The 288358-nt window shown below is 41.4% G+C and overlaps 1 protein-coding gene and 1 long non-coding RNA gene across 3 annotated transcripts; one reads left to right on the plus strand and one right to left on the minus strand.

The window, feature by feature from the left end:
* The first annotated feature begins 420 nt into the window (after positions 1 to 420).
* LOC309655068 lies at positions 421 to 19073 on the plus strand. Its single transcript, XR_014260606.1, has 2 exons — positions 421 to 7157; positions 16442 to 19073. It is a non-coding gene; the product is annotated as an uncharacterized lncRNA (long non-coding RNA).
* Positions 18137 to 194005, minus strand: PIP4K2A (phosphatidylinositol-5-phosphate 4-kinase type 2 alpha). Of its 2 annotated transcripts, none has more exons than XM_082449816.1 (10): positions 193570 to 194005; positions 91919 to 92016; positions 90595 to 90691; positions 76631 to 76783; positions 62349 to 62495; positions 58169 to 58207; positions 33014 to 33127; positions 24341 to 24584; positions 22870 to 23087; positions 18137 to 20340 (listed from the first exon to the last, which is right to left on the minus strand). In XM_082449816.1, the coding sequence occupies exons 1-10, from the start codon at positions 193711 to 193713 to the stop codon at positions 20260 to 20262; spliced, it is 1335 nt and encodes a 444-aa protein (XP_082305942.1). In that variant the 5' UTR covers positions 193714 to 194005; the 3' UTR covers positions 18137 to 20259. The 2 variants fall into 2 exon arrangements, with proteins under 2 accessions (XP_082305942.1, XP_082305943.1); XM_082449817.1 differs by having other exon boundaries at positions 22870 to 22973; positions 193570 to 194003.
* Between the last annotated feature and the right edge of the window lie 94353 nt (positions 194006 to 288358).

Here is a 288358-nt window from a genome sequence, read left to right on the forward strand (position 1 = left end):
AACGAAAGAAAACATTCCTGGTTTGTTGTTAGACCGGCTTCTTATTAGAGACCCAGTCCTCATTCGAGGTTAAGTAAATCCTTAAACCACGTGAGGGAACTTCCTAGGCAGAAAATAATCTTTCTTGTCAGACTGTCAGAGGCAGAGATTGAAAAAGTGTACGTTGCAGGATAAATTAATTAGGCAGCTAAGGGAGATATAAATATTGCTTAGTTACGCAGATGCAGAGGTGTTTCTCCTTCCTGGGTGGCAGAAGTCTCGGATGCTGAAGGCAGGGGTGCAGAGAGCTACATTGGTGAGACCTGTGCTTCCCCCCGTCCCTCCCCCCTGGGCAGTGCTGGCCTGCAGCGGAGCTGCTGAGCTGCTCTGGGGAGGGGATGTGCATGGAATAGTGACCACTAGTAACTCAGGAAGAAACCATCGGCAATTAGTGGTGTGGGAGTGCTCGTGACAACACGAGGGCCTGGCAGAGATGTCTGAGGGGAGGGGTTTAGGGTGAAGAAAGAGCATTTCCAAATGTGGTCTCCAAGTTAAAACATTAATTTCAATGCCTTTTGATTAATTGCTACTACGTCGCTTGGGTCAGAAAGAGGATAGACTTAGAGTGAAAGGAGGAGAGAGGAGTGAGAAGTAAGGAGAGAGGGTAAAAGGACTCAGACATTTACAAAGTAAATGAAAAATTGCCGGGTGAAATTAGACCAGGCCTGCAAGGTCTTGGACTGCTGGGAAACACCAGTTCGTACCAGGTTGTTTAGGTTGTTAAAACAACTGTCACTGGACAGGAAAGAAAGAGCTGGTTCAATTTTGGCAGCTTGATAGACTTTTTAAAAAACCTCTTTTGCAAGGTTGATTTTAACATAAATCTTGAGCAGGCAGAACATGTAAAACACCACTCAGGCCATTACAGTTATGTTAAGGTTTTATTTTCTCCCGCCAACAGGATCTCTCTCTCTCTGCTGATACTATATGTGTCTGCCAAAACCATATAAAAATCATTCATGGAGAAAAGTTTCCAGTGCCAGCAGCCAATCCAGTCCTTTCCCAAATCTGAAGTTTAACACTGGCCTGGAGACTGGTAGGAAATAGATGTTAGGAAAGATGCTGAGTGAGGGAAGCTTGAAGGGAAGATGAATACATTCAGTGTCCAGTGGTCCCAGCCTCAGGGGAAGGACGCAGGCCCTTCAATTCATCACAGCTAAAGCTGAAAAGAGACAGAAGTTTGCGGTGTTTCTCAGTGATGTTTATCTTCTCATCTGTCAGGAGTTGTTTTCTGCCAACAAGGAGAAGCTGCTTAAAAAACCCAACCCAGGCCAACCCTGCAGTTTGCAATAATCAATACGTACATTTGCACTTTCCCCATACATTTCCGCCTACACCAGTCATCCTGTTTCTCCTCCCCCTTTTAAAATCAGGATGTATAGAGAGGGTCATAGGGAAAAAATGATTGTCTATAGTAAGTAATGGCTTTGATGAAACACACACATACACACAGACGTTTCCCGTGGCATTTAGAGTAACACAAACTTGCCTTGAGCTGGCAGTCATATTTTTATACTGTGGCATGGGCCATATACTCAGGACCGTCGAGACAGATAAGAATTCTGAAGTCCCCGGTGATTACACTGTGAGAGGAAGCCTTTGTTTAGCTCGTGGCAATGTTCACAGGACAATGGACTGCCAGTGATATATGCAGATGTGTCCTTTTCCCATTACTGAAAGTGACCTTTATGATTAGATTGGAATAGCAACATCAATTCCTGGGTTAATATGATTTATTGGCCTAAAGGGAGGGAGTGTGTTCTCCTAGTAAGATTTCAAAGTTCAGAATCAGACCCGTCCAATTCTAACCTTCACCGTGGCCCCAGGATTCTTGCGTGGCTGGGGACATCCTGCACCTTCCGTGCTGTGTTTGTTCTTTGGAAATCAGGGGAAACCACCTTTCCCAGGAGTGTTAGGAGCCTTTAGTAAGAGTTTCACATAAAAGTCAGAAGAGATGGATTAAATACTATCATGACATATCGGATCCCCCTACAGGACCCTTTTCAGATTACTTCTAAGCCCCCGTGCCATTGCCTGATTCAGGCCAGATTTAGCGACATGCATGTCAATAAAAATGATTATGAAACAGAGTTAAGAGTTATTGATCATTGGCAAAACAGTCCCATTGTTTTGTGTTTTGTGGCAAAACACAAAAAATGCAAGAAGGTGATTTTCCTGGAGGGGCAGTAAGGCCTCACCGAGTACCCCTCCCCCTCCAGCCATCTCCAAACGGACTTTCCTCTCACTTCAGGGGCAACGGATTTAGCTGTAACGTTATCGCTCTTGCCCTGTGATGACACTTTACGTTTTTGAAATGCTTTAAAATAATTTGACCAGTTTCTCCAAGTCAACATGGATTAAGAATCAGGGGGAGACAGACTGACTTAAAGACACAGCAGAGCCAGCGTGTGCTGACAAAATGCCTGCAGTCACTGGCAAAGCTAGCAGAGACGAATGTGGATGCACTTTTTACTGATTTCAAAAAAAAAAAAAAATTAAAAGTAGTGTTATCATGTAAGGAAGAGAGCATCAGCTGCTGTTAGAAAGAGGAGATTCCTGACACAAAGTTAAAACAAAAGGTAAAGACAAGGTTTGCAACTGTGTGAACATTTATACAGGTTACACTTACTGTTTGCAAATAAAGAGCCACGTTAAAGCTCTACTAAAGTGTATCCATCGAAAGAAGTTGCCCTCACCTTGTTAAAATATTGTTCTGTGTGAAAGAGACATCTGGCTGGGTTTCCCATCCATAGGGCTAAAACAGTTAAGCATTTAATTGCTTAGAAAGTAATCCTATTATTTCAGATTTCGTGCATAATGAATTCTTTTCTTCCTAATTTGAGGACTTATGAAGGGAAATTGAGATTCTCTGGTAAATTTATTTTTGAAAAGGCACTTGACAGATGTTGTAACATCTAAGCAGCCCCGGTCTCAGGAAGAGGCTCTTAGCCGCAGATTGATGATCGGGTACCAGAGGGTGAATGTGTGAGACCCACATGACAGTCAAATGAGGTGATGTCTGCCTTTGGATCTGAGCATGAAATCACCATAAAAACAAGACTTTTGAGAAGCAGGACATAAATGAATACTTTGTTTCATCAAAACATCTGATATTTCTCAGAGGAAGGTGTGCATTTGAGGAAATGTCTCAGTCCCGAGCATTTAACAGTCAACTTGCACACCTATGAGAAGTTTGGGGGAAACAGGGCATGCCTTTCTTTCACAATTTCTGTCACAAATGACTGGACCAGCAGGTGATTAGAAACAGAGGAGGGGAGAAAAGGACAGATCGGTGAGCGAAGGTGTTGGGTAGAGAGAGGAATTGCAGGCGCCACAGAGCTCCCGTGACGTAACGCAGGTGTCAGTAGGGATTTGTTGTTTGCATGGCTGGGGTGGATGGAGTGAAAGCTTTTGTGATCCCAGAGAAGGTCAATCAGTGCTTTTCCTGTAGACCCCTGACCCCACCACCTTGGATCACTGGGAAATGGGGAGTTCTGATTCAGTTGATTAATATGCCCTAAGTGAACCACTTAATTTCAGAAAGGTGTTCAAAGGCCCTAATAACATTCACACCACACAGACCCATCCAGCCATGATTGATGCGACTCTTTGGTGAGTCATAAAGCCCTTTAGGATAGTGCAGTGCCCAGGCATCATTTATCATTGCACAGTTCAGCAAAGGCATCTGCCAACTCTTGCTTTCAGATAACTTTGATTCTTGAAAAATAGGAATTTATTTTACTTACATTTTTATTCTTGCTTTTAGATAATGAAACATGCTATTATCCAATCTGTGCTTAAAGTTTTAACAGGAGGATTTTGTAGGAAGGGGCCACCACAGCGCTGACCTTTGTTGATGGGTTTGACCTTTGCTAAGTGGGATTCTGTTCAGTGGGCTGCTGGCAGCTCTGAGAACGGGATCCTCTGGAAGCGAGAATTGGCTGATTTAAGCCACAAGCAAAAAACTGAGATTTGGGAATTTATGTCATTGAGTTTCTCTTTGTGACCTTGCCTATACTTACAATTTAATGAGACTGACATCTTTTTTTTCTTATACTTTTTAAACTTTTTCATTGCTCTTCAAAAACATTTTAGGAAGTTTTCATTATTTAGCTTTCAAATTTAGTAAAACATCTAAGGATCACTTAGTCACAACATCCAAGAAGCTGAGATTTATTCTCGCTCACCAGCCTCGTGCCTCTGACTTCTCAAGATGAGAACACACACACCAACATGCTTTCCCTGAATACCTACTACAATAAAGCTTATTTTTTTTCTGAGTTGCATCCTAGATCCTCTAAAGAATACTCTGACAGAGGATCTGCACACATTTTACCTAAATCAGGCTGGAAGTCATTAGCCAGAGAGGAAGGTTTCAAGAGGATGTTGAGCAAGGAGCTGGGTGATGATGAGGCAAGTGAAGGTGAAGAAACATATGTCTAAGATGTTATTACGACGCCTTCAGATACAGTTCTCGTCCCAGCAGAAAACCCATCAGAGCCATGTGTACACCAGGTCCTGCAAAGCTGTTTTTCTGTCGCTGGAGGTGAGAGTCTGTCACATCATCTGCCTGGGAGAAAATTCTCATCGGAAGGTTGGTGTGTGGGGTGAAGAGCCAGCCTCCTTCCTCACCTGTGTTTTCGCTTCCTTCCCCCACAGAGCCCAGGCTCCTGAGGCAGATCCCCAGTTTTATGCAGTTATAGCCCTCTCATTGCTGTGTTGCTTGCTTTCTTTTTTTGTTTTGTTTTAAGGCCTCATGCCGTGCAGCATGCAGGATCTTAGTTCCCTGACCAGGGATCAAACCTGTGCCCCCTGCATTGGGAGCTCGAAGTTTTAATGACTGGACTGCCAGGGAAGTCCCAGTGTTGCTTTCTGTAACTGCCTGAAAAGACATCACTTCGTCTAGGGCACAATCTGATCCTGTTTGGTGACCCATTTGTTCCTACTACCTTGGAACCTACCTTGTCATACCTACACATCAAATCATAACCCCCAAACGTTATCCTTGCTCTGACATATTAGACGTGGCTGACCTTGCTCTGAGACATCATAAGAATACCTAAGAAAGGAAGTTTGAAAGGAAGAATGAACAGAGGGAAGGACCATTTTCTGATAATTTGATTCATAAATAGAAAGGAATGGAAACTGTGGTTGAGGACTGAACGCTGACAGATCTCTTACAACCATCCAGCATCTGCTGTATGGTACTTATCTGTCTTGTTAGATGACTATATGGAAATGGATTCGATTATTCCTTCTAATTAATAAATTAGCAACATCTGATGAATACCCAGAGTCCTGAGCAATGTGGGACACACACACCTACTATGTGCTAGGTCCTAAAACCAGTGCATAACAGAGGTTGTCTCCTTTCATCACAAAGCAACCATGTGAGCTATAGATCGTCCACTTCCTATAAATGTAAAAACGGAAGCTCAGAAGCCTGCCCGGGGTCACGCAGCAGAGCCGAGATTCAACCTCGGATCTGAGTGATTTTAAAGTCTGTGATCTTCTCACGATGGGATACGGAAGAAGAACCTTAAGCTTTCCACTCAGAAATTCGGAGTGTGCAAAGAAGACAAAAGATCTACCCGCAGGCAGCGAGCAGAGAACAGGGGCCCAGACCCTTAGCATAATGGTGCCCAGGACACGGTCCCACCTCCTCAGGAACCCTAGTCCTCCAATGCTGGCAGGACATTGCCGTTATCTTTTATGCTGGGCCGCAAGCTCCTTGATTTTAGTTCATTTACTTTTACATCATCAGTGGCTCACACGAAGCTTAGCACATAGCAGGAGGTGCATACAGTGTATTAGATGAGATTATGATGTCAATTCTGTACTGTCAAATCCTAGAGGCCTTTTCCGTTCATCCACAGATCTTGTTTCTTGGCCGCGCTTTCTCAGGCTCAGACCCCGTTTTATAAGCGTCTGGGACCCAGTCCGCGCGTCCAGCCCCATCCCTTCCTTTGCTGACTGTTAAGGCTGCTCCCTGCACAAGTATCAGGGCTTGCTGTTGACATCTGATTCACATGTTTCAATTGTTTTTGCCTCTGCGAGAATTCTGGCTGGGGAATAACAAATACATGAGAATAAGTGAGGAAATAAAAAGGAGAAAGAAGGCGGGGGGAGCGTCACGTCCTATTTTTCACAAGAAAAGTTATAAATGCTGAATTGACATTCACTCAAAGAATAATGAGGTGAATCTATATGCAGCTGGTACCATCCCTGACACGTGTGATTTAATTCAGCCACGAGAAGGCCCAGCCAGTCAGCACCTAGGTGTTACCAGACTTATGAAATCTGCTCGGGGGTATGGAGAATGTGGAAGTGAGAATTTAACTCAAGGTGAACTCACAACTTTCTCTATAAACACAAGGGCTTTAAAAGCTGCCATGCATCACCCTCTCTGCTTAATGTGCAAGCAGATATATCTAGGCTCGCAGCCACCAGGAGTAAGGAGAACTAGCTGTGTGCTGGTCCCACTGTCTATTACGAGGGCCCTTTGAAGCACAGACACCTGACTACGTCCCCCATCCAGAGGAAGCTCCAAGAAATCAAACCTTAAACCAGTCTGAGAATAAGTTGTTGGTGACTAAGGTTAATGATACTGTATCGTACATTCGAAAGCTGCTAAGAGAGTAGATCTTAAAAGTTCTCACCACAAGAAAAAAAGAATTTGTAACTGTGTAAGCTGATGGATGTTAACTAGATTTGTTGTGGTGATCATTTCACAGTGTACACAAATATCAAATCATTATGTTGTACACCTGAAACTAATATGTTATATGTCAACTATACTTTAATAAATTATTCTTTTGAAGGAATAAGACAATAATAAATAACAGAAAAACCCAGGCAGGGGCAATATGATCTAAGGTATGGCAGGCCATGTGAGGAGGGGATCTTATTCTAAGTACAATGAGAGCCACTGAAAGATTTTATTTATGTGAGTGATATGCTTTGATTTACCTTTCAGGAAGAAGAGAATATACCTTTTAGCAAGAAGGTGCTCAGTGAGGGATGATGGCAGCCTGGACCAGAATGGTAGCAGTGGAAACAGAGAAGTTGATGGAACGAGATACTGTGAAAGAAGAGCCAGCAGGATCTGCTAATTGATGGTATGGGGTAATAAGGGAAAGGAATGAGTAATGGAAGTTCCCAGGTTTGTGGCTTGAGCAACTGAATGAAGCCTGGCGCTTAAACAGGGTGGGTGGATTTGGAGGAAGTGGGTGAATCTGAGGGACATTCAGGAGGGAGAATGAGGAGGATGTGATATTACTGGAGGTCAGAGGGGTGATGGAATTGAGGTTGGGGAGGAATGACTCCTAAGATATTGGCTTATACGCCTAAACAGATGGGAGTAAGATAGGAAACACCGGAGGAAGCCTGGGTTTGCAGAAGATAATAGCATGACTTTAGTTTGGTATTTGCAGGATCTGTAAATTAAGGGCCTTTGAAACATTCAAATGAAGAGGATGAGTAGGCAATTGGCTAAAGTTTTGGATCTCAAAGGAGAAGTCTGGGCAGGAGATATATATGTGGGAGTTAGTTAATGATGTACAGTTGGTAACTGGAGTCATGAAAGTAGTTGAGATTGACTAGAACTGGTTTTATACAGTGAGCAGAGGACCCAGGTCCCAACCCCAGGGAACACCATGTAAAGCTCAGAACTTTCAGGTTTGGAAGACAATGGTGGCTGCCTAATTCTGAATCTTCCCACTTCCCCTCCCCAAATACCTATAAATCCAATAAGGAGAGCAGATAAAACCACACATGACCCACCTCTTCAGCAGTAAGAGGAGACAGAGAATACCACGACGCTCAAATGACCTGTAAGTAGAAAACTAACCAAATTCCAACAGCTCCTGTCCTCACCACATCCACTCACCACTGCAAACCTATGGGTGAGGACAGCAGGGGAAAGGAAGCTTAAGAGACTCAATAAAAAAAGAGCAGAGGGGTAAAGAAGACAGAAAAGTTACCCCCAAAAAGAAAAAGTCCAATACAAAATACAGAATGCAAGTCAGGACTTGGTAATTCATAGCACTGGCTACAGGAGGGCAGCTGGAAAATGTGTAGGAAAGGAAGTGGCCTCTTGGAGAAGTCGCCAAGTCTCCTCCTCTCTTCTGGGGGAGACTCAGCTCTACAGGGAAAGAAGGTACCTATTGGAGATGTGGCAGTGAGGAACAGAAGGAAACAAGGAGAAAATTACAGATCCTGCAGAAACATAAAGCATGCCAATGCCTCCTCCCAGCCTACTGAGGAAATGCGAGCAAAGAGGAAAGCCCAGACCACATCCATACAAAACTATTGTAAAATTAGAAAACAAAGTATTCTGACAGTGAAAATTCTCTCCAGAAAAACAACCATGAAGCTGAAGAAAACTATAATGTAATACTTCAAACTGGATTAAATATGTTCAAACAGCATTTGGAGATTTGATGAAACATCCTGAACCAGAAATACAAAAATGAAGAACAAAAATGAGAAGAAAAAGATAAGATATGAAGCGGGAATACTGAACTCAGGAAAACAATAAGAAAATACAAAATCCTCTCAGAAACGAAGGTTCAATTACAAGGTATCCAAGGGAGAATAGATTCTAATGAAATTTTAATAAAGGATATTGAAGAAAAACATAGGGAAAAAAATCAAGAGACAAAAAACTAGGTAAATTAAGATGTGAAATGGATCATAGAAAAAGTGGTTGAAATGGAGGGCGAAGTAGGTCCAATATTGTTATAGTTGGAGACCCTGCAGAAGATCAAAGCAATGGAACTAAACTAATATTTAAAATTATAATCCAAGAAAACTTCCTGGAAAAAACCAAACAAACCCTGAATCTATCTATTAAAAGGACCTACCGGCATCCATGTTCATAGCAGCATTATTCACAATAGCCAAACGGTGGAAGCAACCCAAGTCTGTCAATAGATGAATGGATAAATAAAATGTGGTGTATACATGCAATGGAATACTGTACTTAAAAGGGAAGGAAATTCTGACATAGGCTACAACATGGATGAACTTGAGGACATTATGCTAAGTGAGAGAGGCCAGTCACAGAAAGACAAATACTTTATGGTTCCACTAATATGAAGAATCCAGAGTAGTCAAGTTCATAGACACAGGAAGTGAAACGGTGGTTGCCAGGGGGAGAGGTGGGATATGAGAGCTGTTGCTTCATAGGTATAGAGTTTCAGTTTTGTGAGATGAAAAGAGTTCTGAAGATAGTTTGTACAACAGTGTGAATGTACCTAACGGTACTGGACTCTACACTTAAAAAATGATTAAAATGGAAAATTTTGTTATGTGTATTTTCCCACATTAAAAAAAGCTGGGGGGGGAGGTGGTAACTAGGCACACTCAAAATGAACCTGAGACGATCAACTTTGAGATATCCTGGGGTATTTGTTATCTATTTTGGTATAACAAATTACCTCCAAATTTAGCGGCTTAAAATAGCAAACAACTATTATCTCACAGATTCTGTGAGTCAGGAATCTACCCGCAGCTTAGCTGGGTGCCTCTGCCTAAAGGTCTCTCATGAAGCTGCAATTAAGTTGTCAGCACTGAGTCTCACCTGAGGCTCAGTGGGATGAGACTGACCTAATAAGAGATGATTGGGGAAACTTGGGTAAAAGGACGGATGGTGAGCATGTCCCATATTTAATTGCAGATCCATGGCTAAAATAAAGATGAGATTATGGGTATAATAATAAAATAGAAACATGTATGTTCTGAGAAAGTAGAAAGACTGCGACTCAAAATGGGAAGAGAAGGGAGAGAGAGAGAGAGAGGAAAGTAGAGAAAGCTTGTACGTTGCTGTACACAATGGGAGTCAAAGGATGCCTATTAAAGGATAGTGAGAGTGCGCATGTGCGGGTACAGACGCAACGGCACGCCGGGTCAAGGGTCAGCCTAGCAAGATGGCGGCGGTGGGAGTCTGTGAGCTGCTGGCCCGGAGCTCTGTGGCGCCTCTGAGCCAGCCCCAGGGCACCCGGTGTTTGGGAGTCACGCACACTCGCCAGGATTGTGACGTTAAAGACTATAGGAAAATTCGAATTGTACGTCATCAGAAAGAGGTGAGTAAAAACTTTGCCATTGATTTGATAGCAGAGCCAATCTGAGTGAAGTTGAGAGTGATAGTGTGCGACGGCGGTGGGGGGCGCTTGGTCACATGAAAGTGTGTAAGCTGAACAAAGCAACAAAAACTGGGAGGTACAGTTATTGTGGGCTACAGTTCAGACAATATCACTGACAGAGTGAATCGCACACACTGGCTCTTTGAATCCTTTGGATGTATATCAAACACTACTCCCTGCTAATATAGACTATACCTTCTTTTTAAGTACATATGAATAGTCCTGAAAAATTATCGTATATTAGGGCAGAAGAAAATCATTGACAGGCTTCATTAAAGTCAGATGTTACTAACAGTTTCTGAACACAATGCAAGAAAGCTAGAAATTAAAAACGAAACTAAAAAAAAAGGCACTTACACCTGGAACCTAAAAAAAAAATTTCTATTCGACAACTCTTGGGTTAAAAGGGAGTTAGAAACAGAAATTACAGAATTTCTGAAAATTTATGATAATGAAAAGTCCATAAAGCAAGAGCATATTACTTCTATTATAAGGATCAATGATCAGAAAAAAATTCATAGCCCTAAGCACCTATATCAAGTAAAAATTTTAAATGAAAATAAATGAATTAGAGTCCCAGTTCAAAAATCTAGAAAAAAAAGGAACAATAAAGTGAACTAAAAGTACAAAAAGATAGTAAAGATAAATGCAGAGGTTACTGAGAGCGAAAACAAAAATAGTAGATCAAATCCATTAATCAGAATTCTGGTCCTTTGGGAAAAAAGTACAAAATGGACCACTAGCTAATTTAATCAAGAAGGAGTTGTGATGACAGAAGCAGAGTCAGAGAGAGAGGTGGGGAGAGAGTGGGAGGGAAAGAGAGAGAGAGAGATTGAAATGAAGATGCTACACTTCTGGCTTTGAAGATGAAAGAAGGGGCCACAAGCCCACAATGCAAGCAGCCTCTAGATGCTGGAAAAGGCAGGGAATAGATTCTCCCTTAGGGCTGTTAGAAGCAATGCAGCCCTTCTCTGGGGTATATACCTAGGAATAGAATTGCTGAGTCCTATGGTAACCTATGCTTAACCATTTGAGAACCTGCCAGGCTGTTTTCCAAAGTGGCTGCACCATTTCACATTTCCACCAGCAGTGTTTGTTCCAGTTCCTCCACATCTTCACCAATGCTTGCTGTTGTCTTTTTTATTTTATCCATCGTAGTGGGGGTGAAGTGATCTGTGGCTTTGATTTGCATTGCCCTAATAACTAATGATGTTGAGCATCTTTCAAAGTGCTTATTGACCATTTGTGTATCTCCTTTGGAGAAACGTCTATTCAAATTCTTTCCTCGTTTAAAAATTTGTCTCTCTTATTGTTGAGTCGTAAGAGTTCTTGATGAATTCTAGAGACAAGTCTTGTTCCTTTGTTTTGAACATCTTTGCCTGATTTTCATTTTCCTTGACTTTCTGTGTTGGTATCTGCGCATTGGACAAAACAGGTGCCTCTTCCAGTCTTCATGGACTGGTCTTGTACAGGAGAAAACCCCCATCAGTCAGCCCACTTAGAGATTCTGGGGGTCTTTATCAACTCTTTCCCTCCTCAGGGAGAAGCAGATAGCTATTGTTTTTGTCAGCTACTCTGTGCTGTGAGGGGGCGGGGGGGAGCTCTGGCATCTCAGTCCAAACCGTTGTCTCTGTTCCCTCCCAGGCAACTAGACTGTGCACGCTTGTCAGATTCAAGGCTGGTAAGACCAGTGCTCGTGCTTCGGACAGTCCTGGAGAAGTTTGGGTGGTAGACGTACACATCAGCTCTTCCCCTCCCTAGAGGGTGCCGACAGCTGGGGTTTCTCATCCACTCACTCTCTGCTAGGCAGGGGAAAGGTCTGTGGCATCTGCCAGCCCAAGCCCCAATTCTGTTTTTCCCCAGGCAGCTAAGCTGTTCCAGACCTGTCAGAGCTCCAGGACTGGCAAGACAGAAGCTAGTCAGGAATTCCCTGGTGGTCCAGTGGTTAGGACTTGGCACTTTCACTGCCGTGGGCCCAGTTCAACTCCTGTTCGGGGAACTAAGGTCCCGTAAGCCACGCGGCCAAAAAAAAAAGGCAGAAGCTAGTCCTCTGAGGAGGCCCCTTGGAGGAGCTGAGGGGGTGCTGGATGTGTAAAGCAATCTCTTCTTTCTGCTGGGTTAAGCAGAGAGCAAGGGGGTCTCTTCCTGATGGTAGGGTGCTGTGCCAGGTACAGGGACTCCAGCGAAAGGGAAACCTGAGTCTTCCTGCTGACTTCAATGAGTCTAGTTTTGTGTTCTCCCAGGCGCAGGAGCCTTTCACTTGCTTCCTGGATGTCTCAGAAAGAGACTTTGTCTGTGAATTGCTGCTGAGTTGGTGTGTTTGTAGGGGAAGGAGGGTCTAGGGCCTCCTACGCCACCATCTTGCTGACTTCACTCTCACTTAAGCTCAAAGGACCTCGTTTAATATTTACATAAGGTAAAAAAGATAAAACACAGAGAGCTCACTGTTCTTTCCAAGATCCACTTATTTTCTTGAGTAAAGTCTCTTTCGGCTCGTGTCCAGAGTTCTGGAAAAGTTGAGTATGACAGTGTCTGCTAGTTCTGATTGCTTTCATGGAGGAGTGGATTTTTCAGAGGTTTTCATCCCACCCTTCCAGAAGTGCCTCTTCCCCTTGTTTTTGAAAAAGCTCTGGAAGATCTGTATGTCAGGGTTCCATCAGAAAAACCCATCTAGTAGGATCTATATATTAAGACATTTATTGCAAGGCATTGGTTTATGCGATTGTGGGGACTGTTTATGTGGGTCCAAAATCCACAGGGCAGACTCCCAGGAAGGGTGGGCTGGAACTCTTGGGCATGAGCTGGAGCTGCTGTCCACCGGTAGAATTTCTTCTTCTGGGAAACTTAAGTTCTGCCCTTAAGGCCTTTCAGCTTAATTGAATCAGGCCCACCCAGGTTGTCTATAATAATCTCCCATAGTTAAAGTAAATTGATGATAGACTTCCATCCTATCTACAAAATACCTTCACAGCAACACCTGGATTAGTGTTTGATTATTTTCATCTGCTCTCTAGGGAAGCCATGGGGGTAAGTCTCAGAAGGCACCAGGTTTAAAGAGCTGTAAACAAGGCAAGCCAGCTATGACTGCCCAAATCAGATGAAGTACAATACAAAGTTGTAGGGAGCAGTTTGACTCCACATGCACTAAGTGGAAGGAAATTGGATGGGACATCTAATAGTTTGGGAAACAAGAAAGTAGAGGTGATGGGATGTAGTGCCAAGAACACTGGACACAGTGCAGAGAACGCCAAGACCACCTGGCTCTGTGACTCACTACCTCAGAGTTAACCAACCTGTCTGAGCCTCAGTGTTCTCAGTTATGAAAGGAGAATAGTAATAAAAATAAAACCATGGGTATGAGATTTAAATGAGAGAACATGAAGGAAAGTGCTTTATAAACTGTAAAGCATAATGTAAACACCTGAGTTAATATAAAGACTGTCAGAATTAAGTTTTATCACATTGATGATGTAAACCCCGTTTTACATAACATAATTTAGAATAGCCAAGAAGACTGGAAGAAGCCAAGAACATCTATACATCAGTGGCATATGTATCCTTCACCCACATGGGAACAGTGGATGTGAGCCCAGTCAGCAAATCCCAGAGGCCCCTGAGTCTGGTCTCTAGAGCTGTGATCAGTACACACAATTCATTTGTGTATTTTTAGCATTTTTGCTGCTGCTTATTTTTGATCAGAAGAGGCGATGCTCAGTTTATGGCATTTTGTTTAATTAAAAACTAAGTAAGCCCATGTAGGAAAATATTAAAGGAAAAAATGAATGACTTCACAGTTAAACGCTCAGTGTTTGATTTTGGGGGCCTTGTGTTTGACAATGTGAGGATATTCTGCTTTCATGCCCAGCAGTGCATCTGCATTCACTGCAGTAACATGTTTTATTCACTCTGATTATTCATTTATTTTTAGAGACTTAGAAAGACCTGCTAATTTTTAGGAAATCAACTCCACAATCTGGGGGGGGGGGGGGGAAAGAAGAGGGCAGGATGGGAGAAGGATGGTTTCAATTCTCAGAATTTAAATGGAAAACTCCCTTATTTTGCCTGGTCAAACCCTGGTTTGGAGATATATAAGTACAACCAAAGCCAGAAGAAGGTCCTTTCTAGAATTTTGGAGGAAACTATCTGAGGTCACTTAAGGCACTGACTCCCCCCCGCCCACCAAGAAGCTTAAGAGGAAAAAATACTAGGTAAACACAGTGCAACCAAATTCTTATATTTTAGTACTATAAGGTTTGGTAAAATTAAGTAAAAATAGCAATAGCATGCATTAGTTGCCACAGAGCCCTTAACTAATAGTACCTGAGGCCAAAAAAATTTTTAAAGTGTGTATGAAGATATTAAAGTTGTTTCTTAAGAAAATGCCGCATATGTTGAAGAACTTAGGCCTCTTTTTTTTTTTTTTGAGTTTCTTTAGGAGTTTTTGTTTAAATTCCTCTACTTTTTTAAAAAAAATTTATTTATTTATTATTTATGGCTGTGTTGGGTCTTCGTTTCTGTGCGAGGGCTTTCTCTAGTTGCGGCAAGCGGGAGCCACTCTTCATCGCGGTGCGCGGGCCTCTTCACTATCGCGGCCTCTCTTGTTGCGGAGCACAGGCTCCAGACGCGCAGGCTCAGTAATTGTGGCTCACGGGCCTAGTTGCTCCGCGGCATGTGGGATCTTCCCAGACCAGGGCTCGAACCCGTGTCCCCTGCATTGGCAGGCAGATTCTCAACCACTGCGCCACCAGGGAAGCCCAGGCCTCTTTTTTCACAGGACTTTAACCAACTGACCGAATGACTTGAAGTTATGACCCTTTTATAAATGAGTTTCTCAGACAGTCAACTCCACTGGTAACTGTGATGTTAATTTAAATAACCACAGCAATTTACTAAAAAACAAATTCGAAGGACAGTATAACTTCTTTAAAAACCAAGGGCAATCATGAAATTGCAACAACTTTAGTAAAAGAATGAAAGAAATCTCAGTGTCTCCAGATGGGAGGTGAAAGATCTATGTAGATAATATAGCGTTGTAGCTGACATCATGGTTTTGCAGAAACTACATTGTGATACTAAAACGAGGCTCTCTTTCAGGGGTCAGCGAACTTTCTCTGAAAAGGGCTACATAGTAAAATGTTTTAGGCTTTGTGGGCCATCAGTCTTAGTCACAACTCTACAAACTGCCACTATGGTTTGAAAGCAGCCATAGAAAATATGTGAATGCATGGGCATGGCTGTGTTTCAGTAAAACTTTATTTACAAAAATCATGTGGTGGCCTGGATTTGGCCTTCAGGTTGTGGTTGGCTGACCCCTGCTCTAATCAATAAGAAACTACTTTGTTCATATATTACAAGTACAGAAAAAGGGGAAGGGGGAGGGGGAGAGGTAGGAAGGAAGGGGAGGGAAGCATATTACAAAAAGTATTTGAAATTAGTGATCAGTTCATTGGGAGGGAAAACACAAGACAGTGTTTTCCAGACCAGGTCATGCATCAGAAGCACCTGGGAAACATTTAAATTATAGATTTTCAAGGTCCACCTCCAGAGTCTGCCATTCGGTAGGTCTAGGGATATTTTTATATTCCCCAGGGAGACCCATTGATTTAAAAAGTCAAGTGACAGTAATAAAATGCTGTTGGACTAGGAGAAAATGATAGGAAAATGGAATGATATAGATTGACTCTCATAAAATGAAATGTGTGGACCATTTGCTATAAAATTCCAGAGGGTGCATGCCAGGCAGGGCTCTCCAGAGGCAGTTGAAGGGACAGGTGAAAGAAGAGCTTTGACAGAGGAGGGGTGGCCGTGAGCTCTGGAGCCCCAGGGGGCACCAGGTCCATCGCTCACACATTCAACTTTCAATCTTGAGTTGCCGCAGAGCCCAGTCCCAGCCCTGGCTTTGCTGTCAACTATCATGTGACCTCGGACAAGTCCCTTAGCTTCTCTGGGCCAAGGTTTCCTCATCTGGGACCCCTCTCCCAGCAGCATGTGTAGGATTCCATAAAACATAGACATATCACGGTGGATTCAGAGAAATCCTAACCTTTGTCCTTCTCTTATGAAGTTAAACTAAACAAGTATTTAAGAGTGAGAAAATTATAGACTATGCCATGTTAATGGCCCTTTGGCAGGATTTTCACAGAATCGCAAAAACAGGACTAAACTTCTGAAGAACATTTGGTTTAGATGACGGGGTTTCCGTTTATGAAGGAACTTTCAATAATCACTCAGGGGACTTGTCGATTCTACTTTTCCAGACACTTTGCCGGTCTTCTGGGCCACTTTACGGTGCGCCGATGGTTGCAGAGCCAGGCCAGTCGCGTGTGAAGAGGGGCTGCAGGCAGGGCCAGGGCCGAGCAGGTGAGTCCCGTAACTCCCGTTCACGGGAATCCAAAAGGCGGGCAGGTTTCTGCCCTTCAGAGGGTAACTTTTTTATTTTTAACATAACAGTCACGTGATTGGAGCCAAGTAAAGTGCTATTTAAGATAGGGAGAGAGGAAGAGATGGGGTGTGATTTTAAGAGCTGGAAGAAGGCTGTACACGTGCAGGACACACACTGTGACCACTGTTTTCGTGTTAATTACAGAATTCCTGGAGAGGCCACGTGCAGTGGCGCTGGGGCCTCCAGAGTCCACGGATGCTAAGAGCTCCAGGGCTTAAACCTCTCGGCCGTGCCTTCTTTCCACTCCCCCACTTCATTTTACACACTTACATATTATATGCATTACCACTTCATTATCATTATACGCAGTTCCTAATCTCTTGTATGTAACCCTTAACCAGTGTTTCCATAAGTGCCCGCATGAAGGATTAATGCTTCAGACCAACTCTGGTCATTCTATGAATTAGCAATAACCAATTTTCTGGGACTAATGTGAATTCAACCCACGAAATTAAATAACCAAAATGAAAATGAATGTCTGTGTTCCACAAAGAAAATGGAATTTAAGCTCCCTGCTGACCACAGTCAGCTCTGCTGTAGTGTAACATATGTTCCTAAAAATCCCTGCTCTGTGCAAAACTGCACAGTAAAAACCACAGAGCTCATGGGAATGATGGAATTGGGGCACAACACCCGAAAGTGTCATTAGTGATACACTGAAAAAAAAAAAGGAGCCTATTAATACAAACAGCACAGTTTTAAACATACTAAATGGTCAGGAAATATATAAATACCACAATAAATGTGGCACATTATCTTGAAAAAGACCTGGAGGATGCCTGTGGTCATGGGTAGTGGGCGTCAGAAGGGCTGCAGCTCTTGGGTTGTTGGAAGTGAGGAAGGGAGAGTGATATGAGGTCAGAGGCAGAGCCACAGCTCCAGGTCCCGGCCACTGTGCCCCCCAGCGTGTGGAGCTGAGGGAGATGTTTGAGGGTGTGTCTGGCGTGTTGCTACTGGCGCAGTTCAGCTGGGTGCAGTCTTCCGTGTTCATCTAATGTTCCGTGAGGACCAACATGCATGCAGCAGATGTGAAAAGCGCATGACGCTCAAATGATTCCCTCACATCTCAATCGCATTCCAACAGTTACACATTTTCAAAACAAGTGCTACAGCTGAACTGTGTTTGCTCACCTGGCACCAGTGGCAATGGAACACTCTAAAAAGCCTTCTAGCCACCAATGGTGTCCCAGTAAAGTTTCAAAAAAAACGCTGACACACAGAACTATGGTTGGTAAATTTTAAAAGTCAGACTGTGTAACTTTAAAGGGTATTCAGTGAAGAGATTTCTTTTCTCTGCCCATCTTTCAGTAAGTTGATTTTGTCATGGAAGTCTCTATCATTTATACTAATAAAATAGTTCACAGGTTGAAGGCTAAGCTCTAGTTCGTGAAAAGATTCAATTTTACTTTTACTCCTTCAGGGATCAGCTAAAGACACTCTGAGTACCGAGTATTTAAACTTTGTTTGCGATAGAGACACACAATTGAGAGAGAGGCACGAAGGCTCCACCTTGTGAGTCATCAAAGTGCTTTATTTTGTAAAGCCTGGCTCATGACTGGAGTGTACTGTTAGCACTAGGAGATACAAGGCAAACTTCCTCACTCTGTCCGAAGAGTTGATCAACAGAACGGATGACAGAGACTGTTACAGACAAAAATAAAGCATTCTGTAAATTTCTAAAAGCATACACAGATTGGCCACAAAGGAAACAGTTACTCAAATAATGTATGGGTACCTTCTTTTTACTTCAGGGTCTCGCTTTTGTAATCCTGGATCAAAGAAACTACAGCATAACTTTAGAGCACTGAAAGGGACTCAACGCCAGAATGAATGGTGGGGGGAAAATACTAAATCACCATCTCAATTAATTTAAACACATAGAATACAGATTTGTACAACAAGGTCACAGTGCTGTTGACATCGTCTGTTGAGGCTAACAAATCTCTGTGAAGTCAGTAGATGTAGTAGAATGGCCTTGCTGCTGGCTTCCCGGGATTCCGGCTGCTGTCACCTGGTGTTTTCTGAAGTAAACCCACATACGTTGGGCACAGTTGCAGACTTGATAAGCCCTGAAGGAAAGTCACTGGCAGAGGCAGTATGGTGCGGGGTATTTGTTGAGCTGTAAGTAATTACTGAGGGGTGGATTTTTTTTTTTTCTTTTCTGAACCTGCCTACAAAAGTCATCTCACGTTTTAAACAAAGAATTTCAAAGGCACAGCTTTAGCACAGTGTATAAGTTGATAACCTATTCTAAGCAAGTCTAATATTTTAGCTTGACACCTTTCAGAAAATGCCAGGAAGTTGGTAAATACATGATCGATGTTGGAAATTTATAACTTGATTAGACACAGTCAGCACAGTTTAGGGCAATGAACTTGCATAACCAGATCTGGGTTAAACATTTTCTTAAAAAAAAAAAAAAATCATTAGGTCGATAAATGTGCATCGGAGGAAAACCCTTTTCCTTTTACTGTAAAAGACCGCCTACCATTAAAATGTGACTGCAGGATACATTTCAAAATATGACAAACATTATTTCACCTACACTGTAAAATGACTTTACATGTAAACTTCAAAAATCACATGCTGTACATTAAATTTTTAGATTCAAAAATATCCCTGTTTTCCTAATAATGTAAACAGTAATATTGAGGGTTTCAGTTAAGGGCAAATTCATAACAAAATACCACTGTTTAACTGGAAAATTGAGAGCTCTAAATGCTTTGCTCACCTTCCCACCATGGGAGATGTAGATGCCATTGCCCAAAACTGCACTTTTCAGGTAAGCTTTATTTTTATTTTGTAGCATTAATTACTATATTGCAACGTAAGAGTGTGTCAGTGAAGAAGCTCCAGGCAAGAAAAGAGAAGTAAGCAGTTTTCCTGGGCATATTTACTGAGGTGAAAATGTACAGAGAGAGACACTAGGGGCATCAGCTTCCTGCTGGAGGAGGGGCGTTTGTCCCCAGACACCGTTGAGTCCCGACACCTGAACCAGGATGCGCGGGAGATGCCAGCCTCCTCCGTCCAGCGCCCGGGGTGCAACTATTAAGGAGTGTCAGCGTGCGTGGTAGAAGTGTAACATCTGCAGTAAGTTCTTTTTCCTTTTAATCACCATCATTATTATTATCATCATCATTATTATCTACATTATTATTACGATTACCGTCTCACATCTTTCAACTCCAAAAAATAAACTGATCCACAGTTTATCGTGTGGTGCCAACCTGGTTGGTCTGACATGCATTGCCTTCTCCCCTCCCCCCTGCATGTGCTCACTCATTCATTCATTCATTCATTCGTCCACAGCTGGAATCAGAGGGTTACTGCCCCAAACACACTCTGACCGAAGTCGGTTTCTATCAACCAATCAATCAGTTTTGAAGATGCTCACGTGCGCGTGCGCACGCACGCCCCCCCCCGCCCCCCCCATACACACCCAAGTCAGAAATAGCTAGAGTGATGCTGGGAAATATCAGGTAGCTGTTAAAGCAAGTAGTCCCCAAATCAGTCATCTTGGCCTGAAGATGTAAACGAGGAGGTGTGCTTCACTGAGTTTGGTTTTCATTTTTCCTGTGCCGAAGCCACCTCTGTCCTTCCCACGCTCACGTCCGTCTGCGGCCATGCAGGACGTTACGTCAAGATGTGGCCAATAAAGTCCAAAAAGCGCTTGGAATACTGTTCTGGGTTCACGGTGGAGATCTCCGCACCAGCCTGGGCAGCGTGAGAGGAGAGGAACAGTGACAGAATTACTATCAGTACCTGCAGGAACTTCTACTTCAGCTGAATATGAAGCCAGGCATTTTCAGACCTGTGCAGCCTCTACTCGTAACTCAGAATATCTTGGATATTGGTCTGAATAGCCAATGCTCTTAGGAATCTGTGTGTGAAAACGAGGCAGAGTCATAGGACCAACAGATGCCATTGTCACACACACTGTGACTGCTGCCACTAAAAAAAAAAAAAAATCCAACCAGCCACGTTTGAGATGCTCCCGTCAAATGTGGCATCTGCGTGGCCAGCATTCAGAAGCCACGGGGAGGGTGCTTCTGTTCTCAAGAGAGCAGATTGGAGACACCTTGAGAATGACACAAACAGCGACGTTTGGCCAGAGGGAAGCTCCAACGACAAGGACACAAGGACCGTGTTCATTTTTCAGGACCGAGGTAAGCGGCTGGGTGCTCAGAAATGAGGGGCGACAGCCGCAGCAGCAGGGGCGGTGTCAGCTGCCGGGACTCTTTCCCGGCCCCGTAAGCAGGCGAGACACAGCGCCGTGACTGCATCTCCCCCGGAGGGGCACGGGCATGGGGGTGCCATCGTCCCCGTTCGCAGAGACCTGCTTGGAGCTGGGAAGCCGGCCCCTCGCAGAGGCTCAGTGGGGGTTTCCTAGGACAGGAGCACAGTGCGGGCCAGCAGAGCCCCGTGGTTACCAGCCAGCCTCCTGAGCTGCAAAGGGCAGGACCAGAGTTTTACGAAGTCACCAGATGCTATTTTTACATACGCAGCTCACAGGGGAACCTGTAATTTCCATGCCTGGCCTGGGCCCCTGGGATCTCCACAGAGGAGCCCCGGTTTTGAAGGCAGAGAATGGTTCCCAGCAGCAGCTCAACACAGAGGAATGTCTTGCTCTTGCAAACTGCACCCAATTTTAGGCCGTGTGCCGTATCATGGAGCTGAGCTGGTGACTTACAGGGGAGATGCAGATGGAGCCGTGTTTGCTATGGCCCGTTTCCAGTTTCACGTGGTCTAGAATATCAGCAGGTTTGAGGAGGGGTGGGAACAAACACGGAGCATCCCCCCGCTGTTCAGTCTATTCACCACAAAAATCTCATCAATAAGGCATTAGGACCCCTTCATCAGCTGGCAGAACTGAAGCGCCAAAGCACTTCCTCCAGGTCACACACTGGAAAGGTGAAATAGGATTCTGGCCCAGCTGTGTCCTTGCAATACACCCAGGTTGTTCAACCAGAGATGAGCATCAGAATTACCGGAGCCTCTTAGAGGCCCCTCTCGCAGCCTCCTGAGCTGGACTCAGAATCAGGGAAAGGGGTGGTGCATCTGGCAGGCACACAGTTTGCAAACGGTGCTCAGAAGGCTGCGGTGCCAACCCCTGCGTGAGAACTACTGTGTACCCTTCTCTCTGACTGATAGAGGATTTTTAACGCGTTCGGTGGGCCGGGTAGGTCCTGGTCCGTGCGCTGCACACAGCGGGAACACCAGAAATAGCTGACAGTGTGACTGAAATATTTCTGTGGCAAATGGGGTATGGTGTTAGGCTGGTTCCATTGCTGACATGACAGCCTGCTTGATTTTAAAATAGAGAAAAAGAGCCTTTAGAAGAGGTTGATGTTCTGCTGGATCTTGGTTGGCTCCACACTGTGGGGAAGCATCTCTCCTGCCAGTGTGAACGAGCCAGGGCACAAGTTCATCCCTGTGCGATGGGCTCTGTGGCCTTTTTGGCACGCCTGAAAGCCAAAATGGGTCCCTACGATGCAAGCACAGTGGAGACTCACGACTTGTGAAGTCCAGCTGGCCAGGCGGGCCTCGCTGGGAGATCGGGGGGCGGGGCTGGGTCCTGAGGAGCAGTCCTCTCTCTACCACTGCCTAGGACGTGATCCTGGCTGGCAAGTTACTCCGTAAGCTCTCGTCCTCAGTTTCTTCACCTGGTAAGCAGGAGTGCCCTGGTTATCCCTCACAGGCTCGTCCCGGGGATTCAACAAGTTACCATAGGCCGGGAATAGTGAGAATTCTGAGCAAGGACAATAAAGGTGAGGGATTCGTATTATTAAACTTTGATCCTGCACTCAAAACATTTCTGTAGTAGAAAAAATTACAATCTGCTGTGCGGAAAGGAATATAATATTGCGTATCTTGGAAGCATGTGAAGCAGAGAATAGTGCTTCAGTTCTGAACATTTCATATTAAAACACTCAGTTGTCATCATTCAGCCCTTTTGTCTTTGAAACATTTTTTGAACAAAAAAGAATTTGTGTAATATTCTCATGATGCATGTGTCTGTTAATAACCCCGGTGGGTAAAAGAAGAGCCGCGCCGGGTTTAAGTGACTTGGGAGCGGCGGTCCGAGTGCGTGCTGGCTCTGACTGTGCATCAGAGCGTGACCCCTGCAGGGAACCAGAGCCAATGAAGGACTGTGGGCAGCTCAGCGGAAAGGAGCGGACCTGAGCTGGTCCCTGCACGACAGGAAGCAGGGAGCAGAGAGGGAAACCAAACGGAGATACTTACGCCGTGTTTAACAGTTTTTGCAGCGTGGGCAGCTTTCTTTTTTGCATCATAATGAGTCAGAATGTCAATAATTGCCATAAAGTACACCTCTTTCCTAGGCGAATCTGTAAAGGGATGAGAGCGATGATTGTGGGACACGTGATGACAGCACCTGGAAAAGTGCGAGCTGCTGATGGAGGAAGAGGTGAGGGATTCAGTGGGATGGGGGTCGAAGGGGTCTGAAAACAAAGGCAACAGAGGCTTTTAAAAAGTCTTGCATATCCCTATGAAACAGCTTAACTTTCTGTCCCCAATTCTCTCTCAATTTAAAAAGTAAAAAAGAGGATATAACCTCAGGATATTGCCAGTAGAGGTGCAGGGGTGAGATTGTTTTTGTTAATCTTCATTTTCCTTAGTGACTGTGTATTGCTTTGGTATAAAGAAAAATGCTATTTAAAAAATACTCTCTAAAACAAGTAGAAGTAATTATGCTCCCTAATACTTTCTACCATTACATACTGTTCCTAATTAGCTGTTCCTAATTCTCATTGGATCTAGTATCAGAACTGGATAAAGGCATATATCATCTACAGTACCCATCTTCTACATATTTCCACAAATATGATGATGTTTCAATTATGAACAATATGAAAAAGTACATTTGACTATATCTAATTTTCTGTGTTGAAGAAACAATTTTGGTGAGCAAAATAAAAAACATAACTCAAACTCACCTGGCTGCTATGCCATGAGATTTTTTTAAACAATGATGAACCACAATTTTTATTACTCAAAAAATCAGAGGCCTGCTTTTATCTCTAAATTTTTTTTTCCATGTATAAGTAGCTAAGGTAGCATGTAATATTCCTACAAATATCTCATCACCCAGATTTTGAGGATTAAGATGGATCTCACTTTAGAGAAGAGGGCCACAGACACCTTAATGGGGGAAAGAGCAGAGGACAGACACAGCAGCAAATCGGAGATTCTCATCCCACACCCTGGGCCAGCTTCAGCACTCCCGAGAAGGAAAGGGCTGGTAGCAATGAGATGCCTGCCCTACACGATGTCCACAGGGGGTTTGGAGTGGACCACGTATGTACCTAGCTCAGGATAGACTTGTGACACTTGAGATCCACATAAAAGAGAGATAACTAAGAAAAAGAATATTTTAAAACATTTCTTATATATGGTATGGACATTTACACAAGCATGTGCATATGTGTGTTGTATATGTACAACACACACTTGTGTGGTTTCACTCTGTTCCCTCAACATCACACAGTTCAAGGACCTCATCACATTACAGTTCAAAACCAGAGGTTACAGTTACCTTTAACATACTTTGTCCCGAAATCAATGGATCGGGACTCTTGAGAAGGAGTCTTATAGGGCAGCATGCTTTTAACCGGGGTGATGATTACCAGTAGATAACAATGCAAAAAGAAAAATCCAACTAATGGTAAAAAGAGTTGATAGTAACTCAACTTACTTTCATGGCATTTAATTCCATAAACATCAATGTTTGGATCAAACTCGCCTGGAGCCAAGGGCGGCGAGCTGTTGAGCGTATTTCCGGGACTGTCGGGAGGGGTTCCGACAGGGTGGGTGCCGTCGCTCTCCCCCTCCTCCTCTCCGTCATTCTCTTCACACTCCACTTCTTCCTGTTCGGCTCTCTCCACATCGTGGATGCCCACCAGGAGGCTGTAGTCCATGAGCTTCAGCTGGGCAAGAAACTGGAAGGTGGGAAGCGACGTGGTCAGTTATGCCTTAAACACAAGCCCAGATTTAAAGACAGCAAGCTCACAAAAGGGCGGTAGAGGCAAGAAGATTTCCCCAGGAGCAGCCAGGAGCCTCTTTAATGGTGCTGTCACGGTCCCTGGCAGTTTCTCCAGCCAAAGCTGTAGCCTCACACTTCAGGCTGGCTCAGAGCTGGGATTATTTCCCTGAGATGCAAAGCTGGATGCTGAGAGGGATGCATTTATCGCATGGAGGCTGTACTACACCAAAGAGCAGAGAGCATGGCTGGCAAGAAGGAGACACAGGGAAGAAAACGTTTCTCCGAACAATTAAGACTGGCTAATGGGGAAACCAGGGCCTCCCGCGTAGCTTCCAGGGGAGCCTCTCTGAACGGCTTGTGAAAAGCACTTTGAAATGCAGCACACTCTGTGGAGGAGAGTATTATGCTGTCCATCACAAGTAAGCACAAGCACCAGTGTCCCAATCAACCAGCAAATGCCTGTGTCGCTGCTCAGCACTCTCCTTCAGGCCTGCCTGGGGGTTTCCTTCTGATGGAAGCGGGAGCCGGACACGCTCCTCCATCGCCCCCTCCCATGCCTAGCACAGTGCCTGCCCCAACCGACCCCTTTATCTGGGGGCTTTCTCTGGCCCGTTCCCCTCGCCCCCACTGCGTACCCTGGATGCCCTCCAGAGGTCTGGGCACAGCTGGAGAAGCTGGATTGCTGGGTGGCAACATCTCCCACCCACATGTGTGTAGTGGGTGCAGCGTGGGTGGGGCGTGGTCGGGCCAGGTCCTGCTGCGTGTGCAGGGTGGCAAGGCAAGAGCCCCCTCTCCCCATCCCTACTTCTCCCTCTGGGCCCTTGGAAGGTCCCTGGGAAGTGGCAAAGGTTGGATGCTGCCCGAACTTCCCCTTCTGGTCCTTTGGCAAGGGAAGAATTTGATCTGCTCACGCCCCTGCTTAAGACCTTTCAGTGGGGTACCGTTTCTACAGGGTGGAAACAAACTCTCACACTGTCCACGGGACCTGGGTAGTTTGGCTTCATCGCCTCTTGGACCATCTTGAACCCTCTTCTGGCCTCTGGCCCCCTCACTGCGCCCCTTCGCCTCCCACTTGACCTTCAGGTCTCAACTGCAGGGCACTTGCTCACGGAAGCCTGTCCCGATTCCTGCCGGGCATGTGTGCACTGCACACTTTCCCCTAAGGACACCTGGTTTAGCTGCACACTCATCTTATTAGATTACTTGAGTAACTTCTATCTTCCCCAAACACTGCAGCCCCATGAGGACAGGGGCTCTGGCTGATTTTGCCCTTGAAACTGCCATTATTAGTCAAATCCATCTCACCTGCCTTCACTAATCAAGGTCTTTTAAGACTTGCATGTCCTTCAAGGGGCACGTAGCCTAAACAATGATATCTGCCCAGCTGCTTGCTAGGAACTTGGAGTCAGCTGTGTCTAGTTTGAGCTGAGTTGGTTGAGACTGGATAGGACCACTGACCCTCCAACTGGGCATGCGTGAGTGTCTTTTTACACGTGCAGAGGATGGAAAGCTCCACCCATGGGTCGTGCAGAGGCCAGTAGCCTAGTTAAACCTGTGTAGAACGACGATTCCCGTTCCTTTTCCCAGTCGCCTTTCCTCACGTTCCCCACGCCTCAGACAGCACTGCTGCTGCTTATCCCATAAACACCTCGAGCCCCTGGCCTTGGGGAGGCGGATTTGAGATTTGCTCTTCCCGCTTGGCTGCCTTGTGAACAAACCCTCTCTGCTGCAGACCTCAGCGTCTCTGCGTTTGGCTTGCTGCGCGTCGGGCACAAACGAGCCTGGTTCGGTGACACCCTCACTGCACTCCTGACTCCCAGGTAAGTGATGTAGCTACTTGGTATTTATTGAACAAGAGAACGGGATGCCTGCTGCTTCTTCCCCAGTCCTCCTTACCGCTCCCTAATTTCCCCTGACCCCTTCCTCTAAGAAAAATAACCACCCAAACCAAATAAAAACGAAGAACAAAGCAACAACAAAAAGACCTTCCTTTGAGACTGCAAGAGGCAGCACCTACTGGAAGCAAAATGAGACCATTTACGATATATCTTTGCTCAGCAGAGCAGAATCTCTCTTTAACACGTAGGTCTGTTTGACCTTCAGATGGTTGACGTACAAATACACTTTCAAGTGTGCTTTATGTATGAGAGTACAAAAGGGGCTGCCTGTAATTAACCTGCCAAAGGTTAGGCAGGGAAGGGGTGATGACCAGGGCTGAACTGCCACACGAAGTAGGGTGGGTCTCCAGGCCCACGTCTTCCCCTGGCACTTGTGCTGCTCTCACGACGTCGGCCAGGCCCAGAGCTTTCCTGGGTCTCTGATCTGTGGTCAGACCACTGCTTGGGCTCCTCTCCCAGTAAAGAAACATTTGTATTCAGTAAATAAAAGTGACGTTAGCTCCCAGCATCACCCACTAAACTATCAGTGAAATGAAAAATGCATCTCTTGACAAGAAGTTGTTCTGACATACCCAACATCAAGGAAACCAGTTGCAGCCCCAAATGGGGACTATATAAGAAATGGGGATTATATAAATCTTCAAACCTGTGCGGCTGAGACAGAAATGGAAGCGACCAAGGACAGCCCAGTGGTTAAGGGTATGGCTTTTGCTGATGAGGGCGACCCATTAAAGTATCAGATAATCTTAAATAAAATTAAAAAAAAAGTTTTGGAGTCAGGTGGGCAGTTAAATTTTATGTTACTAGCTCTGTGCCTTGATGATAAATTCACCTCTCTGAGCCTCAGTTATTCTATGAAATGGGACAACACCACTAAACTCACAGTGGTGTGGAAAGGATTAGAGAGAATGTAGTGGAGGCAATGAAAAGTGCCTTGCGTGTAACAGTGGACGCGGTTTTATCATTGTCCGTGTGGTTATTGTGGTAAAAACCTTTTTTTCATCAAGTAGGTAACTTAAAACATGGGGAGAGGTTCAAGTGAGGTGGGCCAAGAGGGGAGATGTGCTGAAGAGCCCATTGACTCCTCAGCTCTTATTGTCATAAAACGTCATTTAAAATCTCTTCTAAAGTAGAGGGAAACACAAGGCAGCAGCAGACCTGAGATTCTTGCTAGAGAAAGTCCCTGCTGGGCATCACAAAACTACTGTGGGCTGAAGATGACAGACCCCAAAGAGAAGAGGGGTTTGGGGCTCCCTGGAGGGTCTACCTCCAGCTAACATTAGGAACTTAATACACATTTGCTATTTTCTGTTATCCCTTTAAGCTTCTAACTCAAATTAGTGATTTCTAAATACATAAGATTTCAATGCATGAAGATTTTTAAATCTTTATAATCTCTAGGTCCCATGCTTTCCAACTTCTTAATAATTATCCGCCAGACCTTGATCAGCCTCTTTTTCCCTCAGAATATCCCACCTAATCTGCTTCCCTCATAATTAATTCCTCATTATACCAAATCTGAGCTAGTATCTTCCTGAAGGTTTTTATGAGCCCTGTCACACACAAACCCTTCTAGAAAACTGTGGCTAAAGAGCTGTTAATAAACTCTCCTTCTATGTGTCGTCTTTGGAGAAATGTCTATTTAGGTGGTCTTCCCATTTTTTTGATTGGCTTGTTTTTTTGTTGATGAGTTGTATGAGCTGTTTGTATACTTTGGAAATTAAGCCCTTGTCGGTTGCTTCGTTTGCAAATATTTTCTCCCATAGGTTATCTTTTCATTTTGTTCATGGGTTTCCTTTGCTGTGCAAAAGCTTGTAAGTTTGATTAGGTCCCATTTGTTTATTTTTGTTTTTATTTCTATTGGCTTGGGAGACTGACCTAAGAAAACATTGGTATGATTTATGTCGGAGAATGTTTTGCCTATGATCTTGTCTAGGAGTTTTATGGTGTCATATCTTTTAAGTCTTTAAGCCATTTTGAGTTTATTTTTGTGTATGGTGTGAGGGTGTGTTTTAACTTCATTGATTTACATGTGGCTGTCCAACTTTCCCAGCACCACTTGCTGAAGAGAGACTGTCTTTTTCCCATTTTATATTCTTGCCTCCTATGTTGAAGATTAATTGATTGTAGGTGTGTGTGTTTTTTTTCCTGGGCTCTCTATTCTGGTCCATTAATGTCTGTTTTTGTGCCAGTACCACAGTGTTTTGATTACTGTAGCTTTGTATATTGTCTGAAGTCTGGGAGGGTTATGCCTCCTGCTTTGTTCTTTTTCCTCAGGATTGCTTTGGCAATTCTGGGTCTTTTATGGTTCCATATAAATTTTAGGATTCTTTGTTCTAGTTCTGTGGGAACTGTCATGGGTAATTTGATAGGGATCACATGAAAAGATGCTCAACATCTCTAATTATTAGAGAAATACAAATCAAAACTACAATGAGGTATCACCTCACACCAGTCAGAATGGCCATCATTAACAAGTCTACAAATAACAAATGCTGGAGAGGGTGTGGAGAAAAGGGAACTCTCCTACATTGTTGAGGGGAATGTAAATTGGTGCAGCCACTATGGAAAACAGTATGGAGGTTCCTCAAAAAACTAAAAGTAGAGTTGCCATATGATCCAGCAATCCCACTCCTAGGCATATACCCAGATAAAACTATAATTCAAAAAGATACATGCACCCCCTGTGTTCATAGCACTATTTACAATAGCCAAGACATGGAAACAACCTAAATGTCCATCAACAGATGAACGGATAAAGGTATGGTATATATTTATATACAGTGGAATACTACTCAGCCACTGAAAAGAATTAAATAATGTCATTTGTAGCAACATGGATGGACCTAGAGATTATCATACTAAGTGAAGTCAGAGAAAGACAAATACCGTAAGATATCACTTACAGGTGGAATCTAAAATATGATACAAATCAATATATCTACGAAACAAAAACAGACTCACAGATACAGACAATAGACTTGTGGTTGCCAAGGGGGGTGGTGGGGGAGGGAAGGCGTGGGAGTTTGGGATGAGCAGAGGCAGACTGTTATATAGAGAGTGGATAAACAACAAGGTCCTACTGTACAGCACAGAGAACTACTGATTTATTCAGTATTCTGTGATAAACCATAATGGAAAAGAATATGAAAAAGAATATATAGGGCTTCCCTGTTGGTGCAGTGGTTGAGAATCCGCCTGCCAATGCAGGGGACACGGGTTCGAGCCCTGGTCTGGGAAGATCCCACATGCCGTGGAGCAACTGGGCCCGTGAGCCACAACTACTGAGCCTGCGCGTCTGGAGCCTATGCTCCGCAACAAGAGAGGCCGCGATAGTGAGAGGCCCGCGCACCGCAATGAAGAGTGGCCCCCACTTGCTGCAACTGGAGAAAGCCCTCGCGCAGAAACGAAGACCCAACACAGCCAAAAATTAAAAAAAAAAAAAAAAAAAAAGAATATATATATGTATAACTGAGTCACTTTGCTGTACAGAAATTTACAAACAGCATTGTAAATCAACTACAATAAAATTTAAAAAAAAAGAAACTTCTTTACAACAGATTTGAATTTACTTTTTACTAAGTTTATTAACACATTTGTTCTACTGAATCACCACCTCCCAACACATCTGTGATGGAGGATTAAAATTCCAACCATCCCTATTTAGGTTATATTTAATCGCTTGTTGAAAGCCGCAATAATCCTCTCTTGGAGTACTTTATCTGAAAACAGTCTCAACTGTGCTGTCACAAACATCTTTAATCTGCATGTTATATCAGCAGTTTAGGAGTGTGGCTGCCAGTGGCCTCAAATCCCAGTCTGAATTTAGTAGCTGTGTGTCTTTGAGCAAATTACATAGTGTCTCTGGGCTCAGTTTTCTCATCCATAAATTGGGATAACAGCACTCAGCCTCAAGGAGTTAGAAGAATGAAGGGAGAGAATGACTGCGCAGGAAGGACTTATGCTCTACACGCTCTGTAAGTGTTCGCTGCCAACCATCCTGCTGCCCGCAGTGCTCCCTCCCCTCCCCACCCCCGACCCAAGACGTCAGGGATGAGATGGCCTGTGATGGGGCGGATGCCACAGGACACAAAGCACAGTTTTGCGTTGTGTGAAATTTGGATCCCAGTGTGAGCCGACGAGAGATGAGCGTGGGCCCTGGTCAGAGCTGACGAGAAGCGGGTCAGAGGGCAAAAGTGACTTTTCACTCTCCATAGAGTGCTTTCTTCTGGAGAAAAGGGTTCATGTATACTCATGTGTAAAGCTATCAGAACTAAAGTACTTTGAGCGACATATGAATAGAACAGAATTTCAAACGCAGAAAAAACCCCTAGGTTCTAATTTTCCTACAAAAATATTTATTGAGCTGTAGTAAACTCATCTTTTACTTAAAGCATTGAGTCACCCCCTCTAACCCCCAAATCCTGTACTTAAACAGGCCAGCCAGCTAAATTAGAAAGCATGGACCTGATGGAAAAATGAAACGAGATTACATTCTAGTCTCATTATCAAGATCAGATGTCAAGCTACTTCACCATAATTACCTGCTTAAAAATTTAATAATGCTTCTGCATGAATTTCAAAACTAGACACTTACCAACCATTGAGAATTTATTAAAATGAAAGAACGCCTTATGCCCTGCCTCCATTTCAACAAAACAGCTAAGTGCGAGAGCCATGGATGGGGTTAAAATTATCCAAATCCTCTAATCAAGACACTATTAGAGACAATGAAAGGGCAAAGAGAATCCTTGTGTAATTCAACTGTAAATTTGAACGGCTTCAGTTACATTATTTGTGGGGTCTAAATATCATAGTAATATACAGCCGACAGAAGAAAAGATGAAAACCATCTTTCTAGCAGATCAGATAACCCTAAGGGCTATTTACCATAATTGCTAAAACAATATTATTCTTGGGATCAAAGACTTGCAGAATAATGAATAAAATTCTCAAAGAGCATGTCTACCTGTGTCACTTTGTTATCAGATCAAGTTGACCCCAAAGTAAAAGGGAAATACTTAGCTAATATGCATTTTAATAAAAACCACTGACAACTGAGGAAAAATAAATGCTTAATAATGAGAAACTGGAGAAAAACTACTTTTTAAAAAAGACACTTGTATCCTTCATAAATAACCAATATCTAGGTTCTAATCAAAGCATATACATGATGTAGGTTAAAGTGCAAAAAAATTTCTTAAAATAACTTATAACCTAAAAATAATCATGAACTAATTTGGTCAGTCTGCATGTCTTGCAATGAAAGATGTTAGAAGATTAAAAAGAAAATTATAATACTGCTTCTACCCTCATGGGGGATATAATCTAATCCATGACATTTGTTCTTTGGCCCAAGTCATTTTGTTTGGGTTTTTTTTTTTTTTTTTGGCATGTGGCTGGGCTTGCCGGGGGGTGGCATCTTAGTTCCCTGACCAGGGATGGAACCTGGGCCCCGGCAGTGAAAGAGCCGAGTCCTAACCACTGGACCGCCAGGGAACTCCCAAGTCATTTTGTTTTTAATGACACAAGAAAATCTTTCCGCAAAGCCTCTCTGAGTAGCAGATCTGTACTGGTACGTGGAGAACTGTACTTCAAAGTTAAAAAAACCAAAACAAAAACCGCACACACATGAACAAAAGTAACAGCTAAGAAAAACATAGCTTAGTAACTGTTTAAATTAGAACTCTCTTTGCACTGTTTTGTAACCTAACAAACTTCAAGAAAAGAACGTTTTTTCCTGAATTTATTTCTAGAAGAATTATATATAAGGAAGTTGAATGGGAGAACTGCAATGCCATTACAATAAATAGAAGACAGGGAAAGGTGTATTTTTAATTCGTAAAACAGCATTTACAAAGAGAGCTCCATTATAGACTCAAAGCCCATTTCCACATAGTATTTTATTTCTCACAACATCCCCCATGACCCTGGTGTCCTAAACTGCCTTTGTGCCGTTCCCATGCTGTGGCAAGTCTGTCTTGATGGGCCCAACGTCACTAACTTCACAGAGGCTGGTGGAAATATGAAGCATTAAGCGACTGAGGCTGGGTTTTGCAACACCAGGATGTGGTTCAGATGGAGAAAACCCCGAATTCAGATAGTGACTATCCACTTGTCGACACGCTCTGCTCTTTGACAGAATGCACTCAGTCCCCTGGGCCCCGGCCCTGGCTGCTGTGGGCAGTCAGTCTACCCCCCTACCCATCAAAGAAGATGGGAAGCGGAGGGAGGGGAGGCCAGCAGAAGAGGCCGCGTGCTTGCTTTTGTTTGTCCTCTAAAGGGTGAGCTGCTGAATTGGCACACTTCTCTTTTAAACCAGATCACATATGAGATATACCTGTTTATATCTGCTTTGGATAATGTACAACGTATGTTTTTGCCTTGGTTGCCAATTTAAATAGATGGTTTTAAGAGCTCCTGAAAACCCAGTACTGCTGACATTCATACAATGGGCCGTCCCTTATACTGAGTTTCTTTTTCTTACCTCGACATCCTTCTTCAGTTTTTCCAGGAATACCTTTTTGTTATTGTCATCAATATAAATCTTTTGACCCTCGTTAATGAAATCATTATCCTTTAAAGTTGGCAGTTCTTTGGCCTAAAAAAAAAAAAAAAGAGAAGAAGAATAAGAAAGAAGCTTGACTAAAATCTAAAAGACATGTATGCCCTCCAATCCTGGAGGTTAAGTTTCCACCCCTGGAAGCTGAGTTTGCCCTGTTCACTGCAGAGGTCTTACCCAAGGCAACGACATGTGAGGTGACTTGAGTGCCGCAAGGGGGCACCAGTGAGCTATGACCACTGGAAGCATTTCCACTAGGAATGGAGGGTCAGGTATACTCCATATTATGAGGCTTTTGTAACAGATTTCATGGTTTTCATATGAACGAACCTGACTGCTTTCTTAAAGAAGATTCACAAGAAGTCTCCTAGGTATAGAATTCATATCCTTGGAATTCTTTGTCAGGAACCCTCAATTTTCTTACTGGTATAACCCAACTCCACCCCTCCCTGACAACACACACACACTTTTGGGATAGCCTTTGCTGGGGTCATGTTACAAATAACATGTTACCTTGCTCAGAAAAGCACCATCCATAATCATATCTAATTTCTGAGTCAGGGAGAATACGCACCCAGAGGTTAGCTATCTGCCCTTCTAAGCCTTCCTGCACACCACTCCAAGAAGGAAATTCTGTTTTCATTTGGGCAATGTCGAAGGAAAATGTCTTCTAGCATAAAGCACATTAAGATGAGAAATTCTACCCTTTAAAAATAAACAAGAGGGTAGTGAGCTGGCAACTAAACTATGCTTAGGCTGAGCAACACAAAGTAATGGGTGATTATCAAAATATGGGTCACAAGCAAAAACAAACAAACAAACTAGCTTGTACTGCAGCATGTAAGATAATAGAGGCATATAGCTTTAACATAGTGTGGATTATTCAACTTCGTGCAACCTGCATTCTGGGAGAGTTCAAAACCCCTCCCCACACCTTTTGGCTGACTTCATAGGAAATAACCACTCCTGCTTATTTCTTCCAGTTGAAAGGAATCCAACATAATACATTGCCTTTCTTAGTATACTAATGAATGCCTCCTTTCCATAAGTGTGAACTAAATGGGGAGGGGAAAAAAAAGGAAAGAACATACTGTCCTTCCTGGTCTCCACACTACCTCCCCCTCATTCAGAGTGATTAAAAGCTCACTGGGTACATCTATCTACTGAACCACCTTCCAAATTCCTAAACTGCTCACTTTTTCCTTGCTATTTTGTAAGGTACGCACATGTATGTAGACTACTCACATCTATCTGTACACACACACACATGCATGTATATTATGCAATTCTAAACTAGCAGCTTTGCTACTCATTTTAACTTTGAGAAAATGTGCAGTTTTGTGAGTTTTGAATTTGATATAACTATTGCCAAAATAATTATCCTTACAAAGCAGGTATAGCAAAGCTCAGAAATCCAAAGATCCCATTCAATAAGCGGTTACTGAATGACTGTCACGTATAGGAATATAAAAATGAATAGGTCAACATTTCTATCCTAAAGGAGTTTGTAATCTTGTATGAGACACACCAAAGCAAGTAGGTAAGAAAACAAGGCAGCATGAGTTTGTAAGGCCTATAGATAAATAATACGGTTCTTAGGGAGAGACTGATCTACTTTCAAATATTTTATGCCGAGTCAGAGTCTGAGGAAATGAAATGCAGTGCCATTCTACACAAAAACTAGGGAGGGGCCTGGTAGACTAACTCCGTAAGTTTGTCATTAATCATTAAAAAATGTAAAATGTGAAAGAAAACCCTGAATGCGAAGATGGCGTGTTAATGTTAAATGTTTGAGTCAAGCACACAGACCCGAAGTTGTTCTTTTCTTAGAACTGAAACATAGTTTCACAGTGAATGAAATGCAAGGATCTGAAGTTTAAGAAACTCAGAGGCCAGTGAGAAGCTTTGTCAAAGGTACAAAACTGGGGTGCTTTAGAAAGCGCTGAAGCCAGATGTATGCGCAAACACAGGAGATGGAGAGGGTCGTGATTCTCCAAGCAGACAGCTCGGGCATTTGTCTGTTTAGGGGACGGTGGTGTGTGGTTGGGTGCATTGCGGATTGAGAGCTGCCTGAACTCTGCAACTCATTTTATATGTGCAAGCAAAGAAGGGGAGAGGGATTTTTGTGCGTGCGTGCGTGCGTGCGAGAAACCTGAAGGCAGGGATGACAGGCTACAGACAGAGCGGTAAACGACCCGTGCTGGTGATACCTGTCTCATTAATGCAGATGAATGCCATTTCAGGGTCACCCCAGCAGAATTACCTCATGTGACAGGGAGAGTATAATCCTACCTCATAAAACTCTGGACACCCTGTACTTTATTACTAGGCTTACTTGTGAATTTCGCAGGCACTAGGGATGAATTTAGATTGGATCAAATTCAAAAAAGGGCAACCAGATTGGTTAAAAGACTTAAGAGCGTATTGAAAGGCTCAAGAGGCGCAGGCCGGTCCTTAGGGCAGCTGCTAGAGAAACCCAGCGCTGGTCCACCAATGCCCACCCCCCGGTGTCAGCAGGATGGCAGAGCCTTTAGGAGCACAGGGTTTTGGAGACATGAATCCTGAGGTTCCCACCCTCCATCCACCCCTGACTTGCCAGGGGCCAGTTCCTGGACCCCCTCCAGGCTGTTTGCATATGTGTAGAAGGGGGAGACCCTGCTAAGCCCTTGATGTGCATCCATTTATTTAAGTGCATTATCTCATTTACTCTTGAAACAACCTTAACTCTTACTATCCACACTTTACCAACAGGGAAACTGGGTTAAGTGAGATTAACACAGCTAAGGTCTCACAGCCTGGTAAGTGGAGCTGGTAAGCCGGCTCCCGCGCTGAGATGCGGACCCGGGCTGCCTGACTCTTAGTACAACTCGACCTTTAGCTGAATGAATGACTGAGGATTCGACCAAAACCCCTGTGCCATTTAAATAGTGAGGCGAGTGGCACTTAGTGTCGTCGTCATTGCTGTGAGCATTCAGTAACTTGTATGGATTTAAAACTGGTCTTATAGGTTGAGAGCCTGCATAGAAGATGTTTAAAAACAGAGCTGAACTTTTTCTACTAAAAACTGAATGACGAAGATGAAGTCACCTGACAATAATGCACCCTCAAGAAAACCTTGTTGCCTGGCTTCTTAAAAATTTCAATATATCCCTCTGATAATGAGTAGCATTTATATTAAAGACACTTTTTTTTTTTAAGTGAGGGCAACCATTTTGCTATGAATTAATGAACATCATAAACTCTCAGTGTGACACTGCCCACAAAGGTGATGTCTGCAGAGCAGCACAGAAATAATCGTGGGCAGCAACCGATCCCACCCTTTGCTTTGTGACACTGAATTACTTGCACTTAGAGGGGAGTTTTGAAAGCCTCCGAGTCACTGGGTCTGGTTCCTTTAATGGGCATCTTTCATACCCTTTCTAGCTCAATGCAGATACCAGCCAGAGGGCAGAGGAAAACACCAGGGCTAAAGACATCAGCTCAGAAACACTTCTGAACTGTGGACTCGGACGCTGGCTTCCAGCCAGCGGTCAGCCGCCTTTCTGAAGTGGTCGTAGGTTAAGTCTTCACTTATTAGCTCTGAATTAAGTTTTCCTGGCCATTTTTATGTAGACTGGGAGCCTCCAAATGTGATGGGGAATTGCAGTACCTCACGTGGTACTTACTGGGAGGCAGCACCAAGGAGGATGCGCCACGGGATGGGCCTGCTCTTCCTACACGGCCCTCCCCAGGCTGTCCAGCCTGGCCAGGGGAGTGAGGCTGTGTACAACCAAACCCAGGACCGAGGCCAGCACAGCCCAAGCCTAAGGCTAGTTCCCTTTTGCAGGAAGTGATTGTACTAGGGTGGGTTGGGCTCATAATGGCATTCATCTCTACTAATGTGACGTGTCAACGTACAAACACAGCTAAAGGCATGAGCAGAGCGATGCCAGTCCCCCTGCAACCGAGCTATCCTTATTTTGTTGTGTGGATACAATTGGCAGAGTGAATATCCCTGGCACTTTCCTGCTGGGTGATGCCAGACCCCAGGTAGATTCAGTATGGCCCAGATTTCTCCTTGGGACACTGAAGCATGAGCTTCTGAGCACAGACTGGACCCAGGCCGCCAGGGTTGTACCTCAGCTGCTCCAGTTATTAGCTGTGTGACTTAGAGCAAGTTACTTAACCTCTCTGTGACTTGGCTTCCTCATCTTTAAATGGGGATTAGCAAACCACACTGTTGTGAGGATTATACCCATTTATACACCTAAAAAGCTTAGGGCCCTGCTTGCCACGTGGAGAGTTATATATAAATATTCTTGTTATTTGCTGGTCATATTCTCAAGTATGATGTGTGTATCTAGAGAAAAGTTCATCACTGATAAATCCAAAGCAAGATTTTTTTTTAAAGTTGCATATTTTTAAAGGATATTTAACACTTTTATAATAGTTGGGGTGTTTAGACCCAGCTGTTCAATCTGTCCAAACCTCAGTTTCCTCATCTATATAGTGGAATATTAATAATACCTATCCAATAGAGTTAGCGTGTGAATGAAATGACGTGAAACACACAGTGCTTGGCAATGAGAACTCACTAGATATTAGTTTGTGTCTTAGTTACACATTAGCTTTGACCATGACCAATACTGTTACATAGTGTTTCGAACTACTAAAGAATACAGACTTGCCCATCCTCTTCTGATTTTCTAAAAGAAGTAGGCTCTTTAAATTTGGGATATCAGTAACCTAAGCCATGTTTAAAATTGCCTGTGTTTTCAGGTTTTATCATTAGGCACAAACCTCACGTGACTTTTCTACATACAGCCTTTAAGTGCTGAAGATACTTTCCTTATTGCGCACACACCTAGCACACACAAGTGCAAGGTTATTTCACTTCACTGTATCAGACAAGGTGCATTAGAGGCGACATTGGCATAAGCCCCTACCTTGCCTGCTGTCCAAACCTTGACTGTGAACTCTCTTTGCCAGAAAGACCTCTGGTCACCGCAAAAGTTCTCCCTAGCCAGAAAACCTCACTGAAACCCAAGTGAGAATAAAATGTTGCTTTATAATAATTGGGTAAGTTAAATTTTTAGAGTTATAAAGTATATTTTATTACTATGGAATAAAAATACTTCGATATCTATGGCCAAAGACAGAAATTTGCTGACTTTTGTCTTACCTTAATTTTTCACGTGTTTAGTTTTTCTCAGCGAGTAGGTGATAATAGTGGGTAATTTAGTGAATGTGGTTTTGCTGACCTAAAGCAAAAATTCACTAGTTGGAATCCCAGTAGCCAGAAAACAACCCCAAAACTAGAAAGTAACAAGCTCCTTGGGAACACTTCACTTGCTATGAGCTGTAAAAAGAAAATTGTTTCATTATAAACATTCCCTCCCCTGCTTTTTGTAACTACACTATTGGGTGAAAAGTCTTTTGTTTTGGGGGGTTTTTTTGGCTGTGCCATGTGGCTTGTGGGATCTTAGTTCCTTGACCAGGAATCGAACCTGCGCCCATGCAGTGAAAGCGCTGAGTTCTAACCACTGGACCCCCAGGGAATTTCCAGTTTTTAGTTTCTTTTAAGGCACAGTATTATATAGGCTGTCGCTCGGCAAGTCCACATTCTTCAATAGTAAGAAACACACTATTAACAGTCAGTCATGGTCAAAGATGCTTTATGTGCAACTAAAACACAAATGGACATGAGAGTTGAGGTATACACACAACTGCATCAGGGCTTGAAGATAACCAGTATGTGGATAGTATTCTAAATGTATAAATGCTTCTGAATATAAGTATTCCCTAGGGTTCAATAAAAGATATAAATGATCTCTAAGGAGAGATTTGGCTAGGGGTTTGAGATTAAAAAAGGAAAAATATTCAGAACGAAGAGCTACAAAGTCCAGAGCTTTCGTTTCTAGAACTGTGCCTCTGTGGCCAGCTCAGCAAAGACCCAGGCGTAAAGGCAGTGGCCAGAGAGAAATTACAGATTCCGGGAGGGCAAAGGAAGCACAGGGCTCTGCTTCCTCCCGTTAGAATGGTAGACAGGAGATTTTTAAAAAAGACAAGGCATTAGAACTTCCCTTCTAATATAAAAATATTTAGCACTTTTTATAAACTTTAAAATTTTAAATTACTAAATTTTGCACATTCTCTGAAAACAAAACATAATGCTTATCAAAAGGATTTAAATCTTCTGTTTCAAATAGAAGTTAACTTGTTTGTAATATATAATTATTTCATTGGGTTCTGTGACCTGGTGCATGATTGCTGTCATTTGCATGGAGTTTAGTAATATTGAATGTGTTAAGAGTTAGTAAAGCCAGAAATTACATGGAAATCTTAATTAGATCTTTAATGTCACTAAAATATCTTTTGGATGACTCAAACATTTTTAAATCAAATATTTAAAATCTATATTTACAGCCAAAAACTTCAAATACAAAATTCAAACTACAATGTACTGGATTTAACATCATTATACAATTAACTTTTACAAAGAGTCTATTAAATTGCCACTAACAGGAAAAAGAAAAAAATACATGTACTTAAAATGCACAGAGCCAAAATTTACATAATACAGAGTCACGTTTAAGCATGGAAACCTTAACAGAAAGATGGAATGTACTTCTGTCACACTTGAGTGTTTAATGCAAACAGGATTCTGGCACCAGAAGGTTTCAATGCAAAGGATAATGCATAGCATAGCACTCCGTGATTAAAGGACTTGTATTTCAGAAAGAAATGAATTTTTCCTCAATGTGCTCACTTGACAACCTGTTTTTAAAAAGTCTAACTGTAAGTTTCGACGTCTAAGATTGCTGCCTGGTGTCCCTTTGATGGGCCATATTATGACACTCAGAGCTGAATGCACAACATAAAAAACATGTACTAATTATTGTCTCAAGTTAGGGACTGCTTATTATGTTCCTGATTTACTTCTTAGTCCAAGCTCACCTAATAAAAATAAACTTGCAAAGAAAGAATAAGCCCCTTTACATCAGGCTTGCCAAAGTAACTTCATAAAAATCAGAGTCTGGAACTGCTGAACAATCATCGACAGGAAGACACTTGAACTCACCAAAAAAGATACCCCACATCCAAAGACAAAGGAGAAGCCACAATGAAACAGTAGGAGGGGCACAAACACAATAAAATCAAATCCCATAACTGCTGGGTGGGTGACTCACAAACTGGAGAACGCTTATACCACAGAAGTCCACCCACTGGAGTGAAGGTTCTGAGCCCCACGTCAGGCTTCCCAACCTGGGGGTCCGGCAATGGGAGGAGGAATTGCTAAAGAATCAGACTTTGAAGGCTAGTGGGATTTGATTGCAGGACTTTAAAAGGACTGGGGGAAACAGATACTCCACTCTTGGAGGGCACACACAAAGTAGTGTGCACACTGGGACGCAGGGGAAGGAGCAGTGACCCCATAGGAGACTGAACCAGACCTACCTGCTAGTGTTGGAGGGTCTCCTGCAGAGGCGGGGGGTGGCTGTGTCTCACCATGGGGACAAGGACACTGGCAGCAGAAGTTCTGGGAAGTACTCCTTGCTGTGAGCCTTCCCAGAATCCACCATTAGCCCCACCAAAGAGACGGGTAGGCTACAGTGCTGGGTGGCCTCAGGCCAAACAACCAGCAGGGAGGGAAACCAGCCCTACCCATCAGCAGACAAGTGGATTAAAGTTTTACTGAGCTCTGCCCACCAGAGGAACATCCAGCTCTACCCACCACCAGTCCCTCCCAACAAGAAGCTTGCACAAGCCTCTTAGATAGCCTCATCCACCAGAGGGAAGACAGCAGAAGCAAGAAGAACTACAGTTTTGCAGGCTATGAAAGGAAAACCACATTCACAGAAAGATAAGACAAAATGAAAAGGCAGAGGACTTTGTACCAAATGAAGGAACAAGATAAAACCCCAGAAAAACAACTAAATTAAGTGGAGATAGGCAACCTTCCAGAAAAAGAATTCAGAATGATAGTGAAGATGATCCAGGACCTCGGAAAAAGAATGGAGGCAAAGATCGAGAAGATGCAAGAAATGTTTAACAAAGACCTAGAAGAATTAAAGAACAAACAAACAGAGATGAACAATACAATAACTGAAATGAAAAATACACTAGAAGGAATCAATAGCAGAATAACTGAGGCAGAAGAACGGATAAGTGAACTGGAAGACAGAATGGTGGAATTCACTACTGTGGAACAGAATAAAGAAAAAAGAATGAAAAGAAATGAAGACAGCCTAAGAGACCTCTGGGACAATATTAAATGCACAAACATTCAAATTATAGGGGTCCCAGAAGGAGAAGAGAGAGAGAAAGGACCCAAGAAAATATTTGAAGAGATTACAGTCTAAAACTTCCCTAACATGGGAAAGAAAATAGCCACCAAAGTCCAGGAAGCACAGAGAGTCCCAGGCAGGATAAACCCAAGGAGAAACACACCAAGACACATAGTAATCAAACTGACAAAAACTAAAGACAAAGACAATTATTGAAAGCAGCAAGGGAAAAATGGCAAATAACATACAAGGGAACTCCCATAAGGTTAACAGCTGATTTCTAGCAGAAACTCTACAAGCCAGAAGGGAGTGGCATGATATGTTTAAAGTGATGAATGGGAAGAACCTACAACCAAGATTACTCTACCTGGCAAGGATCTCATTCAGATTCGATGGAGAAATCAAAAGCTTTACAGACAAGCAAAAGCTAAGAGAATTCAGCACCACCAAACCAGCTCTGCAACAAACGCTAAAGGAACTTCTCTAAGTGGGAAACACAAGAGAAGAAAAGGACCTACAAAAACAAACCCAAAACAATTAAGAAAATGGTCATAGGAACATAACATATCGATAATTACCTTAAACGTGAATGGATTAAATGCTCCAACCAAAAGACACAGGCTTGCTGAATGGATACAAATACAAGACCCATATATATGCTGTCTACAAGAGACCCACTTAAGACCTAGCGACACATACAGACTGAAAGTGAGGGGATGGAAAAAGATATTCTATGCAAATGGAAATCAAAAGAAAGCTGGAGTAGCAATACTCATATCAGATTAAATAGACTTTAAAATAATGTTACAAGAGACAAGGAAGGACACTACATAATGATCAAGGGATCAATCCAAGAAGATATAACAATTATACATGCACCCAACATAGGAGCACCTCAATACATAAGGCAACTGCTAACAGCTATAAAAGAGGAAATTGACAGTAACACAATAATAGTGGGGGACTTTAACACCTCATTTACACCAATGGACAGATCATCCAGACAGAAAATTAATAAGGAAAGAGAAGCTTTAAATGACACAATAGACCAGATAGATTTAATTGATAATTATAGGGCATTCCATCCAAAAACAGCAGATTACACTTTCTTCTCAAGTGCACAGGGAACATTCTCCAGGATTGATCACATCTTGGGTCACAAATCAAGCCTTGGTAAACTTACGAAAACTGAAATCATATCAAGCATCTTTTCTGACCGCAACTCTATGAGATTAGAAATCAATTACACGGGAAAAAACGTAAAAAACACAAACACATGGAGGCTAAACAATACGTTACTAAATAACCAAGAGATCACTGAAGAAATCAAAGAGGAAATAGAAAAATACCTAGAGACAAATGACAACGAAAACACGACAATCCAAAACCTACGGGTGCAGCAAAAGCAGTTCTAAGAGGGAAGTTTATAGCAATACAAGCCTACCTCAAGAAACAAGAAAAATCTCAAATAAACAATCTAACCTTACCCCTAAAGGAACTAAGATGAACAAACAAAACCCAAAGTTAGTAAAAGGAAAGAAATCATCAAGATCAGAGCAGAAATAAATGAAATAGCAACAGAGAAAATGACAGCAAAGATCAATAAAACTAAAAGCTGGTTTTTTGAGAAGATAAACAAAATTGATAAACCTTTAGCCAGACTCATCAAGAAAAAGAGGGAGAGGACTCAAATCAATAAAATTAGTAGTGAAAAAGGAGAAGTTACAACAGACACTGCAGAAATACAAAGCATCCTAAGAGACTACTACAAGCAACTCTATGCCAATAAAATGGACAACCTGGAAGAAATGGACAAATTCTTAGAAACGTATAACCTTCCAAGACTGAACCAGGAAGAAATAGAAAATATGAACAGACCAATCACAAGTAATGAAATTGAAACTGTGATTAAAAATCTTCCAACAAACAAAAGTCTAGGACCAGATGGCTTCACAGGTGAATTCTATCAAACATTTAGGAAGAGCTAACATCCATCCTTCTCAAACTCTCCCAAAAATTGCAGAGGAAGGAACACTCCCAAACTAATTCTACGAGGCCACCATCACCCTGATACCAAAACCAGACAGAGATACTACAAAAAAAAGAAAATTACAGACCAATATCACTGATGAATATAGATGCAAAAATCCTCAACAAAATACTAGCAAACAGAATCCCACAACACATTAAAAGGATCATACACCATGATCAAGTAGGATTTATCCCAGGGATGCAAGGATTCTTCAATATATGCAAATCAATCAATGTGATACACCATATTGACAAATTGAAGAATAAAAACCATATGATCATCTCAATAAATGCAGAAAAAGCTTTTGACAAAATTCAACACCCATTTATGATAAAAAGTCTCCAGAAAGTGGGCATAGAGGGAACCTACTTCAACATAATAAAGGCCATATATGACAAACCCACAGCAAACATCATTCTCAATGGTAAAAAACTGAAAGCATTTCCTCTAAGATCAGGAACAAGACAAGGATGTCCACTCTCACCACTATTATTCAACATAGTTTTGGAAGTCCTAGCCATGGCAATCAGGAAGAAAAGGAAATAAAAGGAATACAAACTGGAAAAGAAGAAGTAAAACTGTCACTGTTTGCAGATGATATGATACTATACATAGAAAATCCTAAAGATGCCACCAGAAAACTACTAGAGCTAATCAATGAATTTGGTGAAGTTGCAGGATACAAAATTAATGCACAGAAATCTCTTGCATTCCTATACGCTAATGACGAAAAATCTGAAAGAGAAATTAAGGAAACACTCCCATTTACTACTGCAACAAAAAGAATAAAATACCTAGGAATAAACCTCCCTAAGGAGACAAAAGACCTGTATGCAGAAAACTATAAGACACTGATGAAAGAAATCAAAGATGATACCAACAGATGGCGAGATATACCATGTTCTTGGATTGGAAGAACCAGTATTATGAAAATGACTATACTACCCAAAGCAATCTACAGATTCAATGCAATCCCTATCAAATTACCAGTGGCATTTTTTACAGAACTAGAACAAAAAATCTTAAAATTTGTATGGAGACACAAAAGACCCCGAATAGCCAAAGCAGTTTTGAGGGAAGAAAATGGAGCTGGAGAAATCAGACTCCCTGACTTCAGACTATACTACAAAGCTACAGTAATCAAGACAATATGGTACTGGCACAAAAACAGAAACATAGATCAATGGAACAAGATAGAAAGCCCAGAGATAAACCCACACACCTATGGTCAACTAATCTATGACAAAGGAGGCAAGGATATACACTGGAGAAAAGACAGTCTCTTCAATTAGTGGTGCTGGGAAAACTGGACAGCTACATGTAAAAGAATGAAATTAGAACACTCCCTAACACCATACACAAAAGTAAACTCAAAATGGATTCGAGAACTAAATGTAAGACCAGACACTATAAAACTCTTAGAGGAAAACATAGGAAGAACACTCTTTGACATAAATCACAGCAAGATCTTTTTTGATCCACCTCCTAGAGTCATGGAAATAAAAACAAAAATAAACAAATGGGACCTAATGAAACTTAAAAGATTTTGTATAGCAAAGGAAACTACAAACAAGACAAAAAGACAACCCTCAGAATGGGAGAAAATATTTGCAAGTGAATCAACGGACAAAGGATTAATCTCCAAAATATATAAACAGCTCATGCAGCTCAATATTAAAAAAACAAACAACCCAATCAAAAAATGGGCAGGGGCTTCCCTGGTGGTGCAGTGGTTGAGAATCTGCTTGCCAATGCAGGGGACATGGGTTCGAGCCCTGGTCTGGGAAGATTCCACATGCCGTGGAGCAACTAGGCCCGTAAGCCACAATTACTGAGCCTGCGTGTCTGGAGCCTGTGCTCTGCAACAAGAGAGGCCGCGATAATGAGAGGCCCGTGCACAGCGATGAAGAGTGGCCCCCAATTGCCGCAACTAGAGAAAGCCCTCGCACAGAAATGAAGACCCAACACACCCATAAATAAATAAATAAATAAATAAAAATTAAAAAAAAAAAAAGGGCAGAAGACCTAAATAGACATTTCTCCAAAGAAGACACACAGATGGCCAAGAAGCACATGAAAAGCTGGTCAACATCACTAATCATTAGAGAAATGCAAATCAAAACTACAATGAGGTATCACCTCACACCAGTTAGACTGGGCATCATCAGAAAATCTACAAACAACAAATGCTGGAGAGGGTGTGGAGAAAAGGGAACCCTCTTGCACTGTTGGTGGGAATGTAAATTGATACAGCCACTATGGAGAACAGTATGGAGGTTCCTTAAAAAACTAAAAATAGAATTACCATATGACCCAGCAATCCCACTACTGAGCATATACCCAGAGAAAACCATAATTCAAAAAGACACATGCACCCCAGTGTTCACTGCAGCACTATTTACAATAGGCAGGTCATGGAAGCAACCTAAATGCCCATTGACAGACGAATGGATAAAGAAGATGTCATACATATATACAATGGAATATTACTCAGCCATAAAAAGGAATGAAATTGGGTCATTATAGAGATGTGGGTGGATCTAGAGACTGTCAATACAGAGTGAAGTAAGTGGGAAAGAGAAAAACAAATATCGTATATAAACGGATATATGTGGAACCTAGAAAAATGGTACAAATGAACCGGTATGCAGGGCAGAAATAGAGATACAGATGTAGAGAACAAACGTATGGACACCAAGGGGGGAAGGTGGCAGGGGGGTGGTGGTGGTGGTGGGATGAATTGGGAGATTGGGATTGACATGTATACACTAATATGTATAAAATGGATAACTAATAAGAACCTGTTATATAAAACAATAAATAAAATTCAAAAAAAAAAATCAGAGTCTGTGGGGCTGAAGATATACTCCAGAAATATTTCTGTAAGCGGGAGACTTTTTAGGTAATCCTTACATTGGAGCTAGGTTAAAGATAATTTGCTTGAATAACATCACATATGTGGTATCAATTTTGGGGTAATAAGAGATGTTAAAGATTTTATAATAAAATCAGTTCTGCTTCTGAAAACATCCAAGCCACAAATTTGTTACATGAAAAGGCAAATTAGTGAATATGGGTAAAGTTCAGACAGAAGTAGCAAAGATAGCAGGTGTTTTCTCACAAAAGGTACATATAACCTTTAACAACGTAAGCAGAGTGTCTACACAAGTTCACAGCTTGGGAAATGATCCAACATGTCATTAATAACTAGTTAGTTCCACAATGAGAATGTACACATTTGTGACCAGCATCTGGATACGGAAGTCTCATAATTTTTATTCTGAATCTCTTTGTGTAAATGTAGAAGGAGAATATACCTCAACATACGTGTAGAAATAGCGCTGCAACTAAGAAGCACAAAACCGGAAAAGCCCTATCATAATTCTACAATTTAGAACAGTTATGCCTGGTGGAACCCAGCTGTTGGTTATCTATTTTCCCTAAAAGCTGATATTTAGAAAGTGAAACTTACTCCTTTTCTAATACTGTCAGACTTTTCAGAATGGCCCTTTAACTCTAAGTGACATGGTGACAGTTTGGTTTTCCTCCATGAGCTGTGATGTGACAGTTAAACCATGTGCAAACCCTACAAAATAGATTTGTTTCCGATTGGAAGATTCTGTTGCACGGATGTTGATGGTGATAATCTCAGAAATGTCAAAATCTGAAAATGCAAGAAGTTTGCTAAATCGTATAGTTTCTGGTTTAATACTAATCTAGTGAACATCATAATTTTATTGTTTTATTATACATCTGCAGCAGGTTGGCTTAAACTCAAGCCACATACTATATTTTGGAAGTTGTGTCTCCGCCCCAACTCTTTTTGAAACCAACTGCGTAAGTTGTCAGCTTAAAAAAAAAATTCCCACATCTAACAACACTGCTTCTGTGTGCTTGGGATAATTTGAGTTCAGTTCATTCCAGTGAAACTGAGTTTATACACCGCCATAAACCAGTCTGGCCTGAGGACTAATGCTGTCATCTGGGAGATGCTCACAGGAATTACTTCATGTTATCTTTCTTCTTCACATGCCACTCTTACCAAAGTCCAAAGGAATCAAACTTTAAAACTCCGCTTCCCAGAATAACCCCCATGGTTTACATTATAGGGTTCTTAAGGCTTTGCTCAGACATCTGCAAACTTACGTAACAGTTCATACGATTTTTTCCATTAGTAATAGCAATCACCTTAACCCATGCCTCGAGCAGACAGGATTTAAGTGATTGTCAAGTCTGCTGAAGTGCACCTCTGTGGGAGGGAAAGCCTCATTTGAAACAAGGGATTCTTGCAAACACTAAAGCATGAGGACCAATGAAATCCTTTAATAAATGAAGACTAAGTCAGATGATTTATCCCCAAACCCCAAACTTCCATTAGCGCCAGAGCAGGGGCTGGGACTCAGATTTGCTAGGGCTCTGGTTGGTGCTTTTCCCCTCCAAACGCCCTTTTATAAAACATGTCCGGGCCAGGAGGCAGATGGCCCTGCTTCTGCCCGGATGGCCTATTTCCCCCTGCACTCTGGGTGCCGGGATAGGTGTGTCTAACACTGGCTGGCAAAGGGAAATGATTCACAGAAGAAATGAAATGAATCTTTCTTCATTCACAGAAGAAATGAATTTTACAGGAGGTTAAAGCATTAGCTGAGTTGAGGGCCTAAAAACCTTGACAATCTCCCATTAACTGATCATCCACTGACAACGGAAAAGGAAGGGCTTTTTAACTGAGCAAAGGAAGATTCCCAGAAGGACACACTGCTGTTTTTGTACCTTATGCTCCAAGCTTACCATCTTTTGTTACCTTGCCTTTAACTCATCCTAAAGAACCAGATGGAGGTGGTAATTAATTATAATTCGTTACAATTTAAAGATCACAAAAGAAATGCTGAAAACTGGTTTAGGAAAGCATTGTTTTGTTTGTTTTTTTTTGATGTGAGGGTATTAATGATGAATTTTCCTGAACCTTCAGTCAGTAATAGGTAAAATGTCAGAGATGGTGACAGTCACTTAATTGCCAGTGCAATTCACAATTCCTAAGAATCGACCAGGCAGCTTTTTGTAGCCCATTATCAAAGTGTCAACAGTGATTATTGCCAATATAGTTATACAAATGCCAACTGCAGGGCAGCTGTTTTCTTTCAAACGGGTTCCAGGGAGAAGGTTAGATGTTAAAAGGAATCTTCTTATTGTGACCCAATGACTCCATTATACAGGCTTTACTTTACTTAATAAAACCAGACATGAGTTTTGAGAAGAACTGCATAGAACGATGAACAAAATGCATATCTGTGTAAATCCCCAGGACTCGCTCTCTCTCCCTCTCAAGAACATGGACTCTTTAAAGAGTCAGGTCAAATCCCCCAGAAATCAAGTGAGTCCAGTTATGTTTTCTTTTACTTGCCCGGATTCCCTGCTGGGTAGCTTGCTTGCTGGCAGCATGCTAAGACTGTCATTTGTAAAAAGCGGTCCGCTTAGCTATAATTACTAATTTGATGTCACACTGGAATTGCAGTGCAGCTGTGAAAAGATGGACCACCAGGGAGATTCGCATTTCTGTCTCATTTAGAGGGGGCGATACTGCTGGAGCCATGAATGCAAGATGCCCTTCCATTAATAAAGGAAAGAATTAAAGAATAAAACAAGTCATAGCAGCTGTCAGAATCTGACAACGGTTTAAAAAAAAAAAAACACACACCGTTCTGCTCTTTTTAAAAAAAAATTCAAGACATCTGTACATGCATGTTCTGATACTTGTTGCCATGAAAGCGATTCCATTATTGTTGGAATATAACTTCTTTATTTCCTTCAGTTCCATCTTCATTATTATGCTAATGCAAATCACACTAATTACGTGTCAAGCTCAAATCGTAGGGGGGGGACCTTTCTGCACCTATATCATGAAATATCTGAAATGACAGTTTTAAAACTTACCATCAACAAGTGGAAAGTATGTGAAATTAAAACAGCTACAATGATGCAAATGAAAGAAAAACTAAGAATTCAGATTACTAATTAAGCCACATCAATGGAGAGTCTCTGTGAAAATTGTTCTTTGCAATTTCGTAGAAAATGATTATACAATGATTGCAATGAAAATATTCTTGCAGACCATTTGGTTTCATTTATAAAAGGCTAAAATGTAGAAAATAAATATTTTCAGCCTTCTCCAATTATTTCTAACTAGAGATAACAGTGATTGCTTTGATAATTTATGGTTTTATTCGTGAAGACAAAGAACAGCATGCTTTTTGGAAGAGTCAAAAATATTAACTGATCATGGAAAGAAAGCCTGAAAACTGACAGAAAAAGGAAAGCAAAGAAAATTTTTTGAACTTAAAAACCCAAGGGTTTTAAGAGTTCAGCTTCATTAATACATTTCATTTACTGTTATGTGTTACAGTTTAGTAAATGTTACCTTGGTTGTTGCCAGATTATAAACAAACTGCCATATCAGAGAGACATCATGTCCTGTTGTCAAGGCAGGCACAGTCTCCAAAAATTACCAGTTTTGATTACTTTCACATCCCATGTCTTCAAGCTACTTCCTCTTGCCTGTGCCCAGTGAGTGCCAGTAAGCTAAAAGGGCAGGTGGATGGTGCTTTGGAGCTGCTCCTCCTGGAAGAAGAGCTATCAGGAACCCCAAGCCCAGAAAGAAGTAGAAAGCATTGAATTCTTCCTAGGGGCTACTGCATAGACAATCCTAATGTTTACATAGTGTAAGATACAGTGACACAGACTGTATTTACAGAAATACCTGCACTTCTCAAATGGAGGAAATATGAATTGGTGGTTTTTGTCAACATGGTATGAGGCCAAACGATTTATTTCATTACTTTTTTTTTTTTTTTTTTTTTTTTACTTTTAAATCAAGACTCAATGAACTGCCTTAGTACCATATTGTTTTGGAGTTACATGTTTTTGTCAATGAAACATTGTAGTGAAATGTTTCCTTGTTCATCTTCATGATTCATGGGGTTAATATGAATTTTTGATAATAAATCCTCTTTTTTTAAAAAAAGAAAGAAGTCTCTCAAACATTTTAGAAGGTTAGAAATGTGCGCTCTGGGCTGGAACTCCGGCTGGGTCATGTCAAAACTGTGGTGCAAGTTACAGCCTGTCTGTCAAGTAACTTCATTTACTCAAAGGAAGTAATAACAGCCTCCACCTTAAAGGTGGTGGTCAGGATGACATGAGCAAATTTGTGTAAAATTTACAACAGGCTTGGCATATAGTATACATTCCGTTCAACAAACGTTGGTTACTATTACTTACCTTTTAAATCCCAGTACATCGAGATTAACAATAAAAAAAATAACCCGCAGTTAAGGTAAGGTTTTGCCTCTGCCACCGACTGTGTGATGCAGTGTGGGAAAGTAAGCTTCTGGGTCTCAAATCGATCACATGTGAGGTGGGGAAACGGGACTCTGACCTCTTAAGGTACCTCCTGTTTCTGACGTCTCTAAGTCCACTTCCAGGGGTGATGTTTTGAGGAACAATTTGTGCACATTCAATAGACGATAAAAGCATCCTAGCAGCATCCTCAGAAAAGTGGGTTTCTGTTAAACACATTCTGTAATTTCATGTCTTTTTCACAGAAACCTACACCAATGAAGGGCTAAACATTTTTGGTGAGGCAGGGAGTGGAACTGCGGTAAATGCCCTGGGTTCCTGGAAAGTGTCTAGAGGCAGAGCTGGGGAGGGACAGACGGGTAACTGAATGTTCTGCTCCTGATGATGAGCCATCAGAACCACGTCAAATACTGTGGCTTTCCTTCCTATGTGTCCTTGTTTTAGGACTTCGGATTCTGCGGCAATCACCCCATTGGCTGTAACTGTCTTTCTTGGCATTGTTATTGTCATAGCAGACCAAGCCCCTGGGGATAGAACCTGAAGAAATCAAAATGAACAGAAAAAAAAGGCCACTAGCAGTAGTCTCAAGAGACTTGGGAACGAAATAAAAACAGAGCAACCCCTGTGGAGTAGCGCACAGCATCAGGGCCACAGCTCTTACTCCGGGGCTGCCTTCTTTTGATGATGCTGAAAAAGCCTTCTTTCAATGCTAGTGTGTGGTTCTTTAAACAGCCCAGATATTTTCTCCTAGCAGAAAATCCCAATGATACTAAGCCTCTGAGTTTCTCATGGACTAAAACTCAAACACCCGCTTGAGTCTTTGGCACCTGGAAAAAATGTTTACATAGCAACATGTAAACAGAAGTTGACAGTCTGTCGTTTCTGCTGCTTTTGGCCAAAGCCGGTGCCTTCACGGTGATTTACACAGAGGTTGGAAGCGTGAAAATAGAGTCTCTGGTGCACAGTAAAAATATAAACTGTCAAAGGAGCCACCGTTTCCTTTTTCTCTGCCTCACTTCTTTTTTTAAATTTTTATTTATTTTTTAAAACTTTATTGGAGTATGGTTGATTTACAATATCATGTTAGTTTCAAGTGTACAGCATAGCAATTCAGTTATACATATAGATATATTAATTCTTTTTCATATTCTTTTCCCATATAGGTTATTATAGAATATTGAGTTCCCTCTGCTATACGGTAGGTCCTTGTTAGTTATCTATTTTACATATAGTAGTGTGTATGTATGCTAATCCCAAGCTCCTAATTTATCCCCCCACCCCTCACCTTTCCCCTTGGGTAACCATAAGTTTGTTTTCGAAATCTGTGAGTCTGTTTCTGTTTTGTAAATAAGTTCATTTATATCATTTAAAAAAATTAGATTCCACATGAGTGATATCATATGGTATTTGTTTTTCTCTTTCTGACTTACTTCACTTAGTATGATAACCTCTAGGCCCATCCAAGTTGCTGCAAATGGCATTGTTTCATTCTTTTTCATGGCTGAGTAATATTCCATTGTATATATGTACCACATCTTTATCCATTCATCTGTTGATGGACATTTAGGTTGCTTCCATGTCTTGGCTATTGTAACCAGTGCGACAGTGAACATTGGGGTGCATGTATCTTTTCAAATTATGGTTTTCTCTGAATATATGCCCAGGAGTGGGATTGCTGGATCATATGGTAGTTCTATTTTTAGTTTTTAAAGGAACCTGCATACTGTTCTCCATAGTGGTTGTATCAATTTACATTCCCACCAACAGTGTAGGAGGGTTACCTTTTCTCCACACCCTCTCCAGCATTTATTGTTTGTAGACTTTTTGATGATGGCCATTCTGACCAGTGTGAAGTGATACCTCATTGTAGTTTTGATTTGCATTTCTCTGATAATTAGTGATGTTGAGCATCTTTTGATGTGCTTTTTGGCCATCTGTATATCTTCATTAGAAAAATGTCTATTTAGATCTTCTGCCCATTTTTTTATTGGGTTGTTTGTTTTTTTGACATAATGCTGCATGAGCTGTTTGTATATTTTGGAGATTAGTCCCTTGTCGGCTGCTTTGTTTGCAAATATTTTTTCCCATTCTGGGGGTTGTCTTTTTGTTTTGATTATGGTTTCCTTTGCTGTGCAAAAGCTTTTAAGTTTCATTAGGTCCCATTTGTTTATTTTTTATTTTATTTCCATTATTCTAGGAGGTGGATCAAAAAAGATCTTGCTGCAATTTATGTCAGAGTGTTTTGCCTATGTTTTCCTCTAAGAGTTTTATAGTGTCCGGCCTTACATTTAGGTCTTTGATCCATTTTGAGTTTATTTTTGTGTATGGTATTAGAGAATGTTCTAATTTCATTCTTTTACATGTAGCTGTCCAGTTTTCCCAGCACCACTTATTCAAAAGACTGTCTTTTCTCCATTGTATATTCTTGCCTCCTTTGTCATAGATTAATTGGCCATAGGTGTGTGTGTTTATTTCTGGGCTTTCTATCCTGTTCCATTGATCTACATTTCTGTGTTTGTGCCAGCACCATACTGTTTTGATTACTGTAGCTTTGTGGTATAGTCTGAAGTCAAGGAGCCCAATTCCTCCAGCTCCGTTCTTTCAAGATTGCTTTGGCTGTTTGGGGTCTTCTGTGTTTCCATACAAATTAAAAAATTTTTTGTTCCAATTCTGTGAAAAATGCCACTGGTAATTTGATAGGGGTTGCATTGAATCTGTCGATTGCCTTGGGTAGTATAGTCATTTTGACAATACTGATTCTTCCAATCCAAGAACGTGGTATGTCTTTCCATCTGTGTCATCTTCGGCTTCTTTCATCAGTGTCTTATACTTTTCAGAGCACAGGTCTTTTGCCTCCTTAGGTAGGTTTATTCCTAGGTATTTTATTCTTTTTGATGTGACGGTAAATGGGATTGTTTCCTTAATTTCTCTTTCTGATCTTTTGTTGTTAGTGTATAGGAATGCAAGAGATTTATGTATTACTTTTGTATCCTGCAACTTTACCGAATTCATTGATTAGCTCTAGTAGTCTTCTGGTAGCATCTTTAGGATTTTCTATATATAGTTTCATGTCATCTGAAAACAGTGACAGATTTACTTCTTCTTTTCTAGTTTGGATTCCTTTTATTTCTTTTTCTTCTCTGATTGCTGTGGCTAGGACTTCCAAAACTATGTTGAATAATAGTGGTGAGAGGGGACATCCTTGTCTTGTTCCTGATCTTAGAGGGAATGCTTTCAGCTTTTCACCATTGAGAATGATGTTAGCTGTGGGTTTGTCATATATGGCCTTTATTCTGTTGAGGTAAGTTCCCTCTATGCCCACTTTCTGGAGAGTTTTTATTATAAACAGCTGTTGAATTTTGTCAAAAGCTTTTTCTGCATCTATTGAGATGATCATATGGTTTTTATTCTTCAGTTTGTTAATGTGGTATACCACACTGATTGATTTGTGGATACTGAAGAATCCTTGTATCCCTAGGGTAAATCCCACTTGATCATCATGTATGATCCTTTTAATGTATTGCTGGATTTGGTTTGCTAGTATTTTGTTGAGTATTTTTGCATCTATGTTCATCAATGATATTGGCCTGTAATTTTCTTTTTCTTGTGGCATCTTTCTTCTGGTTTTGGTATCAGGGTGATGGTGGTCTCATAGAATGAGCTGAGTGTTCCTTCCTCTGCAATTTTTTGGAAGAGTTTCAGAAGGGTAGGTGTTAACTCTTCTCTAAATGTTTGATAGAATTCGCCTGTCAAGCCATCTGGCCCTGGACTTCTCTTTGTTGGAAGTTTTAAAATCACTGTTTCAATTTCAGTACTTGTGATTGGTCTGTTCATACTTTGTATTTCTCCTTCCTTCAGTCTTGGAGGTTGTACCTTTCCAAGAATTTGTCTGTTTCTTCTAGGTTGTTCTTTTTATTGGCATATAGTTGTTTGTAGTAATTTCTTATGATCCTTTGTATTTCTGTGGTGTCACTTGTAACTTTTTTTCATTTCTAATTTTATTGATTTGAGTCCTTTCCCTTTTCTTCTAAAGGTTTATCAATTTTATCTTTTCAAAGAACCAGCTTTTAGTTTCATTGATCTTTTCTATTGTTTTCTTGTTTCTTTCATTTATTTCTACTCTGATCTTTATGATTTCTTTCCTTCTGCTAACTTTGGGTTTTGTTTGTTCTTCTTTCTCTAGTTGCTTTAGGTATAAGGTTAGGTTGTTCATTTGAGATTTTTCTTGTTTCCTGAGGTTAAGATTGTATTGGTATAAACTTCCCTCTTAGAAACTGCTTTTGCTGCATCCCATAGGTTTTAGATTGTTGTGTTTTTGTTGTCATTTGTCTCTGGGTATTTTCTGATTTCCTCTTTGGTTTCTTCAGTGATCCATTGGTTGTTTAGTAACATATTGTTCAGCCTCCACGTGTCTGTATTTTTTACAGTTATTTTCCTGTAACTGATTTCTAAGCTCATAGAGTTGTGGTTGGAAAAGATGCCTGATATGATTTCAGTTTTCTTAAGTTTTACAAGGCTTGATTTGTGGCCCAAGATGTGACCTATCCTGGAGAATGTTCCATGTGCACTTGAGAAGAAAGTGTATTCTGTTCTTTCAGATGGAATGTTCTATAGATATCAATTAAGTGCACCTGGTCTAATGTGTCATTTAAGGCCTGTGTTTCCTTATTGATTTTCTGTCTGGATGATCTGTCCATTGATGAGAGTGGGTGTCCCCCACTATTACTGAGTTACTGTTGGTTTCTCCTTTTATGGCTGTTAGCATTTGCCTTTTATATTGAGGTGCTCCTATGTTGGGTGTATATATATTTACAACTGTTATATCTTCTTGGACTGATCCCTTGATCATTATGTAGAGTCCTTTGTCTCTTTTAACAGTCTTTAAAGTCTATTTTGTCTGATATGAGTATTGCTACTCCAGCTTTCTTTTGATTTCCATTTACATGAAATACCTTTTTCCATCCCCTCACTTTCAGTCTGTATGTGTCCCTAGATCTGAAGTGCATCTCTTGTAGACAACATATATATGGGTCTTGTTTTTGTATCTATTCAGCCAGTCTATGTCTTGGCTGGAGCATTTAATCCATTTACATTTAAGGTAATTATTGGTATGTATGTTCTTATTGCCATTTTGTTAATTGTTTTGCATTTGTTTTTGCAGGTCTTTTTTCTTCCCTTCCCCTTTTGTTCACTTCTCTTGTGACTTGATGACTATCTTTAGTGTTGTGTTTGGATTGTTTTTTCTTTTTTGTGTGTGTATCTACTGCAGATTTTTGGTTTGTGGTTCCCATGAGGTTTTTGGTATAGCAGTCAGTATATATACAGGATTGTTTTAAGTTGCTGGTCTCTTAACTTCCAATGCATTTCCTGCATTTGTACTCTACTGGTCTCATGATTGCTAGTTTTGACATCATATTTGTGTGTGGATGATCCCGTACCTTTATTTCATGTTTGCCTTTACCAGTGAGCTTTCCCATTCATAATTTTCTTGTTTCTAGTTGTGGCCTTTTATTTTCTGCCTAGAGAAGTTCCTTTAGGATTTGTTGTAAAGCTGGTTTGCTGGTGCTGAATTCTCTTGGCTTTTGCTTGTCTGTGAAGCTTTTGATTTCTCTGTCAAATTTGAACGAGAGCCTTGCTGGACACAGTATTCTTGGTTGTAGGTTTTTCCCTTTCATCACTTTAAATATATCATGCCACTTCCTTCTGGCCTGCAGAGTTTCTGCCGAAAAATCAGCTGATAACCTTATGGGAGTTCCCTTGTATGTTAACAACTGTTGCTTTTCCCTTGATACTTTTAATATTTTTTCTTTGTCTTTAATTTTTGGCAGTTTGATTAACATGTGTCTTGGTGTATTCCTCCTTGGGTTTATCTTGTATGGGACTCTCCGTGCTTCCTGGACTTGAGTGAGTGTTTCCTTTCTCATGTTAGGCTCATCGTAGGTGACCTCATTTACACTTCCCTGTCTTTGGTCACCCTTCCCGGCAGGTTTCCCAAGCCCCCTTTTCCAGCGGAAGCCCTCTCTGCAGCCTCTCATGCCTACTGGACATCTCTGTTCTGATGCTGTGCTGACAACTCTAACTACTCCGCCTGCTCCCTTTTTCCATGAGTGGAATCAGCACCTACCCCACTGTCCAAACCAGAAAGTGTGCGGTCACCCTCCCTCCACACACACTCCCTGGCACTGTTCACCTCCCATATTCAATCTCTGAGTTCTGTGGATTCTTCTTCCTAAATCTCTCTATACTCTTCCACCACCCCAGGTCGGGCCACCATCTATTCTGGATTATTTCCACAGCCACTCTAGATGGCCCTGCTTACCTCTGTGGCCTCCTCCCACCCTCCAATGAAAGCACCAAGTGCTCCCCCTCTGCACACACTGCTCCTTCTCTAGCTAACGCCTACTCATCCTTCAGGTTTCCAATCATCTCTTCCAGGAAGACCACCGAGCCAGATTTAGGTGCCCTTGCTATGTGTTTCCTATCAAAGAACTTACAACACGATACTGTCATTTCCTTTGTAATGTCTGTATCGCTTTGCAGGACATGTCTGTGTGGTTAATTATTTTAGCCCCTGAAGCTAGGACAGTAAGCATAAAGACATTCACAAACTTCTGGATGAATAAGTAAAAGGAGATTTCCAAATCTATAAAATTTAAACCCAAACTGAGTGATATCATCCTAAATAATTTAATTGAGAAACAAAAACCTTGAGCCCAGCTTTCAGATGGTTTGGTCAAGAAAAGGCACCTCAACATGATGAGGAGTAAGCTGAGAGTATAGAGGTGCCTTTCCTGTAAGCAAATCCCCATTTGGGGCAGTTGAGGTTTGCACACAGAAAGCTGCCTCCCAAATTCTTAAACTGATTCCAGTTGAATCTGTTTATAATCCTGCATAATTAACAAAATGTGGTTCAAGTATTACCTAATGTCCAGTGACTCAGAAAAAAGAGTCTCCTCGTCCATCCCTAAGTCTTTACACACAAAAAATACTCTAATTAGATCTTAACATTTTATAGTTGGAAAGGAGTTTGAAGCTCATTAAGCCAATATTTTATTGGTGAATTTGAAGCTCAACACTGTCGTTTTTACAGGTGAGAAAACTGGGGCTCAGGGAGGCAGAGAAACTGACTCAAGGTCACACCTGGCCTGTTAGTCATAAAGTGGGGTTAGGACTCGGGTGCTGGGTTGTACCTGCCAGTTTGGAGCGTGCTGACAGCAGAGGCGGCTGTTTTCTCAAGATCACATTGATGGGAAATGTTTCACACACACCTCAAACTAATAACTACTTCACTGTCCAACAGGGCAGCCAACCTGAGGGAGAGAACTGGAGGGGAACGTTCCTCAGGCCCGTGAAGAGCTTCTCACTGTAGTGGAGGGGAAATGGCTAGAACCGCATGCCCACGGGAGTGAGGTGAGAGAGCCGCCGGGCACTTACCTTTTCTTTGTCACTTGCTTCCCTAGCCACTGTAGAGCCCTGAAAGAGAAAGAGATAATGAAAACATGCGCGGTATCAGCTTCACGTGAAATATGCAAATGCTCCAGGGCAGAGCACGGAAATAAATGAGCACCGACTTTGCTCTGGCCCCTCCCCGAGTGCGCTGCACCCTCTGCAGGGATTTCCGTCCACCTGTCTCCAACCCCTTCCCTGCTGTGTCACCTGTGCTCTCTTCTCCCTGGTTCCTGTCCTCCTGCTGGAAATCAGAAAACCTGACAATCACGTGAACAATGACTTACTAAACGTGGAGTCAAACATCAGTCGCCACAAATGGTTGGTTTGAGGGTCTGCAAAGTGAAGTGGGCCGTCAGCTGGCCGCAGTGACCACTGGGGCATAGAGGCCTCTTTCCCACGCTGCATCCTCTAGGTGGGGGCGTGCCCTGGGCCCCGACTGCCCGTCTCCCCTGGCTTAGGGTTACTGATGAATGTGCTTCCTCACTTACCATGACTAAGACCCAGTGGGTACTTCCCGGCCCCTTTCACTTTGGAGGTCCCTTCAAACACACGTCTCCTTGCACCGCTTCTGTGTCAGAACCTAGGCTGAGCACAGAGGTATAAAGTAGAAGAAAACACAGTTCTTGGTCGCAGCAATTTCTACTCTACCGCACTGGTTTTCAAAATGATGCCCTCGGTTCTGTGTTGTCTGAAATGACCGAGTCCTCCTGATGCCGACAGGGGTGCTTTGGGGTAGAGTTCAAGAACAGAAACTGTCCTTTGTTTGTGGAAGATCTTAATGCAAAAGAAAGATTAGGAAACAAATGGCCAGTGAATTCCTAACTTTGTTAATACAACAGTGAGCATTTATCCTTTGTGCTCCGTGGTGACCATCGCGGTGTCTCACCCAGCAGCGCCCAGTGTTTGTTTGCTGAGTAAACGGCTGGAGGAGGGTCACAGCCCAACTGACTGCTCTCCCTTCCCTCCCAGCACTGGGTGCCCAGACTATGACTAGGTCAGTGGAGCGATCCATTTACCTGACTATCTTTTAAATAGATATTTATTGGCCTGGAATACTTGCATTAGCCAATCATTAAGAATGTGTATGTGACTTGGGAAAATTTAAAGTAGCTTCTAGGTTGGCCACTCTTAACATTTTTGCTGTATGACCACCTTGCCTTCGAGCAGCTCAGGCATGAGTCAGGGTGTGTGTAACGTGCTCACAGATGGGGAGCCTCCTTGCACTGCGGAAGGGGGCCGAGCCCAGGCCAGGGGCTCCCTGAGGCCACTTCTCCATCTGCCCCACGCTCGGCATTCCCAGGTCTGGTGGATCCGAAAGACCCTGCTGCCAACCCAGGGAAGATGCTCGAAGCTTCTGGGGGATGTGTCAGAGGAGCACAGAGCTGACCCAGCAAGTGAAGATGAACCGTGTAAACTGTTCGTGAAGGAAAGCCCTCTGCCTGGCTGAGCCCAGCAGCTGTCACTTGCAATGGTTTGTTTTTTCCTTTACAGATTCTTGAATTCGGGCCATAGTATCTTCCTCTATACACTGACTGCTAACAAAGAATGTTCCCAAATTTAAAGGGGAGGGGGGGCTTAATACTCAAGTATTAAATACTTGTAATACCTGGGTCTCTGTATCTTTAACCAAGTTTTTTAGTCTCTGTGTGTGTTTTCCCTCTAGGATATAATTTACTCTGCTCCTGATTCTCACTGAAGCTTCGTCTCTATGTAAAAATGCAGAGCATTAGCCTGGAAAAACTCATCCAAATTTAAATTCATTCAGAATTTAAAAATTAAAACAAAATTAGAAACGTAAGTCAGTCAAGGCTGAGAGTTTGAGCCATGAAATGATGCCAGATGCCCAGGTCCCCTCACAACGGCAAGTACTGGCAAGAAAAGTTTATTCCACAAGCTAAAAAGGGAGATGAAATCATGACAGCCAAGGTTAAAACTATAACACCCAGTCTATAAGCATAATTTACATCAGGATATGCTTGAACAGGATATGCTCAAGCAGGATATGCTTCAGATAGAGGCACTACCTTAAGCATTTCCGGGGGATAAAAAAGTAGAACCAAAACAACTGCCTTTAAGGGACTTATTAGTAGAATGGATGAGACAATGAACATTCATCCACTCCTCCCCATATGCCGTGCGTTATGCTGGACGTGACACATACGTATCTCATTAATCCTCACAGCAGCGGAGGTAAGATCATCTCTGTTCTACAGATGAAGAAACTGTGGCTCATAGAGGTTCAGCATCTTGCACACAGCTAACAAGTAGTAAAACCAGGACATGCGGCTTCAGAGGTCATCTGGCTTCTTACATGGGAGAGTCAGGCCAGTGAAAAGACCTATAATACTCAGCAGAGTGAGCTAAGTAACACTGCAAAGGGCCTCATGAGAGAGATGGTTCCAAAGAGCCCCGTAGCCCTGTAGGCTGGGATTTCCACCTATAAAATAGCTACGACTTGGAGGCAGGACAGGGCAAAGCTGTATTTGGGAAGCTTATATAGTTCATCTGAACTCCACAGGGTAGGAGATAAGCCTAGAACATTCCCCCTCCCTTAGACTAGCATTTCTCAAAGCATAGTTCAGCACCCAGGGGTCTGCAAAGTCAAAACTATCTTTATAATAATTCTGAGACACTATTTGCCTATTTCACCATCTTGATATTTGCATGGATACTGCAAATACAATGGTGGGTAAAACTGTTGGCAGCTTAGCACAAAGCCAGCAGAGGCACCAAATGGTATTAGTAGAGTTTGTCATAAAACATATGAATAGCCTTGAGGAAGCAGTTCACCTAACTCAGTGAATCCATCATTCCAAATAACCAAAGCATGATGTAGCCAGACCAATGCGTGAAAACAGACTGACGGATTTTTAAGAGTTCACTGATGTGATTTCAGATTCCACACTGTAACTCAGCTTTGAGAAATTACCACTTGTCAGGTTAAGGTGTGATATCAAAGGAAAACATCCACAAATTTCTGAAAAAGTTATTAAAAACTCCTCCTTTTCCAACTACATATTTGTGTAAGGTCTGATCTTCTTCATACACTTCAATCAAATAACTTGGCAACAGGTGGACAGCCAAACCAGACAGGATGTTCTAACTGTCTCACCAAACCTGACATTAGACTTGCAAAGATATAAAACAATGCTACCTGTTCCATGAAACTTTTTGATTTGGAAGATATTTTTCATAAAGATATGCTAACATGTAATGGTTTTACTATTTTAAATAAGTTTTTTTCAATGGTGTCTCATTTCTAATATTGTAAGTATTAGTAGACATAACCTACATAAGCAGAAGCTTTTTGGGGTCCTCTTTTAAGGGTGTGAAAGAGTCTGAGATCAAAAAATTCGAGATCCACTGATGAAGACCAAAGATTGGAAAACTTTTTCTGAAAAGGGTCAGAGGGGTAGTGTTTTAGGCTTTGTGGTCCAAAACGGTCTCTATGGTAACTACTCAACTCTGCTGTTGTTATAGTGCAACCACATACGATACACAAACCACAGGCATTGTGGGGTTCCAATAAAACTATTTACAAAAATGGCCATGTTGGCCGTGCCATGGAGGCAGGTCACAGTCTGCCTGCTCCTGACCTGGACGTTGCCTATGTCGGTGATCCCAGAAGTCAGATCCCCTCACTCCACAATCAGAATTTCCAGTGGTCCGCCTCTCACTTGAGGTCTCTGAAACAGCCTGTCTCCAGGCCCGCTCCTCAGCCTATCCCTCACCTCCTTCAGGTCTGCAGTGAAGCGAAACCCTATTCAAAACCGCATCCCTTCCCCGTGCTTCCTGTCTTTACTTCTGCCCATGGCACTGATCACTTCCTAGTATACTCCATGATTTACTTACTCCTTTTACTTATTACCATCCGTCTTCACCCACCAGAATGTCAGCTCGTTGAGAGCAGGTTTGGTCTGTTTTGTTCATCAAACTATTCCCAGCACCTAAAGCAGTGCCTGGCACATAGCTGGTGTTCAATACATACTTGTTGAATAAAATAGACGTGGTATCTCTCGTAGGTACAAGTGGTCCTCGCTTAACACAAAGGAGCGCTCCTGGCAGCTGTGAGCTCTGGGCGCCTCCTAACTGCTCAGCATGATCAATTACATACAACGCGGATGACCAAGCTTAATGAATAGAAGTTAATACAAATCAATCTTACCTTTAAGTCATATTTCCTATATACAGATAAACGGTGGCTGAACACATTCCTTGTAACAATCACATATATTTCAACTCCGTCAACATTAAGCCGGTACATGCCCAGGAACTGGGGAAGGAGAGTGATCCCGTGACATTCCACTATATACTGCACAGGAGAGAAAGAGGGGGGGACCCAGTCACAAGGTGTTCATTCAGATGTAAAATGTAACTCTTCTGCTATGGTGTTTATACAAAGTGATAATGGCTTATACAACTATTAACGTCCTGTTTACAGAAAATGACCATGTTTGTACTGCCTTCAGCAGTACAGGTCTGCGTCCACTGTGCAGACACAGATAAGAAAATTCAACTCTATCTCGAGAGACATCTTCTCCCTAACAAACAAACATTCCAAACTAATTTGTAAAGTCAAAACTTGGATATAATGGCGTAGGGTGAGAGGACAAGTGATTGGTCCTTTCTGTAATTCCTTTAAAGTGAAATCACACTCTACCTGGGGCTGCCATCTTCCTCCCTAGAAGCCTTTACGATGATTTCATGAGGTTGAGGCAGCGTGACTTGGCCACTAAAATCAACTCCTTTAACAGTGTTGAAGTCGAGGTTAAAAAGGAAATTGTGGAGAAAGGTCAGTGTTAGAAGCTGGGAGAGTCGGGCCCCAGTCCTGGTTTTCCTGTTTCTTATTGAGACTCTAATGTTTAAATTGCCCACTGGTCTCCCAAGGCAAAAGGAATAAAAACAAAAATAAACAAATGGGACCTAATCAAACTTACAAGCTTTTGCACAGCAAAGGAAACCATAAACAAAATGAAAAGACAACCTACAGAATGGGAGAATATATTTGCAAACGAAGCGACCGACAAGGGCTTAATTTCCAAAATATACAAACAGCTCATACAACTCAACAACAGCAAAAAACCAACAACCCAATCGAAAATTGTTTTTTTGAAAAACACTTCTCCAAAGAAGAAATACACATGGCCAACAGGCACATGAAAAGATGCTCAGCATCGCTGATTATTAGAAAAATGCAAATCAAAACTACAATGAGGTATCACCTCACACCAGTCAGAATGGCCACCATTAAAAAGTCTACAAATAACAAATGCTGGAGAGGGTGTGGAGAAAAGGGAACCCTGCTACTGTGTTGGTGGGAATGTAAATTGGTGCAGCCACTATGGAAAATAGTATGGAGGTTCCTCAAAAAACTAAAAATAGAGTTGCCATATGATCCAGCAATCCCACTCCTGGGCATATACTGAGAAAAAATGATACTTTGAAAAGATACATGCGCCCCTCTGTTCATAGCAGCACTAGTTACAATAGCCAAGACATGGAAACAACCTAAATGTCCATCCACAGAGGAATGGATAAAGAAGATGTGGTATGTATATACAATGGAATATTACTCAGCCATCAAAAAGAATTGAATAATGCCATTTGCAGCAACACGGATGGACCTAGAGATTATCATACTAAGCGAGGTAAGTAAACAAGAAAGACAAATGCCATATATCACTTATATATGGAATCTAAAATACGATATAGATCAACATAGCTATGAAACAAAAACAGACTCACAGCTATAGAGAAGACTTGTGGTTGCCAAGGGGAGGGAGGGCAGGAATGGGAATCTGATTTTAGCGGAGGCAAACTATTATATATAGGATGAATAAACAACATCATACTGTATAGCACAGGGAACTATATTCAATATTCTGTGACAAACCATAGTGGAAAAGAATATGAAAAGAATATATATATGTATAACTGAGTCACTTTGCTGTACAGCAGAAATTAATACAACATTATAAATTAACTATACTTCAATAAAGTTAAAAAAAGTAATTTATGAAAAAATATTCTTTTTTTGGACACATTAAAATGAATACTTTGTAAATTTACAAGTGACATTGAATAAAAAATTCATGTCATTGAAGAAATAAACAAACTACCCACCAGAGCAGCGGTGTGGAAAAGGGCTTGCCCTCGCTCTACAGACAGATGGACACTCTCTGGCCCCATGTTGGATTCATCAAATCCACTGAACAAGTCCCAGAACTGACACCATTTCCAAGGAGAGTTGCAAAAACACAACATGTGTTTATCAGTCTTGAATGACCATACTCTAAAAGGCCACAAGATGGAGACACTTCTCCTCAAAAGACCATCCTTACAAACTGGGTCCCATTGCACCTTGCAAAGGAAAGTTAGGTTTTCCTTTCTTTAAAATGAAGGGGAAAGAAGATTTCAAAAAAGCTCTTTTATGCCCATGACATGTGTGTGAACTCTCTAGGATAACTGAACAGCATGAGTAACATGATTCCAAAATTGTAAAAATTGGACCTATTGTGCCTATTTACAGAGATGTGTCTGGAAGAATGGTCACCATGGTAATGGTGAAATTTAGGGTAACTGCTTTCTTCCTTTTTCAAAAAACAAAAAAAATATTCTCGAATTTTTCTGTTGTACAGTGAACATTTTATAAAAATACGAAAGTAATCAGAATGCCCTTTCAAACTTCTTAGTGGTAAATACTGTAATAATCAACTCTGATAATATTAAACCATCTTAAGATTTTTTTTTTAAAAAAGGCTTTAGTTTTTATCATTAAAGAAAAGATGAACAGCATCAGTAGAGGAGTTTGATTTTTGCCACCCAGAGTTTTGGAAGACTTTAAAGATGCTCCTGCCCTTAAAAAAAATCTTACTGACCATAATTGAGCTACATATTTTAGTTTGGTGGATTTTTCTGAGTTTCACCCCCAACCTGTTCTTAATGTGAAGTCTGATCAGAGGAACATTTTCTATTTCTCGCCTTTCAAAAAACAGTAAATTAACTTGATTTTTGCTAATGCAAAACAGGTGGTAAAGAGCTCTTGGCTGAAATGAAGATTTCTCACATCTGATGTAAAGAAATAAAGAGTGGTTGTCTGGTACCTCTGAAGAGAGATGGTTGGATGGGCCTTAAACACATGGAGGCACACAGGTTTCCGTTTGGCTGTTCAAGTCCCCTGCCTTTGTGCCATTCTGCTCAGTTATTCTCATCATGGCCTATCTTTTAAAAGTCCTGCTGGCAGAAGATGTCTCTTAGATCAAAATCTTGGTACAGAGTCACAGAGCACCCGGAACAGAGCAGATACTGACCACGGTCCATGTTGATGAGTGTGTTAAGGAAACCTGACTACTACACAGGAAATCACCGGCAAGCTGTTTTCTTCCCCCAGGGGAAGACACACGTACAGATTACATTCCACAACTCCTCTATCTTTAAGATTAAATCAATTACTCCATGTTAAAAAAATGGAATATTACTCAGCCATAGAAAGAAATGAAATGGAGGTATTTGTAATGAGGTGGATGGAGTTAGAGTCTGTCATACAGAGTGAAGTAAGTCAGAAAGAGAAAAACAAATACAGTATGCTAACACATATATACGGAATCTAAGGAAAAAAAAAAAAGGCCATGAAGAACCTAGTGGCAAGACGGGAATAAAGACACAGACCTACTAGAGAATGGACTTGAGGATATGGGGAGGGGGTGGGGTGAGATGTGACAGGGTAAGAGAGTGTCATGGACATATACACACTACCAAATGTAAAATAGATAGCTAGTGGGAAGCAGCCACATAGCACAGGGAGATCAGCTCGGTGCTCTGTGACCACCTAGAGGGGTGGGATGGGGAGGGTGGGAGGGAGGGAGATGCAAGAGGGAAGAGATATGGGAACATATTGTATGTGTATAACTGATTCACTTTGTTATAAAGCAGAAGCTAACACACCATTGTAAGGCAATTATACTTCAATAAAAATGTTTAAAAAAAAAATAGATCAAATTTGATCCACTTCATCAGCAAGTTTCTATGTGCACTTGTTCTCAAAGGCAAGGCTCACCTATGAGGCTCTCTGATGAACACCTTGAAAAATAGAGATTTAATAAACTTAAAACTCCTGAGTTTATAAATATGTACAAAACCACAACCACAGAAAGCCTATCGTGTTAGAGTCCAGTATTGACAAGCAGCGGTTGGTAGCAAACGTTTAGAAAGCATTTATGCGTCCAGACTTTGCAGAAGAGAAAACTCTCCCAGTGAACTGAATTTCTGGGTGCGGGCACTGGGAAGACACCGTTTCCTGTCAGTGGAGGAATGTCTCGCTGGGTCTGTGAGCCCCCGGCTGGGGCACCACTGCACAAGGAGTCACTGCGTGTGGGAGTTGACACAAACAGGCCCACATATGATTCCTCTCAGATTCTTCACCAGCTGACCCGGGAAATGCTGTGCACACACCCCTACACCAGTGGGCACATCTGTGAGGGTTCCCCCGCCCCACAAACTGCTGGGCGTTATCCCACATCTAGGGAGACCGTAAACTCATGGCCACACCACGCTGCTCGAGCCTTCCTGACCCAGCTCCACATTCACTAGCTGTGTGACCTTGGGGAATTATTCAACCTCTCTCTGTCTCTGCATGTGGAGATGACGCATAATATTAGTAGTTAGAGCACAGGGGTTTTGTGAAGGGTGTGAAGATCAGGGAAACAGCACTGGAAGGACAGCGGTGATTCAAGCAGGAGCCGATGAAACCAGGACCCTGGGGCGAGGGGTGGGAAAGGAAGTAGGGAAGGAGAGGGCGAGGGAGGCGAGGCTTCCACCTACGTGCTCCTCAAATGCTCCCTGAGAAACGGATTCTATTTAAAGGCAGGATGGGAACTCCCAATTTCAGGGGATCTCCACAGAACAGATTTTCCAAAAATGAATAATGTTGCATATGTGTGTATTTGTTTACAAAGTGAGGCAATATTTTTGTAAATATAAAAGAAACACTAAACAATTCTATTTCTCACTCATGTTGCTTTTGGGATGAGAACTCTAAGCACTTCCCCTTCAAAAGCTTGATCGCTGACAAATTAACAAAACCGCCTGTAAACAAATGCTGCAAAAATTATTGTAAAAGCGTGTACTGGTGGCACTACAGTATCATGATCAGTTTTTTGGCACGAGCAACCTTTTCTTAATAGTTAAAAACATCCTCAGCATCTATTAATTTCTTTTTAACATTGTTGATTTGATTGCAGGACAATCTAAGGATGAATCTTTGCTTCCTCCTTTTTACATGCTTAATTTCCAATTCTTGTAATTATGAGAATGGAGAAATAGCGACTTAATCCCGAGGGTCACGCTTTAAAAAAGGTGTAGGGGAATTCCCTGGTGGTCCGGTGGTCAGGACTCGGCGCTTCCACTGCCAGGGTGCAGGTTCAATCCCTGGTCGGGGAACTAAGATCCCACAAGCAGCTCGGCGTGGCCAAAAAATATAAAATAAAATAAGATAAATGAAATAAAATAAATAAAATAAAAAATAAAATAAAAATAAAATAAGTGTAGGTATTTCTTTCACTTTCAACCACTGTCCTGATGTGGCTACAAGGCAATCCTGCCTCACTGGCAAAGGACATAACGCAGATGTTCCTTGTCTGCCATGTTAAAATCTCAATTTACAGACTCAACAGGTGCAGTGCCCTAGTGCTGCCCAGTAGACTCTTTCCTAGAGGTCAGATGAGTCTGTGGACTTCTGCCCTCTGTCACTCTGAGGTCCCAAGGGAGATAAGAGGTCACAAGTGGACCAAACACTTGGCAAGGCTGGTCCTCCACGTGTGGATCAGGAATTAAGAGCGCACATCTGCCAGAGGGATGCCTGTTATGAGAGCCCCAGCTGTGTATGTACGAGCCTGCAGAGCCTTCCTTTCAGCGGCTCCTTAGATTCGGTCCTTTCCCAGAGGCCTTCCCATCTGCGGCCCACAGCTGGCCCGTTATTTCCACCCCTCCAGGCTCTCTAGGTCACCTTCTCTCACATCGAACAGGGAAAGTCTTGTCTGGCACACGAACTGGCAGCTTTCAGATGCCTGCAATTCAGCAACGACACTGAGCTTCCAGCTTCCATCTGAATAAGGCATGGAATAGTTAGTCCCAAATTTTTAACAAGTGACCTTGATGGTCATCAATTCTTCTTACACTTACTGTATGGAGCTAAAACCATCACAAGTATTCTTGGGATCAGCATTCCATATTCTCAGTGTTAAACTCACATTACCTACATTTGCATTTTAATAATATTGTTTTTTATTAAGTATTTTTCACTTTTGCATTTTCATAGCCGGATGCCTCGTGTCACCTTGCGTTGTCATTTATCCTGCGGTGGCTTCTGTTTTTTCCAAGAGTGCTTCTCAGACACTTGTATTTGCTGGCAATGTTCATCTGTAACCAATAACAGTTTTTACTTTTTTCTGTCTTCTTTTAAAAAATATCTTCTTGTACAAAACTCCATGGTGGCACCAGTAAAGGCAAATTTTATCTCTTCATTAGTCTCTCTTAGAGCTTTTTCCTGTATAACAGCTTGTCAGAACTGTAATGTAATGACAAACTGACGTGGTGAAATAGGAATTTTAAAAACATAAAATGCAATAGCCACAAGATCTCGGTTTCCTTTGCTCTTGGGTGCTCAACAAGAATAACAAGTATTATGAATCCCTGATTTGTTGCTTCTTCTCATGCAAAATGAAATGCCATTAAAAGATTCACAGCTGACTGAAGGTTTCAGCAGAGAGCATTCTAAGTGATGTACTGGAACGGATAAATATTTATATCTCCGCATGATAGTGTGAACCTGGGCTCCAGCTCTTGGAAATTGCTGTTATTATCATGTTTCACTCATTTTTTTTAGAGGCTTGAAGTGACAATTTAATATAGCATCAAATTAATACTTCAATGTAAAGTCGTGCTTCAGTTAATGTTTTTGAAAGGTTAAATTATTTGTCATCCTTATTGTGCCTCTGCCTATGTTTATAGATTGTTCCAACAACATTCTTTTCATAAGGGTAGGGGGGGGAGAGAAAGAAAGAAAAAGGGAAAGAAAGAAGGAAGGAGGGAAGGAGAGAAAAAGGAAAGAGGAAAAAAAGGAAGGAAGGAAAAAAGAAAGAAAAGACAGAAAGAAAGAAGCCAGCCTGAAATTAAGGATTGGTTTGCTTTAAAAGGACCGAATAAATAAATAATCCAAACATTCCTTGAATATTTTGAATTATCCTTCAAAATTCCTTGAATTTTGGGATAATGGTCTGTGTCCGTTAATATGATATCTTTTGGTTTCAAATAGTTTTAAGTCATAAAAGAATGTAAGGATGACTCCATTTAAGCTAATGTAAGTATAAAATTTTACTGCTTTTCTTAAACTTAATAAAAAGCAGGCTTAAAAGGAATAAACATTCCTCTGCAGTATTTACAAACATTCTTAGTACTGAGATACTGCAGAATATACCTGAATGCAAACATTGGTGCTCCTAACTCTGCTTGTTATGCTGTTCTAAAGACCCATACATAACATCACCATTAAAGATGAAGTGACTTTGTAAAAAAACACCTTATCAGGGACTTCTCTGGCGGTCCAGTGGTTAGGACTCTGAGCTCTCACTGCCAAGGGCCCAGGTTCAATCCCTGGTCGGGGAACTAAGGTCCTACAAGCCGTGCAGTATGGCCAAAAAGACCAAAAAAAAACCCAAAACAAAAAAACTCACCTTACCGTAAGTACAGATGGAGTTGACTCAGCGGTTACAAGTGAAATGCAGACGGACTGCCCAGACCATCCCGGAGCTACGCGCTCTGGGAGGCCTGGCTGCCCGGCTCTGGAGCGCAGTCGGCAGCCTTTGGTTGGCAGCTCCTTCTGGGCCTGCCTTCCTGTCCCTTTGGCCCAACATGGCAGCATCTGGGTAGAGGACCCCAAAGGGCCCCCCCAGGTTGGCGGTGTCCTGGGGGGGCCTGCCTGGCAGCCTGCCCTCCCCTCTGTCCAGTCCTCCCCCCTTCCTCTTCCTGCACTGGCTTCCATCCCCAATCGGTATCCTGACTCCACATGCTGTGGGCTTTCTGCTCGGGCCAGTCACTCCTGAGCAGCAGACACAAGAGGCAACAAATGCAGGACCTCCAGGGACGGCAGAGCTTAGCACTACCGGAAAGAGAACTTGAAGAGTTAGGCATAAAGCGTTTGAAGAAATAAAAGGATGCAAGTTCAGAAAGGAGCATATTATATAATGAAAAACGATCCGGAGTGCACTGGTGGATTTTTTTAAATGGAACTTCTAGAAGGAAAAATATGATCTTTGAAATAAAATATCATTGGACGGGGAGGCAACAGATTAGAACAGCTGAATAGAGAATTAGGAGTGGGTGACACAGTTGAGAAATTTACCCCAAACTGAGCAGAGATGTTTGGAGATGGAAAACAGGAAAGGAAAGTGAAGTGCCGTGGAGGCTAGAATGAAAATGTCAAATCCGTAGATGTTGGAGAGAGGCGGGGAGACAGGCGATATATGAAGAAAAAAGAACAACGGGAATTCCAGAAACTGGAGATAACGTGCTGCAGGAAACACGTGCTGATGAGTGGGCCGTGCAGCTGGAAACCTGGGGAACGACGGCTGGGACGCTGGGAACAGGCGGTGATGCCCCCATCTGCAAAGTGTCTGCAGAGTGGAACTGGAAGGGGCGCTCCCCAGGCCACAGGGACCCTGGAGGTGGCAGCGCCTTCCAGACTTTACTAAGAGAGAAGCAAGGAAAGTATGTGCAGCTTCTGAAGGCACAGAGGCTCTGCTGGGAGTTGCCCTGAATCTCATAGTTCCAGGTGCTTATAGGGCTTAAAACTTTAATGTGTTTTTCACATTTCGACTGGCCTTTCCTCCAAAGAGAACAAAAAAGCCAAAGAGCAGACTTGGAACGTTTCTCCTGCTCTGGAAAGCTGGTCCTGTGCTGCCACTTACAGGGGCTTCGTCAGCATCACCCGGGAGCACGTGAAGAACACAGCATCTCAGGTCCACCCAAGATCTACTGAGTTGGAATGTAAATTTTTTACAAGATGCGCGGGGGTTCCGTCTATAATCGGCAGTTTGGGAAGCGCTGACAGAGTGTGTAACTTCTTCTCTTTGGGCACCACGCCCTCAATTTTTAAATTTTAATTTTTGGCTTTTATGGGACCTGTTTTCTCAGTTTCTCTCTGTTTGTGGCCAATGTGACTGTCCGTGGGAGGATAAAAAGATGTACTCCAAGGAGGTTCCAAAAAAGTCAAGCATTCACCCCCCAAATCCTTTACTGAAACTTGAGGTACTAGCTAGCTTTTTCAACAAGGATTTCAGATTTTTAGGTGTAACTTCTAGATTTGGCTCAAGTTACTGTCTCCCAAATAACAAAGGATAAGAAAGGATTTTTAGGTTACTTTATCAATTTTGTCAATTTGTCAACTCAGTCACTTTGAAATAAAAAAATAAATTTAAACACTACATTTCAAAAACATAAAAGATATTCCTAACACTATTTTCATAAGGCATTTCTTGATCGTCTGCATTAGAACTTGTTCCCTCCCCTAAAATTTCTAAAATTTTATTGACATTGACTCTTAATTAAAGCTGAAGCCACACGATACCAAAACTCCCAATGAATTCAGGTCAGTCAAAAAAAAAAAAATCAGTCAATTTAGAAGAAATAAGACATTCAAGAAGGTTCTTGACCATTTTTTCCTTTTTGAATGCTCTTCAGCATTGCTCAGCTAATCAGGTGATAACTGTCATTTATTATATTTTTAAATTTTTATTGGAGTATAGTTGCTTTACAATGTTGTGTTAGTTTCCGCTGTACAGCAAAGTGAATCAGCTATACGTATACATATATCCCCTCTTCTTTGGATAATCGTAATTTATAAGACCTGAGTTTGTCCTAACCTAACAGAAATTTGAAGAAAAGGATATTTACACCAAAGCACTAAGTTATTTTTCCAACCATAAAAAAAGAGAAAAACAAAGGAAAAGAGACATAAAAGTTTGCTCTGCTTAATATAAATTTTCCATTGGTCTGAAAGATGATGCTACGCTTTCTTAGCGAACAGTGGAAATTAGGGTAGGATTTGGGCAGCAAATAAGGACTAAGGCAAGATGCTGGAGCTTGGGGAAAAAAGTCTAACTCCTTATGGTTTGAATCTTCAGGTTTTTCTGCACCTGTGCCATACTCTACCAGAAACCAGGCCCCCTAGTGGATTCAAAGAGCAAATGATTTCGACACCGGGACTACGGTGACTAAGTATGCGCAAGAAAGGTATTTAATGATCTTATTCGATCATTTACATAGCACTTATCATATACTAGGCACTGTTCTGAGCAGGTTCTATAATAAATATCAATTCACCTGATTAGTACAACACTGGATGAAGGAGGTACTATTATCCAAATTGTACAGACAGAGAAGCAGGTGCAGAGAGGGTAGGAAACTTGGCCAAGGTCACACAGCAGGTCGGGCGCAAAGCAGCCAGCTGCAGAGTCTGTGCTCTGAAAACCACCTGTCACACAGCACTGCTGGTGAGGTTGGCTCATCAGAAAATTAACCCCAGGAGGAATTTATTTAAATATCTAGCAATGTTCTCCTTCTCCAGAGGCTGGCCTTAGGGTAATTTTAACCTTCCAGAATACAGCTGCACCTCTGGATATATCTTACTAAAACAAAAAAACAATGAAAGAAAAGAAAATAGAGACGTCAAGCGCCATAGAGTAACCAAAGCTGTCAGAAAGCCCATCCAATTTATTCCGCAGGAGCCGCCGTCTCTGAGAGCCTGTCCATCTACTGATCTGGGATCTGAACACGCTGACTGACCTGTCCAGATGGGGGGGTTCAGAAGCAAAGGCACATTCGAAGGTAAAAGCAACAAAAAGCAATTAGAAATAAATGAACTGACAGTCCCCACCGAAGCAGGAGACAGAAAAATTCTGACTAGACATAAATCCTAAAAGTAGGCTAGGCCACCTTACATCCTCTCTCAAATTAGGTCAAGAGTAAACACACGGCACAGGGAATACAGTCAATAGTATTATAATAACTTTGTGTGGTGCATAATCTATAAAAATATTGCAGCACTATGCTGCACACCTGAAACTAGTATAATATTGTAAGTCAATTATACTTCAATAAGAAAAAGGGTAAATACATGCACAAACGAATGAAAGGATGAATGAAATGCAGATGGGGAAACTGAGGCTCAGAGATCGCTTAAGTAACCAGTTTGTGACAAACTATGACTTAGGTCTCCTGACCTTCAATGTAGTGTCCTTTAAATAAATCATATTAACAACGGTGATTCTCAATCACTGAGACCCTTTACCTCTGTTTATTTAAAAGTTGTTTTCTCCCAATTTCATTGAATATAATTGACATACGGCACTGTACAAGTTTAAGGCGCACCACACAATGATTTGACTCCCACATACGTCATGAGATGATGATCACAGAAAGTTTAGTGAGCATCCAGCATCTCACAGAGACACAACATTAAAGAAATGGGAAAAAAATATTTTCCTTCTGACGAGAACTCTTAGGATTTCTTCTCTTAACAGCTTGCATATATAACCTACAGCAGCATTAATATTTATCATGTTGTACACTGCATTCCGAGTACTTATTTATCTTACAACTAGAAGCTTTTACCTTTTGACTACCTTCATCCAATTCCCCCACCTCTGGTAACCACAAATCTGATCCCTTTTTCTATGGCTTTGTTTGTTTTTCAAGAATAATTGACCTACAACACTCTGTTTTAAGGTTAACACTAAGACCCTTTATATTTAAAATACTTCTTATAAGAAGCAAAACACAGATGCTGAAGAAATGAGAAATGAGCTTTTTCTGGATAAAGAATATACCAAGAAAATAACCATTCTGTAGCACTGAAATGAAATGTTTAGTACTGTGACAGCCCCTGGAGCATGTTAATAGACTTATTTTGGTCCCCAATGTATTTTATGTAATAATGATGATATGTCAAATCTGCATGTTTGTTACAGTAACTACCCCAGAGGAAACGTTTCAAACTGTAATTTCTGTGAAGTCAAAAAATTCTGAAAGATGTCATCAAGAAGTTGATATTTGAATTGCATGTCACACTGTATTAGAATAGTATCATAGTCACTTATCAGAATAATATGTTTTCATCAGTCATTGAGGTATCACATTGCTTTGAAAGTTCTGAGACAATTTAAAGAAAGCAGAAAAAGAATGCATCAGCGCGACATTTAAGTTCCAGAGAGGAGTGAATGGCTAAAGCTGCATCCTAGAATTCCATTTATTCAGAAGCCAACGCCTGAGCGTTTTTACCCTCATAGGTACTAACCCAGCACTTTAAAATATCCTTCACGATCGGCAACAGCATAAGTGCTGTAGGACAGATTTCAAAAGGAATAGATGTTATAAAAGATTGATTAGATGCTTAATGGACTTAGAGGCTGACCAGTGTTTTTGAAAAAAACAAATGAGGGGCAGTCCCAAGTTTCCAGAAACAGAAAGTAGCTTGTTCATAGACCTCACTGCAAGCAAAATGCAGTTGATCAAGCTCGGTGCTTTGTGTCCACCTAGAGGGGTGGGATAGGGAGGGTGGGAGGGAGACAGAAGAGGGAGGGGATATGGGGATATATGTATATGTAAAGCTGATTCACTCTGTTATACAGCAGAAACTAACACACCATTGTAAAGCGATTATACTCCAATAAAGATGTTAAAAAAAATAAATAAAATTTAAAAAAAATGCAGTTGATCATATTTGAGAAGAAGCAACTGGCAAGAAATAATTCCTGGGACTTCCCTGGTGGCGCCAGTGGTTAAGAATCCATCTGCCAATGCAGGGGACACAGGTTTGAGCCCTGGTCTGGGAAGATCCCACATGCCACAGAGCAACTAAGCCCGTGTGCCACAACTACTGAGCCTGCGCTCTAGAGCCCGCAAGCCACAACTACTGAAGCCCATGTGCCACAACTACTGAGCCCACGTGCCACAACAACTGAAGCCCACGTGCCTAGAGCCCGTGCTCTGCAACAAGAGGAGCCACCGCAATGAGAAGCCCGCGCACTGCAATAAAGAGTAGCCCCTGCTCGCCACAACTAGAGAAAGCCTGCATGCAGCAATGAAGACCCAACGCAGCCAAAAAATAAGTAAATAAATAAATAAATTTATAAAAAAAAGAAGTAATTCCTGATGTTACAGCAGAAAGCGTGACAGTAAAGGAAGGAAGCTGACTTTTACAGGCACCTCAGAGCCTACAAATCCAACCAAGCAGTGCCTTTGAAGGAGTCACTTTGAGAGGCTGGTACTTGATGTGATGGTTTAAACACTTGAGAAGCCTCTGGTTAACAGCAACAGCGTGTGTGTATGTTTGTGTGAGCGTGTTTCAGTGTGTGGTTTAAACACCAGTTCTCAAGGTGGCTGCTGCGATATTGCCATCAATGGTCACATTCATGCCATAAGACTACACTTTCTCAAGGTGACACAGTTGTTACTGGCCACTGTTGTAGGACTTGATGACCGCTATGACCCCACCACGTGTGGAGAGCCTGGTGTGTGGCAGACACTGTGCTGAGCACCTGCCCTACAATCTTCAGGGCTCCGGAGTCAGCTGATGTTTCCATCTCCACCGTATAAATCAAGAAGCTGAGGCTTTAAAGTCCAGAAGTCACGTGGCTATTAGTAAGTGACAGGGCTGAGATCTGAACCCAGGACTGTCTGACGTGGGACTTCATGCTGTTACTACTTCACAGTACGACCTCATACAGCTCTAGCTGGGGGCTGGGATCGTGTGCTCTACCAGGCCTTTGTGCTGGAATTTACTGAGGAAGAGAGTCGGGGAGGGGGGTTTAGGGGGTGGGAAAGAAACAGAAAGAGACGGCTGTTCCCAAGGGTAGTTTCACTTTATCCCCAGGTGATGATGAGGGGATAATGCTGACGTGAAAAGGAGGTAGTGAGTAGACAAACACTTTCTAAAATCAGAAACTTTTCTAGGCAGGAGACTGTGAGTCAGGGGGTGGGCCTTTCTGGGGCCAGGACAGGAAGAGACCAGTGAAAGCAGGAGAGGATCTGTAGGTGTAAATGGATAAATACTCAGAGGTCAGCACCTCACTTCCAGCACGTGCAAAATAACCTCTGAAATGTTGCCAAACCTTAAGCAGAGTGATTTTAAAATCAGAATGGTAATCATCACAACTATTGTATAGAAGGGTATTTAGATTAAACATGTTACGTATATTAACTACCGATCTATCATTCCTAAATGTTAACTGTCGGTAATCTGGCCACAGTAATTTTTAAAAACACAGCTAGAGGGAACTTTTGTGTCAAATGTGTTCTAGTCATGTCCTAACTATATATTTAAATCTTTGGCCTTGATGATAATTTGTCACAAATGTCAACCTTCTCAGAGTTTCACATAAAGATAAACATTACCTGGTGGTATTTCTTTAGGATGTTGTGCATTTCGGCCACATCTTCACTCGTGATGGTCTTGATGATGTACCTCTTGTCATAGGACATGTGGAACCGGGCTCCGCTGCGGGCTTGGGAGTCATTGGGAAGGGGTGCACTCCTGGTCAGGGAATTCTTCCCGTGGGATGACAGGGGAGGAGGGAAGAGAACCGGTTAAAGACTAATTTCCAGGTCATTTGTTGTCACCACAAGTTTTCAAAAACATCTGTGTTTGGAAGAAGTTGATAAGTAGGCGGACAACATTTTCTATTCATTGTAACTCAAATGGCAAGTCCTTCAGAAGAAATGAAAACAGCGATTCTAATCTAATGTCTAGAATTATAATCAGAGTTACTTTGTTCACCTTGTTCTTTTGAGTTGGACAAGAGCTGAGATTTCCCTCTCAATAAAACTAGGTTCCAGCCATGAAAGGACATTTTACTTTCCCTGAGTGTTTCCTTATATGACAGGTATTCTGCCAAGCGTTATACACAGAGGACTTCTCCCAACTCTGATAACATTCCCATGAAATGGTTACTATTGATATCACCATTGTTTTACAGATGAGGAGATGGGGATCAGAGAGGTATAATCATTGGGGGAAAGTCACACAGCTAGTAAGGGGAAGAGCCAGAATGCCATCTGCAGTGTGGCTGGCTCGGAACCCAAGTTCTCAACTAGTCAACTACTCAAGTAGTAAACAACTTAATTACTAAACCCTGTGGCCCATGGCTGCCCTGGGAGGGCCTGGCCTGGGCAGGTGTGCTCCAACACAGCTCCAGAAGTTTCTGACCTGGTCCATCCTCCACCCCACTTCAGCCATTTTTGAGGATGATTTATCTCCTGGAGAGGATGGGGCAGGGCTCTGAGTGGGCGCTCTTCTGCAATCACTTCACTCCAGGATCTAGTATTTCGTTCCATACTCACTGTCACTCCTGCTAAGTCTCCCCTGCTCTCACCTGTGACTCCCCTGTTTGAATCTGTTTTCCTAGAGCCTCCAGGAAGTCTGTCCCGCTTTCCCCCAACCGTCTTACGCTGGTCACCAGACTAGTGGATCAGCAAACCCCCAGCATCTGAGGAAGTCTGGTCTTCGCCTCTGCTAACTGTGCCCTTGACAACCGACCTCCATTCCCTGCCCAGCCCCACTGGACGGCGTATGAGGGATTCACAGGGAAAGACAGTCCCACTTCACCTTCCTCTCCCAAAGTGGGCATTCGAAAGCCCCAACGAACCAAAGTCTGTCTAGTTAGCGGGACACAGATGTCTTTAGAGAGGCAGGTGGTATCACTGCATCATGATTGTCAGTGAGAGTTCCCCATCAGTCTAGAATGTTCAAGCCTCCTTAACCTTTCCTTCTTTTCCAGATGAAATCCACCAGGACTGAACCGTATGAGGTCTTAACGACACTGCGGTGGTGCAGCAACTTGTGGAGGGCCTCCTTGGGCTGAGGGAAGGGAGCGCCTTCTCATCTCCAGGACCAGCCCTGGCACCTCGGCTGCTGTCTTTACGTCCTGAGACGGCACATCCTGACCTGAATGCAACCGGCACAACTGCCAAGTGCAGAGCCGCTCCTGCCAATTAACTGAATTTGCTTTCTTTAGCTTATTAGAAAACGTGAGAGGAGGGGGGAAAAAAATCAGTGTAACTCCCAATGATTTTAAATAGCAGGATCTGGCCATATTCAATGATGAAGACAGCTGAAATTCATCAGATAGACTGAGAAGGAGGAAAAGGATTTTCAGGATGAAAATGGCTATATCAACAAGAGTTTGATTCTTACTTATATTGATTTTTTTCCTCAAACATAAAAATCCTCCTTTATACCACTTCCTACTAAGAACAAAAGGGAAGAAAATCAAAGTGAATGCCCTCTTTGGGGGTTTTAAACACTGGCCAAAAAAAGCAATCATTGCTCTTGGCTAACGGTCTTTTTCCTCCCAAACATTAATTTGTAAAAGGTTATTCCAAATAAAACAAGAACACTAGGAATTGTAAGATTACAAATTACTTTCAGGCATAAAAATCAAAGCAGGAACAATCAACTTAATGAAAGACAGGCGGACCAGGTTATAAACTTTGTAAAACTGACAACACATGTAAAATAACTTTTTGGGGGGAGGGGGGAATAGTAAAGGATAATTATATTCAGCAAAGGACAGAATTACATCAGTTTCATAGACTGTTTTCTTAGGCGTATTGGATATGAATATGTAACATTCTGTTACGGACCAGTGGGAAAGAACAGAATTGAAAGCTGCAGAGTCAGTGCTTCTCAAACTCTAATGAGCAACGGAATCACCTGGGGATCACGTGACAATGCAGCATCTGACCTGGCAGGTGTGGGATGGGGCGTTCGAAGCAGCAGAAGATGCTGATACAGCCGCGGCGGGTCTGCGGACCACACGTGAGAACCAAGAGTCTACTGAATTGTGGCTACGATGGGATTTGTCTGGTGCAGAGTGTGGAGAGTCTAGTGTATTAAGCGTGTTATAATTACAAACATACCTGCCTGAATGCCTGTCCCATTATAGTCTGTCCAACCCTGGTTTGATTAAAATGTGAAACTTTACAGTGAAGAATGATAATTCATTGCATTCACTGTATTAATTCATTAATGAAATGCTTAATAATATTACGTTCAAAGCAACGTATGGATTTACAAACTAAAGGGCTAGAAAGGCAGAGTCAAAAAGGTACTAACTCCTCAGCACAGATGCTATCTCCTTCCAAATTCGTAGCCTTTCCCTTCAGTTTCAGACGTGGATAATTATTCACTACAGATTTTGTATAAGGATACAGGCCCTCCCGTAATGGCCTGGCCTATAAAACTTTACAAATTCTCATCTTGATTCTGCCTTAACTCAGTTTTTCAATAATCACATAAGTAGTCCCAACCCACAATATCTACTTCCAATGCGTGGAAGAACTTTTTTAAGGCTCATTGTTTTCCAGTAACCAGTGAAATTAGGAACAAGCACACTTTGTCAAAATTCAGAATATACCTTTTATAAGCACTATGAATATAAAAATATATGAATCAGATTTACTGAAAGCCTTAGACAAGCAGACAATCAGAAGAGTGAATGCAATTTTACACACAATGTGTGATCCTTGGAATGACTCTAAGGCCTGGAAAAATCCATATTCATGTTTATTTCCACAACATTCCTATGTGATAGAAAGAGCCAGGTGCATTTTTCCACTTGAAAATAATAAAACTGGGGTACAATGGAGCCAAGTGACGTGCCTAAGGCTCCCGCCTAAAAGCTTCCTCTGAGGTAACCAAAAGGGGCAATTTACAAAGACAAGGCTAAACTTTTGCCATTAATTAATACCATAATCATTGACTTTTTGTAACCTTTGACGTGAGATAGAAGTGCGTGTGTGTTGGTAAGGGCAGTACTGAGTAAGGCAGGGTGCTGGTCTGGGACCTAGAACATTCTCTCCACTCACCGACCCTTGGATACGGCATTCAGCATCTTTGAGCCTCAGTTCCCAGGACTATAAAGTGACAGAGGATAAGCCCAGGGGAGGGGGCAGGCTGAACTAGGTCTCTCCCTCAGACCTCCTATGACTCTAAAAAATGTATTTCCTCTAAGATATGGCTCTAGGAAGTGCGGGGCAGCACAGGCCTCAGAAGGTGATTTGATGTTTTCCAGCAGAAGTCCAGTCAGAAGAGAGTCCAACCACCATCTGAGCAGGGGCATGATGATGGCTTAGGACATCTGGGCCAGGATTAAAGAGAGATGACAATAGTTCTTAGAGCAGTGTGGAAACAACACGTCAGAGGTTCCAGATGTACTTGGACAATTTCAGCAAGAACGAGAGGACGAGCTAAGGGAAGGAGGTCGCGGACACACATGGAATGTAGTCAGAACAGTCTGCTATCTAGAAATTGAATATTGAAATTCCTCAGTGTCCCTTGTTGTGTCACAAAGGAAGAGTGAACCATAGCCTCATACAGGATGCCTGGGCAAGTCTGGGAGGCCAGGAGGAGAAAGGCCTGAGAGAAACAGAGCTGGGGAGTGACCTCCAGAAGCCCCAAAGGGTCCCCTTATGTGTAAATAAACGTCATAATCAAAGAGCATGACAGGTGGAGGCAACCCTGGAGATTATTCCAAACCACCCAATTTACAAATGAGAAAACAGAGGCCCAGAGGGCAGAAACCACTTGCTTTGAGACCTGAGTGGGACGGCGTCCGTGGAAGGCCTTGCAGAGGCCTCCACCCCCTGACTGGTCTTCTGAAATATCCTAATAGACCTACCCAAGTCTAGAAGCCATCAGAAGAGGAAACATTCTAAGCCCACGACGTACACACTCATCAGAGGGTTCTGAACATCAAAACTATCTCTCTGTGTTACATTTAGTTTATTCATACTCTTATTTAGTTTATTCATATTCTCTCAGGTTCATATTGTCATAAGCAGAGGTCTGATGACCTTTCAAGTTCCAAATAGCACTGATATTGAAGCCAGAAGACAGTATAAGCATCACACACAGGTGCTCTATGTCAAGATTGTGTGACTTTGGGCAAGTTATTTAAGCTCTTTGTGCCTCAGTTTCCGTACTAGTAGAAAGGTAATAATGATGAGAATCATCATCATTAAAAGTTTGCCTGGGGGTTAAATTAGGTAAGACAGAGTTTTGATAATAGTGCCTGGAACAGTAGCACTCCTTAATGGTAGCTATTATTATAAATAGCAAATTTCAACCTGGAAGACAGTTAGAGGTGCAGATCAACATTAGCCAATTACTCTGTAAGTTGGTGAGTCAAAAATGAAGGACTTACGGAATGGGTTCTTCCTGTTGGCTCCTTTTTTTTTTTTTTTTTGGCTGCACAGCGTGGCATGCAGGATCTTAGTTCCCCGACAAGGGAACGAACCCGTGCCCCCTGCAGTGGAAGTGCAGAGTCTTAACCACTGGACCGCCAGGGAAGTCCCTTCAGTTGGTTCTTGTTCCACCCTGGCCAAGCCTCTGGTTTGTACCCAGTGAAAATCAAGAACCACATTCTCGCCACTCTCATACTCTCCATTTCACGGCTTACATTCTACAGCCCTCAATAAGAACCACTTGTAGTTTGAAAAAGAATTAAAACATTTTACACAAGGAAGTTTCAAGTCAAAAATTCCTACCCCACTAGGTCTCCCTTCTATCCGTGGCCCCTGCTCAGCTCCCAGCATCCTCTCCAGCCAAAGGGCAGGAGGGATGGCAGAGGAGTGGGCCAGTTCTTTAAAGAATGGAGAAAGCACGTGGGAGGTAGCCCGAAGAGCTGGTGTGACCCCTTCCCGAGGAGGAGGAGGGGAGGAAAGCAGGCTGGCTGAAGATGCCAACGGACTTGAAGGTACAGGGGAGGGAACGTCAGGGAGCCTGACGACAGGGCCTCGGGTGACCTTGAGGTGGCAACAAGGGCAAGGAGGGTGAGCAGGGGCGGGCTGTGGGAGGGCTTGAGGGGAGAGAAGGTTTGGAAAAGCAACCTTGGGATGCCGGTCTGGAAAGTCATTTGTGTAACGTGCTGGGCTACCACAAAATCCACAATCCCGTTCAACGCAGAGCTTTAAAAGGCTTAATTCAACATTGAAAATACAGACGTAACAGAAATCTGACATACCGTCTGCCCACAACAGTCACTCCTTTACTACCTTTCTATCCTTTTCAGGTTTTTGGGTCTCAGCACGTATGGCAGAAAGAGAAGCAGTGAGAAGTTGAGGGCAGTCAGACCCCCCACTCCTCACTCTGTTAGCTGATTATCTGCAAGGAAAGACAGTTGGACTTAATGGTCTCTAGGTTTCCTTCTTGCTCTACTAATTAGGAGCCATTAATGTGTTACCGCTTTCAGTTTGTGGAGACTTAGCAAATGGACGGTGATTTGCTTTTAGTTTGGGGGGATCTAACGATAAATGTACGCAAACCGCAACAAACTTGCTTTTATTCATTGGCTACCCTTTTCTTCTATACGTTTGATAGTTGTATATTATAAAGTATGTAGTTCCTTAAATTCACTTGTTCTAAGTGGAAATACTATTAACATAAGCCCCTACATCAAGAAAAAGGCAGCCAAAATCAATGGTGGAGGGGGAAAAAGTTCTCATATTGAATATAAACTAATCTTAAACTCCATACATTCTTCTTCCCTAATGGCTTTACTGAGATATAACTCACACACCAGACAATTCACCTATTTAAAGCACACAAATCATTGGTTTTTAGTATGGTTACAAAATTAAACAACCATTACCACAATGAATTTTAGAACATTTTCATCAACCTCAAAAAGAAACCCCATACCCATAAGCAGTCCCTCCCATTCTCCCTCCACCCCCCACCTAGGAAACCTCTCATCCGCTTTCTGTCCTAGAGATCTGCCTGTCTGGACGTTTCCTACTGCACAATCGTCCAGCACACAGGCGGCTGTGGTGGGTCCAAACATTCTTCCTCCGAGTCCCCGGAGCACAGGCGTCACCCCGAGGGGCCCAGCTGTAGACCCTGGGCCATGTCTGGGCGAGTGAGGTGACATCACGGGTGCCCCCTATTCAGTCCAGTGCGGCGGACGCGTGACAGCCAGCCCGTGCTGCTCCAGAGGATGCTGCCAGGCTTGCTGGGGAGCCGGTGATACCATAAACCGCTGGGCCAAAGTGTAAGTTCTAGGGCCAAGCTAGTGGGTGCAGGGCACGTAAGACTAGGATAGTTTAGTCCATTTTGCCGGACGATCTTGCCTCTGGATAAGTAAACTCAGTGTCCACCAGTCCTGTTTTCCACAGCCAAGTACATCACAGATCTCCAGAGACAGGCTGGGACCCGGGACCCTCCGCTGCACTGCTTGCCCCTGGACAAGCCTCTCCTCCAGCAACAGGTACAAGGAAACTGTAAGGGACTGAAAACAACTGCATGCAGTCGGGGCAGACTGTGAACAAGATTCAAAAAGACCAAAAACCCAACCGCCACTTCTGAGGTGTCGGGAGAAAAGCAGGGTCCTGCACACGATCCCTGCACCCAGCACCAGCGGGGGGCGGGGGGGCGACCACCCTAAGCACCCCCTCCATCCCGCCCCCACCCTCACCCCGTTTAAAGGACCGGCTTGCGCACTCAGTGAGCGAGCACCGGCACCTGTTACGTGCTTTCGCTCCCTAGTGCTGCGCTACGCGTCCCAGTAAAGCCTTGCCTGAATTTCTCGTCTGGCCTCTTATCAATTTCTGTTGATTAAGGAGTCCAAGGACCCTGGTGGGTAGCATTACAACATCCCATCTCAAACCTCAAGAGCTGTGTTTGAATCTCTAGTGCCATGTCAGCCCTCAATGAGAAATAAAGGAAGATAATGAGAGATGAAACTCACTCCTGAATGGCCTTCCTACATTTATAATTGGAAATTTATTCTCCTTTCCCCAAAGAAAGGGATTAATGGTGCTCGCCTTCCTCCCCAAGCCTCTAAAAGTCTGCATTGAAGATGTTTATTTCCACAGTGGGAGGTCCAGGATTACTGGGGCCTCTAGGGGGGTGGAGGAAATGTCAATTTAATTAGCTCATCTTTGCCACCAACCTTTCTATACTTCTCATAAAAATGCCATGATTTATCAACATCAACCATTACGGTCCCCTACCCATTTTTTAAATACCCAAGCATTTTGAACATTTAGTACCCTTGAACTACTCATATAGTCTTACAAACATTTGGTTTTTTTTTTCCCCCATTTTGATATGAGTTTGTCTTTCTGCTAAAAATAATGTATGAAAGTTTTCCCATTTAGTCAACAGGAAGGCCATGTACAATCAATTCTGCCATGCTCAAATGTGTAAAAGCCAGCACCTTACAAAGGAGACATGGCAGTATCATGTACAGGAACCTGAGTGACAGTCACCTACTGGCCGTGACTTAATAACAGATTCAGAAATGTGACAGCTGGGAGGGCCTCAGAGAGCATGGAGTCCTTCTCCCTCATTTCAGAAATGAGAAAATTGAGACCTACCAGGGCTAAGCGACCAGATTAAGTCACAGTATCCGTCACTGAAGATCCAAGACGCAAACCAGCTTCCCAACTCGCAGGAAAATGTTCTTTCTCCCAACTCGGGCTACCTGTTTCATGGACCTGACACCCGCCCTGCTGACAACTCAGGATTACGATTACACGCCTCAAATCACACGGCCCAGGAGCCGGGAGCCAGAGCCTGGACGAGGCTGCTTTCTGGGTTTGCGTTTGACGGACCTGAGCGAGCAGATGGTCCTCTGACCTCATCAGGGAGGGAAAGACCAACGTGCTAACATCATCATCAAGGATTTATTAAAAGCCCACTGTGTTTAAAGCCCTGTGTTATGCTCTTGGGGAATTTCAAAGCAAGTCTGAGCTGTGATCCCAGGCGTGGAATGGCTTTCATTGCAGAGGGGGGCAGAACACAGTGCAATTGAACACTTATTAATAATGAAACAACTTACCAGAAAAGAAGGAAACAGAAATGAACGGTAATGACCAGCAGAGAAAGAAGAAAAGTTGCAGGAACGTCACTGAGTGCCGTGAGATCGCCTTTACAAAGCTCAGGTTGGTACTTGACTCAGATTAAAATACCAGAGGCCTGTGTCCGAGGCTCCTGATAAGCAAACGGGCAGCACCTGACCTGACAGGAGCTCCCTGGCAGGGATGATTGTCAGTGCTCGGCTGAAAATGACAAGACTTAACCCAACGTGGGTTCAGGAATGGAAAACGCAGGCAAACAGCAAGCCTGAGTTGTCAGGTGGGGTCAGTTTGTGGTGGGGCAGTAATTGGTTCAACACTTGAGAAACAGCAGAAAAAGCACATGAAAAAAATCTGAGGGTGCTGATGGGCTGGGAGGGAGTTTTCCCAAAAGTCTGGCAAGAGAGTTGTCCAGTCTGAGGGGTGCCCTTCGGTTTCCAGCCCAGGCAGAGTTTCCGTCCGCTATTCATCATGAGGTTCCCAGTAGCTAAGCTGAAAGGCCAACACGTGTGAGGAGAAACTGTGAAAGAGCAGGCAGGGCAAACCCAAGAGACGACAGACAGTTACACAGGAATAAAAGAGCTTATCTGGCTCGAGTCAGCAAATTTGAGACAGTACAAGAACCTCTGTGCCCATCACTCCCAGATCTGGGCCTCTGCTCCCGACCCCAATCCCGGGATGGCCAACTACACGCTGACCAGCCTCACATAGGCACCTCAAGGTCACCTCCACACTCACAGGCTAAAAGCTCAACTTCCTTTCTCCCCTCTCCCATCCCCACACTTCCCTTCCCCGGTGACTGGCACCTCCACTCTCCCGCTCTCTCAGGGCCCAGCACCTCGGCTCCTGTCCTTTGCTCCTATGTTTTCCCCTCTCCCTGTCCCGTAAAGCTGCTCTCAGCTCAACCCTGTCAGTGCCAACTGCCCTGGTTCATGCCTCTTCTTCACTCGTTGGGATATTTCGTAGCCTCCTAATTTCTTTACCTCCCTTTTATGCATTCTACGCATAACCGCCTCCATTTGCTTTTATAAAATCCAGGTGTCATCACATCACTCCCCTGTGCAAAATCCACAGGGCTGCTCCTGGGCTGAAGAGTCCGGCTGAGGTTTTCCACCCAGTTCCCACTTTCTCCACGTTCCCTTCTTCAGCTCCCCGCAGCCCGCCACCATCTGGTTCTGGCCTCCACGCTTTGGTGCAGAAGGCCCACTTCTCCGGGGATTCTCCCCTCAGCCGTCCCTCCCTTTCTTCCACAAATATTTCTTAAGTGCCTGCCCAGAGCAGGCTGGTGCTAACCTCTGGGCCTGCAGCCCCGGTAAACAAGCTAGACACAGCTCCTGCCCTCAGACAGTTTCCATTATATTTGGGAAATCTACATTTGCGAACACCATGATAGACTTTAGAGATACTGGCAGAAATTTTTTCCCAAAGTTTAGTATACTCTAAAGGTCTTTAACACTGGAGAATTTTATTTTTAAACTTGAAACAAGAACATCAAAAGTTTAAAACGTTAGCTTTTAAAATTATTTTAAAATTAGAATCCTCTGTTACCAATACAAAGAAGAAAATGCATCAGATGTGAATAACAAGGGATTCTAATTCAGGAGATGCGGCAGGGGAAAAGCAAACCTAATATTTTCCTCCACAAAGAACCAGAGGGCTCAGTTTCTATTATATGGTGTATTTAGCTTTAACTGCATCATCGCCATCCTGTATAACTTTTTTGGTTTCTGGTGGGCAATCCTTCCTGCAGCTCAGAAACTTCAACCGAAGCCTCTAGTTGACTTCCCAGGCCTGTCATAAGAGGTTCTGATACCATGAGAGACTGGAAAGAGGGATGCGTTTTTCTTGAAGAACATTAAAAATCAAGATGCCTGGGTTTCTGTAAATCTCATTAGCATCTAATACAGAATCTGTCATGTAATAGTTAAAAAAAAATTCCTTCATCCTTTCTTCTCTTCTGCATTCCCTATAATGTCTACCACAGAGCCTTACACACAGTAGGTGCAAATAAACACACACTGGGTTGATAATCGTGCATGAAATCATCCACCTATGGGGAGCGGAGCTTAAAGTGGCAGAGGAGATGGAAGAACAGAACTGAAGCAACCGCAACAGCGAGGCCTCTGGGGGGGCATTCATCTTGAAAGACATCTTAAAAGAACGGTCATGGGGAGTCACATTGTCCCAACAACGATCAGTGTAATATGCACAGTTCACCTCTGTGCATATTACAAACCAGTGAAGTGACTTTAAGAAGCACTAACAAGTTGGAGGAGATTTTGAATCTGAAAGCACTGAGCATACACGCATACACATACGCACACAGGTTTACACATGTATGTTCAGTGACTGCTGTTAATAATGAGTATTCCAGAACTGTTGCTTGAATTTATCTTTAACAGCAAGAAAAAGAAGTTGTTTTTAAAAGACATTTTCAAGAAATCAAAACCAGAGGAAAGATACAAATGTTTACGGAGACAGCAGGGGTGTTTCTCAGTTCCTTTCAAGAAGTTTAAGTTGGCTGACGGAGGTCAATTAAGTTGGCTAATTGCTATGTTCTACTTTGATCAGATGGATCGATACTGACTTTTTTCAGGTGCAGCAAAATGGCATTCACACACAGGCAAGGCAGGTGGCGAACATTTATCCATCTGATATAACATGAAGGTTTGAAGACTAAATGAACCGCCCGGTGGAGGCTCCTTTTCCCCACAGACATTTAAAAGTCATTTGTCCAATAAGCAAGCGCTTCAGAAAATTAAACAGAGCAACGCAAGGGGAACAGTGAGGGGCCTGGGCCCCTTGAGCAATCCAGCGCCTCCAAAGATGACGAGACGCCGGGTCATTGATCCCACTTTTCAAATCAGATTGAGAAAGAGAGTTCAGTTTGGCACTAGGTGTCAACTGATACCTGTTACCTGTTTTGGCCATGGTGAATGAAGTGTCCGGGCAGTGGTAAGCCGAACAGCCGAGACCGCGGCCCCGCCGGCCCCCGCAAGCGCACAGCACTCCGCCTCCCTGGCTTGCGCTGCGCAGGCACCCAGACGCACCAAGCCAGAGCCACTGTTGGCACAACTTCCTCCGTTTTCCAAACCAAGTAGCCAACAAGGTGGGTTAAGCCCCATGTGTACGAGGTTACCTGCAGTTTAAACTCAGGGGCCCTGCCCCAGCTGAAAAATTTTTAAGAGGTACAGACATTGGGAAAGGAACATAGAAATGGGGAGGGAAGCCAGTACAGTCGGTCCTCCGTATCCGCAGATTCCGTATCCGCAGATTCCGTATCCGCCGATTCCAACTGCAATTCGATCTGCAGTTGGTGGAATCTGTGGATGCAGAGGGACTGTGTATGTCTGGTTTACTAAAGTTACTGTAAACACCCACTTTATTTTTAAATAGAAATACAGTTGCCAAAGAGAAAGCAGCAATCTAAATGCCAAAAAGCACCAGGCATGGCTGAGGGAAGGAGTGGTGTTCAAATGATTAATTACACTCACACCGGTTCTCCCTTGTACTGATCTCTCACGCTAAGAGCTTAACTTGCCGATTAGTTCCGTGTGAATCATCCTCCACTCGCCTAACTGGCCTTCAAAGTTTGTATCAGCAATTTGCACTTACTTAAATATCAACTTACATGGTTTTGTTTTTAGGGGGAAAAAAGAGAGGGAAACCCGGTTCGTGTCTTAGTATTTCAGCAACTAAGGATCTAATGGATCCATTTTGGATCTCATTTAAGAGGGCTGGTTCTCAGAAGAAATATAAGGACTTCACTGTGGTAATGACTTGAGGAATTTAACAAGATCCTGTAGCACAGGGCCTGAAAGTCAGTTTCTGTGAAACGCCAGTGTAGCTATTTTATTTTTAAAAATTAAAAAAAAAAAAAAAGGGGCACAAAGGAAGGAACACACTTGAATGTAGCAGCAGAGTCAGAGGAGATTTTCTTAGGGTGTCAAAGTTATCAGCTGTTCATTCTTTTCAAAGCACACTATTTTCACATGGCCTCTTGAAACGTAATAACAGTTCTTACATAATGTAGAATTATTCCTTTTTATTTTATACAAGGCTTTTTCACTATTCCAAAATTTATTCTTTAAAGGTGACTTGGCTTTTGCAGCAGTAAATTCAAGTCCAAGTGTGATCGAAGTTCTTTCTCTCTTACACATGAAGCCCACACCTGAACGCTGGCTCCATCGCAGTTTTTAAAAGCAAACCGAGGGCTCACATCCTCCCCGCCCGCTTCCCCTCAGCCCTCTCCGGGGCGCACCCGAGCCTCTGCTCAGAGCCTGGACCTCCGTGGAAACCTCGGCCACGTCCACAGAGGAGGGAACGTCACCGGCAGCCTGGCCAGCATTGCTTTTTCAAAACGTGGCAGCTTCAAGGCTTCTCATGCCTGAGTGAGCCTGTGAGAGATTCTTGGAAACTTTCAACAATGGGGCAGGGCAGGGAGGCCCACAGATGTGTAAGAAAGCATGCTAGCTAAGCTTGATTTGCCTTAGGGGCCTGTTCTTTAAGGGAAAGTACACGGTGAGCTGTGCCAGTATTCACCTTGTAAGGTCACCCAGGGCGGCAACAGGACACGTAATGCAGGAGAAGTTAGGATTTCTGGTTTGGGGCAAACGAGAGAAAGTGTTTACCAGATTTAAAATAAGTCAGTACTCTTACAGTAAAATGAACGGCCTGCCGTAAAAGACCAGAAAGCAGTCCTTGTATCTCCTGACTTAGATTTCTGCTTTTAAAAAAAATCCTTGGCTTTTACGAATCTGGCCAGCTCTGTGAAAATCAGGTACCTGACGCCTGGTCCGTTCTCAGGAGAAATGACCAGGGATCAGCAGATCTGACGGCGATTTTAAAAGTCGAAACTGAGAACTGGGCAAACGTGGGGAGAAAAGCAACGGCGCACATCTTTACACGGTGGGTCGCAAGAGCAGGAGACGGTGTTGCACAGAAGCGTCCCCGGGACTGGCGGGCTCCTGATGGTGACGGCGGTGCTGCAGTCCCCAGACCGCGGGGCACTGCAGGGCTCTAAGGGGGCCTCTGACATATACCGCGGCGAGGGCCAGGGTGGGCCAATTCGAAAAGCGGCAAATCAGCAAGAACGGAAACAAATTTCTAAGATTCCTAAGTGGCCTCTACAAATAAAGGAAATGCGAATTCAACACACAGACACAACCCTAGGGGCTGCCAACCCGTTTGAGGGCAGAAAATCAAAAGGAGGCTCTGCGGCGGGCAGAATCCTTTCATCTGTAAGTGAGAATATTATATAAAACTCACAGGCTTTCTCCCTTCCCAAAGAATAATTTCTTCTGCGGACTACTGAAATCATATTGTATAGTGGTCCCTGACTGAAAGAACCCTTTATTTCAGAAAGAACACTGAAAAATTCTCATACAAAATGAAAATTACTATTATCTAATTACTTGTCATGACAAAAACGTGAATCCTATTTTACAGAGCAAAAGGCACGATGAAACCCATGTGAAACGAATGTTATTACGAAAGCAACTCACCTGGAAATCCTGATCATCGATTCCAAACCTCTCCCGCAGGTTACGGAAAACCATCGGGCAGTATTCCTTAAACTTGAAGTGGCTCGGCATGTTTTCTCTGAAACAGGTTGTGGAATAAAGTTCAGACGTACGAAGAGTGAACCAGACTTGAATCTGCCACCATCATGCTCTCCTGCAGCCAAAGAAGCGCTTGGGGCTCCCGACCCGACCCACAGAAGGCACACGTGGGTTTCATGGGGCCAACCAGAACCCACAGTAGGATCCGGGGGACAGAAGGGACAGACACGCAGGGGAAACGGTGAAGGAAAAGCAAAGAGCTTGGCGAGTCAGGGAAGGGCAGCACAGAAAGCCACTAACAGTGCTCCCACACTGGTCCTGGGTTGCCTGCTGATTAAAGCTTACAGAACAAGACTGCTCTCACTCCTGGATCGACCTGTTTTATATTTTATATAAATACCACATTCTATATTCACATAGAAAAGATCCCCTCAAAAGGTCAACCTTTAAAGGGCATTATGAGAATAATTAACACATCAGCTTCACATTAGAACAATGGCCCCATTAAGGAATTTCACAATTGATCTTCACGTGGGAGGGATTTCTCTGGGGCTCATCCCACTCATTCAGAATTGCTTCCCCCTTTGTGTTCACACACACGCAAACACACACCCCCTGCCCCCACTGTGGTACTCCACACACTAAGTGATGGTAATTTGTATATGTGTCCATTTTCAACCACCCGCCTGACTGTGAACCCCCGAGGGCAGGACTGTTTCTTATACATCCGTGTATGTCTGGCTCTCAATGGACTGCCTGACACAGAAGGTGGTCCATAATGATGTCTAAAATGATATTCAAAAGAGGGAGAAACAGTCTCAATGCCCAACATGGCATCCAATTATGTTTTATAAAAATGCACCTTCATTCTTTATTGTTTTAGGAAGTAGTCATTTCTGTTCATAAAGGAATCATCAGGAGAGTTTTGTGTAAGAGAGCTGAGGTCCATAGCTGCCGAAAAAAAAAAAGAATCCAAGCAATTTACAGCTTCAAACACTTAAATAGTAATGAGAATATCACTTTTAACATATAAGATATTCATAGAGAACAATATGCCATATGCAAAAAGATATTACCCAAGAGGGCCTGCTGTTGCTTTTCTGAAAATGACAGATGGTTATGTTTATCACAGGATAAACTTTATCAGCAAAACTTTACTCCCACCCATTGAAAAATAATGTGATTATAGAAATTCACAAAAATTCAAATTCAAATTCATACTCCTGGCAGCCACATCAGTTCTACAAAAGGTCGTGCTTCTACTTACTTGTTAAAAAGGTGATTGTCCACCTTTATCTTTGAATAGGCCTTGAAGTCATCTGGCATCAACATAACAGGGATTTGAACATGGCTCAGTTCATTGATCTAGAAAAATGTAAAATAAATGGCACAGGTTGTAAGTATCTAGGTGGGAAGTGCTTGACTTAAACATGTAATTTACCAAGAAAACCTCGTGGATGCTTGCACTTCCTGGCCCACCTTCCTCCCTGTTCCGGTCCCGAATCATCTCTTCTGCCGCTTTCCCCACTCTTTTCATCAGCCGTCACCACTGCCCCCCAGCACACATCGGCTGCAACTCCCCGGCTCAGCCCTGTCTGCCGCTGGCCCCCAGGATGGCAGGGGCAAGGGAGGGGTTCTGGAGGGTGAACCCTCAGGGCCAGCAGTCCCTGCTTCTCCCCGTCCACCCTCCCACTGCCCCTCCAGAGCCTTGACCCGGAGCTCCTTTGATCCCGTGTCCAGGTCAACTTCCTTCTGTAAAGAAAATATTCTCTGAGAAACAGGGCTTTTTAATTTCTGATATAAATATTTGTTGAATTAATCAATAAGACTATTTCTTTACACTTTGGGGTACTAAAAAGGAACACTGCCATTCATGTGGTCTTTACCTTTCTTGTGGGAACTAATTTAAAAATAAGTATTGGGATAGAGCATGAATTTACCAGAAGAGGAACCTTCATGAAGGAAAGGAAGGAAGCATATGGCCCTGGGATTGGATGAGAGGGAGGTGGGTTGGCCAGGGGTCAAGACAAAGGCACATCTTTATGTGGTTACAGAGAACAAAAGGTTAAATCCATTTCGGTTTACATTCCAGTGAATGGCAGGGACAGGGACGGCTTTTGACACCTGACTTTGAAAAAGTTGAACCTTCTCTTGGTTAATTATTTTTGCATTTAGCGCCCAAGTGATAACTCCCTGGTTGCTAGTAATAAAAACCACTTTAAAGGTTTATACTTCCAGTAAATGTAAGATACTTGGAAGGGTTCTCAGTTACAAAAACAAACAAAATGAGTTTCTTGATAGAGCAGAGTTGTTAACCCACTGCTGGGTTCACAGAAAGTAGAAGGAAATTTTCAAGACCTTCCTTCCCCTAAAGTGAGTTTAATCGTCCATAGGGCATGTGGTGACCATCAGGTAAGTGTGAAAGGAGGGGCTTCTCTGAAGGTAGATGCCAATTTCACACTTTGGGTCAAAGGATAACTGCGGAGCTCAACCCAAGACTTCAACATTAAACTAGGACCCCTGAAGGAAGTGAAAGTGGTCCCAAAACCCAGTGGAAGTAAATGTAAATGGGGCCTGGAAGAAAACACCCTTAACACAGACCTCCAGGATTCCCACAGATTAAGTTCAACCAAATATGAGTTCACACAGACAACAAGAGTGGGAGTCAACAGAAACAAAAACTGATATTATTTTCAAGGCTTCAGCTGGTAGGACAATCAGATACAGAATAAAAAATAAAAACTATGAATAAAATGTATGAAGATAGTAAGAGATGGACTAGCAAAAATGAGTAAACTATGAGACTTTCAAAATGACCAATCAGACTTGAAAAAGAATCAAATAAACATTTTACAAAACGGAAACTATAACTGTTGACTTGAAAACAAAACAAAAAGCCTCTCACCTAGTATTTACACAGCAGATTGGATAACTGGTATACCAGACAGTAGATCTGAGAAAACTACCTAGAATACCACAGACAGAAAGAATGGAAACGTAATATATGAGAGAATGGTTTAAGACAGGGAGTGGAGTGGGTTTAAATGGAATCTTAGAGGAAGAGAGTAATACAGAATATGGGGAAGAGATAATATTTGAAGATGTAATGGTTGAGAATTTTTCACGACTGTGAGAGTTCTAAATCTGTAGATGCATAATACCTAATGTACACAGAAGAAATCCACACCTAGAGACACTGCAGCTAAACTAAAGGACACCAAAAACCAAGAGAAGAAAAGTGGCCAGAGAGAAAAGACAGAACACAACAAAGAAATGACTATCAGACTGACAGCTTACTTCCCAACAGCAAAACTGGAAGCCCACAGACCGTAGAATGATATCCTCAGAGTGGAAGATTACTGTCAACATAAAATTGTATACTGTGCTATAATAAGAAATATATTTTGATCATTGTCCGGGTTCCTGGCACAAATCTCCTAAAACCCTTGCAATTTCCTAAGTGACAGGAGTATCTTTTGTCGTTCACCAGAAGCCCTTTCGGGGCATACCTGAATTTATGCTAATGAAGTGACTTAGGTTTAGACCCCTAGATGGCCTCAGGATGGGGCTGGTCACCAGAAAGACCAAGTGATTGGATGGTTGGAACTTTCAGCCCTACCCACTGACCTCAGGGAAGGGGAAGGGAGATGCTGGAGATGAAGTTCTATGTAAACTTTTGAACAATAAGAGTTGGAGAGCTTCTGGGTTGGTGAACACATCCATATGCCAGGAGGGTGGTGCACCCCAGTTCCATGGGGACAGAAGCTCCTGCACTCGGGACCTATGTACCTCTGCATCGGTATCCTTTATAATATCTTTTATGATAAACCGGTAAACATATATAAATGTTTTTCAGAGTTCTGTGAGCTGCTTAGCAAAATAATGGAACTGGAGGAGGAGGCTGTGGGAACCTCTGATTTACAGCCAGTTGGTCAGAAGCACAAGTAACAACCTGGATTTGTGAGTGGTAACTGAAGTCGAGGAAGGGGCAGTCTTGCGGGAGTGGGCTAATAACCTGTGGGGTCTGATTCGATCTCCAGGAAGACAGTGTCAGAACTGACTTACTGCTTCAGGATACTGGAAAAAAACACATGTGGGACAAACCCATTAAAACTATCTTTCAATATACTGGAAGATTGGGATTGACATATACACACTACTATATATAAAATAGATAACTAATAAGGACCTACTGTATAGCACAGGGAACTCTACTCAATACTCTGTAATGGCCTATATGGGAAAAGAATCTTAAAAAGAGTAGATGTATGTATACGTATAACAGATTCACTTTGCTGTACACCTGAAACTAACATAACACTGTAAATCAACTGTACTCCAATAAAAATTAAAAAAACAAACAAACTATGTTTCAAAAAAATGAGAGCAAAATAAAGGCTTTTAACTGAGAACTTATCTACAACACACCTCCCTAAAGGAACTTACAAGCTTTAGAAGCACATTATTTCGACTCTATTAAAGATATACCTCAGAAAGAAGGTAAACATTGTGGGTGGAAGGTCTGAGATAACAAAAAGAATTAGTAAGTAAATAAACTGGTAAATATGAGGACAAATATAAGTAAACATCATCTATATAAAGTAATAATGCCTAATTTATGAGATTAAAAAGGACAGAAATACACACTGAATAGCAACAGGGTGTAAGCTGGAAAGTAGATGGCCACGGTTATAATGCTCATGTATTGTTCAGGAGGAGAGGTAAGATATTAATTGCAGACTTTAAGTATTATGCTACAATTTCAAGGGCAAACATTAAAAGAATAAGAAACACAGTAGATAACTTCCAAACTAGTAGAAGGGGAAAAACAGAATAAGAAAACAAAACTCAATTTTTAAAAAAAGGAACGTGGGGCTTCCCTAGTGGCACAGTGGTTAAGAATCCGCCTGCCAGTGCAGGGGACACAGGTTCGAGCCCTGTCCGGGAAGATCCCACATGCCATGGAGCAACTAAGCCCGTTCGCCACAATTACTGAGCTTGTGCTCTAGAGCCCGCGAGCCACAACTACTGAGCCCACGTGCCACAACTACTAAAGCCTGCGCACCTAGAGCCCGTGCTCCACAACAAGAGAAGCCGCTGCAGTGAGAAGCCCACGCACCACAACAGAGAGTAGCCCCCGCTCGCCGCAACTAGAGAAAGTCTGCGCACAGCAACCAAGACCCAACGCAGCCAAAAATAAATAATAAATAAATAAATAAATTTTAAAAAGAAAAAGAAAAAAAAGAAAAATGAAATGCAAGCAAGAGAAAAAAAATTTGCACAACAAAAGTGGGACAAATAGAAAGTTAGTGATATAAATAAATCTGGATATATACATAATCACAATAGGCATAAATAGGCTAGCAGTTAAACATAAAGATTGTCATAATGAATTAAAAACTGTAAGCTATGTGCATGAGACACACCTAAAACATAAGAACTCAAATACATCAAAAGCTAAGGGACAGAAAAAATATATTAAATAGTACTAAAAATTACTGAAAAGCTACCTACTTTTATTAGTATCAAATAAACTAATAACTTTAAGACAAAAGCATTACTAAGGATAAAGAAGGTCTGTGCACAATGATAAAAGGTTCAATTAGCCAGGAAGACAGGATTCATATTTTATAAGTACCTAATTAGCCTGAAAGTATAGAGCAAAAATTGTTAGGACCTCAGGGAAAATGGGCAATCCATCATTATAGAGGAACATTTGAATGTGGTTTTATTGACAGTTTAGACAGACACAAAATTAAGAAAGATACAGATTTTTAAACAACATATCGAAGTCAATATGTTGCATACCTATTATATTATGGCCAAGTATTCTTCCAGATGCTTGGGATACATTGTGGAACAAAACATTAAAATGACTGCCCTCTGGAGCTTCTGTTTTAGTGGAAGAGCCAGAAGATAAAACAATAAACTTAGTAAATTACTGTGTTAGAAGTAAATTATCTACTATGTTAGAAGGCTATGGAAAAAGGAAAAAGAGCAGGACAAAAGAGCTAGGGAGCGCCCATCAGTGCACAGGTGAGGGTCACTGAAGTATTTAAAATAGGGTGGATTCAAGTAGGCCAGAGTTTGGAGGAGGTGAAATTTAACATTGCAGTGCAAAGGCCCTGGGGTAGGGACATGCCTGGTATGCTTGGAACAAGGAGACCAGTGTGGCCGGAGCAGATTATGTGAGGGGAGAAACAGTAAGAGCTGAGATCAGTGGTAAAGGCAAGGGGTTCCAATAGGGCCTTCCGGGTCACTTGAAAGACTCACTTTTACTCTGAGAGATATGGGAGCTCTTGCAGCTTCTGGGTGATAAAAAGATGATATCAATGAACTCAGGGCTTAGAAAGATGACGGGGTGGTGGGCACAAGCATAGAAATAGGGAGACCAGTTACACCAAATGTAGTATTAGCCTGTTTGTTTGTTTGTTTTGTTTTTTGGGTTTTTTTGGCCGTGCCTCGTGGCCTGTGGGATCTTAGTTCCCCGACCAGGGATTGAACTCGTGCCCCCTGCAGTGAAAGCGCGGAGTCTTAACCGCTGGACCGCTGGGGAAGTCCCGTGATACCCTGTTTTGACCAGGACAACAGCAGTGTAGTTAGAGACGGGGAGTCAGATTGTGGATATTTTCGGAAAGTAGAGACATGATTTCCTGGAGCTCTGAGCGGGGGTGTCAGAAAGACAGAAGCTCAGGCCCACTCACAGGCTTTGGTCTGAACAATTAGAAGATGTAGCTGCCATCAACCAAGATGGGGGAGACTTCTCACCGTGTTTCTCTTTACGCTTTTTGATTTTTGAATCATGTTAAAGAATTGACTGGCCTAAAAATTTAATACTTCTTTAAAAACCCTATGACAAAAAAACATACATGCAAACTATCAGCTACAGTTATAAAATATATATTACATTACTATATTCATACAATACTTACTACTTATAATAATTAGTATAGAATTATGTTGAGCACTGCACAAATTTTCAGATTGGATACCACCACCCTCATTTCTGGATCCACGTTGACTTTCGCGTGGTACTTGCTTTTTTTCCACATAACCGTTGAGATTCCAGCTTCCCAAAGATTATCACTGTGCTACAGGAAGTAGTACAAAGTTGACATTGTGAACTCCCTCAAAGTAGCAGTTTGCATGGTGTCTCACGGATGCAGAGAGCGCCATGTTTCCCTCGAAATTTTAAAATCTCCCCCCGGTACTCCTTGTGAATTTGCTGCAGTGCCCCAGGGCACCGTTTGGGGACCACAGCTATAAACAGCAGCAGATGTTTAAAACAGCAAATGACATAATCTAATTATAGAATAAGATAATCAGAATAATCCCCTAAGTGCACTGTACTGGATTATAACATATAACCACTTTATATTCATCTCAAACGACCTTCATTACAACCACCAGTTAATCCTCAGCCCCTATAAACTGATGATCTCTATAACCTTCCCAAGCAAATAGTTTTCTTGGGATAACGCTATATCAACTGCATTTGTGCAAAGCCAAATTACAATTCTGTTCCTATCAAATTATGGCAATAACTTAATCAGACACCACTTTTAGCCCATTCTATACTATATTATTAAAATCTCCTTTGTGTTATGGCCCATAAAAATGTATGAAACTTCCACTTAACCAAAACACTAGACTGATTTAAAATCATATAATCTCTCCCATTCAGTTTACTCAAGTATCTTATAATATTAAATAATTCTCAGAGTATATTTGTAAAAAATTAAAATCTATATCTCTTTATGCTAGCACTGGAATATCAAAGTTTGGAAAAAAAAAAAAGAGAGAGAATAAGAACTGGAAACCAAGACTTGTGACAAGTACAGTTAGAATGAAGCTGGATGGCAATTAAATCCATTTCTCAATATCTTATGGAAATAGAAGAGAATAAATAAAAACAAAGGAAATTTACAGGGTGACAAGGAAAAGTGAAGGAGCAGCCAACTTCATGCTGCTTTCACAGAATTATACAGAAGAAAGTTGGAGAGAGCATAATAAGTGATTCCTGTCACATCTCTGCTTCCAGTGATTTCTGAGAAAGCAAGACCCCATCTGGGAGCAGGAACATGGAAATCCTTCCATTCCACTCTTGTGCTCCTGAGATCTGTGTTGGTAACAGTATCTTCCTTAGAAAGCCAGCAGGGAAAGAGGAACTTTGGAGATCCTGCTCTGAAAAATGTTTTGTTCTAAAAACATGAAAACCGGGGCTTCCCTGGTGGCGCAGTGGTTGACAATCTGCCTGCCAATGCAGGGGACACGGGTTCGAGCCCTGGTCTGGGAAGATCCCACATGCCACGGAGCGACTAAGCCCGTGAGCCACAATTACTGAGCCTGCGCATCTGGAGTCTGTGCCCTGCAATGGGAGGGGCCGCGATAGTGAGAGGCCCGCGCCCCGCGATGAAGAGTGGCCCCCGCTCGCCGCAACTGGAGAAAGCCCTCGCACAGAAGCGAAGACCCAACACAGCCAAAAATAAATATAAATAAATAAATTTAAAAACATGAAAACCTTGCAGCCCAAATGGATGTGTGGTCGGTGAATTTCCCTCATCGATACGTGTTCCGTACCCATCCTTGTTATGTGAGCATCCGCTCTGCTGGGCGCCGTGCAGAGACCGGTGTTCACCAGGTCCACAGTCCAGAGGGGCCCACATGTTAGCTGAAGAAGTGCACAAATGTAAAGTTCCAACAATGACAAGTGTCAGAAGGAAGCAGGTCGTCAGGCTATGACAAGTGGGACGGAGGCGTGGCCCAGGGCGGGGATGGAGGTGACGGAGGGGCCAGCCTGGAGCAGGAGGGGGCAGGGGACAGGGGTTCCAGGAAGCAGGGTCGCAGGTGCAAAGCCCTGCGGCGGGGTTGGGGGCGGGTACAGTTAACTGGAGAGACGGCAGCTTAATGTGTTAGGAGCGCAGGAATCCAGGCGCACGAGACGGGATGGCGCTGAACCGCCTAAAAGGGCTGTAAGAGGCCACAGGAGCGCTCCAGGAGAGGACGGACGGGGCCGAGGGGAAGGGAGAAGGTTCTGGCGATACAGCACGGGTATAAACACGGGCTGTGGGATAGGACAGCGCAGAGCATCTGTCGAGAGGGCGCACTTCAAGAGAAGAGTCCAGTTTTGAACTTGTGAAATTTGATGTGCTCTTGAGACACCTTAAGTGTGTCAGGCAGGCAGGTGGACTTGTGGCTCTGACATTCCCAGGGGAGGCGAGGAGTGGGGTGGGAGGGAGGAGAGCAGGCACATTGTGTGTAAGACACAGGTTATGCACAGGGGCAGCCCCGGAGAGCACCGGGGTTCACAGCCTGGAGGAGGAGGAGGAGCCTGGGAAGGCCAACAGGAAGAACGCCGGCGAGGGAGGGAACGAAAGCAGTGTCAGCCCGTGGGCAGGCAGGAGCGCGTGAGTCGGGAACAGAAGGGGGCGAACAGTGGCGAACGCTTCTCAGAAGCGGAGCGGCACGAAGATTGTAACATGGCCGCTGGAAGCGCCTGGGGCCCTCGGGCTGGGGGCTCTGCTGGAGGACGGCGAAGGAAACCAGGCTGGGGAAGGCTGAGGAGAGCAGGGGCAGGTGGGAGAAGGCAGACCCGGATCTGGCTAGGTTTTCAGAAGCCTGGAAGGAGAGAGATGCGGAGGGGTGAGGGATGGAGGGAGGGGCTGAGCCTAAAGACGGGATATTCCTTCTTGGGGAGGTGCGGGCTCCGGGCTCCCAGCCTGCCTGAAGGGACTGGCTTTCGGGAGGCAGTTCCTCCATCAGGAAGAGGGAAGGGGGGCAGGAGCTGTGCAGCGTGGCAGAACCTGCCCCAGGGGAGACGGGGTTCCCTCCACTGGCTCCTCTTTTCTCTGGGAAGGAGGAGGGTGAGAGGCAGGCCGAGGGGTGCGGGGGCTTAGCGAGAACACAGAGAACCGGAAAAAGTGATTGCAGGATGTGGGAGAACAAGTCTGAAGAGAGAAATGCGGCTGGGCTTTGGGGCAGAGCTGGGAGTCCGTTCCGCAGCGATGGTTAGTGTACAGGGCACCAGGGGGACCCGAGGAGTGGCATTCCCCGGAGCCGGGCCGCAGGAAGAAGCTGCTGATAGAGGAGGATTCGGCTTCTTCCGGTCTGAGGTTTTTGCTGGTCGGGTGTGCCAGAAAGATGACACGAGTGTCACGGAAAGAGCAGTGGAATTAATTCTAGGATAATCACTCAGAAATGGAAGGTCAGTACAAAGCACTCATCCCTGACCACAAAGGGTTTCCCACTGTAGCTGATGGGGCAGCACATACACAGTGTGAAGGACAAAGCAGCAGAGAAGGAAAGCTGGAGTCCAGACAGTAAGTGTCCCAGGAACTCAGGGCAGGGACCTGTGACAGGTGTGCGGAAGGGCTTCTGGGAGGGAGTGAAGCCCGATGTGGCTCTGGAGGGATGGAGAGACGTGACTAGTGTTTCATTTAAATACATTTCGACAAGTTCCATCTTCACAAACCAAGAGCTCCCCAGGAAGGAGGGAATGTTTGGCCCTCGTTATTTGAGAAGAAAAGAGATGAGAAATCAAAGCCAATTATGATGAAATTAAAAGAGACCCTTAGCAAAGGAGATATTTTCATGAGTTCCTGCCTAATCTTTTACAAGCACCGCCAAGTTAATAGCTCTGTATCTTTTTGGTGTTTGCACTATGTAATGCTTTTAATACCTGTTGATTCTGTTGTGCTTTTTTGTGTATTAAATATTTTTCATCTTGCCAAATAAATAAATAAATAAAATAGCAGAGACCCGTAGCGATCCCCGAGTCTAATGCTAATGTCTCACTGTGCAGATTACAGCACCCCCTGGTACGGCCATGCCTTCTATTATGAAGGCAACATTTAAAGTTCCTTCAGGTTGCAAATATTTAATAAACTCTCACAACAAAGGTGCAATACCACTTTATACTTAATAGTTGTCAAACCACTTGGGCAAACAGTTTTTCATTTTCTATTGTGCTAATGTCTCACTGTGCAGATGACAGCACCCCCTGGTACGGCCGTGCCTTTATAATCGAGGAGGAGCTGGTCACTGAGTTGTACTAGACAGCGACTGCATCCGCATTTCTTCCACAGCCCTTCCTTCACAATGCCTTCATGTTTCCTTTGGGTTTCTCTCCATCTGCCCGCCACCACCCCCCCTCCTCTCCCCGCACCCCTTGGTCAGGTGAATAGCTAGATTTAATGACTTGTGAACAAACACTTCACAAACCACAGGCTCTACCACTTAAAAGAAGCTCTTAAGTAGTGAACAATATTTTTCAATAGTGTATCTGTGAGCCCCCTTTTTTTTTCTATAAGCACATTTTTTTTTTATATATATAGGGCTCACCAGTCATTCATAAGTTTTACCAAAATATTAATAACAGCGCTGCCTGATCATTGAAAGGCCTGGATAATTCTCTCCTGTAGCCCATTACTTTGACATCACACCAACTAAAATATATCCTTGTCTCTAATTCACATTAATGAGCTGATGCAGATAATGACAATGAGCTATCATCTTGAATAAGGCTGAGTTGATTCTATTTGTTAACTTCTGTCTTCCACATAGGGCAATGGGCTGTGAACTCTCAGACTTTAGGACAAAATTCTTGGGTTTCAAAGTCTTCAGTCTGAGAAAATTTTAATTTATTAGTTTGGCATTCTACCTAGCTCAACCATTCTATTGCTATATGGCCTACCTCGAAACTGGTAGCACAACTAATAATGGTTTATTATCATTAGTTTACATCAGTATTTTAACAAAGCATTTATACTTTTCTTCCTGTCTTTATAGATATTCTATACATATAGGAAACACACACACATATATAGTTTCATTTATATATGCTGCATAATATTCATGAAAGAAAACAAAAAGATTTGTGTTAACCATTACTATTTTGAAGGGAAAAATAACACACCCCACAGGAATAAGCATGCATCATGAAATCCAAATAGTTTTTAATTTATGGAGATAAAAGTGCTTTTGGAGTTTACTTATTAAACTTTTATTAGGTTAGTTAAATAATAAATTGGAAGCACTAGTTCTATTATGAAGGCAACATTTAAAGTTCCTTCAGGTTGCAAATATTTAATAAACTCTCACAACAAAGGTGCAATACCACTTTATACTTAATAGTTGTCAAACCACTTGGGCAAAAAGTTTTTCATTTTCTATTTGTGCTGACAGTCACATTCATAGTCCTATAAAGCTCATGATCGTAAAAGTATACTGTAGATACTCCCACACAGAGAAGCTGTAGGCTTCTCCCCGGTGCCCTGGGAAGGGCCTCTTGTTCCTGTTTATACCGTGCCAGTCCAACAGACTGGTGTGGACCAGCCCAGACTTTCCGCTGAGCCACTGGGCATCAGTGTGGACAGTGCCGGAGCCCAACATAAGACATTAAATAAAGAAGCTTTGTTGTGAATGTCAACAGACACAAGGGCAGAGTGGAGGGTGGGAGGGTGAGTAAAAGGTTTAGTACAAAGTGCCCAAGTGTTCCTGATTGTATTACAATTCTAGAGTCGGGGGAGAGTGTGTAGAGGGGAAGATATTGTTGACATGGAGGATGGTAGAGGGAGGAGGATGGGGGGAGCTGGTGAGGTCTAGGCTCCCCTTGGCCTTGACTCACATTAATACTTGGCATTAACCTTGCTGCTCATACTTAGTGGACACCTGCCAAGCATCACATTCAACACTCTAGACACAGTATCTCATCTGATCTTTAACCAAATGGAGTAGCTACTATTATTATTATCTCCATTTTCCAGATAAGAAAATTGAGGCTTAGTAAGATTAGGTAAACTAGTCCAGACTAAACCTTCCTCAGCCAGGCAACTCACATGAGTTACCTCAAATATACAAGTCAGAGAGCAAGGCTGGCTGACCCTAAGATCCTTTGGAGATCCTGACAGCCTCTGAGGCAAGAGTCACAGCAACGTCAGAAACCGTCCACCTGAAATTCAAGTCTTCATCATGTTAAAAACTTTTAAAGGAGTCCTTTCCTTTTTTTTCTTTAAGGAGTAATTAAATAGATGTTTAGAATAAATGACTAAATGCATGTTTAATTGAATATGCGCCATAATCTACAATGACATCAGCTGTGATTTTAATAAGTGCAATCTAAATTTGGAAAGACCTGTATCACCGAGAAGTTTTCATTTCTCTGACATCCCTTGTCATTTCAAGAAAAGGGAAAATACTGTAAATTAACTATATTTCAATAAAAAACAAAAAAATACACAAAAAAGAGAAAATAAATATTCCTCAAAGTTTCATTAAATCCTAATGAATCATAAATAGTATCCTTAAAGGATATGAAATTGATTTCCAAAGCAATTATTTATTAAAGCAAATTGCTGAGTTTTCCCTTATGAAAAGTATGATTAACACATGGTACAGTAAAACTCATGTGACTTACTTTTCCTTTTATAATACTATATGACCCAACTCACAAAAGGTATCTTGATCGCTCTCTTCAGCAAAACATTCAAACTTCTATCCCACTCAAGTCACCTCCAATGCTGCAAAACATGGCTTTTGTTTATTTGTTTTGTGTATTAAATCTGCTGATTGCAACGGGTGTCATTCCTGCAGAGGTAACACTGAATTCACACTGGCAAGAAAACCGAGTTTGCGGTTAAGCTGCAAAAATGGGAATAATAAACAACTACTGGACAAGGAATAAATAAGTGAGACCCAGCTGGTAATGGTTCTGAAGTGAAGGCATACAGACGTGTCCCCACATAGCCATTTCACACTGAGACATTTAAAAAATCAACTTCACTAATTTATATGGTCTTTTTCAGTCAAAAACATGTTTATAAATTGTGAGGCATTATTAATGACACTTCATTAATTCAGATATATGCACCCTAGATACTATGTTCCCAGACGAATGCAGAATTGTATTGGTTTTCATTCAGCCAAGCTTACACAAAAAGGACTGAAAAAAAACAGAAAAGGAAATCTCTCACATGTAGTAGACACTGAGATATTTAATCTGATTATAATAGACAATTCACTACAAATTATGGCACATTCAGATGAAACAGGAGGCATCCAGCATGTCAAGCCGCGGGGTATGGTGCTGGGTATGGAAGCTGGTACAGGGGCGCTGGTGGGTGGAGCACGTCCCAGATGGGAGCAAGTCGGACATGGCAGGAGTGGGAATTATCTTAAAAGGCCTATTTATTCCTCCTCAAGATCTCAAGACACAGATTGAACCAGGCGTATTTTATCTCCTGAACATTTCCTACCACTTAAATATGAATGCATATTTTAAAACACAACTTGATGATAATAATAATAATAAAGTGGGTAGACTGAACAATGAGAAAACTGAGCAAGATAAGCACAAAGGATTCAAGATCAGTAAGGACCCAATGGGAAAAAAGAACTACAATGTGTAACGTGACATGACTGTAATTTTGGATACTATTTTAACTTTAATTAATTCCTTAGGGAAATCAATAAATATGTCATACCAGATCCCCTAGACTTTACAAGTTTTGCAATTGCGTCTAGCTTCTACAAAAGAATCCTGACTTCACGATTAAAAAAAAAGGGATACGAATTCACCATTAACGTTAAAAAAAAAAAAAATCTCTTTTCCCCTCTCCATATCCCTTCATATCAGTGTCTGAAAATAGATACTTTCCACTTACTGGACTCATCCTAAAAAACACCCACAAAATTCCTTTGTGACTCTATGGTTGATAAGCAGAGAAGGATTCCTCCCACCCAATAATTTACTCTGAACATTTCTGCCCCAGGGTTCATTGGCTTTAGGAAGTGAATGAGTCGAAACTAAAATTACTACTACCAAGAGATAATAGTTGAGGGTGTTCCAAGAGCGATTGGAACAAATTACAGCTGGATGGTCTAATGCTTTGGTCCCTGTTCCACAAACAGCAGGGGTCGTTTAAATGTGACTGGGAACTTTCCCTGGTTCTCCCCCAAAGGTGTACAAAATGACCTCAGGCACAGTTTTAAGAAAATAGTTTCCATAGCGTGACCTAGAAAAGGTCACCAAGATTGTACAAGTCTCTCCATGCTCTTGTCCAGACCATCTGCCTCCCTATTTCTGGAAAGGGTGGGGAGCAGGAGCTTGGGGAGGAGCCACGAAGCAAAGAGATATAATAACATTAAGGGTTATAATAACAAACTTTAAGAAATTAGGTAGACTGCCTGGCGTATACAGAATTGTCCAAATTAGGTGCAATACCTATGACCACCCCTTCCAAATACCTTCTAAAGAAGACTTCTAAAAAATTCTTGAATTATATCTGTTTGTTTGTAAAATGGGGATACCACCACCAATTTATATACTGAAGTGTCTGTTTTACAATGGTGGTAGCAACCATAACAATCTTAGAACGAAGAATATCATAAAAGGACTTTGTTCTACTAATTTTCTTAACAAGTTTGTGGCAGTGGGAGAAGATCACCTAAAATTTTTTATCTTATTTTTACTTTTTGATACCGAATTTCTTATTCCATATTTTAAAATATATATATTAACTTGAACATCAGCTCTCATTTGGAAATAGTTCTATAATCTTGTAAAGAATATAGGTTGAAATAATTAAGAATTTAAAAAACGGATGTCTCAATATGATTCTAGCATGAAGCCCACTCTTGGAAAGGTGTGGCTCTCATTACAACTTAGACTGCAAATTGAACAGCAATTTGAAAGTTCTGAGGTTTCAGAGGAGCAGACACAGCAAATTAGAGTCAATTACAGAGGTAGGAAAAAACAAGCAGTTGAAAATGTTTGTGAATTGTGTTTTTATCTGTCCTGAGGCAAGAGGTCAATTTTCAACAACTGCTCCATCAACACTCATTCTCTAAGACCATATTTTAAAAGTTAATATCTTTCTGTGTGCAGATAAGACAAAAGCAAAGATACACGTATATTTCAATTAAAGCCTTCTTTTGAAATGTGAGCTACCTTTAGATGTCTAGAAAAGGAATGTTTTATTTTGACGAGCCAAATAAAAGTGTTCCGATAGCAAAGCTGGATAGAGATGTGAATCAGAGTACAAAGGTCTGCGGTTCCAGCATCTATGAACTCAAAAGCCCAAGTTAATAGCCTTAAGGGGATTTTTCTGTTGAACAAGGATCATTAAATCAATCTTTTGATTAATGGCTACTTGACTAAAATTAAAACATCATCAGGAATACTTAAACTCTTGCTTAGAATCTTACTTTAATTTGTATCAGAGCCGTACACTCTACCGTAGACCATCTGTCAACGTGGTATCTTCAAGCTCGATCAGACACTTCTGATGGGTGTTTCTCACTGGTTGGCCTCTGGCCAACTTCAACCAAAAGAATGAAGTCACATTAAAATTTTACCTCCCAAAGACTCTGACATGAAATTATTGAAATAGACCAAAGATTTAGAGGCTATTACAGAGGTAATACAGGCTTTAAAAAAATTCAAGAAAAATTTGCTGATGAAAACAATGTGAATGTGGTCCATTCAAAAGGAACCCGGGCTTGGAGTCAGGAGACCTATGACAGAGCCCTGGTCCGCCTGCCACTTCATCACTGCCTACCCTTGGGCAAATTGTTCCAACTCTCTTGATCTCGCTTTATACTTTTAAAAAGTGAGTTGGAGAGGATAAAGAGATTGCAAATGATGTACTGTTTGGCCTAGACTGTGATTTAGAAAATGTCTGAATTAATCGCCAAGTTTTTTCAGACTGGAGAAAATTTACATACAGATTTAGATTTCTGGCTTCTTTGAAAAAAGGAAAGATCTGGCATCCTGCCCAGCATCACTCAGCCGGCACTGAGTAGTGGCAGGGATGCACCCCTAGTTGGGCACAGGCCCCACCATTCCCTATAGTCTTCGGCCTAATGTCTTTGCTCATCCCAGGGTTTCGGCCACCCCTGGGCTCCAGTGCCTGGCATGCAGGAGACAGTCTCCCAAATATAAATGAATCGTGAAATAACTGTCCACAGAGATTCTCTTAATCCTAGAAGAAATAGAAGACCTCATGAAGTGTGGCGTTAATATGGGTGGAGGAGGGCAGGGACAAGGTAGAAAGATAAGCCACAGCTCCAGTATTATAATCGAGAACAGGCATGATCTTGGGCCTTCCTTGAAATCGACATAAAGACGTGGAAGGGGTGCTAAACGGAGATGTACGCCTGCAGCTGCCTGTGATTACGTCTCCAGAGGAGCATCAAGGTGCTCACAGGAAAGTTGGAATGAGAAGGACAAGAGCCAGGTGGAGATGAGAGGACCCAGTGTACCTTGAGGCCAGCCTACCCACGCCGTCCCTCCCAGATACGCAAACCAACCAACCCTCTAAGCCAGCGGAAGTTAGGTTTCTGACACTTGCCATCGAAGACATCCAAATACAACACTCAAACACTTAGTGAAGATAGAATGAATATAAACCTCCTTCATCTGGGGGAGATGAATGCTAGCAGCAAGGACACAACACTTCCGGAAACTGATCCTGAAAGTTTCAAATGAACATATTTTACTTTTCATAGCCGGAGATCTAACATGCCAAAATAATTGAATACTTCCTGATGGCTTTCTGGATATTCATCCTGCAATGAGGTCACCCTAAAAGGAGAGTCCCCCAAATGGATTGTGAAAGAGAGGCTTCCATAAGGCACTGGAAGACCCGATGCTGGCAGCAATTCTGGCAGGGGTCCCTAAGTCCCACAGCCCTCCAGGAGTGGGGCCTGGCTGGCTACGGAGAAGACAGGGAGGAGTCCGGTGTGGAAGACAGCTATCTCCCCGGTACACCCAGGGGACCACATCTGCTGAAAAATCAGCGAGAGAGCGCACGCATTTAGAAAACCTATCACTCACACATGATCAATAAAACCTACCAGATGATGGAGAAGGGGATGAACATGTATAGTTCAGCATTTTTTTTTTTTAAAAAAAGGATTTTTTCAGCAGTTGGGACCTATATTAAGATTCCAGAAGGGAAGCACTGAATTCCTGATTTGGTTAGGGCTGAACTTTTGTTTTCCTTTCCATCAGCAGAACAGAGGGGCGGCTTGTTTTATTGCACAAGAAAGAACAATATGAGGAAGGTTACCATTATGCAGTTTATATAGCTTTCCCGGATTCCCGTGTCAAGTGATGAATTGACCATGCATTTTTATCTCCTTCCCTTCCAGAAACCCTGCTAAAATGACAATAAAGGAAGCTTGTGATGGAAAAAACAACCCTAACAAAGAAAACTGTAACACAGACAACATAAGAGGAGTAATGTCAAAGAATCTTTAAAAGACAAAAAAATAAAGGGAGGATTGTTAACTGATAGAAGAGGAGAGAAAGATGCTACTTCAGTGCCCATGGCCACTTTGCTTCAGAGATGCAGAGGCCAGGCGCCCAGGGTTCAGGTAACAGAAAGTGCATTGGCCGTTGCCAACCACAGCTCCCCGCGGGAGACAGGGGATGGATTCTTTAGAGAACTGAACCCAGGAGGCTTCAGAGTTGGGAACACCAGGCCCAGAGCAGGGCTGGGCTGGGGCACGGGAGGAGTGGAAATCTCCGCTGTCACCCCTGGGACCTCAGCCCTTGCTCTCTGCTCTGCTCCAGACACACCCGAATCCGGTGGCTACGCCTCTCAGAAGGAAAGACCCCAGAGAAAGGCTGTCCCACTCCCCACCCACCTTCATGTAAAAGCCCAGCAGGTCAGGCGCTGCCACGTGTCCAGAGGGCGGGATCTGTTTTCCAACATCTCATTCTGAAATCTGAACGGATAGCAATGAACCACCAGATATAGAAGGAAAGCTTCTAATATGGAAGAAAAGGACTGAAAGAAATCTACAATTTTTAGTGATATTTAACATCACATAATATTAAATCACCAAATTTAGTACTTCACAAAGTACTCAAAATAACTGAGGCAGGGAATTCCCTGGCAGTCTCGTGGTTAGACTCCGTGCTTCCACTGCAGGGGGCACAGGTTCGATTCCTGGTCAGGGAACTAAGATCCCACAAGCTGTGCAGTGCAGCCAAAACCCACCCCCCCAGCAAAAAAAACAAAAGCAAAAACAAACAAAAAAATCTGAGGCCTAGTAAGGTGAACACTATTCCTTTAACCAAAAGCTGTGTATTATTTTACCAAAAGGAGGGATGGAAGGAGAAATGAAAAGGAACAGGAAAGCTATAGCATCATCTATCATGGCAGAAAGTCAACAGGTGATATCTATAATTGACAAATTCATAAACAACAGGATAAGCTTATTACCTATAAATATAGGGGTAAATACCAGGGGAAATTATTATTATGAATATCTGTATGTGCTAATATGGAAAGTTCTCTAAGAAACAGTATGAAGTGAAAAGAGCAAGATGCCTTTAATACACCCCCATTTCTGTTTTTGAGAAACGTTATACATTCATATATTTGTATATGAAACTTATATGAAGTACCTAAAAGCTAGAGGAGCAGGTTTGGGGGTCTGGGGTGGAGGTGAAGTTCCTCACATGGTTATTCTCATAATAATGATGGAGGGGAAAACCAAAGCACTCGTGAAGTTTCTACCTCAGGGGCATATCATGTAACTCCAAGTCAATGGTTCCCCACTAGGGGTGCATGTTCCCCTGCGAGGAGATTGGAGCATTTCTATTTCTATTTATCTTTTATCTAAGAAAATTAACCTTCGCAAAATTTATTTTACAGTTTGACATATGGCCTAAGCAATCCATATATCAAACTGTCATGAGCTGTATATTGTAGGGGAGATAACCTGAAGAAATAGTAGGAACCCACATCTTGGCAGTGGAGGGGTTGGCAGTGGGAAACACCCCAGCTTTGTCCATGCCTGGTGTGTTGCAATGGCTTGCATTTTACATGTGCCCACCTGGGTGGATTTACAGAACATACCATCTGGATTTAACTAAGCTAAATCAACCCTCGAAAAACAGACCTGTGCTTAAGAGGATACCTGAAAAGAAACCACCAAGTGAAACTAATACTAAAAACACAAGCACAAGTTAACAAGACTCTGGCAGCGCTAACAGAGAGCTGAGCTTCTGGCACATTCTCTCCACTGACTATTTACGAGGTCAAAGAACTGATGATTTAATCAGATAGGACAAGAATAGCTCGAGAACAACTGAAATTATTGAGAAGACTGTTTAAAATGTGGACTCCCATAAATTTTGGTTAACTGATATACGTGCACTTCCCTAAGTCTTAGTGCGTTGTACCTTGAGACATTAGCTGATGACAGATGGAGGACAGCTATCAAAATGGGCAAGTCGTTTAAAAACTAAGCACTCAACCAAAGACAAACAGCTGTAGTTTTTTCAATGATGTTTAACATCATGTAATACTAAACTACCAAGTTTAGCACTCCACAAAAATGTTACGAATTTAATGATTAACATACTGAAGCTACTTTCTAGGTTCCTTTAACAGCCGAGGATTAAAAACCACATACCACTCATTATTCCCACTTAAGGTAAAAATGGCCAAAAGTACATGAAAAACCAATATGGCACCAAATTCAAATGAGTTCCTTTGTCAGCAAATACTACTGGCAGATACATAGAAAATACTGGTCAGTATTTTAAGACTTGAGGATGAGAACAAATTATGTAGCCTGCGTGATTTGCTTTATAGCTGCATCAAAGTGAAGAGGATTCTAACATGTTTCTGCTTTTGGTATTTGCTAAATTATCCCATATATTCAAAGAACCACTGTGTGTGGTTGAGAGGGAAGCAGAGCCCGTGTACTTTAAAAAGTTGTGGAATTTAAGGCACGAGTCATGCACTTTTCCTTCGCAAAAACACAAATGTTCCAAATTCATGGACCTTTGCAGGGGTGGGAGGTGCCTGTCAGTAGCATGCTACTGAGAAGCAAAAAAATAAACACGTGTTAAGCTTCCTTTCAAAGTAAAGGTAAGACTCAACATGGGGTGAGAAAATAACTGCTTTTTAAGAGAAACCAAAGCTTTGAAAAGAAAGATTCTAAGAAAACAGATGTTGGGAAATGTTTCCACTGTTTTGTGATCTTGTAGCCAAAAACAATGTAACTGTGCCATCTGAAAACTCCTGTATCAGCACACTCAAAAACTTGGAAGTAGAATATTCTAGCCTATTAGAAATCTTGCCAAAGAGTTTCAAAGCTTATTTGTTACTGGGTGCTGAACCCATTTGTTAAAACTTTAAAAACAACAATACCTTCCAGTAAATTTTAAAGTTTTCAGGAAAATTAAAATTTAACATCTGAAAGTCAACTAAAAGCTTTGTCAAGTCAACTGAAACAGGCAGGATGGGCCGAGACAAGGCATATGATGATTTAGTGACAATGGCCAGTGATACACCTCTTCTGTTTCCATCTATAAATCTTTGTGAGTATATTTTTCAGCCATTAAACAAAAGCCATTAAAACCAAGAAGCGGGGGGCGGGGAAGACTGGGAGTTTGGGATTGACATGTACACACTGCTATATTTAAGATAGATAACCAGCAAGGACCTACTATAAAACACAGGGAACTCTGCTCAGTATTCTGTAACAACCTAAATGGGAAAAGAATTTGAAAAAGAATAGATACATGTATATGTATAACTGAATCATTTTGCTGTACACCTGAAACTAACACAACATTGTTAATCAACTACACTCCAATAAAATCAAAATACATGGAACCTTAGAGGTAGCTTTAAAAAAATCAATATTAAGACAAAATTTTCTTCAAATACACAAAGTATACTTCTCTCACTAAAAAATTAATCATTTTTAATGAGGGCAAAAGACTTTTTTATAGTGTTAAAATTATTTTAAAATATTTAATCTTACCATTTTTCATTTTTGGAGATGCTGTAACATGTACACAACATTAATATTTGCATACGAACATTATGTATAAAGAAGTATACATGGTAGCATGCTTAAATTTCATCCACATGAAGTGTGATCAAAAATAGCTGGAGTAGGGCTTCCCTGGTGGCGCAGTGGTTGAGAGTCTGCCTGCCAATGCAGGGGACACGGGTTCGAGCCCTGGTCTGGGAGGATCCCACATGCCGCAGAGCAGCTGGGCCCGTGAGCCGCAGTTACTGAGCCTGCGCGTCTGGAGCCTGTGCTCCGCAACAAGTGAGGCTGTGGTGGTGAGAGGCCCGCGCACCGCGATGAAGAGTGGCCCCCACTTGCCGCAACTAGAGAAAGCCCTCGCACAGAAACGAAGACCCAACACAGCCATAAATAAAAAAATAAATAAAATTTTTAAAAAAAAGGAAAAAAAAAAAAAGAAAAAGGAAATTAACAAAGTATATTATAAAAAAAAAAAATAGCTGGAGTAGTACATCGTTGTATGGGGGATTTTTCAAAATGCACCGATCTTTACCCATCCACTAGCCCTGTGGTGGGGAACAGGAATTTGGCTGTGTGTTCTGCAGAATAAAAAGTCCCCAGGTATTTTTGACAGAATCCTCCCCCCTCTTTTCCCCCGCACCCTCCCCCCAGGAAGCCAGCGGGCCCTCTGCTGCTGGAGCACTTAGTGATCACGAGTGAGGAAGAAGCTTGATCCTGATACGTTTGTGCTGGCCAGAGGCAGGCATACGGCTCAGCATTCGCTTGGCCAAGGCAACAGCTCATTTTAAAAACTGTCCCCACCAAAACCTTCTTATATACCTGCTTTTTCCCTCGTAACAATGACGTAGGATTATTCTCACTGAGCAGATGAGAAATAAAATTAAATAACTCAGCAGAGAGGGTGAACGGCCTCCCTTAGATCATGAGAAAAGGTAGAATCAGACACCTCTCCGCTAAGCCCTATGCTCGTGCCAACCTCGCACACACAGTTCTGACACTGGACCCTACGGTCCCGAAGGGGGTGCCCCATGGAAAGAGATGGTATTGCAGCCACCCCTGTGACCCCATATTTTACAAAGGAGCAGGGGTTCAGCTGAGCCCCTTCTGTGGGTCTGTGGGAGGAGGCACGCAAGGAGTTTGCACAAACTTTTGAAAGTTGGGAATATAAATGTATATCAAATGACTGCAAGGGATTAACCGCACTTTTGGTATCTAATCTTCTAATCACAATCTTCTAGGTTAATTTCTCCTTCCCCCTCCCCCATTTCTAAAATACATTTTGTTCAAAAACTTTAGAGTAACTTGCTTCTGAGCTTTTTTTAATCTGATGTGCTGAATTAATGATGTTTTCCTGGTGAGTTACATTCTTTAGCCTAAAAGACTATTTCAAGCATGTGTAAATGCATTTTCTAAAAAATGAAAGCCAATAGGCCACTCAAGTTTTGTCCAGAAAAGAAATAATTGTTTAGCAAACAACAGTCCAAAGCTATTTTATTCAGAACAAGAGGATACTGTTTCTAAGACATACCAAACTACATTTCTTACATAATTTTCTTTTGTCACTGAAAATGCTTCTGAAATTTGAGGATAAGCTCAACTTAGATTTCAGTTAAAATACCTACACTTCCCTCACATCGAACTGCAGAAAATCACTTTTTTGTACAGAGACAAATTTATTTTCCATTTGCTGTAAAGCACAGGGGTGTGGTTTAAAAAATAATCATTAGCTCAGCTAATTTCTTTTTCATGGCTGAAAATAGGATCTTTTTAACCCTTTCCTTAGATGCATATATACTCACAAATAAATGTCCTGAAGTGTTTTACAAATAATACAAGTAACAAGCACTTTTATTTAACCTGGTTTAAAAAAAAAATAAAACTGTCACCATTTCATGATTCATTAATTTTCAAAAAGATGTCACACCAATGAATATAGATCTCCTATCCACAAATACTCCTAATTCACAAACTATCAAAAGAACAAAAAATGCTGTTTGTTTTCATTATTTTAGGAAAAAGAGTACTTGTCATCACATGAGTTTTGCATAAATTAATCTCTCCTTTCCCCACCTCCTCCCACTACATTCTATGTACTCTATCAGCTATAAAAATAGGTAAGCAGAAACCCCCAGAGAATTAGATGACAGAGAATCTTAATTCCTAATTAGCTCAACCAACATTAATTTCTCGTTCTCCACGTGCTACGAACGTGAATTAAGGATGCAACACACCACATTTAATCCAGGCACTGCTCATTTGACTTTTTTGTTGTCTTCTTTCTTTTTCTTGTTTGAATTTTATTTTATTTATTTTTATACAGCAGGTTCTTATTGGTTATCTATTTTATGCATATTAGTGTATACGTGTCAATCCCAATCTCCCAATTCATCCCACCACCACCAGCCACTTTCCCCCCTTGGTGTCCATACATTTGTTCTCTACATCTGTGTCTCTACTTTAAACCTGGAAACTTCTAAAAGTCTGGACAGGGAACTGTACTCTTAGCTGTTACAAAACATTCAAATGTTTCTTTCCTCATTACATTTCTTTTTCTTTTTTCTTTTTAATTTGGCTGTGCTGAACGGCTTGTGGGATCTTAGTTCCCTGACCAGGGATCAAACTCAGGCCCACGGCAGTGAAAGCACGGAGTCTTAACCACTGGACAGCCAGGGAATTCCCCCTCATTATATTTCGATCATCTTTTTTCTCAATCATTTGAGGCTAATAGTGTCCATTAAGATAAGGAAAAGACTGCAGGAGGGCATTTAATCCACTCCCTGTGCCAGCATCACAAATATATTCCCAGGAACAACACAGGACACAGGGCTGCCCTAAATGGTCTCTCCAAGGTAAGGTATGAGGTTTAAGAGGCAGATCTTAAAATAGTGCATTAGTTTCTTTAATATTTTCCCAGGAACATCTTCTTTACCTTAACTTCAGGAGTCAACTTTTGCATTCACATATATTTTCCTCTTTGATCTTAAAGGCTAAAGGTTCAGTGTCTGAAGCATGCTTGCCTTTGGAAAACATGACTTAAAGAGCTAAACAAAGTTTATCAGTCACTTCTCAGGTAGAAGGCATATTTACGAGAGAGAAATGTGACGTAACTCCAAATTCATGTGTTGTCAACTCTGAATAAGTTCATTCCTGGTAATTTGTTTTTTTCTATTGATACCTCTGAACCTACTTAAGGTAAAATCAAGGAAATGCTGTGTGAAGTTCCATGAGAATCATGAATATTTTTTTAATTCTAGTAGAGAAAGACCAAAATTTTATTGTTTCATTGTTAATTATTAATTTTTCTCATGCTCTCTTTTTTTCCCCTTTTGTCACAGGTCATCACAGTATCTCAGGAGAGGCCAAAGGACTTGAATTTTCCTATGTTCCTCAATAGCAGGAAAGGACACTTTTGGCCACAAGCAAGTCATTGTGGCCTGATGGAAATGTTCAGTGATGACACACAGGAACCACTTACACCTTTGAAAGTGAAGAATGAGAGTTTTAACCAATGCTCACTGGTACCAATTCAAGATAAAAACAAAAACAAAACTCAGACTCTCTGTGGTAGACCATGAACAGGAAGGCAGCCAAAAACTACTGTATTGCGTTTTTCTGCTCATTGAGGATGTGAGATCTAAGAAATATTTGAAATAAACCTGCATTTGTTAAACCAAAATCTAATATGTGAACAAAGAGAAGGAAAGCCACTTAAAACCCTGCTACAATACATGACAAATTATGCTTTTCATCGCTGCCCTCTAACTATGATCAAGGCCTTTTACTGTTGAATTTAAGAATCCCCGTGATATTCAGTGATAGCAATTATTCAAGGGCCCCAATGACCCCTTATCTAAGGACAAACTAAGGAGACTATGCGACTATAGGCATTTGCTGTAGCAGCAGAATAAAGCAAAATTTCTCATATTAAGAAAAGTTGGCCCATAGTCATCTTTTTTACCCTAATAGATTATAAGCACGTTAAGGGTGGAAACTAGATTTTATTCATCTTTGTACATTCCTGCGCACCCCAGGGACCAACTACAAGAAATAGTTGCTGAACAAATTTTAAGCTAAATCTTTCACTTATAAACTTAAAAGGGACTTTATTATTTTATCTAGCAAGGACAAATCCTGATATTGTATCAATCCCTCAGAAAACCAAAACCTACAATGCCAATTACTAATTCCTATTTGCCAAGTTATCAAAGTTTCGGCTGATAGAATGCAAGATGACTTATGGAAAGATCATTTTACTGGCATAAAATAAAGTAAATTAAATATTCTCCAACCCTATCTAATTCTACCAGCTGAGCAATTCTTGAGGAAGATAACGTTTGTTTTTGTACATCTGCATAGCATTTCAAATTTACAAAGAATGTTCATATCTCTTATTTAAATCATCGTTATACTATATGAACCTCTGACATCATCCAAAGGCCCAGAAATCACAGAAAAAAATGGTACCCTAAGTCAGGGGTCCCCAACTCCCAGGTACTGGTCCGTGGCCTGTTAGGAACCAGGCCACACAGCAGGAGGTGAGCAGCGGGGCGGGCGAGCGAGTGAAACTTCATCTGTATTTACAGCCGCTCCCCATCGCTCGCATTACTGCCTGAGCTCTGCCTCCTGTCAGCATTATGGTGAGTTGTATAATTATTTCATTATATATTACAATGTAATAATAATAGAAATAAAGTGCACAATAAATGTAATGCGCTTGAATCATCCTGAAACTATCCCCCCCCCCCCCCACCACCGGTCTGTGGAAAAATCGTCTTCCACAAAACCGGTCCCTGGTGCAAAAAAGGTTGGGGACCACTGCCCTAAGTACTTTAAAGTGTTACTTTACACTAAGGAAACAGTAATTCCTCACACTAACAAAGCAAAACAAAACACAAATTCCTCTCCCACTCCCATATAATTTGTTGACAGCAAATCAAAAAGAATAGAGCATTAATCAAACTTAGTTCAATAAAGCTTAAGAATGTATTGTTTTAATACACAAGCACCTTTAATCTCACCATCTCTAAATAAACACTATTGAAAGCCTGAAAAAGAAAAAAGAAAAAGAAACCAGCTATTATAAGCATGCTTTACTTAATACTTTACTTAACATGTGGTTAAATGTTTCCTACTTGAGTTCTTTAAAAATGTGGATTCATAAAGAGCTCGAGAGACCCTGGATTACTCTAAGACAAGGACAGTAATATCCCAAGTGACACAGTAACCTAGAGGCGGATGACCATTTTTATTTTAAGGAAAGCAAAATATCAGCCGAGTTAACTATAAAAAAAGGCTGTCCGTTAAAAAAAAAAAAAAATTCTATGTTATATTTTAAAAAGCAAGAGTGACTTTTAGATAATAAGTAAACAACACTGTAGATAAATTTAAAATACAAATAATAACATAGCCAAATGTAATATTTGAGGTGGTTTACCATTTTCACTGAGAAGATAGGCCTAACCTCACCAAAGCTTTAGAAAATGTCATTTTCCTAATTTGTTGATTTGTTAACCCAATCTCACCATTTTCTCCTATCTTTTTTAATTTTTTTAACACTCTAGAGGGATATATACTTCCTATGTAAAGTATTACTTCACAACAAAGATGACAGAGCCAGTAATTATTGATGGCAATAAATATGCTCAATTCTAAAGAGGGGGGAAAACCTTCCTTTCTAAAAGATTTCTTTCAAAATAGGATTAAGAAAAAAAGATATTTTACCTTCACTAAATGATGGAGAACAGAAAGAGGTATTAGGTATTGCTATAGTCTGAGTGTTTGTGCCCCCTCAAAATTCATACGTTGAAATCTTAACCCCTAAATATGCTGGTAGTAGAGGTGAGGCCTCTGAGAGGTGCATAAGTCATAAGGGTGAAGCCCTCATGAGTGGGATTGGTGCCCTTATAAGAGACCCCATAGAGATGGCTACACCCGTCTGCCAAGTGAGGACACAGAGGAAAGATGCCAGCTATGAACTAGGAAGAGGGCTCTCACCCAAACGTGACCATGCCTGTGCCTTGATCTTGGACTTCCAGCCTCCAGAACGTGAGAAATAAATTTATGCTGTTTATACGCCATCCAGTCTGTGGCATTTTGATACAGAAGCCCAAATGGACTAAGACAGATGTTCTCCCCAAAAGTCTGACCTTTTAGTTGATTGGACCGTGTACATGATGCTCTGAACTTGATAAGCAGGTTCCTCCTGACTAACTGCTTGCCCACTAGGGTAGGCTTCCAACCAGAGGCCACAGCATGAATAGAGTATATAGGGCAGACTGCCCTCTTGTTTGATAGGAAGCTGTTAATGATACAGTACCATTTCCTCCACCCAACTGCCAATTTTAACAATGACTTATAGTACATCGATGATTGCAATAACAGTTTAATTATACAGCTTATACTCTTTCCTCCAACCATACGACACAGAACACTAAACACTAAAACTGAGTGTCCTGACTGTGTATTATATACTGTGATGTTACAAAGATTGTTTCAAATGCTCTACTTTGCAGCCATTCAGAATATGTTACACGTTTCTAATTAGATATTAAAATACAGAATTACTAAATGACTGTTAAACATCTAACTAGATAGAGATGATCTTTATAACACATGGAATGGAGTTCTGCTTTACCTTGTAAATGTGAGTCCCCCAAGTCAGCAGCTTCTAGAACTGCTGCATTTATTCACTTTACACCAGTGACCATGGTGTTCTGTTTTTAGACATTGGCAACTGTGTGATTATCAGCAAAATTTTAGAAAGAGCCAGAGAAGAGAGCAAAAGACTCGAAACGACTAACAGAAAACTCATGTTCTACAAGTCTTACTTTCAGGAACCACAACACCCACTAAAGCTCAGACACCTGTGCAAATCTGAGGTCTGACTCATCACCTGCCAGTTACTGCGATGTACCTGAGTTCTGAGTCCTCTCACCTCCCTCTGTCCTCCATCCCAATTAAGCCAAAGACTCAGGCCAAGTTTGACACATCAACTCTTTCACTCTTTTTACAAGAGTAAACACTAATGAATGGAAAGAAGGTTGGCAGGAACTAAGATGCCAACTTCTCACAGGTCAGGAGCCAAGTCGTGTATGCTGCCCAGATAAGACCATGGTACACTCCCCACACCAAACGATGTGCACTTGAACTTGGTATTGATAATCCCTCTCCCAAATATTTTTTTTAAATAACCTTTTTGTAAATAACGGTAATAATAGATTGTAACCCAAAGGATAAGAATCTGTGAGTTCATGCTAAGGTAACAAACAGACAGAGGAGAAGAGGAAGTGATTCCTTACAATACAATTTCAACTAATAAATGTAGAAGGAATGACAGCAATTAAAAAAAAATCACCAATTGGCAAATACTACAGTAATAACTGTTTCAGGCAAGAATCATCAATGGATGCTAAAATTAATGAGAAAAAGTATGGTGAGAAACGGGATATTTACATAGTCTCCAAGTATCTCCCCACAAAATGCTTATTAAGAACAAAGGGAAAAATAACTAACTGTACAGTGGAGGAAGCTGATACCACTATTATCAAGAGATCAAAGTTAACATCACCAGTACTGAGATAAATCAACATCACATGTCTTCTGATATGATGCACTGAGATGGACACAGTATCGATAATCTGGTATTCTGATGAAAAACACATAATCTGAATCCAATCATTAGGAAGCAAACCTTAACTGAGAGCCATTCTATTAAAAAAAACTCGTTAGTGTTCTTCATCAAAAGCATAAAGATCCAGAGAGACACAGAAAGATGGAGAAACTGGTCCAGAAGGAAGGAGGCTAAGGAGATAAGACAAGCAAATGCAACATGTGATCCTGGACCAGAAAGGAAACCAAAATGGGACAACTGGGGAAATGTGAATAAGATCTATTAATTTCATAATAACATCGTATCAGTGTTAATGTTCTGATTTCATTCATGTATTCTTGGCTACGTACGATGGTAACATCTGGATGAAGAGTATATGGGAATTCGTTGTACTATTTTTTGCAACGTTTTTATATGTCTGAAATTATTTTAAAATAAAAAGTTAAAAAAAATTAAAATTGTGTTTTTAGTATAGAACATCCACTGTTTCTCTCCTCAATCATCTGCACCCTGTTCACTGAAGTTAACTTGGTCTTACGTCAATTTGCAGCTCTTATGCCACATATGCATTTTATATAGTATTAACTGGAATACTTCTCTCATGCCCCATTGGGATAAGAGTACCATCTGTTCTATTCCATGAGCAAGAAGCATGTCCCTCAGGGGTAAGACATGTATCTACAGCCCAGGCACCAGGCTCAGTGCCTGGCTCAGTGTCGAATGAATGAATCAATGAATGGATCCTTAATGCTTATATTTTTAAAAATTAGAATTATGGGAAAAAAGTCAAGGGGAATAGGAAATGATATATTCTTGACTCTGTTCATTATCAAGTTTTATGACTAATTCCCAGTCAAGAGGGGAAAAAAAAAGCCTTACTTTTGGAAAGCAGTTGGGTTTTATTTTTTGTTTTATTTTTATTTATTTATTTTTTGGGTTTTCTATCTATGAAGCACCTTTTCATCCTCGGCATTCATCATTTCTAAAAATTAACAACACCACATTCTCAAGGCTAACATTTATTTAGGGCTTACTATGTGTCAGGTATCTGCAAACTGCTTTATAGTCTTTCTTAGGTAATCATTTTAACAACCCTGTGAAATGAACAGGACTCTTAGACTCCCCAGCCCTCAACAGATAAGGAAACGGAGGCTGAGAGCAGTTCAGTGACTGGCTCAAGGTCACAGTGACCTCTACACAGTGTGGCCTGATTCTGCTCAGCCGGTCAGAGCAACTCCAGAACCTGGGCTCTCAGCCATGACACTCAACTGCCGCTTGTCTTATATACACATAAATAAATAAAAAGGACACAAATTTAAAAAAGAAACAAACAAACCAAAAAACCGCCTGTTCAATTACTTAAAGTAAGCAGACGAAAACTGCTTAAGGGGCAGATGGCAACTAATTAAAACAAAGCAAACGCTCTGTGTAAAGTACACTTGTCCACTTTAAGTTTACACAGTTTTCTGCTCTTTTTAGGTTACCCAGTCACCCACAGTAAAAATTCCTCATGGAAAAAAATCCCAGCTCTGCCTGGTCTGCTGGTAAAGAGAGGGAAAAAACCATGTTACCCTCATCGTTCAGTGTAGGCTGCGGCTTCTGTGTGCTCCTCCGAGCCCGGAGGAGAGGATGCAGGGAGAAAGGGGTGGGGGGTGGGGGTGGGGGAGAGGGACATGGGGCAAGAAGCCCACGAGGGAAGGGGTGCCGTGGGGGCCCAGGGCAGGCCACCCCCAGATGCGCCTCAATGGCATAGTGACTATTTTGAATTAAAGTGACTTAAGAAACTGCCAACCCAAGACGGACACTCTGAGCCTCCTTTCTGTCTCCCTGAAAGCAAGAAATAAATCCCCATGAAAGGTGTCCCCCCTGCCTGTGGAGGTGGAAGGACACGCTTATCACCAAAGATAGGGAGTTGCGGCCAGAAGCCTATATAAACAAACCTGGTTACTTCTTTCATTGACGACCCCAAGCCCAAACTCTGTTCAAATTCTTCACTAATTGGGTACCCCAAACCTAAGTTTCTTTGTCCCATCAATTCCTTGCAAATCGGTTTCTTTGTCTAAAACATGTAAAAGCTGACTGCTTTGGCCACTCTGTAGGTCCCGTTTCTGTGAGACCTCCGTGCGCATGAATTAAAATGTGTTTCTGCTTCTCTGGTGAATCCGTCTTGTGTGGATCTGATTCTTAGTCCAGCCACGTGAACTCAGCAGGGGGAGAGGGGGAGAGGGGGAGATTTCCCCCGCCCGGACGGCGCTGATTCCTTCGCAACTGGGCTGTCATTCCGTGATGCCACACCCAAAAGCTGTTCATAATTTTATGCTCTAAAAACACTTCATACAAGTGACAACTGAAGAGGTGAGACAACAAATACTAAGCATTGTAGAGTAGTTTTGTTTTCTCAAATTCTCGCCCCAGCCTGGGGACAACTGGCCATAGGAAGTGAAAGTTCTACACGTAGACAAAGGTAGTGTATCTCTTCGAGGCATCTCAGACGCAGTGTTCGGAGCACGAGCCCATGTGCTCGGGGTTGCTGGGAGGACCCCACTGAGTCTACAACACTGCCTGGCACTTGTCAGCGAGCCTGGCTGTCACTGTCATCAATATCCCCGGGGCGCTGCTCCAGAGAAGACCCTTAGTAAATCTTTGCTGACTTTCATGTAAAACAAATTGTGGTTACATCAAAATGTGATTATTTAGATAAATAATTACTCGGGATGCCATGTACAACATGATAAATATAATTAATGCTGCTGTGTGTTATATATGAAAGCTGTTAAGGGAGGAAATCCTAAGAGCTCTCATCACAAGGAAAAAAATTTTTTTTTCTATTTCTTTAATGTTGTGTCTCTATGAGATGATAGATGTTCACTAAACTTACTGTGACAATCACTTCATGATGTATGTAGGTCAAATCATTCCACGGTACACCTTGAACTTATACAGTGCTGTATGTCAATCACATCTCAATAAAACTGGAAAAAAGAGAAATGCTTATTTGGCTTAGAGACCTGATGAGCTTGCAACTAAAGCGAGAAACTACAGCGGACAGTCCACAGAGCAGATGCACAGCAGCTGAGAGTCCAAGGCAACCCCGAGCGCCTGGAAAATTTCTGGCCACAAATTACAGCCCGGACCAAAGAACTCAGTCCAAAGAGGATGGGGGAAGGAGGCTTGACCGAAACAGGATTGTGTTCCAGAAGTTACGTTGCCTGTTTCCTTCATGACCATTAGCAAACCTAAGACAACGGTACATCACACCTTTTGTTCTGAGAAACTGTGATGATGTCTTTCTCTGGTGTCTCCCCTTCCTTTCCTATAATATCTCTTGTTTACTGTGAACCTTCATTTCCTTAGTGGTTGCAGATTTGCAGAACATTTAGACACTTGCTGACAATGCTGTTCACACAACTTTAGAACTCTGTATATGCTTTTGTTGAGCTCTTTGCAGCAGTATCATGCTCTGCATATACTACTGCTAACCTGTTTGGCATTTACTCGCTTTTTAATTATAATGAAACACCATCTTGCAAAAGTCTGAATTTAGAAAGCTAATTAAGAGGTGCTTATTCCACATTAGAAAAGGAGGTGGCTCTAAAGGATTCACTGAAGTGTTCTTTTCCACGGCCCAGCTCTCTGCCTCTGTCTCTCAATTCAGCAGAGTGCAAAGTTTTTAGGAAGCATAGATTTTTTTAATCGGTGGAGAAACCATTGAGGAAGGAGCACAGCTGTTACATGAAGCAAAGATTATCTCTAATTTCACCAAATACTTGTTGACCTGAACCAAGCTGAAGAATGTCTCCCTAACTGTCAAGGTTCACTGTTCTCTTCCAAAAGCAACCTCGTAAACTTGGTGCTGTGTTCCCCCTCAAAAAATACCAACTCGTGTAAAATCCAGACCTTCCATAGGAGACATTTACTGCTCTTTAAGTGAGATTTTAAAGATGTAATCTACGTATTCATATTTTTTAGAGGTCTATGTAGTGAAGGGAGACTAAGGCGAGGGGGTTCAAAACCAAGTGACGGAAACAGGCATATGTAAGTTGTGTGAAAACTATCAGCTTTGGGGGGGAGAGAGGGAAAAATAAGCGGAGCACAGGGGGTTTGGGGGGGCAGTGAAAATACTCTGGATAATACTATAATGCTGGATACATGTCATCGTACATTTGTCAAAGCCCATAAAATGTACAACGCAGAGTGCACCCTAATGCAGACCGCGGACTTGGGTTGGTAATGAGGTGTCAGCGCTGGTTCACGGACGGGAACGGAGGTGCTGCCTGCATGTGCAGGGTGGTGATGGTGGTAGTGGTGCGCCTGGGGGCGGGGGGCAGGGAGAACTCTGTAACTTTTCCCTCGACTTTGTTCTGAATCTGAAATATCTCTAAAACATAAAGTCTATTAATTAAAAAAAAAAGTGCTACCAGCATCAAGCAGGAAGAGACTGTTATCCACGGAGTTTGTCTGAGGCAATGCTGGAGCTGGACCTTGGAGGAGGGAAAGGACTTGGGTTTGGATAAGAAGAGAACGCGGCACTGACTTGGGAAATGACGTGGAGTTTTCTTGTTTTGTTTTGTCTGCGCCACGCGGCAGGCGGGATCTTGGTTCCCCGATCGGGGATCGAACCTGCGTCCCCCCGCCGCCGGCAGTGGAAGCGCGGAGACTTAACCACTGGACGGCCAGGGACGTGGAGGACTTCAAGGGGCCAACTGACAGGACTCTGCGTGCCAGGTCGAGAGGGCTGGTTTCTGTCCCGTGGGCAGTGAGGGGTTACAGAAGGTCCTGAGCCAGAGGGTTACAGGACAAGGACCATCCAAGGATTCAGCTCCTTACTATGTGGGCTGGAACCTGGAGCAAGGATGAAGCCTGGAGGCCTCAGTGCGCGGCCTGAGGCAATGAGCTGGGGCACAGGATGTGGCTGGCAGGGACCCAGGAGGGGAGGGGGGAAGGGAGGGGCTAAGAACGCTTAAGAGGTTTTTGAGCCTTTGAGACTAGAACAGTGAAGCCATTACCGAAAATAGGAAACACAGAAAGAGAAGTAGATTTAGGGTGCATAGAAGATGTATTATTTTGGGTGTGCGCAGATTATTCATGTGGAGAGGTCTAACACGCAGCTACAAATGTGGTTCTGAAGCCAAAAATATTTAGAAGTAACCTGCAAAGAGATAGTAATTAAAGCTTTCAGAAGAACCGCCGTCACAGAAATTGATAACATCGCAAAGGAACTCATTCAGAATGAAAGAAGAAAAGGGCCAGACTCTTCAGGAAGAGAAGGACTCGGCAAAGGAGTACTTAGAGATGGAGGAACCAGAGAGCAGCAGGGAGTGTTCCCTCCTGGCCACACTCGGGGATACAGACACCTACCCCTATCATCACAAATCATTCATATGCCCCCTCCCCATTTCACTACAGGGCATAGATATTGTTAAGCAACACCTACACTGTTACTTTCTGAAAGCTTACTATCTAGGACAAGGAATACAAATGTGTACTTCAAATTTGAAGTACAGACTTCTTAAATATAAGTTCAGGGGATAAATATGTGGTAGACTGCACATTAGCGGTCCCCAGTGGATCCCTTCTCCCACATTCACACCCTCACGTAGGATCTGCCTCACTGACTCTGGTCTTGGCCTTGCACAAGGCTCGTTTTGGCCAGTGGGACATCAGCAGAGGAGACAAGACCATAAGCACAAGCCTGACAAGTTTCTGTGCCCTGGGCTTGTCCTTCTGGGCTGCTGCTGCTGTGACAGCCTCAGCTGACCGCTAGACACTTGAGAGGGGCCATCAGGGGCCAGCCAGCCTTGGTGGGTTCCCCAGGTAACGGCAGCCGCATGAGACCAGAAGCACGGCCCGGCAAAGGCTGGCCCAAACTGCAGGATCATTACCAGATAAAGAGTTGTTGTTTCTAAGCCACTGAGTTTTGGGGTGATTTATTGTACAGCAATAACTAACTGTTGCAGAACATTTTAAAGATGGGGGCAAAGCACCTATACGTGGGGAGACAAGAAAGGGCAAATGTGGAAGAAGCTTGAGGTTCAGAATGAAAGGTTACCTCTCTCTCGCTCCACAGAAGATTGAAAATGGCCCCATGATTTGAGACTGGGGTTCATCCCTCTGGCACTGAGCACCTTTACCAGATGGCTCTTTTTATTTTTTTAATTTTTGTTTATTTTCTGGCCGCGCCTCGTGGCTTGCAGGATCTTAGTTCCCTGACCAGGGATCGAACCCACGCCCCGCAGTGAAAGCACCAAGTCCTAACCACTGGACGGCCAGGGAATTCCCAGATGGCTCTTTTTAAACTGTTACATTCTCACCTGTTGTCTCCATCCATAATAATCTACAAATATGGATTTCAGAATTTCAGAACAGAAAGGTCCTAGAGATGACCAAAAGACAAGGAAATTAAAACCAAAGAAGTGACTCAGTTCTAAAGCACCGCAAATTAATTACTTCTAGCGTCAAAACCAGAATTCAGAGCTGCTACCCCTCAGCCCGATGTGCTCTGGGCTGTACAAACCTGCCCGGACATAACCAGATTCTAGGCATAATTTACTGTGTAAGGACTCTAATTCATAGACTCACTGTCCTCAAGACAGCCAGCCTTTTCACGCCCTGGTGCACACGGGGTGCATGGTCTTTTCCTCTTTGTCAAGTCAGGCTCAATGGTTGGATGGAATCATCCAGGTGGTGCTCAACGAAGCAACACGGAGCAAGGCAAGGAGCATGAAGTGCACAGGCTGAAGGGTGGCAGTAACCACGGGGCCGAGACAAGCCCAGAACTCCGGCTGCCACCAGCACCAGAGCAACTGAAAACCACGCTGCTGCAACAATTAGCCTTGATGCACACTGAGTCCCAGGACGTACAGTACTTGTTTACTGAAAGGGTTTCACAATACACTTTGAAACAGGCATTTCTGACTCACAGGATTCACAGGATGATTCGAATGGATAATTTGAAAATAAGAGCAAAGGCAGTTCTGTGATGGCTCTACAAACAAACATTGTCTCTGGAAAATCTGCCCTTTGGTGACCCAGCGCTCCGCAACTTGGCTGCCTTATTCTCTCCTCACCCCTCTTCCTGAACGGTCCCCCGGGTTCACTGTAAACCTACAGTGGAATTTGCACTAATGATCTCCATCGGGGCTCCAGGAGGGTTGCATTTGGGTAATAACCTGCATTTTGAAGCAGGTTTCATCTTCCTGGTTGACTGTACTTGCTAAGAATAAGTTAATATAATTAAAGTAAAAAGGATTGGGACTTCCCTGGTGGTGCAGTGGCTGAGAATCCGCCTCCCAATGCAGGGGACACAGGTTCAAGCCCTGGTCCAGGAAGATCCCACATGCTGCGGAGCAACTAAGCCCGTGCACCACAACTACTGAGCCTGTGCTCTAGAGCCCGTGAGCCACAACTACTGAGCCCACGTGCTGCAACTTCTGAAGCCCGTGTGCCTAGAGCCCGTGCTCCGCAACAAGAGAAGCCACTGCAATGAGAAGCCCGCAAACCGCAACAAAGAGTAGCCCCCGCTCACTGCAACTAGAGAAAGCAGCAACGAAGACCCAACACAGCCATAAATAAATAAATAAATAAATAAATAAATAAATAAATAAATAAATAAATAAATAAATGAAATGAAATGAAATGAAAATAAAAAGCATTAGGTTTTGACTTTAAAAACACTATATGATATAAAATTAGGTGTAGAGATATTAAAAGCACATCATATTAAACGAACTCCCTTGTTTCTACCACACTGTCCCTTTTCTTTGAATAATCTCTTTATAGCTCCCTGTTAAGTTTCTATATATGTGTGGCCATGTTCTTTGGTTGATTTGACCTAAACTTATAACCTCTCTCAGTAACTTCTCTCCTCCCCTCTCCACAGAATCAATTTTCCTGACTTCCTGCCTTCAATTATCCTTAAAGGATGTCTTGAAAGTATCCCATATTTAGGTGTGAAACCAAAAGGAAGGGCAGGAAGAGTCCACCACAACTCCTGTCCTTCCTTCCCTCTTCTTTTTTTCCTACTTTCTCTTGATCTCATCTAAACATTTTTCAAAATAAACATTTAAAATAGAAATTGTCTACTACCATTTCCCTAAATGAACAGGAATTTTTTTAAAGGGAAGGAAAAAGAAAAACAGTTTTCTACTATTATTCTACGTTCAATCACAAGAAATTCTGACACACTTTCTTGGTTTTTGTTTTAGAAGAATTCTGTGGGGCCTTGAAGTTCAAAGAAGGAGATGGTCTAAAAATCACAGTGTCTTAGAATATTTATTATAGTTTTTCTCTAAAAGATTAGCAGTGGTATACCCAAGTAAAAATCTTTCTTTTAACTATCCACATTTTTTAATCTTCACTGATCTCCGGCATCTGTTTGAAAATAAATAAAAGTATTTTTGTTAACAGCACCCTGAGGGTGTGCTGTGACTAACAGGGTAGTTAAGCTGGCAGGTATATTCTTGAGGCCAGAGCCAGATGCACTAGCCCGTATCTTCAACCAGAGGCAGCAAAATCAAATTAGTCTGATTAACAGACAGAGAAGACAAACTTACAGTTACCAAAGGGGAAAGGTGTGAGTGTGGAGGGGATAAACTGGGAGCATGAGATTAACAGATACACACGACTATACATAAGATAGATAAACAACAGTGACCCACTAGATAGCACAGGGAACTATACTCAGTGTCTTGTAATAACCTATATATATATATATATCTGAATCACTTTGCTGTATACCAGAAACTAACGCAACATAGTAAATCAACTATACTTTAATCAATCAATCAATCAATCGTCTGGTTATACTGATAGGAAAAACAATTACTCAAACATGTGATCAGAGTTGGCAGGGTGGGGCGGGGGGAATCCTTAGTAAAAGGACACCCATCAAATCGAAGATATCAGAGAAAAAAAATAAAGTAAAAGGCAAATGCAGATAATCCAATGAGACCAGGAAAAAATACCTGAAGCACATTTAGATCACTGTCAACTTTTACCCTGAAAGGAAGCAAACCAAAAAGTGCTCCCAGAAACCACAGCTCAGCTTGCCAAAAAGCCCTCCTGGGCGCCCCTGTTTATACTTAAGAGAAATCAAAGGAGGTTTAAAAAGAATTAACATTTTAATTAATTGAGAGACACAAAATAAATGCCTTTCTCTTTCACCATTCAAGGGTCATGATCAAGAACTTTTTTTAAAAAGTATGTATACCCTCAACTTTTATCAGGTCCAAATAGACTTGGAAATGAGTAAGGAAAAAAGTGGATAACACACCCAAGAATGCAAATCGGTAAAAACACAGAGCGTGCACCATCACAGACGAATACCGTATCTAAAATTTCTTTAAAATTAGAGCACAATTTTTCCAAGCCCAAAATGCCTCTAATTTTCCCAATCAAAACACTTATTTGCTATAGCTATAAAAAGAAGTACCTATAGCTTAAAACTGAGCATCTTTTTTAGTGATCTCTTACTTCAATACGCATAAAAGGACTTTTATGAACACCGACGAAACTAAAAAGTTGTATTTAATTCATAGAAGCGGGAACAGTTAGTCGTGCGATGTCTTCATCTACACAAATCCACAATCTCTCCAAGCAGAACACACAGAACACGAGAAGGAAATTACTATGCTGAATTTCATCCAACTCACAGCTGTATTCCAATTTTCAAACTTAATTAAAACTGGCAGTTTTACTGAGAAGAATCAAATTTCAATCAAATGGGTATGTTGTCTTTTTTTTTTTTTTAAGAAAAAGCAAAAGAAAAATCAAGATGTCCCAAGCAAAGGATTAACAGAGCTTTGATTAGAATTGAGAGCCACGAGTTAAACAGGTGTTTTGAATTACCACTTTTATTAAAACACAATCCTTTACATGAAGCTCACTGGATTTTTCATTAGTTCTAGAATACTGAAAGAAAATGTTTGTTTGGCTTAACATAATAGGGACTCATAAATCATGGAAGAATGATGACGGTATTACATCTGGGAAATTCACGCCTTCAATATCTCCCTTGGTAGCAGCACCAGGTATTTTAGAACCAAAAGAAACCTTGGCAACAATCAAGTGCTCTTTCTACAGACACAAGAGGATCCCAGTCCTGGGGCGGGGCGAAATGAGAAATGAGATTCATCCCGTAGATGTGTCAGCTTGTTGGCCAACACGTCTTTTTCATGGGAATAAAAAATTAGGGGAAAGCGTTTAAGCAGCAGCAGAATCGGCTGGCAGGACGGCAGCTGGGGTAGGCAGACAGGCTGGCCGAGACCCCCTGCCCCACAAGGGACCCCGCGAGTGGATTATGCTGATGCTGTGTAATAAGGCAGCACTCCCAGTGACCTGGGCACCGCCTTGGGGACTTGCCTACCCTCTTCATGGAGTTCTGCTGAAAAAGACAATTATGGGCACATCCTAATATTCAGGCTTCTTGCTCGATCCAATTTATTTACCTTCTTCTCAGCCTGTGGGAAAATGGAATCTAGACTCCAGTGATTGACAACTAAGTTGCTTAAACATGGCTCCGTTTTGTATTCCCTATTGCAAATCAGAAGTAAAGTGCAGCTTAGATAAAGGAGAAGCAGTTATAGTTAGGTGAAAGAGAACAATATTTAAGACTCTATATAAACATGTAGCAAAGAGGTGGATCCCAATGAGATCTAGAGGAAAATTATCAAACAAAAAGGCAATACACAGTTCCAAGAAGCAAGAGAAAGATTTGGGGGAAAAAATACGTAATATGTTTCACATTCCATTTTGAAAAATATATTGTAATGCCTCTATCATATCAAACCTTATCAAATAGACAAGTGCAACGTATGCTTGTAGGGCAACAGCACTTTTAAAATTTATCATCAAATCTCATGGTAAATTTATGATATTCTGTAACAAATGATGCTGCAGACAGAAAAGCAGTTTTAGATTCAGAGGGTACCCAGTACCCTGCAGACCCCCTAATATAACTCCCTCATTTTATAAATGAAGAAACAGGGTCGAGGGCATTTTGAAATGGTCCTGAGCTTACCAAGGCCACTGTGTCACGACAAACACAGTCTGTCTCAGAAAATGGATCCTCAGAGATCACATTAAGCTGATGACACTGGCATAAAAAGTGAACTGTTATTGTCTTCAAGAGACCTCATATTTACTCATCTAATGCACACTCAGCCCTCTCTTTTGAATGCCCTGCTCACCACCCACATCTCTCCCCACACCCACCTGTTTAACACAGGAGTAAGGACTCTACTGACATATACTAGGACCCTATTCCCTGGTCGTCAGACTTCCCCACTCCCTGCCAAAGCTGCCCTGTTCAGGGCTGGCCCCAGCCCCACGCAGGTGCAACAAATCTTCTTCCCCGGGTTGGACTGGGGACCTTCACGCTGGCCTCTCCCTGCCGCTGAATGATGAGATACAAAGAATGGAGGCTGTCAGCATCCTCCACAATTTGGCCTGGAGGAGGACAAAGCAGAAGATGAAACAGACAGGTCCTAGCAGCGTCGGTAGCCCTGGTCCCTGCCATGCTGCAGGCTTCGGCCTCCAGAAAGCACCCTAGTATCCTAGAGACAAAGCCCTCTTTCTGCTCAGCTACAATCGGATATAATATTTAATAATATAATTAACCCAGTTAAAACACTTTTCATTTCATGATCAACTCCCCTAGGAAACTGACAGTGCACAGCAGTCAACAAATAGGACCACATATGAAAGCTAACTTTCCATCTGCACTACAAAGAAACAACTTCTCTGTTTTCTGCAGGCTGGCTCTCTGGTCATGAGGGACCCACCTCTGGGGTCATGATGTGTCTCTCAATGAAGACAGGGCCTGTCCCCAAATGTAGCTGGAGAAAGAGCCAAGAGAAGAGAAGGGAAGGTTAAGATTTCCTTGGAGTTCCAACTCTATTCTTACTTTAAAAAATAATTTGATAAACAACAAGGTCCTACTGTGTACCACAGGGAACTATATTCAGTATCCTGTGACAAACCATAATGGAAAAGAACATGAAAAAGAACATATATATAAAGCTGAGTCACTCTGCTGTACAGAAGAAATTAACACAACATTGTAAATCAACTACACTTCAGTAAAAATTTTTTTTATTTAAAAAAAATAATTCAAACAGTCTGATACTGTATTTTTATTCTTTCACCTCACACAAAAGAAGTTAACTGAGAACTCGTATTTTGCTTGCATTTTGCATCTAGGTGGGTTTAAGTACACACATTTTTCTTACTAACAGCCTTGGGCTCTGAGACACAGGAAGCAGAGGAGTTTGGATGGCAGGAAATCAAGACCACCCTTACTTCTGCTGAGAATAATTGTTGGGAATGCCATCTGTTTATCAGAGTAAAAGCTACAGTCTCTACACTGAGTTTCTAACTTAAGAGGGACATGTTTTCCTCCCCTTGTGAACCCGAGCAGGGGTGAGAGCCAATGTGATCTCCCTGGAAGAATCTCCAGGAAGCTGCTCTCTTTATAACCCCTACCTGCAGAGTTAGGACCGACCCCCAAGTGTTAGACGCACACATCAAAGAAAGATCAAGATCATTCTCAAGATAAATTGGCTGACAAAGTCTTTTCTTTAATTACTGCCTTCTTTTCTGTAAGAAGACTGAGTCTTCTTACAGAAAAGAATCAGCAGGAAAAAAACAAACAGGATGAAAGTTGACTAGTCTGTCAACTCGGCTGACCCCCATGGATGTTTTCTCTCCTTAAAATAAATAAACAATATTGTTTACTTACACTACAAAGTTTTTTCAAAACAGGATGGATACCCACTTTCTAAAAGAGGCTTTATGGCTCTCTGGCAAAGGCAGAATAAATACAAGGCTTTGGGACTTCCCTGGCGGTCCAGTGGTTAGGACTCCGAGCTTTCACTGCTGAGGGCACGGGCTCAATCCCTGGAACTAAGATCCTGCAAGCCTCGAGGCGTGGCAGAAAAAAAAAATCCCACAAACAATACAAGGTTTCATAACTCCCATTGTCATTATTCTTCTCATTGTTTCCTGAGCTCCAAGAAGCCTATTAAGAGTGCGTATTTGTGCCCACGTGCCTGTCATTCAGTAGCACCAGCAGGGAGGCAGGATCACATTCTAAGTCTTCCCTGATAATTCGGTGTCTAAACACTGTGTGTGTGTTGCGTGTGCGTTTTCCTGCTTTGTCATAAAGGAGATGTGCCATTATTTTGTGAAAGGGTTTAGGATGTAGGTAGAGGCAGGGACACAGACAAGAAAATGAAAGGAGCATCGGGAGGTTTTAGTTAGAGATAAACACGCGCTCGCACGATTCGATGGTTACGGCATCCCCTCTCAAACCCCACCTGAGACCCATCACAACGTGAAAGACAATAACAGAAAAAAAGTGACAAGTATTCAGTGTGCCTTCGACTATACGGAAAAAACGAAAAGTGACTGTTGCAATGGTTGACAGGGAATGCTTCTTCCCACAACTAGCCCTCGCATCTGTGTTCCAAGTAACAAGGGAATCGCCCCTGAAAGGTCACAGAGGATGGGACTGTGGAGACATTCTGCGCATCGGGTCCATTGAGGAAGCTGGCAAATTAAGCCACAGTGACCCAATGAAAATATGCTACTGACAACAAGCATATGCAAAGTGACCCTTTGGGATTTCATGCAATAAAATCTCCAGTGAGTAACAGAAGTCAGCCTTAGCCCTGGAAGCAGAGGGCTGAGAACAACAAAACAAATACAATGTGAGAAAAGAATTAAGATTTATGTTCCAAGAAAAGCATTTAGAAGATAAAAATAAAATATCAAGGAGAACATCTCAACCATATCTTTTACTCCTGGGAGATCATTCTAAAAACCCTCCCGAATCCTTTCCTACATCTACCCATCCTTGAAGGCTGTTCAACTGTGATCTCTCTCCGCCTCAAAGCCATCCTGGGATGTACCAGCCTGACAGATCTTCCTGCCATTTATTGAGCCTCTGCAGGATATTAACAGACCATTCAGTGTTTACACATATATTTTTCTCTCTCTTTTTCTGCAAAGGTTGTATCTTAAAATAGACTGAGTGAAGTAAAAAGAAAAAAAAATATTAGGCACCAAATAATCAGTGATGTTATGAATAGAAAATATTCGGACAACAAAAACGACTAGCACTCATTTAAATGAAAGGGCAGCTCTGCATAATGCAGTCATTCTGTGAATCTTCTGTTAGCCAACATTAAAGGGCCCTTAGGTTATTACTGTATCAAAGAAGAGGAAAAGTAATATCCAGGAATTTTCTTCCATGGAACAGCTTCTTTTCATTATTCCTCTTATTCAAATTTTTATGAATATCTTTGAAGATCTTTAATCACTTGTTCCAGACAATGAACTCTCTGCGTCTTCTAAGTATTTTTCCTCAGACTGAAAAACAATCATTAATTTGAGTTTGACTCTTTTCGGTCATTTCATAAATCTCTCTGATTTTATGGGAGGGGATCCTGGAACACTTTTTTTTTTAAATGCAGTTTAACTCCAGGAAGAACAGAAAACTGATTAACCACAATCAAACATTACAAAAATTTCTTGCTCTTTGTGGTCTGAAACAGGCGTGTTTCTTCCACTTGCTTCAAGGCAACAAATATAATTGAATGTAACTATTTAAAACCTACTCCAAGCCTAACTAGCAAGAAGTGTCTCTGCCAGACCACAATGTCTATGAGAGATCAATTTGGCCAATAAAAGCTGGAGAAACACATTCCTGAAATAAGAAAGGAGAGAGATGTTTCTGATTATGAGAATGTAGCCCAAAGATATTTGCTTAGGTGCAATAAGCACATTCTTGATACCAATACATTACCATCAAGAAGTAATCTCAAAATCTCATTTTTACAAGTCGGAAAGCCCTGATTTAAAAAAATCACTAACATAGGCACTGGGATATTTTCATTCATAGTGCTAAATTGGAGTTTAGCTTATGTGTCATTCAATTTTTCAGAAAATTTCTCCAGAAATTCTTGCAAATGTGAGATTGAGCATGCACGCATTTGTTTAATGGAGTCTCTAGAAGGCTTTGCCAAATTCTAAATGTTCCGTCATGCATTTATTCACCAGTTAGCAAGCAACTTATGAATAATTTAACATTTTCCAGTATTCCACTGACTATCAGATGAATCTATGATGTCTCGAAGTTTCTGTCTCCTTCGAATGTAACTTTTCGATTCAAGAAAAGTTTCTTTGTTAGGTTCACATTTTGAAAATATTAACTTGGCTATCAAATGATTCATGTCCCACATATAAAGGGCAGAGTGATGGGAGTCACTGTGGAGTGTGAGAAAATATTCTGAGCCACAATACATGCCAAATTGCCACTTCTTTTCTACGCAAGTGCCATGTTGCGTCTGGTACCTTGTCTAGCCATGGGGCCCATGGCTACACAACGGAACAGGGGATTAACTCGATAGGAGGAACAAAACATGACTCCTTGTGCAGTGTAGGAGGGAGGTCTGACCCCGGACAAAATTCTTAAGTAGATTTTTTCTTCAGCAAACGACCACCAGCCACTTCTTTTCTGTGTGTCCCTTACGGTCATTCACACCACCCTCCCCTCCTATCTGGCTGCAGGAAACCAACAAGGGCACCCCGGTCTCTCTGTTATCTGTACTTGTTCGTCCCTTGGGGACTTCTCAGGTGACAGACAGCTGACCTGATGCTCCATCAGAGGAATTTATTAGGGGGTGTCAATGTTTGGCTGTCAGGTCACTCTTTTTTTTAGCCTCAGTTTTCTCAACTGTAAAATGGAAACAGGCACCATGAAATATCAGGGCACACTATGTAACAGTGCTCTATCGATGTGAGGCCATATTTGAGCTGGATTTTGTTAATAATCGGGATTTCTGGTCTCAAAAGTATAGTCTCACATTTAGGTATCACTCACGGTATGCCGTGACAGTTAACATGACAGAAATAAATTCATTATTTTATTTTTTTAATATTTATTTATTTTATTTATTAACATTGTTATTTGGCTGTGTCGGGTCTCAGCTGCGGCACACGGGATCTTCGTTGCAGCATGTGGGCTCTTCGTTGCAGCGCGCGGGCTTCCCTCTAGTTGTGGCATGCGGGTTTTCTCTCTGAAGTTTGCGGCACGCGGGCTCTCTCGAGGCGCGCAAGCTCAACATTTGTGGCTCGCGAGCTTAGTTGCTCCGCAGCATGTGGGATCTTAGTTCCCTGACCAGGGATCAAACCCACGTCCCCTGCATTGGAAGGCAGATTCTTTACCACTGGACCACCAGGGAAGTCCCAAATTCATTATTTTAAATGCACTTTTCTAGGCGTGGTCTAGCTGCTAGCAGAACTGGACATATTGAATTCATCTCTCCAGTTTTTAGAAGTCGTCTATTCCAAAAAATAAAGATTCCCCACCAAACTTGATGAAGGTGTTTCCTCTTTTTTGGAAATACACTGATTTTGCTTGAATTTTTTTTTCCATCTTTTACTGGCTGTCCCCACTCTGGCCCATTTCTACATGTCAGGGTTGGCTGGGCTCAGGCCCTCTCGTGCTACATCCTCTCCCAAGGCTCCCTCTTCCGCTGCTGGGTGTGACAACTTCCGATTTATAACCCCAGCTCACACTTTCCTCTGATCCAGTGGCTTTCCTGACAGCTCCATGGAGATGGGTCAAAAGCACTCACTACCCAGTTAATTATGCCAGAACCCAGGAAACTTTATTCTTGACACTTCTTTCACACTGACCCGTGACACTCAATCACTCTCTGAGTCCTGGAGAGTCCGTTTCCTAAATATGCATCCATAGCTGCATCTCTCCATCTCCACCACCGTAATCCAAGCCAGCCCCACCACCTGGTGTGTCTACCACACCAGCCTCAAAACTGGTCTCTGCTGGCATCATTTAAAAACAATCGTCTGCGGGACTCCCCTGGTGGTCCAGTGGTTAAGACTCCGCGCTCCCAATGCAGAGGGCCCAGGTTCAATCCCTGGTCAGGGAACTAGATCCTGTATGCCACAACTAAGAGTCCGCATGCCGCAACTAAAAGAGCCCGCGTGCCACAACTAAGACCTGGCGCAGCCAAATAAATGAATAAATAAATAAATAAACAAATATTTTTTAAAAATCGGGGGTTGTTTAAAAAAAAAACAACTCATCTGCTATCACTTTATACTCAAAAGATGACTTCCGATTGCTTTTAGGAAACAATCCTTCTTGGGCTCTCAAAGCCCTGCCTGATAGGACCCCACCCAACTCTGCAGCCCTGTCACCCGTCACTCCCCCAGCTGGCCTTCTCGCCTCCTTCCAGTGAGCCTCAGGTCTCAGGCGTGCTTCTCTGCCTGGAACTCTCTTACCCACCCCACTTCCTGCTTCACCTGGCAAGCTCACCTCCATCTTTAAGGCTTAAAGGCATCTTCCTTAAGAGCCTTCCTAGCACCCCACCCCAACCTCCAGTTCAGATTAAGTCCACTTATTATTAAGTTACATCTTGTACATGCCCTTTTCGGCCTCATCGTGACTGTCCTTATCGCTACTGGTGTCATGTGTTTAGTGTTTGTCTCCCCAGGAGAGCAGACCAGGACCCTTAAGCTTAGTGCCACCCAGGAGTCCGCTCAGGTTCAAGCTCAACGGATCGGACAGCCTGGCCGGCACTCATTCCCTATTTTCACTCCTTCTTGTGTGCCTTCCTGTACTGCCAAGGCTGGGGGCTAAAAACTACATTTCTCAAACTTCCTTGACAGTAGCCATCTGGGTATAAAACCAGAATCCCAACCTCCAGCTCAACCTAGAGCCGCTTCTTCTGCATTTGCAAAGATTCTTCGAGTCAATGTTAATACCCACTAATCCATTTGCTTACTTATTATCTATCTATTTATCTTTAGCTGCGTTGGGTCTTCGTTGCTGCGCGAGGGCTTCCTCTAGTTGCGGTGAGCGGGGGTTACTCTTCGCTGCGGTGCGCGGGCCTCTCATTGTGGTGGCTTCTCTTGTTGCGGAGCACGGGCTCTAGGCGCACAGGCTTCAGTAGTTGTGGCTCATGGGCTCAGCAGTTGTGACTCATGAGCTCTAGAGCTCAGGCTCAGTAGTTGTGGCGCACGGGCTTAGTTGCTCCGCGGCATGTGGGATCTTCCCGGACCAGGGCTCAAACCCGTGTCCCCTGCATTGGCAGGTGGATTCTCAACCACTGCGCCACCAGGGAAGCCCCTTTATTATCTAGTTATATCAGCTGCAGTAGCTTCTGATTTCCGTAACTGAACTCTGACTCGGACAGTGCTTGACGTGGGTTGAATGACCACTTGATATTCATGAACAAATTTATAACCTACACACATGGTAATTTTTAACTATCCACTTTAGCAACTGTCTTACAGACCGCTGAACTGTGATATTTTGTGGGATGATTCCTTTGGCAAAGCAATGTCTTCAGAGTGATGTAACACTGTGGTTATCTTTCATTAAGAAAGAATTAAAATCAGAAAGTTTAAATATCTGTGATAAAAAGTCATCAAGCCTATTATTTTATGGGTCGAAGGTGAACGATTGCTTTTAAGATAGTCAAATGTGTCTTAAAATTCAGAATAAAAAAAGTTTGTCACTTGGATGAAGAATATGTGGTACATATATACAATGGAATACTGTTCAGCCATAAAAATAAAGAATGAAATAACGCCATTTGCAGCAACATGGATGGACCTAGAGATTATCATACTAAGTGAAGTCAGAAAGAGAAAGACAAATACCATATGATATCACTTACATGTGGAATCTAAAATATGACACAAATGAACCTATCTATGAAACAGAAACAGACTCACAAACATAGAGAACAGACTTGCAGTTGCCAAGGGGGAGGGGGTGGGGGAGGGAAGGAGTGGGAGTCTGGGGTTCGCAGATGCAAACTAGTATATATGGAATGGATAAACAACAAGGTCCTACTGTATAACACAGGGAACTATACTCAGTGTCCTGTGATAAACCAGAGAGGAAAAGAATATGAAAAAGTATGTATATGTATATGTATAACTGAATCACTTTGCTGTACAGCAGAAGTAAACACAACACTGTAAATCAACTATACTTCAATAAAAAAATTTTTTTTTAAAGTCTATTACTGTGTGCTAAGTTCAGTATTAGAACTCAGGTTATATTTATTATGTGCGACACAGGGAAATGGAAGATGATAGCTGGTTCAACGAACAGAAAACAAATAATTCTCAATGGAAAATGCTGCTCCGTGCTCTACTTCAAAGCTGCTTTAAAATGTTTATGAGAAAGGCCACCCCTGGGGGTATGAATCAAACTGGATGTAAGTGAAGTTCAGGGCCTCGCCAAAGACAACTCTGAGAAGGAAAACCTTTTAAAGAACAGATAAGGAAGTATGTATGGAAAAGGAGTGTCCTCCCCTCTTGCCTCAGACACGGGGGTGCGGGGTGGCGCGTGGGAGAGAAGGAGGGGAACAGGCAGACTGTTCTGCAAAGCAAAGCCCTTTCCTCCACGTCCTCCCCACCCAGGTAAGGGGTCCCCCGAGACCCTGAGCCAGGCTGATGCAGAAACCTAACTCTCCAACTTCTCAATCCTCTGTCTTCTCTGCACAGACCGGTGTCGCTGGGGAGGTGAATTGCCAGCGCCAGCAGGCTGCAGGTTCCACCCCGCAATCTTCACCTTTTCTCAGAGACTTCATTCAGCAGAGACACCTGCGCACGCTGCCCTGAGACAGAGAGAAGAGGGGAAGGTGCTTCCCGCCCATCAGCAGCTTCTAACGTGGTGGTGAGAAAACGACTGGGGGTAAACCTGCACAGACACCTCTTCTGTCGGCTTAAAGAATCCTGCTGGGAGGCGGTGCTCTGAGATTCCCACCACAGCTCTGACAGATGTCAATCTGACACTCCCAAAGTTGGCGGAGACTTTGGTGAAGGTCTGCAATCTGAATAACTGTAGGTCAGAAGGACCTGTAGGTCAGTATTAATGCCAAGACCAAACAGCTGTAGCCTCTGAAGAGACCGTACGTTTGGTAAAGTTGGATTTTTGGGCAAGTGCATCTGTGTCCCTGCTTGCCAAGGGGCATAGATTTTAATAACTCGGAATAAAGGAAATCCCCTGGCTAGGGGTTCTGGAATGGTAAATGACTTTCTGCTGGGCAGAGATGCCCAAGGCCATTCCTATTTCCAATTTAATTTTGGAAAACAGATGTTTCAGGAAATTTTTCAGGAAAATTTAATCTCGTAATTATTTCCAGAAATGCCATGAAAACGTTCCTGAAGGATGAAAATGATTTGATTTCCCCAAGGTCGGCTGGTCAGTTACTCAGCACTTCTTGAACTTTCCCCTAGGAGAAACATCAGCTGTTAAGGAAATGGAAAACACAGCTCTTGCTTTCCAAGAACTTACAGTGTAAGGAGGAGGGAAAAAAACAGAGAAACACAGATCCTTAGTGGACAAATGATTCCAATCACAAAGTATATTACAAACTAGAGAATTCTATTAACAACTACATCTGTGAAAGGTGTTCTCGACACGGGCTAAGATTTCAGAATTTAAAAGGTGTTGGGAGGGATGGTGGTTAGCTAGACTGAAGAGAACTAATTTAGTTGTCTCTGAGAAGTAAGGCCTTCAAATGGTGGTAACTTATAAACAGATGCAAGGGCGGGGGGTCACCATGTAATTCCCAGCAAAGGATCTGGTCCTTCTGCTGGTGAGACTAAAGCACTCCCTAAAGTTTGAATCAACCCAGTGCCATAGAAAGTAAACTGATCTGGAGCCACAGGACCTGGTTATGCAATTCCAGGCGAGTGAAAACCCCTTAGCCCTCTCCTTACACTTTGAAATAGGGGTTAGAACATTGTCTGGCTGTATCACAAGGCATCCAACGAGATGTGTGAGACTGTTTTGAAAACTAGGAAAGGTTATGCCTGCGACTCTTCAAGTTAAAGCCAAAGAGGAAGGCCCTGGCAAAAGCAGGTCTGGAGCTTCGCTGAGGAAAAAGCAGGGGAAAGAAACCAGAGGATGAAGGAAACAGTGCCTCTTAAGAGGGAGGAGATGGGGCGCATGCAAGATACGTTGACGGAGGTCTTGGGGTACCACCAGGTGGAAGAATGATTGGACCCAACGCCAAGGAGGCAGAGCTCCCTAGATTTCTAGGGAAGGAGGAGTTCTTAAAGCAATGGGACAGGCACTGTGGAAAGTTTCGCTATCACTGCGCCTGTCTCTGCACACCTGGACGGCATCTTCCAGGCTGGAGCTCTTTGCAGGAGAGGAAGGCCTGTCTGTGACCTCTGCCCTGACTTTCACGGCTGCAGAGATTCCTGCTCTGCCTCTGCAGAAGCCTGATGCTCCACGTTTCAGACGCCACCGCCTCCTGATTTAGCTGCTTCACAGCTGTGTGGTCCGTTTTATTTGTTTTGAAAATACAGGTGAGTCTCAAGAACAGAGGCAACCACATATCATTTTGATGGATTTCCTTCTAGGCTTTTTGGGTTCAAAGTCGTTTGCAGATGGCTGAGCCCCTAACTGTAGGGGTTTACTGAAACCATCCTGCAGCCTACTTTTCTCCTTTAAAAAGTCTTCAAAATATTTTGGTGCATAGGTACTCAGTAACTATTTATTGGAAGGTAAACATGACTAAATGGCTAGAAAATATTCTAACATGCATCTGAACCGTAATTCGTCATTTTTTTAAAAAAATACTGTTGACCCCCATATTTTGTCACACCCATGATTTGCTCAGGTGGAGGGTTTAGTTTCTCAGTTCCTTTATCAGGCTAATGGCTGGGTCTATTACGTAGCGCTGCGTTGTTCCACTGGAGACTCACAAAGGATTGGAAGGGACACCGTTAATTCTGACAGCATGAGAATCCCTGCCATCAGCCTCGTCAGCATCTTGGGAGAGTCAAACCAAGAATTCTACCCACCTTTGAGGACCAAGTTCACGTGCGTCTGCTCTAAGAAGCTTTAATGCCCTCATCACTCCAGCCCTCAGCTGAGAGCCCTACTCTCAACTCCTATAGCACATTTGATGAAATAATTATATAATCGCCCCCAACTGTTTAATGTCATGCTATTTGTTTTTTCCTCTTGGATTAGTCCTGTCTCCCTGTGATGGACACCTGCTGTTCTTGCCACTCAGCATCTATTCAGCTCCCGGTGACGGCATCCTGTGTCCTTACCTGGGGCAGCCAGCCCCTCTCTGCTTTCCAGCCCAGCCCCAGAAGTGGAACACGTGAACGCCATCAGGGATAGAGGACCCAGTCTGAACCAGTGACAGACCCAAGACTTTTATGCAAACTTTTATTAGGGCAAGAGACACTTTCCTGCTGGACTCAATGATGAAAAATATAGAGCTGGGGCAGTCCAAGCCATCTTGCCACCACCAGGGTGAAGATAAATCAAACACCAAGCAAGTGGCGTTGAGATAAAAAGGAAGATGCGGGGAGAGGTGAACTCTGGGAGCCTCTAGGCTGAACGACACCTGGATTCTGTACATGTGGGTCAGGAAGTGCCCTTCTTGATCAAGCCAGCTTGAGGTATTAAAACTGATCTTAGAGTCCTAAATTATTTGCCAATTGGATTTTAAACTCCCTGAGCCTAAGTAAGTATCCTCTGGTTCCCAACAATATGGAGAACGGTGTTCTATGTTTAATGTACACCTTGGGTCTACGAATATGTTTTATTTTGCTTTGTTTCTGTCCCAGCACCTAATGCTGCGAAGGACACACCGAACATCTGTTTGTTACTTTTCAGAACTCATGCTTCCAAATGGAATAAGACACTCTCCTAAGTATCAACCCCATCACAGCCTGCTGGTGGAGACAGTGCTGTTGGTAATGCCGTGCTTCTTGCCCTCTGCCTATCCCTCTGGGCGTCCAGGAAGAACAGGTGAGAATAACCCCAGATCACTTAGGGCGATGAGTGATTTTTTAGGAACAAAGCACCAATCTTCTGTCAACACCTCCAAATTTCAAGGGACTAACACTTGCCTTTTCAAGGAACTTCTTAAATTTTATTTTTTACTTCTGTGGGGCTATAACAATTCCTCCAAGAGCAATTTCAGATTTCTCTCTTCACCTGAAGGATTCCAAAAGGATGTCTTTAATCTCCACACTCCAAAGCAAAGACAAAGACCCATGCCACTGAAAGAAAGACTATTTTTACAAAAACAAAACCAAAAAAGACTAAAAACTAGAACTAATTTAGAGTCTACAGCACTAAACGTTCCGTCCTTCCTCCTTTTTTTATATTGTGGAAGGAACACTTAACATGAGATCTACCCTCTTAAATTTTTAAGTGTACGATACAGTATTGTTAACTTATAGGCACAATGTTGTACAGCAGATGGCTAGAACTTAATCATTATTTATTTATTTATTTAGTTTTGGCTGCGTTTGGTCTTCGTTGCTGCACACGGGCTTTCTCTAGTTGCGGCGAGCAGGGGCTACTCTTCGTTGCAGTGCATGGGTCTCTCATTGTGGTGGCTTCTCTTGTTGCGGAGCACGGGCTGTAGGCGCATGGGCTTCAACAGTTGTCTCTCGTGGGCTCAGTAGTTGTGGCTCGCGGGCGCTAGAGTGCAGGCTCAGTAGTTGTGGCGCACGGGCTTAGTTGCTCCGCGGCATGTGGGATCTTCCCGGACCAGGGATTGAACCTGTGTCCCCGACACTGGCAGGCGGATTTTCAACCACTGCGCCGCCAGGTAAGTCCTGAACTTAATCATCTTGCTCTTTGTTCTTAATATAAATGTGTTCTAAAAGAATATACCCACCAAGGAAGACAAGACCTGATGACACAGCTTGAAGTTTGGAAATGTGTTCTCTACCACGTGTGACTCTTTGAAAGGCATATAGTAGAGCTGGCCTGTCTACCTGCAAAGCTTAAAGCCCAGGCATGAGACAGGAGATAGTAGATGGGAATATCATTATTACTATGACTTTTAAATTTTAGAACCAGTACCTTTTTTTTTTTCTTTGATGGATATAAGCTGGCACTATTGTGAAATCATTTTCAACTGGACTTACAAAAGGGACCAACCTAGTTTGGGGGTTACAAACCATACTGAGGTCACTGCTACAGAACTATGTGACACCAAAGGTACAGACAGAAAAAGAAACGTGTAATTTTTTTCTAAGCAATCAGCTATGAGTAAAATACAAAAATACTTGACTCAACCCAGAGGGAAATTGTTTTCGATAAACTTTTGTTGATCTTTTCAGAATTAGACTTTCAAGGCTTTGCTCTAAGTTGAACATGTGGCAACAAAATGTCATGCCACAATATAAATCATTTTAGAAAAATACTGCCAATTAGAAAATGCAACAGTTATGAAAAATGACTCCAAGTGTTGAATGTGACATAAAGTACAATGAAAGAGATTTTTTTCATTGTTGGAAAGAATTGCAACACTTTGCAAGTAACACTATCTTTAACACTTGAAGTCCATGCTCTGGTGGAGAAATCAACCATGGTACGCTCATGTTTTGCATACAAATAGGAATCTGAGAACTTTAAAAAACATTTGTGTTGAACTGATGATGCAAATACACTGAGAAGAAAAACAAGAAGGATAATCGGTTTAAACCACAAAAAGGTCGAAATACAGTGAGGCAGTGAAAATTACTCAAATTCAAGAATCGCAATTAGAAGAAATTCCATACCCATCTGTTAAAAAAAAAAAAAAAAAGAAAAACCTCAAAAAAAAATGAGAAGCTTCTTTCACTAGATTTTTACCAGATCTCTATCTCATCAACCCACAGGGATTATATAGTTGCTATGTAGTGAAAGATCCCAAAGGGATGCAGATGAGAATGTCCTTCTTTTTAATTAACTCTAAGCCGCTATCCTAACCCCAGTAATATCCTAGGCATTTTACATATATTATTCCCTAATGTCTGCAGAACAATTCCATTAGATATGAATTTCTATCTCCACTTGAAAGAAGAGGAAACTCAGTTCAGAAAAGTTAAATAACTCACCCAGGATCACAAAGTCATATTTAATCCCACACAAAACCCATAGCTTTTCAGGTCCTTTTGATAAGGGCTCCAGAAGGCCCCAGAGCAGATCTCCAGGCTCCTGGAGGCTGCCTGGGGCAGCTCAGGGCTGAGGAATGTGCACCAACCAGAATCTCAGAGATCTGGAGCTGTCCCTGGCTCCCCTCGGGCCAGATACAGCACCAGCCCTTGGGCCTCAGCTCACGAGGAGGTTGGACGGGGTGGGTCCTGGCTCCTTCTCATTCTAACAGTTGAATTCAGTTTGAGAAATCTAGCTTTAACCAGGTGTCAACGACTTTCTTTTTCTTTTCTTAAACATATATCACCTAACATACGCACAATACATGTCACTCTACACCTTTTAGCCACAAAATGACTCACCCTAAGGACAAACTGGACAGAGGTCATAAAGGACAGATCTATTGGGGATCTATTGGGGATCTTTCTAGAGGCTGTTTTCAGGGTGACAGGGCTGTGGTAGGGTTGGTGATCTCAAGTAGCTGAAACGTCCTAGTCTTAAGCAGCTTTCCCTCCCAGCCCACATACCTCCCACCCACAGAAGAACTCAGTCCCTCCCAGCTGCAAAGTGCGGACAGTGTGCCCTTATCACACCCTGCAGCAAGCTTTGATGGTTGTTTCCATGACTGTCTGCCCTGCAAGATGTGGGCTCCTTGATGGCATGAACACCATCTCACTTATCCCTCCATCCTCAGCACCTCCTCCTTGCTACAATGCTGGGCACACAATCAGGGTTCAATAAATGTTCACATGAATATTGAATTTTCTTTCTTTTCTTTTCTTTCTCTCTCTCTCTCTCTTTCCTTCCTTCCTTCCTTCTTCCCTCCCTTCCTCCCTCCCTTCCTTCTTTTTTTTAAAGGCAGGCAGGAAGGCAGATGAGAGAAAAGAACCTAGGTGATCTATCTGCTTTATGACTCACAGATCCCATTCAACACACACCCGAGTACAGGCCTGTCTCATTTTGCACAAAAGACCTATTCCTGAAAGACAAGGAGATTTATACATTGAACTCATATTGCTAATAATTTCCAAGAATCTTAACCTTAATTTCAGATGGAGCATTTCCTTACATTTTTCTTTAATAATCTGTACATCCTCCATCTCCTGACAACAATAAATACTTAAATATACTTGACAGCCTCTATCACTCAAGAAAATTTGCAGGATTTTTTTAAAGCAAAAAATGTGCCATGGAACCTGGACACCACCTCAGCTAATCTACGCTGTTAAAGACTTGAGTGTTTTAACTGAGACCCTTTGTTTACACCCACAGTTGCAAACCACAGCATGACAAAATCATTTGTTATCTGCAAGCACCTAAAATGAATCAGATGGAGTTTTCCCAGGAAAGATACATGCTTATCCTCCAAATTCATCTTGTTTTTAATTCGGACTTGTGTATATGAGGGTATACTATCTGTATGAATGCTTTTAATACATGAGAACAAAGACAAGCAATGTCACTTGTTCTGAAGCGGGCCATGGAACCCCCATCCTCAAGGACACCTTCCTCCCTCCAGACCCCGTCCCCAAGGCGGAACCAATCAACAAGACTTCAGAGGAGGCCATTTTAATCCAAGTTTAAACCAGAAGGCAAGAAGGAGCAGACTTTGAGAGCGATGTTTCCTAATAATGGAAGAGCAGGGCTGACAATATTAATGAGGAAACAGAAAAGCAGTGTGCCTGGACAGCAAAGGGACTCCCTGCCAGAAATGGAAAATCCCACCCACAGGGTGATGAGATCACCTCATTCTAATTGTCGAAATCAATGGTCTAAATCGATATGTTCTTTTAAATTAAACCATAAACACCTTGAGGGCAAGGAACTTGCTTTTTACTGATGTTCTTCCCCTTCCCCTGACACCTGGTACAGGCAGTAGGTACCAAACAAATGCTGTTTGAATGAATCCGTCAATAAATGAGTATATTCTTTTTGGTATTTCTGAGCAGGGAGTTACAGATACTTGATGCAGAATCTAGGGTTGAAGACCAGAGAGAAGAGGCTGAAAATGAGAGAACAAGTCACAGGAGGAAAAGCATAGATGAACACTGGGGAAAACGAGGAAAGGGGATGGGGATGTGGAAAGAATCCTATGAAATTCAGTCAGAGGCCAAAATGGAGCTCACAGTTTGTTAGAATAAAAATTCCTTAACCAGCAGAGACGACAGCATCTGACTCGGAAACATCTGACTCTGAAAAGCTGGGCACAAGCCATGACAAGAGGAAAACCCAAGTAAGTAACCACGATTACTCTGCAGGAAGCAAAAATGAAAAGCTATCTAGTCTCCACACCAAATCAGTATCAGGTCAATATCAGGTATCTAGTCAATACTGGATCTGCACCATTTCTTATCTACTTACATTCTCCACTTTCCTATTCCACCACATTTTCATTTTTATAGATAGATTAAAATCGTTTAATCTCATTTTTCTATCAGATTTCATTGTTCCATCAGTTCTATCTCCTCTCTTCCCACATTCCAAATCCTTTCCTTTTCCACTTTCCTAAATATAACTCAAAGATCCAAGAGGCTTTTGTGAGATCAGAAGCTTTCTCTCTGGTTTGGGTCCAACATTTCAGTGGGATTCTGCTGAATGCTGAAGAGGATTTCTGAAATGTAACGCTGTGAGGTTTCCAAGAGGCAACCTCAACTTGATACTTGCGAGCGTGCCAGCAGATGCAGTTGAAAACATTTTACACATAATTAAGGATTCCTGCCTTCAGTGTTCAGCTTTTGCCCTTTAATATGCAAGGCACATCATTGTTCATCTGGGGGGAAAATACACTCCTGAGCCAGATTAAAAGCTTATTTTGACAAGATGTGAAGTCAAGCAACATATAAGGAACCTTTGGCCTGATCTGATGACCACCTGAATGGCTTAGAAACGAACAGCACCTCCGCCAGGAAACAGAGAAATTATACTAACAGTGTATCTGGACTCAGGGAGGTGGGGAAATGGCTAAAAGCCAATGGCGGGGACATCTAAACATGGTGATGCAATTCTGACCAAGTGACCACGCCTGGTCACAGGGTGGAATGCACACATGAAGGAAGGTCTGGGACAAGCAGTGTGGCCCACATGCGGTTCTCCAACATCCAGAATACGTAGCCCAGGATGAGAAGAAAGCGGAGGCAGCTGGTAAACTCCAATGTTCTGGGATCACCCTGGAATTAGGATGCATATTCTGCTAATTCTACCAACAGTCTGGTGACCACTGGCAGATTAACCATTCGGGCTTCGTGTCAGCGGTAAATTGAGAGGATCCTGGCGATTCTAACTGGATGTCAGCCCTTGGCTTTCCAGTTAACGTGCCATATGATCTCCAAGGACATATTTCTGGGTCTATTTCTTTTTCTGTAAAGAGGTCTGTTTGTTGTGACTGTAACACAGTAGTAGGTGTTTAATATATATTTGCTAAATTAGTAAATAAAGGAATACTTAACTGAAATAACGTATGCAAAGAACTCGCACACAGTTGGGGCTTAATAAATGTTCACTACTTTGACCCTCCTCTTCCCCTCTAACTTTGAACTTTGTGTGTATTTTCCATGTGGTTTTCCACTTGGCTTTTTCTTAATCTATCAAATGAACAAAATCACTTTATTCTAATTAAGTAAAATACATGTTCACTGTAGAAAGTGAAAATATTACACGCTACATCTATAAGTCGAGAAATGCACTTGTATGTAGGCACCACATTTCATTAAAATTTGAGGTTATCTCAGAATGCTTAAAAAAAATACAAAGAGAAGAAGATAAAAATCACTCACTCTATCATCCAGGGATATCACTGTGTTTTGACATATATTCCTCTGGACTTTTTTCCATGCAATACTCTATAAATATTTTTTTTTTACAAAAATGGAAATCATACTATATATATTATTTTGCAAATTTTTGTACTGATTTTCCATATAAATACAGTTACGTCATGATTAGTATTAATAAGACTCAACTATGTATAGCCATACCATAATTTAACCATCCTTACTGTTGTGCATTTATAACTTTCATATTTGGCCCTTATAACAGAGCTGCATAATAAAGATCACTGTACATACTTTTTTTGGAAGCTGTTTGTAATTAGCTAAATCATGATAAATTCCAAGGAGTGGAATTACTGGGTCAGAGATATGCATAATTTGAGGCACTAAAAAATATATATATATATAAAATTATATATATATATATAATTTTATATACATATATACCAAACTCTTGCCCGGAAAGACCTTATTATATTCTTATCAGCAATATATAACTGTAGTTTTAATTTATCTTGCTTACTACTGTAATTGAACATTTTTGTGTTTACTGGTTGTTTATATTTCTTTATCTCTGGTTTTTTTTTGTTCATGTTTATCTTGTTATTTTCTACTGAATTGTTTTTTCTTGATCACACACACGAAACAGTATGCTTTTACGGTTGCCAAGTTTTCTCCATTGTTTTCTTTCGATCTGACTATAGCGAGCATTGATGATAAGGCATTTTCCTTTTTACGTGGTTACATCTATGTTTTTCCCTTTATGTTTTCAGTCTGGTGTCCCTGTGTTTTTAAACAAAAATTCTACAATTTTGAAACTTTTACCTTTTAAGTTTTAATACTAATAAATGGTATTTATTACACAGATTTAACACAAAAGAAAACAGCTTTATGATGTATACAAATTACTATCCCAGAGCCAAAGATTATTTTCATTTGTAAAGAAATGTATTTCTGCAGAGGCAGCACATTTCATTAAAGGTTTGGGGTTTATATCATAATGATAGGAACACACAATTGAACATTAGACATCATTGTTCACTTGTTCCCTGCTGTAAGAAGTTTTATTTTTGTTCGCATTATATAGACATGGGGTTCTTGGAAAAAAAAAAAATTTCAAATAGAGAAAACTTAGGAAAAAACAGAAAAATATTACTATAATACTAATACCTAAGGTAACCACATTAATATTTTAAACATTTTTATATACATATCTTTATGCATATACTCAATACATTCATATAGAGACACATATACATACATATACACACATAGATACTTCTACATAAACAACTGGCTCTATAGCTGTCTTATCACTTCACTTTTTTCCCCTAACCTTCCTGCCCCTCCCAAGATATGACAGTAAAAGCACTGCAGAGAGGAAAAAAAAAAAGCCACACGTTAAAAAAAAGAACGCAATGCAGAGAAATATTCTGTGTCTTTAAAATACGGAATCTTATTACATACACTTCTCTGAAATTTCTTTCCCTTAACTACATCATAGAGTTCACCCAACTGGTCTAACTCTTACCCAATTGGTCTAACTCACTTTTAATAGCTGCCTAATATCCCAGAGTATGAGTGTATTACAGTTTATTTGGCCATTCCACTCCTGAAGGTTATTCACTTTGTTTCCAAAATTTTGACACTATATACAATGATGCCATAAATGTACTTGTATATATAAAACCTTCCTACCCAGTGCTTTTATTTCTAGGAATAGACAATCAGGAGTGGGACTGTGGCTATGGTCTATATATACTTTTAATGTTGATAGTTATCTCCAGATCATTCTCCAGAAAGACTATAAACATATAGCATTCTCTTACAATGTTTGAGATAGGTTTCTAATAAACTTGACCATGTAGAGATTGACTTATCACTTATATCCTGAGGAAAAAATTAAATACCCACTGACCACATTTTAATTATTCTCCCCAAATTCTAATGATACGGTTTGTGCTACTTTTAATACTGTCTTTGTTTGCCACTAATACTCTAATTATTTTCTTTTTAACATCTTTAACACTCTAATTATTGATACTACTTAAGGAACACAGAAAATAAAATTTTCCACCATGAATTTCAAAATCAACATCTGAAAAATGTTGAGCGTTATAATGACTTTAAAATATATTGACGAACTTACTGATTATCTACCACAGTTTTTTATGCTGGCCATCTAAACTCCAGGGGGGAAAACACTAAGTATATACAAAAGTCACAAAGGAAACCAGGACCTTTCAAGTCCTCTCTCCCCAGTTTATCAAAGAACAGCTTTTTATGCAGCAGGAAGGCCTTAATTTAGAAGTCTGTTTTGAAATTTTATCAATCCAAAAAGATATACTCAAATACTTAGGGAGAACCAAGGAGCAGCTCTAAAATTCTACGCAGAAGGCAACTCCAAACCCGAAAACATCTTGCAGCTGGCTTATCATCAGACGCTTTGCTTCAGTGGCCACAACCCCCAGCTGCAGGTCTGCTCAAGGACCTAAGCGCTCACTGCACTGTTTCCGGGCACTTACTTTTCCACAGGCCCCGTCAGACACGGAGTTGAAGCCCCATCTGAAACAGAGCTGCTCAAGCAGTCACTTGCATTTGATAAACGCTACTCCTTTGCTCCCCAAATACATATTTTCCCACTACCTTTGCAAAGAGGTTTTAATAGTTCTATGCTGATGAGTGATATGCCAGTACAGCATCAGAATAGCCAGCAATCGAATCTCTACAGGAAAGTTCATCATTGGCTGATGCCATTCTATGGGCCATATGTAAAAAGGGCAGGTGAATCCAATTCACTACTTACTTTAGGAAAACTTACTTTTAAAAAAGGAAAAGACTTTGACAATATTAATAATTATACCAAATAAAATGAGAAGAAAAAAATACTCATGCTTCTAACACACAGACTGTAACTTTGTAAAATAAAATAATAATAAAAATAATGTGTAACTGGCACAAAAATTCTTCATCAGATTCAGAATAATATTTTCCACATCATGTAAAACACCTTATTTTACCATGTATGAATGTGGGTACTAATGGTTTCATATGATGCTTGAAAGAACAAGATCTCAATCAAGTAGCAAGGAAATTAAAATAACTATACAGTTCAATTACATTCCATTAAATAGTCTTAAATTAAATTTCCCATCTAGGAAAAAGAAAGTAACCAGCAAATTTTGATGTGTGTATTCAAATACAGCATGCTACTCTTGAAATACTGCGTGATTATTTCATAGAATATCAAATCACAATTATGGTAGCAAATACCTTAAAATCTCATTATAAACTCCTTGGCTTTGAATGTGTTGGCTTTCATCCAAAAGTTTTAAGTGGGAAAGTCACATCTATGTGGTTTTTAATCATTCTTCAACAAACAAAGGATCATTTATAAAACTAATGGTCATAAAAACAATTAACACCTAACAAAGGAATGAATTCTCATGTTACATGTTTCCCTGGACACACATTTTCACATCAAAACATTAATATGGGAGGGTTATAAGATTAAAACTCTCTTCTAAAGTGAATCCTTTACTTGTATTTCTTAATTAGAAAATATATGTGTCTTTCAGACACTTTTCCCCACTTGTAGAAAGAACCTTGGAAAAAAACTTTGAACACCAGTTTTAAAACCCCTCTGAAATATTTTAGAAGTAGGTCATGCCTTCACGATTGATATGACTCTTAGCCATGGAAAATCCTGAAGGTTTCAGTGGACTTACATAAGTAATATTTTTAAATTGTTCTTTTAAAATCTCTGCATTAAAATTTTCAAAATTCTCTAGAAGTTTCTCCGTAGGTGTTTTTCATCAGCGAATTAAAAGACAATGGGTTGTCAATGAAAACTACGGCCTTTCCTGGCTAATTACCAAAAAAAGCTTTCCTTCTGCTAGATGAACTAGATGCTTCTGGGTCGCGTTTCAACATGGTACAAAGTAAAAGCCCTTTGTTGGCTTACAAGTTAAGTAGCTCCCAATTCAAAATGCATTTTCCCTAAAATTTAATGTTATAAATAGAAGTTGGTTTTCTAAACGAGTCCACAAAATTCTATGACCCATATGTAAATGAATACTATTACATGGGTTTCAGTGCAGAAAATACCAGAAAATAATTTCCTTTGCAATATCCATTCTATCGTCAACATTAGACATTAAACAACATCGAAACACTAATGGAAATTATATTAGAAATTTTTACTCATCTTGAAGCCTGGTGCTTGAAGCAAGACATAATTTGGGCTGTTTTTGTAAAACAAACAAACGAGACAATTTAATAGCAAAAATTTAGTAGCAAACTTTGGGGATGTATCAAGTCTGGCTTCTGTTGTGTTTTTTTTGAAAATTATAAGTATTTATGAATTTGTAATGCATATATATATTTAAAAGTAATACAGCAGAAATTAATACAACATTGTAAATAAACTATACTTCAATAAAATAAAAATTTTAAGAAGGTAATACAAAATTATGGTGGGAATTTAGGGAGTTAACAAAGTATAGAGAAAAAACCATTTGTAATTCTGAAGTCTGGCTTCTGTTAACTTCTGTTTTACATGTTTCATTTTTAGTGAAACTCTGGTTTCAATACCCATTCTTTTCTTGCTAGTTAATAATACACTACTATTATATAGAAAATTATCAGTTTAAATTTATTTAGGAAAAACATGTTTAACTGGAGAGAAAGACAATTTAAACATTTCTACGGAGCTTTCAAGAGCTCGGGAGACAGAGGACACTACTTAAGCCTCACTTTAATTCAGAATGTATGGTTCTGAAATTCTCTAATAGGCGTCACAAGTGCTAACCATACGTTTTTCAACTATAATTAGGGGAGACATTTTTGGTACACAAAGAGAAAGAGGAGAGGTTGAAGATCAAGAAAAGAGAGGAGGGAAGGTATGTTTATATAAATGATAAAAAAAACCCCAAAACTCTGAAGTGGAAACTAAGTTATGAAAGAAGGAGAGAGGACAACCCTGGCCCATAATTCATCTCCACTGAGTTAGAAGAGCAAGGCTTGTGGTGGAACGAGGCACAGCTCTGGCTGGAAAGGAGGTCACAGCTCAGAGAACGGCAATGATACCGATGGTTTTCAACTCACGAAGTTCCAGGCGTAGGTACCAGGGCAGTGCAGGATTGGAAGACTCGGCACATTCACTTTTAAAATTTTTACCAAATAATCATTGCTAGCAAAAAATAGGACTGGTTTTCTGATTTCTGATCTGCACAGTTGTTCATTTGCAGAAGCGCCGTGTAAATGAATGTGATCTGTTTGCTGACATACTGACCATGGTTACAGAAAGGGAGGTTGTGCTAGCTGAGGCTTCATCACAGTGTTGGAGGGGTGGTCTCAGCATGTATCCAGGTATAAATGATTATGCAACATTACGATGACCTATACTGTCTCTTAGTGCTTTCATCAATTGCAGTCTTAGCAGAGTAACCATAACAACACACATAATGTAACTCATTCTGACAATTAAAAAGACTGCACACCCATTCTGCAAGTTCTACCTGATCGATTAATTTCTCCCAGATGTAAACAGCTGTGCCCTTATTTCCTCTGCAGGCTCCCTTCTATAAAGTCCAGGGGTTCATTTATTCATCCTCTCATTCAACAACCGCTTATTGCATACGTATTGTGTTCCAGGATCTATTCCAGCGGCTAAGCGGTGCAATTAATAATGACTGTAATTTTTATATTTCTTGCTCATCCATATTTTCTGCTTTTACCATAAGATTATATTGCTTATATAACTTTCAAAGCTAAATCAGTAAGAACTCACTTTTATACTTCTCCATGGTACCTAAAAACAGTTTACTTCACACCACTGAAATCTTAAAAAATACATTATAATATGACTACTTGACATAATGAACTGGTATTTATCATTAATCATAAAAATGCCTGGTTATCTTTTTCCACTAAAAATTCTTGCCAGGGATAGTAATGTAATTCTAACCTTTAATTAAAAAAAAAAAAAAAGGCAAGACAGTTGATTAGTTTCACTTCTAATATAAGTGTGACACTGGAAACTATGATTTGATTGCAAGTATGGTTGTAGCTGCAATGAGCACAACGGTCCTGAAATGAATGGGCTCCAAGTGAGAGAGAGCGGGAAGGAAAACATCACAGTGGGCATCCAGTGACTGACTGTTACGTGAATGCCCTTCCCTTTACTGAATACTCACCAGGCACTGTGGTGAACACTGGTGCTTACAGTAATCTCTTAGTGAAGAGTTGGGAAAAACATTGTATATATACCTATGTGTGTATATATAATACATGTATATACATAATACACATATATACACATATGCATGTATATATAATCATATATATTTAGAAATATACACACATATATATGAAATAAGAATATATTGGTCTAAAATATTATCAAAATAGCTAATTCAATACTCTCTATTTAATGTCCTTGGTAATAAACAACTGTAGAAATATGAATAAAAATGCAAAGAACGAAGGGGGAAGAAAAACCGAGTGAACCTTAACTGCTGGTCTCTTCTGGACGGAGACAACGCGCTGATTAATTTTTAACAAGAGTTGATATTCATTGATTATGTACTATGGTCAGCCATTGTTCCCGGGTGTTGACCTAAACCATCTCATTTCATCCTCAGGACCATGTGACTAGGGCACGCAGCTGGAAGGGGGCAGCCTGAGTCCTGGCACTGCTGGGGATACAGCGGTAAACAAGACTGCAAGGTCGCGCTGCGTGGAGCTTCCACGCTGTGTGAGGAGTCATGGGCGTGATGTAAGCAATTACACACGCGCTGCCGGGGGGCAAAGGGGTGCAACCAGATCTAACAAGCCAGGGCAGGACTTCTTGAGGAAATGTCATCTGAGACTTGAGAAAAGGTTACTGAGAAAAGACACTTCTCACTCTTATTTGCCTTAGTTTCCAGATTTAGTTAGAATCTACACATATACGCACGCACACGCACACACACACACACACACACACACACACACACACGAATTAGCGGTCCAGGACTCTCCTCCAAGAATCTTCTTCTAGCTAAATGCAAAAGAAAAGCTGTTCTTTCATGGAGGATGCAGGCCCATTACCATTAAGGAACATAAAAAATGTTTGGACTAGCACCCACTGGGAAGAATAAATTATCAAAATAACTAATAACATGTTAATATGAAATAATTTCTTTCCGCAACCAAAGCTCCAACGTAGATCAAAATTATTACAAAAATATGCAGCTACGTCTTACATATATTCTAACAACGAAAACCATGTAAGGTATATCTCAACCTAAAGCAAAGGTTCTCCCTCAGAAAGACTCCTTGTAATTCTAATTCTTTTAAGGATAAAGACCAATCAACAATATGCAGTTATTGTTAAAAAAGAAAAAAGGAGCCTAGCCATCCAGCACCCTTAATTCCATTACACCATGAATAACATATCAGCAGGAGCACTGGGAGACCAAGTTTCCCCTGGCTGCCCCAGTGGCCCTCAGGGGAGGAAGGGGGCTAAAAGCACAGTCAGAACCAAGGCACTGTCCTCAAACAGTGAATCTATTTACACCTTCACATCTGCTTCCAGAGAATTTCAAAAATGGATAAAGAGATTCCTTGTCCACAGTGATTTAACCTTAAAAACATGCTCACTTCAGTTTCTTTTTATGCATATTTCTCACTAGTGCAAATATTTGAAAATACAAAAGAATACCTGAGGATATGCATAGGGACAAATCCAGCCAAATGTGTGGGACAGCTACACGTATGGGGGATGGGAACTGGGGAAGGACTAGAGAAAACAGAAACAAACATTTAAGTCCAGAAGAGATGGATGCAGGGATAAATTCCAGAAGAGATTAGGAAGGGGCAAAAAGAGACACGTGGAGACCTATAGAACAAGACAGACACGGAGATAAAGACCAACAGATACAGACAGGGAAACCTAAGGAAGAGTCTGACATCTCAAGCCTGAGTCATGCCAACCTTGATTCAGGATGTGCTTGTTCAAAGCATTGCCAAATGCCAGACAGTAAATACCCAGCCCTCAACGTCCTAAAAAGGTGGGCTGAGGGTTAATATGTTATCAATCAAGAAACAGCAAAGGCGATCAAGACATGATACCCCAAAATATGCCACTTTGACATAATAATTATTTAAAGCTGAAAGGCTTCTAAGTTCCTGAAATCCTGCATCTTCTGTAGCTTCTGCTTAAAAGCAGAAGCTCTCAGAAGAACTCACAGTCATAGACCCCCATCTCTGGCAGCAGCTCTGATCTTCCCTTCTTGGGAAAAAGAAGCCAGCACCAAACCCAGACAGGTTTTGTTGTCACAAACTCTTACATCGCCCATCTATTCTTCTAAGGGCCCATTTCCAGTGACTTCCAGTGACTTCCAAAAGGCCATTCGCTTTTCCGGAAGTACCTTCTGTCCCTCCCTCTTCCCTTCTAAACTAGGGCTATGGACCCCCAATGCTCACCAGCCCTCTGAAGTACTCACCACTGGGTACTCACAGCTGTGTGCACCATGCACATGCTAGAAAACTTGTATTTGTTTTTCTCTTGCTAATCTGTCTTTTGCCAGCCTAATTTACAGGGCCCCAGCCAATGAATCTATCATGGCCAAAGGGGAAAAAAAGACATTTTTCTTCTCCTATAGGAGCAATGTAAAATTTTTCAAGAAAATTAATGAGTTCTTTAGAAGTGTTCTAATATTAACTCAGCCTCTTTTTCAGGCGCAGAAACAGATCCAGGGATCTCATGTCCTGCCTCCTGGTCCGGGAGGTGGACCAATAACTCCTCTGAAAATACCCAGATACTATTTGACTTGCTCTGCGACTGCCTCTGGCCCGAATATCCTACAAATCGCCTGATCCCCCAGGGTGGCAACTTCCACTGAGTTCAGGTATCACCTCCTCCAGGAAGTCTTCCCCACTGTTCCCCACCAAGAATGGTTTGGGTTCCTTCCCTACATCACAACGTAGTCCATACACATTATCATCATGACTAAACTGATTTTTTAAGGGCAGGAACTGGGGTCCAGTCCTTTGCTTTCCCAGAAATTAATGCAGGAACATGCAATCAATGTTTATGAATTAATTAATTAAAATGACCACAAAAGTCAAAGGCAGACCTAGAACTAGCACCAGGTGTCCCCGTTCTGGTCTGGGGGTCTAGTTTCAAGTTGAGGACATATTAAACTAAAAAGTAGCATGCAATACCCACAAAGAAATTTTGAAAGGTATACAAATCACTCTAACAGCACTCAAACATATACCAAACACAATCCCAAAACAACCATAACTGCCTTTTCTGGTCCTGTAGCATCTCACACCAGACCCTTAAGAAAAAAGGGAAAAAAAAAATCCCACTATTCACCTAATTGTGGACTATTATGTAATAGGGAGATAGAAGACACTGTTCCCAACCGAGCCAATAATAAACTAGACCCTTACACAGAATGATTGACAGTCCTTTTAATTTTTATCCCAGGGAGAACAATAATAGATACTATTTTTATTCATACCAGTATTTAATCCTTTTTCCTCAGTAATATACTGGATGGCACTAATTTCTATGGGTTAATTATATATTCCCTCAAACAGAATAGGTTTTTCTTTAGCTTTGTTTTATTGAATTCACAGAGCCATCCCAGAGGAATATTACAGCCAAATGAAGTCATCTCACCAACTAAAGACCAACTTATTTTCTGCAGAAATGTGCTGTGCAAGCAAACCTTCTCTACTCCACCCTCTTGGTTCTACACAGAACCTTTGTTTTGCTTCTGCTTCTTCCTCTTTCTAATGTGGTGTCATGTCTATTTCATGCATGCTGACAACGAAACATTTAACCACCGGGACGCCGACTCTCACTTTCCCTAACATCTTAGACTTAAAGCAACTGGAGATAGTGCCTTGTTCATCGTGGGCACTTACAAAATGTTAACTAGCCTTGACATCTGTATTGACACTTGTCTCCCTAGTAATCCCTTTCATCTCACATCACTTTCTTTGGGTGAATCGTCCCTTCAAAAGCAGTTTCTATGCTTCTTAGACACCTCTACTCCTAAGAATCATGCTACAGCAAAGAGAGAGAGATAGACAGACAGACAGATAGACTGACAGACTTGGAAGCAAAGAAGGGGAGGCTAGCTGCTTTTCACAAGTTACTTACATTTCTCTTTGACATACTAGTTAGGGCATTCTGTTCATTTTTTTTTAAATTATGTGTGTAGATTGTTTCTGTAATCTGTGAGTTTCACATCAAGATAGCAAAGGAGATTACAATTATGTTTTGCAAAAAAGGAGGTGTCGGATCTACCTGGGTTGAACATTCTGACCGTGGAGCACTCGCTCACCGGGTAGTCACCAGCGAATCACCTGCGTGTCCATGCCCGGCGCCCCCCACCCCCCGCAAGTTACATTACTGTGGGAAGTCAGACTGAAACTTACCAAGCAAGTCAAACAGTTAAATAACCACCAGCTGTAAAGTTGTGGTTATAAAGGAAACAAACAAACAAGGGGTTTGCAGGGAAAAGGGGTGAGGGAAGGTTTGTTTAGATATGGGAGTCGGGGAAAGATTCCCTGAGGAGGGAGAGCAGAATGTCCAAACGGGCTGTGAAGCGGTATTTTACACTCGAGGCTCATCTAAATTCAGACCTGCCACAGTCCACGTGTTCAAGAGCCACAGCCCTAGTGGCCGCCATGCAGAATGACTGCACAGAACGATGAGACAGAATTGGCTCCAAGATGCTAAACGCTGAAGATGAGGAACAGGTTCATGGGGGGTCAGTACACTATTCTCTCTACTTTTGAAGAGTCTTAAAGTTTCCATTAATAGAAAGATTTTTTTTAAATGCCCTCAAAAGCACCTCTAGTTGTTAGTTTCCTACAAATGATTTACTTAGTTTAACTCGTAACAGGCAACAACAGATTCTAAAACCATCAGAAAAAATTTTTTTAATGAAGCTAAAATATAACTCTCAGTCAGTCACTGAGGCATCAAAGTGGCCCTCTCACCAGAGTCTAAATAACAGCAATGATACGAAGATTTATTAAAAGGAGGCTGAGTGTGTCCCACGGTAGAGTCAAATACGACAGGCCACTAAGGGCTCTTAAAAGAATCTAAAAATACTAAAACACACCCTGCCACTCTGGTACTTTTAAGTGAAAAGCTGACCAGTAATTATGTTAAAATAGATTTTACAGGGCCAGGACATCAGTTAAAACTCCTCTAGGTTTTTCACTCCTTTTAAACCAGTAGGAATAAACGATACAAAAAATTATATTTGATTTTAATTGCTTGACTTTCATTTCTAAAATGTCTTTATTTTGTCACAAACGCCTGAAAAACGTCAGGTACATCCTTCTTAGCCCTGCCAATCCCCCTTTCAACAATACATAAGAAATTAAATATCAGTTACAGGACCTCAGCAAAGAACCAGCATGGGCTCCACTTTCCCAGAGCAATCCCATTAGTTTATACATCAACATACGCTGGGTATGTGTGTGTCCTTATGTGGACCACCAAAATAAATCCACATGGAAGATGGGGCACACTGAGATACTGTTCTTAGTGGCTATTGCCAAACCTTTCTGCATCTCTTTCACTCTGTTGCTCTATGGAAAACAGTCTATTCTCCCACCATAGAATATTATGAAGCTATTTTTAAAAATGTGCTTCATATGTATTGTCCTGGAGGGGGTCTGCATTTAAAAAAAAACAAAAACAAAAAAACCCAACCCCTGTCAGTACTAGCTGTAGAGTTGAAAATAAATGAATAAAATAACATACTTTAAAATTCTCTAAAATCTTTGTAACCTTGGCTTAGGCAATCATTTCTTAGATATGACACCAAAGGCAGAAGCAACAACAACAAAAAACAGATAAACCAGACTAACATCAAAATTGAAAACATTAATGCTGCAAACAATGCTATCAAGAAAGGGAAAGAAAACCCACAAAATGTGAGACAAGATTTGCAAAGTACATCTCTGATAAGGGACTTGTATCCAGAAAGAATTCTAACTCCGTAATAAAAAGACAACCTAATTGAAAGATGGGCAAAATATGTGAATAGAGATTTCTCAAAAAAAAAAAAAAAGATATAAAAATGGCCAATAAGCATATCAAAACATGCTCAACATCATTAGCCATTAGGGGAGTGTGAATCAAAATCACAGTGAGATACCACTGCACACCCACTAGGATGGCTATAATCAAAAAGACAGTATTAAGTGTTGGCAAGGATGCAGTGCAATTAGAAACCTCATACACTGGTAGTAAGAATGCAAAATGATACAATTGCCTTGGAAAACCGTTTGGTAATTCCTCAGAAAGTTAGACAGAGTTACCATCGTGACCCAGCAATTTCACTCCTAGGTATATACCTGAGGAAAACAGAAAAATATGTTCACACATAAACTTGTACGTGAATGTTCAAGCGGTATTATTCATAATAGCCAAAAAGTGGAAACACCCAAATATCCATCAACTGATGAATGGATAAATAAAATGGGATGTATCCATATAATGGTATATTATTTGACCAGAAGAGGAATGAAGTACTGCTATATGCTACAACATAGATGAACCTTGAAAACATTATGCTAAGTGAAAGAAGCCAATCACAAAAGGCTATATGAATCTACAGACAAGAAGGAGATTCATGGTTGCCTACTGCTGGGGATGGGGGTGGGAGGGTGATAAGGTTTGGTTTCTTTCAGAGGGGATGAAATTAGATTGTGATGATGGTTGTAGAATCCTGTGAATATACTAAAAGACACTGAATTGTACACTTTAAATGGTACTTAAGTTGTACATTTGTATGGTAGGTGAATTATAGTTCAATAAAGCTGTTAAAAAAAAAAAGTTTGCTGTAAAAAAAATTCTCTAACTAGCAAACCTAGAAATAGAAGATGAAGACCTTGTAATAAATACCTTTGAATTATGTGAATTTTTTATAATCCACTTAAATAGGCTGCTGTGGTCATTAAAAACCATGTTTTTGAAGTATATTTAATGATGGTATAATAGTAAACAAATACAGCAGAGTACAAAACTACATATATTTATAATTTTATAAAACAAGAATATATTTGTAAAAAAAAAAAAAGGCTGGAACTAATAGGGATTCTCTCTAGGATGGCAGAATGGTGAGTAATTTAAATACTGTGCTTTAGAATTTTCTATCCTTTTTCTAAATTTTATCCAACAAGCATACATTATCCTTACAATCATAAAAACAGCTATTTAATTTTTCAGATGAACCACATGCACCAGGAACTCAAGCATGTGACTGTAGTTATTATTTAACTGCAGATCCTTCATTAATATCGCATATTAGAGAATATTTTTCCCTTTCACCTTTCACAGTAAAAAGTCGCATATATCCCCCAGCTTTTCCCATTGGCTAATACTGCATAACAAAGCACTCCAAAGCGTAGTGGCTTAAAACCACCACCATTTTGTTGGCTCACAATTCGAGAAGGGCTCCACTCAGCTCTCCAAGGTGACCCCACTCTGACTTCTGGGTCTTGGTGATGGCTGTCAGCTGGAGGGCCTTCCTTCTCCTCCACATCCCTCCTTCCCCATGGGAGAGTCCAGCTCCGGCCTCTTTTCCTGGAGGCTGGTTGTCAAGAGGGCGAAAGTGGGCTGCAGGAAGCCTGTACCTGCAGCCATCCAGCATCACAATCCCCATATTTCACTGGTCAGAGCAAGTCAGATGGGCCAGATTCAGAGGGAAGAGCGGCAGACTCTGCCTCTCGAGGAGAGAAGCAGTAGGTGACGCAAGAATGGGAGGGATTGTTGGGGAACCTGTCTGCAGGCAGTTTGGAGACACACCCAGAGAAACCCATTACCAGCAGAGTCAGCCCTAACACAACAGATAAACTTTGTATTTGGTGAAAGGCTGCTATCTGGCCCCTATTTTCTACTGTTCTTGTAAGAGATGCACTCTACTGAAAAAATGCTGGCCCCTTCATTTGATAAAGAATCACACTCCATTTGCTAAAACTTCACTATTTAAAAAAAAAATCACAGAAAAAAAGAGGGAAAACTCGATTTTAGTCATATTTGGCTATAGCAGAGAAGACAGTAAATATTCTAGGCTTTGTGGGCCATACAGTCTCTGTTTCGACTAGTTGACTCTGCTTGACTGTTAACACAACAGCAGCTACAGGCAGTATACAAACGAAACAAGTGTAGCTGTGTTCCAATAAAACTCATTTATGGACACTGGAATCTGAATGTCATATCATTTTCACCCGTCATGAAATATTCTTGTAATTTTTTTAAACCATTCTTAGGTTGTATGCAGAAACCATGCTTGGCTCAAGGGCCATACAGAAACAGGCAGGGGGCCAGATTTGGCCCACAGGCTATAGTTTGCCAACTCCTGTGCTACAGTTAATTCAAAAGATATATTAAAATGCCAAGAGAGGAAATACTCCGCTGAGTACCTTATACACACACAGCCACATGCATTTCCTGTGTAGAACCTTCAGCCTGCAGCTACCAAATTTCTCACTGCCCTCAAACTGCTCTACCGAAGAGCCGTTTTACCTTCCGTTCAACTTTTCTCACTACTTCAACTCTTGGTTTCTTTTCCTTTGTTTTGCTACTGACAACAGTAAGGCCTGTGCTTTTCCTGTGTCAGCCTTCCAACCTCAAGTGAGCCCACTTTGCCTTTATTTCCTAGAAAATGCCAGCAACCTAAAAATGACAGAACTACCCTATTCTGGTTATTTTATTCCTAGTGTAGTGTTTTATTCAAATGATTAAAAAAAATACTGATGATCACATTAACAGTATCCAGGAACATAAAAAAAAATGTGCAGGCAACTAGACACTTGTCAGTTTAGCTAAAAACATACAAAAGGAACAAACAACACTCTTGGTGATGGTATGGTGGCAGGACCAAGCTGCCAGGTACAGAGGGAATGACAGCCTCTAAAATACTAAGAGAACCTGCCTAGTCTGTGAACTCCTCGCATTTGAATTTGGCTCTTAGTCTTTATTCAGTGAGGGACAACTCGAACCTGACGTCAGCTAAGGGGTCAACATACCACATTAACCCTTGTTCGGAACACTTGGCGTTCTCACCAGGCATCTGAAGAGGCACAGATGGTCCGGTAATCTTTAAATATGCATGATCTGCCTCTGAAAACGCTGCCATTGCCCCTGCCCCAGGAAAGGAGCAGTGTTCCATCATCTCCCGTGTTACCTGCAGTCCTTTTTTCAAACAAGACTGATCTTTTGGATCCTTCAGCTTTTTTTTTTTTTGCCTAGCAGAGGCCATCTCTGATACCAAAAAAAAAAAAAAAACTTATTTTACATGATAGTACAGTACAAACAAAAATGACAAGACTTTATATTGGATCAAGTCAGTAACCTTATCCTATTCGGTCCCCAGCCTTTCACCAAGGGAGCTAAGAGATGACAGTCAAGATGACCTTGACTCTCCAAAGTGATGCTAATACCACCAGAGTCAAGGCTTTCCTTTAGGATCTTAATACTATCCACATTTTACATTTGCAATTCATTACCTAGAGTCTGCCATCACATTTTAAGTCACCGAAGAGACAGGCTCCACATGTGGGGCGTATTGATCCTGAGTTTTTCCAACACGGAGGTGGGACCACTGCCCAGGGTCTGAGTCAGAGCTGGGTTTGCTCCCGCCCCACTCCCCAACAGTGTCTGCTCAGCCAACTGGCTCCCTGGGCTGTTTTCTCATCCGTCAAACGTGACTGATGACCCATGCCCTCTGAACTCTCAGGGCTGTGTAAAGGTCAAGCCAGTGACAAAGGTACAGCTGCTTTGTAAACGCTAAAACAAAAGCTATTTTCTTTTATTATAAACCTTCTTCCTCAAGCATCAACAACTAACTTTTGTTCAGGTCTGCAGGGGCTGGGAAAGAAGTCAGTTGAGCCTATGTTTTTGTTTTGGTTTGTAAGAGTCCTTTTTGATTTTAATTTCTTCTCCTGGTTTGGTAGGTCTTTTAGTTGGTCCTCTTAACTCTTTCCAGCTCTCTTGTAGCCCTTCTACCAAACAGCAACACACACACACACACACACACACACACACACACACACGGCGCGTACACATGCGTGCACACGATTCAAATCATAAGATCTTGAAATATTTATAACTGTCCTGGAACCGCCCAGCATTTCCTGGACATCATCGGCTATAACAGGCAGCACATCAGCCAAATACCTGTTGGAAACAGCCTGAATGATCCTGAAATACAACTTTGGAGCCCGATAACTTGCTACATATAATGTAGGCTCTTTTTTTGTAGTGGTTCTAAATGCACTACTTTACAGTTTTCTTTCTGTACACGACGTAGTAGGCTGGCTTGCCCACTCCTGCAGCTTCAGAGCTGGGACAGATCACCTTCAGCCTTATCTTCCCCATTGGTTTGCTGTTTTCCTATCTGCAAATGCTTAATATCAAAACGTAAATTCAGGCAATCTCAAAGATATTACAGACTGGGTCTCCTTTTATTAAAAACCAGCATCAACGTCTGTGATATTAACAGTCAACACTAAGTATCCCTTGTCCTGTCCCTTGTTTCTTCTCTCACAGCCAGTCCCTCCACTTCTTTTGCCAGAGAAAGTTGTTGAAAAACTTTTAAGCCTCTCTCTCTGTGCCCCCCACCCAAACCCCAGCTTACAGCCAGTGTGTTTACCATTATTCTTTTAACTGTACTTGTTCGTGTCATTACACTCTTCTGTATACATATGTTTATAATAATATATAATTATATATATATATATATATATATATATATATATATACACACACCAGCTCTATTTATCCCCTTAAAGATATTTCCTACCTCAAAAGGAAACTATATTAGTGAAACATCATTTATGTCTATCAGAAAACTGGAAGCTCCCTCCCAATATACACTATCAGCTCAAGCTCCCTGTTATCAAAGGGATTCCTGGTCTACAGGACACCAGAGTCACCTGGGGCATCATCCTTGGAAGCAGAGTCACCTGCTGAAAACTGTTACGATGTCTCAGGTGGATGGCAGAGGGACTTGTAAAAATACCCTCAAGTTCTTTGAAAACTTCTGGGAAAGAGCCCTGTCTATTACTGCTGTTTCCTAGCATTTCACTGCCCGGCCAGATCATTTCAAGTTGTGCTTTGGTGGGTCCTTAGAGCATTTCTTATGCCCATCTTGCTCGCAGCTGTTTCTCTTTAGCCCAACATGTACGGCTGCTTGACTGCTCGTACTGTCGGCTGTTTTCGGCAAGTGTCCAGCCTCGTAAAACAGTGGGTTAAGAAGGATTACTTTCATGCTCGTGCAACAGATGCAAAGGAAAAAATCCTCGTTACTGGTGACAATCTTGTCATTTAATGTCAACTATGGCAGATAGGCCATATGTACTTTTTTTCTGGAATTCTCAGGTTTACATTTTCAATAGGATTTTGATTCTTAAAATGGTTCTGCTTTCATTTGAGAGTGTTTAAAGATATAGAATGAAAATTATAATGTATAATGACATAGCGTAAGAGATTTTATGCCTATAATTTTTAAGAGGAGTTTAACAGAGTACCTGTGCATATTCTTCAGTTGATTTTCTCTTATTTACTCAGTGATTTGTATATTTAGCATTGGGTCAAGTACTTACTGCTACATAGGTACATAGGCAGAATGGGCTAGGACATAAGACTCTACTTCTCTGAATCATAATGTCAACTGTAATAAATTTCACAAGAAAAGTGAGTCATTAAAATAAAATTTCCTTGTGAATTTTTGGTCATGACACAGAATCAAAGCCCCAGGGCCAAGAAAGTTAAAACTTGACCCTGTACAAACAACGATATATAAAATTAGATACAGGGCTTCCCTGGTGGCGCAGTGGTTAAGAATCTGCCTGCCAATGCAGCGGACACGGGTTCGAGCCCTGGTCTGGGAAGATCTCTCGTGCTGCGGAGCAACCAAGCCCGTGAGCCACAACTACTGAGCCTGCGCATCTGGAGCCTGTGCTCTGCAACAGGAGAGGCCGCGTCAGTGAGAGGCCCGCGCACCGCGATGAAGAGTGGCCCCCGCTCGCCGCAACTGGAGAAAGCCCTCGCACAGAAACAAAGACCCAACACAGCTAAAAATAAATAAATAAATAAATAAATTTATTTTAAAATAAATAAATAAATAAAATAAAATTAGATACAAGGATATATTGTAGAGCACAGGGAGTAGAGCTAATATTTTATAATAACTTTAAATGGAGTATAATATATAAAAATATTGAATCACTATGTTGCACACCTGAAACTAATATAATATTGTAAATCAACTATACTTTAATAATAAAAAAAGAAAGTTAAAAGCTACCTAATCCCATCACTCTACGTGGTGCTGCCACCCCTGGATAAGGACAGGCCTTGGGGGCAGCTGCTGTCAATTCCAATGCTGGAAACCGGGCAATGCTCAGTTAGCAACTGTGTTCTTGGTCATTTGACACCAATAATAATTACAGTTTTGTAATAATTCACTTTTTTTTTAAATTAATTAATTAATTTATTTATGGCTGTGTTGGGTCTTCGTTTCTGTGCGAGGGCTTTCTCTAGTTGCGGCAAGCGGGGGCCACTCTTCATCGCGGTGCGCGGGCCTCTCACTATCGTGGCCTCTCCCATTGCGGAGCAGAGGCTCCAGATGCGCAGGCTCAGTAGTCGTGGCTCACGGGCCCAGTTGCTCCGCGGCATGTGGGATCTTCCCAGACCAGGGCTCGAACCCGTGTCCCCTGCATTGGCAGGCAGATTCTCAACCACTGCGCCACCAGGGAAGCCCAATAATTCACTTTTTATCTAGGAATGTGAGTAGATTCAAGACCACTGTATCTCTTTGCCTCTCGCTTTGATATTCATTCCTGACCGAGGGGTAAGGGGTGGGCTTAAGGCTGGGGGTCAGGAAGGCCACCCAAACCCAATGTGCCCATGGGAGTTGCTCCGGGTGTGAATGTTTATGAGTCTTGTCTACCACCGTGGAAAAAACTGTGAAATGTGCTGACCCAGCAGTGTCGGAGAATTTCAGGAACAGGAAACTCATTATTCCCAGGCAGCTGACTTCATCCTTGGACAACCTGACCTCCTAGACAGTTGTTCTTATCTACCGAAGGAAATCTAATCTCCAATCAGCTCTGCATATTACATCTTAATCAAACACCACAAAGGAATGGAGGGAGAGGACCCTGAACCCCTGGGTTCCTTTCAGAGACTTGAAAAGTGATATTAATAGGTGTCAAAGACTATTTTCTTCCTGGCAGTTATTCTAGATTAAAGAGACAATCAGTAATTGAAGCAAGCAAGCAAGCTCTTCTTTCTGTTTTAATCTATGGATAAAGGCCAGTGTAGTAACGAGTGGGTTAGCACCATTTTAATATTTTAACTTTGAAAATGAATACAGTTCACATCTTATTAGAGAGGAGTAAAAGGGCCCACCAAAATCAAAACAATATGAAACATTTTCCAACTACATTAAGGAAGCAATATGAATAGAAAAATTTGAAATTGATCACATAACACGCAAGAGTTAAAATATGGTGTCAATAGAAAGCAGGATTCTGTACAGACTTAAAACAAAGGACTGCACAGTAGGAAGCTATGGTTTACTGCATACATTTAGTTTACATACTGTCGTTTTGTATGAAATAAACACTTTAGTTCTCTCTTAGTCTCTTTAAAAAAAAATTTTAAAAAATAAAAAAATAAATAAAAAAAAAAGGACTGCACCTAATAAACCTGTACACAGTCTCAAATATCAAGCACAAAGTTAAAAACCACCTTATAGAATTTACTTTTATATTTCTTCAGTTGTAGTGCTGGCATATGATAGGAAAACTGCACGGTTTTTAAAAGCATGAAATGTTTTACTCACAAAAGCCGAGGCACTCCTATTTCCATTCAGTTCTTTACGTATGTGCGTGCCCGGAACCCAGAGCAAAAAGATCTGGGCTTATGATAATTTATCCACACATCTCCAAATAATCGATTACATCAAGACTTAGATTTGAGAAAGGAATCACGTAAGGATTCGTCTACATGTCTGTCTACAACTTGAAAGACACCGACCTACCCTTTTTTCCTTTCTGGGCAAGGTTTTTCTTCTAGGAGAGTTCACAAAGCGGGGCTTGCTGGAACCCTTCACGGGGCTGCTAGGGCAGGGACCCCCTGAGCTCCAGGTCCTTCCTTCCTTCCACCCCCCACTCCCCACCCCCGCCCTTTCTCCAGGCCGCTCCACCCAGAGCCCTTCTTCCTCTTTCACATACCTAGAAATGTTAACAAGCCGACTGGTCTGCAATGTCACTGATCCCTCAGATGAAACAGACACAGGCATTCCTCCCTGAATACCACGAAAGGAATATATGGCTTTGGTGTATCTACCTTGGGAAAGTGGAACCCGAGGAGAGCAACTAACAAAGCGTAACCATGGCAAACGGAGGGTGTTGGTACAACGCCCGGTAGGGTCTTTCTTCACTGACAGCTCAAGCTTTACTTTCGCAAAAGCCTTCATGTCAAAAAAAAGATGGATCACTCTAAGTACAGCCCTGAACGAGGCCCAAATTTGCTTACTACTCTTTTTGGACAACTGAGCCCTGAAGAGTGTGAAAAAGAAAAGAGTCTTGTAGTAATTGCTTATCCCTAGAAAATATTTTATTCTAATTATTTTTTTAAATGTGTATTAATCTTAACCTTATTAGCATTACATCAGTGGCAGCAGTAGAATCATAACAACAATAATAATAAAAAGCAGTTAGTGCTACGCACTGTCCTAGGAGTTTTATGTATACGAACACATTCAATTCTCAAAACTACCCTATTTTGGGGGGAGGGGAGAAGGACCCTATGAGCTAGGTGCTAGTACTATCCCCCACCATTGTACAAATGAGGAAACTGAGGCAGAGACAGGTTAATCAACTTGCCCAAGATCACAAAGCTAACAAGTGATGGGGTCAGGATTGGAACCCAGTCAGTTTGGCTCCTAAATCTGAACTCTTGGGCACCATGTGACTGTCTTTCATAAGTCTTCAATACAGGATCAGGTCCCATTTAAATGATTAGGGTACCCCCTCCTTGGAAATCATTCAGTTTCAAAGATTTCCTTAGATTATTTACCATCGTAATGTGTAGTCCACGAACTAAAAGATTTTAAGTAAAAATTTGAAAAATTTCCATTTCTGCCCTGGTGGAAGAGTGATGTAAAACTAAAGTTATCTCCTCTTTCAAGAGAATTTTTCTTCAAAGAGCACAAATATGGAAGAAAGGGAACAAAAATGAACCTTTACTGAGAGCACTATGGCTATTAATACCACCAGACACTTTTATATTCTTTATCTCATTTTGCCCTCAATAGCAACACGGCAAGCAGTATCAACCCCATTTTACAGATGAGAAAACTGAGCTTGAAAAGATAATTAGCTTGTCCAAGGCAAATGGAAGGGCGAGAATTTGAAACAGTCTGGTTCCAAGGCCAACCCTTTGTTTATTACGCAATGCTGCCTGGATTGTAAAATCAATATATATGTATTTCCTCCAAAGGAGAAAAAAAATTAACAAAGGGATTCAATATAAACACAAGAGCAGTGGGTATAAATTGGCTGTGGGGTGCTCAAGCAAACACTTCTACCACCCCCGCCCCTTGGTCAGCACTTGCTCACGCTAAAGGATTGGAAGTGTCCTTAATCTCCGAGCTCACACCATCTTATGTGTCCCCACAGAACATACTGGGAGAGGCAGAGGAGGTGATGGTACTCACACTTGACAAATAAGAAAACCGAAGAGTTCTGGGGAAGCCTGAAGAAGACTGGAGGCTCAGACGACGCTGATGTTTTGTACCTGTTGCCAAATGACAGCCGCCGTCCACACTGCCCACGACACTCCGTGTTCACTAGCAGCGTTCAGGATGGTGGCTGGGATTCAGCTGAACCCTGAGGTCTTTCCCTGGCAACCTGCCCTCAGCCTGACGACATCAGGCTTGTGCCCTCCTAAGTCCTTGTCATCTTCCCTCCTGCTCTGTCTCCCAGGACCTTGGAGGTCAAAAACCGGGAGTGCTTTTCCAGATCCATCACTTTTTTCTTCACATCTGTATATGATGGAGCCCCAGGTTTCTTCTCATTCTCTCACACCTTCTCCTCCTTCTCGGGATGACTGACCTCTATCCCAGTGTATTTCTGTGTATATGCGTTGTCGCATGAGAAAGAGGGGGCTGGGCTTTTATTTCCTCCAGAAGGACTTAGAGTTCTCTAACTTTTTGGTTACTGAGTTTTTAAAATTTTTTACTCCTTACTTTTCATCATCATATATAAGTCCTTACACCATCATTTGTACAAAATACAAGTTCTCTAACACTTAGAATTGTGCTTTATTTATGTGTGCCCCACCTGATGCCACAAAGGATGAGGTGGCTTATCCATGACTGTGACAGGGGGATGTCATTTCCTGCATTTTCAGTTGTGAGCTCCTGATAGAAAGGAAACGCAGCTCTTGGCAAAGGCTGGACCCACAGGGCTTTCGTAAGTGACTTTCAAGAACACACTTCAAAGCAGCACACGGCTAACGTCTCAGAAATAAGCTTTCTTCATCACATTTCTAATAATTACTGAAAATGAATTACTGTCATTGTGCATCTGGACCATGTATCAGAAAACTGTCAGTTTCTTAGACAACAGAAAATAGTCTAAAATCTACACCAGATCATTTGCGGAAGAGCGTAGGGTAGAATATGCTCCTAAATAAGCATATTACGGAAGCTGTATTTGGATTCTTCTCCTGTAAGGTAGGTACTTGCTATCTCTACCCTAAACATTGTCTTCCCTGCTCTAGAGCTCAGAATTTGGGGGCTTCAGCTCAGTATTGCTACTGAATGCTTCTGAGAAAGATCCAGGTCCTGCCTGTGACCTTGCCTTAGACAGAGATGGCCCTTCATTATGACGGGTCCACAAGTCAGGTTCTCATTTTACATGGTCTTCACTACCTACCTACCAACATACCTACAGTATATGAAACTTCTCTCAGTCAACGATGTAGAAAACATGTCCTTAGCCACTCAAGAATGACTTCATATTGTCACCAAGCCAGACTGGAAAAACTGATTCCTTAAAGCAATCATTTATTCAAGCTTTATCTCTGTATAAAGCCAGACAAGGGGAAGGCCATACACTTGGCCTACATTACTAAGTCCCCATGTCACATTCTGCCCTTGGCTTTCACTGAAGTCAGTAATAAATAGTTATGCATATCCAATAATTTTAATCCTCTTTTACTCAATCGGGGTCATTCATTTTGTCATTTAACTCCCTTCATAGCAAATTCCCCTCAGAACCAGGGAGTGGAAATAAACTAGTATTTGTCTTCCCATTAGACAAGAATAGTTATATAATAGCTTTCTCAGGGCTGCTATGAAATTCAAACCTAAGTCTCAAGTTCAAACGTCCTAATGTCCTTAACCAAGACTGCAAAAATTTATGGTAAATATATATGGCCCTCTCCTTCTTTCCAACTTGATATTTTCACCCCGCTTGCTTTCTGTTTTATTTTACCTATATTTTCATTGTTAAAAGCCTCAAAGGTTTTTGGAGAGCTGACACTTACAAGGATTTCATCTTCATCAGGAAAAAGAGTCAGAGTAATGATACACTGCATCTTGATTCACTTAGAAGCCTACTTCTCAGGAAGGAAGACTCAGTAACATATAGACGAAGCATATGTGTCTATGATAAAAGGAAGGAAAAAGAGAAGAATGAAGATGATTTCAAGGCCATATGCTTGGGAAGCAAAAGAACACAGCAGAGAGATTTGGGAAGGAAATTAGTCTTTAGGAAGCTAGTTATCAACAGATCTTCACTAGTTCACATCTGGGTAGCTGTTGGTCATCTACACACTCTCCAGAGATAAATTTAACAAAAACTAGCCTGGTGCGAAGTCAGGAAACGTCAGCTCTATCACTGAGTGTTGCCTCTTTATTTCTGCGTCTGCTTTCTCATCTGTAAAATGAAGCCATTAGGGGAAAAAAAAGTCGCAAGTACTATCCGGTTCTCACATTTTATGATTCTTGAGATGGAATCTAAGAAATGAAAAGAATCTGATGAAAGAGATGTAAAGCTGGAGTCACTCCTTCATTTACATACTGTACTAGAAGAATCTCCTTAGGGGTGTGTATGGGGGGAGGAGTAAGCAAGACAATCTACTGGTGCAAGAAAAAACGACCAGAACATCAGTTCATAGTTCTTTTTACCTTAAAAGGAAAGAAATGCATCTTAGATCAACATCAGTGCCCTCATTTGGGTTCACTCGTTAGATGGCCCTATGTCAAGCGTCTGGTTTATTTACGGTAGGGGGTCATCTTTGTGGTTTTATTAAAAAAAAAAAAAAAAAAAAAAAAAAAACCTTTAAGCAATGAGGTGAAGAGTGACCACAAAAATATTTTGTACTATACAGAGGTGTTATAGTTACTTTATGGCAAAATACATAGAAGAATTTGTTCTAAATTTACTGACCTATTCTATGATCACAACTGGACTGGCAGTTTTGTTTTGTTTTTTTAAATGAGCTTACTTAATCCCTTCAAGGTAAAGATGGGGTTTTAACAAGTGCAAGAAAATAGCTGCCTTTTGGAAAGAAACATACTATGGAGAAAGCATTTTGAAAAGAGATGTACTTTTGTATCTACAGAGAACTTAGAAATACTTTTCTAATCTATTTTAACATTTTCAATAAATATAAAAAGTTTTTTTTTATTTTGAACTCCCTCATCCTTATTAATATAAACTCTAATACCTTTTGTGAGAACATAATGAAAATAGAAATTTACCAGATAGATTTTAACCAAAACTTTTGCATAACTGGTAGATTGTTTAAAAATGAAATCACTAGTTAATAAATTTAGCCAATAATGCTCTTCATCCATTTGGATCAATAAACCTTTGCGAGGTAACCTTTTTTTCAGCTATTCTAAGTTTTAAAACCAAACAGCAAAATAAATTGAATGTAGGACTAGACTTTCAAATTGCTTCCCCGCTAAGTGTTTACCGAGCTTTTTAAAGACAACGGTATAAATTCATCCACAGTACCTTCATTAAGGTAAAAAAAAACCCCACAACATATCAATGATAATTTTTAACAAGAGCAAGTTCTTAGCTTTAATATTTATTTTATCTTTAGTGCATCCTTTTAAAATTCCTGTAGATTATAAAACATAAAATAATGCAGTAGTACACACATGACACGTATAAATTAAAATGCAAATGTTGAGAGCATGTGTTCAGATTTTTTCCCTGATGTGATGCACGATAAAAACTTGGACACCTAGTAAATCTGTGGTAATCACACCAATTTATCTTTGTTTTTCCCAAGCTCCCAAAAAGTAACAACCTTTAGAATCATTATTTACTTAATCATTTCTCCCAATACAATCAATAACGCCTTAAATCAAAGGATTTCCTGGGATGGCTCCCCAAAGGAAAAAAATCCCTTGTACCAAGCAAGTATATCTATTTCACAAACAGAAATTTGCAAGTTATTTCTGCCTCATCAAATTCAATATGTAAAAGATTTCTTTCCACCCATCACACCTTAGTACATGTCTTGTTTTTCTAAGTGTAAAAGTACTGCAATGAGTAGTAGTGGGGAAAATAAATCAAACTATAAAAAGATATAAGTAATCACACACAGAAAAAGATATAAGTAGAAAGTGAAAAAATATCTATATTCCCTTCCCTCCTCAGAAAAGCATGTAATATTTTTAAAATTCACTGGCTACTTTCTCACTCAATATTCAAAGTCACTTCTCCATAGCAGAACATTCATCTCCATAAACATGTTTAATAGTTTCAATGTATTTCAATATACAGATACATCTTATTTCACTGGGGATGAATTTGTTCTGAAATAGTATTTGGCCGCTCTGGTTAAGTGGAAAACAACAATTCCTTTCAAAATGTTACTGTGCACTGAAGCTTTTTCGAACACTTGCAAAAATTTTTCACATGAGGAAACAAGGTAATTTCTTTAAAACAGAAAGAATATGAAAGATTTATATTCATAATTCTAAAAGTCCTTATTTTGAAATTAATGAAAAATTGATATTGTTTATTTAACTGAAGTCATACTATGTTCTCATTCAACACACTTCCCAAAGCCTATTCAGAATGGTCTGTGACTCATAACACATGAATTAAAGAGATTTCTTTAATAAGATAGAATATTTTCTGCTTTTTGTGTCAAGCATTTAATATTTTAAAATAATAATAGGATAGGAATATTTCTCTCTTAGGTAATCAATCACTCAAGTTAAATATATATTACCATCTTTTATAAAAGACCCTTAATTTTCTTTCTAATTCAAGCTTAAAAAAAATAAAAATCAATTAAGGTTCAATTTTTAAACAAATGTATTCTCCAGGGGCTAATTTTAAAGCCTGCATCCATCTGAAATAGCCAGTAATTTAGGCCTCCCGAAAATTGGTAACTGTATCTACTACTGTCACAACAAAACACATCCACATAAAGTGGAAATAACAGCTAATCTGGATGGCTCTGGTTTATAAGCATTCCTTTCTTTCTAAGAGTTCTACCTTTGTTCCTTCAATTTTCTTCAATGTTCTCAGTTCTTTTTCTTCAGCAAAGGAGAAATGTCACTTTTTATATTGTGTAAAAGAATTAAAATAGGTAATTTTATTATATTACAAAAATACACAGTATACTCATTCATTTCTGCCGAAAGGAAAAATTACCTTGCTTTCTCCTTTCTGTATACCAGTTATCTAAATAGTAAGGAGCCGGGCACTCACAGTTAAAATCGGCTAAAGGTTCAACCTCCCCTCCCCAGCCTTGCCAGGCTGCAGGATGGCTGTAAAGTCAGCACAGGTGACTGACATGTTTACATCAGATAAGGCTGAGCAGAGCAGACAGCACACAGAATCAAGCTCCAAGCCAACAACAGGACTACACACGGGTGATAAAAAGCAAACACATACACTCTGATTGTGGACTCCGGTGGACGCCCATGACATCTTCTGAACAGATTCATCTGAATCATTCATAAGTCAAGTCCGATGTGAAGCAGCAAGACTAAATAACTAATGACAAATTCCTGACTAGGATACTTCTAGCTGGAGAATTTTGCCTGCCGATAAATGCCATTGGGTTGCGTGTAGCATAAGTTACGTCGGATAGGACCAGTTAAAGTGAGTCAACCACAAACAGTGGATACCACATTGCTTCTGAGATCCAAGGACTCTGCCTGACAAATCACCAACTTCCAGTGACCCACACCACCACTGTCCCACTCTATCTCAGAGCAAAGAGGAAGGGAAGGAGTGAGGAAGGAAAGAAGGAAAGGAAAGGAAGAATGAAAGAGAAGGAGGAAAGGAAAGGAAGGAAGAGAGAGGGAGGGAAGGAGGAAGGAAGGAAGGGAGGGAGAGAGAAGGAAGGAAGGAAGGAAGGAAGAAAGGGAAAGGAAAGGAAAGAAGGAAGGAAGAAAGGAAGAAAGAAAGGAAGCTAGAAAATTATCAAGCTTTATTTTCAGAGAAACTGAGGATTCTAAAGCAGAAGGAAGAACGAAATTGTGAGAAGTGGGTCAGCTGAAAGCGGCTCTCCTTAGAGGGCAGAGTCCTCTGTCAGTCAGCCTACCTGGCAGCCGGTCCTCCATCCCCCAGACTTGACGCCCCCGTACTGCCCATGCGGGCACCCCTTTTATTATTCTGCCTAAAACTTCTCTAAACACAGCTTGAAAAAGTTAGCATCCTCTTAAAAACATATATGTAAAGAAAAATGTATCATTTTATTCCAATCTTTCCTGTTCAACTTAGAAATACTCAGTCAAGAGTAGGAGATGTGCTAAAGGGCTCTCACCCACACCGCTGGGACTACAAACTGGTGCAGTCCCTCTGTGAGGCAACCTGGCAACATGTACTGAGAGCCTTAACACAGTCATACCCTCTGAACAAGTAACTCCCCCAAAGGGGAGTCCGTTCTGAGGAAATCATCCAATATAAGAAAAAGTTTTATATAAAGAGATGTTGACGACAGCATTATTTATGGTAGCAAAGAACTGGAACCAATATATAGGCTATTAAAACTTCATTATGCTTTTAGGCAGTCATTAAAAATTGTCACTGTGAAGAATACTTAATGATACGAGGAAATATATAGACAGTATAATCTCAAAGAGATTTTTTTAAAAAGATATTGGAAAGATACCCACCAAAACATTGACATTGATTGCTTCTGGATAAAATGATCACGGTAATTCTTCACTATATTTGTCAATATTTTTCAAGTTTTTCATATAGAAAATATACCATACACACACACACACACACACACACACACACACACACACGTCTCTCCTCTTAAATGCCACTGAAAACCATGAACAGCTCTAGTTCACCTAAACAGACATAAGAAAAAAGAAGTTCCATATAACACAAAATAAAAATATTTACTGTGGCCTATTTACTGGATCAAATTTTCATTGACATGTTTTTAAATCTGTGAATATCTGATGCTGAAACTGCAAAAGAAAAGTAAGTCAAAGGGACACACTAGCTTCTCCTAACCTGTATTTTTCATTTAAAATGCCTCTTAAATTTGCTCCTGTCCTCCTACTTTGGCTCAATGTGCCAAAAAAAAGAAGCGTCTTCTGGGTTTATCACAGCTGTTTCTGAACAGTTCTGGCTATGCCAAAGCACTTGAACTTTGCATCTGTGTGCACGCAGAGTCTAGTTTATGAATGCGTTGTGTTCCAAGTGTTCATTTGGAAGGCGGCTGTTTGTTTCAATGGGGAAATGTATTCCAGTTCTTAATGGAGTAAAAGCCTGGGGTCTTGGTTCTATGAGGGAGGGGTTAGTTGACGAGAAAGTTTCTTCTCAGGCTTCTGGGCACAGAAGAAAGCTAGAGTACAGTTTCAAAAAGGTAAAGGTGATTGGCAGCACAGTGAAACCGGTCATTTTGGAGCATGGAAACTTCAGGAGCCAGGGCAGACTTGTGAAAGACGCATGAACCCCCCAGACCCTGGGTGTGTGAAAGGCGGAGAGGGAGGGCAACGTGGTTGGGCTGGAGGAGGATGACTCAGGAAATTCAAGAGTAAAGAAATTAAGTTTCTGCTTATTTAGATGAGGGTCTTCAAATTTTTTAAGACTATGGATGACTCAGTCAGCAAGGCTTCCAGCACCATTCATACCTGGTTATCCCTGGAAACAAAACAACGACGGCTGGGCTTCCCTGGTGGCGCAGTGGTTAAGAATCCACCTGCCAACGCAGGAGATGCGGGTTCGAGCCCTGGTCTGGGAGGATCCCACATGCCATGGAGCAACTAAGCCCGGGCGCCACAACTACTGAGCCTCCGCTCTAGAGCCCGCGAGCCACAACTACTGAGCCTACGTGCCACAACTACTGAAGCCGGCGCACCTAGAGCCTGTGCTCTGCAACAACAGAAAGCCTGCTATGAGAAGCCCGCTCTCCACAACGAAGAGTAGCCCCCGCTCAGCACAACTAGAGAAAGCCTGAGTGCAGCAACAAAGACCCAACGCAGCCAAAAATAAAAATAAATTTATAAAAAAACCCAAAACAAACAAACAACAACAAAAAAAACAATAACAGCGATTGTGTGTGTGTTTGGGTGTAGCGGAATTCCAACCTGGGTGTACGGGTATGCAAAATAAACTGTAAATACAAATGTTTCTATTTATAATGCGATAGGTGTGTTCTTGAAAAACTTTAGGTTCTGCCTATCACTAAAACAGATTTTAGGGAGAATACTCAAAACCTGTGGAAGGCTTAAAAAAATAAAATGTTAAAAATATACATGTCAGTCTTCAAAACTGTTTAATTCCTAAGAAATAGAGAAGGAATTTTACCTTTAAAAATACAATTGTGAAGATCACTCAACGCAAATAATATAAGGAACGATTGAGTTCATACAGACTAGAACCGAATGCACATAGACTGGACAGAACCATGAAATTAGTTCTTCCGAGACATTGGACCTGGCCACCTGAGTCAAGCAAAGATCAAGGACACGGGAGACAGGTGTCCCGCTGTCCCACCTGGTCTGCTGCCTTTGGCCACGTTGGGTATTTTTGCATCCAGTCGCTGTTATCTGGAGGCATTAAACAGTGATGTGCCCAAGGAAAACTGTGTAGGGACCAATTTCTGCCACGTATGCCAGCACTCCCCATTGACCAAACTTGTGTAAACTAATTTGTGTAATGTAAACACGCACATAGCAGAAAAGCCTGCATGATTACGCATTTTCTAAAGTAGATTCAAATCTGTAAAGGAAACCCCACTTTCTTTTCTTCTATCCAGCCTGACCACCGCCTGAAAGCTTCCTCCAGGATACCAACACTTAGGAATTCCAGATGAGAAATCTGGGACGCATGACCTGAGAAGAGCAGGGCAGCTGCTAGCACACAGGGCACCTCTGCGCACATCAGAAGATGAACTTCCTCTGTGCAGGCAGACTACAAAAAGGGAGCTGTGGCCCTCTGCCGCGGGTGGCTGGCAGTACCGCCCCTTCCACCCAGCTGCCTCTGTGCAGGTTACGTGATAGCAGTGCCATCCAGGTCCCTCATTCTGGGGTCGGTTAATACAGAATACCTTCCTCAACATGCAGGTGGAAACAAAAACAGAGCACGTTTATTACAATTACAAATAGCACTAAGCTATGAATGTTAGGAGGTCCAGCAACTTGCGATAGGATTTGAATCCTAAATGACCAAGCCCAAAGGAATCAATGTAAACAGAAGCAATTTAAATAGGAATACGTGGGACTTCCCTGGCGGTCCAGTAGTTAAGACTCCATGCTTCCACTGCAGGGGGCACGGGTTCTATCCCCAGTCAGGGAACTAAGATCCTGCATGCCGAGAGGCACGCCCAAAAAAAACAAAAAACAAAAAAAATAGGAATACATGCGAGAGAATGGAAACAAACAAAACTGTAAAAATAGAAGATGGGAAGCATAATGGCACCTGAGGAAAGGTTCAGCAGGTCCTTGAAAATGACACAGGTCCTTTATGCTTTCTTTTTCTTTCTTTTTAATAAATTTATTTATTTATTTTTGGCTGCATTGGGTCTTCGTTGCTGCGCGCGGGCTTTCTCTAGTTGCAGCGAGTGGGGGCTGCTCTGTTGCAGTGTGTGGGCTTCTCACTGCAGCGGCTTCTCTTGTTGCGGAGCACGGGCTCTAGGTGTGCGCGCTTCAGTAGCTGGGTCTCGCAGGCTCTACAGCACAGGCTCAGTAGTTGTGGTGCACAGGCTTAGTTGCTCCGCGGTGTGTGGGATCCTCCCAGACCAGGGCTTGAACCCGTGTCCCCTGCACTGGCAGGCAGATTCTCAACCACTGCGCCACCAGGGAAGCCTCCTTTATGCTTTTGTACATGCTACTTACTCTGCCTATGACCGTCTTCTTCAGCCTCTTCGAATGCCAACTCATTCATCAAGATCCAACTCAAATAGCACTAACTCTCCCCAGGCAGTTTATGAAGCCTCTGTTGTCTGTAGATCTGTGCACACACCCTGGGGAGAGGGGTCCCTCGCCCAGAAGGATTCCAAGGCTTGAGAACTATCACTGCCCCTCCACCCAGGTGCCACCCAGCAGCCAAGCCAGCACTGCCAGGAGACCCAGTGGCCGCAGCTGTCTGATCTGATGGTCGCTCTCTTTTTTGTCTCTCCCCTTCTCTCCCTCTTAAGAAATCTGAAATTAGGATGCAGGGTGGCTAAATGCCATCTGAATGGACCTGGATCTGGGGGCAATAAGCATAGTTGCTGTGTGGGGTCTACTTGTACAAAGCAGCTGAGAAAAGACAATATTATTAGAGAAAAGGTTTACGAAAAGCGATTCAAAGATTAGCGAGAAAGTGAGGAAGGAGGAGCTTTGGATACTGGTCTAAGTTTGACTCTCAATGCCCATCTGTTCCAGGAGTTACCCCATCACCCCTCCCTGTTTTTTCTTTTAGCTAATCTGACTTGCACGACTGTCATTTACAACCAAATAAACCTTGAAGGCAGTTCTGTTAATTCACCAATTTAGCACCTTGTTTACATAATTACATGCCTATCTTCCCACTAGGACTAGGAACTCCTTACAAGCAAAAACTGTCTTTTTCATAATTCTTCCTCTAAGGCCTTAAAGAAAACACCTCAAAAAAAAAAAAAAAAAAAAAAAAAAACCCTAAACCAATTACAGGTTATTGGTAGTAGAACTTTAGATATGAAAATGACACTTTTTACAAAATGAAGTACATCAAATGCTGAATTATTCATCAAATGCTGGATTTACCTATAAATTGGAAGATTTGTGAACACATCAAAATAGGAAATAATATCATTTCCACATATGAGTAACCTAAATGCAGATAATAAGAACTCCTTTTGGCTAATAGCCCAAAAGATAACCATTAATGTAATGGAGAGTATGAATGGAAGAAAACTATTTAGCTACCCAAACTAGAAAACCTGGGGTCGCCCTCGACTCCTTCCCATCCATTTCCCCCGGGCAGTTACCAAATCCAGCTCAGTCAACTTCCCAAACATCTCTGGGGACACCCTCTCTCTGCCACCACGGAACTGCCCTAGTTCAGACTCTGGTCGCCTCTTACCCAGAGGACAGCAACGGATTTCACAGAGTCTCCTCTGGTGGCACTGAGTCCCGTCACTGACCCACCCCTGGGGTGGCCACAGACATACCCGAGCACCCCGGGGCTCTGACTTCTCCCTTACTTGTTGCTTGCCGCTCCCTCTGTTTAGAAACGTTGATGCTGATTTCCATTTCCGCTAATAGGGTGGAACTAGGTTATTCAGATCAACTCTGCCACTGAAAACAGCTAAACATCCTGAATAAAATATTTTTTCAAACATCTTCTTAAAGGCATCAAAGTGCTGAAGAGGCAGGAGTTACCTTGCCAAAATCTGAGTGAAAGCAGAGTGCGAGAGCCGTCAACTCCCACGGAAGCCACTCACTCTGACGGCTTTGATGGTCCCGTGGGTTGGGAGGAACAGAAGTCGGATCCCCAAGGTGGGGATCTAATAGGAAACCCTTTCTCCATAAGGGTAGGATCCGAAAGGGTCACGGCCTCAGCGTAAAGGTGATCCCAAAATAAACCCATTCCACCACCAGGGGACTGCAGCCCAAATGTATGTCACCACCAAGTCCAAAAAATCCCAAGCTGTGAGTTTAGTTTAAAATGGCCTTGGTCTGTAGTGCCCCTAGCCATCTGGCCACAGGAGACAATTCTCTCTAGAGGGACACACTTTCACTCCAAGACTTGAAAATCCTCCTCGAGTAATGGTTCAAGGGAAATGAGCAGCTCATGGCCAAAATTACCAAGCAAACATGGGAACAAGGCACCATGATTAAGAACCAGCAGAAACGTAACATGGTAGAAAGATACCCGGGAAGATTTGAGGTACTAGTATCATCGCTATTCTCACAATGCTTGAAGAATCTTAAATTTAACGTATGGCACGTTTCTGAACACTAGAACTTTGAGAGGCGTACCTGAAGCTGTTAACAGACCCCAACTACGTGGAATAAAGCAGAAATGACATTGCAGTGCACTCTTCTATAAAATAAGGTCTCGGATTGTTCAGAAAGGCTTTCACAGCCTCCACACAACCGACTTGGTGAGGTTCTAGGAGAGAAGCTGTTGACTCCCTGAAACTTCTCTGCCATGTTCACAAGGCAAAGTTCTCGCAGGCGGCTGTGGCCATCGGCTCTTGGTTTGTCATCAGCTTGTGGTTACCCCACATCTCTTATCACCGGCTCGCAGCGAGTCCTCCCCTACTCTCCCAGGCGTTGCTCAACCCGCCCAGCAAACCGCTCTGAGCACGCTGCTCAATCCCAGCAAAAACAGAGCTTACGTGCTGATGAAAATTCTGCGTGGAAGGCTCACAGCACACCTGTGGGGCACTCAGTGGCTCCACTCAGTAATTCAACAGTATTTACTGGGTGCCTACTGCATGCAAGCACCGTTCCGGGTGCAGGGAGGTGGCAGCAAATAGGACCTGGTCTCAGCTGCTGGGGAGCTGAAGCTAACAGGTTCACAGCCCAGCCGGGGGAGAGAAGTAACGAACATGTAAACACCTCCTTTTCCGAGAGTGTCAAGTGTCACGGAGAGAATAAGAGCTGTGTGAGAGTGGAGGGGCTTCTTTAGATGTGGCCAGGGAAGCTCTCGGAGAAGGCAAGCCTTCAGCTGACAAAGTAAAATGACAAGGGGCCCGAGGGAAGAACATTCCAGACAAAGAGAAAAGTAAACGCAGAAGCTCTGTGGCTGCTCTGAACTTGGCTTGTGTAAGGAACAGAAGAAGACTAGCAAGGCTGGAAGGGAGAAGGCACAGGGGGAAGTTGGGGCCAGGCCAGTAAGAAGTCTAAGCCACTGAAAAGAGCTCGGGTTTTTTTTTTCTTCTTCAAGTTTGTATTTTTTGTTTATTTGGTTTAAAAAAAATTTTTTTTTTATGTGGACCATTTTTAAAGTCTTTATTGAATTTGTTACAATATTGCTTCTATGTTTTGGGTTTTTTGGCCACAAGGCATGCGGGATCTTAGTTCCCTGACCAGGGATCGAACCCTCACCCCCTGCATTGGAAGGTGAAGTCTTAACCACTGGACCGCCAGGGAAGTCCCTCAAGTTTGTTTTTATTTTTTTACTTATTATTTTTTTTTTAGTGTTTTGTAAGTTTCAGGTGTACAGCAAAGTGATTCAGTTATACGTATATAGGGAGGCCTCTGGAAGGTTTTCTCTGAAGTGACAGAACATCATTTACGTTTCAGAAAGATCACTGCCACTGCTGTTGAGAACTGGGACTGAGACAGGGCAAAAGGACCACCGGGGGACCTGAGGGCCCCTGCCATGTTCTAGAGAAAGATAATTCATACGGGAAGAGAGAAGTATACAGAGTCAGAACTCAGAAATACGAGTCGGGAGGGAGAGGTGAGGAAAAGAGAAGGATCAGGGTTGGTTCCTGAGTTTGGGGCTTGAGCACCTGGGTAGATGGTGGTCCACTGACTGAGATGAGGGAGAAATTAGTTCAGGGCATGACGGGAGGTGGGGCAGGAAACCAGGAGTCCTGGTGGGGACACATCTGAGGTGCCCGTTAGGTAGTCAAGTGAAATATCAAATAAGAAATTGAAATATGCAGCCCGGCAGGGAGGTCAGAAGGGAAGATGTCCATTTCTTAACTATCAGCATGAAAAGCCACGGGACTAAATAAATAAGGTCATGCAGATGAAATACACTCTGTAGTTCCAGAAGAAGACCCTGGACAGAGTCCTGGGGCACTCTAACATTTAGAGGCTGAAAGGAGGATGAAGAGCTCGATAAGGCACCTAAGGAGTGAAGGAAAACAAGAAAAAAACCAAGAAGGTGGCCTCTGGATCTGAAAACATGAAGGTGAGGCTGACAGGAGCAGCTTCCTGGGAGTGGTGAGGATGGAAATGGCAGGTGGGAGGTGGGGGGGGGGGGGAGGGGAGGGGAGGCGGGGGAGGAGGGGGAGGGGAGGCGGGGGGGGCGGGACAGCAACTACAGACCACGGGACACAGCGGCTTCAGGCGAGGGTTTTCAACTTCTGCTCTAACAAGGAACAGAGAAGCAGAGTGGACGCCAACATGAGAGATGTGACACCAAAGGAGGGTTTCTGCTGTCAGGGCTGTTTATTCTGTTTACGAGATGGGAGGTCCCAGAGCCGGGAACGCCGTCCAATACCAAGTGAGATAACGATGGAAAAAGTCTTTTTTTCCAATTCGGTGGCCACCACCCATGGGTGGCTATCGAGCACTTCAGGGAAATCTGAATCTTAAGATTTAATTTTAATTAAATGAGATTTAAATAGCCATCTGCAACTAGCAGCCAGCAAACTAGACAGTGCGGTGCTCCAGCGCATCTGCAGGCCGATGGATTCGGTGTCCAAAAGCTGGTGGATTGGGTAGCAGGGAGAGTGGAAGGCGATACCTTCTACTTGTTCAACGCCTTCTAAAGCCTTAAAGGCAATCAGCTGGGGGGTGGAGGAGACAGAGGGACAAAACACCAGAGGGAAGTTTAAGGAGGGTGGAAAAGTAAGAAATAGATTCAAAGAGCAGAGAACACACTGAGAGAGAACAGTACAGTTCCAGGGTTGAGTACCACTTGCTTTTTATGGTAAATTTTAAAGTGGCCCTTGTCAGAACTGTTAAGTTTCTCTCTGGCAAACAAAGGCTACTCGGCCTTTGAAAATCTGCCCTCAAACTACCTTTTCAACCATCTCCTAACACTCCCCCTCATTTACCTCTGTGGTTTTCGATCTCCTTGGTGGCAGAACCTTTTTTCCCTTGTACCTGTACAGTATGTATTCTGTGCCCACAATTAAAAAAAAAAAAAAAAGCTGACAACGATGAGAACAAAATCAAGCTGCTCTGGATGAGGCTGAGGCGAGGGATGAATTCCCCCACCAGCTCAGCCCCCTCCCACCAGCCTCAGAGGCACCTCCAGGGAACCCCAGGGTTTGAAACCAAAGATTTACCCCAGGCAGTGCTTCTCAAACTGGAAGGTGCTTCCAAATCACCTGTCTTATTAAAACGCACACTCTGCCCCAGAAGGTCTGCAGAGAGGCCCACACTTCTGCCTTTCCAGCAGGCTCCTGGGTGACGGCTGTTGCCAGGCGTCTGTGGATTACACTTGGAGTGAGCGGCAAGGCCCGAGGCCACGGCCACAGCAGAGCCCTCAGCATCACCCAGTCGGTCGGCTTACTTTTGCCAGTATTGTCCCCTTGGCCACACACACCCTTCCTTGCCTTCTCCAGCTGGGAGATTCTATTCCACCTTCAAGGGCCGCTCAATGTCAGATCCTCTTGAACCTTCCCCAAGAGTCCTGGGAAGAAGTAATCATGACCCAGTCCCCCCACCTCCAACCCCCCAGCACTTTCCCCCTTTCTCACTCTGCTCCAGCCACACAGGCTTCCTTGCAGTTTTCTAATCATGCCAAGTCAGCACCAGCCTCAGGGCCTTTGCATGAGCTATTCCTTCTGCCTAGAATGCCCTTCCCCCAGATATCCTCACGCCCAACCCCTTCATCTCCATCTCTTTACTCAAATGTCTTCTTCATAAGGTTTACACTCGGACCACCCTATGTAACACCCTCCACCCCAGCATTCCTGATACTCCAGCTGCTTATACACATGTTTATGCATATGTCTGTTACCCCTGCAGTTATGAGCAGTTTGAAGGTACGGTCCACAATATATTCATTTTGCATCCCAAGCGTCCTGCACAGTGCCCTTATGTTAAAAAAAAAAAAGGTGAAATATCAAATTAATATCTGACACAACTTGTAACTAATGAATCTGAATTAAATTTTTGACACGTTGAACAACCTGATCAAGGCGTTAAAGATACAAAAAAGAACATTATAACAAAGCAGATAAAGACATCAAAGCAAGGGCACAAAGATAATTCAAAATGATTAATTTATAACTCAAAGATGCACAAGCATGCCAAGTGCAATGGTGATGTTTTGTCTGTGAAGCAGGATAACAGAACAATTAATTTAACATGCACTCTAGTAATTTTCCATGTTTTGTCATTTAACATACTTCAAAAATGATAAAATGAAGGCTAACATTTATTATGAACTTGCCATGTGCCAGCAACTCTTTAGGCATCTTACAAGTACCAACGTATTTAACCCACATAACAAATCTCCATAATAAGCACTATTAATATCTCCTTTCATAAAAGAATTGTGACTAAGGTCACACAGCCAACTAGACAGTGTGGCTTCAGAGCCTGAACTCCTAACCACTGCGGACCAGTGAAAAACTATGCTTACTTTGAATGTCAAGGCTTATCTTTAGGTAGGTTACTGTTTTAAAACTCCCTACAAGACTTCTCATAAAGAAGTTTTATATATGCCCTCTTCCTACGTGCTTTGAATATAAGCAATGCTCTTCTTTCTGTAAAGGAAAAACTGTTTTCTGTTTTTCTCCATATTAATAGCTAATACTTTGTCAAAGCCTTTAAGACTAAGGAAGGAAAGAAAAGATCTCCAAGAAATGAATAACTCCCTGGCCTGGCCCAGGTAGCACAGTTCCACGGTTAAGGGTACGGGATTGAATCCCACCACCTACTAGCACTGTGATCTCAGCAGGTAATTAATTCAACCTCTGCCTGTTCCTACTATTCTTCCGAGCTGCTGGGCTTCCCACCCCACACCCTCCCCAACTTATTCTTGCGAGGGTTCTTAACTGGGTTCCATGAACCCTCAAGCGGTCCGTGGATAGAATTCAGGGAATCTGAGAACTGGGTAGGATGTATCCTATGTGTTTTCATTAATTTATTTGAAAGCATTGTTCTAAGAAGGGATCCACAGCCTTCACTGGACTCCCGTGGGGTCCCTGGCACAAAAAGCGGAAATGTGGTTAAAGCTAGGAGGTATTTTTAACAGTTCAAGAAAGGAAATAAACCTGGTTTGGTTGGTAGAGGTGAGAATGTTAAGATATGGAGTCAAGGGAAATACCTAGGTATTCCTAAATAAAACGGCATCTTTTACCTCCCTTCTAACCTTCTAGAAGAAGCTGCCCCACTTCTACTCATTGGCTCCATAAATCTTTAAGCTCTCACACCTGCACACACACATCCGAATCAACCACTGTCTCAAAAGTACATCCATGAATACCGTGGTCTCTGGCACATCTAATTCTGCTAACCTTCCGGCTGACTTTTCTCTTGTCTCACATTTCTTCCTTCTCCATCCCTCCCTCAAAGCCAAGTGTCCCAGGTGTTCCTATTTCTCCCTCAGAGATTGAAGTTCCCCCATGGCTTCAACCACCGATCCTGCATGGACAACTATCAACTCTCCATCCCAGCCCTAACCTTCTCCTGAGCTCCAATGCCACCTTCCAACACCCTGCAGGTGGGCACAGTCATTAGAATGTCCACTCACCATCACCTGCAACTCAACACGTCTCAAATCAAAAATCTGTGTATCCTTTCTCCACACACAATTCCTTCTCTTAACTTTTCAAACTCAATCACATGGTCACCATTCTTCCAAGGATTCATCACATGCTGTCAGAGGACAAATCCTGAACGTTTTTCCTTATTTTTAACGATATTCCTTCCACTGTGGCTACTCAAAGTACAGGCTGTAGACCAGCAGTGTCTCATCACCTAAGAGTATGACAAAAGCAGAATCTCAGGACTCGCCCCAGACCTGCTGAGTCAGAATCTGCATTTTTAAAATGTCCCCAGGTGATTCAAACATACATTAAATTTTAAGAAACACCTGTCTAGCGCTTATTAATATGCTACCAGCCTAACAGCATCTGAATTTGTTCATTTTGGGTATCAATTACTGAATCCTTATTATGTGCCAATTACAGTGCTAGGTTTTAAATACATTATCTTACTTACCCTCAAAATAACACTGCGAGGTAATCATCATCATCTCCATTTGTAAGAATGAGTAAATTGAGGCTCAAGAGAATAAATCATCTATCTGCTCAAACAGACCATCAAGATGGAGGCAACATTTGAACCCAATCTGTCTGAACACAAACCATTTGGCCAAATTGCACCAATTCCCTTAAATTCCAAAATTTGTATCTCCAAGGGTATGTTGGCAGATTTAATTACTCTGGGTGACTGCATTTTCTAATCAACATAAGGTAGATTTTGTATGTTTATTTACAATTCTTGCTGAAAATCTTTCTAAAGACATAGAAGACAGCGGACAATCCTATCATAGAAAGAGAAATCATGGTCTTGCCGAGGGCATCATTCTGAATATTCAAGTTCATTCTAAGGTAGTCAATAAATGGAGAACAAAATGTATTCTGTTCTCAGGATGTAATCCCAAGTTTTAGGGGGTATGAAAATATTTCCCTAATAATAAACTTCGTGTGTGTGTGTGTGTGTGTGTGTGTGTGTGTGTGTGTGTGTGTTGTGTGCTTGGCATTCTTCTTTTCTCTAAAGTAAAGGGAAGAAAGAAAAATTGTGTGAGACTAGTTCTTGAATGAAGGGTTATTTGGGTTCCATTCACTGGGTTCATCTAATGTCTAGCTCATTACTGTTTTCATTTAATTGCTTCATTACATTCCATTCAGTCACTATTTCATAGTTATTTCATTTTTAAACCCTAGTTTCCTTCTTTTACCTTTTTCAGTGCCCAAATATAAACCCATGAACCTAAAAGACATCACTATTTCTTCAATATTATTCCAATTCCAGGACCTTGTTGAGAATATAACAAAGGCTACGATGCTCAGCTCAGAAAAGCGCGTTATCTGCCAAAACACACAAAACATGGCGCATGGGCACCAAGGCAATCTTAGACGAGTACTAGATAAGTACTAGCTCTAATACTAGGATGGATACCTGCCTGATGTCGCCTGTCCCTTCTCTGGGAACTGTTCTTCCCCAGCTCCAATGGGCAAGAGCTGCCACCTTTTCTCAGCGGCTTGGTCTAGGGAAATGCCACAACTGATGGAAGCCAAACCAGTCAGAATCCTTCCATGGGACTTTTATAACTGAATCGGAGACAGAAAGACCCTTTTGGGGGGTGGAAATTACAAAATGTGAAATTCAGGAAGCATTAGTTCCCTGCCCTGTGGAGGAAACCAGACAGCAATGAGCAAGAATATAGCCAAAACGGACAGAGAAGTCCCAACAACACCCAAGCACCTGGTTCCAATCATTCCCAAAGCCCAGCCCCAGCCCTGCTCTCCTGGTCTGCTTACCAGTTGGTCCTTCCACTGTGACCTCCAAAACCCTCCTAATATTTACAGATTTTGCCTATGCTCACCCACATTTCCACAGCTTGCAACCAAAAAAATGAACACTAATGTTGATTACTTTGAAACACTACGTTTGTTTTAAACAAGTTTTATGCCCTTTAAAGTTTTTCTATGCAAAGGTCTTCCTTTAGATATTTAAATAGACTTTTAAATACTCATTTCTAAAAGGCCCCCATTTCACTCCGCATAAAAATCTTTTAGAATATCTATTTAAAACAAGGCTTGACTCCTAACATTCTACATGCATGCTTCACACACTATTAAAATATAATTGTAAGAAGCTAACTGCCTGATCGTTTTTAGTTTAATTCCAAATGTAACAAGACAAAATTGCCTTAAGTCATCTTTTCCTTTATGTATTCAATTATATTCTCCGCTTAAAATACTTAAAATAAAAATTGTCGGGCTTCCCTGGTGGCGCAGTGGTTGAGAATCTGCCTGCCAATGCAGGGCACACGGGTTCGAGCCCTGGTCTGGGAAGATCCCACATGCTGCGGAGCAACTAGGCCCGTGAGCCACAATTACTGAGCCTGCGCGTCTGGAGCCTGTGCTCTGCAACAGGAGAGGCCGCGATAGTGAGAGGCCCGCGCACCGCGATGAAGAGTGGCCCCCGCTTGCCGCAACTGGAGAGGGTCCTCGCACAGAAACGAAGACCCAACACAGCCATAAATAAATAAATAAAATAAATAAATAATTCCCATTAAAAAAAATATATATATATATAAAAAAATTGTCAGTGATCCATTCACTGATGGGTAGTCTAAGTCAGAAAGCAGTAACATATCGAATTAACCACACAAAGTCAAGCCTATTCTTGTCATTGAGAATTACCACCACAATGGACTTGAAATTTTCCACCTTAACTGCAAGTTTCTGTATTTCAATCAAATAGACTTGGACTTAATAGAATGCAACGCAGTCCGACTACAATCAATCCCACAAACTCTTAGTTCACACGTCTCTTGCAATCACCACAGATTTCCTTGCCCCTAACCATGGCCTTGAAAATTCCCTGAGTGTGGCTGCATTTGCAAGGTTATAATAGTCACGCAACTTTTGTTATATACTATTACTCTTCCTAGTCTGGGGCTCCTAACTTAATGGTAGCAACCTACTCGACTGTAAAAGTAGTCGAATCTTGAAGTTAGAAAAAAAGTTGGAAATCATCCAGTCCAATCACCTTACTTCACAGATACAAATATCGATATAAAAATAGTTAATAGGCCCAAGGTCAACAGCATTGGAGAAAGAATTAGAACATGGATCCAATGAGCATTTTACTATGGTATGTAGATGACTCCCAATCTTGTAAAATGCTTAAATGATCCTCCATGTAGTAGATGACTATGGTTCCCCTTTAGTGCTCCAAATATATGGTTATTTCTAAATGTCCTTAACACAAATGCACATGAATTTTAAAAGCAAGAAATTGCTATGTTCATGACATCTTTTCCCATTAATCCTGATCACATTAGAAATGTAGGGAAGGACTGATTTGAATGATCTCTTCCTGCTCTACTAGGCTTTCTCAAATGTCTCCATTCATATACAATACAACTGACAAATTTATTCTCATATTATACTGTAGACTTTGGTGCATACAAGGTCATATGAAAACATTTATCTAAGACTTTGTTACCTAAAATGAAATCAACCAGAAACACATGGCATCTGGGTGTAGATTTCATCTTTATATACCCCCCGCCCCACCCCCCGTCCTTTCTTTAAAAAAAAAAGAAAGAAAATAAACATTTTTTAAAAAAAGCCTGTGAAACAGACCTTTCTTATGTCAACTCGAGCCCTAAAAATAAAGATATTTGGACAAAAATATGAGGGGCATTTTTAGCAATCTTTTGCACAGAGGCTAGCACAATGTGCCTGATATATATTTGTTGAATGAATAACATGGTTATACTGCATACTATGGAAACCTGACTCCTCTGGATGACTACACTTAGACTTGCTAACTTCTCTTGAAAGCAAAAGAAAATGCACTGTCTACAAATCACATTATTTTTATAAGCTTTAAGTAGTTTCAAAATATTTCCAATTAGCAAGAAACTCTAAAACAAATGTAGCAATTCAAAAGTATAAAGTAGCAACAGAAGTGGGTACAGTAAAACACCGCACAATTACAAGGTTTTCTAAAGTAAACTGGAGTTGGGACTAATTCCCAGACAGCACACCCTTTCAGTGGCATATTATCACCACTACTTTACTAGATTAAATGCTCAGACACACTCTCCTGACCAAAACACCAGAACTTCAAAGGAGATAAAAGCACTCATACATACAGAACTAACAACATTACTTTTTTTAAAAAAGCAACTAACAGCAACATAATAAAAAAAACTTAAATTTAGAACATAACTCTAAACTGTACACTTATTACACAGGAAAAATAACATTTTATTTACTTTAATAAAACGTAGCGGGGTTTTGATGCACTAGTGTCCGCTGTTGCAAAAGCTTGCATTCCTAATTGCTCAAGAAGTTATCAGGAAGTTAAAATGAACTCCAGGCGATCAGGCATTAGGCTGATAGGAATAATCATGTCTCAACCTTCTTAAAAACAGTCACTCCTTGCAAGCACAATCGATCAATCTTGATACAGTTTCACCTTTTCCCCAGCTCAGCCTGGGAAAGAAAAATACAAATACGATGCTTTTGAGCCATTTCAACCAACTTCATTACACCGAGAATGTTCTTTCAAAACCCAACATGGTTTTCTGTCATTTCTATTATGCTGAAAAGGGCCCACAGACATCCATCGAAATCAAAAGTACGGAAGGCAAGCGTACACTTCTCCTCAGACGCTAACCGACTGCAGTGGGTAAGGCCATGGTCAAAATTCACAGGCTCATTTAAACTTTCATGGCTCAGCCAACAGCTCCTATCAGATTTCCTGATCCTAAGGAGATGAAAACTGCAAGAGTTTCTCGCTGGAAGATCAGCAGTAAGCTATATCGGACCCTCAGACCGCAGTCCGCAGAGCCCGCAGCGGCGCATCTCCAGCACCTCGGGCTAGTGGGTTACGCTAACCTTTCCAAGCCGCCTCCTCCAACCTTTGAAACAAACCCCCCAAACGGGTGCAGTCAACTCAAGACAGCCGTCCACCGCGCCCGCCGAGACCCCCTCCCGCTGTCATCCCCAGGCCGCCCTTCCGCAGTCGGCGATTTCGGCCTGGCTCCCCAAGGTGGGGGAGGAGGTCTGGGGAGCACGACTCCCCGCCAGGCAGCTCTTCAGCGGGCACAGCGGCAGGGCGATGCGCGAGAGGGGCAGAGGAAGATGCTAAACACCAGAGCCATATTTACATTGGTTTTATCTTTGCCAAAAAGATTCCTGGCGTCCAAGAATATCGCCTTTAAAGGGAAAAAAGGACCTAAGCACTAAGCCGCTGCCCAAAGCTCCGCGATCTCCAGTATTCTCACCCCTGTGCCCGGTGCGGGGAGGCTTCGTACGCTCCCATCCTCGGACAGGTACACCTGCCGGACGGCGGAGGACCGCCCCCGCAGAAGAAGCAAGCGCCGGGACTCTCGCCCCAACAGTCCCCGCCGGGGTGACAGCCCAGGCGGAGTCGTGCCCCGCACAAACTTCCCAGTTCCCGGGCTGCGGGGACAGATCGGCCAGCGAGCGGACGCACGGACCGGGGGCGACACTGGTACCCGCCGCAGGGCTCCAGTGCAAATGGGACCCCCTCGTCCTGCATCCGGCCCTAGGTCCCTAGGGGGTCCAAGTGGCGCCTGGGCGGCCCCGAGGGGCGGGCGCGCGGCGCGGGGCTGGGGGCACCGAGGCGCCGCGGCGAACGGGCAGCCCCGGAGGGCAAGCAGCCGGAGGGCCCGGGCCCCGCTCGGGCTCCCCGCCCCGCAGCAGCTGCAGGGGGAGGAGGGGGAGGAGGAGGCGGCGGACGAGGACGACGACGAGGAGGAGGAGGACGAGGAGGAGGAGGACGAGGACGAGGAGGAGGACGAGGACGAGGAGGAGGACGAGGACGAGGAGGAGGAAAGGGACCGCGCGCCGCAGCCCGAGCCCTTACCGAGTGGTTTACCCCCCACATCAGGACGCTGAGCAGCGGATCGCTGGCCCGAAAGAGCTTCACTTTCTGCGCTACGAAGTGCTTCTTCTTGGTCTTGGTCTTGCTCGCCAGGACGGAGGACCCCAGGTTGCCGGGGGTCGCCATGGCCGCCGCCTCTGTCCCCTCCACCGCCGCGCTCCCGAGGCCGGGGACCCGCCCTCTCTACACGCCGGCCCGGGGAGGCAGCTGCATCCCCCCCGGCGGCGGCCCCGGCGCGCCGTGCCCCGCTCCGCCTGCCGGCACGCTCGTTCCGCTCCGCCCGCGGTGCCCGCTCTGCCCGGCTGGCGAGGGAGGCTGCGCTCGGCTCGCGTCCCTGCCCGCTTCCCGCGCCCGCCGCGGCTCCGAGCTCAGCCCGCGGCTAGACCGGGCGCGCAGCGAGCGGCTTCCGCGTTGGGCGCCGGCGTCATGACGCAGGGGGCGGGAGGGCAGCAGCTGCGGCGCCGCCGGGCGGGGCGCGGAGCGCGAGGCGCGGCCGCGGGACCGTTAAGCTGCGCCCTCGCGCTCCGGCTCCGCGGCGGCCCGGCCGAGGAGGCCGCGGGGTGGGCGTGCGGCGCGGGGAGCGTGAGGACTCCCGCAAGGTATCCCTTCTGCAGCTCAGGAGAAAAGAGGGAAGGATGGGGAGAGCAGGGAGATCGGAGGAGAGGAGCCCCCAGAGACGGTGGTCAGGCGAAGGAAGGAGGCTCGGGGCACCGCCGCTTACCGGTGCCAAGAATCAGGAGAGCTAGTGAGACTTGAAACGCTGCGTGGAGACCAGGGCTTCCCTAGCACCGAGGGAAAGGACCTGGGCACATGGTTGGCCGCCTCCCAAAGTAGCCCTGCAATGAACTTATTAATCCTTCTGTGCCTTTAACCATCGGGCCTTTTGGACTCTGAACTTGGGCCTTCCACGTGCATGCAGAAGGGAGACTCCCACCTAAGCCGCTGGGCTGTCATTCCCACCACCACTAACGCCCTCCCTAGATGGGACCCTGATTCCTCATCTAGAGCCCTTGGTTTGGCCAGGAGAATCATGCCCCAAGTTGCACCTTCTATGTCATATCCTCCGCGACGTTTCCATATCCGTTTAATTCATTTCACTCACCTTCCGCGGAAACCTTTTCACTGTCTTCATCCACGTACACCTAAATGTAGCCCTTCTTAATGCTGGGAATACCTGACCCACCTCAGGAAGCTGCCATTCCAAGTATGTCTAACAACCTGCTGTCCCTATGTCTTCCCCAGTAATCATAACCCTGTTCTAGGCACTTACCCTACTCAGCCCACTGGGCAAGTCATTATATGTCTATTGTCATTAATACTCTCCCTCAAGTATAGTGGTCTCCTACTGTGTACCAGTTAACCTGCTTGGTTCTCCCAGGGAAAGAAAGCATGACAGATCCTGATCCCTTCAGGAGCCTGATGAGTCTCACGGGGTGGGAAGTGACAGGTCACGTGGTCACCTTCATTTGCTTCTTTTTTCTTTGACTGTTTTTTAAACATAAGGGTTGCCCCCAACATCCTCTTATTCTTTCTCTCTTGCTTCATACTATTGTCCAAAATGTTATCTGCTCCCCCAGCCTCAACCATCACCACTCTTAGTGGTTAAAAAAAAAGAACAACCTGAATTTGCAGTGAGAAGAGGTGGGGTTGCCCAGTTCTCCCACCTACTTGAGCAGATAACCTCTCTGAGCCTCAGGTTCTTTGTGTTAATAATAGAATAATCAGGGACTTCTCTGGTGGCGCAGTGGTTAAGAATCCGCCTGCCAATGCAGAGGACGCGTGTTCAAGCCCTGGTCCGGGAAGATCCCACATGCTTCGGAGAAACTAAGCCCTTGCGCCACGACTACTGAGCCTGCGCTCTAGGGCCCGCGCACCACAACTACTGAAGCTCGCAGGCCTAGAGCCCGTGCTCGGCAACAAAGAGAAGCCACTGCGATAAGAAGCCCACAGCACCTCAACGAAGAGCCGCCCCCGCTCGCCGGCAACTAGAGAAAGCCCACACGCAGCAACGAAGACCCAATGCAGCCAAAAATAAATAAATGTATAAAATAATAGAATAATCAGACACAAAGGTCACTTTAGGGGCTACTCTGGGCCTGGTAATTATCATCCTGCCCTACCTACTTTATAGGATGTTCGTTAGAATCAAAATCAACAGTAGACAATGGCTCTGAAAAGCACTCTATGACTCATACAGCACTGTATACATACAAGATGAAATGGAGAGTACTTGTAGATAACCCACAAACTCTCCCCTGACCTCAGAGAAGTGCCTGGTTGAACATCTCTACATCAATTGCCCACAGACAGCTTAAAAAATTGTCTAAAACCAAGTTCAACATTGTCCTCCATCTCACATGTTGGTTCATTTTTCTATTATATTGAAAATGGCATTCAGGTCACTGCATTACTCCAACCACAAGTTCGTTCATTTAACAAATTTTCATTGACCCAGGCTTCAAAGCTTAGGATCATCACTGATTATTGCCTCTCATCACCGCTCCACATAAACCCTGTTACCAGGTCCTGTCCATGAAAAAAATTGTGCTCCAATATCATCTCTTCCCTGGTGCTCTCACTGGTCCCCCTAGTTGAAATTAATCCATCCACCTCAGTGCTTCCATAGCACTTTATTCTATGACGGCTCTATTGGGTTTAACTGTATATTAATAATGGAAGACGACAGGCTAGCTGTGAAGGCTTAAAAGCTGCATTTAGTGATGACAAAGTGTTGAATGAACCTACAGGAAGGGAAGATGGGTGTGTGTGGGCATTGTCAGGTGAGGTTTCACTTAGGAGGGCGCAAGGTCTGGAGGGCACACAGTGTCATCCCTGTTAGGGGCAGACAGAGGCGCAGGCATGGAGATGAAAATCCACGTGGTATTTTCAGATAGTAATGAGGAGACTTGTAGCTTTGAAAGGACAGAAATATTTTTCCAACCTTATTAAGATATAAGTGACATATAGCATGGGGTAAGTTTAAGGTGAACAACTCGATGATGTATATATGTATACATATACATACATATATATATGTGTGTGTGTATATATATATATATATATATAATTTCCACCGTAAGTTTAGTTAACACATACATCACACATAATTACCATGTGTGTGTGGGTGTGTAAGTGTGCAGTGAGAACATTTAAGATTTACTCTCTTAGAAACTTTCGAGTTTGTAATAGAATAATGTTAAGGGACAGAATTTTGGGTGATTTAACTTACTTTGAATGGCATTTACGATAATGCCATTCAGGACTAGGTCATGAGATGATTTTTGCCAATGACCTTTCACACTACCTTTGTACTCTGCAGAGGATGTATGTGGTGTAGGAGTTCTAGAGTTGCAGAAATGACCTCAGAAAGTACCTAACCCAGTTCTCAAATTATCTACATTAGACAATGGAGATCTAGAGAAGTTTAAGTGATTTCCTGACTTGTTGGGAGACAAACTCTTTGAAGGCAGGGTCTGTGTTATACTCACTCTGTATGCTTCCAATGAACCTAATATACTCCCTTTCCCATAGCACCTATGGCAAACTTTTGATGAATAAATGAAAAGGAAATTTTCATCTCTCACATCAAAGTTACAAGATTCTACACCCAGGAACTGTGTGTGGAGGGGTCCATTTAGAAATACTTTATTGGGAAATTAGGTTAAGTTAGACATAATATTTAAACTTGAGGGTTAGATACATTTGGATTTAACAACCTAGCAATTTGATCACTGTTTTCCTTTGGAGTTTGTGTGGTAACAAAACAATACACATGTCTTTGGTTCAGCATCTAATTCAGGCTGCTTATATATCAAGGGTGGAAGCACGCCAACCATCAACAATCGACAATGGTCTTGATGAGGGGCGTGGCTAGAGAAAGGAGAGGAAGGAAGTTCCATCTTAGGATGGGCATGTGGTCATGTCAGTCAAGGAGAAGGCCATTCCCACCTCCTTGCATTTGGCCTGTTGGGCTGTTCATCCAGCTTCCAAGGCCATCACAGCTGCCAGAAATGCTCCAGCAGCCAAGTTCACCAAGAAGAAGGAAAGAAATGTTGGGGAAGATTGAAAGTCTCCCAATACTGACTTGCTTCTGCTTGTTGTTACTTTTTAAAAAGAACTTTCTTTTACTGTAATCAAGTTTATTTACTGTCCTAGAAGAGTATGGTGAAAGTGTTACGTTAACTAAGGTATGCAATACCAGAAATGGAGGTTGAAATAGGGTGGATGCTCTGACTTTTTACTTTATTACCCTTTTCATCAAAAAAATACTTCCTCAATTGAATAATTCCAATTAGAATTCTTCCTTGAGAAAATAAATTCAGTAACTTCCTTAGTGCTATTCGGAAGCTGTTATGCTTCCATTGCTCTGTGAAGAGATCAGAGCAAAACGTGGGACGAGGCCATCTTCTGTAGTGTCATCCAGAGCCTTGCCATTAAAAATGGTATTATTTTAGAAGACCATTATTAAAGTGCATACACAGTCAAACTCAGCCAGAATGCCAGCCAAATCAATGGGACCCAAGAATTCAATTGTGACATATGAGTTACTTTTGTGGGGGGAAGGTGTTGACACGATGCAACACAGCTTGCCATCTGGGAGTTCTGAGGGTCTAGCCGTGCTGTCCAAATGCCTCCTGAGCTGGCTGTGGTTTGGCACCAGCTGGCAGGGGTTGTCCACCCATTTGAAAATGATGCTGATTCTTCTGGCTTCTGCAGCTGGCTGGCACTTCCAGGACAGTGGCAGCAATTCCAGAAATCTTCCCCTTGGTTGGCAGCTATTTTGTTGGCCTGACTTGGGCAGATTGGACAGGGAAAAGACAGGATATAAAAAAGCCAACACTAGGGTGACCACTTCCCAGCCTGCTTTGCCTTCCCCTCCACTCCCCAAGCAGACGAAGAGGACTTTAGTCGCTCCCTTGGGAGACAGGAAGCTGAGTGGAGGACAGGAGTCAATCTCCAATATCATCATATCTTTATTATGTATACCTTCATAACAGAAATAGAAATTTCCAACATTGACAGAGCAATGAAATGTATTACAGTAGATCCCTATGGCAGACTATAATGCAACCAATAAAAATGGTAATTTCACATAAAATGTAATGACATTAATCATGATATTAAAATAAGTGAAAAAATAGGATACAAAATTGCATATTGTATATTAAGATTAGAAAACGTATTTGTGTATGTATACATGTAAAACACTAAAAGAAAATACATCGCACTGTTGTAAAAATTCATGTCTTTTATAATAATTTTAAAATTATTGTCTAAATTCATGTCTTTTATAAAAAGATGCAACCATCTTCCCTCATTAAATAAATAACACAGTAATGGCATTTAACATAGTAGCTCAATTTCTATAAGAGAACAGCTTTTTAAGTTACTTCTTGCTATTTATCATAGTTATTGTTAAAATAAGTCTTAGTGGAACAGGCCATTTTTCTACATGTAGAGGGGAGGGAAGCTTCCCTGAGTTCACAAAAAGTCCTTAAGAGAAAGGAAGGCTACAAATACGAGGAAAATAGAATAGTGTTGTTTTTATCTATTAGACATCATATCCCCAATGCATAGGGCCTATGAATTTTTATTTTTTATTTTTTAGAAAAGTTTGAAATCAGGAAAAAAAATACAGACTCCAAAAGAAAACTGCAAACTTAATATTCTAATAAACATTTTATTAACTGTGCACAACACATAACAATACTAACAAGTTTTTTAGATTTTATATAAATAATATCATGACAGAAGCTGTGTGTGAGTTAGGTTTTGTGTTACAAGTATACATAATGATTGCCTAAAAATATAACAGCCAATCAAAAATTAAATGTCAGTCATAGCCAAAAATTCTAAGAGTAAGAATGCGGGGCACTTAGTTCTGGGAAGAAGGGAGGTTCCATTCTTTGTTGATCAACAATGTCCATACAAATTGGTGTGACCATCAGAAGTCAAGGTTGAATGAAAAGACCAGAAGGATCAGAAGATTTTAGCCTGAGATTTTGGTCCCGGCTAAGGGAAAAGTCCACGGTGTCCAGATGCAGACAACACGGGAACCCTAGCTGTCGGGAGGCTGCTGAGACCCTACTAGGAAGATAGGAAACCCTGCAGGGTGCCTGTGAATTTGCCCCAATCCCTTATGGCTGTGGCACGAGTTAAGTCTGACTGTTGTTAAGGCGGTTGGTATTTTCCTCATTTATTTTTTCATTGACGCTTAAGAAAAACTGTGTTCATGCAACTGCTATTTATTGATTGCACCTACTATGTGCCAGGTACCATTGTAGGTACTGCGTATGACCCCCTCCCTCATAGAGTTTACAGATCGAGAGGATAGAGTAGAAGCAAGTAAACAGACAATCCTATAATTACGGATGGTGATGAGGGTTCTGAAGGTAATAAACCCGGCACCTTGATAGAAAATAGACAGAGTGCCAGGGAAATCCTCTCCAAGGAAAAGATACATAAGCCTGAAAGATGAGGAACAGTCAGCCATGTAAAGAGTGGGGTGAAGAGCAGCCTGGACAGAGGGGGCCATTAGGCATGAGAACTCCCGTTCTAGAACCCCCAGGAGGCCTAGGTTGGCAAGGCAGGCAGGGCTCAGCACGTAGACCCTGGCAAGAATTTGAATTTTACTCTCAGTGCAACGGGAGCCCTTGGGAAGCTGAGGATTTGTTTATAAAAAGATCCCTGTGGCCCCAATAGATTGAAGGAACATAAATGTCAAAATGGAGAGGCAAACAAGGTAAATATTACAGGAATCCAGGTAAGAGATGATGGGGAATTGGACTAACATCTTGACAGTAAAGACAAGGGAAAAGTGGGCAAATTCATCTAGGAGGGGCAGTCGTGTTTTAACGTGGATGGGTGTGGAGAAAGTGCTGACTTGGCCTCAGCTTAAAGGGGCACATAGTGGGAGATCTCAGCCACTGCCTCGTTTGCCCTTTTTAACATTCCTGCAACCAAGGGGCACCCTGGTTTAAGTGCCTGCTCTTCACAAAAAGGCACCTAAAGAGAAATCTCCCCTAAAGTCTGCTTTCACGAAAGTATTTTTAATTCTCACATCTAGTATCTGCTATACTGATGCTACACTAAAGAAAACCTAGAGAGAGAGTTGATGTGTATATTTGAAACACATCCAAAGAAATGTAACCTGAAATCAGCATAAAGAAAGTGATCACAGCCATCTTCATGCTGCTGTGTCCAATAGTCAGAGATGGGATGGTTCCCATAGTCTTTGCTGCGCTTGAGAACCAAATGGAAGATAGAAAACAACAGCCTTGAGAGTTAACAAAGGACAAAAGCCTTCCTATCCTGGTAGCAGCCAGGGTCTGAGCTGGTTAACCCCGGGCAGGTCTAGTCCTTCAACCCAGGGAGGGGAAGAACTGAAGTGGGAAAGAGGAACAAGGGGCTCCTGAGAGATTCCCAGTCCTACCCAGGCTGTTTCCACTTCCTCCTCGCTGCTCTCAGTTCCTGAACTTAGCTGTTCCTGCTTCCTGCGTAAGCAGAAGCAGCTCTCAGTCAGGAGGTGTGCTGTAAAGGCATCCCTTAGACACATCAATGTTCTCACACCACTTCTCCCAAACCTGGGGAGCCTCCATTTTCGCACCCCAATTGTACCCCTGAAAGTTATATAGAAGTATGCAAAACCATTGAACCTTCCCTGTTACCTGTACAAAGATTTCAGAATTCTATACCTGAGTTTTCTCACTGTTTTGGGTTTGGGTGTCTAGCCTGTAAAGTGCTGGTTAATTTCAGTCATCATTATCTGGTGTCCATTCTGTCACCCCAGACATGCCTTAGTCATGTTTCCTAAATTTTAAAGAGGTGGGGATGGACTTCCTGGGTTGCTTAGACTCAGAAGAGTACCTTTTAATTCGCCTAAATATTTTTGTGCCAGCTAATATTTAAACGTACTAAAAGGAGGCTACAGATGAAATCATTATTACATAAAATTCTAGGCCTGAGTTTTAAAGATCGGAGATTGCTGATCATTCATTATATTCATGGCCTTTATTCGTGCTTTCATCTTAAATATGACTTGGCTCTTCCTTAGAGAGTTGGCAGAAAACTAACTTTCAACAAAGAATGCTGCTTTCCCTTTATTAATTTAGGCTTTTTATGTTTTAGCTTTCATATTCAAATTTTAAGTAGATCATAACAGTAATATTTTAAAACCTGATAAAATAGAACTCAGGGACAAATCTGAAGTCAGAAATAGGTTTATGATAATTTTTTTCCTCATTCATCACATATGTGTTGAGGTCCTAGAAGATTCTGGGCACAAACATGACTAAGATGCATCCTCGCTTTGAGGAGCGCATAGTTTAGTGGAGAAGATAAACCCATGAGCCAATTGTTTCCAATGCTATATACATGCTATAGTGAGACTATAGGGGTACATGGAGGAAGACCACTGGATCAGGTAGAGGAAGGAGGGAACTGAGTGGTCAGAGCCAGAGAGGGTGGTCCTGAAATGATGGTGCTTGAGTAAAAGAGAGAAAAAATGCAGCATAATCATTGCATCTTTTTTATTTCATTGTTGTATTTACATAAAAAGTAGTTAAGTGCATTCCTGTAAAAAGTTCAAGCTGTATAGAAGGTCATGAACTAAAAAGAGAAAGTCTCCCTCCCACTCCTCCACCACATCCCCCTCTCCTTTCTCCTTCTCCCTCCCTCTCCTACTCCCTTCCCCCTCCCACTTCCCTCTGCTCCCATTTGTATATAGTAATGTGCCCTTATGCTGGGGGATGTGTTCCAAGATCCTCAGTGGATGCCCGAAACGGTGGAGAGTACTGAGCCCTGTACATACTATGATTTTTCCTACACATACATACCTATGATAAAGTTTAATTTATAAATTAGGCACAGTAAGGGATTAACAACAATAACTAATAATAAAATAGAAATTTCAGTTGCAAAATAAATGAGTCACAGATATGAAATGTACAGTGTAGGGAATATAGTCAGTAACTATGTAATATCTTTGTACAGTGACAGATCAAATCTAGACTTATTGTGGTGATTATTTTGAAATGTATAGAAATATCGAATCACTATGTTGTGTACAGGAACTAACATAATTTTGTAAGTCAATTATACTTCAAAAACAAACAGACAGGGACTTCCCTGGTGGCACAGTGGTTAAGAATCCACCTGCCAATGCAGGGGACACGGGTTTGAGCCCTGGTGCAGGAAGATCCCACATGCCGCAGAGCAGCTAAGCCTGTGCGCCACAACTACTGAGTCTGCATGCCACAACTACTGAACCCACGTGCCACAACTACTGAAGCCCACGTGCCTAGAGCTCGTGCTCCACAACAAGAGAAGCCACCGCGATGAGAAGCCTGCTCACCGCAATGAAGAGTAGCCCCCACTCACCACAACTAGAGAAAGCCCGCGTGCAGCAACGAAGACCCAACACAGCCCAAAGTAAATAAATAAAATAAATAAAAATTTAAAAACCCAAACAAACTCATAGAAAAAACAGATCAGATTTGTGGTTACCAGAGTTGGGGGGGTGGGGGGTGTAGGGGGTCGGGGGAGGGAGAATTGGATGAAAGTGGTCAAAAGGTACAAACTTCCAGTTGTAAGATAAATATGTACTGGAGATGTAATGTAACATGATAAATACAATTAACACTGCTGCATGTTATATACGAACATTAAGAGAGGAAATCCTAAGAGTTCTCATCACAAGGAAAAAAATTGTTTTCTATTTCTTTAATGTTGTGTCTCTATGAGATGACGGATGCTCACTAAACTTACTGTGACAATCATTCATGGTGAGTATGTCACATTACTGATATTACGCTGTACATCTTAGACTTACACAATGCTGTATGACAATTATATCTCAACAAAACTGGGGGGAAAAGCATTTGAAGAGAGAAAATATTTGCAAATGGCACATCTGATTAAAGACTGTTATCCAAAATACGTAAAGAACTCTTACAACTCAACAATAAGAAAATAGACACCCAGTTTAAAAATGGGCCAAAGACCTTAACAGACACCTCACCAAAGAAGATATACAGATGGCAATTAAGCATATAAAAAGATGCTTCATAGCATATGTCATCAGGGAAATACAAATTAAAACAACAGTAAAATACCACTGCACGCCTATTAGAATGGCCAGAATCAGGAACACTGACAGACCCAAATGCTGGCGAGGATGTGGAGCAACAGGAGCTCAAAATAAATGAATAGGTAAATAAATACATTTTAAAAAAATAGAACAATTACAACCATATACTGTAAAAAAAGTTATGTGACGGTGGTCTCTCTCTCGAGAAATATTAGTGTACAAATTTAATGCCTTTTCCACCTTAACTAAGCCCTTATCACCCACTGTGTCCTTAACTTTGCAGTTTGAGGTGCAACAGCAAAACTAGCATGAGTTTCTTTTTTCTTCTTCACAATTTCACAGATAGACTTGTGCTTACCGTAGACTGTAGCAACCTCAGCATATGATATTTTTCTTTCCTTATTAAGTTGAGAACTTTCACCCTCTCACAGGAAGCATTTTGCAGCTTCTCTTTGGCATAATCCGAATTGCCAGCATCCTCTTTTGCTCTTTGGGCCATGAGTAAGTGAAATAGGGGTCACTTGAACACAAGCACTGCCATATGCAACAGTCATTCTGATAACCAGGATGGCTACCAAGTGATTAGCTGGCCGGATATGCTGAACAAAGGGATGATTCAAGGCCTGGGCTGGACCGAGTGGGAGGGCACAAGATTTCATCATGATACTCAGAATGGTGCACAATTTAAAACATATGAATTATTTCTGGAATTTTCCATTTAATATTTTTGGACCCAGGTTGACCATGAGTAACTAAAATGGCAAGAAGCAAAACTGAGGATAAAAGTGGGGAAGACTACTGCAAAGGGGAATATACCTTACATATTGTTTTATGACTTGCTTCCTTTCTTCTTACTATGCCTTGGAGATCTTTCCACAGGTTAGTAACAGGGACTGATCTCATTATCACAAATCTCATGTATACAGAATTGTCTTTTTTCTTAATCCATTGTGTACTTCATTTAGCTTTTAGCTCAGTTCTTAGCTGAACAGCAGAGAACTTGGTCGAGTCCCTTCTGGATAAACTCGGACAACTCTGAGTTATTCTCCGTCTCCAGTATGTAAATCCTCAGTGAAAGTCAATTCCCCTCTTCCTAGGAGTGACCTGGGATGGGGACAGGGGGCTTACGCGCTGTGGCCTGGGGATGGAGACCACTGATGCATCGTGGGCATCCCCTTCTCCTGGGGTCCACCGAGATGAGCCCCCTCACAGCACAGTCTCTTCTACTTAGGTCCCTGTGGTCAGGAAACTTCCCGGCCCAACTCCAGTTCCTTTCACACCTACCCTTCCCCCCTCAGCCACCCAGGCTCCCTAAGAGAATCCCCGGGGCTCTGGGCTACCGGCCCTTCCACCTGGAGCCTCAATCAGTCAGCACTGCTCCATGCCCTGGTCCTTCCCTGGCTGTTCTCTGTGAGGCTCTCAGCCTCCTGGGACACACCCAGTCATCAAGGCCTGGATCTTCTCTGATCTGGGACTCCTACCCCTTACCAGGGACGGATTCTGCTTCTCTTCTACTCTGAGAAAATCTCCAGGCTACGCCAGAAGTTTTTTTACCCATCTCTCTCTAAAAGGCATATGTTCATCCCCAACTATCATTTAAGGATAACCTTTATGCTCAAATCCTTTGGGTACTTGGCTTTTGGTTACACGAAGAACTCATATTTCTTATTTTTTAAAGTTCAGCTCTTGCAAGAAAATGCCCTGGCTTTCAAGATGATTACCTTCTCTGAGTTTCAAGGACCTATTCTGGAAGGAAAAGTCAAGGAATTTCGCTTTATACTTTCTGCTCGTTGGCCTTTCTCTGTGGAAATAAGTGCCAGCATTGTCTCTTCCCAGATACAGATCAGAGATATAGTGGTACCTACTGTAGATGGTTGTTGCGAGGATTAATGTAATGAATAAAGCACTTTTCACAGAGCCTGGCACAGAGTAAGTGGTCAATAAATGGTATCACTTTTATTCATTCATTTAACAAATATTTATTGAGTATCTACTATGTGACAGATCCTGTTTTAAGCATTGGAATAGAGAATAACACAGAGTAAAAGACCTGTCCTCATAGAGCATTCAGGGTAGAAAAATATAGAATATGTATATGGGGAAAATAACTAAGGAGAAACAAAGCAAGGGAGGAAGAAAGGAGAGTGCTTGCAATTTTAGATAGCACTGCCAGGGAAAACCTCCCTGAGGAGACATTTGAATCATGACCTTGAAAGAGAGAGGGAGCCAGCCAGGCAGGTACTTGCAGGAAGAGTATTTCAGGCAGAACATCTACAAGTGCAAAGGCTCCAATGCAGAAAGGTTAAAAGGAATTACTGAGAATGAAAAGCTATGGGTTTATGACACAAAATATTATCCTACTACATGAGTATCTATAGAAGAACATGACTTTTTAAATACTTCATAGTTCCATGGTACAGTAAGTCTTGGCACACTGTTTCCTGAGGGCCAGATCCAGCTGCCACCTGGTTGTTTGTTTGTTTTTTTATTTGGCTTCGCCGGGTCTTAGTTGCGGCGTGTGGGATATTTTAGTTTCGGCATGCAAAATCTTTTAGTTGCAGCATGCAGGCTCTTAGTTGTGGCATGCGGGATCTAGTTCCCTGACCAGGGATCAAACCTGGGCCCTCTGCATTGGGAGCATGGAGTCTTAACTGCTGGACCAGGAGGGAAGTCCTGCCACCTGGTTTCATGAATAAAGTTTTATGGGAACACTGCCACTCTTAACATTTACATCTTGTCTGTGGCTGCTTCTCGCCATAGCAGCAGAGGTGAACACAGACTGTATGAGCTGCAAAGCCTAAAATAAAATGATTACTCCCTGGCTCTTTACTGAAAAAGTTTGCTGACTCCTGGTACATAGGTACTGTCACTTATTTAATGTGTCACCTAATTATGGTCATGAATGCTCAACAAATTATGTTAATACTCTTTTGGTTGCAAGATTTGCAAACACTTTAAACCAGTTTTAGCAAAATTAGGGGAACTGCTGATTTTTTGAAGTAGAAGATTCAGGCATAGCTGGATGTGGAGACTGAATGATTGCTTCAAAGATCAGTGTTTCCATCTCTTGATCAGCCTGTGTGGGTGTGTGTGTTGGTTTCATTTCACCAACAGGCTTCTTCATGGGCCAGAGAAGATGGTCCCTGACAGCCCCTGGCTTAACTCCTCTGTACCAGTGTCTATCCATCAGTTCCAGACCAGGTCTCAGATTGGCCATGGTGGAATCAGGGTACCCCTCTGAATCTGTCACTGGTGCAGGTGAATGAGATGCTGTGGTTGATCAGGACCCAGTTCTGTGCTTGCCATTGTGCCTAGATAGAGGAAGGGGCTTGTATTAATCAGAGTTCTCCAGAGAAACAGAACCAAGAGGATAGATACAGATATAGATATAGATATAGACATAGGTATAGGTATAGATATAGATCTACAGAAAGAGGTTTATTATGAGAGAGTGGCTTATGTGATTATGGAGGCTGAGAAGTCTCATGATTGGTCTAGGAAAGCTGGTGGTGTAGCTCTAGTCTACACCCAAAGGCCTAAGAACAAGGGGGCCAATGGGGTAAATCCCAGTGTGAATCCAAAGGCCCAAGAACCAGAAGCACTCATGTCCGAGGGCAGGAGAAGATGATTGTCCTAGCTCAAGCACAGAGCAAATTTGTCCTCCCTCTACCTTTTTCTTCTATTCAGGCCCCCAATGGATTGGATGATGCCCACCCACGCTGGTGAGGGGGATCTTCTTTGCTCAGTCTACTGATTCAAATGCAAATCTCTTCCAGAAACACCCTCACAGACACTCCCAGAAATAATGTTTTACCAGCGATCTGGGCATCCCTTAGCCCAGACAAGCTGATACATAAAATGAACCATCACAGGCCTATTGTGAATGACAGCTCCACCTGCACTAAGTGAGATGCAAAGAGGTGGTTCCCCAAAGGAAGGAAAGCTGAGCAGATTATAAACCAGCACGCGTACGGTTGTTTGCAGTTTTTCGCTATTAAAAATGTTTCGATGAAATATTTTTATATATGTCTTTTTATACAAAGGTACTAGAATTTCTCTAAGATAGGTACCTATAGGTGGAATTGACAGGTTATGGCAAATTGCTTTACAAAGATAATGTACCAGTTTACTTTCTGATAGTGTATGAAATGTTCTTTCTCCCACACCCTCACTGACCCTGATACTATCAGTTTTTGAAAATGTTTCCAATCTAATGAGCAAAATAGGATCTTTGATTTAAAAAAATTTCTTTTTCATTTCTCGAATTAGAACTGGGGCAAGACATCTTTCCATGTTCACTGACTGTTGCAGGTCAAGTTCTAGGAAGACAATGCCGAGATGGAGATTAGGGTGCAGAAGGTTATTAGGGAGTGCTCTTTTGATTACCATCCATGGGGGAGGGGAGGCAGGAATATGCAGAGGGAAAAGTTGGGCTACACAACTAAGGCCTCAGCTGACCTCTTGGTGATATCTGAAGTCAGGATGGCCCTTTGGAGTTGTCCTGAGTAGCACATGGTGCCAGGCCCTTACACCCCTGTGCTGCCCAGTCCTTGGATGAAGACTGCCCTGGGAAGGCACATACCCTTGGATGAGGCACCTATTTTCCACTGCGGGTCATTTCCAGAGAGGCTGACAGCTGAGCGCAGTCAGCCAGCAACCCTCTCAGCAGCTGGGGGAATAAACCCTTCAGGACTAGGGCACAGCACAGCACGCATTACACTGACTGTAATTATTAATTTGTGAATTGCCTGTTCAGAGTCTTTCTGATTTTTTATTGATTTGTAGTGGTGCTTTATTCTGGATATTAATCCTTTATATATTGCATGTGTTGCAAGTATTTTATCTCAGTCTACTGCTGATTTTCAACATTAAGGGGTCATTTATTTTGAAGATCTATTACATTTTTAGATAATCAAATTTGTCCATTTCTCTTCTCCAAGATTATAAAAATATTTATATTTACTTTGCATGGTTCCATCTTTTTAAAGAAATATCTACAGCTCTTTAATTCCTGTGGAGTTTGTGTTCATGGTAAGAGGCGATGTCCAACATCATGTATTTAGTAGACTATTCTCTATAGATAGATGTAAATGGGTATACATACTAGGATTAAAATTTTCACTTAAATGGGAATATTTTTTGACTCTGCAATTCCAGTAATCCATTATCCATACTTAAGCATTTTCTCTTTCTTATGAACTTGAGAATAAACTTGTCTTATTGATTGTATTAAATGTGTAGACTAAACTGAAACATTACAACTTTACAACATTGAGACTTCTCACCAAAGAACACCTCTCTCTCTCTCTTTTTAAGATTTTTTTTTTAAATTACCTTTAGTAAAATTTTATAATTTCCTTCATATAGGACTTTGCATTTCTTGTTAGGTTTGCTTCTAAGAATTTTGCTTATTTCCCCCCCTTTTGTCAATGGAATCTTTTTTTTTTCTTCCAGTGATGTATTATATTACATATGTAACAATCTGCTGGTTTGGTTACTAACATTTTAGTATACCTATGTCCATAAGTGAGATTGGTTTATAATGATAGTCTTATTAACAAATCTTACACAGTTTTGGTAACAGATAAGTTTGAAACTTTACATGTTTTTCTTGTCACATTTAAATAAAATATGAGCCATCTGTTCATCTGGTATAGCAGAAACCACTCACAAAACCCTCTTGTCAGAGTGTCTATTTCTGGGTTTGGAGGGTAGTTATTTACCTGTTCAGTTTTCTGGACTCAATTTTGATAAGATACACGTTTGTAGAAAATTATCCACTTAGGTTTTATATTTTATTGATATAAATTTCTACACAGTAATCTGTAAATTAATATCTTTTATACCTGGAGTTATGTACAATTTCAAGTTGTATTTTTTTTGTTTTTTTCTTGATCTTATTTGATAGAATTCCAAGTGTTTTATTCTTCTTTTCAAAAAAAAAAAGTTTTATTGATTAAAATAATTTTATAGCTTTAATTTTAGTTTTTAAATTTCTTAATTACTTTCTGTGGATTACTTTATTCTTTTTCTAGATTCTTGAATGATTAGATGTTTTGTTTATTAATTTCTAATCTTTTGTCTTTTCTAATATATGCCTTTACATCCATAAATTTTTTTCGGAAATTCCCTGGTGGTCCAGTGGTTAGGACTCCGTGCTCTCACTGCCAAGGGCCTGTTTCAATCTCTGGTTGGGGAACTAAAATCCCACAGGTCTCACAGTGCAGCCAAAAAAATTAAAAAGGACGTAAATATTTTCTAATTACCACTCTGCCTGCATCTCACAGGTTTAATGTTTCCTCATTTTTGTTCTTTTCCAAATAGTCTGTAATTTTATTTTGAATGTCCTTTTGAACCTAATATTATTTGGAAATGCAATAACAAAATATAACAAAAATATTTTTAGTAAGTAGCTCAGCAGAAATAAAAAAGATACCTTAAGAAGCCAGAAATAAAGAATGAAATGATATAACTAGGTGAGAATGATGCCATGTTTGCCCTGTTTCCTAAGGCTGATGGGAAAAAGGCCTGAGGGGCCATCTGCTAAGGTTTTCAAATCCTAGGAGTCATGACCTAGGTTCTGCACAGGTCTGAAAGCTAGAACTGAGTCGTGTGCATAAACCTGAGCTCGAAAGTCAGCCCCACCCATGAAGAGAACAATAGAAAGAACTCGGGCCACTTTCCTGGTGAAGGGCCAAAAAAGTTTGCCATTCATCTTGGTAAGTGCTGGGCAGGCTACTTTCTGCAAACCGACTAAGTCCACGGGAAAACTTAAGGCTTTTTGCCAGACTTTTAGTTTCCTCCTGATGCTGTAACAAATCACAGTAAATCTGACAGAACACTGTGACATGTCAGGGGGCTACTTCTCCCTCAAGCCAGGGGTCTGTCCAAGAGAGCTTGGATTGGGAATGTGGGCGGGGGAGTTTAACAAATGCGTGGCTTAAAACAACAAAATTTATTATCTACTGGTTCTGGAGGTCGGAAGTCTGAAATGGATTTCACTGGGCTAAACTCGAGGTGTTAATAGGACTGTGTGTTTGGAACTTAATATTTTGGCATTCCGTGGGACCTATGCTTAAAGTATGTTCCTTTAGAGACGATGCCAGCTTGGACCTTTTTTTGCCATACAAATAGTGTGACTCTGGCTCCTCAAGCTGTGTGAGTACACACTGTGGCTAAAGTGCTACAGACTTGTCAATCCTCTCTTATTACTCTACCCAGAGTCAAGGCCGACACAGGCAAATACTTTTTTTCAAGGTATATCTTTTCTAGTTCATCCATTTACAAAATCATCTTTAGCGGAAGGTTCTGGCTTTTGTGGGCCTCCTCTAGTCTGCCCTTTACTCTGCTTGGCCTTCAGATTCTGGGCCATCAGGGATCTCCAGATGCCCTCAGGTTAAATGCTGGTTTGAGTGATTTGAAATCATGCTTTCAAGTGCTTTACAGCCTGATTGTTTTCCCTTACTTTCTCGACAGCAGAGAAACATCTTTTTGAAACATATTTTTTCCTATTTTTATCCATAACTTAAAAAGGGTTCTGTACCTGGATGGTTACACCAAGTTTTACCAAATTGCTGGAAACAGAAGTCAGGAGACAATGTTTTAAAAGATAATGATTGAGAATTTTTCAATCATGACAAGTTATAAAGGCTCTAATGTAAGGACACCTAGTCTAGACCAGAATGAACTAAAACATCAACACCTAATCATGTTATAGTAAACTGCCTAATGTCAAAGATAAAGAAAAATATTAAAGATAGAGAAATAAGTCACCTAAAAAGGATGACAGTTAAACTGATATCTATCTCTCAGTTGCAACATTAGATGCCATGTGACAACAGATTACTGAGTAATCTAGAAATCTAACCTGAACTAAACTGTTTCATATCTCTTCCATCAGATTGGCACCAATTTTTAAAAATCTAATTATGCAAAGAATTAGTCAAGATGTGAGGAAATCAGAAATCTTAGCCACTGCATTCCAGTAAATGTAAATAGGTGGAATGTAAATTTGTGCAACTTCTCAGCACCATCTGACAATATCTAGGGAAGCTGATGATGTAAATTGCCTATTCCTCAGCAATCCCACTTCTCTGGGAAATGCCTTTACATATTCCTACAAAAGTGCATACAAAGGTGTACACTAAAGAATTACTGTAATGGCAAAAAATTAGAAGCAACCTAAATTTTATCAGTGGGAGAATGGATGACTGAATTGAAGACTTCACAGCAGCTGAAATGAACGAACTTGATCTTATGTGTTTAAATGGATACATTACACATCAAATACATCTCAATAAAGCTGGGGAAAAAATAAAGGGATACAGCTTGGCTACTTTATTTTGAATTTAAAAAATATCGCAGAAAGATACATATTTAAATAAATTAAGAAACAGCAGACAGGAAAAAAAAAAAAAAGCTCTCTGCCCTCCCCCTGTCTGGCTAAAAGCAGGACATACATTTCCATTTGTAAAGGAAATGTACTCTCTCCAGTACCAGGAAGAGGAGAACTTTTTGCTGTTGGTTTATTATTTTTAAAAATTTCCATTTTATTGAGATACAATTGACTTATAACATTGTATTAGTGTAAGGTGTGTACAACATAATGATTTGATATATGTATATATAGTGAAATGATCACCACAACTTTAATTAATATCCATCATTCCACATAGATATAATTTTTTTTCTTGGATGAGAAATTTTAAGATTTACTCTCTTAGCAAATTTCAGATACACATTACAGAACTGTTAACTGTAGTCACCGTGCTGTACATAGAGGAGAACAACTCATTATCACCTGATCACTCTTCATGTCCGGGGATGACTAGAGACTCGATCTATCAGCCTGGAGAGGATTTTGCCTGACAAATCTCACTCAACCGCCCTTGTCTTCTATTAGTTTCCCCATACATTTACCTTCCCACAGTTTGCCACCCCTAAAAGCCTAACCACCTTTTCCTTTGTCTTGTCACTTATCTACAAATGTATTATTCTTTGTTAAGATGCTATATAAACCCCAAGTTCTAACGCCACTTTGAATTACTCATCACTGAGTTTCTACCACATGTGTTAATAAACTGTGTTTTTCTCTTGTTGATCTGTCTTTGTCAGTTTAATTTCCAGGGACCCAGCCACAGAACCTAGGAGGATAGAGGTAAAGTTTTTTTTTTCCTTCCCTACAGTGTATATATTAAAAATACATAAAACAATCCGATATATTACTTATGGAGACATATATATGTAATAAAAATATAAAAACAGGGTGGGAAATTCACCATTGTAGTACGGATAGTTGTTACCCCCAGAGAGGAACAGAGATAAATGGGATAAGAAAGCGTTGCTGTACCTGCAGCATTTTATTTCTCAAAAACAATAAAGTAAGAACTGCTTTAATATAAAAGGAAATTTGACAAAACACCTTAGAAGTAAATAGATTAGAAAATGTTAAAATGTAGATTAAATTTACATAATCAATAAACTTAATCAAAGAGTTATATTTTAAGAAAATCTGTACCAGACGTATGGGAAAATGCATTTAAATAGTCTTTAGTTATTCTCATTTGTACATACTACTTCCAACATAAAAAGTACAGGGTGGGCTTCCCCGGTGGTGCAGTGGTTAAGAATCTGCCTGCCAATGCAGGGGACACGGTTTTGAGCCCTGGTCCGGGAAGATCCCACATGCCGCGGAGCAACTAAGCCCATGAGCCACAACTACTGAGCCCGCGTGCCACAGCTGCTGAAGCCCGCGCGCCTAGAGCCGTGCTCTGCAGCAAGAGAAGCCACCACAATGAGAAGCCCGTGCACCACAATGAAGAGCAGCTCCCGCTTGCCGCAACTAGAGAAAGCCCACGTGCAGCAATGAAGACCCAATGCAGCCAAAAAAATAAAAATAAATTAATTTTAAAAAAATGTATAGGGTACAGCCTTGTACATGCCAATGAGATTTTTTTAAAGTCTAACTTTTAAAAAATATTTGTTTAAATCTTTTTGTATTTGGGAAAATCCCTACACTTGGTGTCAAAAGCACTGAGAGTGTAGTAGTAGTGTGTGGGGAGAGTCAGGGAGAACCAGAGGAGGAAGACAGTTTTTCCTGAACAGAGCCCCATAAAAAGATAAATGGAATATATGGAGATTCTAGAAAACTCAAAGTATCAGTAAGGAAAAACCTCCATATTCCCATTCTAATTCTGGAACAATGAAAACTAAAGTTTAGTCACTCTAAATCTCGTAATATAGCCTCCCACAACTAAGGGAACATTCTCTTTGATTACTTTGCAACCCAACTGGCTAGAGCCTAGATGATCTAGAATTTTTAGTGATAATAGTGATCAGCATACCAAAATCCAAATCAGCTTTTAATCTGATAGAACAACAGTACTTGGAACAATTACAGAATAGTAATTAGAACACAGCTGGTACGTAACCTATTTTGATTGTTTTTGTCCATAATCTTTATTATATTAAAAATGTGACCTTTGAGAAAGTTGTGGGACTTCATTGTGCTTTAGTTTCTTTTCTTAGATAAAAAGGATAATATTCTTTTCTTTCTAACTTAGCTTTGTTTACCAAACATTAATATGTCTCTGATGGTTTTTGTTCTCTCTCCCTGAATGAGCTAGGTTTTGCTGGGTAACAAACCACCCCACAACTCAGTGGCTTCAGTTAGCTCACAAGTCTGTGGATCAGCAATTTGGACTGAGCTCAGTTCTACTGGTCTTGGCTGGACTCACTCATGGATCTATGGTCAGCGTCCAGGTACAATGGGAGCTCGTTAGTCTTGGAGGCTCAGCTGGGATAGTTCACCTCTTAGCTGGGACCACATCACCTAGTCTTTTATTAACCAGTAGAAATCCCAGCCTTTTCCACATGGTAGTGGAATCCCCAGGAGATAAAAGAGAGCAGGCTCTAATGTGCAAGTGCTTCAATCTCCACTTGTGTCACATTTGCTGATGTTACATTGGCCAAAGCAAGTCACATGGCCAAGCCCAGAGTCAAGGAATGGAGAAATAGACTCCATCTCCCCAACAGGAGAACCTGTAAAGTTACTTCACAAGGGAATGCATGATGGGAGGGAAGAATTTGTGGCTATTTTCACAATCTATCCATTCTCTTTAGATTAACATCACATTGATATGAAGTATTATTTACCACAGTGTAGCACCAAGTTCTCATTAACATTTTCATTGTTAAATGATGTTATCAGAACCTCTGGTTGAGTGTAAATATTGAAATGTTTTCTAATGAACTCCTTGAAATGCAAATACTATGTAATCTTTCATTGACATACCTTATTAAATAACACAACAAGAACAAGATAGCAACATTTTAAAAGGTTTCTTTGTTTAAAAAGTTATTCTTCTTAGATAATGTTATCCTGCTAGATTAAAATAACATTTGATTTTTAAAATTTATTTATATATTACTATAAATACTTATATAGTAGGGTGGGGAAACCAGGAGGTAGAAGACTTGGGGGCTAGTCTTAGTTTTGCCTCTATCCTTTGCCATCTTAGGCAAATCATTTGATCTCTTGAAGGCTCAGTTTCTTTATTTATAGAATAGATGCTCTGGGGAACAAGATCACTGTTTTATTTCAGCAGTAAAATTACAGCTTCTTCTTTTTTTTTTTTTTTTAAATGCCAATGGACATATTTATTTATTTATTTATTTATTTATTTATTTATTTATTTATTTATTTATTTATTTATTTATGGCTGTGTTGGGTCTTCGCCTCTGTGCGAGGGCTCTCTCCAGTTGCGGCAAGCGGGGGCCACTCTTCATCGCGGTGCGCGGGCCTCTCACTATCGCGGCCTCTCTTGTTGCGGAGCACAGCCTCCAGACGCGCAGGCTCAGTAGTTGTGGCCCACGGGCCCAGTTGCTCCGCGGCACGTGGGATCCTCCCAGACCAGGGCTCGAACCCGTGTCCCCTGCATTGGCAGGCAGACTCTCAACCACCGCGCCACCAGGGAAGCCCACAGCTTCTTTTTTGAGGAATAAATCTATGGCAAAACCAAAACCCAGGTATCTATAAGAGTAGAAATATCAAAGTCTTTAGTTAGAACCTCAATTATTGAAAATTATTGGAAAAATTTTTGTGTAGCTACCTGGTTGTAGGTAGAAGTCAGACTATTTCTCTTGCACTACGTATCCCATTTTGTTATAGCTCAATTCTATTTAAAAATATAGAAAAATAAAATAATGGATCTGAAAGCCTTTTGATAAAGTAACTTCTAAAAAGCCTTTTTTTAAAAAAAATTGCTGAACAATCACGCTTCTGATTAGTTCAACATTAGAAAACAATCTACAAAGGAAGACGTGGGCTTCCTCAATACTTGGAACATTCAGTATTTCTTGCTTAATATTTCCTCTCTTTTCATCGATTTTATAATCTAATTGTACTGTAATTCTCTGAAAAGACAGAACTTAGAGGAGAATTCTATACATTTTTCAGTTGATAGCTCAACAGCCAACATTTATTTAACAACTGAATGAATTTGTACCAGCTCTGGCAATAGCCTTCTCACTTGCTGGTAGAGATCGAACATGTCCTATTTGCTTTATTAGACAGTCTTTCTTTTTTTAAAAAAAATCTGTTCTTAGAGGTATTTTGCCACAATGATATTTAACTGAAGTTAAGTGGAATATGGGAATAAATTATACTTAAACTATACTGGTATTTTTTACTGATGCAAGTGGCAGTGAACATTATCAAAATAATTTCACCTATGCATATAAATGAGAGGCCAAACAGCACAGGGGGAAGGGAACAGGAATTTGAACAGGGCTTACCTAATCAACCAAAGCAGAAGTCCATCCACAAAACGGACAATATGTGAATTGCAGTGCTTGTAAATTGTCTTCTTGCAACTTACACAGTATTTAAGACTTTTAGAATATACGCATCAGTGGAAATAATCCTTTGAGGGAAAAGAATTCATAACCTTAAAGCGTTTGCTGTTTGGAAACCAGTCTTTCTTGCATCTTATCTTCTTGCCCTCTCAGCTGCATTCAGAGCTAGTGGCCGCTTCCTTCTTCTTGAGGCCCTTTCCTCCTTTAACTTCTGAAGACTGGCTGTTTCTTAATTCCGCTTTCATTTCTCTGAGCGTCCCTCACTGCTCCTTGCTTGTTCCTCTTGCCTCTTAAATATTATTGTCCTTTGGGTTCCACGCTTAGGCTCCTCTTCTTTCCCTGTCCAAGCTCATCTACTCCGATGGCTGCAGTTACCCACCAGTGTCTACACTGTAAACTCCCCAGCCTCCTCAATCTTGAGCTGTCTCCCAAGTGTTAGATTCACGGATGTTCTCTGGACACCTTAAACTCAATTAATTTACAATGGAACTCATTTTCTTTTCCCAATAACCTGCTGCTTCTCCTGGGCACGCATGTGCATGTATATGTGTGTGTGTACGTGCATGTGTGTTGCCTCAATTAACGAGAAGACCCTAAGAGTCTTTATATATTAAGTTCTGAAGCTACTGTCCAGCCCCCAGTGGCTCTCCATGCAGTTCTTTCTTTCTTGACCACATGTCCCAAAGAGGCGATAATTCTCACTTTATCACTTGGAGGGTCTGCTGTGGACAGGACTCAATATCCTCTGGCTTCCTCCCCCATATAAGCAAAAGGTCACTTTTTTTTTTTAAGCATTTTATTAAGAGACAGGGAATCTGTTCTAAAAATAACACAATGTAAAGTAAAATAATTCATTAAGCAAATATTTATTGAGTACCTACTGTGTGCCAGGTGCTGGGGATACCAAGGCGAGCACGAATGGACATTAGCTTTTTATTGGCCTCTAAGTCTGGGAAGAAGCAGGGTGGGTGGGGAGGGGAAGAAACAGACCTTAAGCAAAAAAATCACACAAATACATGTGGAATTCCAGCTGTGACAAGTGCAGTGAAGGAGTGGTTCCTGGAGCGAGTCCGTAATAGTGTGATTTAATCTGGGCTTCCCCCAAGGAAGCTTATCCAGAGCCAAAATCTAAAAGATAATGTGGTAGATGATTGCAAAATTGTCCCAATTATTTCTGTCCTTTCGCAAGGTGACTTGCGACTCCTGCCATCAGGGGAATCTATTCCATGACCGTTTTTATCTGGGCTGACTCTGTGATATACCTTAGCAGAAGAAGTGATGGTGAGTCAGCTCTGAACTTAGTCCTTAAGAGGGTTCACGGTTCTCCCTCTGAAAATTCCGACACCGCTATATGCATAAGCTGAACTAGGCTGCTGGATGTTAAGAGACACATGGCCCAGTCGCCCCTGACCCCTTAACTAACAACAAGCTAACTGCCAGACATGTGAGCAAGGCCATCCAAGACCAGCTAGGCCCCAGCTGACCTGTTAAGCAAGCACAGACCTACGAGCGAGTCAGCTGAGATCAGCCCAGCCTGGCCCATAGCAGCTGAACCATCCAGCTGACCCACTGATCTCGAGCCACGATCAAGCGATTGTGGTTTTAAGAGACTGAGTTTTGAAATATTTATTAGCCGTAACATCTAACTGATACAGATGGGTAGGGATAAACCAGGCAAAGAGCTTTATTTTATAGACAGAGGGTCACACGTGCAAATCCCAGTGAGAGGAGGGAGCATGGCAGTTCCTGGGACTGAAAGAAGGCAGTGGGGATGCATCAGAAACAGCTTGGGGAAACGATGTGAGCCGGGGCTGAGTGGGGAGGGGCAGGGCTGTGCAGAGCCTGGGAGACCCTGTGAAGGACTTGAGTCTTGATTCTAAGAGCAATGGGACACCACACAAGAGTTTTAAGCAGGAAGGATGCATAGCTAGATGTGGGTTTGGGAATTTGTCTGAAGCACGAAGAACAGATTCAGTGGGGCCAGAACAGAACAGGGAACGTGTTGCAGCAATCAGGCAAGAGACTATAACAGTGTATGCTAGGCTGGTGATGGTGACAGGGCCATACCCTTGCCCAACCCCAGGCAGCTCTGCTATTCACTCTGTTGTTTACAACAGTGGCTGTCCATAGATTTGTGCAGTGCATCCCTTGGGAGCAGGGAGAATGGATGGATGCAAGGGAGAGTTAGGAAGTAAGATAACAGGTGTTGCTGACTGATGAGCTATTGCAAACAGCAGGTTTCTAGGGACCTATCAAAGGTGACTGCTATGTTTCTTTTTTATTTTTTAATTTGAAAATTATTTATTTGCATACCTGTAAAGTCTAAAGAGCATTACAGTTAATTCTGTTATTTTTTAAAATTTGTTTTAGGGTCTATTTTTTAAAGAGCCCTTTTAGGTTTACAGCAAAATTCTTTATGCCCTCTACCCCTACACGCATAGCCTTCTCCATTACCAACACTCCCCTAACCCGTGTAGCACATTTTTCACAATTGATGAGCCTACATTGACACAGCATAATCACCCAGAGTCCATAGTTTACATGAGGGTTCATTCTTGGTGTTGTACATTCTGTGGGTTTGGACAAATATGTATTGACATGTATCCATCATTATAGTATCATACAGAGTATTTTCACTGCCCTACACATCCTCTGTTCTCTACCTGTTCATTCTCTCTCCCATCCCAACCCCTGCCAACCAGTGATCTTTTTACTGTTTTCATAGTTTTGCCATTTCCAGAATGTGATATAGAAGGAATCAAATAGTATGTAGCTTTTTCAGTTTAGACTGCTAGGCTTCTTTCTTGGTGAATGAAAAGAATCATTGAGAGAGAGAACAATGAAAGAAGATCAAATTTGGAGAGAATGATCCTAAGTTTGGATTTAGACACGTCGATTTTGAAATGCTTTTGAGATTCCTGAGAAGATATCCAAGTAGGCAGTGGGGTAGATGGGCTGGATCTCAGATGAGAGGTCTGGTTGGAAACATACTTTTGAGCCATTTGTGTATATGGGGTCTAAAAGTTCATACATCATCTTTCTGACCAATGGTTGGCTACTGTCTCCTTTTTGTATTACTTAATCCCAAATAAACAATAAAAATGGTGCTGCGTTTTGAAACCACGGGACTGGATGCCATTCATCTAACTAGAATTGGGCGATACACCAAAACGATCACTTTTGTACTTTTCCCTACAATGATACACTTAAAAACTCAGTAGTTATTTCCTCTCCAGCTTGTATCTCCAAATGTTAGGAGTTGCCCTTCTCTTAAATATATCCCATTCCCTCGTATCTTTCTTCGTCTATTTCTGGTCTCCTCATTTGCCTCTTTTTATTTTCCCCCAATACATTTTTTAGACAGCTGTCAGAGACCTTTTTCTAAAATGCCTATCCAACCATATCACTATCCTAAAGTACTCTCGGGAGAAAGTGCCAACTCCTGCAGACAGCTTTCAAAAGCTTTCTGCCTACAGCCATGGACTTTCCCAATCTTAGGTCTTGCCACTGACTTCCTTGCTCCTGCCCAAATCTACTTCTAGCCTTGTAGAACTGCTTTCATTTCCTCGACTGTACTGTGACTCTTTAAAATAAGTTTTTAGGAAGAAAAGCATATAAAATGGCCTGCACCTGCTTTAGTGATTGGCCAAATCAAAGCGATAAATAATAGCTCTGAGCAGGCACAAAACCAGTACAAGAAAAATTATGTTAAATAAACAGCCAGGGTCACTGAGGTTGATATCATGGTAGGTGAAATTGAGCTTTTGGTAGCTGCATTCAAACTGAAGTTCTAGGATCACATTTGCCTCATGCTTGTAAAATTGTTATACATGTTTGTTTATTGCTGTATTTCACGGCTCACTCCATTTAAATAGTGAACCTAGAATTTATTTCATGTCGCTATAATTGTTCTCTAAAAATATTTAAATTCCATATGATAGTACCCAGTTCTTAGTTATGACCAATAATTTTATTCCACTCTTCCTATGAAGTAAATAAAATGTTTGATACAAATAGCCATTATCTATTTTTCTTAGAATTTTTCTTTTCCTTTGAAAGGAAGGGTTTATTTAACTTTGAAACTCTTCAAGATGATTTTGGTGTTATTCACTGCTTCTGTTCCAAATGATTTTAAAATATCCATCATTTCTCTCAGATGATAACAAAATATTGTTTTAGGTTTAGAAGACAAAGAAAAATATCTTTGGCTTCATTTTCAAGTTCTTTAGAAAGACTTTCTGTAATGTTAGCACATAATAAAAATTTGGAAGCAAAAGATAAATCCAAATCTGGAAGGAATTATCAGCCAACCACTGGGTTCAATGCACACCTGTGTGAAAAAGTCTATGACACAATTCCCAGTTTTTTAATAATCTCCAGAAACTTCTCAGTCACAGCTAATAAAACATAATAGTGTCCAATATGCTTTTTCTAAAGTACACAGCATTTTTATATCTATATTCCACATATAATTACCTTAAAAACTTGATAATTTCTTTGCAGATGGGTGAATGCTGTTGTATGTTGAAAGTATTTTTAAGTCTTAAAATATTCTCACAAATCCTTGTGATCATTAGACCCATTGATTGACAATGTTCATTTAACATTCTTGTTTCTTCTTCTTCACACTTAATTCTTAAAATGTTCCCTCTTGTTGGCATTGCCTTCATTAGGCTGGCCATCTGTTGTAATTCAAATCAAGTCTGATTTGCTGTCGATGAGGTCAAGCCTTGTAGGGCAGTCACATCAAGGTGCATTTAAAATCTGAGCTTTATTGCATGTGGCCTGGGATATTTTCTGGGTGTGTATTACACACATCAACAGCTGTTCTTGCATTCTGCCATTCATCTCTCATCACATTTCTTTGAATAAGCTCAGGAACATTGAGTTCATTGATGTTGCCCTGTGACATTTCTGTCTTTACTATTCCAAATATTTTATCTCAAAAATTCATACGTTTCAATATGTAACTGTTTTTACTTTCTTGATCATTTCCAAGTCCCCAACCTATCACTTTTATTCTCAGTAAAACACTGGTTTAAAATAGAAAAAGGTTTAGCTCTGATTTTCAGATACTCTAATCTCCAAATTTATCAGTCATGTTTCGTCACCACCTTCTGGCCAACAATGCAGTAATTTCAAATAAAATTCACTGCTTTCATGGTCTCTGAATGTTTTCATATTTTAAAGCCAGAATTGGTAAATAGTGTAATGGTTAAGCCGGACCTGGCTACCTAGGTTTGAACCCCAGCTCTATGCTTACTGGCTGTGTGCTCTTGGGAAGGTCATTTATTTAACCTCTCTGTACTTCAATTTTCTCACCTGTAAAATGGGATAATAACAGTACATGCATCTCAGGATTCATTTTTAGCATTTGTCTTGAGGATGAGAAAAGCACTGAGAACAATTCTTGGCATGTGGTAAACTCTATGTAAGTGCTGGTTTTACGTATAATATTGTAATTCAAACATAAAAATCTAAATACCAAAGCTTTTAAAAACTTTCTGAGCTGCAAAACCCTTTTGTACTTTGTAGGTAACTTTTGTTTGATATTACCCATCACTTATTTTAATGCATTTCAAACTGTGGACAGGCTCCTGGCTTTAAACTGCATAATTCTCTAATACATATTAATCGTAAATGTACAATGATTAGTTATTGAAGAAAATGAAATGCTAGATTATTCTATGGTCCTACTATTTGGAATTCCACCTGATGGACAGAGGGGTGGGATAGAGAAGAAATGCTTGGAAATTTTGGTGGAAAATGGGTCAAATCATTTCTTTAAAAATAATTTTCAAAAATTTGGGTTACCAATGAAGAAACCATAAGAACCACTGAAGAACAGTAAGAAATCTGTGCGCCAATAAGTGCCAGCCCTGTGTGTACCAACATGAATCAACAAGTGTGTGTCTCGGGTTGGCAGAACGCTGGCTGGAGGGAGCTGATGCAATTGAAGTGCCCTTAGCAGTTGAGTTACAACAAAGGGATCAGGTTTTCCTTGCTTTGTTTTCTATCTTCATGAAAATAAGCAAAGTAAATTATCAGAGAAAAGAGAAAAATTTGCTATTTTCCACGTATAATTTGTTTCCCATGTACTTTGGAAATTCTCTTTCCCTCTGCCATTTTTTTTTTTCCATTTGGGACATTGGAGTGACTCGTGCCTCGTTCACTGAAGCTCTCAATTCTGGTTGTGTATAATCCTTGGAGTGTGTGCATGCATGCGTGTGTGTGTGTGTTTACATCTATTCTTTAAAAGGAAGGAAACAGGAGCAGAGCTTATGATACAAAGTTAGCTCTCTTAGAGAATAATGAAATATTTTAAAGTGATGTATTATAATTAGATATTTATTTATTCAGCAAGCTTAAAATTTTTTTGATTGCTTACAATGTGAGAAGTGCCAGGTGATGGGGAACTCATGACAAGAAACAAAACAAAATTCTCTTTCCCACATGAGGGTCATCCTGGGGGAGACACAGGCATGAAGAAACTGCTAAAATAAAGACTTAGGTGCCCCTCAGCGTGGTGCACAGGACACAACGAGAGGACAGAGCAATTACACACTTATTTCTAATTAGAAAAAATACTTTCTCATTTAGCATGACATCATAAGGCTCTAAACATGCTGTCAAAATATTTTTTAAAGGAAATCATTATTTTGGTAATACAAGCATTCTAGCAAAGCCAAGAAAAATTCCCAAGGAGAAATAACAAGGCAGAATTTGCTGTGTTCCTATATGCGCTTTTATGATGAAGCTGAAATAATTTAACCTGGGGCTTCCCTGGTGGCGCAGTCGTTGGGAATCTGCCTGCCAACGCAGGGGACACGGGTTCGCTCCCTGGTCCGGGAAGATCCCACATGCCGTGGAGCAACTAAGCCTGTGCACCACAACTACTGAGCCTGGGCTCTAGAGCCCACGAGCCACGACTACTGAGCCCGCATGCTGCAACTACTGAAGCCCACGCGCCTAGAGCCCATGCACTGCAACAAGAGAAGCCACCGCAATGAGACGCCCGCACACCGCAGCGAAGAGTAGCCCCCGCTCACCACTAGAGAAAGCCCGCGCGCAGCAACGAAGACCCAATGCAGCCATAAGTAAATAAATAAATAAATGAGGAAATTGTTCATGTTCAGAGTAATTAAAAAAAAATAGTATTTAACCAGTGGTACTGGCACAGTACTAGCCAGAAAGCTCAATTAAACAGAGTAAGACGGCATAAAAGTCCAAGGAAAATGAAGACTTTCCCATTGATCATAAAAAGATGATTTAAAAAAAAAAATCAAAGTGTTACAGCAATTGGCTAGCTATTTAAGAAAAAAATGGTTCTCAACCTCACACTAGATGCCAAATTGATTCCAGGTGGATTAAGAAGCTAACTTAAAAAAAAAAAGAAAATTTATGTAGAAGGCCTATTAAAGCATAACACAAAAGGTTAAAGGATAGATTTGGGTAATGAGAATAAAAACTTAGTGTACATCAGGGACTTCCCTGGTGGTCCAGTGGTAAAGAATCCGCCTTACAATGCAGGGGATGTGGGTTTAATCCCTGGTTGGGGAACTAGGATCCCACATGGCACGGGGCAGCTAAGCCCATGCACCACAGCTACTGAGCTTACATGCCTCAACTAGAGAGCCTGCGTGCCACAAACTACAGAGCCCACACGCTCTGGAGCCTGTGTGCCACAACTACAGAGCCCATGCACCCTGGAGTCTGCACACCACAACGAAAGATCCCACATGCCTCAAAGAAGATCCCACATGCCGCCACTAAGACCCAATGCAGCCAAAAACAAATAAAATAAATAAATAATAAATAAATCTTTAAAAAAATACAAAAAATTTTTTAAAAGAATTATGCAAGTCATACACATATACTCTTAAAAAAAAAACTTAATGTACATCAAAATATACCACGAACAGAACTTAAAGGATAAAAAAAAACAGGAAAAAAACTGTAACTTGTGTTTTGTAAAAGGGCTTCTACAAATTCACAAGAAAAATAAATACACCAAAGAAGTAAAAAAGCCACAATATACACATTGAAATGTAAATACTTATAAAGACTGAAAATATATACAGCAAAATGCTAACAATATTTAATCATGTACTGAGATTATGAAAATTTTAATTTTTTCTGTTTGCTTATGCTTTCTAAGCATTCTTCAATGAATATGTTATAGAAATATATAATAATAGTAAAACAAAAAAGAGAATAGAAGGAAATAGGCACTCTAATAAAATACTAATGAAAGCATCACTTTGGCATATCACCTCAGAAGGGGAATGTAGCAATATGTACCAGAAGCTGCAATATTTTACACATTCTTTGAATCAGTAATTCTTTTTCTAGCAATTTATTCTAAAGAAATAACCAGGACTATCCAAGAAAAATGTAGCTGCAAATGTAGCTGCAAGAATGTTCATGACATTACTGTTCAAAACAGAAATAAATGAAAATAAACAAAACATTTCACAGCACAGGCTAGGCTGAATAAATGTGGGCTGTATCCTCAATGAAATATCAGAAAGCCATTAAAAAGGTATTGCAATGGCATGGAAATATTCGGGTTGAATTATTGAACAAAAAAGTCATATTATGAGATAAATAAATTCAGATAAAATTTTAATAAACTCTATAGCCATATTTATATTTCTCTATCTACATATATATTTATATATAAAAAAAGACATGAAATCCTGTAACCTAAAATATTAATAATGGTTACCTCTGAGTAGTGAGATTCCAAGTGATTTAAAAACTTTTTTGCTTATTTGTATCTTCTAAAGTTTCTTCCAAAAATACGTGTACGTATGCTTTTTGAAATAAAGAAAAAAGCATTTTTAAAAAGGCAATCATTTTGACTAGCAGTCATACTCAATGAGTTCATTATTGGGTTTGTATTAATTATTTTTAAAATTCAAATATGAAAAAGACTTCTTTCACATGGCATGGTAAATAAGAAGAGCCTTCCTAATACAATGATCCTAACCCATATTCCATAGCCCCTTAAAATGAGGTGAGATATTTCTTTACATCAATTATCTTTGATGAGCTTTGAGAAAGATCTGGCTTATATTAAATTCCGTGATTAGGGAGTAATTTTAAAGCAAGGTTTGAATATCATTGCCGAATGACTAATTTTTGTTACAAATGTAATCATATTTGTTTAGAACTGTACAGCTTACACAGCTCTTTTATCTACACTCTTTTATTTTAATGCTCATAACAGCCCTGAAATATGAGTAAGGCATTTTTCCATATGAGGAAACTGAAATTTCAAAATGTAAAGGAACTTGTTCTGCATCACCCTGCTAATAGCTGGTGGAATTGGGCTTAAACCCAGGACTTCTAATGGGAGACAATCAAGAGGGAACAAATTCCATACTCTTCGCCATGCCATTTTGCTAACATTTAAAAGTAATTTATCAGGTGAAAGTTCAAACCTAATATTACATTGCCCCATTCCTATTCCCAGCGCTGCTTGTTTGAAGAGCCTATAAAGGGCACCGCAGTTATTCCATCATGTGACATTTCAGCCAGAAAAACAGTCCTATGCACAAAAGCCATGAAATCCTCACAGATTATAAAAGGTAGATTAGGGTACATTAGAGCTCTTGTGTCATTGTATCATGGCCATTCTAAGAAGAACCACAGCCACCATACCGCTATATGCTAGGTGCAACACGCACATTAACACACCAACAACCTAGGAGATAGGCTCTCTTATCCCCATTATACAGATGAGAAAACAGAGGCTCAGGAAAGTGCCCTTGGTCACACAGCTCATGAATGGCAAATGTGGGATCTGAATTCAGTCATCTCTGACTCCAGACTCTTTTTGCTACCCAATTCTGATGCCCTGGATCCAACCTGTGTCTGGCCTGTGCAGAGAAAACATGTGCCTTCCTAGTGCTGACAGTGTGGATTTCAGAGCACATGGCTCTGCTGAAGAGGAGACTGTGTGTTTGTTAAACGGTGATCTAGCCCAAAGCCAAGGGGAAGGTTACATCACTAGAAAAAAACAGCTTATCATAGACAAAAGAAAGCCTTGGGACCTTTTCTATTTTCCTTTGCCCTTTCGTACATTTTTGTCTCACTAGTTACAATTTCCTAAATCTCCTTAATGTAGCTTCTATCATTGAGGATGAAATCCTGCCAAAAAAAAAAAAAAAAATCAAGAAAAAACTATATTGTCTTTTCTTAAGTTTTTGATGAAGGCTCTGCCACCTAAACAGCTTTCCTGTCTAGCAACTTTAGCAAGTTGACCTTTTGCTGATCCAGTGAAAAAGGACCCTTTAACAGTTCAGATTAGTACAATTCCAAATATTTGGAAACACAATATATATGTTTGGTATTCTGGTTATTGCTCCTATGGTCTATAATAGAAATAACCTTTGCTAGAACACAGATTGAATCAGATCTCAAATCATGTCCATGTCATGAGCAAAGGCAATTGCATATTTTATTTCTGTTGACAGTTATTTACATAACAGCTTAAAAGTTTTGGTGTTAATAGAACTGTGTGATAAGGATGAAAGCTGCAACTTTCAGTTTCAGCCCAGTGTTAAGCATATTTGCTGTTTTTGATCTCCTATTTTAAAACCAATAGCTTTAAAATGTTATTATTCTAATGCAAAGGATTACCAAATGATGTTATCAATTAAAATGAGTGGGGTGAGCTGGAGGATAAAATATACAGATTTAGAGTAAAATCCAAATATATTTGTATGTGTGTCTATGTATGTATATACACACAAATATATACATATGTATACATATATACCTGCATATATATATATTCACACACATATACTTTTTGTGTGTGTGTGTGTGTGTGTGTGTGTGTATACATATATTTTTTCGATATTGGGCAATTTCTAGAAAATTGCAGATCCTGTTTTCATTACTTCCAAATCACTTTTATAAATCTCAAAGGGACACAGAAACATTGCAATATGGGTGGTTTCCCAAATTGTGCACTTGTTAATTCTTAACTAATCAGACACCAGGAATCTCTTTTAATTTCTGTGTTTTTTTTCTTCTTCCACATTTGAGTTTTTCAGAAGATCAGAAACAGAGTTAAAAGCAAAACGGTTCAAAGAGGGATGATTTCCATTTCTTGAGTTGCTTTTTAAACATTAACATGATATTTGAGAAAGGAGTTATTAGTCACAATTTTAGAAGTGGAATTTTAGAACGCTTATAAATATAAACAGTTCCTGACTTATAAATAACAGACAATTGCAAATGTTTATTCTTTATCTCCATGCTGGAGCCTCAGCTATTCCCATAAAAGCTGTCAAGCAGCAGGGAGGGGGTCAGGAAGGAGCGTTTAGAGCCTCTCCAGTTTCGGAAAAGGAGGAGGAAAAGGGACCATGTAAAGCAGGTATAAGAATCTCCTTCAGTAGATCTGGTGCATTCACATGCTCAGATCTCTCTCAAATTAAGGCTTTTTTTTTCTCTTTTAAAATCTCATTTTACTTTCCCCAACATCCTACCTGTTGAAAAGCTGGCTTCCTCTCCTCTCTCTTTCTCTTTCTCTCTCTCTCTCCAGGATATTGTTAAAAAATGCAAATGCCTTTGAATGTTAAAAGATTCTTAGTCATTCATAACAGTGTAAATTGGCTCAAGAAGGTTGCTTTTCTTAAAGTATCTAAAAAATAAAGGGTACCAAGTTTGCTGGGGTTATGGAAGAATTTTGAGACATGAAGCAGTTCAGAGGGCTGGGCTTGCTGAGTCTGCAAAGTCCCAGCCATGCTTTCATGGGGGGTGAGTGGGAAGGACTGGAGAAAATATATAGCCAGGAGGCCCCAAAGTTGGGACAGAAAGGCAGAGAGTAGCATGGTGCCAGGAATAAACTGCCTACTTTGAGAATTTGTCTCAAGGCTTTAATTTTTAGTTTAGAAAAGAAAAAAAAATTATCCACTCAAACATCCAAATTCCCCGCCCCCGCGACCCCAGCAGCCCCGCAGACCAACTTCTAGTTGTCCCCTTACTTCAGGCAGGGAGGGGTGGAGAATAACCTCATCTGAATTGGTCCAGCAGTTTCCTATTTCCTGTTTTTGTTGTACTACTGGAAAATTTTCCATATGTATCTGCAGTGCATTACAGACTCTCAGAACACTAGAAAAACTGGAGAGCCCTGTTAGTTCCCTTCATGTGTAAGAGAAGTTCTTGAGTGTTCAAAGCAAATTGGTGGCAGAGCCAACGCTAGAAAACGCCTTGCTGGTGGTACTATTAAGTAATAGACGCTTTGCATAAAAATGTGGAAAGCTAAGTAAGAACAGTGAACGAAAGTAGACTAATTTAACTTGCCAGTTTCACTTTCCTAAAGTGCTGTCTTTTGCAAACCAATTTTTTGCAGTTTTGCTAACCTAGGAATGTGTACTATGTCTGTAGAGCTGATTACTATGCCCCACCTTATTCACCACCATCTTTTTTTGTGGAGGCTGTCTTATTGTCTCAATCTGCTGGCTCACTTTTCTCCTGTGCTCTTTTAGCTGCTTCTCACTTTTCGGGGAAGAGAGGCAGTGGTGGGTGGTGCAGTCCCTATTCCACTCACAACTTCCTTCTCCCTTGCGAGAGGGCCAACTAGTGCATTCAATGCTTGGGGGTTGTCCGGTTTTGGACCCTTGGCCCAGGCCGGCCCTGTCATGTACTAACTTACATGAAATAATTAAGATGCCACTTCATGGGGCTTCCCTGGAGGTGCAGTGGTTAAGAATCCGCCTGCCAAGGCAGGCGACACGGGTTTGATCCCTGGTCCAGGAAGATCCCACGTGCCGTGGAGCAACTAAGCCCTTGCGCTACAACTACTGAGCCTGTGCTCTAGAGCTTGCGAGCCACAACTACTGAGCTCATGAGCCACAACTACTAAGCCCGCGCACCTAGAGCCTGTACTCCGCAAGGAGAGAAGTCACCGCAATGAGAAGCCCACACACCGCAACGAAGAGTAGCTCCCGCTCGCCACAACTAGAGAAACCCCGCGCACAGCAACGAAGACCCAATGCGGCCAAAACAAAATTAAAAAAATAATAAAATAAATAAATTTATTAAAAAAAAAAGATGTCACTTCATCTAACAGGTGAAAGTGAAATTAACAACTGAATTTGCATTCACCCTGGGGTATATTTCGCCAGAGCTTTGAGGGCCGTGATACTGTTTTTACATGCCAACAACAGCTTACCTATATGGCTCCCTGCTAATGTGGTTTCTTTAAGATGGATGAATTTATGGTCCAAGCCCCAAGTTAACACTTGACATTGATGGGTCCAAAATTATGCAAATCACCAATGGTCCACTCAAAAGTTGTACAATCACTAATAGTCAAGTTCCAGGCAATTTGTTTTGCAGAGTACATAAAATTATCTGAAAAGTCCTTAACTTACATGCATAAACATTATCACATTTAAATGCATTTTACACTCTGAATAATATAGAGTGTGGGTTATTAACCCAAATAAACTTGAGTGGTGGTCCTTAAGCCCTACGAACATTTGTGTGAAGATGCAGCTTCATAGTTGTCATCAGACTCTCAAAGGGTCCTATGATCCAAGCAAAGATAAAGAACCATGAATGTGGATAATAAATGGGTCATTTAAACCAACTCACCAAATTTACTGATTTTTTTTCTCTGTCCCATTTGGATGCATTTCCTCATTGATTTTCTTTAACTTATGGCTTAGAAGACTTCAATTTCCAGGATTTTCTCACATCTGTTCTTTCATATGCTGTTGATTGATTTGGGACCACAACTGAGTAAAATAACAGGTCACAGACAGAAGAGGACTTTGATGTTCTAGCAAGATGATTTCTGTCAGGGGAGCATCACAGGCTTTAGAATGAGCACACGGAGCTCTGCTGTGGCACAAAAGGCATGTAAGAGCTATTTTATCATTTCTTTGAGTCTCAGTCTCTGATCTGTATATTGAGAAAGGGGCAGCTATTTCACAGCGTTGTCATGAGGATGACATAAGACAAACATGGAAAGAACCTACTGACCACAGTTTGTGACAGCCAATAAATAGGCCTTTCCCTCTCTTCAGTTTGAAACAGTCTACTGGACTTGGTTTGGTTTCTTTAAGTTACACCAGATGCAAGGACCCTACCCCTGTTGATATTCGTAACATTTACTTCTGGGTTGACCTTTTATTTTTAGGCCCAGAAACTTTACCTTCCACTTTCCCCATTCTTGGTCTCCTACCTCTTATTCCTGTCACCTTCTCACTTTCTGCTAATTGTGTCCCCCTTCCCAGCATCCACAGGAAGAGTCAATTCATTGTTCATCTCAGTGTTTCCAAGGACCTCAGAGAAAAAATGGTATCAAAGGGAAGAATAAATATAACATGTTTAAAGCATGACAATAAATTACTCAACTTCATCTCAAATTTTTCTCTGGGGAAAGGTTGACATGAAACGTTTGAAGAAACATGAAACAGATCCTAAAGACAGATGATTTTTCAAAGTGAAAGGCAATTTTTTTTTTCAAGCTTCAAAGCAAGGGTTCCTTTTGTCATCTGCTTGATAGGTTATTTTTGACAGGATTTAACTTATGAAATTGTTCCAATGCCCTTTAAAAGGGTCTGGACACACGAGTGTGCTAGTGAAGATGATGAATGTTAGGTCTTTATTGAAAATTTTAAAATATCCATGTGGCAAAAGCATAGTAAACACATTTGCTCTTTTGTGAATTAAAAAAAAAAAAAGTTGAGTACCTTTTATAGCACTGTGTTTACACTCAATAATCAATAATAGGATGATCTGAGGAATAAGCTAGGGAAAAATATATCTTCTGGATCAGTTTTCTTCTTAATGCGCCCCTTGCAGCTTTGATTTGTCAAACCCTTCAAAGATTTTTTTCTCTATTTTAGATATTATTCTTTATTATTTAAGAACCTTAACATATTACACCAATAAAAAGAGTGAATTGGGCTTCCCTGGTGGCGCAGTGGTTGAGAATCTGCCTGCTAATGCAGGGGACACGGATTCGAGCCCTGGTCTGGGAAGATCCCACATGCCGCGGAGCAACTGGGCCCGTGAGCCACAATTACTGAGCCTGCGCGCCTGGAGCCTGTGCTCCGCAACAAGAGAGGCCGCGATAGTGAAGAGGCCCGCGCACTGCGATGAAGAGTGGCCCCCGCTTGCCGCAACTAGAGGAAGCCCTCGCACAGAAACGAAGACCCAACACAGCCAAAAGTAAATATAAAAATAAATAAATAAATAAAATATTTCCAAAAAAAAGAGTGAATATACCTATGGAAATTACTAATAATTATTTATAGCAATAGAGAAACCTATTTTTTTTTTGTTACAGAATAGTTGCTAAATTTTCAGCATCACTTACAACTTCAAAGGAGCTTCATAAAACTGTATTAACAAGAAATTTTAGCAACTTAACTGTGATACAGGCTGAAGGATTTTTCCAGCCACATAATAAGCTACACTTTAGCTGCATAAACATTAACTAATATAGTTATTACAAAAATTTTAATAAAATAGAACTTTGAAAGTATTCAGAATTTCAAAAAAAATTTAATTTTGGAGCAACACTTTTATAACCACCATGTCAGATGACAATTATTTCTTATTCCAACAATACCTTAATTTTACACAAATTATGTTTCTGCAAAGTTGTCTTTATGTTTTATAGTTATAAATTGAATCACACAGCTACACTAGAGAAGTCTGTTGTTTTTAAGACTCCATAGTACCTCCTTTGGTAAAAGTGAATAGCTACTACCTAAATATCATTTTATGATTCTGAATTTGTATATAGCGTGGGAGAGGGGGGAGAAAAGTGGAGGGTAGGGCACTAACATTGATTGAATACTTCTTTTGGGCCAGGCATCTCATTTAATCCCCAAAACAACCTACAAATTGGATATTCTCACCTCATTTTCATAGAAGAGGAAATCGTTCAAGTCCACTTAGTTAATAATGGAAAAAACATATTGGCACTTGACAACATGATTTGAATAATTACATATGACTATATTTATCTTTACTATGAAAAATTTCAAATAATTACAAATGTCTCTTTATCACTCAGATTAAACAATTATCAAGACCGACGTGTTTGCTTCATCTCTCCCTTTTTTCTTTCACTTTTTCAATTTGCTGAGGTATTTTGAAGGAACCCACCAGATGTGACATTTTACCCCTATATATGTCAGTATCTGTCTCTAAAAAATATGGACTTTAAAAAATAACAGCAATGTCATTATCATACCTTATAAAGTAACAGTGATTCCTTGGTATCATATGAGTCAGTCCATAATTAATTTCCCTAATTGCCTTAAAAATATCTTTTTTCACTTGATTTGTTCAAGTCAAATTATGAGCATTCATTTTAACAAGATGTATGAGCAAGTTCTTGTGATTCCAGAAAAGAGAGCAATGATAAAGACATGAGGTCTTCAGTCTAAATAACTAGTGAAGGTTCTGCAAAGGATGCTGTAATATTCTTAGTTTTCTAGTCTATCAATTAAAAGAAATAATTGGCAAGATCCATAAGAGGGTTTTTTTTGTTTGTTTTTTGGTTTTTTCTCTTTAAAAAGAAGGAAAATTTACCTTCTACTAATACCATGTTATGAACTGAATGTTTCCTCTCAAAATTCCTATGTTGAAACTTAACCCCTAATGAGAGGGTATTAGGAGGTGGCGCCTCTTTTATAAGGGCACTAATCCCATTTATGAGGGCTCCACCCTCATGAACTAATCACCTCCCAAAGGCCCCACTTCCTAATAGCATTATGTTAGGGGTTAGGATTTTAAAATATGAATTTTGGAGGGACAGAAACATTCAAGACTATAGCACAGCCTGAGACCATTATTTCATTTTTCAAAAGGGCATTTAATCCACAAATGTAGAAAAGATGTCATCTCAGAAGGACAGGCCTTCCCAGGAAAGCACATTTAGTAAATCCGTAAATGCTTTTTAGAATATGGATTTGACAACTGAAAAATACTTCAAAATTAGTAATACCAAATGTTGCTCAGGAGCTCAGGGCAGGCTACCCAAAAATATGCCACAATGGCAGATTATTTTGAATTAAAGTTACTTAAAAAATGACCAATGCAAGAGGGACATTGTGACCCTCTTTTCTGTCTCCCTGAAAGCAGGAAATAAATCTCCCATAAAAAAGGTGCCCTCCCTGCATCTGGAGGTGGAAGGACACCCTTAACGCTAGAGATAGGGAATACAGGCCAAGAAGCCTATATAAACAAATCCGGTTACTTCTTTAATTTACGACCCCAAGCCCAAACTCTGTTTAAATTCTTCACTTATTGGGCACTCAAAAACTTGAATTTCTTTGTCTTGTCAATTCCTCACAAATTTATTGTTTCATTGTCTAAAAAGTATAAAAGCTGTCTGCTTTGACCACTTCCTAGGTCCTATTTCCCTGAGACCTCTGTGTGTATAAATGAAAATTTGTTTCTTTTTCTCCTGTTAATCTGTCTTGTGTCAATTTTATCATTAGTCCAGCCACAAAAACTCAAGAAGGGTAGAGGGGGAAATTTCCCCCACCCAACACACTTATACACTAAAAAAATAACATTATCCAGTATACTTAGGAGCAAAAGAGGCAGCATAATATGGTGGTTGAGCCAACAGGGTCTGAAGTCAGACAGACCTGACCATTTACTCAACCCTTCTACACCTTAGTATTTCCTCTGTCAAATGGGATAACCATAGTTCTACTCATAAGGTTCCTGTCAGTAGACATGTAATGTAGCTAATGCATTATCTGGCACATAAAATGTACAGATCTTCCTCAACTTACCACGGAGAAACGTCCCAATAAACCCCTCATGAAAGTTGAAAATGCACTTAATACACCTAATGTCCAGGGCATCATGGCTTAAACTAGCCTGCGTTAAACATGCTCAGAACACTTATGTTACCCAACAGTTGGGCAAAATCATCTAACACAAAGCCTATTTTATAATAAAGTGTTAACTATCTCATGTGATTTATTGAATACTGTACTGAAAGTGAAAAACAGAATGGTTGTCTGGGTCCAGAAGGGTTGTAAGTGTATCGGTTGTCCACCCTCGTGATCCTGTCACTGACTGGGAGGCATGGCCCCTGCCCAGCATCATGAGAGAGGACTGGACCGCATATCACTAGCCCAGGAAAAAGTCATAATTCAAAATTTAAAGTATGGTTTCTACTGAATTCGGATTGCTTTTGCACCATTGTAAAGTCAAAGAAAGCACAAAGTCAAACCATCATCAAGTTGGGGACTGTCTGTACTAAAATTCTAGCTAGTTGTTAGCTTCTAAATTTTCAGACAATTGGCCAACAACACCACAAGCTCAGCCTCTCATCTGGATTTCACAGGAACTTGGAGGGTTGACGAAGAAACTCCAGTTTTATCTCCTCAAGGCAGATGGTCGTCTTCTCTGCCTGCTGATGTGTTGAGCAGCTAGAATGAACGCTATCTGTAGGGAGAAGTGTTTGAAAGAAGTTAAGATTAAGTGTGGACAGGGTTATTTTTTTCTTGTTTGTTAAACGCTTTGGTGACTATGAAGTCTTTCTCAATACGTCTCCCAAGTTGACGTTTTAGTTCATATTTTCCCAGCTTTTTCATACTGCAATTTTAAAAATGACCAGTTGGTAAAAACAAATTCAAGTTTACACATTGAAAAACCAAGGCCCAAAATAATTAAGTATCTTGCTTACCATAATAATAGCTACCATTTCTTGAGAAAATCTTCTGAATGCTTTCTATTTTATCTTAACTCATCATTATCCTCAGAGCAGTCCTGGGAGGTTGGTGCAATTTCACATCCATTTTAAAGATGAGGAGACTGAGGCTCAGAAAGGTTAAGAAACTTGTCCAGGATCTCTTAACTGGTAGGTGGAGGTGCCAAGATCCATACTAGGCAGTCTGGCCCCAGAGTCACTGCAATATCAGCAGACGATTTTCTAAATTGAATACTCTTGTATTTAAAGAGCAGCCCGTCATCATGGGCTGGGATTAGGGTTTGATGGGGGGAGGTGGGCAGCCCTCATCTAACTCCTGTCAATGGCTACATCTCTTCTCCTTCTAGCCCCTGAGCCAGGAAGGCAAGCAGACACAGTCTCCGCCCTCTCCTCCCACCTCAAGACCCCACTGTTCCTCTTTGTTTCTTCTTTGTTGTTTCACAAAGATCTATTTGTTTGATCTTTCCATCTCTTCATTGTTTCAGTCTAAATTGAGAGACAGGGATGAGGGCAGAGGAGGAACTGAAACTAAACCCTTCAGAGGGTGAGAGATGAAAATGCCAGGGTATCTATCTGACTTGTCAACTAGATATTTCCTCAAAATGCCTTCTAATGTCATACTTTTTTTTCCTTCTTGTGTCCTTTAATCTGATTGATTGTTTGGATATCAATTGCTTGTATATCTGGGGGGAAAGGTCTGTCCATTCTGAATTCATTTTGGCCATATAAAAGCTGTGACTGTGGCCTTGCTGTACACACAAAACCCAGATTGATTGAGGACAGGGTGAAAAAGTATTCTTCCACATTGTTATCTTGCAGTCATTAGGGCTGAGAGAGGCACTTTCAGGAGAGAGAAAGAGCCAGAGAGATAGTCCAGTAGTCATTCGTTTGAACAGAAAAACTAATCTTGAGAGGCTAGAACTCAAAAGTTCCAGTTCTTTGAAAACCTTATTTTTATTCTTTTACTTGCTTTAAACAATAGCAGCATCTCTTTCAGATTAGATTTTGATGGTGCCATGTGTTTTCTTCAGAATTTCTGACAGTTATACCAGCTATGCACACCCCCCCCCCCCATTCTACCTTGTCTCGATGACTCTACAGTGTGACGCATGCTCTGGTAGTTGCAGGACGAGGAGCAGGGTCCCAAGGCCCAGCGAATGCTACGTACAAAAGAGCAAGTGCCCAGGGCTTCCCTGGTGGCGCAGTGGTTGAGAGTCTGCCTGCCAATGCAGGGGACACGGATTCGCGCCCTGGTCTGGGAAGATCCCACATGCCGCGGAGCAACTAGGCCCGTGAGCCGCAATTACTGAGTCTGCGCGTCTGGAGCCTGTGCTCCGCAACAAGGGAGGCCCGTGCACCGCGATGAAGAGTGGCCCCCGCTTGCCACAACTAGAGAGAAAGCCCTCGCACAGAAACGAAGACCCAACACAGCCATAAATAAATAAATAAACAAATACTTTAAAAAAAGAGCAAGTGCCGGAAGGAAAAGAGCGAGTTCAGAGCCTGTACGGGCAGGGGCCTGGGGCATAAAGTGTTTTGCGTGGGTGTGGTCGAGGCATGACAGGGCAGGGAGGGGCCGGGCATACTGGAAAGATGCTGAAGGGCACACCCAGCTGCATTAACATCCTTCTCGATGCCATGGGGAACTGCCATGGAGAAACAAGGAAGGACTCTCTATCCTATCCAGGGGCGTAGGTATGATCGCTGTTTTGTTTTGGGGCGTCCCCACCTCAGCATTCTGGAGAGGCGGGGCTGGAGGGGGAGCATGCAGAGATGGCTAGAGAAGACCCTGTGCAGTTATCCAGGTAAGAGGTCATTAGACCCTAAGGTGAGAGGACGGTGAGCCTGCAGCCCCGAGGGCAGATTCCACGTGGGCTTAGGAAGTGACAGACCGGGGAAGAAAGAGGTCTAGGGTCATTTGTGTGATTAAGTTTTGGTATTTAGGATTCACTCTGTTATTGCCAGTTTGGACCTACTTAGCAAATCAAAATAATAGCATGGAGAAACAAGCCTACAAAAGTCCAAGGCAATGGCTGCAGGCAACGATCCAGGACAGAGGGGTCTGGTTCTGAGGATCAGGAATCAAGGAAAACAACTAGAGCACCAGGAACAGGGACTCTGGCTTCCAAGACCAGGGGTTCCTACCAATTCTGCTGAACACTGTCTAACTCGCCCTGGACTGTTTTTAAGATGGTTGTACACCCACCAGTATAACCGCTTCACATACTCAGGCCACTGCCCAAAACTGGTCTCAGGCAAGAGCTTCTGAAAAATGAAGACAGTAGACACATGGACAAGGAAGCTAGCATCATTCAGGCTGGCATCACACATATACACAAATACACACACACACACACACACACATGCACACACACACACACGTGTGTCGTTTGAAGTTAACTGGGAGAAAACAAAGTGTGTGTAACACTTTGAACCAGATGCTGATGTTCTCACACTCGGGGGCCTTTTGATGCCCCAAGATGTTTCTTTTTCTCTCTCTGACATGTGTATGTCAGTTCTAACATGTTCTCCATCTATTCCACACAGAACGGGAAGTCTGAGACTCCTTTTACAGAAGGGAAAGACCTCAGGATAATTTTTGTCCTGGGATTGGTCCTGTTTCCTTCCTGGTCCGGTTTAATGGAGAGACAGTAAACGTCCAACTCAGATTTCTCCAGAAACTGCTCCTTTCTCACTTCAAAGCATAAGGCACTTCAACTACATTCATCAAATAAAGACATGATATATTACCTTTACACAGCCCTTTGAAAGAACAAGCTAGACTTGCTACCAACAGATAAGTGTATAAACATAATGCTAAGTAAATAAACTGATGCCAGTTGCATGATGTATCTTAAATGCAAGTATCTCCCAGACCAAAATTACTAGTGTCTCTAGGGCCATGATATAAATAACCTGTGCTTAATACTCAGCTCATGAAAAAGATGGCAAGAGTAATGAGTTTTTAATAGTTTCATAAATACTATGTCTGAAAATAGCTCACAAATATTTGGGACTCATTTATGAAATGCTAACATGTTATTTCAATAAAGGAGATGTTTCGTCACATTTTAGTGGCTGGCAAAGAGTCTGATCAATGGTGAGATTCAGGAGAAGTGTACAATTTGCATAGGCTTCGATTTAGGTAGCAGAGAATTCTCACATGTAAATCGTCTGTAGTTCTGACATCTTACTGTATTTGCATGAAATGAACCCAAAAAAGCAAAGGGCGACATATCGTGTAACATACAAGACCCCCTTAAATTCCCATTTGGTTGCACACTGTTTGTTGCTACATCTGAAGATGAAGTTGTCTTCACCACTTCCTTTTCCTTTGTTTCAAATCTGTCCTCTGAAGACAGGCTACATGTGCACCCCTGAAGGAAGGGCATATTTGCAGCCCAGGCCGCTGCAGTTGCTGTGTTAAGTGGTCAACGCTTTTTTTATCCAACTGTACTGAAGTCCTATATTCTGTGTAGGACGCAAGGAGGAAGTAATAACAAATTTTAATGTTGTGTCTTCTTTGAGGTCAATATTTGCATGGGGTAAGGTGCTTGGCAGTTATTAAAATATTTCTGTCACATAAGACATTTTAGCTCCCATAAAAATTCCTCCTTTTTTTCCCTCAGTTGATTATTGTTCCTCATTCTGATTCTAGGCAGCTGTTGTATTTACTGAAATACATAGAATCAATGTTTCAATGATTTTAGACTGTATTCATAATACAGTGGATGTTTTAAAGTAGCCCAGAGGACTTCCCTTGTGGCGCAGTCATTAAGAATCCACCTGCCAATGCAGGGGACATGGGTTCGAGCCCTTGTCCGGGAAGATCCCACGTGCCGCGGAGCAACTAAGCCCGTGCACCACAACTACTGAGCCCGCGTGCCTAGAGCCCATGCTCCGCAACAAGAGAAGCCACTGCAATGAGAAGCCCGCGCACCACAACAAAGAGTAGCCCCTGCTCGCCGCAACTAGAGAAAGCCCGCGCGCAGCAACAAAGACCCACGCCAGCCATAAATAAATAAATAAATAAATAAATAAATAAATAAATAAATAAATAAATTTAAAAAATAAATAAAGTAGCCCAGAAAGTTACTGAGATCTCCAAATTTTCAGTCTAAAACTTATTTCCTGAAAGGTCTGCCAAAAACTGCAGAGAAGACATGACAATTTTAAATGGGAGAAGAAAAAAAGAACTTTTCCTCTTTCTGTTCAAGATAAGGGCATATAATCGGTCACAGTTATTCTGGGATTTCCTTCACTCGAAACTGACAGCCCAGAAAACTCATGGCCACAGTGGAAGGGCCTTGAAATCCAGGAACCTGCTCCTCTAGTGGGTGAGAAGGGGGAGAATTAAAGAGATTTCTAACGGCAAACTGATGGCTTCTCTACACACATCTCCTAGGATCGAATGCCTGCTCATAAAGCTGGTTTCACACATAGAGAACAACATAAAGTGTTTGTAAAAAATAACTTCCTTCTTAGCCTGCTGAAGAGGTTTTTACTACTGTTCCTCAGTGGAGGCCATTGGTGGAAGCATCAGTATATCCACTCAACCAGAAACCAGTCCTCCCTTTAGTCCTGCCTCCTAGTCTCAGGTCTCTGCTGCAGTGAAAGCATCCCTTTTCTGGGCTGCATGTAGATAGTTGTTCATTCCATTTATTTGGCAGACAGCGTATGCTGACTGGTGTTATTAAATATTTGTAGGGGGCTTCCCTGGTGGCGCAGTGGTTGGGAATCTGCCTGCTAATGCAGGGGACACGGGTTCGAGCCCTGGTCTGGGAGGATCCCACATGCCGTGGGGCAACTAGGCCCGTGAGCCACAACTGCTGAGCCTGCGCGTCTGGAGCCTGTGCTCCGCAACAGGAGAGGCCGTGATAGCGAGAGGCCCGCGCACCGCGATGAAGAGTGGCCCCCGCTTGCCGCAACTAGAGGAAGCCCTCTCACAGAAACGAAGACCCAACACAGCCAAATAAATAAATAAATAAATAAATAATAATTAAAGGTGCTAATAATTAAAAAAAAAAAGATGAAACTTACAACCTTTAAAAAAAATATTTGTAGGTTCTTCTTTGCCATTTACAACAACATGGATGGACTTGGAGGGCATTATGCTTATTGAAATAAGTCAGACAGAGAAAGACAAATACTGTATGGTATCACTTATATGTGGAATCTAAAAAAATACAACGAACTAGAGAATATAACAAAAAAGAAGTAGACTCATGGATATAGAGAACAAACTAGTGGTCACCAGTGGGGAGGGGGAGGGGCAATATAGGGGTTGGGGAGGAAGAGGAACAAACTATTATGTATAAAATAAGCTACAAGGATATATTGTACAACATGGGGAATATAGCCAATATAGCCAATATTTTATAATAACTATAGAATAGTTATATAATAACTATAAATGGAGTATAACCTTTAAAAATTGTGAATCACTATATTGTACACTTGTAACTTACATAATATTGTACCTCAATAAAAATTAAAAAAAAAATATTTGCAGGTTCTTGTTCTGGCTCCATAACTGAGTTGTAAGTTTAGAGCCCAGTGGTCAAGAGTAATGGCTCTAGTCCCAACCACCTTATTCAACTTCCCTAAGTCTCAGTTTAGGCATCTGTAAAATGGGGCTCATCATAGCACTTCCTTTCAGGGTTGTGAAGATTAAATAAAATAGCACATACAGTGCTTAGTAGGGGGCCAGGAGCCTTAGACACCCTCAGCAAAGATGATCTACTATTAGAAAATGTGTTCTTTTCATAAACAACATGTTTTTACTCAATCAAGAGGCAAAATACCTATAAAATCAGATTATACCAGATAGCTAACCATCTTCCTTTTGGTGACTCAAGTTAACAGCATTTAGGAGAAGATAGCAATGTTGGCTTGAAGCTGTTTCCCCGCCCCCCCCATCTTTAAAGGGAGCAGAAAAAAAGAAGTGTGGTCTCGTTCTGAAGAAAACCAGGTCAAGCTTTGTTTCCCTTTCAGACAGTTTGTGTATAAATGCATATCATGATTCCCAGAATTCCTTTGTGACAGCTCCCTTAGTTAATGGGCAAGGAGGATTTTCTCAGGCTAGGCTTACACAGATCTGCCTCAGAAGAGAAAGCCAAATAATTCCTATTTTTTGGCCTTGTGCTTAGAAAAAAGGGACAAACTGCTTGTTTCAAAAAACTTTCTGGGACATTAAACAACAGTTGGTTTTTTTTTTTCCCCCCTTCTTTTTTAAAGGAGGGGAGATCATTTAAAAAGGAAACGACCTAGTAGGCTCTACAATTTCACTCTTTTAGGAGAAAAAATTTTTTTCTCTCATGGGCTCAGTTTTAGACATTATTCTTTCAATAAAACACATCAAAACTGGGTAATTTGCAATGCTTTAACTCAAACCAAGGGCTAATTTCCTTAAGGAGGGCTTTAGCCACTTCGGAGGCTTTTCTACCTGGGTGTGATATGCTTCTATCCATCCTGAAAAAGTGTCCACAAACACTAGCAGGTATCTGAGACTTCCTGCGGCTCGAGGCCTTTGAGTAAAGTCTATTTCTCAGTCCTCAGTGGGGCAAGTTCCTTTGTGTTGAGTCCCCATCTGGGAGGTCTGACAGCAGTCTCTGGGTTATTTTTAGCACAAATCATGCAATTCTGAGTGTCTCGCTGGATGGTCTTTTGTAGGTTAGGCCCCATTGTGTACTTTTGAATCCATTGTATGGTGGCATCTCTCCCATAACGGGTACTGTTACGAATGTGCATAGCACAGTATCTAAGACTGCCTCAGGGATCAAAACAATTCCTTGCACTCTACGTTTCCAGCCAGGCGAGGTATGATCAAGAGTGAAACCCTACTCTTTGGGCCTCTCTTTGTCCTTTTCTACAAAGAAGATCTTGGCTCGAAAGAGGGACTGGACACTCTGGCATATATAAGAAACTATGTTTCAGGGTGAGGTCTCCTAGTTGGCATTCTAGAGGTTGTAAGAATGAACGATCTTCTACTCCAGAGACTCCTGTGACTGGGATGGATTGAGATGCTTTCTGCACCACCTTGGTGTTTACCACAGAGTATACTGCGCCTGAAATCTATCAGAAAGTCAATCAGCTCATCCAAAGTCCCTGGACCTCTTCATTCGTCAGAAGATGAATGTATCCCTCTCTTTCTACCATATGAGATGCTCCTGTCTTTTATGGTTTTCCTTCCTATTTAGCCTAGGGCAATCTCTTTTCCAATGTTCCTCCTCCTTATAGGGGGTGCTTTGTTCCTTCCCCAGTGGTGGCCTCACCTCTCTTTGGGTTACTTGCCTTCTTGGAATCCAATGCCAGAAAAATGGTGTTCCATTTTGCATCTTCTTTCTTCTGTCCTTGTTCCCTGTTGTTGAACGCTTTAACAGCAACATCTACCAATTGAGAAGGGTTCATTCCAAATGTACCATCTCATTTTTGCAACTTTCTCCGGATATTTGAGGCGCTCTGAATTTACCATTCTAGTATTTTCAGGGGCCTTGGGATCTGCACCAGTATAACATCTGTAGGCCTGATAAATCCTTTCCAAAAATTCAGAGGCATCTTCATTTGGTTTTTGCTGAATTTCCTGAATTTCGTTCAAACTCTTTTGCTTTGGTTCCCCTTTTCAAAGCCCTGCCAAGATGCACTTCTGGTAGTGCTCTAATAAGGACATTCCTCCTTCACTGGGTCCCAATTTGGTTCAGCTATGGGTACTGCCAAGGGGGCTTCAGGTACACCATTTGGATCTGTTAGGTGGAGCTGGTATGCTTATTCCCTGGCCTTATCAACAACCATTCTCCTTTCATCTCCTGTAAGCATCCCATTGACAAGAATGTGCATGTCTGTCCACGAAGGCTGGTGGGTAGTAAAAATAGAAGTGAGTGTGGGGGGGGGATGAATTGGGAGACTGGGATTGACGTATATATGCTATTGATACTATGTATAAAATAGATAACTAATGAGAACCTACTGTATAGCACAGGGAACTCTATTCAATGCTCTGTGGTGACCTAAATGGGAAGGAAATCCAAAAAAGAGAGGATACATATGTATAGCTGATTCACTTTGCTGTACAGGAGGAACTAACACAACATTGTAAAGCAACTATTCCAATAAAAATTAATTTTAAAAAAATTTTTTAATTAAGAAAGTAAAAAAAGAAGTGAGCAATTCTATCGTTCGGAGAGGATCCTCCCTATAGGGGGGTTTCGATCTTTCCAATTAAGCAAGACTGAGGTGGGGAAAGGACTGCGCACCCATAGAACCCAGCCGGCTGGCTGTTTGCATTTAGGCTCCCTCTGGGATACAGCATACGGGAAATTGCCCTGCCTCGGGGATGGCTCCTGGCCCAAACCGGGTGCCCTGCCAGGTCTTAGACAGGGATACCAGACCAGGCCCCTGTGCCCCAGGAACTAACACAGGATTTTCTAGTTGATCCTTATAAGGAAGGGGAGCCAGTTCAACCACTTCCTGAGCCCCGGTGTTGGGAACTGGGGCTGGCTGGGAGTGGGAGGTGGGGAAGGGGCTTGGCCGGAGGTTGGAGCAACATAGCCTCACCCTCACTCCCTTCTTTTTCCTTCCTGTATGACAGATTTTCCCTTGGGTTCCTTTTACCATAAGGTGACAACTGTCTGACGTTTTCCCACCCTGATGTAACAGCACAAATGCTTGCACATAGAGGATTTCATCATCCTTCACAGAATAGCTGTTGAGCCATCCAAAGGCCACCATAAAACCATAAATAGCAGTTGATAATCTCTAACCATTAAAAGGATGCCTTTTGCCTTGGCATCAACCAACCGGGCTGAATTCTGGGATGCGGCTTTTGGTGATTCTAGGAACAAAGTGGAACCTTTCTCTTGTCCCTGAGAATGTCCCACTTTCAGACAAGAACGGACAGGTTTTTTTGTTACTGTTCCTTTCCTCCACTTGACATCAGTCTGTAAATGGAGAAATGGTACTAAAACAAAACAGAAAATCCTAAATAAACCCTCAAGTTTGGTCTGAGGGTTTTACATATCACAAGAACCACAAACCCAACCCCCATGCAATGTGACTCCTTGGAGAGCTATTGGATCCAGGCCAACAACACAGGAGACCGCAAACAACGTAATTAACACAGCAAGGGTGACAGTACATGGTCCACAGGGTCTCAAGATAACCCTGCCTAAACCCTTTGTGGAGATCCTAACAGGTACTGTGGCCAAGCATTGTTAAATACAAGACAAACAAAGCACAAATGGCACACAAAAATGCTAGCATCCAAATAAACAAACTGGTTCACAAATTGGGTGAAAGTCCGGCAATCATTTCCTCTCTCCAACAGGGTACCCCACTCAGATACAAAACAAATCGGTTTATTCCGGAGAATAAAAGCCCCAAATGGAGAAGAAATAAAGTTTCTGGCTGTACACACTGGAGCGACTTACCCTACTGTATGGAACCTGGCAGCTCCCAGATGTCAATTCCTTGCTCCAATTGCCAAGTACTGGGGCAGCCGGTGCCACTTCGGGTAATTTTGAAGGGAAGATCCTCCGGACAAGAGGTCCCAGTAGCTGCTAGGGCCTTACTGGAACCCAACCAGGGCAGACTGGCCACAAGCAGCAAGGCTCCTGGCTGGCTTCACCAAAATTTGTTACCAAGTCTAAGTTCATACTGCTTGCCACACGACAGGTTAATCAATCAAGAAATGAGGTGTTGGGGCGAGGAATAGCAACTTTTATCTGGAAAGCCAGCAGACGGAGAAGATGGCAAACTAATGTCCTAAACAACCATCGTCCCGAGTTAGAATTCAAGCTTCTTTTATACCGAAAGGGAGAGGGTAAGTTCCTGCTTCCGGCCAGACTCTGGAGGGAATGTGTTAGTTTCTTCCATCCTGCAGTCATTCACAGGTGGGCCTGGTCAGGATGTTTCCTGTGAGGTAAACAAAGGTATTTTAGATTAAAGCTCATTACCTGGGAGGCAGGGTTCCCAGAGATGGGCCATTATGTATAATTTAAACTTATAGGCAACATAATTTTAGTGATTAACTTGTAATAGAATACAAAGTTTCTTCACTATTGCATAAATTTATGTCCCTGGAAAATTAAACTACATATTGGAAGGATGTATAGTATCATATTTAAGGTTAGCCTTTGGTACCAAACCCATTTAGTGTATTTTCCCCATATTTAAAAAATTTATTATTTTTAAAAAATTGAGGTATAGTTGATTTACAGACCCATTTAGGTTTAACTCCTGCCTTAGCTACTTTACTTGCAGTATAAACTTGAACAAGCCACTTAACCTTTCCAAACCATCCTCACTCCTAAAATGTCTTTTTTTTTTTTTTTGTGAGTATGATACTGTGATATATAATGAAAAATATGTTTGGTTTTTGTTCAGTTCCTGGCACAGAGCTCCTAAAACCCTTGGAATTTCCTGGGATGAGAGCAACAAAGGTGTCTTTTGTAATGTTAATGAGGTGACTTTGTGACTGCACCTGAGGATGGGGGCTGGTTGCCAGGAGAAGTAACCACGTGACTGGTGACTGGAAAGTCTGACCGTTCAGTTGTGTCCCCCTCCCCGCCATGACCTCTGAGGAGGGAAGAGGGGCTGGAAGTCAAATAATTGCTGGTGGCCAATGATTTAATCAATCATGCTGATGTAATGAAGCCTCTATAAAAACCCAAATTGATGGGGTTTGGAGAGCTTCCAGATTGGTGAACATGGGGCTTCAGGGAGAGTCGTGCACCCAGAGGCCTTGGAAGCTGTGTGCCCTTTCCCCATACCTTGCCCTAAGCATCTCTACCACCGGGCTCTTCCTGAGTCATATCTTTATATAACAAACTGGTAATCTAGTGAGTAAAATGTTTCTCTGAGTTCTGTTAAGCCACTCTAACAAATTAATCAGACCAAAGAGTAGGCTGTGGGAACCTTGGATCTATAGCTGTCAGAAGCACAGGTGACACCTTGGGCTTGAGATTGGCCTCTGAAGTGAGGGGCAGTCTTGTAGGACCCCTTAAGCCACTGGATCTGACACTATCTCCACGCAGATAGTGTTGGAACTGAGTTGAATTGTGGGACACTCTCTAATAATTGCTTGGTGTGGGGTGAGAACCCCACACGTCAGAATTTGGTGTCAGAATTGTAGTGGGTATTAAAGAAGAAAATATATGCAAAGCATGTAATATAGTTCCTGGTACATAGAGGATGCTCAATAGAAAATGATACCTATTTGCTGCATGCCTAGGATATACTAGTCCCTGGGCAAGGCACTGAGGACAAAATAGACAGGGTCTCTGTTCTCATGGTGCTTATAGGCTGGGGCAACTGGTGCAGTTAACCAATGCTTGGGAAGAAGATCTTCCTCCCTTGTGTCTATCTTACACAGCACAAAACAAAATAAAATGAAATATTGGTAATTATCTGGAAAGCTGATCAAAGAAGAGGGCCAACCTTCTCTCTTTGCACACATTACACTCAGATACCTGGAAGTTACGTTTGACTCTCCCTCCCAGCTCTGCACTTTATCAGCCCCCAAGCCCAGCCTGTTCTGTCTTTAAATCCAGTTTCTTCTCCAGTGGAGTTTTATACTTTATAGCAACATCATTTTGGCCTGATTTACCAAAACACCCTCCAATCTGTTTTACCTAAGTTCTCTTATTAAAAAACATATTTATTGAACACCTGCTCTATGCAAGGTGCTAAGAAAAAATTAATAAAAGAGAGGTGCTGTGATAAAGGTTTACCTAGGAAACCAGGGTGGGGTAGGAACGCCTGGTTATATGGATGTTGAGGTCAAAAGAAATATCTGGGCTGGAAAGAACGAATTGGGAGTGGAGGAGGCTCCCTAGGAAAAGGCTGTAGGATAGGAGTTGACCTGGGGCGGGGGAGGGCAGGATAGAAGTTTAGGAGCAGGCAGCCAAGGAAACTAAGGAGATGGGGGAGCAGCCAACAATAGAGAAAGAGAAACAGAAAACGGGGAGGGGCCGGGGAAACCAAGGGAAGAGATTGTTTCCAGAGGGGGAGAGGGGTCGGAAGTTTCTGACACAACTGAGAAGTCAGGGAAAAACAGAAAAGTGTTGAGAACCTTCAGGTCATTGGTGACCACTGTGAGTGTACAGTTGTTCCTCTGTACCCCCAGGAGGGTTGGCTCCAGGACCACCACCTCCTCCCCGCTCCCCCACCCCAGGATACCAAAGTCTCTTATAGAAAATGGCGCTGTATTTGTATATAACCTACGCACATCCTGCCATATACTTTAAATCATCTCTAGATTATTTAGAATACTGAGTACAATGTAAACGCTGTGTAGATAGTTGCCGAGTGCGTGGCAAATTTAAGTTTTGCTTTTTGGAACTTTCTGCGTTTTTTTTTCACATATTTTTGATCCTCGGTTGGTCAAATCCTGTGGACACGCTGGAATCTGTGGATATGGAGGGCCAACTCTAGTTTCAAGGGAGTGGTGGGGGCAGAAGCCAGATCCTAATGGGTAGAACAGTGAGTGGGAGATGAAGAAGGGGAGAAAGCGAGTGTGGGCGACTCTTCCTTTGGAGGAAGGGAGAGAGGTGAGAATACAAACAACTCAACACCATGTGCCGAGTGATAACCAGTGATTCATAGAAGAGGCAGGACATACACCAGTTACCCTGGGGGGTCCGGAGGCTGACTGCTCAGCTGTGTAAGCTGACTCTGCCACTTGCTCTCTGTGTGACGCTGGGCAAGTTATTTTACCTTCAGTACCTCAATTCCTTCATCTGTAAAATGGGGAGAGTATTCGTGTCTTGCTCGCTGAGTTGTTGTAAAGATTAAAGTGCCTGGGGTATAGTAAGGGCTAAATATGTACTAGCCTTTATTACCTTATTTGAGATGCTATGGAAACACAGGATAAGACTTGTTCAATTCTGTTAGGTGAGCAGAGTCAGAGAAAAATTTGTAGAGGAGTCTTCGAAGCTGGATCATAAAGGGTAAGATTTTTTTTTTTTCAGGTAGAGGAAAAGAAAATCAAAAAGCATACATGAGAGTTGAGTGCAAATTAGATAAACGAAGGCAAGTAAATGTGAAATCACAGGGTGAGTTTCGTCAACAGTCACACCAGGAATTTAGAAAGATCCATTTGTAAGATTTTTTTTCTTCCAGTTCTATTGAGCTATAACTGACATGCAGCTGTATAAGTTTAGGGTGGACAGCATAATGATTTGACTTACATACATCGTGAAATGATTACCACAGTAAGTTTAGTGAGCAGCCATCAACTCATATAGATACAAAGTAAAAGAAAAAGGAAAAAAGGCTATTTCTAAGATTTAAACTTTTTTCTCTTAAAATCTTTTATTTTGAGATAATTGCAGATTCACACCCAATTGTAAGAAATAATACAGAGAGATCGTCACCCAGCTTCTTTCCCCAAGGGTACCGTCTCGCAAAACTACAATGTCACAACCAGAGAATTGACATTGGTACAACCCACCCACCTTATTCAGATTTCACCAGTTTTGCATGCACTTGTGTATGTGCATTAATTTTATGCTATTTTATCACATGTACATATTCATGTAACCATCACCACAGTCAAGATACAGAACTGTTCTATCACTATAAATGTGTCTTTTATGCTACCCTTTCTCAGATTACTCTTATGTTTGCTGCTTAGAAGAGAAAGAGGAGGATGGCAGAGGAAAATATCTTTTTCTCTTTTCCTTGGGTGAAAGAAAGGTCTGCCTTGGGAAAATTCTGAAATAATTGGGCACCTGCCTTCTTCCCTTTTGGAGGCCTTGAAATACCTTGTGTATTTGTATTTCCCCAGGAAAATCTCCTTTGCTAAGTGATAGAAGAACAGTCATTGATTAAACTAATTCATACTTAGATAGGAATGACTTAAAAGATCATTAACTCAGCCAGAAGAAACTGTACTTTTAAAAAGAGGATGCTTGCTAGCCCCAAACTATTTCTCCTGGGTATTTTTTTGCAGTCTAACAAGGTGAAATGAAGCAATTCAGATAGTGTGGGGCAAGATAATCTGGGGACAAAGATTATTATCATTTTTTAATAAATTTATTTATTTATTTATTTTTGGCTGCATTGGGTCTTCGTTGCTGTGTGCAGGCTTTCTCTAGTTGTGGCGAGCAGGGGCTACTCTTTGTTGCGGTGTGCAGGCTTCTCATTGTGGTGGCTTCTCTTGTTATGGAGGCATGGGCCTCAGTAGTTGTGGCACGTGGGCTCAGTAGTTGCAGCACACGGGCCCTAGAGTGTGCGGATTTCAGTAGTTGTGGCTCGCAGGCTTCAGTAGTTGTGGCTCGCGGGCTCTAGAGTGCAGGCTCAGTAGTTGCGGCGCACGGGCTTAGTTGCTCTGGGCATGTGGGATCTTCCAAGACCAGGGCTCGAACCCGTGTCCCCTGCATTGGCAGGAGGATGCTTTTTTTTTTTTAACATCTTTATTGGAGTATAATTGCTTTACAATGGTGTGCTAGTTTCTGCTTTATAACAAAGTGAATCAGCTATACATATACATATGGCAGGTGGATTCTTAACCACTGCACCACCAGGGAAGTCCGACAAAGATTATTAAAAAGACCAGCTTTGTCTTGAAATCTGACCTTTTGATACAATCTCATAAGCAGGTTTTTTTCAACTGATTTTTATAACTTCTTTTTTGTCTACTTCTGTACCTTCAGGTTTTCTAGAAGCTCCATATGGTTTTCTATAGTGTTTCCTGTCATGGTAGCATGGAAGAGATGGACAAGAGAAGAGGGGAATGTGTAGCAGCAGATGTAAAAATTAGGTGTTTCTAAGTCATGGATACCTGTAAAGGTAACCACACGCTATTTTAACTCCCTCTTGCTTAAGATATCAATTCTATGCTTCATTACTTGTACTTCTTGAAAAATATTGTACATATATCACAACTGCAGACAAAAAGCTGTTACCTTTAGTGAGGGAAAACTTGGCAGTAAATTTATTATTTGTGTTTTGGTTTCGATTTCTCTTTGAAAAGCAAATTGTTTGGCATCATGAGTGTCCTCGGTCTTGCCGATGGCCCTTGCATATCCGGGCCGTGTGGTGCTGGCTTTCTGGAGAATTGCTTTAAATGAATTGTGCTATTTGCCTGTGTTGGCAGAGCAGTAAGAAAGAGCCCTGTGAAATGCACCATCACATTTACTGTAAGGACGCTGTTGAAAATGGACTTCATTACATTACGTGGTGTTCTGTTTATGAGGCTCCTTAAGAGGCTGTCTTTATCGTCAGACTATAAAGAATAGTTGTGCTTCTCTTAATCATATGGTTTGGTTTGATGATATAGGCCCCATCATTGTGTTTGGTCTCTGCAAAGACTGCTAGAAAGCGTAGAATACATCTGTGGTTCAAGCTAAGCAAATCCTGTACATTTCACGTACTGGCCTAATTCCTGGCTCCATTGACATTCCTCTTCTCTAACCTCTTTCTCATGTGCTCCAAATTCATGTTCTTTTAATATGTGGTGTGTATCTTTCAAGTTACCTTAAAATTTTTTTGAGGTAGAATAGTAGTTTAAGACCATGAGAGCTGGAGTCGAAATGTCTCATTTCAAATCCTTGTTTCACCATTACTGACTGTACAACCTTGGGCAAGTTGTTTAATGGCATGAAACCTCCGTTTCCTCATCTGCGAAATGGGGATAAGAGTGTTTACTTCGTAGAATTTGGTGGATTAAAGGCGATAAACCATGAAAAATACTGAGCACAATGCCTGGCACATAGGGGGCGTTCAACAAATTCACATTGTTATTGCCATTCCATTATCTTATGTCAATAGTAAACATGATATAAACATACACATATATGAAAACATCTGATTGTAACTCTTAGGAAATTAAAATGAGTCTGCCTCCTCCATGTTTATTTGAGATTCACATGCCTTGATATTCATAACAAGAAGCCAATTTCAGGAAATAGATTTTCAAGTGTTAACAGCTCAAATCAAGACAAAAGATTATCCCCGATAATTAGCATCAGCCTCAGATGGCTATACAGAAACACAGTGCTTTTTCTATTTGTGTCTCTTACTACTCCTATGAGCTAGTGTTCTGTCTTTAGGCTGATGTATCTATATACATAGTGGTTCTAGAAATGCTAGTGAAATGCAGAAGATTATCCTATCTTGCAATTTAAATGAAGTATGGCACAGATCATTTCAGAAAGGAATTTTCCAGACAGCGAGAAATAGTTCTTAGCAACATGAAAGACCAGAAACAATGGTAGATCTAATTCTGCAAAGAGCACAGCCATGTGCTGAGTACACCATTTCATTTTTAAGAACATAGATTTAATTTCATGTGACAATCTGGCATCTTTTTCCTCTGGTCTTTTTTTCCAAATAGCCTTGTAAATATGAAAATGCAACTGAATAGGAAAAGATTAAATTCGTGAGACCCTACTTGCAGGGCACTGTGGTTATTATGAAGGCAGTAAATGAACAAAATAGATTAAGGAAAATGCCAACAATAGTTGTATGATCTAAATACATCTAACACATAACTAATGAGGATTCTATGTGCACAATAAAATGTCACCCTATATATCTAGCTTATTGTTTCCGAGACCATTTCCATCTATCATATTTATCAAAGAAATGTAATAATTCTTCAGGGTATCATAGTCATGTATGCAATATTTCCCTCTCTTTACCAAGGTAAGAAGGAGAATTTGCCTTAGGTTTTTTTTGAATACTGTCTATCAAATCTTTTGCAACAGTCCTTTATTTAAGACAGTTAAAGTTAGCACATTTACTATATAAATAAATCATATTTATTATATACAATATTTATTATATAGAATTTATAATATTATATATAATTTATTTATATAATAAATGTGCTTTATTTATATAGTAAATGTGCTATAAAAATAATTCTCAGTGACTTATACCTAAATATTTAAAGATTTTTTTGTTGCTTATAAGAAAATAATAATACATTGTAATTTACTGTGCAAAAAATGTAATAGGAAGGTTTATCTCATTCAGATTCCTACTGAATTCATTTATTGCATTACACAGCTCATTTTAGGTCTCATAGTGCTTTTAAAAAATAGAATATATATATATTTATTTTAATCATACATGATCATTGATTCTTCTTTTAAATGTCATTTGATGATACAGAATTTCATATTGTGACTTAGAAAACATAAGTTAGAGATTGGAGGTCCAATGACGTTTTTTTCCCTTCCCTTTTTTCAGTCTTCTTGTGCAGTAATTTTAAAAAAAGACACTCAGGGAGTCTTTGAGCATCTGTTCCAAATTGTCAGTCTAACACCAACCTTTATAGATGTGCTGGTTTCTGTGACGTGTGGAAGTCAGGGCCATTAATGTTCTTATAATGGCCAGCTCAGTGGTTACTACATCACCTGCGGCAGGTCTGCCTGTCCCTTTTCCCTCGTATTTCTTGTCTGTTCCTGGGAGAAGAGAAATTCTCATTCTATCAGGATGGTGCTCATCAAACTTCTGAAATGCACTTAGAAAACCATGGTCAAGGATGGTACACAGAGCAGTCACTGATGTATGTCTAAGTGTCTTTCTTTCATCCATTTATTTCCATAAGGAGTCAGTATTACTACTGCAACTTTTGGATGGTAAGACCACAGCACAGAAGGAATTAATGAATTTCTAAAGTAGCAGGGGAGTTGAAAACAGAAATAAAATATCCAAAATCTTAATCATCTGTTTTAAATGTTACGTATTTTGACTTTCAGATAATTCGGTGAAGAATTCTGTCTTGATTTAGCAAGACTGATTTTTTTTCTTTGCAATTTGTCTAAATTGCACTGAGATGCATCTATGAGAAAGAAACAGATTTCTGTGGGGTATCCATTATTGCCTAATACTTTACATGCGCTAATTCAATTTAGTCCTTATGTGGCAAATGTTTTTGTCCCCTATGTGGCAAATATTTTTGTCCCCATTTTATAGATTAAAAACAAAATCTTTGAATCTGTATTCAAAGAGATTCAAAGAGATCTAGGATGAATCGCAGCCTTCTGGGTTAGATTTAGGATCACCAGCCCAAAGTGGGGAGGAAACCATTGTTAAGTGTTGTAGAATATTTTCAAATTTCACTCTAAATTTTTTGTACTTACTGGTGGTTTTTATGGTTTTAAAAAAAAGCACTGTGTAATGAAAAAGAGTGAAAAGGATTCTCTTGCTCTGGAGCATGCAGCCGGCTCATTTTCCTGGAGCATCAACTATTCAAAGATTTGGAGACAAATACAGTTTTTATTTTCTTTTATTTTATTGAGGTAACATTGATTTATTACATTATATAAGTTTCATGTGTCCAACGTTACATTTCTACTTCTGTATACACTACAGCGTGCTCACCACCCAAAGTTCAGTTTCTATCCGTCACCGTACAGTTGACCCCTTTTACCCATTTCGTACTCCACCTCTGCCCCTCCCCCTATGGTAACCACTGACTACTCTGCCCTCTGTATCTATGTTAGTTTGGATTTGTTCATTTATTTATTATTTTTTTATATTCCGCATATGAGCAAAATCACATGGTATTTGTCTTTCTTTGCCTGACTTATTTCACTTAGCATAATACCTTTAAGGTCCATCCATGTTGTCACACATGGCTGGATTTCATCTGCAATATACTGTTTTCATATTAAAATAATCTCTGATATGTTACAGAGTTAACACAAAATTCACTAATGTTGGTATAACATTTTAAAATAAAACAAAAAACTTCGAAGACCTTCCTGAGAGCTGTAAGGATGTTCCAAACTTCCAGGGGGCAGAGTTTGACTCCCCTCTGTTGTGAGAGCACTTGATGAAAAGTTGGAGAAAACCTGAAATACTGTCTTTAATTATTGCAATTGTTCCCCGGGTTTTGCCAAGTCACTTTGTGGTAGGCTTTCAAAGTGGATGAGAATTCACTTCTTAGAAAAATCAACTTCGGAAAATGAATCACTCTCCCTGGGAGGATGGCAGATCCAATATGTGAAAAAAAATATGATATTTAGGGAAAAAAAGGAAACTTCTTTTAGCAATTGCTTAATGTAATCAAGCTTCTATAGATCAAAGCCAGTTAGCAGGGGGGTTGATGTTAGCAATGAGAATAAGAAACGTCTTGGATCTGCATGCCTACTAGCAGAAACGCCAGAACCCTGATACTCCCCTGGTCTTTGGTTCTGGTGCCCCTGAGAGCTCATGAAATTTTTTGATGGTCACTTAAAATGTCTTGGAATGAGGACAGACAGGGCTCTCCTCAGCCCCCTGTGTTCTTAATCTACCTCTCCTCATCGCTGGGCTGATCCTGGTGTTTGCCTTTGAGCCTCTCCAGTCTCCCGACCTTGACCTTGATGTTACTTCTCAGTGGGAGACAGTGTCCTCCAGGGCCCATGCACCCATTGCTCCCAGCACTTCCTGTAGCATTGCTCTCAAGGCACCTCATTGCTCATTTAACTGCCATCTTCTCTGCCAGACTGTAAGCTCTATGAAGGCAGGGTCTGTTGCTGCCTTTCTCTCCCCCCTAAAAGAGGTGCTTAAAAATATTTGACGAACGAACGAAGGAGTGGATCCTCCCACTGCTTCCTCAGAAGTCAGGAGGGCTCTCTTCCCAACAGAGTTACAGTTTTTCACCGGCTCCTAGAAAATCACTATCCCCCTTCCCACCTCAAGGAACCGCGGTCAAGTTCCCGTGCGTCTAGGTTAGAGGATGTTGGAGAGACACCGAACAGTCCCTTCTGCCAAAAATTAACCAGCGCTGTTAGTCAGGGTCCAGACACTCGGGCTCTTCCCTTTGGGCAGAAGGTCGCTCATCCACAGCCAACAATATAAAATTAGAGTTGGCTGCTGTCCACCCTCTTTATCTGATGGTGTTATTCCAAGGGCTGACCCATCAATCTCAACATGTGGCGGTAAAAATCATGGTTCTGAAGCCAGACTGCTGAGGTTGAAAATCAGCTCCATCACTTCTGGAGGTATGACTTTGCGCAAATTACTTCACCTTGATAAACCTCAGTTCCCTCATCTGTGAATTGGGGCTAAGACTGGCCTACCTCACATAGTCCTCATAAGGATTTAAGGAGATAAACCTTGAAAAGTATTTAGCACAGTGCCTGACACATAGTATGTCCTGTATATCTGAATACAAACATTCCAGTACTATTATTTTACTACAGCTAGCAGGAGGCCCTCATGTGCTGGACCTTCCTGAATGTGTGGCCCGTCTAGGTTAGGCCCCTAAGTTGTTTACCTACACGTGTACACACGTATACATGCATGTGCACACACCAGTTAATGAACTCAGTTGAGGAGCTAGAGTGCTTATTCTGGAAAATGGCTTAATTGAATTAAGGGAAGCAAAAGCATGCTTGTATTATGAGTCTATGACCTAACCAGAAAAAAAAGAAATCGTAAACTATTTCAAGAAAAAGCAATCTCTTCGGCTTCTGGCCCATGGAACTGCAGCAACCTCTGTCACTGTGGACATTACTCTCTGCTCTGGCGTTCCTTCTTCGCTGCTGTGGGACGCTGGACCTGGGAACACATTTTTAACTGAATCAAATACACATCAGGGTCCCCAAGAAGTGAAAACACAGTCAGTGTCTTCCAGAGCGACATGGGCTTCTGGGTATTCATCTCTGGAGGCCAAAATACCCAAAGCTCAAGGATGAAAGATCTGTTCCATCTGGACAGGGACTTAAGGAATCCCTCCAGAAGCATATGGGCTATTCTCAGTGGGCACAGCAGCCTGGCCAACATCACAGGGAGACCAGGAAAGGGCCCTTTGTCCACTGCCCAGCCTCCCAGTGAGATGGGTCTCCTGTTTGCAAGCTCATGAATATCAATGAGCTCAAACCACATGCGAAGGAGTCAGAACATATTGCAACGGCCAAATTGCAAGTTGGCTCTTAAAACTTGGCCAAAGGAGCATATGATTCAAACACTGGGGCTGAGGCTGGCACTGTGCCTGAGCCCAAAGGAGGAATGGAAGAAACCTTGGCTCAAACCCCTTGAGGATCAAGAGGAAAGACTGGAGCAGGAGTGCAGAAGCTTCCATTACTGCCATTGTCAACTCGGCTGACCAGTCATCTGGAAGTCAAAGTGGACGGTGTGCTTCACCAAACAGAGTACACGAGAAAAGAGCCCAATGCCCCGGAATATGGAAGCTGCAAGCTGACTTGGCATCAATAAGAACATCATGAACACTGAAAAGCAATAATATTCTTTCATTCAATACATAATTCCCAGGCATTCACTATAGGTCAGGCTCCGTGCTAGGCACTGGGAATACGAAGGAAAAGAGGAAACAGTTCCTGATCTCAAGGGGTATATAGTGACAGAGGGTGTGTGTGTGTGTGTGTGTGTGTGTGTGTGTGTGTGTGTGGTGGAGAGGCAGCTAAGGGAGTGAAAGAACAAACAAAACCGAATTTCAGTGTGGCATGTCGTTGCACATCTCAGAAGTTTGTCCCTTTACATTGCCAGGGAGTGATCTATAATTTGTTCTTCTATTCATCTGTTGATGACGTGTGGTGTGTTTCCAGTTTTGGACTATTATGGAGAAAGCTGTTATGAATATTCGTGTCTTCACGTGGATGTCGATTTTCATTTTGCTTGGTGAATATGTAGAAGTGGATTGCAGGTCATATGGTAAATGTATATTTAACTTCATGAGAAATTGACAAAGGATTCTCCAAAGTGGCTGTACCATTTTGCATTCCTATCAGCTGTGTATGAGGGTCTTAGTTGCTTCACATCTTTGTCCACATTTGGTATTGCCCATCCAAAAAAATTCTAGTCATTATGGAGGGTATAGAGTGGTAGCCCATTGTGGTTTTATTTGCATTTCCCTTATGATTGATGATGTTGAGCGTTTTTTTCCCCCATGTGCTTATTTGCCACTAGTATATCTTTTTCGGTGAAGTGTCTGTTCACATCTTTTGCCCATTTCAAAAATCAGGTTGTCCTATTATTGTTTTGTGAATTCTTTACAAATTCTGATCAACTTAGTTCCAAGTTATAGTTGCTTTTTGGTAGATTCCTTAGAATTTTCTACATATGCAACCACATAGCCAGTGGATAATGACATCTTCATTTCTTCTTTTCCAAATAGTGTGGCTTTTATTTTGGTTTCTTGCTTTATAACATTGACTAGGAACTCCTGTTGAATAGAAATGGCAAAAGAGGAATTCTTGCCTTCTTCCCAAACTTAGGGGAAAATAATTCAGTTAAAAATTTTTAAGTATGGTGTTAGCTGTAGGTTTTTGGTGGACTTACTCTATCAGATTGAGAAAATTTCCTCTATTTCTAGCTTGCTGAGAGTTTGACTTTTTAATCATGATTGGGTGTTAAAAATGTGAAATGTTATTCTGCATCTATTGAGCTGATCATACAGCTTCTTTAGTCTGTTAATTTGGTGGATTACATTTATTAATTTTTGCATGTTGAATGAATCTCACATTCCTGAGATAAACCCCACTTGGTCATGATGTGTTCCTTTTTTATATACAGCTGGATTTGATTTACTAAAATGTTGTTAATGATTTTGTGTCTGTGTTCATAAGGAGTATTGGCCTGTAGTTTTCTATCCTTTTAATTTCCTTTTTTAGTGTTGGTATTAGGGTAATACTAGCTCCATAGAATAAATAGCAAAGTCTTCTCTGCTCTAATTTTTTGTGTAGGATTGGTTTTATTCCTCCATTAAATATTTGGTAGAATTTACCAGTAAAGCCATCTGGACTTAAGGGTTTTCTTTGTAGGAAGATTTATAACCACAACTTCAATTTTTTAAATATAAATTGGGGTATTTAAATTATTTCTTCTTGAGTGAGCTTTAGTTCTGATTTTCCAGGAATTTTTTCTGTTTTATCTAATTTGATGAGTTTATTGGCTTAAAGTTATTCATAATATTCCCTTATTATCATTTTAGTGTATGTAGAATTGTTCACTCTTGATATTGGTAATTGTGCTCTGTATACTTTTATTATTCAGCCTGGCTAGAGATTTACCAATTTTATTTTCAAAAGATCAGCTTTCGCTTTCATTGGTTTTCCCTATTGTTTGTTCATTTATTATTTTATTGATTTCTGGTTATTTCTTTCCTTTCACTTTGGGTTAAGTTGCTCTTCTTTTTCTAGTTTCTTAAGGTGGAAGCTTAGATTTTTGATTTTGAAGTTTTCTTCTTTCCAATGTAAGCGCTGAAAGTAACAAATTCCCCTTATAGCACTGATTTAGATGCATACCACAGTTTTAATACATGCTGCTTTTGTTTTCATTCAGTTCAACATATTTTCTAATTTCACTTGTGATTTTCTTTTGACCTATGTGTTATTTAGAAATATGTTGTTTAATTTCCAAACATAGGAGTGTTTCCAGATATCTTTCTATTATTGATTTCTTTTTTTTAAAAACACCTTTATTGGAGTATAATTACTTTACAATGGTGTGTTAGTTTCTGCTGTATAACAGTGAATCAGCTATACATATACATATATCCCCATATCCCCTCCCTCTTGCGTCTCCCTCCCACCCTCCCTATCCCACTCCTCTAGGTGGTCACAAAGCACTGAGCTGATCACCCTGTGCTATGCAGCTGTATTATTGATTTCTAATTAATTTCATTGTGGTCAAAGAATACGGCATAAATTATTTCAATCCTTTAAAATTTATTGGAGCCTTGTTTCATGGCCCCTAATATGGTCTATCTTAGTAAGTGTTCCATGTACACTTGAAAATAATTTTATTCTGCTGTTGTTAGATGGAATGTTTTATAAATGGCAATTAATTTAATTTGGTTGATATGTTATTCAAGTTGTTTGTATCTTTACTGATTTTTTTGCCCACATATTTTAATAATTATCGAGAGAGGAGCATTGAAATCTACAATAATAATTTTGTCTATTTCTTCTTCTACTTCTATCAGTTTACTTCATGTATTTTGAAGCCCTGTCAGCATTGTTGTCTTCTTTTTTTTAAAGTCCTTCAATCAGTTATTTATTTATTTATTTATTTTTGGCTGTGTTGGGTCTTCGTTTCTGTGCGAGGGCTTTCTCTAGTTGCGGCAAGCGGGGGCCACTCCTCATCGCGGTGCGCGGGCCTCTCACTATCGCGGCCTCTCTTGTTGCGGAGCACAGGCTCCAGACGCGCAGGCTCAGTAGTTGTGGCTCACGGGCCCAGTTGCTCCGCGGCATGTGGGATCTTCCCAGACCAGGGCTCGAACCCGTGTCCCCTGCGTTGGCAGGCAGATTCTCAACCACTGCGCCACCAGGGAAGCCCAGCATTGTTGTCTTCTTGATGAATTAATCCCTTTATTATTATGATCCCTTGATCTAAAATCTATTTTGTCTAATACTAATAGTCAATTCCCTTTCTTTTGCATAGAGCTTGTGTGGCATATATTTATCTTTTTACTCTTTTTTAATAAACTTTTTAGATAACTTAAAAATTACCCTTTTGTTTTTAACCTGCTTATGTCTTTATATTTAAAGTCAGTCTCTTACAGACAGCATATAGTTGAGTATTGCTTTTCCTTATCCAATCTGACAATCTCTGTCTTTTAATGGAGTGCTTTTTAAAAAAATTGCATTATACTTGATATATAATATTGTATTCGTTTTAGGTGTACAACATAATGATTTGATCTATGTAATAATGGAGTGTTTAGACAGTTTACATTCAATGTAATTATTGATGTGACTGGGTTTAAATTTACCATTTGGGCACTTGTTTTCAATGGGTCCCAATCTATTCTTTGTTCTCTTTTTCCTTCATTTCTATTCATTTGTAGTAATCTAATCTTTTCATGATTCCATTTTATCACCACTATTGGCTGACTAGCTATACCTCCTTTAAACATTTTTTTAGTGGTTGCTCTAGGGTTATTCGACTGATCATAAATAATCATAGTCTACCTTTAAATAATATTTTATCATTTCATGTGACATGTAAGAACCTTACAACAGGATACTTCTATTTTCCTCCTCTTGTCCTCTGTATTTGTTGTCACACATTTTGCTTCTACATATGTTATAAACCTCACACACTTTATTATGTTTGCTTTAAATAGTCAAATATCTTTTAAAGACATTAAGTAGGTGAAAGAACGCTTTTGTATTTACCATTTTTACCATTTACCACATATTTACCACTTCTGGCATTATTTATTCCTTTATGTGGATTAAAATTTCCAACTGTTATCATTTTCCTTCTGCCTGAAGAGTTCCTTTAACATTCCTGCAGTTCTGCTAGTCACAAATTTTTTGTTTTACCAGGAATGTTTATCTTTCACCTTCATTTTTTTCTTTTTCTTCCTTTGTACAGTATGATTACATTTATAACGTTGGAACATGCGCGTTTAAAAATGCCTAGAGCGCTTGCTTCGGCAGCACATGGACTAAAATTGGAACCACACAGAGAAGACTGGCATGGTCCCCGCACAAGGATGACGCATAAATCCAGAAGCATTCCACTTGTTTGCACTTAATGCACTGAACTATACATTGAAAAATGGTTGGGCTTTCCTGGTGGCGCAGTGGTTGAGAGTCTGCCTGCTAATGCAGAGGACACGGGTTCGAGCCCTGGTCTGGGAAGATCCCACATGCCGCGGAGCAACTAGGCCCGTGAGCCACAATTACCGAGCCTGCGCGTCTGGAGCCTGTGCTCCTCATCAAGAGAGGCCGCGATAGTGAGAGGCCCGCGCACCGCGATGAGGAGTGGCCCCCGCTTGCCACAACTAGAGAAAGCCCTCGCACAGAAACGAAGACCCAACACAGCCATAAATAAATAAATAAATAAATAAAAATTAAAATGGAGATTTCTTTTTAAAAAAAATGGTTAACACAGTAAATTTTATGCTATGTATATTTTGCCACAATAAAAAAATGCATAGAAATGGATCTAGAAATATACATGCAAAATTGTTAACATTGACCCACTCCTGGGAAGAGGAGTTTGAGGTGGAAGGCTACTTTCAGGGGTTTTTTCCTTCAATTTTTAAACTTTTTATTTGGAAACTATTTCAAGCATGGAAAGGTTGCATGAGCAAGGGTATTAGCAAGAATACTGCTTACCCAGATTCACCTGCTATTAACATTTCATCCGTTTGCTTCATCATTCTGTCTCTCATATACAGGTGGCCTTCCATATTCATGGGTTCCACATCCTCAATCAACCTCAGACCGAAAATACAGTAAGTCCCCTACATACCAGTGAGTGCTGTTGGGAGAGCGCGTTCGTAAGTCCAATTTGTTCATTAAGTCCAACAAAGTTAGCCTAGGTACCCAACTAACATCATTGGCTATATAGTACTGTACTGTAATAGGTTTTTAATATGTTCCACACAAATAATACATAAAAAACAAACAAACACAAAAAATAAAGAAAACATGTTTAATCTTACAGTACAGTCCCTTGAAAAGGACAGTAGTCCAGCACAACAGCTGGCACACAGGGGCTGGCATCGAGTGAACAGGCAAGAAGAGTTACTGACTGGAGGAGGGAGAGGAGGTGGGACGCGGTAGAGCTGAAGGATCGTCAGCAACAGGAGATGGAGGGCAAGCTGCACAACAACTTGTAGAGGATGCACGCACATGACAATGTATGCCAGACACATGAACTAACTAAACGTGATTGGACGTGTGAAAGCACATTCGCATCTTTGAAAGTTCGCAGCTTGAAGAAGGTTCATATGTAGGGGTATGTAGGGGACTTACTGTATTTGGAAAAAATTTCCAGAGATTTCCAAAAGTCAAAACTTGAATGTGTGGCGTGCTGCCAATTATTTACAGAGCATTATATTGCATTGGGTATTATAAATAACCTAGAGATGATTTAAAGTATGTGGGAGGATGTGTCTAGGTTATATGCAAATACTATACCCTTTTATATAAGAGACTTGAACATTTGTAGATTTTGGTATCCATGGGGCTCCTGGAACAAAACCCTCATGGATACCAAGGGATACTGAGGGATACACTTTATATCCATGCAAATATTTTGCCCCTCATCAAAATTTCCTTCTGGATTCAGCATCCATTGATGATTTCTGCTGAACTGATCCTTTCTATGATGGTTGCAAAATGGTTATTTTCCAATTCTAGCACTCCCTCTCCATTTACCATTTGGCACTTGGTATTCCATTTTAAGCAGGAACCCTCCCTATTTGTCTCAGTTATTTCTATATTTATTATAGGTATGCACTCATTATACCTATTTTTTCAATGATTTATAATTCACTACTGTATATAATTATTTTCATGCTCAAGTTGCACCTGATATGGCCAGTGGAGCCCCTACAAGCTGGCTCCTGTGATATGTGATACCCCTCTCCCCATCATGGTGAGCACCTCCTTAATATCTGGTATAAAAAGAGTTTCCAGGCTTTTCTTGTACCTGCCTGCCCCAGCCTTGAATTCAGCCATTTCTATGAAGAGTCTTGGTTCCTAAGGAAAGATGTTAGAAACCAAGATCTTGGGGTGACATATGCTCATTGCTCCTGGAAGTCTTTCCTTCTTGCACCTTTCAGTTGAGTGAACTAGAAACTCAATGTATATTTATACATATACATACATACACATGCACACACATGTATATATGTATACATACACATGTGTATAAATATGCACATATATTTTAACTGTCCCCTCAATTAAGTGAGCTAGAAAATCAATGGATAGCATATGCATAAATACAGGTACATATGTATACACATGTGTACACATACATATATAAATAGACATACATGCAAATATACATAGACATATACGTGTATGCATAAATACATGTACATATTTTAGAAATCATGCATTCATAGCAATAATTTCTATTTCCATCCAGCCCCACAGGGTTTATCCTTGCTTTTTTCTATTCCATACTGGCATGAGGTTTTTGGGTTTTTTTTTTCAGTGAGAACTTTGAATCCCCAAAACAATACATTTACTTATTTGCTCACTTGCATAAAACATCTAGAATCATTTCAGAATTGCTTCATTATTGCCTCGACACAAACCAAACCTACTGAAAAGAGTTCAGGATTTGTTTGTAATTTCCTCCGTGCCCCATTACTCTGCCACAAACTGAGGGCATATAGTCCAATACTGTGTTCAGACCTTGCTCAGATTAGTTCTTTCTTTTTCTGTTTTCCTTCTGTGTAGCTATACAACTCATTTGAAATCTAACTGGTCTGATTTGTTTCAGTTTGCTCTCTATTTTATTTTCCCCATCCCATCCTTACTAATTTAATTTCTGAATATGTAGAAGGTTATATCTCCAAAAGAAAAACTGTACAGAAAGGTATATTCATATAAATGCCACTCCCTCCTCAACCCCTATTTCCATATCCCCTTATATGTAACCAACTTGGTGGTTTTCTGGTTTATCCTTCCTGGGTTTCATTTTGTAAAGGTAAATAGATAGTCACAGATTTTATTTTTTCTGCTACTATATATGCTCTTTTATAAAACAGCTTTACTGAGGCATAATTTACATGGTATAAAATTCACCCATTTTAAGTGGCAACTAGACAGGTTATAGTAAATTTATACAGTTGTGCAACCATCACCACAATCCAGTGTTAGAACAGTGCCATCATCCCATTAGCTTCTCATGTCTGTTTGCAGATGATCCCCACTCCCATCTCAGCCCCAAGGTAACCACTGATCTGCATTCTGTCTCTATAGTTTTACCCCTTCTATAAATTTCTCATCAATGGAATTATACAATACGTAGTCTTATGTGTCTGGTTTCTTTCACTAGCATCATGTTTTTGAGGTTCATTTATGTTGTTGACTGTATCCACAGTTCTCTCCTTTTTATTGGTGCATTGTATGGCTGTACCACAGTGTGTTTATCCATTCAGCAGCTGATGGGCTTTTGAAGTGTTTCCAGCTTTTTGCTTATCATGCATAATGCTGCTATGAACATTGGTGTGGAAGTCTTGGACAGACATATGTTTCTATTTCTCTTGGGCAGATACCTAGGAGTGAAATTGCTGGATCATATGGTAAGTGTATGTTTAACTTAAGAAACTGACAAACTGTTTTCCAAAGTGCCTGTATCATTTTAAATTCCCATCAGCGATGTATTTATATTTGTTATATTAATTGTAAGCAAATGTATTCTCATAAAGTTGCTGAAAGCTCTTATCTTAGGTGGGCCAGTTATTGGCCTTGTAATCGTGCTCATTTTTTACTTACACAGCCCTTTTCTTCATAGGTAGTTCAAAAAGTAAGTCAGATAAACACAGCATCATAAATCATCTATAGTTCAATGTAAATAAAAGGGTAAGTCAGATGATTCCTTCTTGAATTATAATGAATTTGGGATGGATGCAACAACAACAAAAAAAAAAAAGAAAGAAAAAGGAAAATTGTTTCCTTTCTCTTAATAGGGAATGGAAAGATATAGATTGGGGGTCCCCAACCCCTGGGCCATGGACTGGTAGCGGTCCGTGGCCTGTTAGGAAATAGGCCGCACAGCAGGAGGTGAGCAGGAGGTGAGCAAGCAAAGCTTCGTCTGTATTAACAGCCGCTCCCCATCGCTCGCATTACCACCTGAGCTCCGCCTCCTGTCAGGTCAGCGGTAGCATTAGATTCTCAAGGGGGAAGAACCCTTCTGTGAACTGTGCATGTGAGGGATCTAGGTCGCGTGCTCCTTATGAGAATCTAATGCCTGATGATCTGAGGGGGAGATGAGGCGGTGATGCTGGCACTGGGGAGCGGCTGCAAATACAGATTATCATTAGCAGAGAGGTTTGACTGCAGAGACCATAATAAATCAATTGCATGCAGACTCGTATCAAAACCCTATCGGTGAGTGGCAAGTGAAAACAAGTTCAGGGCTCCCACTGATTCTGCATTATGGTGAGTTGTATAATTATTTCATTATATATTACAATGTAATAATAATAGAAATAAAGTGCACAATAAACATAATGTGCTTGAATCATCCCCAAACCATCCCCCTCGCCCCCGCCCGCTGGTCCGTGGAAAAATCGTCTTCCACGAAAACGGTCCCTGGTGCCTAAAAGGTTGGGGACCACTGATACAGTTAACATGATTAGGGGAAGGACTTTCTAGCCTCAGTCTTTAAAAATAAAGGTCGATTGCACCAGAAACCTGAATTTACGTTCTTTCTGATAATAGGGCAGAAAGTGAGGTTAGCTTATTGATGAAAGTACCTCTTTTAAATGATAGACACTTGGGATATTGACTATAGTTAGGATAGGGTCATTAACTTCAAATTTTGAGAAGTCAGAAGAGACTTCAAGAATCTAAAGATTTTAAAAAGGAGATCTAAAGATTTTAATATAGTTCCCAAGTTGTTATTTTTATTTTGGAAAGAGGGTATGGTCGTTGCAAAGAGGTGATCCTAGAAATGAAAACCACAACTGCTTCATTCAGCACTTCCGTTGAGTTGGATAAATGCCAGCTCTTCTTGCAACACCTTAAAACACAACTGGACCAGAACACAACGCCCTTTTGATGCCTTAGAACATGGCTAGATAAAACTGCAGCCTCTTGCAAACCAAAACGTACTTTGTGGCAGCCCCCGTGTAGGGTGTCATCCGCATGGCACATTGGGAATGCCACAGGCTTCAAGTTACACCCCAGGAAAAACCATGTCAGTTAACAGACTACTTAGTTAATTTTAAAGTTAACTTCAGCTAGATTTTAAAATAATCGAAGGTCGCCTTTAAAAAAATCTCTTCCCATCCCTTTCCAAAGATTTCCTCTCTGCTTTTGATACTCCTCATCTTTTTTGTCCCACACCAAGTGCCGAGGCATATGTTGTTTTGTTGGGCTTGAATGTAGCCCCACTCTTACAAAATGTTCACTTAAAATGATTAAACCTGTATCCTGTGTTTCAGGGAAGTGAGGGAATATTTGGGCAGTAAAGGGGGTTTCCTGGGATGGGGGAGGACTCCAGCTCAGATAGAATCACTGTTGTGCTTTCATTACAGGTTTCCCACCATTTTTCAATGGTCTCTCCTCAGGTTTATGGGAAAGACTGATTATATGGTGTGTGGAATCTAGCTGACAGCAATGCTCTTATTCCTTGTGACTTACTCTTTTCCCTTTCAAACTCCTACTTGGTGCCCCTGCCTAAAGTGATGTTATATAAGTTACAGGTGTACAATATAGTAATTCACAATTTTGAAAGGTTTTACTCCATTTGTAGTTATTATAAAATATTTGCTGTATTCCCCATGATATACAATATATCCTTGTAGCTTATTTTATACCTAATAGTTTGTACCTCTTAATCCCCTACCCCTATATTACCCCTCAAAATTTCACTTTCCCCACTGGTAACCACCAGTTTGTTCTCTATATCTGTAAGTCTGCTTCTTTTTTGTTATATTCACCAGTTTGTTGTATTTTTTAGATTCCACATATAAGTGATATCATACAGTATTTGTCTTTCTCTGACATTCACTTATCATAATGCCCTCCAAGTCCATCCATGTTGCTGCAAATAGCAAAATTTCATTCTTTTTTATGGCTGAGTAGTATTTCATTGTATATGTATACATATATACAGATGTATACCACATCTGTATATCTTCTTTATCCATTCACCTGTTGATGGACACTTAAGTTGAGTCCATATCCTGGCAATTTTAAATAATGCTGCTATGAACATTGGGGTGCATATTTCTTTTCAAATTAGTGTTTTTTTCAGATATATACCCAGGAGTGGAATTGCTGGGTCATCTAGTATTTCTTTCTTAAAAGCAGAGTTGGGAAAATACTGGCCCTCAGGTTCTACCTCAGGTATCTGCTCTGAATATGGTCTCCAGGATTACTTCTTCATTTATGCTCTAGTTATAAAAACATTTCGTTGTTTAATGGCAACATATTAAAAAGTCACTGTTTGCTGTTACTCTTTACAAGATTCTCTCTCTCTTGCTTTTCCATATGTTTGTATTTTTTTCTGTATCTCTGTTTCTATTTGGTCTTCCCTCTTTTTCTCTTCTTTTTTTTTTTTTTTAATGGCCATAGACTATTTTTCTTTTTCTATTTCTATTCTTCTTTTCTCTCTGGGTCTTTTAATTAGTCCACAATATAGAACCAATGCATTCATTTCTATCATTTGTTGTTTTTATTGAATAGAATGTTTTATTCTCTTCTTAATTTAAACAGTATGTGAATAGTATGTGTTCCCTTTCAAATAAAAAATAACATATATTTTACTTATGAGTCCTTTGATGGATATTTTGGCAACTGCCAATTGCCTTTGAGAAAGAAAAGTAATTTTCCTACATCCATCTTAAACACTCTTAGTTCAGCATGAGAGAACCCTACCCAGTGATAAACTAATAGAAGTAACAAATCAAATTTAAAAAACAGGCTTCAGGAAGCTGGAACAGCAATGTGCTATCAACATGAGCCATTGTTACCAAAAATTGAAAGACAAAATCTGGAGATACGGTAATAACCAAACATATGTACAGCACTAAGGTTTGAACTGGCCAATGACATTTAATCTAACTTCTTGGGTAATCTGGCTCCCTGACCTGTGTGCTGTTTTTGAACTAAACAGCAAGAGAGGATGGCTAAGTGCTAAAATGCGTGCTGCATGTGTGTTTGAATCAGGGAGAGCTGCTCCCAGCTGGATGACACTAGAAGTGTGAGCCTGGCAGAGAGCACGATACACTCGCAGATGCTCCATGAACAGCCAAAGTGGTGCCCATTGTTTAGACAAGGATGCTTATTTTTACAGCTTAACACATATGCCAAGCTTTGACTCTTCAAGATCAGACAGTAGTATTTCATTTTGATGGGACCTTAGTAGCATACTCTGTGTACTCTCAGAATCACAGTTTAGAAACTAGAAACGTCCAGAAGGGAAGCTATAAAATTATTACCATCTTATAAAACAAGGCCTACAGGAAATAGAAACGTCCCTGGAATCAATCAACCAACAGAGATAAATCAGAAAACTTCTTGAGGATGGAGATCAGGGCATGTTCCTTTTTGGATCTCTCCAAGTGTCTTATTTTGCATGTAGTACAATTATAAGAACAATAATCTCTATGGAGATACTCGGGTATTAGGTGTTGGGGCCTGTCTTAGTCCATCCAGGATGCCAAAACAAAAATACCACATGTTAGGTGACTCATAAACAACCGAAATTTATTTCTCACAGTTCTGGAGGCTGGAAGTCCTAGATCAGGGTGCCAGTAAGGTTGAGTGAGGGCCCTTTTCCAGGTTGCAAATTTCTTGTTGTGTCCTCACATGGTGGAAAGGGTTAGGGAGCTCTCTGGTGTCTCTTTTTTTATAAGAGCACTAATGTTGTTGATGAGGGCTCCACTCTCCTGACCTTCCAAGAACCCCACCTCCTAATATCATCACATTGGGCATTAGGATTTCAACACATGAATTTTTGGCAGGGACACAAACATTCAGACCACAGTAGGGCCTAAGAATGCTATCTCCTCCAGCCTCTGGCAGATGCACTCAATTAAGACCTATCTTATGGGGACCAATAGGCACACTTTTAAAAAATGATCAGATCAGGGAATTCCTTGGTGGATCAATGGTTAGGACTCCGTACTTTCACTGCTGAGGGCCCAGGTTCGATACCTGGTCGGGGAACTAAGATCTCACAAGCCACGCAGTGCAGCCAAAAAAAAAAGGAAAGAAAAAGAAAGATCAGATCAAAGACTCTCCTCCCCTCTACTTCCCGACCCACCAATGCAGGAAAAGTGTGTTAGAGAATGTGATTACAATCTAGGGCTAAAGTAAGGATCCTAACTCCTTTCCTTGAAGATTTCCAGGCCCTAGAGTACCTTGGGGAGAGGGGATTGGGGTGGGTTTTAGTGCACTTTGGGACCCTTGGGGGATAGGAAACAGAGGACTGCACTGGTCCTCCTTGTCTATCCAGAAAGGGAGAATTTGGGCCAGACAGAACATAGCGACCCTTCATATTAGTGCAATGTGGCCTGATGGATGTCAAGCTCTTCAATGCCCCCCGCCAACACCCCTTTAGGGGTGTAGGTAGATGCCCCTTCTTTCATGAACCAAATTGGAATTTTGAGTGGGAGGAATAAATGTTTCTCCTCATAATAAAATGGGCAAGCATGGTTTAAATTTAGATCAAGGAAATTCAAGTTAGATCAAGAAAGACTCTTCTCTCAATAAGAATTATTCACCATGAAAACAGTTCTCACAAAAATGCTCAAGATGTGGCTTTTAATCAGATGCCTAATTAAAGTCTGGCTTCCACATTGCCCATGTGCGTACTAAAAGGAATTAGAAGGGGTGCATGCAATGGAAAAGTAGGAGATTCCAGACACAGAGAACACAGAAAAGTGTAGCAACGTATTCCCAAGAGATTGACAATCATTATTCCATAATCGACCATAAATGATTTGTTTCCAGAACAAACGAACCACAGATTGAGTTGAAATTTATGTTTCTTAAAGGAACCAGAAGTGTACGGCAAGATTAACTTTCTGTCTGTCCCACGGGAGGAGGAAGGTTCCGTTTGGTTTCTGGGCTCTACCTGACAACAATGAACTTTCACATGTCTTTGTCAGATGCTCAGGTGTGAGGCCAAAATCTACCTGCAGAGCCATTAACTCAAAGCGCGATTACCCTCTGCCCGCATCTCCCAGCACGCCAAGTTCCCATTCTTGAGGTATCCATTTCTCCTTCTCAGATGAAAACTTTTTCAAATCTCACCCGGTAGAGGAAGCTGCTTTTCCTTTTGCCAAATGACCCAAATAATCTGTGGTTCAAGGAGATCGTTCCTCCAGTCCTCCAGGTGCCCAATCTTGTAAGGCATACAACCTTATTCCACGGGGCTTTATCCGGAGGAATATTCTCCTGAGTCTTGATACAGCTGGTGTCACTTGAGAAAGTGTGATGAGACTAACTGGGTGAGCTGGAAACCAATTAATTTGGGGTAAAGGAGGAAGAAGCCAGGGAAGATGGAATGCGGTGAGCTCGCAGGGGTACATCTGCCGCTGCCTGACTTATCTGTGACCCCAGGATTGCTACTTAACCACAGTTCAGAAGGTACCATGAAAAATTCAGAGAAATGTCTTTTTAAGCAAATTTTCATGTTAGCTTACCAACTCCCAAATAATATCAAAAACGTAGGCAATGTAACTATAAAGGGTCAACAACATTTTAGAAAATGTATAATTCATGGCATTGTGCCAGGAAAACATCAATCCTATAGGCCTATGGGTAAATAACGAAATTGTTATGCCTCCTTTAGCTCCCTATTGATTTGGAAGACAGAGTATGTTTCAGAGGAAATTTATAAATGAAGGCAAGTCTCGATTTGGATTCTCCGTGAGTAGCAGAATGTTCACCCTACCTTTATCACTTAGCAGCATACACCGTAGACACATATTTTCAAACAGGAAATAACAGACCTGGGAAATTGTGTTTTCTTGAAAAACATCTTCAATAGCATGAAAGACACACACTTTGTGATCACCGTCTGCTAAGGCAGGTTCCCAGGACTTTTTTTTCCATCTCGGAATCGCTCCCTGTTTTCCTTTGTGAAGCTGTGTCACGTGGGCACTGGTGGCCTAGGTATTCTATTAGCATTTACTGTAATCAGTGTGTAGAAAACCCAGATGACTAAAGTCATTGCTTTTAAAGCCTTTTTCACAACTGAATTTCCTGTGGAGAAGCAATATCCCAGGAGCATAATAGATTTTCTCCCCTCTTCTTCCATTTACACAGACACTTTCACAGCTAACTAATCAGTTGCAATTCTAATCTATATTTCTGATTTGTTTACATGCATCATGCAGGCTGGCAATCTTTTGAATTTAAATGTGACTTAAAGTAAAATAAAATAACCACAAGTAAATGACACAGAATTGCTAACAGCGGGAACCTTGTTTACACTCCACATTCTGAAAATATTTTGTTCAGCTGGCTGAACCACATGGTTGAGACAGACTGGGTGATGATTGGGTTTATTGCTTGGCTGGAACCGGGATGGAAAAAGGGATGGTGTGTGATGTGGCTGTCTGTCACCTCAAGCCCAGAGAAAGAACACATTCTCAGCACACATGTGATCCCTGCTTTAACAGAAAAGCTCTGATAATCCTCGCCAGATCATCATGTGCGCCTGGCACTGGGCCAGAACAATATGCCAGCCTTTTTGAGTGTTCGGATAATAACCGTCTCTTCCTTTCTGTAGTCACCCGCCAATGCTGCTGCTTTCATAAGACTCTCTCAGAGCCTATTTGTTCTTCAAGTCCTTTGTTCCCTCCTACTTTCTGGAATTATCCTCTAACACATTCATCTTTCTCCCTTTCCACCTACATTTGAAGGTCTATTGAGAGGCTTCTGCATCCCTAGCACCCCACTGCCTCTTCCCAAATGGTTATTCCAGCCCAATTAAATGTAATTGAACAATAGTCCTGAACAGTCACTGAGGGCAAGGCAGCCTAGAGACCATGGGAAACACAAAGCTGCTTTAACACAGTCCCCATTCCGCAGAGGGAACATCTCATTGGATAGGCCTGTAGTGGGGCACAAATGTGCAACTGTTTTGTGTAAGAAATGAGAAAGGAGGGAGGGGCAGGAGGAGGAGGACGATGGGATTTAGAAGAGAAGAATCAGATTTTTACAAGACTTTTCTAATAGCAGTCACTCCTAAGGTGCAACTCGGAAAAGAAATTGTTTCATTGTCTGTTAAGAACACATAGCCCACTTTAAGAAAACCAAAGGCATGTTTTCTTTAGAGACCTAAGGAAGCGTTTACATTTCCTTTGAAAAACAAAGCTCCTTACGCCCATTCGCCCATTCGCATCTTGAGAGCTCTTAGAGGAACCAGTGCTACTCAGGGATTTCAAGAGCCACGACATGGGTACTTGGAAACCTTGGAGGAGGGTGGAGAGGCATGAAAGTTCCGAGCCTCTTTTTCGAGCCTCCCATCCATCCATCCATAAAGGAGAGAATTTCCAGGAGCTACTGTGAGAATCAGAAGAACTGGAACCATTCCAGATTCTGTAGGTATTTCTCCAATTCTCTGCCCTCAGGGGAAGATGAGAGGCAGCTCCGCCCACCTGGCCCCCTGACTGGCCTTTCCCTGTGGCCCCAGCTCTCCTCAGCCGGCCTCCAGTCTGCGCTGTATGCCTGATGATCCGGGCTTGGACATAACTAACTGCCCTGCTTGCCTGTGCTTAGGCCACAGTCTGAGTCCTGCTCTCCACAGGCAGGGGTGGAGTACAAAGCCCCAGCCCTCTCCTGCTTTCTGCTCTGAGATCCCAAGTCCCACAGACCCTCTTCTCCACCTACCCTGAGCCTTCCCATCCAGACTTCCAGGCTTGGGAAACAGCTTCCCAACATACTCACCAAAGACCAACAAATTACCCTCTAAAACAAGAACATAGAAGGCAAATAGAATTGTGAACAAATTTACCAGCAAATTTATAATGTATTATTGCTTTGAGAAAAACCTACCCTGCCCCCATGAAATAGATTTGCTCATGCAACAGAAGAAAAATGTAGTTAATATTTCCTTAGTTCTTAATAAAAAAGGATATTTGGAATAAACACACACATACACACAAACTAAAACTTCAATTGAAAGGAATAAAAAGTATTATTCTACCTAACACTGTCGAAAACTGAATCATGTGTTGATGACTAGCTCAAGGAAATGATTTAGAATGCAAAGGAAATATTTTTTTTTACAGCATTGAGGTATAATTTATACACAATAAAATTGCGTGTTATAGGCATGCAGTTTGATGGCTTTTGTTAAATGTACACAGTTGTGCAACCACAGTCAAGTTTTAGAACACTTTTACCACCCCAAGACCTTCCTTGTACCCCTCTGCACTCAATTCCCATTCCCACCTCAGCCCCTAGTCCCAGGGAACCACTGATCAGCTTTCTGTCACTCTAGTTTTGCCTTTTACAGAAATGTTTATGAATGGAATCATATAGTATATACTCTTTTGTGTCTGACTTCTTTCACTTAGTATGATGTTTTTAAGATTCATTTGCGTTGTGTATTTCAGTAGTTCATTTCTTTTAATAGCTGGATCCCTTGTATGGATATACCACATTGTGTTTATCCATAGATAAACATTTGGGTGGTTTCCATTTTGGGGGTTGTTATGAATAACATTACTATGAGCTTTTGCATAAAAGTTTTGTAGGAACATATGTTTTCATTTTTCTTAGCTATGCACCTAGGAATGAAAATGTTGGTAAATACATTGGTAAGTTGGTGCATGCATATGGTAAATGTATGCTTAACTTTTCTTTTTTAATTTTTTTAAAAATTTATTTATTTTTGGCTGTGTTGGGTCTTTGTTGCTGCACGCGGGCTTTTCTCTAGTTGCTGCGAGCGGGGGCTACTCGGTTGTGGTGCACAGGCTTCTCATTGCGGTGACTTCTCTTGTTGCGGAGCAAGGGCTCTAGGCGCGTGGGCTTCAGTAGTTGTGGCACACGGGCTCAGTAGTTGTGGCTCACAGGCTCAGTAGTTGTGGCTCACGGGCTCTAGAGCGCAGGCTCAGTAGTTGTGGCACATGGGCTTAATTGCTCCGTGGCATGTGGGATCTTCCCGGACCAGGGCTCGAACCCGTGTCCCCTGCATTGGCAGGTGGATTCTTAACCACTGCACCACCAGGGAAGTCCCTGCTTAACTTTTAAAGAAACTGTCGAACTGTTTTCAAAGGGGCTGTACCATTTTAAATCCTCACCAGTAAAACATAAGGGTTCCAGCTCTACAACATTCTCACTGACACTTGGTATTAGCAGTCATTTAAATTTAGCCATTCTAATGGATACATAGTGGCATCTCATTAAGGATTTAATCTGTATTCCCCTACTGCCTAATGATGCTAAACATCATTCCATCTGCCTGTTGGCCATTAAAATATTCTTCTTTTGTCAATGTCTAGTCAAACTTCTGTGCCCATTTTTCAATCAGATTGTGTATCTTCTTATTGTTGAGTTTTAAGAGTTCTTTTTATATTCCAGATACAAGTCCTTTGTCAAATATATCTTTTATTTTAATTTTTTTTTAAGTTTTTTTTGATGTGGACCATTTTAAAAGTCTTTATTGAATTTGTTACAATACTGCTTCTGTTTTATGTTTTGTATTTTTGGCTGCGAGGTGTATGGGATCTTAGCTCCCTGACCAGGGATCCAACCTGCACCCCTGCATTGGAAGGCAAAGTCTTAACCACTGGACCACCAGGGAAGTCCCTCAGATATATCTTTTATAAATATATATTTTTTAATCTGTGGCTTGTCTTTCCATTTTTTAATGGTATTTTCCAAGAAACAAACATTATTTTGAGGGAGTTCAATTTATCACATTTTTCTTTCATAGTCTGTGCTTTTTATACCCCATCTAAGAAATCTTTGCCTAACTCAAAGCCACAAAGATATTCTCCTATGTTTTCTTCTGAAGAAAAAATTTGAATAAAGAGGCAGGTATGGAGAGCTGCCAATGTATAAACTATTGTTATGAAAAAAGTAAGTAGAGAAAATAGATCAGAAATAATAACGAGAAGTGAACAGAGAAAATAATCTTTTTATAAATCTAATAACATTTAACATCTAAATCTAAGAACAAAGGCTCGAGATGGGTGATCATGGGCAGGTAGAGGAAGGTAACAGAAAGATAGAAGATATACATGCATGTTGCAAAGACAGTGAAAAAACAAAGTACATATTGTAGTTAAATGTTTAAATCTAGAAAGGGTCCTATCTTTCTAGCCCCAGTCCTTGAATCTAGGCTGAGTAATCCACTCATATCACATCTCAGGCTCCTGAAATGGACCGGAAGGCTTCCCTCATCCTGCTCCGATTCTGTCTGCTTTCACTTGCTCTCCTATGCTGAACCCTGAAGACACTGGGTCCCAGAACCCAGGCTTAGTCCCTACCTTGTCCTCCAGGCCCTCACAGTGTCTCTTCTCAGCAGTTAATGGTCTAATGGGCCTCAGAGGACTCTAGCCAGGGAAATCCAGGCCCCACATTGGCCATGTGGCTGACAGCTGACTGTGCATCATTCCATGGTGTGGGAGAAGGAAGGCTTAGGAGGATATTATTTCCCAAAGAACTAAAGCCAGCTTAGCCTAAGACTTCTCCTCTCCAGCAGTGAACACAGGAGGTAATAGAGCAACATCTACAGAACTTGGAAGAAAAAAGAGAATTTAATAATCCAGTTGAAGGCAATTGAAAAAGAAACACATATTTCCAGAATATAGCTGATCCCAGTGTGGTTTTGGCAAAAAGTGCTTTAAAATGTGCTAAAAATACACCACACACTGGTCAGAATGGCCATCATTAAAAAGTCTACAAAAAATAAATTCTGGAGAGGTTGTGGAGAAAAGGGAACCCTCCTACACTGTTGGTGGGAATGTAAATTGGTGTAGCCACTGTGGAAAACAGTATGGAGGTTCCTCAAAAAAACTAAAAATAGAGTTGCCATGTGATCCAGCAATCCCACTCCTGGGCATATATATGGACAAAACTGTAATTCAAAAAGATACATGTATCCCTGTGTTCATAGCAGCACTATTTACAATAGCCAAGACATGGAAACAACCTAAATGTCCATCAGCAGATGAATGGATAAAGAAGATGTGACACATACATACATACACAATGGAATATTAGCCATTAAAAACAATGAAATAATGCCATTTGCAGCCACATAGAGGGACCTAGAGATTATCATACTAAGTGAAGTAAGCCAGACAGAGAAATAGTATATGATATCACTTATATGTGAAATCTAAAATGCAACACACATGAACATCTCTACAGAACAGAAACAGATTCCCAGACATAGAGAACAGACTTGTGGTTGCCAAGGGTTGGGGGGTGGAGGAGGGAAGGAGTGGGAGTTTGGGGTTAGCAGATGTAAACTAGTATATATAGGATGGATAAACAACAAGGTCCTACTGTATAGCACAGGGAACTATATTCAATATCCTGTGATAAACCATAATGGAAAAGAATGTGAAAAAGAATATATATATGTACAACTGAGTCAATTTGATATACAGCGGAAATTAACACAACACTGTAAATCAACTATACTTCAACAAAATTTTTAAAAATAAAATAAAAATGCACTAAAATTAATTTTTAAGAGGCAAGTCAGAGGAGAAATGAATTAATGGGGAGTGTGTAGATGAAAAGGACTGGTAGCAGACTTGAAAATCACTTGAAGTTGAGGCTATGGTTAAAGATACTAACTCATGATTAGGATACAGGCTGTTCCTGAAATGTCAAAAATAGTGTTAGCAAATAGAGCACGGAATTATGAGTGGTTTGAAAGATAATAATCAGGAAATAAGTGAACTCCCAAAGATGGGCTGAATTTGCTACATGCAAAACACTGAGCTAGGCATTAAACACCAGGACGTATAGAGGCAGTGGCCCTGTTCTCGGGGAGCTTATGACATAGCTGGAAAAACAAGGCTTCGAGTCTTAGGCTTGGGAATTACAAGGGAGCAACTGGTCATCAGGGTCTACTGCCCAGGAGCCCGTCTCAGGGACTAAACTAGAGCATAGGAAGTTTGAATAACGTGGGTCAAATTCTACAGAAAATACTTTTGGAAGGCCATAGAGCATCTGTGTGTATCTGTGCCAGAATGAAAGTAGGGTCTAGAAGGCAGGAAGCCAGGTGGAAAGAGCATCCCAGGGTTGGCTCAGGCTGGCATCTGGAACCCAGGAGGCTGGTGGCTTTCCAGTAACTTCACAATCCAGCCAAGCACAGAGATAATCCACCATCATCGTCCCTGGGTGTGCGTTACCCTTTCTGGGGACAGACTTCCTGTCTGCAGTCCTGGTGCTGCTTCTTGGACAAGCTTTGGGAATCCCACTGCTGAAGGGGCGCACCATTCAGATCAGCTTTTGACGTGGGTATCTCGACCTACCCGACTGTGAACAAGATACTTCACAATGCCTCCTTGGGAATAGCCTCTAGTTTAGTGGGAGATGCGGATGCAAAGACCGATGGTTTCTGTACGTTGGGGTAAGTGGTCAATACAGCAGTAGAGTACGCACAGTCCCTGAATGCAGAGAGAGGGACACCCAGCCTGAGTGCAGGGACTACCAAGGAAGGTTTGCTGGAGGATTATAGGAATTCGGCTTGTGTAGGTAAGGGGGAGAGGGGAGGGACATTCAAGAGAGAGGAAAAGCCCGAGGAAAAGGAGTGAGGTGTGTAAGGGCACAATGTGTGCAAGGTGGTAGTGCTGGAGCTTAGGACAGCGTGAGGCAAGGGATGAAGAGGGACAGGCATCCCCAAGGGCCAGTCCTGAAGAGACCTCCATCCCATACTAAGAGCCTGGATCATATCCTGTGGAGGATACAGAATGACTGAGAGATTTTAAGCAAGAGAATAATACTGCCCGTCTGGCATTTTGGAGACCTCACTGTGGTGGCTGCTGGAAAAGAGAAGCTGACCAGAGACAAGGAGGTTGGCTGGGAAACTACTGCTTAACCCCCAGTAAGAGATAATCAGGCCTGGATCCAGATCAGTGGGAGAAGAGCAGAAGGGAAGTAGACAGACTGGAGAATGTTGAGGAGGTAAAATCTGTGGCGGGTGAGGGAAAGCCAGGTCCCTGGTGGGGCTCCTGGGTGGATCTGGGTACAACTGACATGTAACATGGGAGCGGAAGCAGATAGGAGGCAGGGACAGGTTAGCTGGGATACAGGGAGAGTTCAGTCTTAAAAAGATAAACTTTTACTGCAAAAGAATGCAGATTATGTACATTGTAGAAAGTTAGAAAATGCAGAGAAGCCAGAAATAAGATCATAAAAAGATCCCATTCCATTGCCCACTGATTATCACTATTAAATGCTCAGTGTATAGCCTTCCACATCTTTTTTCTAGGGGGTCCTACTGTTTGTGTTGACTTGTTAGTTGCTTTTTTTCAGTTAACGATCTTCAACTTTTCATGTCCCTAACTTTTCTTCTTATCTACCATCCTGTTTGTATTACAGTTTCTCCAATTGTGCTAAAAAAAAGTCCTTTATATCTAGTTTGTCCAAACCAGATTTGAACCCGAAACCATGAAAGACATCTGATTGTTACATATCATAGATATTATTTCATGTGGCACAGTCTCTTTTTTCATGGTACTGTCTCGTTAAAGAGACAAGGTCAGATGAACTGCAGAATGTTCCACCTTCTGGATCTATGGGGTACTTCCTGGAGGAGGTGTCATTTAATTTGTTCCTCCATCCTGCAGGGAGACTCTTCCACAGTCACTAGTGAAAAGATAACAAATAATAAGCATGGAAAATGACAAGTCTAAATGAGGTGTGCTAAGGGATGAATATGGCCCCCCAAAATTCGTATATTGAAACCTAACCCCCAAGGTGATGTTATGAGGAGGCAGAGGCTTTGGGATGTAATTAGGTCCCTACAATGGAATTAGTGCCCTTATGAAGGAGGCCCAAGAGAGTTCCCTTTCCTCCTTCTGCCACGAGACGATACAATAATTCTGCAAGCCGGAAGAAGACCCTCATCATGCTGGCACCCTGATCTCCAACTTCTAGCCTCCAGAACTGTGAGAAATAAATTACTGTTGTTTATAAGCCCGCCCAGTCTGTGGTTGTTGTTTTAGCAGCCTGAACAGACTAAGATGTAAAGACAGCAAGTGCAATGGAATTTCAGAAAGGGGGAAATGGTATTTGAGCAGACCCTTGAGTGTGGGTAGAATATGGATTATCAACCACGTAGAGAAGGATTCCAGTGAGATGGCACAAGAGTAAAGGCCCAGATAAGGGAAAATATAAGAATCTGATCTAATGACTTCAGTTCAATCTTTTTTATTCAGAGAATGTTGGCACTGCTTATCAAAATTACTGAATGATACAAGTAGCTGCTACTCATGATTGCTGTGATATGTAATTGGAAACATTGTTGCTAGGAGTGTTTAAAAGGCTATCTTCTTTTTGACTGTCCCACTGAAGAATACGGATGTTTCCATCAATTTCACTGAGAGTTAAAACAAATGAAATTTATTCAGAATGTGCATTTGATACAGAAATGTATTACTATTCTTTCACCTTCTGCTTGTGTTTTATTTGGATCACTTAAAGACGTACTCTGGCCTATAAATTGAAGGATGATATAAATCTTCAGAATGTGTTATATACATGACTGCCCTACTGAAAACCTTTTTTCTCTGACAAAATTAGAAAGCTTGTCAGACATTGGGTTAGATATTTTCAGTTAGAAGTTAATTGCATGGAAAATAATGTACATATGTGCTTCAGAAAATAAATTATATCAAATGTCCGCTTAAATTTACAATTGTAATTTATACATCCTCTTGAGAGCTGATCACTGAAATGAACAGACCTTTACTTCCAGTTTGTTTACCTAAGATTGCCTTTGTAATCCTAACAAGAAGATTTTATATACTATCTTAAAATGTTGAGAGATCTGTATTTTCGCTTTATCTTCTTATTAATTTGGTATCACTTAGATTTTCTAAACCTTAGAATCATCTTTGTCTCTTCCCTCTCCTTTGTTTCATGGAACATCAGTGTTGAAGTCTCATGGACTCTTTGTCTTAATACCTTTTCTTTCTAGTTCTTATTACCTACACTTGTTTCCAGATGCTCAGCACCTGGGTTATCACAGTAATAAACTGCCTCCTGTTTCTGGTTCTTCACCTTCAAACTTTCTACCACATAAATTATTATGAAACTCAAATATCAGCATACATTAATCACAGACACTCACACACGTGCACACACACACACACACACACACACACACACACACATGCACACACACACACACACATTCACTCTGTTTTCCCCACCAGGAAACTTCTGATCCAACTTGGCTCATCTCCTGGTTGCTTCTTCATGCCCCCCATTCATTCGCAACTCCAATCTTTTGCCTCTGCCATTTCCCTGCCTTGACTACATAAATTGTGCCCGTGTTTAAAGGTTTATCTTGAGTCCACGGAGCTCTTCTCAGTGACTTTAAGCCACAGTTATCTCCAGATTCTATGAAATTACCTAATTCAATTTATGCATGTCACTCATTTTGACTTTTTATTACTCTCAGCCTGTTACGGTTACTCAGCTATGTTTATTTATATGTCTTCATATTCACCTTCATTGACAATTGACTAGAGACTGTGGACATTTTGCCTGAACTGATTTTGATTTCTTCCCTGATAACCGTGCACTGGTTGTAGGTACACAACTTCTGCCTTACCTGTGAACTTCTCTCTGATTTGACTTCAGTAAGTGCTTAGCTGTCTGCATCCCAGCATTTGTCCATTTGTTTATTCATTGTTTAACTAACTGATTCATTTATGGGCCATGACTCTGGGTCAGGTGCTCTACTGACACTGGGATACATGAGTGAATAAAGGGTCATCATTGTTCATGAGAACTTTAAATTCTACACTGCCTCAGATGAAGAGACAACAAAGTGTTAATTCAGATTTTGGATAATACATAGAATTGATGACTCAGTCTGAATTAAGTTGAATAAAGAACCACAGATACATAGTATTAACTAATTCTCATAGAACAAGTTGCCAAGGACTTTTAAAACATCCTTGGGCACTAAATACGAAGAGCCAACATCAGGAAATAATAGGGAGGGATAAATTAGGAGCTTGGGACTAACATACACACACTACCATATATAAAATAGGTAACCATCAAGGACCTACTGTATAGCACAGGGAGCTCTACTCAATAACCTGTAATAACCTATATGGGAAAAGAATCTGAAAAAGAATGAATGTATGTATATGTATAACTTAATCACTTTGCTGTACACCTGAAACTAACACAACATTATAAATCAACTATACTCCAATAAATTTTTTTTCAAATGAATGTGATATACCACATTGACAAAATAAAGGATATAAACCACACACACACACACACACAAAATGTTAAATTCCCAGGACAGCTATATTATGCTAAAATGACTAATTTTTATTTTTGCTTAAAGAGTTAACATGCACTTCCAACTCTGTTACTAAACTGCCCCAAATCACAAAATAAATTCAATATTGTGTCTATGTAGGCAGAAGAATCACAAAGCAAATAAAGAGAAAAAATAAATTAAAAAAAAAGAGGAAATAATAGTAAAGGTCATAAAATGAGACAGTAGGGACCATTCATTGATATTTTTACCTACTTTGGCCTTTTATTCTAAGGTTGGAGAGATGGCTCTTAAGAGAAAAATGGAGGGAATGAGCAGAAAGAAAGAACATGAACTCTACCTTAATAGCTGCTTTTGCTTTGTTTTATTTATTTAGGATTTCTTTAGGAGGATGAGTGAGGAAAAGTTATCTCCTTTGAATCATGGTATATATCCAGAGACTTCCATGGAGGCCAGGTTGTAATATTCAGGTAAGACCTCTGTCTAAAGCAGTGGTTTATAACCTCAGCCACACTCCCGAATCACCTGAAGAGCTTTTAAAAAGACTCTGCCTGGATCTCATACAGGAGAGATTCTGATTTAATTAGTCAGGGGTGCTGCCTGGAAACCTGGATTTTTAAAAGCTTCCCAGGTGATTCTAATGTGCAAGTTTGAGGACCAATGAGCTTGAGTCAGTCCTCCAATACAAAGCACTGCCCATTCAGAGGGAAGGCAGCCACACAGGGCGTCTTTCCAGGGAACTGGGAGACAAGATGTAACCAAATGTGGTCTTTTCTGGGCAAAATTAAAAACACATTCTTAAAGGATTGAATTGAAATCTAAATGGTAACAGGCATCCACCAACTGAATAACAAAGAAACTACATAGCCAGTAGTTAAACAAGAAGAAAACCCCAAACAAATAAGAAAAGGAGTTTGTTAATAAGCATTGTTAGATAACAGTGACATAGATTGAGAAAACCTGCAAACACGTATGGAGGTGTTATATTAGTTTGTGCTTCGCTCTAAAATATATATTATTATAAAGAGTTTTTTCCATAAGCCTCTACTTCTAATTAGTTACCCTAACCCTCTGTTGTCAGACGGTTCAAGAGTTTATCTTTTTCTCTGCTCGTGTCTGGCTCATGGTTGTGCTCTATTTCCCCCATGGTTGTATTTTGTGAGAAATGGGATAGTTAGGGAAGAGGAGCTCTTATGGTTCCTTCTTCTGTGCCATTTTTACTCACAACACTCTGACACCAAATACGTGGGGTTTCCCCACACCAGTTAATTCTCCATCTTTCTGCACGCAAACTGGGTGTGCTACAATTCAATTCAATTCTGATACAAACTACCCAGAGTTAGAAAGACCCACAGGCTCAGGGCTCAGTCCCACAAGTCAGCCCCAACTTCAGATACCAGCTGTTAAGTCCAGGTTGTCATCCTTAATGCTGACCAATCTGCCATAAATCCCATGACCTCCCCCTCCTCAGGTTTGACAATTTTCTAGAATGACTCACAGAAGTCATGAAAGCACTTTACCTACATTTAGTGGTTTATTATAAAGGATACAACTTATGAGCAGCCAAATGGAAATGATGCCTAGGGCAAGGTATGGGGGAGGGGAGTGGAGGTTCCATGCTTTCTCTGGGTGCATTACCCTTCCAGCATCTCAATGTGTCCACCAGCCTAGAAGCTCTCCATTATTTAGGGTTTTTTATGGAGGTTCCACTGAGTAGGCATGGTTGATTAAATCATTGGTCAATGGTCATTGAACTCAATCTCCAGCCCCTCTTCCCTCCCAAGACGTCTGGGGGGTGTGACTGAAAGTTCCAATCCTCTAATCACAGGGCTGGTCTCTCTGGCAACCAGCCCCCATCCTGAAGCTATTTAGGGTCCCACCGAGAGTTACTTTATTAACATAAACTCAGGTGCGGTTGAAAGAGGCTCATTACGAATAACAAAAGATGCTCCTATTAGGAAATTTCAACGGTTTTAGAAACTCTGTGTCAGGACCCAGGGACAAAAACCAAGTATTTATTTGTTATTATCACACTTCTTCTGCCCCAAATCTCTTCTGTTGGGAGAAATAATCAACCATGATACTCCCCAAAATAGGTGCTTTAAAAACTCATTGATTTTTGAAGGAAGTGGGCAAATAGAGGGGGAATCTATCTTGTGGAATCCACACTGTGAGGAACCTACCATTAACATCTAAACAAGCCCAACAAGAACTGAGCCAATGAGTAGACCTTCAAATGTGGAAATACTCCAGAGACCTCAGACAGATCTACCACTGTCTTTCTCTCTCATCTGGCTCCAAATTCCTTCCATCAGAATCTACTCTGAGTTAGATGTTCAAGGCAGGGCAGCAGGTCCAGAAGCTAAGAGGCAGAGGCGTTATAGGGAAATGTCACTGTCTTTCAAAAGACAATACCCTATAATCCCTAAGCCTCATGCTGGCAGGGGAATATCTGCTGAGCAGGACCATTTGACCCAGAATTCCAGATGCTGAGTTTCCCTCCCCAGGCTCCTGCCATGCTGGTCTCAGAGAGGTATGGCTCCTTTCTTACTCTGGTTCAAGTGTGGGAAAAACCAAGGGACTTGATTTCCACAGTACAGCTGAGACACTGCACAGTGTACAGAAGATTTGATTAATAGATATGACAGTGTCTGTCATCAAATGCTTCACAAGGAAGGGAGCTGCAGGGGATCTTTCCAGAAATCTCTTCCTTTGTGTCCAATGAGCCTCTGAATTCCAGACACTGACTCTAGGTGAGGTTCCCTAGGGTTCCCATTAATATGACTCATTTAGCTTTAGTGAATCAATTTCAAATTTAAAATGATGAATTAAAATCAGAAAATGTTTGATGTTCGTGAGATGGAAGGTGATAGTTTTATAAGGGTGAGAAGGAGTATTTCAAAGTACACACATTTGCCTCTAACTGAAAAGGTCATAACCTTTATTTTAAACACAATAGGGACCACACTGTAGTACTTTATAGATGCTTAATATTGTTTTAATCAATAGATCAAAATGAGGAATAGCCTGAAGCCTTTCACTTCATTTAATTCTAATAATTGTTATATAATGTCTCACGTTTTACCACCTGAGAGTTAAATCTCATTAGGTCTGAGGACAAATAGATCCCGTCATTGAATTTTATGTTCAGAGAGGTTACTGCCTGATTCATCTTTTTTAGCTGAATGATGACATTTTTAATGCTTTTCACCATAGCCTAACCTCCCTCCAGTTTAGAAGACAATTTTAGTCTAACACTTGAAAAGAGAGGTTGAAATTCCTGGTTGATTTGGATATACAGAAAGTACTTAGATAAACTTGGCGGAAAGGAAATTTGTTAGTTGTTTGCTACAAAGTGTAAGATGTTTAAACAGATGGTGATGTGGGGGAGCAAAATTTGCCACCCCAAAAGGTCTCTCTGGCATGCAGATTATTTTGAGCTGAAAACAATAAAGGCCCAAAAGACTCAGGAAGAAACTCTGACCTTCCCCCCAACTACCTAAAAGAATGGAGATAAAGGACCTGTTCCCAGAAGGGAACTGTTACCATAGACAACTATAGTATGAACTAGGTGTGAAGACAGGGAGGAACCTAGCAAAGTCTGTTTGTTAAAAATTCCTCTGTGTGTCCCAGTGTCTCTGCAGGCCCAGTAAACATTTGTTTACCAACATTTGCTTTTCCATCTCCATGTGAATTGCCCTCCTCCCCTTTGAAGTTCCAAACCACTGCCCCAACATCCTCTTTTGTGTTTAGCTGAAGATGGTATTTAAGGTGAGGGATTCAGCCATTTTGGTGAGTTATTCAGGTGTCCTGGGTCTCTCCCACATATACATGTCATTATACTTTTGTTTGATTTTCTCCTGTTAATCTGTGTCAGGTCAATTTAATTCTAAGACCAGTCAGAAGAACCTAGAGGGCTAGAGGAAAACTTTTTCCCCAACAGTGATCACAGTCACAAGTCCTGGTGAAGTGAATTTTCCTTTTTCCTAAGTTCCTTGCAGCTTCTTCCTGATTATAAGCTTATAATTTCGGCCATCAGATTTACTACAAAAGCAGATCAGATACATAGTTCTACATCTGCAACACTACAGAGGCTACCCCAGGACTCATGGAGATTTAAAGTCATTTTGCAAATTCATTCAAGGCCAGTTAGCACCACCTCTTTTGCTTCTTTCTCCTCCCAACACCTTTTAACCTATAAAGGGCTCTCCTCTTTTTGCAGTTATTCTGTTACTTATAAAATTGGGACAATGCCAATAGAAATTTAAACAAAAAATAAATTCAGCTATGCCTTAATTATTTACTTATTTTCCTTCTTTTGTCTCTTTTCTTTTGATGGCAGATGTAGTCTTATTTATTTGTTTTCAGCTTTATTGAGGTATGACTGACAAATAAGACCATAAGATATTTATTTATTTATTTTTTGAATTTTTGAATTTTATTTTTTGTTTATACAGCAGGTTCTTATTAGTTATCTATTTAATACATTTTAGAGTATATATGTCAATCCCAATCTCCTAATTCATCACACCACCACCACCCCCAGACACTTTCCCCCCTTGGTGTCCATACGTTTGTCCTCTACGTCTATGCCTCTATTTCTGCCCTGCAAACCGGTTCATCTGTACTGTTTTTCTAGGTTCCACATACATGCATTAATATACGATATTTGTTTTTCTCTTTCTGACTTACTTCACACTGTATGACAGTCTCTAGATCCATCCATGTCTCTACAAATGACCCAATTTTGTTCCTTTTTATGGCTGAGTAATATTCCATTGTATATGTATACCACTTCTTCTTTATCCATTCGTCTGTCAATGGGTATTTAGGTTGCTTCCATGTTCTGGGTACTGTAAGTAGTGCTGCAATGAACATTGGGGTGCATGTGTCTTTTTGAATTATGGTTTTCTCACAGTATATGCCCAGTAGTGGGATTGCTGGGTCATATGGTAGTTCTATTTTTAGTTTTTTAAGGAACCTCCATACTGTTCTCCATAGTGGCTGTATCAATTTACATTCCCACCAACAGTGCAAGAGGTTTCCCTTTTCTCCACACCCTCTCCAGCATTTGTTGTTTGTAGATTTTCTGATGATGCTCATTCTAACTGGTGTGAGGTGATACCTCACTGTAGTTTTGATTTGCATTTCTCTAATAATTAGTGATGTTGAGCATCTTTTCATGTGCTTCTTGGCCATCTGTATGTCTTCTTTGGAGAAATGTCTATTTAGGTCTTCTGCCCATTTTTGGATTGGGTTGTTTGTTTTTTTAATATTGAGCTTCATGTGCTGGTTATATATTTTGGTGATTAATCCTCTGTCCGTTGATTTTTTTGTAAATATTTTCCCCCATTCTGATGGTTGTCTTTTCGTCTTGTTTGTAGTTTCCTTTGCTTTGCAAAAGCTTTTAAGTTTCATTAGGTCCCATTTGTTTTTTTTGTTTTCATTTCCATGACTCTAGGAGGTGGATCAAAAAAGATCTTGCTGTGATTTATGTCAAAGAGTGTTCTTCCTATGTTTTCCTCTAAGAGTTTTATAGTGTCCAGTCTTACATTTAGGTCTCGAATCCATTTTGAGTTTATTTTTGTGTATAGTGTTAGGCAGTGTTCTAATTTCATTCTTTTACATGTAGCTGTCCAGTTTTCCCAGCACCGCTTATTGAAGAGACTGTCTTTTCTCCATTGTATATCCTTGCCTCTTTTGTCATAGATTAGTTGACCATAGGTGTGTGGGTTTATCTCTGGGCTTTCTATCTTGTTCCATTGATCTATGTTTCTGTTTTTGTGCCAGTACCATACTGTCTTGATTACTGTAGCTTTGTAGCATAGTCTGAAGTCAGGGAGTCTGATTCCTCTGGCTCCGTTTTTTTCCCTCAAGACCACTTTGGCTATTCGGGGTCTTTTGTGTCTCCATACAAATTTTAAGAGTTTTTGTTCTAGTTCTGTAAAAAATGCCACTGGTAATTTGATAGGGATTGCATTGAATCTGTAGATTGCTTTGGGTAGTATAGTCATTTTCACAATATTGATTCTTTCAATCCAGGAACATGGTATATCTCTCCATCTGTTTGTGTCATCTTTGATTTCTTTCATCAGTAAGACCGTAAGATATTTAAAGTGTACAACTGATGATTTTATATGCACATACATTGTGAAAGAATCCCTCCTTCGAGTTAATGAACCCATCCATTCCTTTTGTCTTTAAAGATGCTTCCCTGGTATTTTTTCTGATGTCCTCAGTTCTCCATTTTCTCCTTTGTCTTAGCCTTTGAGTCACAAGTTCCTATTATCATCAAGCATTATATTTTGCCAAAGAAGGAGAGAGTCTGAGGGTTCAACATCAGATGTTTCTAGCTCTCTCCATAAGTACATTCAGATAAATAGAAACTAGAGCCTATAAATATATAGGCTGGTAAATAGGGTTAACTAGCTCTTCAAAAGTTTTAAGTAACAGTCTACTTCTCCCATAAATACAAGGGTGTTAGATTTGTATACTTAGAACATTTGTGAAATATTAAGTGTAAGTGGGTGGCAGAGAATGTGGAATTCGGAAGCTTGTTGTAGAACCAGACCTTTGTGATTATAGCATAGATAGGTAACTCTTAACCAACAGCTTCCATTTCATGTGACTTTCTATATGCCGGGCCCTGCATAAGCACTTTCTATGCATTATTTCATTTAATTTCCATGACACTCCTATGAAGAAGGTGTAACTATTATCTACATTTTACTGGTAAGAAAACCGAACCTGAAATAGGTTAAGCAATTTACTTGCCCAGGGTCATGGAGCTAGATTCAGAGGCAGGACTCAAGTTGGATGTGAGCTGAACTGAAAGCTTGTACTTGGCCCCATCAGGCTGTATTGCTACGTGGCGTGATCTGATTCATCGCCGCTCTCATTGTGTCCCTGTTGCCTGAAATTCCACTACTAATTGAAATGTATTTTTTTATGTTGAGGCATAGTCCCTAGTTAAAATACTAATACTCTGGGTGTGTCAACAGGGTTAGTTGATATAGTCATTAATACTCTCATGTGAGTTATTGGATCACATTCTTCCTACTGTGACTAGTTTTCGCTAAAAATAGCTGGGAACTAATGAAAGAGAAACCCTTCTCCACTAGGTTAAAGTGGTTGTGTTCTTCGTTTAGCCTGTAGGCGTTGGTGATAAACAACAGAGATTTCATATCTGACTTGTCCTTGGGTTAGATAACATTTCTGCAATAAAATTTCATAGAAAGCCAATCAGAATAACTGGAATGAAATACTTTGAAGTATGTTTT

The sequence above is a fragment of the Balaenoptera physalus genome, assembly GCF_965194825.1.
Source record: "Balaenoptera physalus genome assembly, chromosome: 2".
Lineage (NCBI taxonomy): Eukaryota > Metazoa > Chordata > Mammalia > Artiodactyla > Balaenopteridae > Balaenoptera > Balaenoptera physalus.

Excerpts from the sequence above, each read along its gene's own strand:
- PIP4K2A (XM_082449816.1), bottom strand. The coding sequence starts at position 193,713 with ATGGCGACCCCCGGCAACCTGGGGTCCTCCGTCCTGGCGAGCAAGACC. Across the intron at positions 92,017-193,569 it reads TGTGGGGGGTAAACCACTCG|ATCAATGAACTGAGCCATGT; the intron begins GTAAGGGCTCGG and ends ACATTTTTCTAG. Across the intron at positions 62,496-76,630 it reads TCCTAAAGAAATACCACCAG|TATATAGTGGAATGTCACGG; the intron begins GTAATGTTTATC and ends TCTCCTGTGCAG.